Source organism: Eleutherodactylus coqui, chromosome 2 (genome assembly GCF_035609145.1).
Source record: "Eleutherodactylus coqui strain aEleCoq1 chromosome 2, aEleCoq1.hap1, whole genome shotgun sequence".
NCBI classification, from domain to species: domain Eukaryota; kingdom Metazoa; phylum Chordata; class Amphibia; order Anura; family Eleutherodactylidae; genus Eleutherodactylus; species Eleutherodactylus coqui.
In genome coordinates this window covers 178,800,957-179,089,314 of record NC_089838.1, presented here as the reverse complement: position 1 = coordinate 179,089,314, position 288,358 = coordinate 178,800,957, and the positions used below count along the sequence as shown (strand labels likewise).

The window sequence follows — 288,358 nt, the reverse complement described above, 5'->3', positions numbered from 1 at the left end:
AACCCCCTACTCAGTGCAGGGGGTTGGACCAGATTCTGAACATACAATTGCATTCACGTATTGTTTAGAAATTTCTTTTCAACATTCTTGCAAATGTACTGCACTTGTAGGTTGCTTTTCTTTCACCCTTTTGTTCAGCACATCCTAAGCAAGCTCAATAGGATTTAAGTCTAGAGACTGTGCAGGTGAAGCAAGCAGGACCGAGTACAGACCAACAATAAGGGGGAAGAGCAGTTGGTAATGAGATGGTAGTAAACAGAGGCTCTGCTGCTCCACTAAATGTGGAAAGTTGTAATCTGGTGTATGCCACATGCAGTGGTAAATTTGGCAGTTCTTGTCGCCTGCTGCTCGCAGAGTTGGGTAGGGGAAGATGGTAGTTTGTTGTGACGCCAGCTTGTGTATAGGTAGGGACCCAGTCCGAGCACAATAATGAGTAAAAAAAGAGGAGAACTAAACAAAAATGGGGGAAGCACCTCTGTCCTACCTGGGATCTTTAGTGTGGTACCTCAGTGCAGATGTAAATGTAGTTGATGGTGGGAAGGTACTCCAGGAGTCAGTTGTGACAGTAAACCAAAAAAATGTTATACCTAAGGAGCAGATGAAGAGTTAGATTGATTTGGAGCATACAATTCACATTAATTGACTGCTAGTAGAAACAGTTACAGTTGCAGGCATTGATTACTTCGGCATTTTCTCAGGGGCTTGATACAGGGAAGTACATTTTTCCTCTGTGCTTTTCCTTCCAGATTTGCTCCCTGGCTATGCCCATGTGTGGCGGACTTAGTTTTCCTTTCTTGTACAGTTGTATGACTGACTTAGATCTCCTTTAGCTTTCCTCTTCCCTCTCTTTCCTCTTCTGTCTTTACTAATATTTCTTGTTCTTTAGTACTCACACTTTTGTTGTTCTCCTTCCCAATGCACTGGTTTTCTCCTTGTTCCTCCCAGCCTCTCTCAAGCTGAGGCTTAGCTTTCTACTTGGAAGACTGACTAACTCCACCCACTCTCTCCTTTTGTACTGTTACACTAATCCAGACTATCAAGGGTGTCTTATTGTCTTTTTATGTAGATTTGATATAACCTGGAATTATGTTTTGGATCATTGTCTTGCTGTAATCCTTTTACCTACTCAACAGCGTATAGAAACTCTGTGTGATGTACCAAAGATGTCAAATTTTGATTCAGCAGTCCAGAGGACTACCTTCATCTCCTCACTAGTCCACTGGAGGTGCTGCTTGAATAAAACTCTGTTACATCAAAATTATGTAACCATTTGCCTTTGTTCTCTGCTTTAACTAAACACTTTGCACCCAGCTCTGTTGTCTATGTTACAATAAACTTGCTATTGAAGAATGTGTAAGAAGATGTGTTCCCAGGACTGTGATTTCCAACATGCTCACCTCTTTATAATGTGGTGGGGCCCAAAAAAGGCATCACTTGGCGTCATCCTTCATCTGTGACATAGCTAGGGCCAGATTAACGGTCTCTAGAATATGGAGGACTTAATTTATCAGGGCCGTTCACCAAGTGAAAAAGGTTTATAATGAGCAAGTGACCTATTTTTGTCTAGTTTGCAAATTTAAATGTAATTAAATATCTTGGTACAACCCCTTCAACGTTACAATGTCCAATCATTATCATTGCAGTGTACATTAACCCTTTCCAATCCAATTTGGTGGGAAATCACATTGTCGATTCCTTGGAATTACTCAACAGCTCCTGCCACACAGTTAAAATAGATAAGATCACAACGTATCCTCCTGACTATATATTTAGGTGAATACATAATATAATGGCAGTGTTTTCCCTGCAGCAGAGAGAGTACAGGTTCTAGCTGCATATACAGTAAATCCGTGAGTAGCATTTTCAACTTAAGTCGATGTGTCAGGGAAATGGCGGTCCCTCAAATGAAGTTGCATTCCCTCCCCCTCCCCTCTCCACAGTGCACAGTGCCGGATGAACGCTGCTGTGTCTGCCTGCCTCCTGAAACAGTACAGCAGTTAAATCTCCAAAGTGCCGGCTGAACATTGCTGTGTCTGCCTGCCTCCTGACACAGTACAGAAGCTGAATCCCCAAAGTGCCGGCTGAACGCTGCCTGCCTCCTGAATCCCCACTGTATTGCAAAATGTAAGTACTGTACAGATGAGTACAGTACAGTAAAGAAATGTTTGTAAATAAATACTGCAGTCCTATGTCAAAGCACAGATAACACAGTGATAATCTTTTTATTATAAAAGTAAAAAACATTACAGGGCGTAATAACAAAAATAGCAAAATAACAGAAAAATTTGCCAAATACAATCACGAGAAGCATATATACACACACATTTACAAAACAGAAATATTTGCAAAAATAACAGAAATTAACAGAAATATTTGCAAGAAATAATAGCCAAACATTCATATTTACAAAATTTTACAAAAAACTGTACAGGAGTGAAAATTTACCGGTCTGGCCGCATCCCCAATCTCACACGTCCCATTTACACTACAAAATTGACATAAGAAAACATATCACAACAAAAACTAGACAACCTATTCCATAATCCCGTGGTGCTGCATATTCCAACCTACTAAACAGAGAAAAAAAAACACACATTAGTAAAAGAAGAATATATATAAATGTTTTTTGGGTTTTTTTTTTTTTTTTAATTTTTCTTAATTTTTTATTTATTTTTTTATTTTTTTATTTTTTTTTAATCTTTTTTTTTATTTAGTTATTTATTATTATTATTTATTCCCCCCCTCCCCTCTAAACTACACACACATTACCCTCTACCCATCCCCTGGTCCGCTGCCAATACCTGCCAATCATGCTTATGAACATATACACATTATATATATATATACACACACACACACATATACATACACACATATATATACATACATACATACATACATACATACATACATACACACCTATATATATACACACACATTTTTTTTTTTTTTGTAAATACACAGAACGTAATACTAACCCCCCACAAAAACTCATAATACCACCCATAAAGATACCACCCACGAAAACACATAATACCACCCATGAAACATGAAACCACCCACGAAAAAACAAACAAACAAACATAATACCACCCACAAACCCATATAATGCATAATAATCCACAGCCTAAATATACAGAAAAATATATAAATAATAGAGATGAGCGAACGTGTCCGTTACGGACACATCCGCACCCGGACACCGGCTTTAGCGAACACTGCAGTGTTCGCGCGTAAGTGTCCGGGTGCCGCCGGGGGGCGGGGAGATGCGCGGCGGCGCGGGCGGCAGCAGCGGGGAACAGGGGGGAGCCCTCTCTCTCTCCCTCTCCCCCCCACTCCCCGCCGCACCCCCCCGCGCTGCCACGGCGGCCCCCGAACTTTTTCGCCCGAACACCGAGGTGTTCGCAAAGTTCGGTGTTCGGGCGAAAAAGGGGCGGGGCCGAACGTGTTCGCTCATCTCTAATAAATAACAAAAATATAACCATTACCCCCAGCCCTGGTTCGGTTCCCGTAAGCCTTTTATTCAACTTTTAACTTAAAACAAAACAAAAAGCTAGGGTGAAAGAATCCAGCCCCCCACCGGGAAACAGTTCTCCAGGCTAGGGAACCCCAAAGCAAAAACCCTTCCAAAGGAAGGCTGCTCGAGGCCTACCCAACCTTTCAAACTCCAGAGAACGCACCTTCACCAGGTCACCGAGAATATAATTCTACTTACCTCGTCCTCGAGGAGGATTTTATGCTGCGTCGATACTACACACCGTGCGCTCCATGTGTGATACCTAACCACTAGACTTACTAAAAATAAAGTGCAGCGGTCCCTGCCACCCAGATCTCTGAATGCTCCATAACACCACTCAGCGTAGGTAAGGTCAGCCAGCTGAGGCCAACCGATGGAAGCCCCTACCCTCTTGTATACCTCTATATTGAAGGGACAATGAAGCAGGAAGTGGTCCATGCTCTCCAGAGTGTTGCCACATGCCTCCCGGGGACAACCTCTGTCCTCGGTGTTCTTGTGCTTCAAGTTGTCCCCCACATATAGCTTACCATGGAAGCAGCGCCAGGTCAAGTCCCAATACTTTGAGGGGATTCTTACCGAATTTAAAAGAGACAAACCCACCCTCAAATCCCCACCTGGGCAGTCTCTCTGAGGGCCAATGGATTCTGAAAGTGGGTTGCCAAGACCCTCTGGTCCAGCACACGCCTGGCCAGCGTCCTGACTTCCCCCACGGTCAGCCCCCATTGGCGTAAAACCTTCAGAACCGGTGCAACGTAAGCCGGAAGATGTCCGTGCGGTGTACGAAAGTCCTTCACACGCCCTCCTGTCTCCCACTCCTGGAAGAACGGCCGAAACCATCCCTTACAGGAGGATACCCACGGAGGAGCCCTCTCTTTCCAGAGGTTTGCGATATTAGCTTTCAAAAATGTATTCACGAGGAATACCACTGGGTTGACCATACCCAACCCGCCTAGTCTCCTCGTACGGTAAGTAACCTCCCTCTTGACTGGGTTCAGCCTATTCCCCCATAACAGCTGGAAGAACAGGCTGTAGAACCGTGACCAAAGAGGTTCTGGCAAAATGCAAACACTTCCCAGGTACATTAACAAAGGGAGCAGGTAAGTCTTGATCAAGCAAACCCTTTCTCTCAGGGTCAAAGACCACCCTTTCCATTGATCCACCTTTTGAGCGGCATTCCTCAATCTGCCTTCCCAGTTTTTCTCGGGATAATTCCCTTGGTCGAAATCGATGCCTAAAATTTTAGCTGAATCTTGGGGTTCTGGGAGAGCGTCCGGAAGATCAAAAGCAGGATCTCCCCCTCCCAGCCAGAGACTCTCACACTTTTCCCGATTGATCTTTGACCCGGAGACCTCCGAGTAGCGGACAACTTCCGACATCACCCACGCCGCCTCCTCCTGAGAGGAGACAAAGATAGTAACGTCATCAGCGTACGCCACTGTCCTCAAGGCCAGGTCCGGGACCCCCGGGTCCATCCTCACCCCCGCCAACGGTCCCCCATCTATCCTTCTGAGGAAGGGATCGACAGCGAACGCGTAAAGCAAGGGGCTCAGAGGGCATCCCTGACGAACTCCAGACCCGACTACAAAAGGACGGCCAACCCAACCGTTCACGAGCGGGAAACTCTCAGCCCCTGAATACAATGTTTTTAACCATTTTACGAACCCCACCGGCAGACCGTATCTCAAAAGGACAGACCAAAGGTACTCGTGGTTTACTCGATCAAAAGCTTTAGCCTGATCCAGGGAAAGTAAAAACCCCTTCCAGAGACCCGCCCTGCCCCGTTCCACAGCCTCCCGGACACTCAGCACGGCGCTAAACGTGCTTCGACCGGGAACAGAGCAGTGCTGAGCCCCAGAAAGGAGCTGGGGTGCAAATTTCACCAACCTACTGAACAGCACTTTTGCCAGAATCTTTCTGTCCGTATTGAGGAGCGCTATGGGACGCCAATTCTCAATACGGAGCGGATCTTTACCCTTTGACAGAATAATTAGGGCCGACTTCCTCATTGACTCTGGCAGAACGCCCAAGGATAGACATTCATTAAAAACCTCGGTCAAGAGGGGAACTAAAATTTCCTTAAAGGATTTATAAAACTCAGATGTTAAGCCGTCTGGGCCTGGCGACTTTTTGGACCGGAGCCCATCAATCGCCAGTCCGACTTCATCTTCCGTAATTGCTTCTGTCAAAACGCCAAGAGAGGGGTCTACTCCTGGTTCGGGAACGGTTTCTGCCAGGAAAGTCGAGATTCCGTGCCGATTAAGTTCTTTCCCGCCCAAGAGATGTGAGTAGAAGGATCTGACGACCTCCAGGATCCCTGATCTGGACCTTTTCAGGGAGCCTGTACTGTCTAGCAGACCCGTAACCAATTTACAACTCACTGACATCTTACAGTTCTTGTAGGGGTCAGGCGAGCGGTACTTCCCAAAGTCCCTCTCAAGAACCAAAGATGCGTGCCTATCATACTGACATCTCTTGAGCAAGGATTTCACTCTGGAGATCTCCTCGCGGCTACCTCTAGTCGAGACCAAATGCTCGAGTTTCCTCCTCAGGCTCTGATACATACGCTTTCTGTTCAGGCTTCTGAGGTTGGAGATCTGTCGGAAGAACCTTCTTACCCGATGTTTGAACATCTCCCACCACTCTGACTTACTGCTGCATAGGCCCAGTAGTGGTTCCTGGCTCTGAAGAAAATCATCAAAGGACCGTCTTATTTCCGCTTCTTCCAGGAGTGACGAATTCAACTTCCATAAACCTTTGCCCATCCGAGGGGTCTCTGTGACATTCAGAGAAAAAAGAATCATACAGTGGTCGGAGAACTCCACCTCCACCACCGATAACGGTGAGGAGACGGCTTCCTCCTTTAAATAAAACCTATCTATCCTAGACCTGCAATAACTACCTCTAAACCAAGTGAATCCCGTGCGCCCTGGGGTGTGCCGAACGTGGACATCCACAAGGCGTGCCTCACTAACTACTCTATTTAACACGACGCTATCATAGCCTAGCTGGTTATTGGAACCTCCTCTATCACAGAGCCTCGTGACATTATTAAAGTCTCCTCCAAAGACCACTTGCCGGCTTGTAAAAAGGAAAGGCTTAATTCTCATAAAGAGGTCTTTGCGCCCCTCCTTTGACTGGGGTCCATAGATGTTAATAAGACGCAACTCTTGACCTCCCATGAGAATATCCAAGATCAGGCACCTCCCCATTTCCAGCTCGATAACCCGTCTGCATTCTACCTGTGCGGTCTTAAAAAGGACCGCCACCCCGCTATACGGCTCGGCCGCAAGAGACCAATAGGAGGCTCCGCACCTCCACTTACGCTTGGCTTTGTTCATGATCGACAAATCTGTCAGCCTGGTCTCTTGCAAAAATAAAATGTCAGCTTCAACTCGGCTGAGAAAATCAAAGGCCGCAAACCTAGCCGCATCTGACTTAATGCTGGCAACATTAATGGATGCCAGCGTCAACAGGGTGAGTGCCGCCATCATTGGTGATCGAGCTGGATGGCTTTCCTCTTACTCTCCCCCTCCTCCCTGTCGGAAGAAGAGGTCTCTCCTTTATTTCTTTTTAATGAAATTGAAACATCCATATCACCACACTCATCCTTACCTTCACCTTCCGGCTTCAGGGTGGCCCCCTTCCCGGAAGAAACCGGGTCCCCCACAGAAAGAGACCCAGCGTCCCCCGGGGTTCCTTCCTCAATCATCTCCGCCACCACCTCCGGTACCTCACCCCCAGCCTCTCCCCCTGGCGGGGAAGAGGAGGTGTTATTGAGAGCTTGGTACCGGTTAGAGAGGTCGACCGTAAGGGAACTGATGGGGCCTTCCTTTGGTATCTGCACCAGAGTGAGTGGGACCGAGTCATCCCACTCTAGAGAGGAAGAACCCCTATTTTTCATTCTTGTTCTTCCCTTACCCTTTTTTTTCTGCTTTTGCCATTTCTCGCTTTCCTCGTCCGCACTTTCTTCACGGGAGGATCCGGCAGAACTGACAGCCACCTCCTCTCTCTCCATCCTTCTGGTTTCCTCATCCACATCGCTATCCCTTGGGGCCTCAGCAGCTCGACTCCCCTCCTGCCCTGGCTGGCCAGGCAACCCGCGAGACCCCGTAGCTCTTCCTCCTCCCTGCCACCACCAGCTTCGCCCCCGGAGCTGACTGGGCTCGGCCGATGTTGGCAAAGGATAAGGGACAACGACTGAATGGGTGCCCTAAAGCACCACACAGGTTACACCGAATGCTGCCACAGGAGGAGGATGGGTGGTCTCTGCCCCCACACAGCACACACACCAGCACCTTACACTGTGCGCTGAAATGTGTGGGGTCCCCGCACCTGTGGCAGACCTTCGGCTGCCCCTGGTAGAAAACCAGAATCCTGTCCCTTCCCAGGAACGCAGAAGAAGGGATGTGGGTAACGGAATTACCTGCACGTTTCAACTTTACCATGAAAGTCCAGGCCCCTGACCAGATACCGTGCGCATCCCTGTTTTTCTGGGGAGGATGGAGAATCTCCCCATACCTGCCCATCCAGGTCATGATGTCAACATAAGAGAGAGACTCGTTACTAGTCAGAACGGTCACTCTCTTAGTGTCATTCTGGCGGGTAATTGCTTGAACTGCAAAATCCCGCCACTCGGGCTCCGTTTGAGCCAGCTCGTATTTTGACCAGAAGAGCTCGAGCCCCTCTGGTCTCACGAAGCTAACATCAAACAGGGAGGTCCCAAAGGGGTGGATCAGGGCAAAGATGTCACTCACCCTGAATTCCATCCCGAGGAGAAGCTCCACCACCCTAGCACGGTTAGGGCAGGCTTCACTGCCTCCCCATCGGAGACGAACCACATTCCTTCTGGACCCCCCCTGCCCGGCTGTAGGAAGCGACCATGCCTCTTCTCCCTGCCTTTGCTCTCGGAAGGCCCCTGTGCCAAACCTATCTATCCAAAAGGATAGGTCGCGCTTTTCACCCTCTATAGTGACCGACCTCTCTCCCCTCTTTAAGGCGGATAGGAATAGCTCGTGTGACCTGGGGTCCCTGAAGCCGGGAGGTGAAGGTCCCCCACTTACCCCGGCGGCAACACTAGCGTAGCTTCTAGGAGCAGTCACCGCCGGGGCGGCAGCTGGACCAGGGCCCCCACTCCTCCCCAAACCACCAGACACTCCACCCTCACTTGTGACTTTTGTAAATTTACCTGTACCTCCCTCCGATACTCCTCCACCAGCAGACACCCCAACATTTAATCTTGTATTATTTAGATTCCCCACACCCCTGGACTCTCCCTCACGCACACCTCTCACCATGATTTTGCTCCCTTCATCCCTTTCACACACCTCCATGCCTTCCATACTCTCACGCTCATCATTCTCCCTATTCTTTGCGACCAGACCGGTAATGGCTTCTCTCTTGGCCGGAGGAGTAAGGGGCACCTGGCGGCTCGGAGGTTTCCCAGCCGCTCCCCCCTTGCCTGCAGGGGAGCAACCCAGGGTGGGTTTCTTAAATATAGTCCCCTCCGAGCCTCCAGACCCACCCCCCTTAGCACTGGGGGGAAAGGGACTTCCAGCCACGCATTCACGACCTTTGGCTCCGCCTCCGGCCATCATATTTCGTGTAACCCCGGCAAAGGAATTCCGGCGTTTTGGGTCTCCACTTTTTTTAGGGTCCACCGCAGGGCCCTTATTGGGGCCACCCGACGCCGGATGGCCCCCCAAACTCCCAGGATGTTTGGGATCACCCGACGCCGGGCAATCCCCTTTATCCAGGCCCACCGCAGGGCCTTTCTGGGGGCCAGCCGACGCCAGATGACCCCCCATCTTTTCCTCCACCTTCCCTGAACTCTTGAGATCACCCAGCGCCGGGAGACCCCCCTTACTTAGGCCCGCCACAGGGCCTTTCTGGTGGCCACCCAACGCCGGGCAACCCCCTTTATCCAGGCCCACTGCAGGGCCCTTCGGGGGGCCAGCCGACGCCAGATGAATCCCCACCAGTTCCTCCACCTTTCCTGAACTCTTGGGATCACCCGATGCCGGGAGACCCCCCTTACTTAGGCCCATCGCAGGGCCTTTCTGGGGGCCACCTGATGCCGGTGCACCCCCCACCTCCGCAACCTTTTTTGTCATTGTACCTGGATCATCCGACGCCGGATGACCCCCCACCTTCGCAGCCTTTTTTGACATTTTACCTGGATCATCCGACGCCAGATGACCCCCACTCTTAGGAATCTCACTGTCAGACACCAGCTTCTGCCCGTCACCCCTCCTTTTATTACGAACCGGGGGGGTGTTTGGATCAGGATGCCTAGTACTCTCCCCCTTCCTTTGCACTGAACCCACATTAGCAGAGTCCAGGCTGGGTCGGACCCGGGGGCTACCCATGCAGCTACCCCCCTCCCCTGGTTCAGAGGCTTGCCCAGGGAGGCTGACGTACCTGTACTCCACCTGGGTGATCTTTTTGCCACTTTTTTTTTTCTTTTTAGCCTGGGGGTCTCGCTCAGGAAGGTCATTGCCAAAATAGAGACCCTCCAGGCCTCCAGGGGATTCCAGGTGACTTATGTACGCCATTAGTTGCCCCCCCCCCCCCCCGGGCCGCTGTCCTCGCCCTCTTCCCCAGAGGAGTCTGAGCTTGAAATAATAGTAGCTTGCCCAGCTGGAAGGTCACTGCACAGGGACTGCTGACTATCCGCCGTCTGCAGTTCTCCAGCAGGGGCCTGCTCCATCTTGGACACTAGGCCCTTCATATCCTCACAGACCCCAGCCAGAGCCAGCTGAGACCCTTCAAACCGGTCACCATTCACCAACTTCTCTGCGAAAGAACCTGCACCCCTTAAGATGTCCGCCCTCCTCTCAACCAGGGTGAGGATCTCGCTTTTCAATTCCTGGACGGCCTGGTTGTATTGGGCCCTCCTTGACCCACCTGAATTGTTGGCCAGGGACCTGGCTGCCTTTAACTCCTCCTGAAGCCTTCTGATGGTGCCACCGGCCTCACGGTACTCCTGGGTCCTTGAAGCGAGCCTGGCAGCAAAGACGGTTACATCCTCCCTAGGCCGCAGTGTCCCCCAGTGCTCGATGGTAGGACTGGGGTTTCCCCCAGGAGTACCTGGCCTGGCTCCAGGAGGGCCTTTGCTGGAAGTCCCAGCAGCCGAGGTCCCGGAGGGCCGCCGTCCCTCACCCTGGCTAGCCCGACGGCCACCTCGGGTGGTCTCCAGGAGGGGTGCAGGAGACACATCGCTGCGTCTCCTGCTGGATCTCCTCAGCCCCTCCTGGGTAGCCGGTTGTGAAGCATCCCCATCCTCCGCCGGCTGGCTCCGGAGAGTGGGGGTAGTGGTCCTCCCTCTAGCCATAGCCCAGGACCTCACTCCCTCCTGGGTAGGAGAGAGCAAAAGTCCCAGGCCCTGGAGGAGAAAGAGAGAGAGACCTGGAGCTGCAAGCACCTGCTCACTAGTGAACCACACCCTGCAACTGGAAGTGTGTCCCTGCAGTCCTATGTCAAACCACAGATAACACAGTGATACGTAATGCTATAATGATGTCCCTGCAGTCCTATGTCAAACCACAGATAACACAGCGATACGTACTGCTATAATGATGTCCCTGCAATGTTAATCTATTCTTTACAGTTGTGTTTTATATTCATTCAGTATTGTTATTGTTTTTAGTATAAAAGACCAGAGTTATTCTCTATTAAATGGGGTTTGGTGTGTTTTTTGGAACGTCTAGAACCAATGAATTGGATTTACATTAATTCCTATGGAAATAATGTCCTCAACTAACATTAATTTCTACTAAAGTCCATTGCTTCCAGACGGATTAATGACGTTAGTCATTAACCCTTTCCAATCCAATTTGTATCCTGGTTTTCCTAGGGGGCTTACTCTTTTTCTGCTGTTATACAATGGCGCTATATGCTGGCTAAAGCCAGTACTGCATGAGGTGACACGTTGGATAAGCTCCGACAGCAGAGAGGCTAGAAATATACAGTAAGAGAACCCCGACGGATGTCTTCCAACATCGGAGCTGTACAGCCTTAAATCATAATGTCTTCAGAGGTCAGACAGTGGATTGGAAAGGGTTAATGCTGTACTGATATATCATGGAATTGATAAAAAGAATAGTGAAAATGAAAGCAAAAATCTCAGAATCAAGATTGTGCCTGATAAGCATCATACAGGATGCTGCACTGCATTGAAGTTACTGCAATATACATAGCAGATGTCAAGAGTTGGACAGGAAATCAGTTGAGGGGTGCAGTAATGGAAAAATGTGTTTTCACCAAAGTATACCTTTAAATTAAATTTAAGTATGTTCTTCCATATTTAATTTACAAGTAACCTTGGCCAAATCTTTCAGGTAAAGTGGCATTTGTCTAACATAATTTTGTTTTTAAAAAAACTATATATGCTCCCTAATTTACAATTAAGGATTTAATTTCAGAAAAAAAATCTGTCTAGAGGGCAGGCTTACTAAATGTTTATGTATCTTTGGTAGATAATAAATAAGTGGAATCCTAGGGTGTTTGTCATACAAAAAAAGTATCCTCTTTTTGTAGTTAAAATACCAGATGTCTTTTCTTTGTCTAATAGCATTTTCAACAATGCTTGATATTAGTAGCATTTGACTTCAATCTCATATAGCTGTCAGTATCTGTCAGGACAGTGTCCGGGATATGGGGGTCCCTGAGATATCCCGCAACCCCTGTCCCTGCCTACTTGCCCCCCTGGGCTAACCCCCAGGGCGACAACTGGGCGACGGTCCCTACCCTCACTAGGGAAGCGGGACACGGGAGACAAACAGACACTGAGACAAGCAACGGTAGGATGGTCAGACAATCCGGGTAGGCAACAAGAGGGTACGCAGTACGGAGGGGTCAGGCAAAAACGTAGTCAAGTCCAAAAGCAGGTGTCAGAAAAGCCGAGGTCACAAGAGCAGTCAGGATAAACGCGGGTGCAGCTGGAGAACCAAACTAACACTGGCGAGGCCTGAGAGGAAAACACACCTATTTAAATGCTGTCAGCGCTCCCGCCCCAGAAGCTGATTGGGGCGGGGAGCCTGACAGCAGCAGGGCTAATCAGGGCGGTGCTGGGGACACGCCCCCAGTCTAGCTGCACAGACAGTTACTAGGGAAGCCAGCCTGGTAGTCAGGACACTAGAAGCACCAGCTGCCTCCCTAGCAACCCGGCGGCGACCAGTCTTACAGCGGCCCGGGGAGATCACAAGAACCGGGGTACCTCTGCGCCGCGCTCCTGTACCCCGGGTGGCCGGACCGGTGGTGCGGGCACGGCGGCCCCGAGAGTTGCCGGTTCTGACAGTACCCCCCCTTCTACGGGGGTACACCGGACCCCCATGGCCAGGTGCGGGCTTAAGCGGGAAAGCCCTGTGGAATGCCTGGACTAGGCGTGGCGCATGAACGTCCCTGGCAGGGACCCACGTCCTATCCTCAGGGCCAAATCCTCTCCAGTGGACCAGGTACTGCAGCCCACCTCTAACCCGTCGGGCATCCACAAGCCTTTCTACTTCATACTCCAGTTCCCCCTGTACCAGAGAGGGAGGAGGCGGGTTCTGGGTGGGGAGAACTGGAGTCACATACTTCTTAAGCAAGTTCTTGTGAAAAACCTTGTGGACCTTCCAGGGGTCAGGAAGTGCCAACTTATATGACACCGGGTTGATAACCTGAGAAACCGTAAATGGGCCAATGAACCGAGGAGCAAGTTTCAGGGAGGGAACCTTAAGTCTCAGATTCTTAGATGATAATAAAACCTGCTCCCCGACCACAAAAGGTGCAGAGATAGTACGTCTTTTATTTGCGTATTTACGCAGTTTCTCTTGGGAACCCTGAAGGTTCTTACGAACCTGGGCCCAAACTGTGCACAGTTCTTCGGCGGATATGTTGGCGGCCGGATTGTTCGAGACCAAAGGAGTAGAAAGCGAGAACCGGGGATGGAACCCATAGTTACAAAAAAAAGGTGACAGTTGGGTCGACGAGTTACCATGGTTGTTAATAGCAAATTCGGCGAGAGGTAAGTAGTTGGCCCACTGATGCTGGTTATCAGAGACAAACAGTCGCAGATACTGGATAAGTTCTTGGTTCATCCGTTCCGTTTGTCCGTTACTCTCGGGATGGAAAGCGGAGGAAAAGGACAAATTAACGTTTAGATTTTTACAGAAGGCTCGCCAGAAGCGAGCGACGAACTGAACCCCTCTATCAGACACAATATCCTCGGGGATGCCATGTAACCGAACAATCTCCTTGATGAACATCTCAGACAAAAGTTTGGCGTTAGGCAACTTGCCAAGTGGAACAAAATGAGACATTTTGGAGAAACGGTCAACTATTACCCAAATGACCGTATTCCCCAGCGAGGATGGCAGATCAGTAATAAAATCCATGGACAAATGGGACCATGGCCTGGACGGAATGGGCAAGGGCAGAAAAGGCCCCTCAGGACGTCTCCTGAGGTTCTTCCCCCTTGCGCAAACCGGGCACGCGGACACAAATACCCGTACATCCTTGGCCATGTGCGGCCACCAATAGAGTCTGGCCGCTAACTCCAGAGTACCCCTGATACCGGGGTGTCCAGCTAGGACTGAAGCATGTGTCTCCTCTAACACTTTCAATCTCAGTGACAACGGGACAAATAATTTGCCTTCCGGAAGGGCTTCAGGAGCAGATTGTTGAGCGGCGTGAATGAGAGGTGAAAGGTCGGAGGAGACAGCAGCGAGGACCACCCCGGGGGAGAGAATGCTCTCAGGCTCCGGCTCGGAAGGTTCCGGAGAACCAAAACTCCTAGACAGGGCATCAGCCTTGACATTCTTAGAACCGGGTCTATAGGTAACAACAAAATTGAACCGAGAGAAAAACAAGGCCCAGCGGGCTTGCCGAGCATTTAACCTCTTAGCGGAATCTAGATAAGTGAGGTTTTTATGGTCAGTGAGTACCGTAATCTGGTGATGGGCTCCTTCCAAAAAATGCCTCCACTCTTCGAAAGCCCACTTAATCGCCAGCAATTCCCGGTTGCCTATATCATAGTTCCGTTCGGTGGACGAAAACTTCCTAGAAAAATAGGCACACGGTCTAAGGTTGGTGAGAGTGGAGGGACCTTGGGACAGTACCGCTCCCACACCAAACTCAGAGGCATCTACCTCCACCACAAAAGGACTGGACAGATCCGGTTGTACTAGGACAGGTGCAGACGAGAACGCCGCCTTTAGGGTATTGAAGGCCCTCAGAGCCTCAGAAGACCAGGTCCTCACATCTGCCCCCTTTCTGGTGAGGTCCGTTAGAGGTTTAGCCACCACGGAGAAGTCTTTAATGAATTTGCGATAGTAGTTGGCGAAGCCGAGGAAGCGTTGAAGGGCTTTCAACGACCCTGGCTGAGCCCACTCCGTGATGGCCTTCACCTTTTCAGGATCCATCTGGAAGTCGCATGGCGTGATGATATACCCCAAAAATGATATCTTTTGTACCCCGAAAACACATTTCTCGAGTTTAGCAAACAGCTTGTTATGTCTGAGTCGAGCTAGCACAGTCTGAACGTGAGTATGGTGACTCGGCAAGTCGGAGGAAAAAATCAAAATGTCGTCTAGATATACAACCACGAACACCCCCATGATATCCTGAAACACTGAGTTCATGTACCCCTGAAAAATGGCGGGGGCGTTACACAATCCAAAAGGCATAACTAGGTATTCAAAATGCCCGAGGGGCGTATTGAAGGCGGTTTTCCACTCATCCCCCTCCCGAATGCGGATGAGGTTGTATGCTCCCCTGAGATCAAGTTTAGAAAACCATCGGGCACCAGCGACCTGGTTGAGGAGGTCAGGAATGAGTGGAAGAGCATACTGGTTTCGGACTGTGATTTTATTTAGCTCTCTATAGTCAATACAGGGCCGGAGACCCCCATCCTTCTTCTCAACGAAGAAAAACCCGGCACCCACCGGGGATTCTGAGGGCCGGATGTGCCCCTTGGCCAGGCTGTCCTGGATGTAGTCCCTCATGGATTCTCTCTCTGGAACCGTAACGTTATAAATGCGGCCCTTAGGAAGTTTGGCCCCAGGAATCAAGTCTATTCTACAGTCCCATTCCCTATGAGGGGGCAGAGCTTCAGATAATTGTTTGGAGAACACGTCAGAAAACTCGGAGAGGTATTCTGGTAGGGGGCTCCCCTCGCAGGTGGAGATTCCCACCTTCACCGCACAAAGGTGGTTGGCACAGCGGGGACCCCACTTTACCAGTTCCAACGTGTCCCAATTTACTACCGGGTTGTGCTCCCGGAGCCAGGGGAGGCCTAGGACGACGTCCACAGACAAATCTCTCATCACTAGAAAGGTGCAGGTTTCCACGTGTAAGGCTCCTATAGTAAACCTTACTTCAGGGGTTACCAGATTAACCACCCCTGCTTGCAAAGGAGTGGAGTCCACTCCTGAAACCAGAATCGGAGTTTCTAAACGTAACAAAACCCCGGACAGTTGAGCAACGAAATTAAAGTTAACGAAATTAGCCGCAGCCCCCGAATCAACAAAGGCTTGCCCAGTACGGTGGAAAGCATGAAATTCTAGGGTGCAAGGCACTAACATTTTGGACAACACAGGGAGTACCTTGGCTCCTAGACAGTCCCCCCGATAACTGCCTAGGAGCGGGAGTTCTTCCTGCCGTGGCTTCTTAGCGCAGGTAGCAATGCGGTGACCCGGCTCCCCACAGTAGAAGCAGAGGTTCTTCTTCAGGCGGTGTTCCCGTCGTTGCTCGGGGTTCACGGCTCCCAGCTCCATGGCCTCGGTGGTGGGAGGGTAAACGGTCGGGTCAGTCGAAGAAGTAGACGTGGGGAGTGGGGTGGTCCGAGCGGCGTGTCTGGCCCTCAAACGTCGGTCGGCTCGAATAGCCAGCGACATGGCTTGCTCCAGGGTTTTAGGCTCTGGGTGGGCCACAAGTAGGTCCTTGAGACCCTCAGACAGACCGGTCAAAAATAAGTCTTTTAGGGCGGCATCGTTCCACCGGGATTCCGTACAATGTTGACGGAATTGGGAACAGTAGTCCTCCGCCATCTTACAACCCTGGCGCAGGGCCAGAAGTTTGGAGACTGCGTAGCCCGCCCGGTCGGGTTCGTCATAAATTTGACCCAGGGCGAAAAAAAAGGCGTCAAGGGATAGTCGGGCTGGAGAGCCAGCTGGTAGCGAGAAAGCCCAATTCTGGGGCTCTCCCCTCAGGCGGGTAATTACGATTCCCACTTTCTGGTATTCAGTACCAGAGGAGTGGGGGCGGAGATCAAAGTAGAGCTTGCAGCTCTCTCTAAATGCAAAAAACTGATCTCTCTCTCCGGAGAAGCAATCCGGAAGCGTGGCTCGAGGTTCTGACATCGTTCCTGGAGCGGACGAGGGCTGCATGGGACCTGCAGCTGCCACTTGTTCCCGTGGCTGCAAGCGGGCTGTTAGGTCCTGGGCAAGGGTCGTAAGGACCTGGACCTGGTTCGCTAAAGCCGCCACGGCCTCCATCGAGGGGCTCAAAGTTGCCGGGCGGATGCAAGGGTCTGACCTTAGTTCGGCCAGTGTTACTGTCAGGACAGTGTCCGGGATATGGGGGTCCCTGAGATATCCCGCAACCCCTGTCCCTGCCTACTTGCCCCCCTGGGCTAACCCCCAGGGCGACAACTGGGCGACGGTCCCTACCCTCACTAGGGAAGCGGGACACGGGAGACAAACAGACACTGAGACAAGCAACGGTAGGATGGTCAGACAATCCGGGTAGGCAACAAGAGGGTACGCAGTACGGAGGGGTCAGGCAAAAACGTAGTCAAGTCCAAAAGCAGGTGTCAGAAAAGCCGAGGTCACAAGAGCAGTCAGGATAAACGCGGGTGCAGCTGGAGAACCAAACTAACACTGGCGAGGCCTGAGAGGAAAACACACCTATTTAAATGCTGTCAGCGCTCCCGCCCCAGAAGCTGATTGGGGCGGGGAGCCTGACAGCAGCAGGGCTAATCAGGGCGGTGCTGGGGACACGCCCCCAGTCTAGCTGCACAGACAGTTACTAGGGAAGCCAGCCTGGTAGTCAGGACACTAGAAGCACCAGCTGCCTCCCTAGCAACCCGGCGGCGACCAGTCTTACAGCGGCCCGGGGAGATCACAAGAACCGGGGTACCTCTGCGCCGCGCTCCTGTACCCCGGGTGGCCGGACCGGTGGTGCGGGCACGGCGGCCCCGAGAGTTGCCGGTTCTGACAGTATCTATTACAGAGACATACTTTTCTCTCTTCAGTATGACTACTCCCCCTCCCCTTTATCTGTGGGCTTTACTACTACCCCAGCATTTAACTCCAATTCCCTTAGGGCCTTATTCTCTCTTTTTTTTTTTTAGCTAAATTGAAACGTGTAAGCGGTTTTACTTTAATCTTCTTGATGTCTTTCAACACAAGGTTTCTAAAAACTGATGGAAGCCAATTTGTCTGGAGGATTGAAACTTAAAGGATTTTTAAAATGTGTATGAATCAAACTACTTCCTGCAATATCCCTATTTGCCTCCTGTTTTCTTTTCAGATAAAAAAAATGTCTTTTGATATTCAAGTCCCGCATCAACTTATATACATCAATAAAGGTCACAAATGTATCAATGTGTGAGTCTGCTGTGGATTTTAAACCCCTCTATATATTAAAGGTTCCTAATTTTCTTTTGAAAGAATTATATCCACTATTTTAAAAATAAATTGTTTTTCAAAATATGTTTATTAGAGATGAGCGAACGTACTCGTCCGAGCTTGATACTCGTTCGAGTATTAGCGTGTTCGAGATGCTCGTTAATCGTGACGAGTACCACGCGATGTTCGAGTCACTTTCATCTCTGAGACGTTAGCGCGCTTTTCTGGCCAATAGAAAGACAGGGAAGGCATTACAACTTCCCCCTGCGACGTTCAAGCCCTATACCACCCCCCTGCAGTGAGTGGCTGGCGAGATCAGGTGTCACCCGAGTATAAAAATCGGCCCCTCCCGCGGCTCGCCACAGATGCATTCTGACATAGTTCAGGGAAAGTGCTGCTGGTGCCGGAGCTGCTATAGGGAGAGCGTTAGGAGTTATTTTAGGCTTCAAGAACCCCAACGGTCCTTCTTAGGGCTACATCTAACCGTGTGCAGTAGTGTGGAGGCTGCTTTTTGCAGTGTTGCACATTTTTTTTTTTGTATATCGGCCGTGCAGAGCATTGCGCCCTGCAGTAATACTCCAGGGACAGAATTGTGGAGGCAGGGACAGAAGACATATATTATTGATTGAATATACGCAGTGGGCCTATTCTAAAAAATATTGGGCAAAAAATCTATTTGGCCTGCCTGTCACTGTGCTCAGTGTTCTTGGTCTGTGTGTGCTGGGTGTAGTAGTTCTACAAATAAATGCGCAGCCAGCTAAGTGTTACAGCAGGTTTGCGCCAAATTATTTCCTGGCTCTGAAATCACCGCTCTGTTGCAGTTAATAACAGTGCAACACTCTGCAGTTCTGTGACACACTCCAGGGACAGAAGACATATATTATTGATTGAATTTTTGTATATCGGCCGTGCAGAGCATTGCGTCCTGCAGTAATTTTACATTGTCCAGGGCCAGTAGTGGTGAGGCAGGGACAGAAGACATATTTAGTGTATATAGGCAGTGGGCCTTTCCAAAAACATTTGGGAAAAAAAATCTATTTGGGCTGCCTGCGACCGTCCTCAGTGTACAGGGTCTCTGCTGGGGGTAGTTGTCCTAATTCATACGCAGCCAGCTAAGTGTTACAGCAGGCTTGCGCAAAATTCTTTCCTGGCTCTGCTGTGCGTTCCATAAGCGAAGTCAGCCTCCAACCACAGGCCAATAAGAGGCACATTTAATTACAGCGTTCTGTTTCTGCACTACTGGTAATACAGCATGCTGAGGGGTAGGGGTAGGCCTAGAGGACGTGGACGCGGGCAAGGACGCGGAGGCCCAAGTCAGGGTGTGGGCACAGGCCGAGCCAGTGCGGTGGCCACAGGTAGAGGCAGGGCCAGACCGAATAATCCACCAACTGTTTCCCAAAGTGCCCCCTCGCGCCATGCCACCCTGCAGAGGCCAAGGTGCTCTAAGGTGTGGCAGTTTTTCACAGAGACGCTTGACGACCGATGAACAGTGGTGTGCAACCTTTGTCATGCCAAGATGAGCTGGGGAGCCATCACCACCAGCATGCGCAGGCATATGATGGCCAAGCACCCCACAAGGTGGGACGAAGGCCGTTCACCGCCTCCGGTTTGCACCACTGCCTCTCCCCCTGTGCCCCAACCTGCCACTGAGATCCAACCCCCCTCTGAGGACACAGGCACGAGTGCCTACCGGCCTGCACCCACACCCTCACCTCCGCTATCCTCGGTCCCATCCAGCAATGTCAATCAGCGCAGCGTCCAGACGTCGCTAGCGCAACTGTTTGAGCGCAAGCGCAAGTACGCCGCCACGCACCCGCATGCTCAAGCGTTAAACGTGCACATAGCCAAATTGATCAGCCTGGAGATGCTGCCGTATAGGCTTGTGGAAACGGAGGCTTTCAAAAGCATGATGGCGGCGGCCCCGCGCTACTGGGTTCCCAGTCGCCGCTACTTTTCCCGATGTGCTGTCCCAGCCCTGCACGACCACATCTCCCGCAACATTGTACGCGCCCTCACCAACGTGGTTACTGCCAAGGTCCACTTAACAACGGACACGTGGACAAGCACAGGCGGGCAGGGCCCCTATATCTCCCTGACGGCACATTGGGTGAATTTAGTGGAGGCTGGGACCGAGTCAGAGCCTGGGACTGCTCACGTCCTACCCACCCCCCGAATTGCGGGCCCCAGCTTGGTGCTGGTATCTGCGGCGGTGTATGCTTTCTCCACTAAACCACCCTCCTCCTACTCCTACTCCTACTCCAACGCAACCTCTGTCTCGCAATCAAGATGTGTCAGCAGCAGCACGTCACCAGCAGTCGGTGTCGCGCGGCGTGGCAGCACAGCGGTGGGCAAGTGTCAGCAGGCCGTGCTGAAACTACTCAGCTTAGGAGAGAAGAGGCACACGGCCCACGAACTGCTGCAGGGTCTGACAGAGCAGACCGACCGCTGGCTTGCGCCGCTGAGCCTCCAACCGGGCATGGTCGTGTGTGACAACAGCCTTAACCCGGTGGCGGCTCTGCAGCTCGGCAGCCTCACGCACGTGCCATGCCTGGCCCATGTCTTTAATTTGGTGGTTCAGCGCTTTCTGAAAAGCTACCCATACTTGTCATACCTGCTCGGAAAGGTGCACCGGGTCAGCGCACATTTCCGCAAGTCCAAGATGGACGCTGCCACCCTGGGGACCCTGCAACATCGGTTTAATCTGCCAGTGCACTGACTGCTGTGCTACGTGCCCACACGGTGGAACTCTACGCTCCACATGTTGGCCAGACTCTATGAGCAGCGTAGAGCTATAGTAGAATACCAACTCCAACATGGGCGGCGTCAGCCTCCTCAGTTCTTTACAGAAGAGTGGGCCTGGTTGGCAGCCATCTGCCAGGTCCTTGGAAACTTTGAGGAGTCTACCCAGATGGTGAGTGGGGATGCTGCAATCATTAGCGTCACCATTCCTCTGCTATGCCTCTTGACAAGTTCCCTGCAAAGCATAAAGGCAGATGCTTTGCGCTTGGAAACGGAGGCGGGGGAAGACAGTATGTCGCTGGATAGTCAGAGCACCCTCATGTCTATATCTCTTGAGGAGGAGGAGGAGGAGGAGCATGAAGAGGAGGGGGGAGAGACAACTTGGCCCACTGCTGAGGGTACCCATGCTGCTTGCCTGTCATCCTTTCAGCATGTATGGCCGGAGGAGGAGGAGGAGGAGGATCCTGAAAGTGATCTTCCTAGTGAGGACAGCCATGTGTTGCGTACAGGTACCCTGGCACACATGGCTGACTTCATGTTAGGATGCCTTTCTCGAGACCCTCGCGTTACACACATTCTGGCCACTACGGATTACTGGGTGTACACACTGCTCAACCCACGGTATAAGGAGAACCTTTTCACTCTCATACCCGAAGAGGAAAGGGGTTCGAGAGTGATGCTATACCACAGGACCCTGGTGAACAAACTGATGGTAACATTCCCATCTGACAGCGCTAGTGGCAGAAGGTGCTGTTCCGAGGGCCAGGTAGCAGGGGAGGCGCAGAGATCAGGCAGCATGTACAGCGCAGGAAGGGGAACATTCTCCAAGGCCTTTGCCAGCTTTATGGCTCCCCAGCAAGACTGTGTCACCGCTCCCCAGTCAAGGCTGAGTTGGCGGGAGCACTGTAAAAGGATGGTGAGGGAGTACGTAGCCGATCGCATGACCGTCCTCGGTGATGCCTCTGCCCCCTACAACTACTGGGTGTCGAAGCTGGACACGTGGCCTGAACTTGCGCTGTATGCCCTGGAGGTGCTTGCTTGTCCTGCGGCTAGCGTCTTGTCAGAGAGGGTGTTTAGTGCGGCTGGGGGAATCATCACGGATAAGCGTACCCGCCTGTCAACCGACAGTGCCGACAGGCTTACTCTCATCAAGATGAACAAAGCCTGGATTTCCCCAGACTTCTCTGCTCCACCAGCAGACAGCAGCGATACCTAAGCAATACGTAGGCTGCACCCGCGGATGGAAGCATTGTTCTCTATCACCATCAAAAACGGGGACCTTTTTGCTTCATCAATCTGTGTATTCTCTTCATCCTCCTGCTCCTCCTCCTGAAACCTCACGTAATCACGCCGAACGGGCAATTGTTTTTAGGCCCACAAGGCTCAGTCATATAATTTTTGTAAACATTTTTTATACGTTTCAAACCTCATTAAAGCGTTGAAACTTTCACCTGAACCAATTTTTATTTTAACTGGGCTGCCTCCAGGCCTAGTTACCAATTAAGCCACATTAACCAAAGCGATTAATGGGTTTCACCTGCCCTCTTGGTTGGATATGGGCAATTTTTCTGAGGTACATTAGTACTGTTGGTACACCAATTTTTTGGGGCCCTCGCCTACAGTGTAATCCAATTGATTTTTTGCCCACCTGCATTAAAGCTGACGTTACATCAGCTGTGCTGGGCACTGCAATGGGATATATTTATTTACCGCCGGTGGGTTCCAGGGAGCCACTCATGCTGTGGGTCCACAGGGAGTTGTAACTGCATGTGTCTACTTCTAAAGAACCCCAGTCTGACTGGGGCATGCAGTGTGGGCCGAAGCCCACCTGCATTTAACATGACATTACCTCAGCTGTGATGGGCAATGCAATGGGATATATTTATGTACCGCCAGTGGCTTCCTGGCACCCACCCATGCTGTGGGTCCACAGGGAGTTGTAACTGCATGTGTCCACTTCTAAAGAACCCCAGTCTGACTGGGGCATGCAGTGTGGGCCGAAGCCCACCTGCATTTAATCGGACGTTACCTCAGCTGTGATGGGCACTGCAATGGGATACATTTATGTACAGCCGGCGGGTTCCAGGGAGCCACCCATGCTGTGGGTGCACACGGAATTCCCATTGCGGAGTTGTACCTGCCTGTGACTATTTATAAAATACCGCGGTCTGACTGAGGCATGCAGGCACCTTGACAGAATGAATAGTGTATGGCACATAGGTTCCCCATTGCTATGCCCACGTGTGCAGCTCCTGATGGCGGTGGCACAGGATCATATTTCTCATTGCTTCTGTACAGCATTGTGGGCTATCGCCCCGCCCCTTTTAAAGAGGGTCGCTGCCTCGCCGCTGCCTCTGCAGTGTGTGCCTGTGGTTCCTCCTCATGGCAGATGCACTTATAAATAGACATGAGGGTGGTGTGGCATGAGTGCAGCTGAAGGCTGCGCAGGGACACTTTGGTGTGCCCTGTGGACACTGGGTCGTGCGCGGGGGGGGGGGGGGGGTTGGGCAGCATGTAACCCAGGAGAAGTGGCAGCGGAGTGTCATGCAGGCAGTGATTGTGCTTTGTTGGATGTAGTGTGGTGCTTAGCTAAGGTATGCATTGCTAATGAGGGCTTTTCAGAAGTAAAAGTTGTTGGGAGGGGGGCAGGCCACTCTTGCCACTATTGTGGCTTAATAGTGGGACCTGGGAACTTGAGATGCAGCCCAACATGTAGCCCCTCGCCTGCCCTATCCGTTGCTGTGTCGTTCCCATCACTTTCTTGAATTGCCCAGATTTTCACAAATGAAAACCTTAGCGAGCATCAGCGATATACAAAAATGCTCGGGTCGCCCATTGACTTCAATGGGGTTCGTTACTCGAAACGAACCCTCGAGCATCGCGATAATTTCGTCCCGAGTACCGAGCATCCGAGCATTTTGGTGCTCGCTCATCTCTAATGTTTATGCATTATAAATAAGTACATGTATATGTGCTGTTGAGTATGTATATGTTTATTGTTGTATCTTGTGGGAGTGACTGCGAATTGGTGGCTGTTTCACCTTCGTAATCCACACTATTTAAACTGGGATTGTATTTACTGTTGTGAGCTTGACAAAGGCCCAATTGGGGGCTGAAATGTTGTCTGTATTTCTTGGTGTTATGGGAGAATAAAGGATATCTCAAATTTTCTACACCTATTGATGCTGCCACATTTCTTTACTGATATAAGCATTGTGGATGAGCTTCGGATTAAAGTGACTGCTGCATCTTTCAAGGTCCTACTATGGCTGTGGCTTGCTTTATGTGCTGCTAGTAATATCTTTGTTTACAAGCATCAAGGATGCTGTCATGTTGTGCTCCTGGGGCCTGTAGTTCAATGGGTTTCCATGAGCACACGGTTGCAGTTTTGGTTGATTTGGCTGGCTGATGGTGTGACGTTCTCCAGCCAGCCAATCACCATTAGTCTTGTGCACATAAATACCAGCCTCTTATACTAGAGGATGCTGGTCATTTTGCCATTTATCTATTTCCCTCTTAGAACTCTGGTATTTAGAGTTATGCATTATCTGTTTCAGTGTAAGTTGCATTTATGAGGTTTTGGGTGGGATTCTCTTGTGTCATGTGTGAGTGTTAAGGCAGCAGAAATGCAGTCCTAAGATCCTACTCATGACCTGAAGGTTGCGAGTTCAATCGTCGCATTGCTCAGGTAGCCAGCTCAAGGTTGACTTAGCCTTCTGAGGTCGGAACTATAGTTTTGTTTAGTTTCCAAATGATTTATCTTTTTTTTAATAGCAATAAGGACTAATTCACATCAGCATTGAAGGTTCCATTCAGAACCTCTGTCACTGATTTCCACAAAACACTGGATGAAAAAGTGCAGCATGCTATGCTATTCTGTCCTGTGAAATCCCAGATAGCCTGACAGAACCTGAAGGGATCCTATTGTCAACAGGGTCTGTTTGGTGTCATTTGGTTCCACCATGAGACAGATCTGTTTGGCCAGGGGTTGCATTTTCCTGCTCCCCAAATGGAAAACCCTACAGTAGCACTGGTATGAACTACCCTAACAGTTACATATAAGGACTAGTTGGCAAAAAAAGGTGTGGGAATCCAGACACATGGATAAATTTTTTCCTTTGCTTTATTTCACATGATGTGAAATAAAGCAAAGGAAAAATTTTATCCATGTGTCTGGATTCCAACACCTTTTTTTGCCAATGAACAAGCCATAGGACCGGATGGCTCAACAGATCTGAGGTTGTTTTTCCTTTGGACAGACAAACTACAAGCACCGCAAAGCTCTGCTATAGGTGAGATAAAAAATCTTTTTTCCCTTTTGCATAAGGACTAGTTGCTCTCACACCTACTCCCTGTTTTCATGTCTGGTTCCATCTTTTGTTAGGTCCTTAACATAAGCTTCTATTTCCTCATGAAGATCATCATTGTGTTAGGTAATACAAGAAGCACACAGCCACTTAAAAATGTTGCAAAGTTGTCATAGTTATATGTGTTGTTACAAGTGCAGCCAGCCATAGAGCAGAAAGTTTCCTAATAAGGTTGGCTTATTATAAGGGTGTGTTTGTTTTTCTTTACTACCATTGTACTTGAAATGACTGAATGCACTTCAATGCCACGCACTTTTTTTATGACAGAATTCTGTGCTAATCAATAGTTTATTCCCAGAATTGTAGCTACTGAGGTGCCCAGTGCTTTATATTACAGGGAACTTGGCTATACTTCAGCTTATTCGACATAAAGGACTTTAAATGTGTCATTGTACCCAAACCTTAATTACATAGTAATTGTAGTACAAGTGAATACATTCACATGTATTTATATTTGTCTTTCCGGAATGTTTTGCTAATAACTGCTTGAAATGCAATTCATGTGCATAAGTGCGTTACATGGTGTAAAGATGTGGATGTGTATTGAGGATATATTTATTTCTAAACATTTACACATACGCACAATATCTATTGTCCTAATTTCAATAAGCTACGAGTCGTATAGTTGGAAAGATGAAAAAGGGACATAGTTTATAGGAATCTAATGAGGTACATGGAAGGGCATTAATTTACATATTCATTAAAGCTTTTATCCATAATGGCTCTTTCCCAGGAGAGCAAGTGTTTTTATGTGCGCCTGCCGGCACCGTAAAACCGCGTGGATGGGTGCACAAATCAAACGTTTGTGTGCCCGTTCAGATGGCATGGGCCCAGTGCATATATGCCAAGGCCACAATGCCATTGCCTCCCCTTCCCTCCTTCTCGCCGGCTCACCTCCTCTCTCCTTCCCTCTGGCTGTCTGCAATGGGAGTGGGCGAGATGGAGGGGAGCTAAGCACCTGCCCCCTGCCCGCTCCTTGTTTGCACCCAGCAATGGTAGGGGGAGGTGTGGGGCGGAGATTAGCTCCACCCCTGTCCCATTGCAAACATCTGGAGGGAAGGAGAGAAGGGGAAGGGCATGACTGCTAAACTCTCTCCCACCTCCCTTCTCCGGCCGCTATCATTAGCTCCCATAGGAGCCTATACAGCGGCTGACATATTCAGGGCACAAAGATAGTTCCAGGACGATCTTTGCCACCCAGGGTAAAAGCGCCCAGTGCTATTTTTGCCAGGAGCTTTTACGTCACTGGGATACGCCTGTGTTATCAGATGCATTGGAATCCAATGCATCAGATCGGAGCGTATACCAGCCAGCCATGAAAATGGCTGCCAATATACGCTCGTGTGAATAAGTCCTAAGATTGGCCATTGGTATCAGATCAACAAGAAACTGACTCTTGGCAGCCCAACTAATCAGGTATTTGAAGGGACAATGCTACTTCTGTAATCACTAGAGATTTTTTAATGTTTAAATCAGGTTGCAGACTGCTCCACACTCAATACACCATACTTTTCATAGTGCTTGTTCTAAGGGACCACTTATATCAAACGATTTATCGTTTTAGAGAGCCTACGATGTCAGAGTTCGCTTGTTTGCTCTCAGGCACCCTGTTTATACAGGCAGATACATTGTTAGCTCGTTCAAAGAAGAAATTTTTCAGTCGTTACTGCCTGCATAAGTGAATGAGAACAATTGAACGATTGGTATTTAAACTGAACGATTAGTGAAGGGGCCAACAATGATTTTTATGCCTGCGTAAAGTGAACGATGAACAAATGCGAACAATTTATTGTTTATCATTCAATCTTTGACTGCATTTAAACTGAACGTTATCGTTCGTTTTGTTGGAGATACAACAGCTTCAGCTTGTCATGTATATTACTTGTCATGTATATTGCTGGAAGGACTGCAGTTTACTAACAGGACAGTAGATGGCGCTGTCACTAATGCTTATGTATAGTCCCTCTGGTAATGAATTGCTTCTTGCTGTACTGCTGTATACTCTCTGGCTTCCCCCTTCCTTCTTCCTGCCTGTGTACAGTCCACCATGTTGTTTTATCTCTCTGTGAATCCACTCATGTGGTTCCCGTAAAGACAAGTTATTCCTCCAAAATGTCTGCCTGAAGTGACTCCACCGCATCCAGCACTCAAACTCTGCAACACGTTTTGCTCCTTTTAACAATTTTTGAATCATTCCGTGTAAATGGGCCTTAAGTATTGCACGTCTGTTCCAGTCACTTGAAATGAACGAATCTGCAAAAAAATCACAAATACAATTTCTGCGTTTATTCACACAAGCACATATACAGCGCCAATATACATGACCATCTGAGGCATTGGTTTCCAATGCATTAATTCGCACGGGTGAATATACGGCACATAAAACATCACACCTTCTTACATTGGAGCTCTTTTTTTTTGTTGTGTAATCTGTCCCAGTTAACTCCTCCTATTTGAGGGCTTTAGCTTACAAAAATGCTTTCATGCAACCACCTTTTGTACCAACTGACTTTATGGTTTCTGATGAGTTGTAGGTCCAACTGAAATGCATCGAACGTCTGGATATCTCCTCATTTGACTCCATCTGGAGCTTTCGATCATGCTGTGAACTCTTCTGAGTTGAAAACAAGTAATAGTCAGAACAAGTCATGATTCCAGGACATTCTTAATATCTGGCACCTGAACCTTTAGTAGACATCTAGGTCTAACCAGCTAAGGAACCGATCCCACTGAAAAATCACATTGATATGGGGATGGTTGATGGGACAACAAATATCTTACCAGAGGGTCTCTTCTGTTTCCCCTAGATCTTAAGAGTCACAACTCAGGATATTCCTACACCTCTGGGATATCTACGTATATTACATACCACCTTGACTCAGGGTTAGGCATCTTGTCTGTGTTGTTTGTCTTGTTAGTCTGTAGCCCTTAGTTTTTTAGAAACATAAATAAACGTTAAGTTTTAGGGTACTCTTCTGTGATTAGGCTTCTTGAAAATAAGACCTCCCCTGAAAATAAGCCCCAGTATGATTTTCTTGATTTTTGATATATAAGACCCTGTGTTAAATCCAGGGGATCAGGGTAAATGTTCTGGTCTCCTGCATTGTAATCTTATCTCTTCCTCCCCTTTGTACTTTCCAGAGTGGTGTGGTTTTTTGTGGCCGCTCCAGAGGAAAATGAGGCCCTCAATTTAAAGAGGTGCCTTAAAAATAGATGTTCTGAGCAAACCACAAGCTCCCCCATTTTAGAAGTATGTCTGCGACTGTGTTTAAGATCAGGTAGGCAGTGGGCTCCTTGGGAAGGGCAAGGTAGACTCTGTGTGTTTGACAATTATGTCGTTTGTGTTTTGCTTTTGTCTCTCCAACCACCCAACGCAGATACAGGGTGGACCAGGGTCGAAACAGACAGGACCCTGAGAGGGAACACAGTTCTCCGCTGCCATAGTGTAGTCAGGACCCCGATGGTAGGCATTTAAAAAACAGATATCATGCTGTGGCTGAACCAGCTGTTGCTTTACCCACCTTAGGTAAAATGAAAAAACTGATTTAGTACCGTGTTAGCCAGTAGAGCAATGTTTGATTGTTCCCAGTGGGAGAAATCAAGTAATCTTCTAGATATGATACCTTTTAATGGCTAACAAAAATACATTATGCTATAGCAAGCTTTCGGGAATATCTCGCCCCCTTCGTCAGGCTAATATCAGTAGCACATGGCAGGTAAGAAAGGTACCCGATGTGCCTTATTGACTGTAATGGGATCCATTTGACTAATGGCATGCCATCCTGCATCTTCCCAGCTGAAGTTGTACAGCATGCTGCACTATTTTTTTCTGAGATGTTTACAAGTGTGAACAAAGCCTTAGTTAGCTTGTTTAGCAAAAAAAAAAAAAAAAGAAGAAAATCAAGATTAAAGATGAGATGTTATTTTTAAGGCCATATTGATGTAGCCGGGACAGGTCCAGAAATAGTAAAGTGTTATAAAATTGTGAAGTACTGGCATGTCCTTGTCATATTGCAAGACCGCTTTATTTTCAAATGCCCTGCTTCACACACTTCAGGTGTAAATTCTACGAGTCAACATGGGTTCGGCATGATGTCACATCATTCCAAGATTCCAAGAGTAGGGTGAAGAGATATGTGGCAGATGGGTAGCCGTCTTAGTTTCACTGACCCCTAAGCAGTTCTATGCTCTAGAAAACAATTTCAAGAATGGAGGAAGCAACTTCTGCAGTAATCTTGTTTCTGTATTGTTCAGCCTATGGACTACATTCCCATCAGTGCAGCTTGTGCCGCCATTTATGTGACCACATAAGTGAATTGAAATACTTTTTTTTTTTTAAACTCGTTTTATTGAGCAATATATATTTTGTACATTGCATGAATAAACAACTTTTTAAACAGTGTGCATTACATACACTAACAAATAATTAAACTTTGCATACATCAGAAAGCTCTTTGGTATCAGTGTTCGGTACTCAAGTACGTTACATTTTCTCTATATTTACCCAGTATATCTTAATTAGAGATGAGCGAGCATACTCGTCCGAGCTTGATGCTCGTTCGAGTATTAGGGTGCTCGAGATGCTCGTTACTCGAGACGAGCACCACGCGGTACTCGTCTCGCTTAAACGAGCACTGACCATTGAATTCAATGGAGCCGGCAATACAGCCGGCTCTATTGAAAGCAATGGGCTGCCGGCGTACGCGGGATGAATTGTCGGGAAGGGCTTAAATATATAAGCCCTTCCCTACAATTCATCCAGAAATGTGTAAAAATAAAAAATATATATATACTCACCTGGTCCCGGCAGAACGATGTTAGCCCATTGAATTCAATGGAGCCGGCAATACAGCCGACTCCATTGAAAGCAATGGGCTGCCGGCGATCGCGGGATGAATTGTCGGGAAGGGGTTAAATATATAAGCCCTTCCCTGCAATTCAACCAGAAATGTGTAAAAATAAAAAATATATATATACTTACCTGGTCCCGGCAGACGGAGTTCAGCGCGGCAGGCTGCAGTTCTCCTGAACTGCTCTAAACAGCTGTGAGTAGTATTCAGCAGCCGGGGATTTAAAATGAATTCATGAATGGGTGTGAGTGAGGGATGCCTCTGATTGGTCAGGCTGTGACCAATCAGAGGCATCTCATTCAGCAGGCGGGGATTTTAAATCCCCGGCTGCTGAATACTACTCACAGCTGTTCAGAGCAGTTCAGGAGAACTGAAAATCGCCATATTAGATGATTGAAGTTTGCGTTTGTTGCGCGGCATCGGTGGCACTGACTGGTCACTGATCTGTTCATTTTATGGAGTCTAGTTGGTGTTAGATAACATTGATGCAGGATATATAACTGGGTTAGTTTGTTGTTCGCGGCTGGTGAGACCCCAGTGTACGTGGCCATTGCGATCTCCCAGTCCTCGTTAGTCAGTGTTGGGATAAGTTCCCTCCATTTCTCCAGTACCACCATTTGTGTATTGGGGATCTTAGAGTATAGCAAATGGGTATATAGCTTTGAGATTAGGCCCCTAGGGCCCTGTGTGCGCAGTATACCTATTAATGGGTATGTGGAGAAGGGTCTTCTGGGTTCTGGGAATTGCGCTGTCAATGCGTGTCTGAGTTGTAGATATCTAAGAAATCCTGTTCTAGGTACCTGGTATATTTGCTGCAATTGCTCAAAGGAGACTAGTGTCCCATCAATGTATAGGTGTTCCAGTGTGGTAATTCCCAGATTTAACCAAAATTGTCTGTCTGGTAGGTTCAATAAATGCGGCAGCGCTCTGTTATTCCATAAGGGGGTTTCCAGGGGGGTGTCTTCTTGCCCCGTCAGTTTCCTACATGCCCTCCAGACACTTATTGCGAGCCTGTGAATGGGCAGCATTGGTTTCGTCAACAGTCCTGGTTTTTCCAGGATGATCCAGAGGGATGCCTCCGAAAGGAAGTACATCAGGTGGTGCTCGGAGTTCGGGAGAGAGGCACCCGACAGCCAATAGCGTATATATCTGACTTGCCCTGCCAGGTAATATATTTTGAAGTCCGGCAGCACCATCCCCGCCAGTTCTTTAGGTTTTTGTAGGGTTTCCATACGGAGTTTGGCGCTAGCCTTCCCCCAAACAAACGATGTTATTAATGAGTTAGTTGTTTTAAAGAATTTTTGTGTTATAGTTATTTCTGCATGTTCTAACCGGTATAGATATTTGGGGAGAATTATCATTTTAATAAGATTTATTCTTCCTGCTACAGATAGTGGCAGGGGGCTCCAGGCTTTCAGTTTTAATTGCAGGGTTGTTATTAGGGGTGCAATGTTTAGATCAAAGCTTTGAGTGTGGTCTCTAGTAATGTAGACCCCCAAGTATTTAAATTGAGGGACAATTTGCAGGTTGTGGTATACCTCCCCCATCCTCCACTCCTCCTCTCTCAGCGGCATAAGGGTAGACTTCTGCCAGTTGATACGTAGGCCTGAGAAATTCCCAAATTCGTCTATCTGGGAGATGGCCAAGGGCAGGGTGCTTTGGGGTTCCGACATGTAGAGTATTATGTCATCCGCATACAATCCTATCTTGTCTTCTCTGGGTCCAATCTGGATCCCCCTATATAGTGTGTGTTGTCGAATTTTTAGTGCTAGGGGTTCTATGGCAATCGCGAATAGAAGGGGGGAAAGTGGGCAGCCCTGTCGGGTCCCCCTGTGGAGTGGGAGGGAGGTGGAGATCAGGCCATTTGCCACTACTCTCGCCGTCGGTGCACTATATAAGATAGAGACCCACCTGATGAACGGCTCCCCGAACCCAAATTTTCCCAGAACCTCCATCAAATATGGCCACTCCACTGAGTCAAATGCCTTGGCAGCATCCAATGAGGCCAGGGCCCAGCTTTCTCTCCATCTCCGTCCCACCTGCGTAATTACCTGTGTCCTTCTAATGTTGTCTGATGTGGACATTCCCGGAATAAATCCGGATTGGTCCGGGTGTATGATATCCTTAATTGCTTGGTTCAGCCTGGAAGCCAGTACCTTGGTAAGGATTTTATAGTCTGTATTTAAGAGGGAGATAGGTCTATACGACCCACACTCCTCTGGGTTCTTTTCAGGCTTTAGTATAAGGACTATATTGGCCTCTAACATCGACTCTGGAAGGTGTCCTTTCTCAAATATATCCTCATATAGTGAGAGTAGTTGTGGTGTTATTCCCTCTCTGTACTGAAGATAAACTTCTACTGGTATACCGTCTGTACCCGGGGTCTTATTTTTTGCCATGCTCTCCATTGCCTCCTTTATTTCTTCTATTGTGATAGGGCCATCTAATAGGGATCTATGTGTTTGTTGTATTACTGGAAATGTTATGTTGGTTAGGTAATTCTCTAGCTCTGCTGGGGTGTAGTTAATCTGGGACTGGTATAGGTCGTGGTAGAATTGTTGAAATCTTTCTAGTATATCTTGGGGGTCTGTGAGTATTGTGCCCTCGGTTGATTTGATCCTTAATATAGCCGGGGAAGTAGTCTCTTGTCGGGCCATATATGCTAGCAATTTACTGGACTGATTACCTAGCTCAAAAAAGGACTGGCGGGTGAAGAATAGTCTCCTCTGAGCCTTTTCTTTCAAATGCATCAGATACTCTCTACCTACCTGTAGCCATTTATCTCTTTTAGCGTTTGAGGGATGGGCTATAAATTCTTTTTCTAGTTGTTGGCATTGTTGCGCTAACTGTTCCTCCTCTTTAGCTGCGGTTTTTTTAATGAAGGAGATTGAGGATTTGAAGCATCCTCTAAGGTATGGCTTAAAGGCTTCCCACACCAGCATCCTATCCTGGCCTGCCTCATGTGCCTCGTAGTATATTTGAATTTGGTCTACTATTCGGTCATTTGGGCCAAGCAGCAAAAGCCAGAACGGGTGTATTCGTTGCTTCCTAATTACAGGGGGGCCTGGGTTTTTAAGAACCATGCAGATCGGTGAGTGGTCTGAAACCCCTCTTGGCAGAAATTCTATGGACTCTATTTTTGCAAATAATAAGGGGGATCCAAATATATAGTCTATTCGGCTCAATGCATGATTATGGGCTGCATGGCAAGAAAACTCCTGCTGGTGGGGGTGAAATGTTCGCCATAGATCCAGCCATCCCGCCACCGAGATCATAGAGGCCAGGCGGGTCGGGCCTCCGTCTCCCGCCCCCCGAGCACCCCCTCCAAATCTGTCCAGGTGTGGGTCCATGACCATATTCATGTCTCCCATACAGATAGTCGTTGCATCTGGTGTAAATGAGGCAAATTGTATGCCTTCTGCCAGAAGGGCTGTTGACGTTGTTGGTGGATTATAGTAACATAGGAGTACATATGATTCATTGTTTATTTTGGCTCTTACGAAAATGTATCTACCCTCTGGGTCTCTTTTCAATTGTTCTACCTCCCGTTTGAGGGACCTCTCTATCAATAGAGACACCCCCCTGGAGTATGATGTGTGGTGTGAGTGTGCTGACCACTGAACCCATGGCTTTAACAGGCATTTAGAGGTTTCGGGCGTGAGGTGGGTCTCCTGTAGGCACAACACATGTGGTCGCCAGGAGCGTATTAAGGAGTTTATTATGACTCGCTTCCTGGGAGATCCCATGCCTCTGACGTTCCAGGACACAAAAGTTATCTCAGCCATTGGCAAAGATGGTTTAATTGGGTCCGGATGAAATTGTTTATGTCATTCTGTGCGCTAGGAGACCCCCCCCCACGCCCCACTACATCTCCATTACCTGCTATGCAATCGCACTTCAGTACATTTATAGAAAAAACATTAAACATCTGATGCTTTAGAAACATTATGGTAGCGTACTACCAACTTATAACTCTTACAACAACTTGTAACTGAACAGGTTTTGAATACTGATTATAACCTCGTTGTTTTAGTATTCGTGGCTAATTTTAACTCGGGGTAACCAACTTAGCATAGCTTCATCATCGCTATACTTGTGGTTTTGTTTGATTATTGGCACAGTGGTGTGAACCGACCATGTCATATTGTATTTTAGTTAGGTGGACTCCCTTTCGGGGAAGCGGAAGGGAACAAGAAAATTTGGGGGGGGGGGGGGGTAGGGAGTAAGGGGGGGTGGGAAAGGGGAGAGGGGGGGGAGAGGTGAACACGGGGCGGTTATTGCCAGGGGTAGCCTGGAGGGGGGTGTTTCCCCCCCAGGCTAGCGGCCTGCAGCACAATTAGGCGGCCTTGATGGGCCCTTTATATTTGGTATGAAAGTCCCATCACCTAAAGGAGGACAAAAAAATGGTTAGGTTTTGGTATACGTTACAGTCTTTCTGGTCGTCGTCTGGTGGTTAGCCATTCTTCTGCTTCGGATGGTGAAGTGAAGAAACGGGTGCGGTCTCCGTCAATCACTCGTAGTCGTGCTGGGTACACCATGGAGTACAGGAGCTGCAGATCTCTAAGTTGCCTTTTAATGCTGAAGAATGAGGCTCTTTGCTTCTGGAGGTCTGCCGAGAAGTCCGGAAAGATGGACACTGTGGCGTTATCGTGGCGTAGGGGTCCTCCTTTTCTGGCAGCTTGCAGAATGATATCTCTGTCACGGGAGTTGAGTAACTTTGCTAGTAGAGGTCTGGGTGGGGCACCGGGTATGGGTGGCTTCATTGGCACTCGGTGAGCCCGTTCGATGACAAAGACCTGCGATAGTTCTGCATTGGGAAGAAGTTCGCGGAGCCACTTCTCTAAGAATTCTTCCGGTCTCTGTCCCTCGGTTCGTTCTGGTAGGCCGACTATGCGCAAATTGTTGCGTCGTGAACGATTTTCGAGGTCGTCCGCTTTTTGTCTTCAGTAGTCGGCTTTCTGCGTAAGGTCTCTTATTGCGGCTGACATTGGGGAGACGGTGTCATCTAGCGTAGAGATTCTATCTTCCGTAGTTGTGACTCTTTCTCTCAGATTTTGAAGGTCTTGTCTAAGAAGGCTTACATCCATTTTTACTTCATCAATTTTACTGGTAAGAGTAGTCGTGGATGTCTGGATTGCTGTCAGTAGCTGTTCGGATAGCTGTTGTAGGGTTTGAACTGTCCCTTCTGTTAGGTTTGGATTAGTGTTCTTTGTCAGAGGGGGTGAGCCCCCAGGGGCCGGCGGCGTGGGATCGGAGCTTATATCCCTGCGATTTTCGCTTCTGACAAATGCCTTTAATTTATCTGCTGCAGCGTTCTGCCTGGTAGGCCCCATGCTGTTCTGTCAGAGGTATTTAGCGGCATATTCGGTTGCTTGCCTGTGTTTTATAGTGCTGGGTTCACCAGTATACTCGGTGCAGGGCTTATGTACGTGGTGTTTGCCCTAGTCTCTGTTATCAGCAGTGGTGGTTTTCTGCAGGCCTTACGCTCTTTTTCCCCCTTTGTTTGGGGGGTGTTCTGGGGCTGTTTCTTTGGCCTTTTCTCTAGGTATTGTGGGGGAGGGGGGTCCCACTCTCTAGCTTCTTGTTTATATAGGGTACAGTAGCTGCTGCTCCTTTTCTCCCCTTTCCCCCCAGTGCACTTAACTGATTACTGCTGCTAGCGCTGCTTTTCTCCTCCAGGTAGGGGATCTCTGTGCGGCCTCTTCTCTTGGCCTCTCACCGCTAGGTCCGCCGGCTCAGTCCACTAGATGGTGGTTGTGTCAGCCGCGGCGGTGCGGGTCTACCGCTTATATTGCTGTGGCTGCCGGTGCCTTGGCTGTTTCGCCGGTGTCCGATCCCCTCTTTGTGTTAATAGAGGCGCGCCGGGCCCGAGTTATTATCGGCTGGCTGGGTCTGCCCCGCAAGATGGCGGCGGCAGCTGCGGCACCGCGTGCCCGTCCTCCAGGCTCTTCCTGTCGGGGGGTGCTTTATAAATGCCTCGGTGCTACGCGGCGCCGCTGGTCGTCCTGGCTTCCCGCCTCTCTCTGTGCGGCCTCTTTATGCGGGCTTTTGCTGCTAGGCCCGTCTGCCCCGTCCTCAGGATGGCGGCTGTGTCAGTCGCGGTGCTGCAAGTCTGTCGCCGGCGTCGCTATGGCTGCCGGCGCCACAGACACCCCACCCAGCGCCCGATCCTCCTCCTCTCTATGTCGGTAAGGGGGGCGACAGGCTCGGACAGTCGCTCGCCGGTCGGGAGTCTTCTCCACAAAATGGCGGCCGCGGCCTCCCGTGCTCACCTTCAGAGCTTTCTTGCTGCGGCACCGGGCAGGTGTTACAGCGCTTCGCAGCCCCACCGGTGGTCCAGGCTTCCCGCTCCTCGCCCTCCGCTGTGTGCAGCGCTGGATCAAGAGCCCGCCAGTCGGCTGATGTCTCGAGCTCTGTAATGGCGGCGCTCCCAGCTTCACAGGTCTTTTCTTTAGCTCTGTTTTTGCTGCATTTTGTCTGTCAGGGGTAATTGTCTTGAGGTCCAGTCTCTTCCCCCTCTCCTCCGGTGGTGTTGTGTCAGGGTTGGGAGTCCTCAGGATCAATCCAGGATTACCGGTTGGTCGGTTAGAGCAGGAGCCCTTCTTACATGCGGCCGGTTGGGTCGGCTGCTTGGCCACGCCCCCCGAATTGAAATACTTTAAGATCTCTTAAAAAGACCCTATAGGCCTGGAAAAATGAAAAGGACCACACAAGCTTCTCTGACTGGCTGATACATATTGTGCATTAGTATGCATTAGAGATGAGCGAGCACCAAAATGCTCCTGTGCTCGTTACTCGGGACGAAATTATCGCGATGCTCGAGGGTTTGTTTCGAGTAACGAACCCCATTGAAGTCAATGGGCGACTCGAGCATTTTTGTATATCGCCGATGCTCGCTAAGGTTTCCATTTGTGAAAATCGGGGCAATTCAAGAAAGTGATGGGAACGACACAGAAACGGATAGGGCAGGCGAGGGGCTACATGTTGGGCTGCATCTCAAGTTCCCAGGTCCCACTATTAAGCCACAATAGCGGCAAGAGTGCCCCCCCCCAACAACTTTTACTTCTGAAAAGCCCTCATTAGCAATGCATACCTTAGCTAAGCACCACACTACCTCCAACAAAGCACAATCACTGCCTGCATGACACTCCGCTGCCACTTCTCCTGGGTTACATGCTGCCCACCCCCCGCACGACGCAGTGTCCACAGCGCACACCAAAGTGTCGCTGCGCAGCGTTCAGCTGCACTCATGCCACACTACCCTCATGTCTATTTATAAGTGCGTCTGCCAGAGGAACCGCAGGCACACACTGCAGAGGGTTGGCACGGCTAGGCAGCGACCCTCTTTAAAAGGGGCGGGGCGATAGCCCACAATGCTGTACAGAAGCAATGAGAAATCCAATCCTGTGCCACCTCCATCTGGAGCTGCACACGTGGGCATAGCAATGGGGAACCTATGTGCCACACACTATTCATTCTGTCAAGGTGTCTGCATGCCCCAGTCAGACCGCGGTTTTTTATAAATAGTCACAGGCAGGTACAACTCCGCAATGGGAATTCCGTGTGCGCCCACAGCATGGGTGGCTCCCTGGAACCCACCGGCTGTACATTAATGTATCCCATTGCAGTGCCCATCACAGCTGAGTAAACGTCCGATTAAATGCAGGTGGGCTTCGGCCCACACTGCATGCCCCAGTCAGACTGGGGTTCTTTAGAAGTGGACACATGTAGTTACAACTCCGTGTGGACCGACTGCATGGGTGGGTGCCAGGAAGCCACCGGCGGTACATAAATATATCCCATTGCATTGCCCATCACAGCTGAGGTAATGTCATGTTTAATGCAAGTGGGCTTCGGCCCACACTGCATGCCCCAGTCAGACTGGGGTTCTTTAGAAGTGGACACATGCAGTTACAACTCCGTGTGGACCCACAGCATGGGTGGGTGCCAGGAAGTCACCGGCGGTACATAAATATATCCCATTGCATTGCCCATCACAGCTGAGGTAATGTCATGGTTAATGCAAGTGGGCTTCGGCCCACACTGCATGCCCCAGTCAGACTTGGGCTCTTTAGAAGTGGACACATGCAGTTACAACTCCGTGTGGACCCACGGCATGGGTGGCTCCCTGGAACCCACCGGCGGTACATAAATATATCCCATTGCAGTGCCCAACACAGCTGATGTAACGTCAGCTGTAATGCAGGTGGGCAAAAAATGAATTGGATTACACTGTAGGCGAGGGCCCCAAAAAATTGGTGTACCAACAGTACTAATGTACCTCAGAAAAATTGCCCATGCCCAACCAAGAGGGCAGGTGAAACCCATTAATCGCTTTGGTTAATATGGCTTAATTTGTAACTAGGCCTGGAGGCAGCCCAGTTAAAATAAAAATTGGTTCAGGTGCAAGTTTCAACGCTTTAATGAGCATTGAAACGTATAAAAATTGTTTAGAAAAATTATATGACTGAGCCTTGTGGGCCTAAGAAAAATTGCCCGTTCGGCGTGATTATGTGAGGTTTCAGGAGGAGGAGCAGGAGGAGGAATATTATACACAGATTGATGAAGCAAAAATGTCCCCGTTTTTGATGGTGATAGAGAACGATGCTTCCATCCGCGGGTGCAGCCTACGTATTGCTTAGGTATCGCTGCTGTCCGCTGGTGAAGAAGAGAAGTCTGGGAAAATCCAGGCTTTGTTCATCTTGATGAGTGTAAGCCTGTCGGCACTGTCGGTTGACAGGCGGGTACGCTTATCCGTGATGATTCCCCCAGCCGCACTAAACACCCTCTCTGACAAGACGCTAGCCGCAGGACAAGCAAGCACCTCCAGGGCATACAGCGCGAGTTCAGGCCACGTGTCCAGCTTCGACACCCAGTAGTTGTAGGGGGCAGAGGCGTCACCGAGGACGGTCGTGCGATCGGCTACGTACTCCCTCACTATCCTTTTACAGTGCTCCCGCCAACTCAGCCTTGACTGGGGAGCGGTGACAGTCTTGCTGGGGAGCCATAAACCTGGCAAAGGCCTTGGAGAATGTTCCCCTGCCTGCGCTGTACATGCTGCCTGATCTCTGCGCCTCCCCTGCTACCTGGCCCTCGGAACTGCGCCTTCTGCCACTAGCGCTGTCGGATGGGAAGTTTACCATCAGTTTGTCCACCAACGCCCTGTGGTATAGCATCATTCTCGAACCCCTTTCCTCTTCGGGAATGAGAGTGGAAAGGTTCTCCTTATACCGTGGGTCGAGCAGTGTGTACACCCAGTAATCCATAGTGGCCAGAATGCGTGTAACGCGAGGGTCACGAGAAAGGCATCCTAACATGAAGCAAGCCATGTGTGCCAGGGTACCTGTACGCAACACATGGCTGTCCTCACTAGGAAGATCACTTTCAGGATCCTCCTCCTCCTCCTCCTCCTCCTCCTCAGGCCATACACGCTGAAAGGATGACAGGAAAGCAGCATGTGTACCCTCAGCAGTGGGCCAAGCTGTCTCTTCCTCATGCTCCTCCCCCTCCTCCTCCTCAACGCGCTGAGATATAGACATGAGGGTGCTCTGACTATCCAGCGACATACTGTCTTCCCACGCCTCCGTTTCCGAGTGCAAAGCGTCTGCCTTTATGCTTTGCAGGGAACTTCTCAAGAGGCATAGCAGAGGAATGGTGACGGTAATGATTGCAGCTTCCCCACTCACCATCTGGGTAGACTCCACAAAGTTTCCAAGGACCTGGCAGATGTCTGCCAACCAGGCCCACTCTTCTGTAAAGAATTGAGGAGGCTGACTCCCACTACGCCGCCCATGTTGGAGTTGGTATTCCACTATAGCTCTACGCTGCTCATAGAGCCTGGCCAACATGTGGAGCGTAGAGTTCCACCGTGTGGGCACGTCGCACAGCAGTCGGTGCACTGGCAGATTAAACCGATGTTGCAGGGTGCGCAGGGTGGCAGCGTCCGTCTTGGAGTTGCGGAAATGTGCGCTGACCCGGCGCACCTTTCCGAGCAGGTATGACAAGTGTGGGTAGCTTTTCAGAAAGCGCTGAACCACCAAATTAAAGACATGGGCCAGGCATGACACGTGCGTGAGGCTGCCGAGCTGCAGAGCCGCCACCAGGTTACGGCCGTTGTCACACATGACCATGCACGGTTGGAGGCTCAGCGGCGCAAGCCAGCGGTCGGTCTGCTCTGTCAGACCCTGCAGCAGTTCGTGGGCCGTCTGCCTCTTCTCTCCTAAGCTGAGTAGTTTCAGCACGGCCTGCTGACGCTTGCCCACCGCTGTGCTGCCACGCCGCGCGACACCGACTGCTGGCGACGTGCTGCTGCTGACACACCTTGATTGCGAGACAGAGGTTGCGTTGGAGGAGGAGGAGGGTGGTTTAGTGGAGGAAGCATACACCGCCGCAGATACCAGCACCGAGCTGGGGCCCGCAATTCTGGGGGTGGGTAGGACGTGAGCGGTCCCAGGCTCTGACTCGGTCCCAGCCTCCCCTAAATTCACCCAATGTGCCGTCAGGGAGATATAGTGGCCCTGCTCGCCTGTGCTTGTCCACGTGTCCGTTGTTAAGTGGACCTTGGCAGTAACCGCGTTGGTGAGGGCGCGTACAATGTTGCGGGAGACGTGGTCGTGCAGGGCTGGGACGGCACATCGGGAAAAGTAGTGGCAACTGGGAACCGAGTAGCGCGGGGCCGCCGCCGCCATCATGCTTTTAAAAGCCTCCGTTTCCACAAGCCTATACGGCAGCATCTCCAGGCTGATCAATTTGGCAATGTGCACGTTTAACGCTTGAGCGTGCGGGTGCGTGGCGGCGTACTTGCGCTTGCGCTCAAACAATGGCGCTAGCAACGTCTGGACGCTGCGCTGAGAGACATTGCTGGATGGGGCCGAGGACAGCGGAGGTGAGGGTGTGGGTGCAGGCCAGGAGACGGTAGTGCCTGTGTCCTCAGAGGGGGGTTGGATCTCAGTGGAAGGTTGGGGCACAGGGGGAGAGGCAGTGGTGCAAACCGGAGGCGGTGAACGGCCTTCGTCCCACCTTGTGGGGTGCTTGGCCATCATATGCCTGCGCATGCTGGTAGTGGTGGCTCCCCAGCTGATCTTGGCGCGACAAAGGTTGCACACCACTGTTTGTCGGTCGTCAGGCGTCTCTGTGAAAAACTGCCACACCGTAGAGCACCTTGACCTCTGCAGGGTGGCATGGCGCGAGGGGGCGCTTTGGGAAACAGTTGGTGGATTATTCGGTCTGGCCCTGCCTCTACCCCTGGCCACCGCACTGGCTCGGCCTGTGCCCACACCCTGACTTGGGCCTCCGCGTCCTCGCCCACGTCCTCTAGGCCTACCCCTCAGCATGGTGTATTAGCAGTAGTGCAGAAACAGAACGCTGTAATTAAATGTGCCGCTTTTTGGCCTGTGGTTGGAGGCTGACTTCGCTTACGGAACGCACAGCAGAGCCAGGAAATAATTTTGCGCAAGCCTGCTGTAACACTTAGCTGGCTGCGTATGAATTAGGAGGACAACTACACCCAGCACAGACCCAGTACACTGAGGACAGTCACAGGCAGCCCAAATAGATTTTTTTTTCCCAAATGTTTTTCGAAAGGCCCACTGCCTATATTCAATAAATATGTCTTCTGTCCCTGCCTCACCACTACTGGCCCTGGAGTATGTAAAATAACTGCAGACTGTTGCACTGTGGACAGGAATACAGCGGTGATGTAACAGCCAACACAGAGCCAGGAAATAATTTTGCGCAAGCCTGCTGTAACACTTAGCTGGCTGCGTATGAATTAGGAGGACAACTACACCCAGCACAGACCCAGTACACTGAGGACAGTCACAGGCAGCCCAAATAGATTTTTTTTCCCAAATGTTTTTGGAAAGGCCCACTGCCTATATTCAATAAATATGTCTTCTGTCCCTGCCTCACCACTACTGGCCCTGGAGTATGTAAAATAACTGCAGACTGTTGCACTGTGGACTGGAATACAGCAGTGATGTAACAGCCAACACAGAGCCAGGAAATAATTTTGCGCAAGCCTGCTGTAACACTTAGCTGGCTGCGTATGAATTAGGAGGACAACTACACCCAGCACAGACACAGTACACTGAGGACAGTCACAGGCAGCCAAAATAGATTTTTTTTCCCAAATGTTTTTGGAAAGGCCCACTGCCTGTATTTAATAAATATGTCTTCTGTCCCTGCCTCACCACCACTACTGGCCCTGGACTATGTATAATTACTGCAGGGCGCAATGCTCTGCACGGCCGATATACAAAAAAAAAAAAAGTGCAACACTGCAAAAAGCAGCCTCCACACTACTGCACACGGTTAGATGTGGCCCTAAGAAGGACCGTTGGGGTTCTTGAAGCCTAAAATACTCCTAACACTCTCCCTATAGCAGCTCCGGCACCAACAGCACTTTCCCTCCTCTACGTCAGAATAAATCTGTGGCGAGCCGCGGGAGGGGCCAATTTTTATACTCGGGTGACACCTGATCTCGCCAACCACTCACTGCAGGGGGGTGGTATAGGGCTTGAACGTCGCAGGGGGAAGTTGTAATGCCTTCCCTGTCTTTCTATTGGCCAGAAAAGCGCGCTAACGTCTCAGAGATGAAAGTGAAAGTAACTCGAACATCGCGTGGTACTCGTCACGAGTAACGAGCATCTCGAACACGCTAATACTCGAACGAGTATCAAGCTCAGACAAGTACGTTCGCTCATCTCTAGTATGCATCCTTAGTATAAGACACTAGTGCTTTGATTAACCAGTGCTGCCCACATAACCAATGCTGGTCAGTCAGATCAGCATGTAGTGACTTAGACTACTGATGGATACTAATGCTCAGTGTGTATCAAGTAGTCAGAAAAGTGGTTTGGTCATCTTTGTTTCTCCGTTTCTGGAGGGTCACTTTAAGTGCTTAAACTGGAGTCTCTGCACTTGAACACCCTGATAAATATTTGAAAATACTTCCTGTTCCTGAATTGGGTCAGTGAAGGAGCGTTCGCACAGTGTTATTGTATACGCTGTGTGATACACTCTGGACAGTGTTCTGCAATGCACATTATCACTTGATGGTGCAGGGCAGGAATGCTTTTTGGGGCAAAGAAATGGCGCCTAGGCATTTGGTGTTGTGGGTTAGCATGGAGCATCATCTTGTGGACAGCATCTGTGTTCGCTAGCCCGAAAGGCAGCATTTCCATTGCAAGCAGCTGTGCAATGCTTGTGTTCAGGCTCTGAGCTCCTTGGTGGTTGGGGTGGTATTTTTTTACATTCCCATAGGTAGGGGATGGAGGTCTTGCAGAAATATTTACTGGGGAAGTTTCTACATGGCAAGTAGAACCAACTGTGTCAAGAGTTACGTTGTAGACACAGGTACAAATAGATTGGGTTGAGTAAATGAGAAGTCAAACATTGACCAGTCATACTCAACACGCTCAGTGGTATCATACCAAGCAATGACTTTACATCCTGCAATATTACTCATGATCATCATTTCATTGTAAACGAATGCAAATGCCAATAATCTCTTTCAGCACTCATAATCCATTAGGCATCATAGTAACCGAGCTTTGGATATTATGAAATGCCAATCGGTAACCTCAAAAATGTATGAGTTGTCTTAGAATATTTCCAAACATCACCAAATAATCCCAGTGAACACACTGATGTACAAATCTTTGTCAGCTGTGTTGACTACTTCATTAGACGCAAAATGTTTACCTATTAATCCATTACACTTTATATGGATCAATTGTAAAGTGAGAAGGTGACTGTCAAAAACAAATAGTGATCCTGGATATGCTTGACTGCTTTCATTCTGTGTATTCTCACACACTATCTGTAATATTTCATCAGCTTGATCATTTAAGAGTACATAGTTACACAGTTAGTAGGCTGAAAAAAGAAGTAAGTTCATCAAATTCAACCTTTTAGTGCTGTTTTACATAGAAGAATTTTTAAGAACAGCAATTTTTCATGCAGTTTTTTGAGCCAAAGCCAAGAGTGGGTCCAGCAGGAAGGAGTAATACAAGGGTATGTACACACAGTGGAGTTCACAGTGGAAAGATTTCACGTGAAATACGCCTCTATTATCAGTGTTAAAATCTGTGTCTTTTTGACCCAGATTTTCACACAGATCTGCATGCGGAATTTGCCCCGTCAATAGGAAAAATCCACATGTGAAATTTTAAAGTGGAAACAACACAGAAACTAAAAAAAAGTGATAGTGTAAGGCCGGCTGCACACGGCCGTGATGGGCTCCACCGCGAAATTCCGCGTCGGAGCCCGTCACGGCGCCCCAGAGGAGACCCCATACTTACCTGCGGATCCAGCGTCCTCGCCCCCGCATGACGCTTCCCCGCCCACCTCCGCCGCGTCACGTGACACGCCCACCGCGTCACATGATGCGGCCGGCCGCATCACATGACATGCCGTGTCATATGATGCGCCGGCGGTGGGTGGGGAAGCGTTTTCACGCTATCTTCCGCTGTGCTATAGTGGAAGATAGCGTGAACAGACAGCTTTCATAGACTGCAATGGAAGCCGTCCGCGCGTACACCCGCGGCAAATAGAGCATGCCGCGGGTGAGGACGGGTGAATTCACGGTGCAGAATTCCGCGGTGGAATTCCGCACCGTGAGCACTGAGCTATTAGGTTCAATAGAACCTAATAGCTGCGGGCAACGCAGCGGATTTCCACCGCGAATTACACGGCGGAAATCCGTTCGTGGGAAGGAGGCCTTATTTCTTGATACAGAAACACATGAAGCAAGATTTTCCATGTCAAAATTCCATATGCAGATTTTGCCCATTGACAGGCCAAATTAGAGGTGGAATTCATGTTGAATTTTTCCATGTTGAACTGTGTCATGTGAACATATCGTTACTACTGTCTTTATATCTCCCTTTCCTCCTGAATCTACTTCTGGCTCAAAAATTGCTGCTGTTTGTGCCAAAACAAGAAGTGGATTCAAAATATAGAGGAAACATAGACAAAAGACTTGGAGTTATTCTTCCTGCTGGATCCATTTCTGACGTTAACTCAGAAAATTGCATCAAAAGCTTGAGTATGAAACTATTCCTAAAGGCATGTTCACATGTGGAGGATTTCATGTAGAAATGTCATCCAAATGGGTTTTGTAAAAATGTGTAAAAGGGGTGACCTGCGAGTAATGTATACTTGCCCCCTTACAAAACTGCACTCTTATGTTCTGCACTGTAGAGTACTATCAAATATGTTAACATGGTGTTGTGGTGATCTTCATACACTATTGCATTGTTTGCAAGTAGCAAGATGATTTTGGAAACGGATTCTGACTTAGCAGTTTAGGGTGGGGTCAGATGAGCATAGGCGCAACTGCGCTCAACGGCACAGAGCATAGTTGCACCTGAATGAGGGGAATTTCTTCCCTTTCACCAGCTTTTCAATCTCTGTGCCAGAGCATTGGAATTTGAAAATAACTGCCGGAAGATTGGTGCTGCCCGATCTTTCCCACACGTAATGGGAAAGATAGGAATCCTGTTTTTATTTTCAAATTCACACGCACTAGCGCAGAGTTTTAATATTCTGGGGAAAAAAATGGTTCATGCGCTAATACTCTCCGTAGCGGCGAGTGTATTAGCACATGCACCCATGTTTTTCTGCCCTAAGCCTGCATTTCTATGTTCATAATACGGATGTGTGTCCCGGTCTGACTGCAGGGCTTTACTGACCAGAACTGTCAACAGCCGAGGGCCTAAACAGACAAATATGTTTGCGCATAAAATGTGACAAAGCGAAACCAGTGATTTCAATGAATTCGTACTCATGAGCATGTTTCACACACACAAATCCTGCGTGTGAGAAAAGAAGTCTATGGCAGGTTCAAAAAATCATGGAGAAAGGTGCGCCACCCCTTGTTAATGCGCAAATATGCTCTGTTGCGGCAAGCGTATTTGTGCATACATTCGTCTGTGGAAGCCCTATCATGTTGATTTGTTTGGGTCAGTAAACCCCACAGCTAGGCCAGGACATATATCCTTAGTGTGGACATATGGACGTGACCCTTATACTTTTGTGTGAATATCTTTAGTGCGGACATAAGAAAGTGACCCTAAGGGCTTCTTGACACTGGCATATGCGCAAATATGATCACTGCTATGGAGGGTATTTGCACATGAATCACTGAAAGTTTTTTGTTTTTTACATTTCGAACTCCACACTATTGTGCGTGAAAGAAAGCAGAAAGATAGGCTCTGCTCTATCTTTCCCCACACATATAAAAACTACACTCGAAAAAGACAGTGCAAAGCTTATCTTTTCTCGTGAGCAGTAATATTGTGCGAGAATCACACTAGTGACAAAGAAACCAATGGTTTAGTCACGTTTTGTGGCCATGATTTTCATGCCTGCAAACTATCTAAAATCATGGTCGTATATTTAAGCTCTTATACACTTGTGTGAAACTGTCCAGACAGAAAAATGGAAGGGATAAGCTGTCAAAATCCTCATTAATTCGATAACATAATGGGCATGAGGAGGATTTAAGAATTCACAACATGCTCTGAATTCCACAGGTTCTTTCTACTGCGTGTGGATGGGGGTTTTGAAAGCCCATCCACGTGTAATGTACCATACAGTCAATTGTACTAGCTGTCTGTTAACAACTAAAGCAATTGTTATAACCTCTCATTGAATATACATTATAGCAGCAAGTTTAACCCTTTGCAATCGGATTTTGGATTCAAGGTTTTCTAGGGGGCTTTCTCTTTCAGCCATTATACAATGGCACCATCTGCTGGCTAGAGCCAGTACTGCGGTATGGGACATGCTGAGGAGGCCTCCGACAACAGAGCAGCCAGTAATATACAGTAAGCATACCCTGCCGGATGTTTTCCGACATCAGAGCTGTACAGCCTTCAATCAGAATGTCTTTAGACGTCGGACAGTGGATTGGAAAAGGTTAATCCAACTTTTAGTTTTATGTGACTTTACAGTTAAAGTTTATTTCATTCTTAACATGAAGAGAACACCGCACCTAGAGAAACATAGCAACGTCAAGAGTAAACAAGAATGAGCCAAGTGCACACATTTTCTTATTGGGCTCTATTAATAATCATGTACATAGCACACTTATATGTTTACTTTAGATCAGTGTAAAAAGAGCAGCAGCGTGTTACACAAAGAGTGAGGAAGAAGCAAGGATGCTCATCCAGACATTCGGCTTTAGATGCAGCACATATGCCATTTCTTGCCTACTTAAAATGATGGTGTCAATAAAAATTCCTACAGCTATTTTCATATTTGCAGGTAAGTCCATACCTATCAAAGTCTTTTAACTCCTTTGTGGCTGGCCAATTTTGCGCCATAATGACCAGGCTTTTTTTTAATTTTCAATCATTGCATTCCAAGAAACATAACATTTTTATTTTTTCACCGATATACCCATATGATTGTTTGTTTTTTTATGGGACAAGTTGCATTTTTGTTTGTTTGTTTGTTTCAATGATATTTATTAAAGTTTTTCAATTTCAAAACAATGCAACCAGTTAAGCATTAACTTTCATAAACAGAGACTATAAAATCATAGCGCTTATATGTATAAAATGAAAAGCGAATACAAAAAAAGCATGGAAACAGAAAAATAGGTACCAAGTAAAAGGAAAATAATTCAGACAATGATCCAAGTCTCTATCATCTAGCCATGGTGGTTTGTGGGCGTTTCATGAGCTTTCGGATTTATGATTATCCTGGTGTAGAATAGATGCTAGATGACCAGGTTCCCCATCCATGATAGAATTTAGAAAGCATAAAGGTATTGCCCACGAGCATTTTTTTTATAAACAGAAGTTTGTTTTACCAAGACTATTCTTTCTCCTAAATTGGGGACATCTACACTCTTTCAGTGTCTCAATATAACCAAATTGGATAAACCTAACATTTTACATCCCAAAATTCGAGATTTCAATAGAACTGCGTGTGAGCCAATGTTCAAGAGTGCCAAGGATGGGGTTTCTGAACCACACATCCCACCAAAGAAGATGGCATCTGGAACATGGAGCCCCAATATTGCTAAAGTAAACAGCAACTTAACAAGTAATATATTGCCCGTGCAGTTGGGGTACAGATGAGCCACACGGACTGGTGAATAATACCAATGTAATGTTATTTTCAATGTTGCCTTGTGTGTCAGATAAAAGTCTTGTTTCTAACCTTTATCACTGACTAACTCCCTCTCCCATCCCATTATTGGATATATTTTTTGTAAGGTTGCACAGTTATACAGTAAGGTGTATATATGGGTTTTTAACCATTTGGTGTCTCTGGAAAAATTTTGAATGTTATCATTTTACCTTGAAGCAGTAAAAGTTTATGAGCATTTAAGAAATGATGGATTTGTAAATATTTACAGTAGCCTACTGAAATCAGGTGATTTTGGGGTACTACTATAGTTGTTCAAAAGGTCTGAGGGAGTCACCCTACAATAATTGTGCCAAAGTTGGGAGATGTTTATATGCCATTGCAGTTAAAGGTTAATCCTGTCTTCCAAAGATTTGATTACAAAGCTGGTGTTGTTGGTAGCCAAGAGACATACTGGAAATCCCCACTTGTATGGAATTTTGTTTATCCTCAGTGTCGTAGTAATGGGGGGTAATTGTCGTGTTTGTGCAAGGGTAGACGCAGAAAGATCTGTATACAAAGATAAGGACTGATAGGATGCAGGTATTGGGTTTATTTTCCTCACAGCTTCCAGCAATTTCTCTTTTATATGAAATAAATGGACCTGGACCAGAACATCTCTTGGTATATGTGTAGTGGCCCAGCACATCATCCTGGCCCCCTCCATAAATGTCATACATGTTTGTCATGATATTTTCAGTGTGTGTGTTGCACAGCTGCGGCGCTTGAGAGGTTAACTTTAATAAAATCCAAGTCTGCATATAAATGTATCAAGTTTGTCATGTCATGTGGTATGAGAGAGGGTATAAATAGGAGTGATTAAGAGTGGGAAAAGGGGTTAGAGTTCCATCTTCTGGAGTAGCAGGTCTTCCATCTTGACTGCTACCTAACACAGAGCCACATGAAAGCACCTTCAGCTTTCTTGTGGTGAAGATGGAAGAGGAGGAAAGATTTCCTGTGATGTCTAGATTCTGGATGTGAGTAGAGTGAGTCCCCAATAGTGAGAGAGCAATTGTAAGTAATTCTTCAGACAAGGCCAGTGCGGAGGTACTACCTCTCTGTCTGATTTTCCTACATGGCCGTCCAGAGCCAGTACAACCTTAATTGTCACACCCACACATCTCAAAGTCTTGGTGGAGGTACTGCAAGATAAATAATTTTTATTATGTTTGAAAGTCATTTGTCTGCACTGTGAAGTCTTAAAGTGAACTGCCTTGTGTACTCTGTTCAAGTTTTCAAGTAACAGTTTACGCTGGGCCCTAACCATTCCTAGGGGCCCTTGGTACTCAAAGACTGCCTCTGTCTGTATTTATTCTCCGCCAACGGTCATTCTGGTGTGTAGGAGTGGTGGCATCACTCGTGATAACGACAATCCCCATTATCCTGTGTCATTGGCATTCCCTATCATAGGGGTGTCTATAGTAGCCTGCAGTAATACTCTGGCCTTGACTGTGTGTATCCCTCTGGGAAAGGAGTTTGGTGGGTGCTGCCATGACAAGCCATCACTTTACCCTCCCAGCTCTCCACTTATGTCAGGTGTGTCCCTTTGGGACGCTGCATATGGTCCGCCCTGTGTTTGGGGAGAGGAAGTTTATGTGCTCTATCAATTCTAAAGTCCTGCAGTGAATACTTTGGCAGCAGTGTTTTCATAGCACTTGGTAGATATGACATTGATTCAGAGGCAGACACACTTCCTGGAATCCCTCAAACTTTTATGTTACGGCATGACCTGTCTTTTAGGTCCGATTCTATGGTGTGATGCGCATCAATGAGGGAATAGTGTGGCTCTGCAAACTGCCATTGTGTTTAGTGTAGTGGTGTAATAGCAGAGTTAGGGTGCCTACCCACTAGCAATATTTTTTCCAGCAATGTGAGATCGAGTGCTTCACAGCTCAGAGAAAACGCTGTGATATCGCTGCAATATTGCTCATTATTTTCAATGAGGCCGGCAGCAGCAGCGCCAGCCCCATTGAAAACATAGGGAGTACATCGCAGACTTCTGCCACAGCTGACACAGCTGTGGCAGAAGTCCGTGATGCTATCCCATTGCTTTCAATGGGGGCCGGCACTGCTCTGGCCCCATTGAAAGCAATGGATTGCAGGCAACCCCCACAGCGATAATTTTCGGGGACAGGCTTGAAATATAAGCCCTTCCCTGAAAATCAGCCATAGCTGTAAAAAAAAAAAATATATATATACTCCCGTACCCCTCTCCAGCCCCGGCAGTCTTCTTCTGTGTTCTGGAGGCCAGAGATTGAAAAATTCCCGCCCCCAGAAAGCGCTGCTCTCATCAACTGAGTGCTCAGCCAATCACAGGCAGTGCTCAGCCCTTCATTGATGAATGGCTGAGGCCTGCCTGTGATTGACTGAGTGCTATGACCAATCACAGGCAGCACTCAGCTGTCATTCAATAGCTGAGCACTGCCTGTGATTGACTGAGCACTCAGCCAATGAGACCAGCGCTTTCTGGGGCAGTGATTTTTCAATCCCCGGCCTCCAGGACACAGATGGTTCTTCTACGTGACTATAATTTTCTTTTTTTAACGTTTTTTTTTACAGATAGGGCTGATTTTCAGGGAACGGCTTATATTTCAAGCCCTTACCTGAAAATCATCGCTGCAGGGGTTGCCTGCAATCCTCTGCTTTCAATGGGGCCACCACAGTGCCGGCCCCATTGAAAGCAAAAGGATAGCATCACGGATGTCTGCCACAGCTATGACAGCTGTGGCAGAGGATTTCTTTATCCCCATGGTCCATGCGGGGATGAAGGAATCCTCTACCATAGCTGTGGCAGAAGTCCGCAATGTACTCCCTATGTTTTCAATGGGCCCGACTCTGCTGCCACCAGCCCCATTGAAAACACTGAGCGATATCGCAGATTTTTTTCTCTGCACTGCAAGTCTTATGAAAAAAAATCGCAAATGAGTATGAAACCATTGAAAATCATTGGTTTCATAATCATCGCTCTCACATTGCAAGAAAAAATATCGCTAGTGGGTAGGCACCCTTAATGAGTTGGTTTAGCTGAACAAAGTTAGATTGCAAAGATAGTTACAAAGCTTGCAGCATGGATTTCATGGCAGTATCTATAACAGAAGCATCAGATAAAGGCATTGGTAAGGCCCCCTGCTCACGGGCGGAAATTCCATGGCAGGATTTCCCACAGAATTTCTGCTCGTGCCCGCTGCCATAGGATTGCATGCATGCACCCAATCCTATGCACACAGTCGCGATTTGTCCGTGCGAAAACACACGCAGAAAACAAATCTCTGCATGTTCTATTTCTGTGCCGGTCTCGCAGAGGCCGGCACAGAAATATTAGTAGAGACCCGCTGGCTCTGCTCTGCGCATGCACTGGCTGGGCAGCAGTCGGCACATCACAGAGAAGAGGAGACGCCGGGAGCGGGTTAGCCGCAGGTCTCTGCAGGGGCACGGGTCCGCATCCCACTGCAAGAATTCTCACAGCGGGATCCGACCTGGCCGTCTTCAGGCAGCCTAAAGGTAAAGTATTAGTAGGTGATTACTCACCTTGGTACTGGGTTGTCCCTCTGGAGAATCTATTCTCTGTCTTTGTTTTGCTGGTCTAGCAGAGAGAGAACAAGCAGCAGCTGCCATTTGGTCATTCAGATTATAATGATAATTACATTGCTGTTGTGAAGATTCTCGCCTCATTTTCACAGGACTGCTCTCTGAACTGCATGTTGCGGGAGCGATCAGAACAGCGTGACCTGCTTGAAAAGTCTTGCTATTGTTGATCTGCTAGTGTTCTTTGTAGCATTACTTGGGGTGACTGACTGTCATATGCAATGGTTCCTCAGATCATCACACCAGCAGTTGGGGCAATGTGTTGCTCCATAGCAAAGGTAGACAATAGTGGAAGAGCAAAAATTACCAGCACTGCGGTGTATGATGAAAATGGGGAAGAGGGGAAAAGTACAAATCGCAGGGGTGCCTAGTTCTTGGGCCGCAATCACGTGACCTGAGGATACGTCACCACGGACGGCCCTCTAAACACCTCTGAGGAGTGCAACGTTGCGTTCCATAAGCCGTGATCACATGATCAGGCCGGACTAACGCCGCCACTCAGTATGGAACAGGTAATTAAGATGCTTAAGATCTGTGTATATAGGACTAATTGTTTGCATATTTTTATGCTTGAGAAAGGCTTTTGTAAGAAGCCGAAATGCATTGCAGTATTGGACCAATAAATTGTTTCTTCAACCTGTTGGACCTTCTATTTTGCCATGTCTGCGATACTACATGCAGTCTGCGATTAGGGGTGCCGAGGACTAGGCACCCCTGTGAAGTAAGTTTGATTTGTACTTTTTCCCTCTTCCCCATTTTAATCATACACCGGAGCGCTGGTAATTTTTGCTCTTCCACTATTGTCCATCTACATTTTCGGGTGTGTCTGCATGTCTGGAATCATACCATGACACGACACTCTCCGGAAGGGATGTTTCAACCAACGGGTGTATTGCCTAGTATTACCCTTGGATATCAGTACTAAAAGCCTTCCTGGATTTTGACGTACCGGTACCCCCAGAGGGGCTATCTGGTGACATCGGGTGAGTTCTATTCCCTTAAATTTTCAAAATTCAATTCTATCCACCTTTCAAAGTGCTAACTATTGATTATTGTCCACAGCAAAGGTGGGATTGAAGGACTTACCACAATGACTCCATACTCAAACATGACAGTCATCAGCTCCCAAACAGTACCTAGATGCGTTGCTTAAGATTATACGGTTTCAATCCATAGCAGTCCAAGTTCCTGTTCACAACCCCCATTGAAAACAAAGATGATGATATTTGCTTGTTAATGGCAGGACATGTAATGGGCTCTGTAATACCAAATTTCCTTCTGCTAAGCAGCTGGAAATGGTTTAGGCAGAGACAGGGGCCTGTAATGGAAGTGCCACCTTTGTCTGGATGGTGGACAATAAAACTGTTGGATCTGCTTGTTGGCAGATCACGTGATCCTTTTGTACTGATGGTCTATTTCAGACATCCGGTGCTTGTTCTTCATGTATACACTACTCTCTGCACCTCCTAACAGCTTGATCAGAATGGCCTAGATGGAGGTAAATTTCTCAGATTCCAATGAAGCTCCACCTCTTAAAGCCTGTTATCTGGGCAAATGTCTCGGAGTGTGTCTAGGAGTCAATGACCACTCAACAAGAGGTATACTACACACAGGTAGCCGATGAGTGCCTTTTTATAGGGGAACAGTGGAAACACTTTTTTGGCCTTTGGTTGCATGACTCAGTATCTAACCATACCAGAACCTTAATAATTTACATACTGTATCTGCCTGAGACATAACTGCATGCTGAGTTTACAGCATTCCTATCTGAGTGCATTTTTTGTCAATCAGTGTAAATACTGATGTCTATTGGGGAAAATGCTATAGTGATCAATGTTTATTATACAAATACTAGGGTCTTTTAGGAGACATTTGATGACGACTGATGGTTCTTAGAAGTAACAACAACTGATGGATATTGCATCACTGATACTCATTATGTCTAACTGAGCAGTTTTTGTGGTGTAAAATCTATCATGGCCCATGCGGATATGTTAGGAATGGTTCCAGTCACAGTGGCCATTAAAGGTTTGCCTAAGTGGTCATGGTGTTGTGTAGATTTTGTGTGTGTGTGATGGACAAATGGTAGGGCACATCAGGGTGCCTGAAAATTGTATAAAATGCAGGGTGCCACACAAGTTACAGTTGTGTTTTGGCCAAGTGAGCAGCAAATATGGGCTGTTGATGCAAGTGTTGTGTGTGGTCTGAGTCGGAGAGAAGCCCTGGATGCCTGTCATGTAAGAGAGATTGAAAACATCTCCTGGGACCTCCTGATTGGAGCTGAGAGTGCCCAGTCAGTGTGGACTGTTGTAGCTGTTGGAGCTCTTATTGGCACTTGCTGTATTTTTTATTTCTTTGCATCAAGAGAGTGGGAGTCCACTATTAAGAGACTGTGAGTGCATATCATTGAAAATTGTGGATGGCATCCATTAAACTGGTGAGAAAATGTCTATGGAGCTACGCCAATAATGCTGAGTATACAAAGAGACTGAGAATAACTAAGAAAACTGAGAATTTTTAAAGTGACTGAGATTTCATTTTGAAGGGCAGACATGCCGAAACAGTGGTGCCAAGTAGTGAGTCAGTATTTCCAAGAATTAATGCTGTGTTTGCAAATTTCCAAAACTGTGTGCCAAATTAAAGTAAATGCACCACTGATTCAAGTGATAAGTAAAGCTTGATATTGTTTACCACATGTGCTTCATTTCTTTATTCACGTGAACTGGGTAGAAACACTCACAATCCCGAGAAAAAACACAGACAATAAAAATAGATAAAATACAGGCTATATACATAAAAAGGAGAAAGAATGGTCAGTCAGTGGAAACACAGGTGCATCAGATAGCAAGCATGAGCAGGAGAGAAAGATCATGAGAGATTCCGCATATGGCAGATGGAAAAGTAGTCTAGGCATTAGTAAAGATAGAGCAAAGTTTAACTTATTTGTGATATCTTGTCGCAACAACCTATGTTAATACAACAAAAGCCATTAAAAGCTATTGAAAATGCAAATAAAACTTAAAGGGGTTGTCCCGCGCCGAAACGGGTTTTTTTTTTTTTTTAACCCCCCCCCGTTCGGCGCGAGACAACCCCGATGCAGGGGTTAAAAAAACAACCCGCACAGCGCTTACCTGAATCCCGGCGGTCCGGCGTCTTCATACTTACCTGCTGAAGATGGCCGCCGGGATCCTCTGTCTCCGTGGACCGCAGGGCTTCTGTGCGGTCCATTGCCGATTCCAGCCTCCTGATTGGCTGGAATCGGCACGTGACGGGGCGGAGCTACACGGAGCCGGCATTCTACACGAGCGGCCCCATAGAAGACTGCAGAAGACCCGGACTGCGCAAGCGCGGCTAATTTGGCCATCGGAGGGCGAAAATTAGTCGGCTCCATGGGAACGAGGACGCCAGCAACGGAGCAGGTAAGTATAAAACTTTTTATAACTTCTGTATGGCTCATAATTAATGCACAATGTACATTACAAAGTGCATTATTATGGCCATACAGAAGTGTATAGACCCACTTGCTGCCGCGGGACAACCCCTTTAACACAAAATTTTTACATTAACTCAATACATTAAGTATTGGGTTAAACTTTGCTACATCTGTATGGTGTGAAACTTGCAAACATCAGAAAGCACATACAGAATAGGATGAATTGGGCTAAGCAGCAGCACATGTCAAAAAGACTTGGGTGTACTAATAGATCATAGACTGAACATGTGTCAACAGTGTGATGCAGCAGTCAAAAAGGCAAATACAATTCTGGAATGTATTAAGAGAAGCATAGAGTCTAGATCATGTAACGTAATTACCCCCCTCTACTCTTCCTTAGTCAGACCTCATCTGGAATACTGTGTCCAGTTTTGGGCACCCCGATTTAAAAAAGACATAGACAAACTGGAGAAAGTTCAGAGAAGATAGTGAGCGGTCTGCAAATCATGTCCTATGAGGAATAGTTAAAAGATCTGGGAATGTTTAGCTTGCAAAAAGAAGGCTGAGAGGAGACTTAATAGCTGTCTACAAATATCTGAAGGGCTGTAAGAGTGTAGAGGGATCAGCCCTATTCTCATTTGCACAAGGTAAGACTAGAAGCAATGGGATGAAACTGAAAGGGAGGAGACACAGATTAGATATTAGAAAAAACTTTCTGATAGTGAGGGTGATCAATGAGTGGAACAGGCTACCATGGGAGGTGGCGAGTTTTCCTTCAATGGAAGTCTTCAAACAAAGGGTGGACAAATATCTGAATCCTGCACTGAGCAGGGGGTTGGACCCGATGACCCTGAAGGTCCCTTCCAACTCTACCATTCTATGATTCTATGAAAGCTGGAAGTGGCGTCTCATAAAGTTGTATTGCCATCTTTAGGAACATAATATGGCAGATAAGAGTAATCATGCTGGGTATAGTGTTATTAGAGTAAAGAAGCTGATGCCAAATACAGGTTGGTATAAGTGTCATTGTGTATAGGGGTTGAATCCTAGGCTACATTCACACAGGCAAGTGCGATATTGGGCTGAAAAACTCGGTCGATAAAGCACTTGCCAACAGTTGACTTTTTACAGAGATGCAAAGTGTTTTTCATTAAAAATTACATTGTATCTATGAAATTACGATTCTCACATGTGTTTTTGTTTGTGCCTGATAGATTCCCAAGTGTTGCCCATTGACTTCAGTGGGAAACATTGCATTGCAATTGTGTGCATATTGCATGGCATGCGAGTGCCATGTGAAGTCTTTGAAGATCCCATTGAAAATAATGAGTGAGGAGTTCCGGGGGAATACCCCAAAAATAAAACAAAAGAATATATTTCATTTTCGTTCAAGTTTTGTGTGCATCCCACAAAACTAGCGCACGAATATTGCTTGTGTGAATAGTCCCTTAGGCCACTCTCACACATGCACTTGTAAAAAGGCAGCGTTTTTTGTAATGCTGCATTTACTGCGTTTTCAGCTGCGTTGATATGCACTTTTGACAGCGTTTTGAACTGCGTTTTCAGCACAGTTAGGACACTCACACATACTGTACATCTTTTTCAGCATGTGTTATAAACGCAGCGCTAAACCCTGTCAAACGCTACCATTGATTTCAATGGCACTTCTCAGACATGAGCTAAAATGCAGCGTTTTTTAACGCTGCATTTTTCAAGCACTTTCTATTCTATTTTCAGGCATTTCAGCATTTTAAAACGCAATGTGTCGCCCATTGAGATGAATGGGGAGCTTTTTTGGCACTACTGAAAACGTGGTAGGATGTGGTGACAGCGTTTTTGACCGCGCTTTCACACACAAGATGGCCAACAGACGTTCCACAGCACAGATACACTGGCGCATGTTCATGTCCCTATACGTCAGTCCGGGGGGAGAAAAACTTCCAGCAGCTTGTCGAAACTGGACATTGACATATGGCTGAAGGCTAAAAACTTCTCCGAGTGCTGATGCAAATCACAGTAAAGACTTGCAAATTGGCCTTTACGCCTGGCTATGACACCAGAGGATGAACCCAGAACCTCTTCTTCTTCCTTCTGGGCTCTTCTTCCGGCATTGCCGGCCAGCGGCCCAAGAGGTCCTCTCAAGACCACAGCTAGCACTCAACTAAGTTCACTTACATGGCGCCTGTGCGCTTATCTGATAAAGTGGGACAGAAGGAGTGGCCTGGGCAGGAAGAGCACTACTACCAGTACCCTGAGTTTGCTGCATGTTTCCAACTTGAGTGACTGCCATCTTGTGCATCATTTTATATTGTGCAGCTGTCCAGTATGTACTGCCACTGAGATACTGTAACTATATGCTTACTGAAATGATGGCAACCACTAAGCTCGCTGGCTTTCTGAAGTAAATTTCAAGTATTACATTGGAATAATCTGTCTCCCATGTTTTCTTCTGCTCCATCCCAAAATAACTTGTGCCCTGTTCACCATCTAGATCCCAGCAGGCATTCCAGCCCACTCTTTCAGGGTCATGCAATTTTTAAAAAAATTCTATATTTTTTTAATCTTCTCTTGACCTTTTTTATCTTGTTCAGAATAGGGAAATGACTGACCATTCATGACAAACAGCTTCTATGCCAAACAATGTCTCCGTTTCATTAATTCTTTTGTGATATGATGGACAGTAAGCAGAGACATGGCCTAAAAGAGAGAGCATCTGGGCCCTAATGCAATAGTCTTCACACATTGTGCCTTTTTTGTTTATAATTCTGGTATCTTTTTAGGTATCAGGAGTATTTGGGTCCCCACGGACCCCAGGGCCTCACTGCACCCCATGAGACCTTCAGGGTTCTTTCATACAGGCTGGAATTAACCCACATGACGCATTGTAAGCTATAGTAAATTACTCACCAAAATTCACAGCATACCTGCAGATTTGGGTGTAAAATTGAAAATAGCTTAAAACTTGCCTACAATTCCGCATCAAAATTCAGACTTTGATGTGATATTCCACAGCTGCACATTTGGGTGCATCCTACGGGCTACTTTAGCCTAAGGAAGCCAACAGGACCATCAGCTGTAAGACCAAGGCTGAACTTTCAGTCCAACTTTCTAGAATTCACTGAAAATATTTTGTGCATTGTATACATATATCACATTCTATTATCTGTTTATCCCATGTGTTTTTGCACATATAAATAGGTTATAGTGACATTTAATGTTTTTTGATTTGCAGGGATATCTCAAGTAATTGCATTGACCTTTGATAAACCATCTCCAGTTCGATTAAGAGAAGGTAGAACAGAAAATCAAGAAATTGCAAGAGCTTCATCACCTGGAAAAACATTCCGCATAACCAACAATGTACCATTTAGAATTGACGCAAGTGAGAATATATTTCTTTTTGACATATAGACTAATTGCTGTTTGCATTAAAATAGTATACTGATTAGTCTTGGGCAGTGAGAAATGTACTATTATAGAAAACACATTGTCTACTGTTACACAGGTTGTTAAATATATAACATGGCAGGCATTAGTATAGTTCATGTTAAAATGTATAAATTAGCTACATGCTAAGTGATTGTATTTTTCATGCAGATGTGGGGCCTGTTCATTCAAAAATGCCTTGCATCACTGCTAGGAAATTGCGCACGTCAGAGAATCGCAAGTGTTTCCCATTGAAACATTCCCATTGTGCACTCACCTGCACATCACACGGCATGCGAGTGCCATGTCATGTCTTTAAAGATCCTATTGGATACAATCGATGAGGCGTTCCAGCATCATTGGAGTTCATATATTCGGGTTCAGATACGCACGTATATAATTCATATATGCGCGCATGTTTGTGCGTCTCACAATGCGAAAAACTCACACAAAATTCTCCTTTGTGTGTGTGTGTAACACAATGGAGAGGGGTTTTTCAGACAGCCACATTTGCAGACGCAGTATGCGAAGGATAGAGAATTCTCATTACCTATTTTTTTGAATACATTTCATATGCACAAAAAAAATTGAACCTAATCTATCCTTCTGTATAATTGCGCAGCAAAGGTCCCATATAAGTCTATGGGAGGTGCACAAATGTGCAAATGTGCACTACTCTGCACAATTCAGTGAAAAAGAGAGCACATCTGGACCTCAGGCTGCATAGCCCTTTAAATCAGGGTGGGGGAAGGGGGTGTCGTGTGCACATATGAACATGCCCTACGTGCGCAAAAATGTACAGTACAATGCACAGATGCATGGGCAAGACAACCACGTTCACTGCGCACATACATTATGCTGAAGCGAATGCATCTGCACCTATGCTTGTCTGAAGAAGCCCTAGATGCATATTTTGGAAATATTCTGTTAATCTGAAAGCACCCTTAGGCTACCTACACATGGGTGAGTGCGATATTGGGTCGAGAAACTCAGCTCGATATCACACTCACCAGCGTGTATTTTTAAAAACACCTCCCATCACTGTGAAGTAGAAACCGTTCGGCGTGGCTTCCAGCCGTGTTAGACGATCGCCGAGTGTTTCCTATTGTTTTTGATGGAAAACTTCGCATCGCACTCGCTTGCACATCACATGCCGTGCAATGTATTTTCCTTTCCCATTGAAAACAATGGGCGATGTGTTCTGAGGAACACAAAATGATAGATCATTCCAAAGCATGGGGTTCATATTTGCACAAGACACACAAATCTCACGCAAGTTTCTCAGCCACGTGAAACTGGTCTTAGGGACCTTTTACACACGTGGAATATTCCCCATTGCACACTAAACAAGTTGCAGTAAATTCAGCATCTTAGGCCTCTTTCACACGGGCTACAAAATCATTATAACAAAACGCATGTATGTGAAGCCCAAGGGTTCCAATGAGTTCCTTCAGGGTACAAAACTTAGTGATGATTTTGTAGCGAGATTTTGTAGCCCGTATAAAAAAAAGCCTAAATCCGCAGAGCTTTATGTGGATTTGATGCAGGAAGAAAATGGCTTACATCAGCCTGCCATTCTGCATCTACATGCACAGTTAGCCCTACAGATTTTGGTGTGGAATTCTGCAGTGGCAAATTCTGTAGCATCCCGTCGGAATTATTCCGCCATGTGAAAGATCGGCTACACACTTTTCCCATGGAATGCAATATTCCACAACAGTGCCCAAGAAAAGTAGTGTTCATGCCCGAGAAAGGAGCTGGTGAAAACGAAGCCACTGAAATCCTATTGAAATCAGTGGTCTTGTTATATCCTGTTATGCAGCCATGATTATCACAGCCACATAAAAGGACAAATCCACGTTTGTCTGAAACTGTCCTTACTCGCATGTATTCAGGCGGAATTTGGCTTGGCATGTTCTGTCTTTAGGGGCGTCTTGTGTGAAATGTTCCTTCCGGGTTCATATGCTTTCAGATAATAATGAGCAAGAAAGAAACATTTCTTTGCTCTTATCTGTGCCTTTTGAATCTCACTTGGTAATTAATTCACTTGGTGAATTACACATATTTACAAATTAGCCAGTTGTGCTTTTCTTTCCAATCCAATTGTTCTTCTGGCCACACCTATGGAAAGTCAGTATTCTGTGTTTCCATACTGTCTTGGCTAGTACGTGCTGAGTTAGAGCTGTTTTTTGTCCCAGTGAGGGCTGTAAGAGTAATGTCTTCATTGTCCATTAGTGGTGTACTTGAAGTTTCTGTCTTTCATCTAATGTTGAATCAACAAATATCTCACTTTGACCTTATTCACACGACTGTATGTGTTCATACGATCGCCCGTATGCGTTGTAAAATCGCATGGATGAAGAATAGCCATGATCAAGTCCTAAACTTAATTAGCACATTCTCAGCCATTCACACGGGCAGCTGCAGTGTATCGGCAAAAAAATACGTTGCAGCGTGAAAATCCATCACTCAGTAGAAATCCTCGGAATTACTACTAATGCTTAAAGAGAGTCATCTGTCTTCTTTTTCCAGTGTTAGACGCAGGTAAACTCCCTCTCCTCCCTTTTTTTCAGCTTCTATGGGAGCTTCCTGCATATCTTGGCAAAAGATAGGGTAAGACCTATCTTTCAACGCAGCATATAAAATCAGCAACTGATGTGCAGTTTTTCCCAGTGCGATTGTTTCACACACCCAAAAATTGTTCATCTGAATGAATACATTGGAATCCAATCCTTCAGATAGCTGCGATTTATGTCCGGATTTTTGACACTGCTAAATGGCTGTGTGTATACAGCCGTGTGAATAAGGCTTTAGGCTAACTTCACACTGGCGAGCGAATCACGGCCCCATATCGCGCTCTGCACAATGTGAATTCCCTGCGGATGCAAGGCATTTTCATGCCAAAATAGCCTTGCATCACTTCAGGGAAGAAGTTGTCAGCCACAGTGAAGGATCGTGGAGTTTCTCCCATCATTTGCAATGTTCTCGCATCATGTGCACCTAGCACGTAGCGCAATGCTGCTGTCGGCCCCATTGAAAACAATGGGGGCTGCAATGCGAGAGCAGACAGGAAGATAAAACATGCCGTGATTTGTTTCCTGCATAGCATCACATTGCGGTGTCATGCAGAAAAACATCGCTCATGAGCATGACCCCATTTAAAAGAATGGGGTTCATATTTGTGCGAGGTTTGTTTATCTCACAACACACAAATTGTGTGCGATTTTCTCGCCCGTGTGAAGCACAGTCACTGTGATGTTCAGTGCTGTCAACATTTACTCCAACTTCTGATGTATTTGTACATTTAATTACTAGAGATGAGCGAGCACCAAAATGCTCGGGTGCTCGTTACTCGAGTCGAACTTTCAGTGATGCTCGAGAGTTCGTTTCGAGTAACGAACCCCATTGAAGTCAATGGGTGACCCGAGCATTTTTGTATATCGCCGATGCTCGCTAAGGTTTTCATTTGTGAAAATCTGCAAAACACAAGAAAGTGATGGAAACGACACAGAAACGAATAGGGCAGGCGAGGAGCTACATTTTGGGCTGCATCTCAAGTTCCCAGGTCCCACTATTAAGCCACAATAGCGGCAAGAGTGAGACCCCCCCACACACACTGTCAGCGTAAAGATCGTTCTCCTCTGCCACAGCTGTTACAGCTGTGGCAGAGAAGAACGATGTTAGCCCATTGAATTCAATGGAGCCGGCAATACAGCCGGCTCTATTGAAAGCAATGGGCTGCCGGCGTACGCGGGATGAATTGTCGGGAAGGGCTTAAATATATAAGCCCTTCCCTACAATTCATCCAGAAATGTGTAAAAATAAAAAATATATATATACTTACCTGGTCCCGGCAGAACGATGTTAGCCCATTGAATTCAATGGAGCCGGCAATACAGCCGACTCCATTGAAAGCAATGGGCTGCCGGCGATCGCGGGATGAATTGTCGGGAAGGGGTTAAATATATACGCCCTTCCCTGCAATTCATCCAGAAATGAGCCAATCAGAGGCAGCCCTCACTCACCCATTCATGAATTCATGAATGGGTGTGAGTGAGGGATGCCTCTAATTGGTCAGGCTGTGACCAATCAGAGGCATCTTATTCAGCAGGCGGGGATTTTAAATCCCCGGCTGCTGAATACTACTCACAGCTGTTCAGAGCAGTTCAGGAGAACTGCAGCCTGCCGCGCTGAACTCCATCTGCCGGGACCAGGTAAGTATATATATATTTTTTATTTTTACACATTTCTGGATGAATTGCAGGGAAGGGCTTATATATTTAAGTCCTTCCCGACAATTCATCCCGCGATCGCCGGCAGCCCATTGCTTTCAATGGAGTCGGCTGTATTGCCGGCTCCATTGAATTCAATGGTCAGTGCTCGTTTAATCGAGACGAGTACCGCGTGGTGCTCGTCTCGAGTAACGAGCATCTCGAGCACCCTAATACTCGAACGAGCATCAAGCTCGGACGAGTATGCTCGCTCATCTCTATTAATTACCCTTTGAAGATAGTATGCTAATTTTTTCTGACCAGAATGCCTATTTATTATGAATTCGGTTATTGAATATGAAACTGAGTTGTGGATTCCAAGTAACTGGCTGTAATTATAAACCGAAAACAAGACTGATAAGTTAAGCTAAAGCTGCATGGTGACTTTGGCCAAGACACAGGGCACAGGTGGGATAAAAGGTCGCAATGTAGACCTGCAATCTCACAATCCAAAATAATTCTATGCGATTGAGTTGCGACTCACGGGATGACGCAACCGCAGGTGTCAAAACATTAAACCTTGCTACATTTTTGGAAATCTGCAGGTTGCAGTCATGGCAGCTTGTTAGATGACCTTGTTCCCGACATACAGGCTAGTGCCCCTAAGTGGCAAAGTACATTTCTAATAATCCATGGTTACATGATTGCACCTCATTGCAACTGGAGTTTCAGCAACAGTCTATTGAATTATGAAATTAAATAAAATTGATTAACAAGTGTTGGCCGCTGGCACAATGAGACGCTGAGGAAGCAATATGGTTGTGTAGAACATATCAAACTACTGTAGTCTTGATTACAATAAATAAACCACGTTGGTTTGACATGGGATTTGTGGTCACATGACCACTGAGGTGTCACATCAACTTCTAGCTGATGTAACACTTGGATTGTTTTTTGCTACAATTTTACTGGGATTTTGGATAAAACAATAATTAAATTATACCATAAAAAGTATAGCGATAAGCAAACTTTTCAAAAGTTTGGTTTGGCCAGTTTGTCAAATTTCAGTAAAAAGTTCAGTTCGCTTTGAAATACAGTAGCTTGAACCAAACTCAAACGTCATCGGTACCCTTAAATCTGTTGCATAACACTGTCTAAAAGCCCTGTATAAGACTCTCGGGTCACCTAGGAATGTATCCAAGTGTTTTTGAGTTGTTTTAAAGGCAAAGTTAATGTCAAAGTTACGACAACATGAATGACTATGGGTAAACAGATGGTACCCAGTAGGAACTAAAAGTTTGTTTAAAAACACAAGGCACTAAAAAAAATTTAGGGTATTTAAAAGTTTAAAAAAAGGTCCAAAAACTAAATTTTTGTTGGCAGAAGCTTGCCATTATTTGTACTTATTTGCAGTTACAAAAGAAGCAATGGATTTTTCCAAACAGTCCAAAAATGATCCCATTTTAGGGAGTAGCAACAGGATTACTGTTTTGAAAAGTGAAGATTTTTTTTTCTTCAAATTAAAAGCTAAAAACATTATCCCTTTTTTTGGATCATCTGGTTGATTTGTTCCATGGTTATGTAGGCCTGATGTCAGAGCTTGCTAGCTGTGTTGGATCAGGACAATGGTGACATCACAGCTCAGTTTCATTTTGTCGATGGACATTAATATGAGTACTTCACTGCTGGTGTGTGGATGGATTGGTTGGCTAACAGGCAGCCAATTAGTGCTTTTCTGTAGAAATTTACTCCAACTCCTCCTCACTATTGACACAGGATATACTTCTTGTTGGAAGATATTTTTGGTCAAGTCAGTGGCTCCAGTCCTGTCCCACAGTTCAGATAAATCTGCTCGGCATTTATGTTATATGGAGTGCTGTTATATCTACCTTCTGACTAATTCCTATCAGTTGCATAGGAATTGCATCTGATTTATTGCTTGCTTGTGTAATATACATTCTGTATGTTTTATTACCACCTTTTGTAGTAATCTATGGAGAAAAATCCCAAGAGGCACCAGAGGTATCCAAAATAAAATGCAATCTTTAGTTATCCCATACTTTAAAAATACAAAGCAAATGCACGTTTCAGCCACACAGGCCTTTGTCAAGCACGGATAAGATAAATACCAGATTAGCAAACACATGAATATAATGATTTTTTATTCTAGGGGCCGACCTGGTCTTCCACAGCTTGTCCGTCATGCTCTTAGCTTTCTATGAGTAATAACACATCAAAAGAACAAGTTAAAACACATTAAAACTATTATGGGTGTTTACATCACTGATTAGGGTCACCTCTCCCTCCCTCTGATGGCATTGCTCTTAATCAGATTGCATATCGCTCTTAGAACACTATGGGCATGCATTTGCTATGCTTGTATATACCTTATGTCTGCTTGACAGATGGCCTGTGTGGTTGAAACGTGCGATATTTAGCATTTTTAAAGGATGATGTAAATAAAGACTGCATCTTATTTTGGACAGATCTCGGGCCTTGGAATGTTCTCCATATATGACTTTAGATGTTACAATTTCCCCTGTGTATGATCATTTGTACATATTGCATTTGGGACTTCAGAATTAAAAAAAGACAGGAAAAAAGCACTGTTTGTTAAAAATATATTTCTTTACAATATTTAAATCATATTCTAAATCCATAAATGTGATTTAGCCAAATGTATCTTTTCATATTTCTATTTCTTTATCTTTCCCTTTTTTTTAGATACAGGAATCATTACAGCTACAAAAAATTTTGATTTTGAGGATGGCACACCTAACAGATATGTCATCACAGTCGAAGCCTCAAATTTACTTCCACTTAGAGAGACCGGTGACCTTACGGTCATTATCGAAAATGTTAATGAACCCCCAAAATGCGATTCTGATTTCAAGTCAAAAAGTGGTCAGTGTTTTATGCATTTCTATCTCTAGATAGACTACTTGTAAGCATAAATGCTAGATCCCTCCCTGTAAATTCTAAGAAGTTACCGAAGAGGTCAATGACTACAAGATATAAAGGCGGCAGTGCTTTTATACAGAATGTGAAGGTGACTTCAAACATTCTTAACCCTTTCCAATCCACTGTTTAATGTCTTCCTACATTCTGATTGAAGCTTGTACAGCTCCAGTGTCAGAAGACGTCCAAGGGGATATTCTTACCGTCTATTGCCAGCCACAGTCTCTGGCACACACACTGGATTTAGCCAGCAGATGGCACCATTGTATAACAGCAAAAAGAGCCTTTTAGGAAACCTCAAATCCAAAATTGAATTGGAAAGGGTTAATTAATTATAGCAGGTACAAGGAGAAGTCAAGCATAAACTAAAGAGTATGTATGATATTTTTTTCTCCTCAAAGCGAAGTGCACATTACAGTACCAAGTACATGGCATATAAAGACATTGTAAATGTGTCCCAGAAAAATCTTGCATAAATCAGCTGTGATATTCTCAAACAAAGAGTTTGACTTTGTTTCACCGTATGAGGAAAACAGGGTTTGCTTTGCTGTAAATTTGTTGTACATTTTTATCAAAAAATTTAATTATTGAAATTCATACGTTTAAAACTTTTTATTTATTTTCTAGCAAATGCAACGATCAATGAGAATTTCCCAATGTATACCTTTATTTATCAAGTGCCAGCAGTTGATGAGGATGGTGATAGGCTGACGGTAAGATGAACATTGACATATTATATCAATACAATTTTTTAGGATGCAGATACGTTCTTTTTGATGTCATAAGTTAGTGGGGTCTGATAGTAATTATAGATGAGCGAGTATACTCGCTAAAGGCAATTGCTCGAGCGAGCATTGCCTTTAGCGAGTATCTCCCCTGCTCGAGACTGCAGGTTCGAGTGCCGTTACGGGGGAGCGGTGAGTAGCGGCTGTCAGCAGGAGGGAGCGGGGGGGAGAGAGGGAGAGAGAGATCTCCCCTCCGTTCCGCCCCGCTCTCCCCCGCAGCTCCCTGCCCGCCCCAGCACCCGAACCTGCAGTCTCGAGCGGGTGAGATACTCGCTAAAGGCAATGCTCGCTTGAGCAATTGCCTTTAGCGAGTACACTCGCTCATCTATAATAGTAATCATTTGGTTCCACCATATGCTATAGCAAAGACACAATACATTTTTAGAAATTGAATTGGAAAAATGAAAGCCACACCTAGATTGATTGCTGGATGGAACGAGAACATTTCTGCTGGAAGACATTTTGAGAAAGAAGCCTGAAAGAAGAACGGTCCCATGTTGGTTATATTTTTGGGACTGTGTCTTCCATATTAATTATTATATCCCCTTAACTTAGTACAATTTCTTATACATCTTTGACTCACATTGAGTGTACTTCGGCGGTACACTGTACATGGGAAAGATATCCCGATGTATACCTCTGTCAAAAGGCTCACAGATATGCCATTGTATGGGCATAGAGTGGCATATATCACCCATAATGTCCTACAGTAAAGAATTATATTACATAGGATACTATTTTATGATAGCCCTGTGTATAATAAAGTACAATCTGATACATTTTCCTGTACAGTAGAAAAAATGTATGCCAACACATACCACCACAACAAAGGCCAAAAAACTTGTCATGATTAATTAGAAAAGAGTTTCAACCCCATCTTGCTATAGCCTTTTTTGTTTATTTGTTTTCATTTTTTTATCTGCACTTTCAAAAATGTGTAACTTTTTTATTTGTCCAGTGATATAGCTACACAAAGACCTGTATTTTGCAGGATGAGTTTCATTTTTCAATGGTACCATTAACCGTAGCATATCATGTATTGCAAAACCTATAAGAATTTCTAAGCGGTACAAAATGGATAAGAAATGTATTGTGCCACAAATTTGTGGGGGTTTGTTTCTATGGTGCAGTACTAATAACTAGAGATGAGCGAGCACCAAAATGCTCGGGTGCTCGTTACTCGGGACGAAATTTTCATGATGCTCGAGGGTTCGTTTCGAATAACGAACCCCATTGAAGTCAATGGGCGACCCGAGCATTTTTGTATATCGCCGATGCTCGCTAAGGTTTCCATTTGTGAAAATCTGGGCAATTCAAGAAAGTGATGGGAACGACACAGCAACGGATAGGGCAGGCGAGGAGCTACATGTTGGGCTGCATCTCAAGTTCACAGGTCCCACTATTAAGCCACAATAGCAGCAAGAGTGGCCCCCCCCCTCCCAACAATTTTTACTTCTGAAAAGCCCTCATTAGCAATGCATACCTTAGCTAAGCACCACACTACCTCCAACAAAGCACAATCACTGCCTGCATGACACTCCGCTGCCACTTCTCCTGGGTTACATGCTGCCCAACCCCCCCCCCCCCCGCGCATGACCCAGTGTCCACAGCGCACACCAAAGTGTCCCTGCGCAGCCTTCAGCTGCCCTCATGCCACACCACCCTCATGTCTATTTATAAGTGCATCTGCCATGAGGAGGAACCGCAGGCACACACTGCAGAGGGTTGGCACGGCTAGGCAGCGACCCTCTTTAAAAGGGGCGGGGCGATAGCCCACAATGCTGTACAGAAGCAATGAGAAATATAATACTGTGCCACCGCCATCAGAAGCTGCACACGTGGGCATAGCAATGGGGAACCTATGTGCCACACACTATTCATTCTGACAAGGTGTCTGCATGCCCCAGTCAGACCGCGTTTTTTTATAAATAGTCACAAGCAGGTACAACTCCGCAATGGGAATTCCGTGTGCACCCACAGCATGGGTGGCTCCCTGGAACCCACCGGCAGTACATAAATGTATCCCATTGCAGTGCCCTGGACAGCAGAGATAACGTCAGATTAAATGCAGGTGGGCTTCGGCCCACACTGCATGGCCCAACCTGACCGGGCTTTTTAATTCATAGACTCAGGCAGGTACAACTCCCTATTGTGAAGTCCCTGTGGACCGACTGCATGGGTGGGTACCAGGAAGCCACCGGCGGTACATAAATATATCCCATTGCATTGCCCATCACAGCTGAGGTAATGTCATGTTTAATGCAGGTGGGCTTCGGCCCACACTGCATGCCCCAGTCAGACTGGGGTTCTTTAGAAGTGGACACATGCAGTTACAACTCCGTGTGGACCGACAGCATGGGTGGCTCCCTGGAACCCACCGGCAGTACATAAATGTATCCCATTGCAGTGCCCTGGACAGCAGAGCTAACGTCAGATTAAATGCAGGTGGGCTTCGGCCCACACTGCATGCCCCAGTCAGACTGGGGCTCTTTAGAAGTAGACACAGGCAGGTACAACTCCCTATTGTGAAGTCCGTGTGGACCGAAAGCATGGGAGGGTCGCAGAAAGCCACCGGCGGTACATAAATATATCCCATTGCATTGCCCATCACAGCTGAGGTGATGTCATGTTTAATGCAGGTGGGCTTCGGCCCACACTGCATGCCCCAGTCAGACTGGGGTTCTTTAGAAGTGGACACATGCAGTTACAACTCCGTGTGGACCGACAGCATGGGTGGGTGCCAGGAAGCCACCGGCGGTACATAAATATATCCCATTGCAGTGCCCAGCACAGCTGATGTAACGTCAGCTTTAATGCAGGTGGGCAAAAAATTAATTGGATTACACTGTAGGCGAGGGCCCCAAAAAATTGGTGTACCAACAGTACTAATGTGCGTCAGAAAAATTGCCCATGCCCAACAAAGAGGGCAGGTGAAACCCATTAATCGCTTTGGTTAATGTGGCTTAATTTGTAACTAGGCCTTGAGGCAGCCCAGTTAAAATAAAAATTGGTTCAGGTGCAAGTTTCAACGCTTTAATGAGCATTGAAATGAATAAAAATTGTTTACAAAAATTATATGACTGAGCTTTGTGGGCCTAAGAAAAATTGCCCGTTCGGCGTGATTACGTCAGGTTTCAGGAGGAGGAGCAGGAGGAGGAGGATGAATGTGCTGTACATGCTGCCTGATCTCCGCGCCTGCCCTGCTACCTGGCCCTCGGAACTGCACCTTCTGCCACTAGCGCTGTCGGATGGGAATTTTACCATCAGCTTGTCCGCCAGGGTCCTGTGGTATAGCATCACTCTCGAACCCCTTTCCTCTTCGGGTATGAGAGTGGAAAGGTTCTCCTTATACCGTGGGTCGAGCAGTGTGTACACCCAGTAATCCGTAGTGGCCAGGATGCGTGTAACGCGAGGGTCACGAGAAAGGCATCCTAACATGAAGTCAGCCATGTGTGCCAGGGTACCTGTACGCAACACATGGCTGTCCTCACTAGGAAGATCACTTTCAGGATCCTCCTCCTCCTCCTCCTCCTCCTCCGGCCATACATGCTGAAAGGATGACAGGCAAGCAGCATGGGTACCCTCAGCAGTGGGCCAAGCTGTCTCTTCCCCCTCATCCTCCTCATGCTCCTCCTCCTCCTCCTCAACGCGCTGTCTCTTCCCCCTCCTCCTCATCCTCCTCCCCCTCCTCCTCCTCCTCCTCAATGCACTGAGATATAGATAGGAGGGTGCTCTGACTATCCAGCGACATACTGTCTTCCCCCGCCTCCGTAACCAAGCGCAAAGCGTCTGCCTTTATGCTTTGCAGGGAACTTCTCAAGAGGCATAGCAGAGGAATGGTGACGCTAATGATTGCAGCATCGCCGCTCACCATCTGGGTAGACTCCTCAAAGTTTCCAAGGACCTGGCAGATGTCTGCCAACCAGGAGTTGGTATTCAACTATAGCTCTACGCTGCTCATAGAGCCTGGCCAACATGTGGAGCGTAGAGTTCCACCGTGTGGGCACATCGCACAGCAGTCGGTGCACTGGCAGATTAAACCGATGTTGCAGGGTGCGCAGGGTGGCAGCGTCCGTGTGGGACTTGCGGAAATGTGCGCAGAGCCGGTCTGACAAGCGTGGGTAGCTTTTCAGAAAGCGCTGAACCACCAAACTAAAGATGTGGGCCAGGTATGGCACGTGCGTGAGGCTGCCGAGCTGCAGAGCCGCCACCAGGTTACGGCCGTTGTCACACACGACCATGCCCGGTTGGAGGCTCAGCGGCGCAAGCCAGCGGTCGGTCTGCTCTGTCAGACCCTGCAGCAGTTCGTGGGCCATGTGCCTCTTCGCTCCTAAGCTGAGTAGTTTCAGCACGGCCTGCTGTCGCTTGCCCACCGCTGTGCTGCCGTGCCGCGCGATACCGACTGCCGGCGACGTGCTGCTGCTGACACATCTTGATTGCGAGACAGAGGTTGCATAGGAGGAGGAGGAGGAGGAGGGTGGTTTAGTGGAGGAAGCATACACCGCCGCAGATACCACCACCGAGCTGGGACCCGCAATTCTGGGGGTGGGTAGGACGTGAGCGGTCCCAGGCTCTGACTCTGTCCCAGCCTCCACTAAATTCACCCAATGTGCCGTCAGGGAGATATAGTGGCCCTGCCCGCCTGTGATTGTCCACGTGTCCGTTGTTAAGTGGACCTTGGCAGTAATTGCGTTGGTGAGGGAGCGTACAATGTTGCGGGAGACGTGGTCGTGCAGGGCTGGGACGGCACATCGGGAAAAGTAGTGGCGACTGGGAACTGAGTAACGTGGGGCCACCGCCGCCATCATACCTTTGAAAGCCTCCGTTTCCACAACCCTATACGGCAGCATCTCCAGGCTGATAAATTTGGCTATGTGCACGTTTAACGCTTGAGCGTGCGGGTGCGTGGCAGCGTACTTGCGCTTGCGCTCCAACACTTGCGCTAGCGACGGCTGGACGGTGCGCTGAGAGACATTGGTGGATGGGGCCGAGGACAGCGGAGGTGAGGGTGTGGGTGCAGGCCAGGAGATGGTAGTTCCTGTGTCCTGAGAGGGGGGTTGGATCTCAGTGGCAGGTTGGGGCACAGGGGGAGAGGCAGCGGTGCAAACCGGAGGCGGTGAACGGCCTTCGTCCCACCTTGTGTGGTGCTTGGCCATCATATGTCTGCGCATGCTGGTGGTGGTGAGGCTGGTGGTGGTGGCTCCCCGGCTGATCTTGGCGCGACAAAGGTTGCACACCACTGTTCCTCGGTCATCTGCACTCTCAGTGAAAAACTGCCAGACCTTTGAGCACCTCAGCCTCTGCAGGGTGGCATGGCGCGAGGGGGCGCTTTGGGAAACAGTTGGTAGGATTATTCGGTCTGGCCCTGCCTCTACCCCTGGCCACCGCACTGCCTCTTCCAACCTGCCCTGCTGCTGCATTTGCCTCCCCCTCTGAAGACCTGTCCTCAGTAGGCGTAGCAAACCAGGTGGGGTCAGTCACCTCATCGTCCTGCTGCTCTTCCTCCGAATCCTCTGTGCGCTCCTCCCTCGGACTTACTCCAATTACTACTACCTGAGTGATAGACAACTGTGTCTCATCGTCATCGTCCTCCTCACCCACTGAAAGCTCTTGAGACAGTTGCCGGAAGTACCCAGCCTCATCCCCCGGACCTCGGGAACTTTCCAAACGTTGGGCATCGGTCACGACAAACTCCTCGGGTGGGAGAGGAACCATTGCTGGCCATTCTGGGCAGGGGCCCGGGAACAGTTCCTGGGAGTCTGTCTGCTCCTCAGAATGTGTCATTGTAATGGAGTGAGGAGGCTGGGAGGAAGGAGGAGCAGCAGCCAGAGTATTCAGAGTTGCAGCAGTGGACGGTGCAGAATTCTGGGTGGTCGATAGATTGCTGGATGCACTTTCTGCCATGCATGACAGGACCTGCTCACACTGCTCATTTTCTAATAAAGGTCTACCGCGTGGACCCATTAATTTTGAGATGAATGTGGGGACGCCAGAAACGTGCCTCTCTCCTAATCCCGCAGCAGTCGGCTGCAATACACCTGGATCAGGAGCTTGGCCTGTGCCCACACCCTGACTTGGGCCTCCGCGTCCTCGCCCGCGTCCATGTCCTCTAGGCCTACCCCTACCCCTCAGCATGCTGTATTACCAGTAGTGCAGAAACAGAACGCTGTAATTAAATGTGCCGCTTATTGGCCTGTGGTTGGAGGCTGACTTCCCTTACGGAACGCACAGCAGAGCCAGGAAACAATTTTGGGCACGCCTGTAGTGAGACGTAGGTGCGTATGACTGAGCTAGTGGAATTCACAGCGCAGAAGCAGTCAAGTGGCCAAAGGCCAGTAGTAGGCCTTAAGTATTTTGCTTCTATTTTTTTAAAATGCTGAGCTGATATAGCAGACAGATACTGTAGGCAGCGTATAATATTATGTATACTGTTTCCCTCTGGCGGGATGACGGCGGTGATATAACAGAGATAGCAGACCCAGGAAACAATTTTGCGCAAGCCTGCTGTAACGCTTAGCTGCGTATTAATTAGGACTACTACCCCCAGCAGACAGATACTGTAGGCAGCGTATAATATTATGTATACTGTTTCCCTCTGGTGGGATGACGGTGGTGATGTAACAGAGACAGCAGACCCAGGAAACAATTTTGCGCAAGCCTGCTGTAACGCTTAGCTGCGTATTAATTAGGACTACTACCCCCAGCAGACAGATACTGTAGGCAGCGTATAATATTATGTATACTGTTTCCCTCTGGCGGGATGATGGCGGTGATGTAACAGAGACAGCAGACCCAGGAAACAATTTTGCGCAAGCCTGCTGAAACGCTTAGCTGCGTATTAATTAGGACTACTACCCCCAGCAGACAGATACTGTAGGCAGCGTATAATATTATGTATACTGTTTCCCTCTGGCGGGATGACGGCGGTGATGTAACAGAGACAGCAGACCCAGGAAACAATTTTGCACAAGCCTGCTGTAACGCTTAGCTGCGTATTAATTAGGACTACTACCCCCAGCAGACAGATACTGTAGGCAGAATATAATATTATGTATACTGTTTCCCTCTGGCGGGATGACAGCGGTGATGTAACAGAGACAGCAGACCCAGGAAACAATTTTGCGCAAGCCTGCTATAACACTTAGTTGTGTATTAATTAGGGGCTACTACCCCCAGCAGACAGATACTGTAGGCAGCGTATAATATTATGTATACTGTTTCCCTCTGGCGGGATGACGGCGGTGATGTAACAGAGACAGCAGACCCAGGAAACAATTTTGCGCAAGCCTGCTGAAACGCTTAGCTGCGTATTAATTAGGACTACTACCCCCAGCAGACAGATACTGTAGGCAGCGTATAATATTATGTATACTGTTTCCCTCTGGCGGGATGACGGCGGTGATGTAACAGAGACAGCAGACCCAGGAAACAATTTTGCGCAAGCCTGCTTTAACGCTTAGCTGCGTATTAATTAGGACTACTACCCCCAGCAGACAGATACTGTAGGCAGCGTATAATATTATGTATACTGTTTCCCTCTGGCGGGATGACGGTGGTGATGTAACAGAGACAGCAGACCCAGGAAACAATTTTGCACAAGCCTGCTGTAACGCTTAGCTGCATATTAATTAGGACTACTACCCCCAGCAGACAGATACTGTATGCAGCGTATAATATTATGTATACTGTTTCCCTCTGGCGGGATGACGGCGGTGATGTAACAGAGACAGCAGACCCAGGAAATAATTTTGCGCAAGCCTGCTGAAACGCTTAGCTGCATATTAATTCGGACTACTACCCCCAGCAGACAGATACTGTAGGCAGCGTATAATATTATGTATACTGTTTCCCTCTGGCGGGATGACGGTGGTGATGTAACAGAGACAGCAGACCCAGGAAACAATTTTGCGCAAGCCTGCTGAAACGCTTAGCTGCGTATTAATTAGGACTACTACCCCCAGCAGACAGATACTGTAGGCAGCGTATAATATTATGTATACTGTTTCCCTCTGGCGGGATGACGGCGGTGATGTAACAGAGACAGCAGACCCAGGAAACAATTTTGCGCAAGCCTGCTGTAACGCTTAGCTGCGTATTAATTAGGACTACTACCCCCAGCAGACACGCAGTAAACTGAAGACGGTCACAGGCAGCCCAATAATAGTATTTTTCCCCAATTTTTTTGAAAAAGCCCACTGCCTATATAGCCTGGATATCTCTTTCCCTGCCTCACCAGTACTGGCCCTATACTCTGTACAATGACTGTAGACTGAGGACGCAATGCTCTGCACGCCCGATATACAAAAAAAAAAAATTGTGCAACACTAAAAGCAGCCTCAACAGTACTGCACACGGTCAGATGTGGCCCTAAGAATGACCGTTGGGGTTCTTGAAGCCTAAAATCAATCCTAACGCTCTCCCTATAGCAGCTCCGGCATCAGCAGCACTTTCCCTGATCTCTGTCAGAATGCATCTGTGGCGAGCCTCGGGAGGGGCCGATTTATATACTCGGGTGACACCTGATCTCGCCAGCCACTCACTGCAGGGGGGTGGTATAGGGCTTGAGCGTCGCAGGGGGAAGTTGTAATGCCTTCCCTGTCTTTCTATTGGCCAGAAAAGCGCGCTAACGTCTCAGAGATGAAAGTGAAAGTAACTCGAACATCGCGAGCTCTAGTAACGAGCATCTCGAACACGCTAATACTCGAACGAGTATCAAGCTCGGACGAGTATGTTCGCTCATCTCTAGTCAGCACTGAAAGGCTGGGGTCACATGGGACTGAAAACCAGCAGAAATCTCGCGGAATGACCGCACGGAAATACTGCAATTTTTCCGTTGGAGAAATGCATCTTCAAAACCTGTTGCCTTTCACTGTGGATTTTGGAGCGGCTTCACCGTCTGCATTCCATTGTTGCCATCTCTCCCCATAAAGATGAGAGGCCACCGCGGAAACGGGGAAAAAATTGACATGCTGCGTCTTTGAATTCCGCTTGGCATGTCAATTTCAATGGATCGGCTGCAGCGTGTGGACTAGATCTTTGCAAATCTCGTCCACTTTGCTGGCTAATCCCAGGATAAAAAGCTGCGGGCGGAATTTCCATGCAGAAAGTTTGCACGGAAATTCTGCTGCAATTACACACCGTGTGACCCAGCCTAAACAGTCCATTGTGGTATTCTTAAAGTGACACAATTAAGAAGTTTTTTTTCTTACTATCAGTCAAATCTTCTCTGTATTCTTAATTGCAGTATACAATGCAATCCCAAAAATCAGGACCAACTCAAAATGGATTCTTTTTTGATGTAGATAGAGCAATTGGATTTCTGTTCCGAAATGAATCAAAGGCTCTGGATTACGATGCAGGATATGAGGTGAAATTTATTTATTAACAATACTTCATTTTCAGATATGTATCAAGTTTGTGACTGAACTAACAAACACTATAAAATGAAAAATATAGGGTCATTAACTTGAAGCACAAACTTACTTCAGCTAATAATTTATGTAGAACTGAACTTATGTTCACGAGTAGAGATGAGCGAACCTACTCGGCCACGCCCCTCAATCGAGCGCCGTGATTTTCGAGTACTTCCGTACTCGGGCGAAAAGATTCGGGGGGCGCCGTGGGTGAGTGGGGGGTTGCAGCGGAGAGTGGGGGGGGAGAGGGAGAGAGGGCTCCCCCCTGTTCCCCGCTGCTACCCCCCGCTCCACCACGCCTCCCCCGCCCCCCGGCGCCCCCTGAATCTTTTCACCCAAGTACGGAAGTAAATCGCGGTACTCGATCGAGTAGTTACTCGAAACGAGTAGGTTCGCTCATCTCTATTCACGAGTCTAAAGTTCATTGATGAATCATATCCTGTTTTTCTGAAAATGGGTATATTGTTCATTGGAGGAAGTATTATGAAAACTGTCCTTTTTGCTTATAGCAATCAATCAGAGGTTAGCTTTCATTTTACAAGGTTTCCTAAATGAAAGCTGAGCTCTGATTGGTTGCAATGGGCAACAAGGGCAGCCTTGCTATTAGACAGTTTTGATAAATGAGGGTTAGTGTAATTTCTGATGTTTTCTCACGGAGTATTCTATGGAAGAGTATGTCTTGTTGGTATGACCCTACTGGGAGACTGGTTTGTATGTGGAATGTCAGCAACAAAATTTGAGTTCACACTACACAACATGACAACAATTTGGCAACTAGCCAACGAGCTGGAAGTGACAGGAACTTTGTTGGATGCACATAAGGGAGAGTGGTCAAGAATGTCAGTAGTCAAAGCCCAAGATGTGAGGGTACATTTAAATCCATTCCCAGCAAAAGTATCTTTGTGGTTTACCAGAAGAAACTTGTAAGTCCTTAGCAATATGTAAGAGAACCACTAAGCAAGAGAACTTGACACCCATCATGTTACAGTTGTTCAGCAGCCTCATATGGTGAAGCATGTGCAGAACGAAGAGTGGTTCCAGAAAAATTTAAGCTAACATCAGGAACTGTTGGACATCACGTTGTTCACAGATGAAGTGTAGCATCATCTGTGTGGCTGAGTGAATAGCCAAAACATGTGGATTTGGGCCACAACTAACCTACAAAGTCCCAAAAAGTCAATGTGTGCTGCGCATTGTTCTAATGCTGCATCATTGCCTTTATCTTTTTCAATGACACCATCAATACCAAACACTACAAGATGATATTCACAGAATTTGTGAACCAATAGAAAGATGAGGAAATGCAGAGCATGCCCCAGCAATAAGATGGGGCATATTGTCATATGTCCAGCAGAGCATGGTGGAAATTTGTTCGTTCTTTGGGGACAAGATCATCTCAAAAAGTTTATGGCAACTGAGCTTACCATACCTTACACTGTCAAGCTTTTTTTCTGTGGGACCACTTAAAGAGTAAAGTGTTTGCAAATAATTCTCACACCATTGCCGCATTAAAGAATAACATTAGACGTGAAATTACCGCAATCAATGTGGACATGTTGCAGCACACTGTCAACAGCATGTAGCGCTGAATTCAGAAGTACTTGGAGGTTAGTAATGACCCTGAGTTCACCAAGAACCAAGGTAGGTTTCATTATTCTTGTGAGACATCATTGTCCCAAACACAAATATTGAGAAGGGATTGGGTTACGTTTCAAGTGAAACACGCTGCAGAATATAACCATTAAAGGTTTTTTTCTGGGAGAATACTATTGATGACCTATCCTCAGGACAGATCATCAATAGTCGATTGGCTGGGGTCCATCATTTGAGTGGAAGCAGTGGAAGTCTCTGCTCAGACCTTTGTGAAGTGGTTAGCGCTTGTAACTGTAGGCACGGCTCACAGGCAAGCCTATAGCTGTATGGCTTATGGATTATAAGGAGAAGATTAGTGAGTTCTGGAGTATCCCTAAACCATCAGGATCAACAGACATTCAGTCTGGGACTACCCTTGTGCCCTACTGCTGCATTGTAAGCTGTATACTTGCTTGACAAAGACCATGTGATGTGCTTGACAAAGACCGTGTTTACGGTTGAAACGTTGCTGTGCTGTGGAGCCTATGCTCAGAATAAATGACTTGATTTGATGATCTTTGTGTGAGTATGGATTGAGCCTAGTACCTCAGCTGCTGCTCTTCAATCTTGATACATGGGCGGCCATTGTAAGCACTTGTCTCCTAACTGCAATACTGAAGACTTGATACTGGGACTTTGCTCAGTTACTCATGTAAGTGGAGGGTTGCTAAAAAATGACAACCTTGACTGAGAACTTGACTACTCAATGGTGTAACTGGATAACACGGGAATTCAATTTTTGCCTCGCATGTGTGTGGGACTGTTTGTTCATGCTCAAGTGCCTCAGGTTCTTCGGCTGATTATTGTTTTTTTCTAAGAGAAAAAGATTATTTCAAATTTAATAAACTGCCCTTGTGATCAAGGATGAGGGGAACACTTACGCATGTTGTATTACACATTTGCAACATCTAAGAGAAGACACCGAAGCTATTTACCATTTTTGTTGAAATGAAACCTTTAACAGCATCGTGGCTGGCCCATTTGCTGTGTCTCACCACAAGCTCTTTGAGACCTGAAACCAGAGCCAATCCCTTGACAGGAGAGAGGTTCACTGGGCAAACCACCAGCAGCCCAGAGTTTGTCCAGTAAAGAGGTGAACCCCCACCCTGAACCAACTGTAGGCCCCTGACACTACCCAGACACTCTTCTTTTCAAGATATCTAGGGGTAGGATACATGTCTTTGCAGAAATAGGTAATAATGATTGTTTTTATGTAGAGTATATATAGAAATCAAGGGACAGTAAGTTTAACTTTTGAAAGACATTGGGGATTAGTCTAGAGTTTCTGATCTTCCTGACTCTACCAAAGCCTCTAACTTTTATCAGCACGCAAAAAATTGAAGATATACTATTTTCTTGAATATCATTACTGCTTCATTATACGTTATTTGTACAGCACATAGTTTTATATGTTCATATTGGTGCATTTTAGTATCACAAGTACATGATGGGGTACATTTTACACAAAGTCAAATGACCAGACAAAACATTTATGTATTACATTTTTTTCTGACAGTGGGACTTCATTTGTAAATTGTTATAAATTATTATCAGTAAATCTGTAAATGAATTGCATTATGACTGTTTCTTGTATTTGATAGTATGTAATCCTCTTTCTTCATATTATTATTGTATAATTATTATTCTGACAATTATCCTTTTTTTCATAAGGAGTTCAGGCTCTTACTTACAGCAACGGATCCGGGTGGCCTGTCTTGCGGAGGAGGACTTGTTATCTATATTAATGACTTAAATGATGAGGCTCCAGTTTTTGTGTAAGTTTATTTATGTTTGATTCAGGAGAGGGAATCAGGCAGAGAAGTTACAGTCAACTATTATGTGTCATTCATAGCGCTAAGAAAAAGTTTGGTACCGTGTTAGCCAGTAGAGTAAAATGTGACTGTTCTCAGTAAGAGAAACAAAGTCATCTTGTAGATATGTTAGGCATTAAAATGTATCATATCTACAAGATGACTTAGTTTCTCTTACTGGAAACAGTCACGTTCATAGTACTGGTCTCCGCATATGAGGAAAAAGGGGCTTGTGGGCCCCCTCAACCTCAAAGGCATGGAAGTAACTGCCACTTCTACACCCTTATAGCTATTGCCTTGGATTGGGGTGCTTCACAATTAAAAGGGCTTTCTCACTATTTTTCTATTGATGATCTATCCTTGGCACAGATTATCAAAAGATAATAGTTGGGGGTCTGCCATTCAGGATCCCCACCAAACAGATGATTTCTAGTGCTTCTCTCACTATGGACAGCGCAGGAAGCAGAAAGTGCTGACCATAGCACAGCTGATGGTGTTAATATTGCATTGATATCAATGGGAGCTGTTTCTGCAATACATATCTGGTCAGCGCTTTCTGCTTTTTGCTCTGTCTGTAATGACAGTGGCACCAACAATTCGGTGTTTGGCAGGGATTCTAGATGGCGGAACCCCAATGATCATCTATTGATGACCTGTCCTGAGGATTGGACTCAACAGGTCATCCCAGCAATGATTATTCCGTCATATTTACACAGTAATGAGTATTCTACAGCAAGCCTAAGATCACTCCAGCCCACCCCCCTCCTGCCCATTAGAAAACAGACTGTCCATAGTTTGGAGTAATGACTTGGTATTTCACTGTCCTCTTGTATGTCTGTTTTACTGATATAGCAGCTCCACACTGCCTGACTATAGATAGCAGTGTTTGGCTTATTGTAATATATAGGTATTGTATATTGGAGACTGAGATCTGTATAAATAGCTGTTCATTAAAACAGTAACATAGAAAGAATGCTGGTAGAAACTACTTTCGGAGTTACTATGCATACAAACACTATTTTCTGAATATTGCCAATTGAAGACACGTGGAATATACTATATGATCAGAGAGATGTCATATTTTACTCACTTTGTAAACAAACTGTAGTTGTTGTTTTCTTGAGATGGAAAAACATATTCTTAATTCAATACAACCAACAGATAGCACTAATATCAATGATCCTGTTACTGGATTGTTCTGTTTCCTGTACAGTAAAATTGAAAATGACACGATTTATGTACCTGAAAATACCCTCATTGGATCCATTTTAGAAGTTTTTGAAGCAACAGATAGAGATGCCAGAAGCTCAATCACATATGGATTTCCAGGGTCAACAAACTTGTTTGATATAAACCCAGGTATTGGCACATTTTTATTAAAAATGTCTAAATTGTATTGTGTCATTAAGAAATGTACTTTGAAATGAAAGCATAGAACAAGCAAACCGGTTAAGACGAATAGCAATAATGGATTAACTTTGTTTAACCAAATACAATCTAGATTTTTGACTCTTTAAAGTAACCACCCCGAGCCGATATAACAGCTTTACCCAGTCAATGAGTTCTTTCTACTCTAGCATTCAGATATTGCTCAAAAATTTCTTTCCAACTTTGTTTCAGAAGTTCCTACAAATGTGCTGCACTTGTAGGTTGCTTTGTTTTGACCTTGCTGTCCAGGTCATCCCAAACAAACTCAATGGGGTTTAAGTCTGAAGGATGTGTAGGCTATTCCATTCTTTGAAGCTTACTGGCTTCTTCTTGTCTTCCTAGGTAGTTCTGACATAACTTAGAAGTATGTTTTAGATAATTGTCTTGACCAAACTAGCAATACCCCTGACCAACCAGGGTATTGCATGGCATATTAAAATGCTGTGGTAGACCTTTTTGTCCAGTGTACCAGTTACACTGTGCAAGTTGCCAAATTCAGCAAAAGAGACCCCCACCATCAGGCTTCCTCCTCCATGCTTGATAGTTGTCATACACTCAGGAACCATCCTTTCACCTATTCAACACTATTAAAAAACTCTGCCTGATGTACCAAAGATGTAAAATTTTGATTCCATCAGTCCATTTCTTCCACTTTTTAATAAACCCACTGTAGGTGCTGTTTGGCCCAGGAAAGTCTGTTTTTAATTTTGCAATCCTAGCAGTGGCTTTCTTACTGATACTCTACCTGCCAAGCCAGCAGATAGACGTCTGCTCTTCACACTTGGAATGGAAATGTGTTTATTCCTTGCTGCATTAAGCTATGCTTAAAGATTTTGTAATGTGAGACGTTGATCATACAAACTGTTGACTCTCAAAAACTTGTCATCTGATTTTGGAGTGGCCATTATAATAACAATATGCTTTATCCTGAAGAGCAAAACTTTCCAAATCCTGCCCTAGAGGATGTTATAATACAGTTTGTTCTAACACTAGTTATATAGAATCAGAGGGTTTGAAAGTAATCTTCAAACTTTAACCAGATCCATAAATAGATGCAAACAAAAGAGAACCCACACTATTGGGGCTGCTCAATAACTGGAATCTCACAATGCTAAAAATGATGTACAATTTCCTTCTAGGAACTTTGTATAAGAGTTTCCTATATACCTCTATGAGGCCATCTTCAGCTGCCAGGAGAAGCCAAAAAGCAGTGAAGAAAGTCAAGGGGAATTAGTGCTCGGGTGAATGCTGCACCCCCCTCATTTTAGTGACCAGAGAGGGTCACAGCAGCGTCGTGTGGCATCAAGTGATCAAAACTTTTGACATGTCTCTATGATATGTCAAAAGTTAGTTGAAAATGCAGCTACTCTTTAAACTCATCAGTACAAATAGCTCTGCTTCTAAAACGAAACCTACAGTGTATCTTAACACAAGTAAAGTATAAGTGGAAATTTCTATATAACTCCTTTCAAGTATTCATACCATATATGAAGATTGCAATGCTAACCATCCAAAGATAATTGACTGCAATATGCATTCTTATTACAGTTACTGGTGCATTATCTTTGCGGCATCCACTGGATTATGACAACCCTGATAACCACAAAGCATATTTCTTAGGCATTACTGCTACTGATGGTGTTCATAGCACTTCATATCCTATCCATATTATTATAGAAAATGTGGATGAGCCACCAGAATGTGACCCTGCCTTTTCTACTGGGACAGGTAAGAACTTTGTCATTTCTTGGTCAATGATAAACTGAAAGAGAATCTGAGAACTCCTCCCATCTGAATAACCTTTTAATTTGCAGATCCGTGAATAGTAAGGTGATTGCAGAGGTTTCCGGCTGATAAAAATCCCCACAATTAGTTGTTATCCTAGAGGAAGCCACTAACACCTGAACATATCACTTGCAGGGTTGTACTACACAGCAACATTTCAAATTTGCATGGACTCCTCAGTCCAGTACTTTGCAATGGCGCTCACTTCTGGCTAATCAAGAGATCTCTCTAATAAAGGTTATGAACAGGGATTATCCAGATGGGACAGCCTCTTTAAAAGTATTTCCACACGTGGCAGATCAGCTGCAGATTTTCTGCAGTTGGAAAAAATCCACAGCAAATGCACATTAAAATCTGAACCATTTCGTGAGATTTTAGTGTGATAAAAGGAGTGAAATCTAATGCAGACCTGCAGATTTTACTGTGGATTTGCCGCAGCTTTGTTTCAGTTGAGGAAAGTCTGCAACAAATTTACCAGATAGAACATACCCCGTCTACTATCTACGATTAATAAGCTATTGTTTGTGCTGGACAAACTTGTATTTCTATATTCTAACTAATGGTGTATGCATAAATGTACATGTAAAACCATCTATGTCCATATTGTACTCTGTAACTGAATATTTTTTTGTATTCCAGGCATCACCTTAACAGTTCCTGAAACATTCCCTATATTGACAAAACTTTATACTATTCTTGCTAAGGATCCAGATGAAGGAGATGATGTGACAGTATGTTTTTGATTTTTCTGCCTTGTTTTAAATACAGTACCTTGTTAAAGGGAAAATGTAAATAAAAAATATTTCTTGTTGCAATGTGTATGACTAATTTACAGTAATATGGTATGTAAGGCCAAAAATAGACATATGTCCATTCAATTTAGCCTATTATCCTACAATGTTGATCCAGAAGAAGGCAAAAATCCCTATGGGGGCTCAGTCACACAGGCGCCGATCCGCTTGTGTTTCAGGACGGGAAAACGGCCGCACTGCAGGTGTGGACGAATCTCTGCACCGGCCGGAAAAGAAGAACATATGGCTGGCAATGGAGCTGGTCATGCAGAGATTCGTCAGCATGCGGTGCTGCCGTTTTCCCATCCTGAAACACGGGCGGATCGGCGCCCATGTGACTGAGCCCTCAGGTAGAAGCCAAATTCCTTCTCAACTCCAAATCTGTCAGTCAGAATAAATCTCTGGATTAGTTAATTTCCTGTTGATGCTATAGCACCAGTATCTTCCACAGTGCAGTAGAGATGATGGTTTTGTACTCACAACTGCCCTAATGGAATCCTATGAACATAAAAACTCATATAGATGTTAACTTACTTAAAGCTGGGACCCACGTGCTACAAGACAAAAATAAGTATCAGCATTAAGCTAACATGCTGCCCAATTAAAAAAAATTAATAATAATATTCCTAATTCATAATATCTTAGAAGTACTGTTAACTAAGCAGCGGCCCAAACATGTGCAGCTTGGATCTTAACAATGGGGGGGGGGGGGGGGGGGCGACAAAGATTCTGCGTAGTTTTAGCATTTTTATCCATATTAACCTCTACAAACTGCATGTGTTTTGGACCTTAAAGAGGTTGTCTGGGCTTTAACTGATGCCCTGTCCTCTGGATAGGTCATCAATAGGGGATGAACAGGGTTCACCACTCAGGCCTTACATCCATCAGCTGATCATCCAAAGAGTACAATAAATACTGCTGGTAGTATGTCTGAAACGTACCTCATGTTTTACATGCCCACATAAATGTCAGCTCATGTAAAATATCAAATATGCCTTGACGTCTTCAGTCATAGTGAGCAATTAATTTTTAAAAATGTTTTGATAATCAGATGATATTTTGGCTTAAAATATATAGAACCAAATTTCTGTCTCGTTTTAATTGCCTCTTTATATTTTATTTAGTTTGAAATCACTAGTCAGTCTTCTCCTCGCTCTGAAGTCTTCTTTGCATTGGATTCTGATACTGGCATTATTTCTACAACTGATAAGCGTTTGGACTATGAATCAGACCCAAAGGTATGGTACAGTGCTTCAATGTAAAAAAAACATTTGCGCAGAAAGAAGACGGCCGTACTTCAAGACGGATGTCTCTCTGCAGCGCCGGTAGAAAGAATATGTGACCGGCTTCATTGCCGATCATGTGTTCTTTCTTCAGCGCTGCGGGGAGTCGTCCGTCTTGAAGTGCGTCCGTCTTCTTCCTGCAGTAAGGGCTCAGTCACACGCGCGCATCGGCGCCCGTGTGACAAAGCCCTCAAGAAGGTGTGATTATCTTGATTAGAGAAGAAAATACACATTTTCATTGCTAGTTCATAGCTGATTTGCCGTATTGAGTACAGGAATAAGTAGCCAAACTGCTTACCCCTAACGCCTTCACCACCTTCTTGGTAATGACGTTCGCATTTTCAACTGAAAGCATCATCTATAGTAAAACTAAATGTTATTTCTTTTTTAGAACTGGCAGATGAGGGTTTAACATTTTTGCCGCTAATGGTAAACTGTCACCTTGTTATTCATCAAAGATGGTTACAAAATGACTGTGGATCGTTAGTTTCTGAGAAAAGTAACAATAACCAACATGATTTGCTAATACCTGGCATGTGTAACTCTACGTATGTTGCTGACTAAAGTTTAGCGGAAATCTATTACCTACTTTTGGCCCTATAAACTAAGCTTATAAGCTGAATGTAGGTGACTTACTAAGTCTGGAGATGTAAGTGTTATACATACTTTACCCATCGTTCCCACAGGGCAAGTGCTGGAAGGTGTGCAGCCAAGTAGTCCCCCTGTTCTAATTTTATCATGGGCGGACTACTTGGCAGTATCGCCCAATGCATTGAGCGGCGGCCAGCACTCACACTGGAGGAACGACAGGGGAGGTAAGTATAAGACCTACATCCCCTATAAACTCAGTGGGTCACTTACTTTCATCCCATAAGCTTATCACATAAGGCTAAAATTCTCTTTTAGTCTCTTTAAAATGATGGGCGAAGACACAGTTGAATGCCAACCAGGTGATTGCAAGCTTTACAGTAGAGGTTTTTGGGGTATAGGGTTGCTGTACCATTTGCTCTCCTGGCTACCCCTGTCAAGGTTACTGCTGTTTTAAACATACTGAAACATAACTAGAGGTTCCTTTTAAGTTTTAGCAGAAAATCCTCTTAAGGACCCACGGGGGGTAGCGCTGCTACCCCCCGCTCCACCACGCCACGCCACGCCCCCCGGCGACCCCCGAATCTTTTCACCCGAGTAGTGAAGTACTTTCGGCCTTACCGAATACGTTCGCTCATCTCTATTAGCCATGTTTTACCGGTTAGCCTTACATTATTAGTTGTAAATGCTTCCATGTAACACGTGTAACATGGAAGCATTTACTGTTTATAATGTAAGGCTAACAGGTTAAACATTGCTAACCGTAAGCATTGACGGCGGGCAACAATCAATAGACACTGTGCTGCTAGGACCTTTGACAAGTCACCCAATGGGGAGCTAGGGGTGTGAGAGGAGAGTTTCTCCTGTTAAACCCCCTAGCTTCCTGGTGGTGTCAAGATACACTAATACCGCCCTCAATTAAGGTCATAGATTAAGGTTTAGTAGCCTTGATGCCTTGCAGTGTGAATACACACCCCACATACAGCTGTTTTGTCAGGAATAGGGGGTTAATTCCCACAGTCAGATAACCAAAATGGTCGCCAACAGCAAAATTGGACCTATAGTAAAACAGCTACATAGGACTGTCAGCTCACACATAAGGGCTTATTGACAGGAGCGTATATCGGCCCATGTACGCTACCATCTGATGCATTGGAAATCCAATGCATCAGATCACACAGGCGTATTCCCGCGGCATAAAAGTGCCTGGCCAGCCAACAAAGCGCCTGGCGCTTTTACACCGGGCAGGAAACATAGTGGAACTATCTTTCCTGACGGGAAAAAAAGCCACTGCCATTGAATCCTATGGGAGCCAATGACAGCTGCTGGAGAGGGGAGGTGGGAGGGAGTTTAGCAGCATGACTCTCCACCCCTTGCCGACTGTTTGTAAAGGAAGGGGGGGACTAAGCTCCACCCCGCCCCTTCCATTGCTGGAGGTGACAAGGGGCGGAGAGGGGGCGGGAGCTTAGCACACTAGCTTCCTCCCCTTGCAGAGAGCCAGCAAGGGGGAGGGAAGGGGGAGAACAGCTTTGCACAGCTAAACTCTCTCCCCCTGTCCGACGGCATTACGCCAGCCCCATGCTGTTTGAATGGGCACACAATCCGGTTCACATGCTTTTATGGAGCCGTCGGACACACGTAAAAACACCAATGGCCGTATGAGAGAGCCCTAAGGCTAACTGCCTTTCGCCATACCATCCTAGTGACGGACTGACAGTATATTAGCGAGGTGCTGAACCTATCTAATCACAGAGGTCACAGCTTCAAAATGAAAGAAAAAGAGCTACAGCAGAGGTAGACGGTTGGCTGCTGGCTGCATATGAACTATACTATGCATACATTTACATCTGAAATGTTTATTACTAGAGATGAGCGAGCATACTAGTCCGAGCTTGATACTCGTTCGAGTATTAGGGTGTTCGAGATGCTCGTTACTCGAGACGAGTACCACGCGATGTTCGAGTCACTTTCATTTTCTTCCCTGAGAAATTTGCACGCTTTTCTGGCCAATAGAAAGACAGGGAAGGCATTACAACTTCCCCCTGCGACGTTCAAGCCTTATACCACCCCCCTGCAGTGAGTGGCTGGCGAGATTAGGTGTCACCCGAGTATTAAAATCTGCCCGCCCGCGGCTCACCACAGATGCATTCTGACATAGTTCAGGGAAAGTGCTGTTGATGCCGGAGCTGCTATAGGGAGAGCGTTAGGAGTGATTTTAGGCTTCAAGAACCCCAACGGTTCTTCTTAGGCCATAGAAATCGCAGATCGCACCTATGTGCGATCTGCGATTCCTGTTCTCTTCTCTATATGCGCTCAATGGGCCGGCGGCAGCAGCGCCGACCCCATTGAGAACATATAGAAGACAAATCATTCTTCTCTGCCACAGCTGTAACAGCTGTGGCAGAGAAGAACGATGTTTGCCCATTGAATTCAATGGAGCCGGCAATACAACAGGTTCCACTGAAAGCAATGGGCTGCCGGCGATCGCGGGATGAATTGTCGGGAAGTGCTTAAATATATAAGCCCTTCCCTGAAATTCATCCAGAAATGTGTTACAATAAAAATACATACCGTATATACCGGCGTATAAGGCGATGGGGCGTATTCAAGCCCTGCGTCCAGAAAGCAATGCTCTGCCGGGGACCAGGAGGGAGCGACATCCTGCAGCAGCGCCGCAGAATGCCGGGGGAAGTGAGTAATGATTTTTATTCTTTGCTCCGCTGTATTCCCGGCGTATAAGGTGACAGTTGGGGGGTCGTCTTATACGCCCCGTCGCCTTATACGCCAGTATATACGGTATATATTTTTATTGTAACACATTTCTGGATGAATTGCAGGGAAGGGCTTATATATTTAAGCCCTTCCCGACCATTCATCCTGAGCACGCCGGCAGCCCATTGCTTTCAGTGGAACCTGCTGTATTGCCGGCTCCATTGAATTCAATGGGCTAACACCGTTCTTCTCTGCACAGCTGTTACAGCTATGGCAGAGGAGAACGATCTTTATGCTGACAGTGCGGGGGGGGGGGGGGGGCCCACTCTTGCCGCTATTGTGGCTTAATAGTGGGACCTGGGAACTTGAGATGCAGCCCAACATGTAGCCCCCCGCCTGCCCTATCTGTTGCTGTGTCGTTCCCATCACTTTCTTGAATTGCCCCGATTTTCACAAATGAAAACCTTAGCGAGCATCGGCGATATACAAAAATGCTCGGGTCGCCCATTGACTTCAATGGGGTTCGTTACTCGAAACGAACCCTCGAGCATCGCGAAAATTTCGTCCCGAGTAACGAGCACCCGAGCATTTTGGTGCTCGCTCATCTCTATTTATTACATCTGTTATTCTTCCATCTATCTGAACTGAAAAAGGACTTTGCATTTTATTAATCATAATATTTTGCCATTTACAGAAATTTGTGATCTCCATCATAGTGAAAAATGTAAAGCCAGATCCAATGTTTTGCAAAGGTTTAATCACAATCAGTCTCCAAAATGAAAATGATGAAGATCCTGTTTATCAGTAAGTACAATAGTTCCTGTAACATTAAAAACAAAAAGTAATATAATCATATGAACACATTACGCATTACCTTGACTCATGCATGCAGGTTTAAATACCTAAGTGGTCATAGTCAATGCGGATATGTAGCTATATAATGCGAACACAATTTGCATACTAGCGCATTTTTGACCTTGTACTCTGTTAATCCAAGCCCTATTAGAGACATATGAGGACAAGTACATAGACATTTTTCACTTGGCTTGTAAGAAATGGCTTATGGCATGTCCTATTCCTCTTCAAGAAATAAGACCTGTCAATGCATGTCAATGTGCTGCGTCTGCGTAAATCACACAGCACACATACTTGTGTCCATGTAATGACCAATGCGAGTTGTGCCCAAGCCTCTTAGGTACAACTCGCACACTTGTACAGTATGCAGTTGGCCTTATTCGGAACATGCATGTAGCAGATATTTAAAAGGAGACGGAATTAAAGCATCAACTGTATTTGTAAGTGTCCTAAGACTTGTTATTGTGTCCACATGTTATTAAACAGGCTAAACTCTTTAATCTTCACTAAAGACTGGGATTAGGACACAGCTTGCTTTGACCTCTAAGTGCCAAGTGTTCATTTATCCTATTAGAAGGAGTTGAGCTTTTCTTGTAGAGTAAATATAGCATTACTGAGGAAGGCCAGGTCCCATTGCAGCCTTGCTGAAAGTGCAACAGAATTCCCTCTTGGACTAGATCCAAGTCCATTATACAACATGGTTAATTTCTCTCTTATTCGTGGTTCGACTTTTTGCTACCATGTTGTCATGGTGGGGGCAATCTGTAACTCATACTGTGACTCCATTGAGTTTAATGGAAATGCAAGGTTGCAGTGCTACACAATTAAGCCGCTATGTAGCCCTAGCCCAGTGATGGGCAACCTTTTGAGCTAGGTGTGTCAAAATTCGCCAAAGAAAACAAGCATAACTCGGGTGGTGTGTCACTTCAAGAAAAAATCCATGAATTCGCGATATTTATAGTTTAAATAACAAATATATACTTGTAATGTATAACTGTATTTAATAAACCCAAAACACCCATAGCACAGCCCCTCGCCTCTCCCAGCCTCCCCCTCACTTATCTCAGTAATGACGAGCCCCCAGCGGCGACAGCGCCCCCCCAACTGTGGCCCCCAGCAGAGACAGCGCACCCCACTGCGGCCCTCAGCAGCGACAGGGCACCGCACAGTGGCCCCCAGCAGCGACAGCGCACCGCACAGCGGCCCCCAGCAGCGACAGCGCACCGCACAGCGGCCCCCAGCAGCGACAGCGCACCGCACAGCGATCCCCAGCAGCGACAGCGCACCGCACAGTGGCCCCCAGCAGCGACAGCGCACCGCACAGCGGCCCCCAGCAGCGACAGCGCCACCCACAGCGGCCCCCCAACAGCGACAGTGCCACCCACAGTGGCCCCCCAACAGCAACAGTGCCACTCACAGCGGCCCCCAGCATTACCTGCCCCCCACACAGCGGCCGCCCAGCACTGACTTTCCCCCACACAGCGGCCCCCCAGCGCTGACTTTCCCCCACACAGTGCCCCCCCCCCGAGACCCATGTACTTATCTTGTGGAAGCTCCGCTCCTCCTGTTCCCGGCCTCCTCCAGTGGCGATGGTCTCCGGCGCACACTGTGACATCAGTGTGTTGCAGGATGCCTCTTCCCCCGGACGCTCCCGCGGAACCAACAGGTAAGAGACGTCGGGGGACGGGGGGGAGGAGGATCCTGGCTCCACACTGACATCACAGTGTGCGCCGGGATCAGCGCTGGTTAATGAATACCAGCAGGGTAGTCACGGCCCCTGCCGGTATTCATTAACTGGGTGAGCGGCTGCGTGTCAGCGACTATGGCTACGCGTGTCAGTGCTGACACGCGTGTCATAGGTTCGCCATCACGGCCCTAGCCTAATACTTCTCTTTTGTATCCACTCTTCTGTTTGGCTCAAAAATTCAATCAAAAACTGTCACAAAAAATTGAAGGTGTGATTCGAGAATAAATCAGTTTCTATGCAAAAAAATCATACTACTAAAAATGCAAATGTGAATATTGCCTAGCAGACTTATACATCATGAGTACTTACTATTCATTAAGGCCCTTCTCACGCTAGTGTTTTGCCTCTGTCGAGCCTTTTAGTGTCGCTGTTCTGTTTGTGGAGCAGATAAACAGAACAATTGAAACATTTCAGCTTTTCCCCATTGATTTAAGGTCAAATTATATGCAAGTGCGATGCATTTTTGCAGGAAAATTGTATTGTGGTAAATACGATTTTTCACGTGTGTGAAAATTGTTTGTTGCTTCAATAGGAAAAAATTTAAAATTGCATCGCACTCACAAAAAACTTACATGTATATGCGAGTTTCATGCGAGTGTGATTTTTATCTTGCACACAGCAAATAATGTGAAAGCTTTCAGCAACCTTGCAGCATCACTGCAAGAGAAAAAATGCCATGTAGGCTAAATGTACAAAGGCGGAAATTCCGCGGCGGGATTTCAGGCAGTATTTCTGTCCGTGCACACTGCCATAGGATTGCATTAGGTAATGCAATCCTATGCAGACAGCCGCAGTTTGACCGCGTGAAATTCGCACGGTCGGTAAGCAAATCCCGGCATGTCCTATTTCTGTGCAAGTCGAAATTTCACGGCTGACGCCCCGGCTCTGCACTACGAATGTGCGGCTGTGCGCCAGCCAGCACATCACAGTGCAGAGAGAGAAGAGGCCGGACTGGTGAGTATAAGGTGAATGTCGCAACCCGCTGAGAAAATTCTCGCAGTGGGATCCAACTCGGCCGTCTGCATGAGGCCTAAATGAGCCCATTGGACCTAATGTGTTATTACATCACACAAGTTCCATGCGTTGCGCAAACAGACAGAATTCGTGCAATTTTATAGTTCATGTAAATAAGCCGTCAGTGGGTTTTCAAAAAAGCTGAATGCTATCTGTTCTGTTTTGCATTAGTTATATTTACTGGAACAAATAGCGCAGCAGACAATATTATTTTTTGCAGTAAAAAAAAGAAACAAAGCAAAATGGAACTGAAGCAAACTGATGAATCTTTGAAAACCCATTGAAATCAATGGGGAAAAAAATCTGAAACATAGTTTCTTAGCTTTTCTGCTCTGAAGAGGGAACAGAGAAGCAGAAAGGCTTAGATGTGGCTCGTGTGAAAGGGGCCCTAAGGTAAGCTTGATCTAGATAGTTTAATGCAATATAATATCATGGCTTTATAAATAAAAGAAAAAAGGATTTTTTTCTTTATTATTATAGGAATTTACCAAATAAACCTATTGAAATCCCTGAAAATCTTCCTCCTGGAACAGTTGTCCTTAGACTCCAGGCAACTGACCGAGACATTGGAGACAGTGTACACTATGAATTTTTTACAACTTACCCGGGGTTATTCATAGATGAGGGTAAGTTAAATAATAAATGGTATACCTTTTTTTTTATTGAATCTCTTTATTGATATTTCAATTTATATGTTTGCATAATGACATTTTAATTACAAAGTTTTTGCCAATACAAATTTTTCAAATATTAAACATAACAAATATGTTTGCTTGCAATATTATACTTATAAACTTATTCCACTCCCTTAGTATGTCATAGTAAAAAAAACATGCAATTATGGGTGAATGCAGACGGCCGGGTTGGATCCCACTGTGAGAGTTCTCCTAGCGGGATGTGACCTGTGCCCCTGCAGTGACCCGCGGCTCACCTCCTCCAGTGTCTTCTCTTTGCTCTGCAATGTGACGGATGGTGCACAGCCACACATGCGCAGAGCAGAGACGGCGAGTTAGCGGTGACGTTTCCGTACTGCCCTCTGCGAGGCTCACACAGAAATAGGACATGTTTACCACGCCAGTTTTTACATGGTCAAATCACGGCTGTCTGCATAGCATTGCATAAACCAATTGAATCCTATAGCAGCGTGCACAGGCGGAAATTCTATGGGAAATCTCGCCGTGGAATTTCTAACCCCGTGTACATTCACGCTAACTCTTGGAATCTAGTGTTCAAGTAATCCGAACAGACTTTATGAACATCAATTTATTAATTCCTCTGTGGATGACACAACTCTGCTTGCAGAAACAGAAGCAGGTCTGAAGCAGCTGATATGGAAGATTAAAACTGAAAGTGAAAAAGGCTAAAATTAAAACTGCACAAAATAGATAAATTCAAATGAAAATCAACAATGAGGTCATAGAATGCGTGCGAGACTTCATCTTCCTTGGCTCAAAAATTGACCAGGCTGGAGAATCTATGCCAGAGATAAAACGTAGGATAGCATTGGGGCGAAATGCAATGCTAAACATGGACAAAATCTGGAAAAGTAGGGATATCGGTATAGCGACTAAATGCAGGATAGTGCAAACCACCGTTTTCCCCCATAGCCATGTATGGATGTGGAAGCTGGACTGTGAAAAAAGCTGATAGGAGGAGGATTGATGTGTTTGAGCTGCGGTGCTGGCGAAATGTGCTGCGTATGCCCTGGATGGCAAGAGTAATGAACAGAAAAGTTCTGAATCATATAAGACCTGATATATCAGTGGAGGGCGAGATGACTGGACTCAGACTCACGTATTTTGGCCATGCAATGCGTGCAGAGTCGCTAAAAAGAATCTATAATGCTTCGACAGATCAATGGCAAACGAAGACCCGGCCGCCAAATGACACGATGGCCAATACTGTTAGAGCTGATACTGGCATTGATATCACACAACTGAAAAAAGCAGTGCAAAACCGAACAACATGGAGGGAGATGGCCTTTAGGATTGCCGAGGGTCGTGAACGACTAAATGACTAACAACAACACTAGGAAGTATACAGTTTGTGAGAAAAGATATTAAAAAAACAATGGGGGGTCGTTAGGAGAATACCACTTTCTCTTACCGTATATACCGGCGTATAAGACGACTTTTGAACCCCGAAAAATCTGCTCTGCAGTCGGGGGTCGTCTTATGCGCCGGTAATACAAAAAAAAAAAAGTGTAAAAAAAAAAAATTTTATTACTCACCTCCCACGGCGTCCTGTCGCGCTCCGGCAGGATGTCGCTCGCTCCGGCAGGCTGTCGCTCGCTCCTCGTCCCCGCCGCAGCATAGCTTTCTGAATGCGGGGCTTGAAATCCCCGCTTCCAGAAAGCTAATACACACGCCGGCAGCCATGACAGCATTGAATGGCTGTGATTGGCTAAAGCACACGTGGCTTCAGCCAATCACACTATTCAATGACATCATTGAATGGCTGTGATTGGCTGAAGGCGCACGTGTTAGCAATCACACCCATTCAATGATGTCATTGAATAGTGTGATTGGCTGAAGCCACGTGTGCTTTAGCCAATCACAGCCATTCAATGATGTCATGTCTGCCGGCGTGTGTATTAGCTTTCTGGAAGCGGGGATTTCAAGCCCCGCATTCAGAAAGCTATGCTGCGGCGGGGACGAGGAGCGAGCGACAGCCTGCCGGAGCGAGCGACATCCTGCCGGAGCGCGACAGGACGCCGGGGGAGGTGAGTAATAAAATTTTTTTTTTTTTCACCACTGAATACCGGCGTATAAGGTGACAGTTGGGGGGTCGTCTTATACGCCCCGTCGCCTTATACGCCGGTATATACGGTATATTACTATCTACTCAATTAACACTATAAATGAGCAACTTTTTCTGTTGATAACATTGGGGTGCAGCCCAGTGCACACAACACCTTTTTGCAACTCTTGAATCATGCTTCTTTATAAGTTTTCTATGTCAATGTTTTTATTAACATTTTTCAAAGCAACTCATATAATAGACAAAATTATAGAAGATCATCGAGTCAAACTTTTATATGATCAAGTCCAATCCAACTTAGATAAACAAACATTAGACAAATGACAAGACAACAGAGGGAAGAAAAACACAATACATTACAGGCCATTCAGTAAAAACATACGTACTTTGCTACCAGTGGAATTACATGCAGCATCTGCATGGATCTGGTGTTCGGCAGCTTTAAAACTATTTTTTTGTTACAAAGTTCACCTTTTGGGATAAATAGTGCAATATTTTAAAAGTTAAGATTTATATGACCGCAACTATACCAATTATATATTTTTTATTGCTTAAATCATTAAAAACGAAAAACGGGGGGTTTTGAATTTTTATATTTTTAGTTGTTTAAATATTATTGCAAATTTTATTAACCCATTAAGGACCAAGCACAGTTAATTTACGGCGCTTTAAACCCAGCTGATAGTAAAAATCAGGCGGAGGTTTAAAGCCCCTGCTTCTGGAATCAATCAGAAGCATGTCGGGTTGTCAGCTGTTAGTCACAGCTGATAACCCAGAGGAGAAGGCAGGAGAGGGTTTTAACCCTTTCTGCCTTCTCCTTTCCTGAGTACACAGCGCTCAACAAGCGCTATGTACTAAAAGGTAGTATAACTTTCACTACACGAACCGGCAGTCATGTGACTGCCGGGATTCTCTGCTACAGCAAAGCTGCAGGGTCATAGCAGACCCTGATCAGCTCTGCCGGTGACTATTGTAACTACAGGGGATGCTTTCCCCTGTAACTGGGGCTTCTATGGATGCTCCCAGCTACAGTGGGAAAGTGTCAAATTAAAGAAAAACAAAAACCATGTGAATGTCCCTCAGAGGTCTTATATGATGTCATTGGGGGACATAGATAGTAAAAAAAATAATTACACACATAAGTAAAACAAAATTACAGAATAAAATAAAAATATATACATACAAAAGAAAATAACCAACGCCAACCAAAACCGTCGCTGTATGCACCCTGTAATCCAAAACCATACATATTATATATCAAAACATCTGAAACAAAATGAGGAACCCATTCCTTTACGTTATTTTAGCGTAAATATACTAATTAAAATAAAAACCTAAATGTTAAAAAAAAATCTTTTTTTTTAGCATTTTACCTCCAATAAAACTAAAAAACGGAAAAAAATGTCAGTGAAAAAAATATTTAAAAATAGTCCCATATGTTACAGAAAAAGAAAAAGCAGCAAAAATAATTTTGTTAGCTGAAGGAAAAAATAGGTCAGTTAAACCCCCACATGGGTAAAATCCCTAAAAAGTGTCTGGTCCTTAAGGTACAAAACAGCCTGGTCCTTAAGGGGTTAAACCTTTTTTACATTGTTATTTAGTCCCACTAAGAGACTTTAACTTATGATTACAAGTCCTTGTTGTTCGCCCTGCTCAGAAGCCCTTCTATGCAATGAAAAAGCAGAGAGCAATGGTAGCTGGTAGCCAGGCTGGGAGCTATTGTGCATTCGCTCCAAAGATCCCAGTTATCCAGCAGATCGTTGCACACAGAGTTAGAAGTATGCAAGCGCCGGCCATCTCCTATCCATAGAAGAGGTGAACGGTCACTCTTGCAGCAAGCAATAAACAATAGCAAGGAAGACTACAGTTTTTCAAGAAAACAGGACATTTTTGAAATTGAAATGTGATTGGTGATTGCCTTAGTCTCGTATTTGCGGCACGTTGGAATGGGGTTCGCAATATGGAAAATACCCCTTAACATGTGAGTCTAGAGATGACAGATGGCCAACAGATGCAATCCATCGGCAGCATCTATCACAATCATACAGTGAAAGTATTAAATGTATACATTTTCAAACATGGGAGCCTATGGTGATATGTTGACTTAAAGGGAACCTGACATCAGGTTTTTCCTGTGCAATCTAAACTATGCATGTTAATAGTGAAGAGAATAGGAGAATGACATATCACTATATACTGTTAAACGTGCCTCAATACCTTTTACAGTCCTCTTTATAAGTTTTTCTGTGCTATATTTAAATTAGGTGAAAAGAGTCAGATATTTTCACACAGACGTGTCAGACTCGCCCCCTGGTTTTCATTGCTAGACATATTAATGTTCTATCCTCTGATGAAATCCTGTGCAGGTGCTGTGTCAAAGAATGCCCGTGGTTGCGTACTAACATCCACCTTTACTTCCGCACGCTGCATGTGCTGAATGCGAATGGGCTTTCTTGGCCATTACTCATCTGACATCAGACGCTGTCCAGTCGCTTAACCCCTTGAGTGGCACGCCCGGAAAAGTTCAGTGAGGAGCTCCACTGCTCATAGCAACATAGCCCGGAAGATTTCCGTGCTATGTATCACTATGGGAGCTGCAGAGCACAATGCCACAAGCTGTGGCAGTGTGCTCTGCCTGCACAGACCCACAGAGAACAAAGCAAGGTCTTTGAAAAACCAGCAGAAGATATTGCCGATATGCCGGCAAACTCCTGCACTGGTTTGTTTACAGGTTGCCATAGAGACCATCGGCTTGTCAGAAGCAAGCCGATGGTCTCTGTGGCAGGGAGAGCTGGTTGTTTGCTGTCAGAGGACAGCTAGGTACTAGCTCTTACAGTAGAGATCAGAGAAAACCTCCGATTTCTGCTGTGTTAACCCTTTACATGCTGCAGTCTATGTGACTGCAGCATGTAAAGGGCTGTCACTGCAGCATGTAAAGGGCTGTCACCATCGGACCCCTGGAATGTGATCAGGGGTCCTGATGGGTCCCTGTGGAAGTCCCCTAAAGGGACAAAAAAAAAAAAAAATTTAAAAAAAATTAAAAAAAAAAAAAGTAAAAAAATTATTAAAAAAATAAAAAAAACACTTGTCTCCCTTTACTTTGTAAATAATCAAAAATACAATCACACATGTGGTATCCATGTGCGTCGTAATGACCCAGAGAAGGAAGTTAATACATTATTTAACCCCTTAATGACATGGCCTCTTTTTTTCTTTTTTCCCCATTTCTTTTTTTCCTCCCCCCTGTTTAAAAAATCACAACTTGTCCCGCAAAAAACAAGCCCTCATATGGCCATGTCAATGGAAAAATGAAAAAGTTATGGCTCTTGAGACGCAACTGCAAAACTAGTTGAAATTCAATGATTAGACCATTTTAAAAAACCTGCCCTGGTGGGCACGACAGGGTGGTAGGAAACCTGCCACTCAAGGGCTTAAGTGAGTGTGCATTTAGTTCAGTGGCTGGACAGCATCTGATGTCAGGTGACCCGCACAAGCACGGGCATTCTTTGACACAGCGCCTGCGCAAGATTTCATCAGAGGGTAGAAAATTAATATGCCTGTCCATCACAACTGGGTGGTGATCCTGGCGCAGCTGTGCAAAGATAATCTGATTCTTTTTGCCTAATTTTAATTCCGCACAGGAAAACCTCAAGGGAGGACTGTAAAGGTACCGGGCAGTATAACTGTATGTATCAATATGGCAATCTCATTATCAATACTACATGCATAACTTAGATTGCATTTGGAAAACCTGATGATGGGTTGCCTTTAGTGGCTAAGTCAAGTGAGGATTAATCTGTATGTAGAATTTTTTTTATTAAAATCAATGTCTGTAATATTTAGTAAGAATGAAAAAGGAGAATATATCATTGTATATCACTATATATAGGTACAGTATATGTCCCCAGATCAATTATAGTTACTGTATATTTTGGGAAAAGGTATGTTGATAGAAGATTATGAGTTAGTTAGCCCTCTTAGCACTATTTCAGAATGAATTGCTGCACTGATATTCCATTGTCTGAAGGATGAGTTCATTTAGAAAATGTGTTTTTCAAATCCCTACATGGCAGATACTGGAGAGATAAAGATAGCCTATTTGTTGGACTATGAAGACCCGAATATGGTTCATGAACAGCGACTAATTGTCCATGCGTTTGATAATGACAGAGCTCATATAACAGCAGCGGAAATAACAGTGAGACTAATTGATGTTAATGATAACTATCCGCAATGTGAAGACTACCCTAATCTGTGAGTACAGGATTTAATTTCATGATAAACCTTGTAGAGTTTCTCCAATGTAAATCGGTTTACGGGTACGGACACCTGAGGCGGGTCCGCTGAGGATTTCCATGCAGAATTTCCATGTGAAATATCCACAGCATTTACGGTAGCAGCAGGGTGGATGAGATTTGATTAGAGATGAGCGAACGTGTTCTTCCGAGCTTGATATTCGTGCGAATATTAGGGTGTTCGGGATGTTCGTTATTCGTAACGAACACCATGCGGTGTTCGGGTTACTTTCACTTCCTTCCCTGAGACGTTAGCGCGCTTTTCTGGCCAATTGAAAGACAGGGAAGGCATTACAACTTCCCCCTGTGACGTTCAAGCCCTATACCACCCCCCTGCTGTGAGTGGCTGGGGTGATCAGGTGTCCGCCGAATATAAAAGTCGGCCCCTCCCGCGGCTCGCCTCAGATGCCGTGTGAGTTAGATGAGGGACAGTGCTGTTTGTACCGGAGCTGCTGTAGGGAAAGAATTGGTAGTTAGTGTAGGCTTCAAGACCCCCAAAGGTCCTTATTAGGGCCACTGATAGCTGTGTGTTGGCTGCTGTTAGCAGTGGCAATTATTTTTTTTCTCAAAATCGCCTCTGCAGAGCGTTGCACCCGGCATTAGGGACAGAAGTGCTGCATAGGCAGGGAGAGTGTTAGGAGTGAGTGTAGCCTTCAAGAACCTCAACGGTCCTTTCTAGGGCCATATTTATCCGTGTGCAGTACTGTCCAGGCTGCTGTTAGCTGTGCTGCATTTTTTCTTCTTCTCAAAATCGCCTCTGCAGAGCATTGCACCCTCCATTGATACTGCAGGGAAAGAATTGTGTAGGCAGGGCCACAACACAGTTATTATTCATTGAATATACGCAGTGCTGCCTTTTGGTGCAAAAAAACGGAAAATAATTGTATTTGTCCTGCCTCTGTCCGTCCTAAGGGCGGTGGACACGTGTCGGCTGCATGTGCAACGTTTAAAAATCAGACGCACCCAGCTACGTTTTACTCCTGGCTTTGCCATTTGCTTTCCTTAATTGGGAAAAAAAATACCTGCTCTGCCAGAGTTAATAACTCTGCTACCCTCACGTTCTGTGCCACATTAGCAGGGCCACAGCACAGTTATTAAACTTCTCATGTTCATTGAATATACGCAGTGCTGCCTTTTGGTGGAAAAAAACTGAAAATAATTCTATTTGTCCTGCCTCTGTCCGTCCTAAGGGCGGTGGACACGTGTCGGCTGCGTGTACAACGTTTAAAAATCAGACGCACCCAGCTACGTTTTACTCCTGGCTTCGCCATTTGCTTTCCTTAATTGGGAAAAAAAATACCTGCTCTGCCAGAGTTAATAACTCTGCTACCCTCACGTTCTGTGCCACATTAGCAGGGCCACAGCACAGTTATTAAACTTCTCATGTTCATTGAATATACGCAGTGCTGCCTTTTGGTGGAAAAAAACTGAAAAAAAATCTATTTGTCCTGCCTCTGTCCGTCCTAAGGGCGGTGGACACGTGTCGGCTGCATGTGCAACGTTTAAAAATCAGACGCACCAAGCTACGTTTTACTCCTGGCTTCGCCATTTGCTTTCCTTAATTGGGAAAAAAAATACCTGCTCTGCCAGAGTTAATAACTCTGCTACCCTCACGTTCTGTGCCACATTAGCAGGGCCACAGCACAGTTATTAAACTTCTCATGTTCATTGAATATACGCAGTGCTGCCTTTTGGTGCAAAAAAACGGAAAATAATTGTATTTGTCCTGCCTCTGTCCGTCCTAAGGGCGGTGGACACGTGTCGGCTGCATGTGCAACGTTTAAAAATCAGACGCACCCAGCTACGTTTTACTCCTGGCTTTGCCATTTGCTTTCCTTAATTGGGAAAAAAAATACCTGCTCTGCCAGAGTTAATAACTCTGCTACCCTCACGTTCTGTGCCACATTAGCAGGGCCACAGCACAGTTATTAAACTTCTCATGTTCATTGAATATACGCAGTGCTGCCTTTTGGTGGAAAAAAACTGAAAATAATTCTATTTGTCCTGCCTCTGTCCGTCCTAAGGGCGCTGGACACGTGTCGGCTGCGTGTACAACGTTTAAAAATCAGACGCACCCAGCTACGTTTTACTCCTGGCTTCGCCATTTGCTTTCCTTAATTGGGAAAAAAAATACCTGCTCTGCCAGAGTTAATAACTCTGCTACCCTCACGTTCTGTGCCACATTAGCAGGGCCACAGCACAGTTATTAAACTTCTCATGTTCATTGAATATACGCAGTGCTGCCTTTTGGTGGAAAAAAACTGAAAAAAAATCTATTTGTCCTGCCTCTGTCCGTCCTAAGGGCGGTGGACACGTGTCGGCTGCATGTGCAACGTTTAAAAATCAGACGCACCAAGCTACGTTTTACTCCTGGCTTCGCCATTTGCTTTCCTTAATTAGGAAAAAAAATACCTGCTCTGCCAGAGTTAATAACTCTGCTACCCTCACGTTCTGTGCCACATTAGCAGGGCCACAGCACAGTTATTAAACTTCTCATGTTCATTGAATATACGCAGTGCTGCCTTTTGGTGGAAAAAAACTGAAAATAATTCTATTTGTCCTGCCTCTGTCCGTCCTAAGGGCGGTGGACACGTGTCGGCTGCATGTGCAACGTTTAAAAATCAGACGCACCCAGCTACGTTTTACTCCTGGCTTCGCCATTTGCTTTCCTTAATTGGGAAAAAAAATACCTGCTCTGCCAGAGTTAATAACTCTGCTACCCTCACGTTCTGTGCCACATTAGCAGGGCCACAGCACAGTTATTAAACTTCTCATGTTCATTGAATATACGCAGTGCTGCCTTTTGGTGGAAAAAAACTGAAAATAATTCTATTTGTCCTGCCTCTGTCCGTCCTAAGGGCGGTGGACACGTGTCGGCTGCGTGTGCAACGTTTAAAAATCAGACGCACCCAGCTACGTTTTACTCCTGGCTTCGCCATTTGCTTTCCTTAATTGGGAAAAAAAATACCTGCTCTGCCAGAGTTAATAACTCTGCTACCCTCACGTTCTGTGCCACATTAGCAGGGCCACAGCACAGTTATTAAACTTCTCATGTTCATTGAATATACGCAGTGCTGCCTTTTGGTGGAAAAAAACTGAAAATAATTGTATTTGTCCTGCCTCTGTCCGTCCTAAGGGCGGTGGACACGTGTCGGCTGCATGTGCAACGTTTAAAAATCAGACGCACCCAGCTACGTTTTACTCCTGGCTTCGCCATTTGCTTTCCTTAATTGGGAAAAAAAATACCTGCTCTGCCAGAGTTAATAACTCTGCTACCCTCACGTTCTGTGCCACATTAGCAGGGCCACAGCACAGTTATTAAACTTCTCATGTTCATTGAATATACGCAGTGCTGCCTTTTGGTGGAAAAAAACTGAAAAAAAAACTATTTGTCCTGCCTCTGTCCGTCCTAAGGGCGGTGGACACGTGTCGGCTGCATGTGCAACGTTTAAAAATCAGACGCACCCAGCTACGTTTTACTCCTGGCTTCGCCATTTGCTTTCCTTAATTGGGAAAAAAAATACCTGCTCTGCCAGAGTTAATAACTCTGCTACCCTCACGTTCTGTGCCACATTAGCAGGGCCACAGCACAGTTATTAAACTTCTCATGTTCATTGAATATACGCAGTGCTGCCTTTTGGTGGAAAAAAACTGAAAATAATTCTATTTGTCCTGCCTCTGTCCGTCCTAAGGGCGGTGGACACGTGTCGGCTGCATGTGCAACGTTTAAAAATCAGACGCACCCAGCTACGTTTTACTCCTGGCTTCGCCATTTGCTTTCCTTAATAGGGAAAAAAAATACCTGCTCTGCCAGAGTTAATAACTCTGCTACCCTCACGTTCTGTGCCACATTAGCAGGGCCACAGCACAGTTATTAAACTTCTCATGTTCATTGAATATACGCAGTGCTGCCTTTTGGTGGAAAAAAACTGAAAATAATTCTATTTGTCCTGCCTCTGTCCGTCCTAAGGGCGGTGGACACGTGTCGGCTGCGTGTGCAACGTTTAAAAATCAGACGCACCCAGCTACGTTTTACTCCTGGCTTCGCCATTTGCTTTCCTTCATTGGGAAAAAAAATACCTGCTCTGCCAGAGTTAATAACTCTGCTACCCTCACGTTCTGTGCCACATTAGCAGGGCCACAGCACAGTTATTAAACTTCTCATGTTCATTGAATATACGCAGTGCTGCCTTTTGGTGGAAAAAAACTGAAAATAATTCTATTTGTCCTGCCTCTGTCCGTCCTAAGGGCGGTGGACACGTGTCGGCTGCATGTGCAACGTTTAAAAATCAGACGCACCCAGCTACGTTTTACTCCTGGCTTCGCCATTTGCTTTCCTTAATTGGGAAAAAAAATACCTGCTCTGCCAGAGTTAATAACTCTGCTACCCTCACGTTCTGTGCCACATTAGCAGGGCCACAGCACAGTTATTAAACTTCTCATGTTCATTGAATATACGCAGTGCTGCCTTTTGGTGGAAAAAACTGAAAATAATTGTATTTGTCCTGCCTCTGTCCGTCCTAAGGGCGGTGGACACGTGTCGGCTGCATGTGCAACGTTTAAAAATCAGACGCACCCAGCTACGTTTTACTCCTGGCTTCGCCATTTGCTTTCCTTAATTGGGAAAAAAAATACCTGCTCTGCCAGAGTTAATAACTCTGCTACCCTCACGTTCTGTGCCACATTAGCAGGGCCACAGCACAGTTATTAAACTTCTCATGTTCATTGAATATACGCAGTGCTGCCTTTTGGTGGAAAAAAACTGAAAATAATTCTATTTGTCCTGCCTCTGTCCGTCCTAAGGGCGGTGGACACGTGTCGGCTGCGTGTGCAACGTTTAAAAATCAGACGCACCCAGCTACGTTTTACTCCTGGCTTCGCCATTTGCTTTCCTTAATTGGGAAAAAAAATACCTGCTCTGCCAGAGTTAATAACTCTGCTACCCTCACGTTCTGTGCCACATTAGCAGGGCCACAGCACAGTTATTAAACTTCTCATGTTCATTGAATATACGCAGTGCTGCCTTTTGGTGGAAAAAAACTGAAAAAAAAACTATTTGTCCTGCCTCTGTCCGTCCTAAGGGCGGTGGACACGTGTCGGCTGCATGTGCAACGTTTAAAAATCAGACGCACCCAGCTACGTTTTACTCCTGGCTTCGCCATTTGCTTTCCTTAATTGGGAAAAAAAATACCTGCTCTGCCAGAGTTAATAACTCTGCTACCCTCACGTTCTGTGCCACATTAGCAGGGCCACAGCACAGTTATTAAACTTCTCATGTTCATTGAATATACGCAGTGCTGCCTTTTGGTGGAAAAAAACTGAAAATAATTCTATTTGTCCTGCCTCTGTCCGTCCTAAGGGCGGTGGACACGTGTCGGCTGCATCTGCAACGTTTAAAAATCAGACGCACCCAGCTACGTTTTACTCCTGGCTTCGCCATTTGCTTTCCTTAATTGGGAAAAAAAATACCTGCTCTGCCAGAGTTAATAACTCTGCTACCCTCACGTTCTGTGCCACATTAGCAGGGCCACAGCACAGTTATTAAACTTCTCATGTTCATTGAATATACGCAGTGCTGCCTTTTGGTGGAAAAAAACTGAAAATAATTCAATTTGTCCTGCCTCTGTCCGTCCTAAGGGCGGTGGACACGTGTCGGCTGCGTGTGCAACGTTTAAAAATCAGACGCACCCAGCTACGTTTTACTCCTGGCTTCGCCATTTGCTTTCCTTAATTGGGAAAAAAAATACCTGCTCTGCCAGAGTTAATAACTCTGTACCCTCACGTTCTGTGCCACATTAGCAGGGCCACAGCACAGTTATTAAACTTCTCATGTTCATTGAATATACGCAGTGCTGCCTTTTGGTGGAAAAAAACTGAAAATAATTCTATTTGTCCTGCCTCTGTCCGTCCTAAGGGCGGTGGACACGTGTCGGCTGCGTGTGCAACGTTTAAAAATCAGACGCACCCAGCTACGTTTTACTCCTGGCTTCGCCATTTGCTTTCCTTAATTGGGAAAAAAAATACCTGCTCTGCCAGAGTTAATAACTCTGTACCCTCACGTTCTGTGCCACATTAGCAGGGCCACAGCACAGTTATTAAACTTCTCATGTTCATTGAATATACGCAGTGCTGCCTTTTGGTGGAAAAAAACTGAAAATAATTCTATTTGTCCTGCCTCTGTCCGTCCTAAGGGCGGTGGACACGTGTCGGCTGCGTGTGCAACGTTTAAAAATCAGACGCACCCAGCTACGTTTTACTCCTGGCTTCGCCTTAATTGGGAAAAAAAAATACCTGCTCTGCCAGAGTTAATAACTCTGCTACCCTCACGTTCTGTGACACATTAGCAGGGACACAGCACAGTTATTAAACTTAGATTATTCATTCACTAGAGGCAGTGGGGCCTTTCGTTTTCAAAAAACGGAAAAAATTATATTTGGCTGCAGTCTTGCGCCAATTTATTTCCTGCCTGTGAAATCAAATCACTGGTAATACAGCATGCTGAGGGGTAGGGGTAGGCCTAGAGGACGTGGACGCGGCCGAGGACGCGGAGGGCCAAGTCAGGGTGTGGGCACAGGCCGAGCTCCTGATCCAGGTGTGTCGCAGCCGACTGCTGCGCGATTAGGAGAGAGGCACGTTTCTGGCGTCCCCACATTCATCGCCCAATTAATGGGTCCACGCGGGAGACGGTTATTAGAAAATGAGCAGTGTGAGCAGGTCCTGTCCTGGATGGCAGAAAGTGCTTCGAGCAACCTATCGTCAACACGCAGTTCTGCGCCGTCCACTGCTGCAAATCCGAATCCTCTGTCTGCTGCTCCTCCTTCCTCCCAGCCTCCTCACTCCACTACAATGACACCTGCTCAGGAGCGGGAACACTCCCAGGAACTGTTCTCGGGCCCCTGCTTAGATTGGGCAGCAGCGGTTCCTCTCCCACCAGAGGAGTTTATCGTCACTGATGCCCAACCATTCGAAAGTTCCCGGGGTCCGAGGGAAGAGGCTGGGGACTTCCGCCAACTGTCTCAACAACTTTCTGTGGGTGAGGAGGACGATGACGATCAGACACAGTTGTCTTGCAGTGAGGTAGTAGTAAGGGCAGTAAGTCCGAGGGAGCAGCGCACAGAGGATTCGGAGGAAGAGCAGCAGGACGATGAGGTGACTGACCCCACCTGGTGTGCAACGCTTACTCAGGAGGACAGGTCTTCAGAGGGGGAGTCAAGGGCATCAGCAGGGCAGGTTGCAAGAGGCAGTGCGGTGGCCAGGGGTAGAGGCAGGGCCAGACCGAATAATCCACCAACTGTTTCCCAAAGCGCCCCCTCGCGCCATGCCACCCTGCAGAGGCCGAGGTGCTCTAAGGTCTGGCAGTTTTTCACAGAGATGCCTGACGACCGACGAACAGTGGTGTGCAACCTTTGTCGCGCAAAGCTCAGCCGGGGAGCCAACACCAACAGCCTCACCACCACCACCATGCGCAGACATATGATGGCCAAGCACCCCACAAGGTGGGACGAAGGCCGTTCAGCGCCTCCGGTTTGCACCCCTGCCTCTCCCCCTGTGCCCCAGCCTGCCACTGAGATGCAACCCCCCTCTCAGGACACAGGCACTACCGCCTCATGGCCTGCACCCACACCCTCATCTCCGCTGTCCTCAGCCCCATCCAGCAGTGTAGTTCAGCGCACCGTCCAGCCGTCGCTTGCGCAACTGTTGGAGCGCAAGCGCAAGTACGCCGCCACGCACCCGCACGCTCAAACGTTAACCGTCCGCATAGCAAAATTCATCAGCCTTGAGATGCTGCCGTATAGGGTTGTGGAAACGGAGTCCTTCAAAAGTATCATGGAGGCGGCGGCCCCGCGCTACTCAGTTCCCAGTCGCCACTACTTTTCCCGATGTGCCGTCCCAGCCCTGCACGACCACGTCTCCCGCAACATTGTACGCGCCCTCACCAACGCGGTTACTGCCACGGTCCACTTAACAACGGACACGTGGACAAGCACAGGCGGGCAGGGCCACTACATCTCCCTGACGGCACATTGGGTGAATTTAGTGGAGGCTGGGACAGAGTCAGAGCCTGGGACCGCTCACGTCCTACCCACCCCCAGAATTGCGGGCCCCAGCACGGTGGTGGTATCTGCGGAGGTGTATGCTTCCTCCACTAAAGCACCCTCCTCCTCCTCCTCCTCCTCCTCTGTCTCGCAATCAAGATGTGTTAGCAGCAGCATGTCGCCAGCAGTCGGTGTCGCGCGGTGTGGCAGCACAGCGGTGGGCAAGCGTCAGCAGGCCATGCTGAAACTACTCAGCTTAGGCGATAAGAGGCACACGGCCCACGAACTGCTGCAGGGTCTGACACAGCAGACCGACCGCTGGCTTGCGCCGCTGAGCCTCCAACCAGGCATGGTCGTGTGTGACAACGGCCGTAACCTGGTGGCGGCTCTGCAGCTCGGCAGCCTCACGCACGTGCCATGCCTGGCCCACGTCTTTAATTTGGTGGTTCAGCGCTTTCTGAAAAGCTACCCACGCTTGTCAGACCTGCTCGTAAAGGCGCGCCGGCTCTGCGCACATTTCCGCAAGTCCCACACGGACGCTGCCACCCTGCGCACCCTGCAACATCACTTTAAGCTGCCAGTGCACCGACTGCTGTGCGACGTGCCCACACGGTGGAACTCTACGCTCCACATGTTGGCCAGGCTCTATGAACAACGTAGAGCTATAGTCGAATACCAACTCCAACATGGGCGGCGCAGTGGGAGTCAGCCTCCTCAATTCCTTTCAGAAGAGTGGGCCTGGTTGGCAGACATCTGCCATGTCCTTGGTAATTTTGAGGAGTCTACCCAGGTGGTGAGCGGCGATGCTACAATCATTAGCGTCACCATTCCTCTGCTATGCATCTTGAGAAATTCCCTGCAAACCATAAAGGCAGCTGCTTTGCGCTCGGAAACGGGGGCGGGGGAAGACAGTATGCCGCTGGATAGTCAGGGCACCCTCCTGTCTATTTCTCAGCGCGTACAGGAGGAGGAGGAGGAGGAGCATGAGGAGGATGAGGAGGAGGGGGAAGAGACAGCTTGGCCCGCTGCTGACGGTACACCGGCTGATTGCCTGTCATCCTTTCAGCGTGTATGGCCTGAGGAGGAGGAGGAGGAGGAGGATCCTGAAAGTGATCTTCCTAGTGAAGACAGCCATGTGTTGCGTACTGGTACCCTGGCACACATGGCTGACTTTATGTTAGGATGCCTTTCTCGTGACCCTCGCGTTGCACACATCCTGGCCACAACGGATTACTGGGTGTACACACTGCTCGACCCACGCTATAAGGAGAACCTGCCCACTCTCATTCCCGAAGAGGAAAGGGGTTCGAGAGTGTTGCTATACCACAGGACCCTTGCGGACAAGCTGATGGTAAAATTCCCAGCCGACAGCGCTAATGGCAGAAGGCGCAGTACCGAGGGCAAGGTAGCAGGGGAGGTGCGGAGATCGAGCAGCATGTACATCCCAGGCAGTGCAACAGTCTTTAAGGGCCTGGCCAGCTTTATGGCTCCCCACCAAGACTGTGTCACCGCTCCCCAGTCAAGGCTGAGTCGGCGGGAGCACTGTAAAAGGATGGTGAGGGAGTACGTAGCCGATCGCACGACCATCCTCGGTGACGCCTCTGCCCCCTACAACTACTGGGTGTCGAAGCTGGACACGTGGCCTGAACTAGCGCTGTATGCCCTGGAGGTGCTTGCTTGTCCTGCGGCTAGCGTCTTGTCAGAGAGGGTGTTTAGTGCGGCTGGGGGAATCATCACAGAAAAGCGTAGCCGCTTGTCAACCGACAGTGCCGACAGGCTAACACTCATCAAGATGAACAAAGGCTGGATTTCCCCAGACTTCTGTTCTCCACCAGCGGACAGCAGCGATACGTAAGCAAAACGTAGGCTGCACCCGCGGATGGAAGCTACGTTCTCTCTCACCATCCAAAACGGGGACATTTCTGCTTCATCAATCTGTGTCTAATATTCCTCCTCCTCCTCCTGCTCCTCCTCCTGAAACCTCACGTAATCACGCTGAACGGGCAATTTTTCTTAGGGCCACAAGGCTCACTCAAATAATTTTTCTGAACAATTTTTATAAGTTTCAATGCGCTTAAAAGCGTTGGAACTTTAACTTGAACCAATTTTTCGTTACACTGGGCTGCCTCCAGGCCTAGTTACCACTTAAGCCACATTAACCAAAGCGATTAATGGGTCTCACCTGCCCTCTTGGCTGGCCATGGCCAATTTTTGGGATGTACATTAGTACTGTTGATACAGCAATTTTTGTGGGCCCTCGCCTACAGTGTAATCAAATTAATTTTTAGCCCACCTGCATTCCAGCTGACGTTACCTCAGCTGTGTTGGGCAATGCAATGGGATATTTCTATGTACCGCCGGTGGCTTCCTGGCACCCACCCAGGCAGTGGGTCCACAGGGAGTTTAACCTACATGTGTCCACTTCTAAAGAACCCCAGTCTGACTGGGGCATGCAGTGTGGGCCGAAGCCCACCTGTATTACGCACGACATTACTACCTCAGCTGTGTTGGGCAATGCAATGGGATATTTTTGTGTACCGCCGGTGGGTTCCAGGGAGCCACCCATGCTGTAGGTGCACAGGGAGTGTAACCTACATGTGTCCACTTGTAAAAAACCCCAGTCTGACTGGGGCATGCAGTGTGGGCCGAAGCCCACCTGTATTACGCACGACATTACTACGTCAGCTGTGTTGGGCAATGCAATGGGATATTTCTATGTACCGCCGGTGGCTTCCTGGCACCCACCCAGGCAGTGGGTCCACAGGGAGTTTAACCTACATGTGTCCACTTCTAAAGAACCCCAGTCTGACTGGGGCATGCAGTGTGGGCCGAAGCCCACCTGTATTACGCACGACATTACTACCTCAGCTGTGTTGGGCAATGCAATGGGATATTTTTGTGTACCGCCGGTGGGTTCCAGGGAGCCACCCATGCTGTAGGTGCACACGGAGTGTAACCTACATGTGTCCACTTGTAAAGAACCCCAGTCTGACTGGGGCATGCAGTGTGGGCCGAAGCCCACCTGCATTACGCACGACATTACTACCTCAGCTGTGTTGGGCAATGCAATGGGATATTTTTGTGTACCGCCGGTGGGTTCCAGGGAGCCACCCATGCTGTCGGTCGACAGGGACTTCACAATAGGGAGTTGTACCTGCCTGTGTCTATGAATTAAAAAGCCCGGTCTAACTGGGGCATGCAGACACCTTGACAGAATGAATAGTGTGTGGCACATAGGTTCCCCATTGCTATGCCCACGTGTGCAGCTCCTGATGGCGGTGGCACAGGATTCTATTTCTCATTGCTTCTGTACAGCATTGTGGGCTATCGCCCCGCCCCTTTTAAAGAGGGTCGCTGCCTAGCCGTGCCAACCCTGTGCAGTGTGTGCCTGCGGTCCCTCGTCATGGCAGACGCACTTCTAAATAGACATGAGGGTGGTGTGGCATGAGGGCAGCTGAAGGCTGCGCAGGGACACTTTGGTGTGCGCTGTGGGGGGGAGGGGGGGCGGTTGGGCAGCATGTAACCCAGTAGAAGTGGCAGTGGAGTGTCATGCAGGCGGTGATTGTGCTTTGTTGGAGGTAGTGTGGTGCTTAGCAAAGGTATGCCATGCTAATGATGGCTTTTCAGAAGTAAAAGTTGTTGGGAGGGGGGGGGGGCCCCACTCTTGCCGGTATTGTGGCTTAATAGTGGGACCTGTGAACTTGAGATGCAGCCCAACATGTAGCCCCTCGCCTGCCCTATCCGTTGCTGTGTCGTTCCCATCACTTTCTTGAATTGCCCAGATTTTCACACATGAAAACCTTAGCGAGCATCGGCGAAATACAAAAATGTTCTGGTCGCCCATTGACTTCAATGGGGTTCGTTATTCGAAACGAACCCTCGAACATCGCGGGAAGTTCGTTTCGAATAACGAACACCCGAACATTTTGGTGTTCGCTCATCTCTAGATTTGATCAAATGTCACCCACAAGCTGCGGAAGAATTCTGGTTTTGGCTTACAAGTGGGATTCGCGGTCCAATATTGCCTTCGTCCGTGTGAAATTAGCCTTATGCTGAGAATTTTCATTTGGGATTTCACTCTTTACAATTCAGAGGTTGAAATCAGCGGGAAATCCATAGCATTTCTGCAACCAACAAAGCACTATTTGGTACAGTTTTAACACTGTGGATTTTCAGTAGTATCCACAGTGGAATCATCTTGACTGTACTCAAACTTTAAACTCTACCTCAAAGCCAAAACACTATGGAGATGTTGAGAATCCTAAGGTAATAGCATGAGTATTCACGAGCGCGGTAGTGGGCCAAGTTTAACAACCCAACATTACGCTCGTTCATGTGTAGGTAGCCTTAGGGCTAGATCTGTTGGCTGCCCCTGGAGTTCCTGGTTATCACAGTTTAATCCCAGTAAATTGGATATGGTCTTATGTGCGGGAAACCCCAGACTGCTGTCCCAGATATAGTCTCTGTTAAGAGGTATCTGATGCAACTTTGTCTGGTTTATTGCAATGTGGTACTGGAGGGTGCAGAAAGAGACATAGTTGAACTGATAGAATCAGTGCTGTGCCGTTGCATTGTTTTTCTCAGCCTGATTGACTTTAACCCAAGCATTTCTGTGTCTAGTGCTTTACAACTATTTAACCTATGCCTGATACTTACGTGGAAATTGGAAGCAGGGTCACACAAGACACATAGCCTGTAGATAGGTGATAAATGATTTTGGTGGGATAACCCCTATAATGTGAAAAAAAACATAAAAGACAGAGATAAAACAGTACAAGCAAGCAAATGCATTATTGGGTGACAAACGAGTACAGATGCAGAAAGCACTATGTCTCCAAAGCTTACAATTTTTGTGAGAAAATAAAGAGAGGGTAGAAACGGCTTTTGTAGTTGTGTAGTGGAGACAGGGTTACTCTTATGGTTAATTATAATACAATTCAGTAGTCGGAATGTATTACCCAGATCATCCCTATACACTCATCTGTATTCTATTGATGTTTAAGAAGCACTGTTCAAGTAACTATTGTCTTTGTAGCCAAGATAAAATTCAATAGATTTAAATATATAATTCAGCTGACTACGAAAAGTACAACTGGCTTAAGGCCCATTTACATGGGACAATTTGTCAGACAAACTAGGCGCGACACTTGTCCCCGTGTGTATTCCCTTCCATCCTGCTACAGAGGAGCGAGTATCACTGTCTCGCTCAAAGAGTGGCTAGCAGGAGGGGGCCGGGGCGGCTGGAGGAGATTTCTCTCCTCGCTCTTACCTGCCCCTCTCCATTCACTTAACACAGTGGCCATTCAGTAATGAAGCCTGCTGCTTTATGGAGCTTAAAATCATGATCAATAATCGTTTAGTGTAAACAGCAGCCGTTCAGTACTAAATGGCTGCTGTTTACTGTGAATGTAGAGGGGCAGGGGAGCACGAGGACAGAAATCTCCTCCAGCCATCCCGGCCCCCTGCTGGCCACTCTGTAAGGGAGCCAGCGATACTTGCTCCTGTGCAGCAGCACAGAAGCGAGTACACACAGGGATGAGTGTCGGGTATCGTTTGCCCGAAATTCGTCTCGTGTGAATTGGCCTTTACAAAACTAAACTTTTTTTCTTTCGCTAGACTTTTTAACGGTGATTCTAGTAGTATTTCACCTGAATTCAAATATGTTGTTAGAATTTTTCCATCAGCCAGGGTTCTTTTGTGCCACACATTTCAAGTTTTATAAAATTAGTACTTACCATATTTTCCAGCGTATAAGACGACCTTTTAACCCAGGAGAATCTTCTCAAAGTCGGGGGTCATCTTATATGCCGGGTATAAGCTGTTGAAAAAAAAAATCAATACTCGCCTCCCGGGGCGCTGCTGCAGGCTGTCGTTCCCTCCTCCTCGCCGACGGAGCTGGTGATGCGTTAGCCAATCACAGCCATTCAATGATGTCATTGAATGGCTGTGTTTGGCTAATGCAGCGCCGGCTTTTATTGGCTGACGCCGCGCTGAGTTAGCTAATCAGAGCATTAGCTTTCCGGAGGTGGGGCATTCAAGCCTCACATCCAGAAAGCAATGCTCTGTCGGCGAGGAGGAGGGTGCGACAGCCTGCAGCAGCACCGCGGGAGGTGAGTATTGATTTTTTTTCCTACACCGTATTCCCGGTGTATAAGTCGACAGTTGGGGGGTCGTCTTATACGCCAAGTCGTCTTATACGCCGGAAAATACGGTATGTGAGTCAACATTATGTGAAATAAAGTTTACCTAGAAAGTTTTTGATGATGATTGATGGGAATATTTTGCTTCAGGGATGTCTCTCTTCATAGTCCAGCAATAGTCAGCCAGCATACTGGGACTCCACTTGCCTCGGTACTGCTGTTCCATTGTAGGTGACGAAATCACGCTCGTAACTGACAGCCCCAAGATGTTCTGGGAAAAAGTCCAGCTGGGAGTCCAAGAAGTGAAGTTTTAAGGACATATTGCATTCCATAGCTTGGTATGATTTCACAAGATCACTCACTAGATCCCAATAGTTTTCCGATTTCCAAGGAAAGAAGAGACATGTTTGAATGACGACCAGGCTGCTTTTTGCAATGAATTTAACAGTGCCTGAAATTTTTCATCATTCCTTACTGATCTTATTTGTGATCCTATAAAAATTCCTTCTTTCAGTTTTGCATCACTAACTTTGGGAAATTTAGATTTCAAATGCATAAATGCTGCAGAATTTCTATCAATTGCTTTTACAAATTGTTTAACCAGTCCCAGTTTTATATGCAGTGGAGGCAAATGAACTTTTTCAGGATTCACATAAGACACATTTTTTTGTCCAGGATTCATGTTTTAGGCCATAGTTTTCGGATATAGAGAGACAAAAAGAGAAGTTTGGTTCGGTGTTAGCCAGTAGAGCAAAATGTGATTGTTCCCAACAAGAGAAACCATGTAATCTTGTAGATATGATACCTTTAAATAGCTAACAAAAATACATGATGTTATAGTGAACTTTCCAACCTACTCAGGTTTCTTCCTCAGGCATAATATAGTAGATACGAAGAGGCATGATTTTTTCTAACAACAGTTTAATATTTTCGTACGTCTCTTTCATATCAACAACATGCGCTATAGGTATTGATGGGAATTGGTTACCATTTACCATTGGTTACCATTTGTTACCATGGTGACAAAAGAAATGTCACAAAAAAACCTGAATGATGGAAAAATTCTAACAACATATTTGAATTCAGGAGATGAAATACTACTAGAATCACCATTATATACTCAAAAGTCTAAAAATTATGTTGACCAGTGCAGTTGATATGCAATGTTAAACCAGTATGTTGTGTTAAATTCCTTAGTTTATCAAGTCATGTCATAATGTAACTGGGTCATGTTAAACTGATGGGTAAGAAATCTTTTTTTTGTCATGGGGTCAGTACTCAGCAATAGACAATGAAACGAAAGGCTGTCATTTACACTTGTAAGTAATAGTATTAGTAAAGGCCCAGTTAGACACAATTATCACTCAAAATTTACTCTAAAGCTGTCTTTTGAGCGATAATCGATGCAGCTAAACGGTAAGCAATTTTACACTGTTCGTTCATCGCTCATTTCTAGCCAGCTAGAAATGAGTGATGAGCCTAATCAGCGCCACACACTGATATCTCAGCAGGTGGTGCTGATGGCATTCTTTGAGCTGGTATTCCGCTGGCAGGTTTTCAGCGGGACACCAGCTGAAAGCGCCAAGAACAATGCAGCTGTTTGCATATAACAAACAGCTGCATTGTTCTCCGAGCTATCACAGTGGTATCCTGCTCCGCCTGCATAACTCTTAGTAGCTAATTAGCTACTTAGTGTTATGCAAAGATGATCACTTAAAACTGCCACTCAAACTGTCGTTTGAGCGATTTTTGAGGAATCATCGCTCCGTGTAAATGGGCCTTTAGTATTATAAACTTGATTATGTTATTGCTTTCTATTAGGATTCAAGTTGCTGAAACGACTGCAATCAACACTTCTTTGCTGCAAATCAAGTGTGTGGATAAAGACTTAGAAGAACCGAATAATGTTCTGAATTATAAGCTGAATCCTCTTGATGCGTTTTCAGCAAATAAATTCACTCTCACAGGCAATACAATTATTGTGAGTTGAATATGGTATATGTGATGATATGCAACATGTCTAATACACATATTATTCTCAAATGTGACATACTAATTATTGCAGCTGACAACGTGCTAGACTCAGGTGACTAGATTAACGCCCACTTCACAGGAGCATATGCGTATTTGCGTGTGCCTGAGCCCTTTGTATATGTGTTGAATGAAGAAGGGTTTTTTGTGGGGGCATCTGCATATCTTACTGTACTTTTTCCTTCCGCAAGGCACTTTCATTTGCACAGCAAACCAAGAGGCACCGATTGAAATGGCTAATTAATGAGTCTAAGGATTTCCAGATGTGTTCTTTTTCCTGCGCAATCATGCAGTGTTTCACGCATCTCCAAGTGTATTGCATGCGGATTTGCGCATCTCCATTGACTTCTATGGGGACTTTTGGTGCATAAAAATGCTGGAAAATAGAGCATGCTGATTTTTATTTTTGCACGACTGAAATTCGTAGAAAAATACACGTATGTGAATAAACCCACTGAACTCAATGTGGTCTATTCTCTGTGTATTCTGTGCGCAAATCTGCACACAAATATGCCAGTGAGAAGGGGACCTTAAGCATCAGGGGTGGAGGAGGATGCAGAGGTAGTAGTTTCACCCATATCCTCATGTTTGAGGGACCCCACAAGCTCTTCTGCTGCTTAATATACTACTAGTTTTAAAAACAGCACATTATGTGCAATGGGGAGGTGGGGGGGCATTGAAGCTCGGGAGCTTAAAGTTACACCTTTAATTAGAATAAATTAATTTGCTGTTGTAGATTCATCGTCATGTTACAAGTATTGTAATCGAGTAAAAAGACTCTTTGCGTGAGATGAATTTGGCAGGTACAGTTTTGGTGAAGACTTGGTTTTTCTTTTTAACCCACAACTAGAAAAGAATAAAGAAAATATAAGTAAATTGTTTTTATTTATAGTTCTTTCTTTAAGGCCGGTTTCACATGAGTATGTTGTTGCAGTTATGCATCTGTAAAAGCCCATTTAGACACAATGATTATCGCTCAAAATTCGTTCAAAAGCCACTCTTTGAGCGATAATCGCTATGTCTAAACGTGCAGCCATTATGCACTTTTCGTGCACTATTTGTTCATCGCTAACTTTTAGCAAGCTAAAAGTCAGCGATGACTCTTATCAGAGCCGAATGCTGAGTTCTCAGCAGGATACCGCTGATACTATTCATTTAGCTGGTATCCCGCCCGCCCGGAGCTCTCAGAGGGATACCGCTGACAGCTCCTAGAACAAAGCAGCTGTTAGCGCTCCTGCTGCTCTCAGAGCTATCAGCTCAGCGGGATACCAGGTGACAGCTTTGAGAACAAAGCAGCAGTATGCAGATGACAGCGTTCCCACTGTGTTCTGCATACAGTGGCTGCCTTTATTTACATGCTGATAAACTCTTAAGTAGCTAATTAGCTACTTAAGAGCTTATGTAAAGTGATCGCTCAAAACTGTCACTCAAACTGCCGCTTGAATGAATTTTGAGCGATCATCTTTCCGTGTAAATGGGCCCTAATACAGATGAGTATCCTGCCCTGACCGCAGGTCTACTCACCCAAACTCAAATCATCCTAAATCCCTATGATGTTCTGATTTTGGGTGAGTAGACCCAGAGTCAGTGGGGATACTCATCTGTATTACAGACATATAAATGTGGCCGTAATATGGTCATGACAAACCAGCCTAAGGCTTTTTTCCCACGAGCGTATATCAGCCGGCTGTTTTCATGGACATCTTATTTACGCTGTGATCTGATGCATTGGAGTCCAATGCATCAGATCACATGGCCAATATAGCACCGGGCGTTTTTACGTCGGGCCCAAAAGATAGTCCTGGAACTATTTTTTGGGCTGCAATATGTCGGCCGCTGCATGGGCTCCTACAGAAGCCCATGGCAGCGGCCGAAGGTGGGAGGGAGTTTAGCAGCGTGGCTGCTAAACTCCCTCCCTCTGCTCCCCTCCCCCCATGCAGGCTCACCTGTCATCTCCTCCCCGCTGGCTCTCTGCAATGGGAGGGATGGGGTGGAGCTAAGTGTCAGCCAATCCCGCCTCCTCCCTTTGCTGGCTATGGACAAGAGGCGGGACATGGGCGGAGCTAAGCACTTGCCCTCTCCCCGCCCCTTATCCATAGTCATTAATGGGAGGAGGCGGGGTGGAACGACGCTTAGCTCTGCCCACTCCCATTGCAAAGAAGAGGAGAGGACAGGTGAGCCTGCGATGGGGAGGGATGGTAGTCTCGACGTATATGCGCCGGGACCCTTGGCGTCTGATCGGGTGCACAAACGCTTGATTTGTGCGCCTGTTCACCGGTTTTAGCTCTCCCAACATAGCGTATACTGGCCCTGAAAACAGCGGCTGATGTACGCTCGTGGGAAAGAAGCCTCAGGTTGGATTCACATGGTGTTTTGCATTGTTTTTTGTGGCGCTTTCATTGCCATTTTTCATTGTTCTTATTTAGATCAAATATACTGCTGCCAGATGTTATAGTACTGTAACCCTTTCCAATCCAATTTTGGATTCAGGGTTTCCTAAAAGGCTTTCTCTTTTTGCTGTTATACAGTGGTGTCATCTGCTGGCTAAAGCCAGTATGTATGCGCCAGAGAGGCTCTGACAGCGTAATGGCTGGCAATAGATGGTAAGAACACCCTGTCGGACGTCTTCTGACATTGGAGCTGTACAAGCTTCAATTAGAATGTAGGAAGACATCAGACAGTGGATTGGAAAGGGTTAACGTCTATAGTAAAATATTAAAAAGTTACTAAGCATTTTGTAGATCGGTGTCATTTTTTTCAATGCACAACATACTATAGGTATGAAGTTTTTCCCATCGAACTTGAAATTCATACTTCAAAGGGTAATATCTTCATCAAAAGTCCTTCATAGGTAACAGATTGGTATGTGGTATATTGGTTATTAATCAGAGTACCATAGAATACTACTTACCACTCCTAGCAGTCCATATTCAGCTTCTCCTTCTGAATCCAGACTGTTTCTTGCTCTGCTTCGGGGTCCTCCTCCAAGACACTATACAGATATGATGCCCTGTGGGGTTCAAACATCCTCACAGCTTGAAGGCTGTAGCAGAGACACAAAAGATTGTGCACTCAGGATTTTCTGACTATGGACTAGTAGGAGTGATCAATGGTACTCTGATTAATGACTGATATATAACATTTTTTTACATACAAATGACGTTTGAAGAAAGATACAGAATACCCTTTCAAACTATAAGTAATATTGATCATTGAATGTGGGAAATAGTTAAAGGGGTTTACCGGGGAAATACTTTTGATGACCTATACTCAGGATAGAACTCCAATAATTGATCGGCTGGGGTCCATCACTTGGGACCATGACAGATCAGCTGAGTGGGCGCATACAGTTAATGCCGCAAATACACAGAGGTTGGAGCAGAAGCAGAGGAAGTCTCCACGCCGACCTCTGTGTTGTGGCCAGTGCTTGTAACTGCAGGTAGGGCTCTCATTGAAGTCAATGCAAAACTTGAATACTGTCACCAAGAAATCACTTATAAAAAAAACTATTAAAAAATTATTGAAATTGATAGCGTGCTTTACAAGCTTTAAAAATACCTAAAAAATTGTGTGTATAAAGATGTCCTTAAATTATTTCTGCTTTGGGCCAAGCTCACAATTGCTTTTTGTTTTTAAGGGAGGGGTTTGCATTCTTTACACTGTGTTTAAATATGTGTGTACATATGTCAGTAAATGGGAGATGCAAAAATGCCTCTGTTATGCCACCCATTGGAAGGTACCATGTCTTTAAGCCAATGACCAACCTATTAACAGGCCTTGCAACATGACTAAAGATGTTAGCCAAACCAGAGTCTTCTTGGCCTGCTAAAAGGTCAGTTATTGACTTATACAGTAACTACAGAACCATAGATGATGCTACAGATTCATTTATCAATTTCCCATTTGTAGACCTTATTTCCCAAGGGGCACTGTATGGCTTATAGGTCTCTCTATGCAAGGTGGTGGTCTCCACAATGAGAAATAGTACACCTCCAAACTCATATGTTAATGAACATACTTTATACAATATTTTCTTAGCGTTTGTGTGACACGGATTACTAATGATAAAACAAGAAGGTATGGGTAAAATTTTCTAGGGAATTTTGCTAGATGTGCTTCTATGGAAAACCATGATTGTGGTACTACATTTTTTAAAAAGCTGTTCTATATAGATACTTCTTAACAGAACCTTTGGAAAACTGACATGCTTTTTTTGCCACATTTTTTGTTAATTTTATTTTCACCTTGGTCTTCGATACGCCTCTGTGGTAATGTATATTTGCTGGTCTAGGAGGATAACATGATGGCATGTATACCTTTAACAACATCCAAGTGCAGCACTAAGTGTAGTCCCCACAACAAAGAAGTCAGATAGCCTTGATCTAAAAGTTTTACACTGATTGATCACTGCATTAGGACCAGCTGGAGTGTGATATTTTGTGATTAGTACCACATGATGGGCGCATCACAACTGTATCTGCTCTTAGATGATGTGCTGACATCTCCTCAGCACAGCAGAAGGCAACATTTGGCAGTCATGGGTAAACGTGGCGACTTGAGTGACTTTGACCGAGGGCAGATTGTTGGTGCCTGGAGGTGCACCAGTATTTATGAAATAGTCACACTTGTAAAATAGTGCAGGGAAGTTAGGCAAATTTCCACAATGGCCATGCAGTGTACTTTGTATCGACTGGACTTCAATAGCGAAAGCCTGACAAGGGTGCCTCTGAAGACCCCACACCATCACCAACAACACCTCACATCAAACCAGGAAAGACATCAGTGGACCTTGGACACATAGCAGAAGGTCATCTGGAGTGATGAGATTCATGTCCTGCTGAACCATATGGATTGGCAGATCTGCATTTTGCATAAAAACAGCACAGAGGCGTATCCCATTGGTGTACTATCGTTTTTTTCACGCGATTGTCAATGGGACTTTCTAATGTTAAAAACACATCGGAAGTTGGTGCTTTGCAATCTTTGTGCGATGCGTTGTTAACACTAGAAAGTCCCATTGACAATCGCGTGAAAAAAAAGCGCAAGAAAAACGCAAGTGTGCAGGAGCCCTAATGCAGTGATCAGTGTATATTGCCATTGTTTAAAAACATTTTCTTGATGTAGTAAATCGTATTGTCATTTACTATCAAAATGTGTTTATTCAGGATTTTGAACATACAAGTTAGGAAGTGGTTGACATGCATAAGAGACATTAACTATTCCGAAGTCTGGCTGGCAGTACAGTAGAGGGGTACAATTGTCCGTTGCGGTGGAGATGTCTACCGCCGCAGCAGGGTAATGTAGAGTAGCTTCAGACTTCAGGGATTAACTTCAACAGTTAAATATTATCAGAAACAATCTCTTGCAGTCTATCAAACCGTGCTTATTACTTATGCGAAGTTTAACCTTAAAAGGTATATGGGAGTCGGGTCATCTAAGGGTGATCCTCGACTCAACGTGGATATGATGTGTTGTGAAGTAGAAAGGTGGTGTGTGTGAAGGTGTAACGTGGAAGGTGGTGTCGGAGAAAGTGGTTGAGTGGAACTGTGAGTAAGTTGGGGAAGAGGGAGGTGGTTGTGTAGTAGGGGAGAAGGGAGGTGGGTGAGGAAAAAGGGGGTAAGGAGGGGGGGGGAAGTAGCGTCCCGGGTAGGGCCCTTAGTGAATTCCCTGTCTATCAGGTGGGTACAACCCCGTGTTCAAGCCATTGCTTGAACTTGTCAGAATTTCGAAACGTCATCCATACCTCCCACACATCGTAGTATTTCAGCCATTTGTCGTCATCTTTGGCTCGCAGCTCTTCCATATATCGGATGTCGTCTAGGGCAGCTGTCCAGCTCAGGCGTGTCGGCATCGTCTGAGACTTCCAGAGTCGGGGGATCACTGTTCTCATAGCCAGAAGGAAGAATCTCAGGATATCCCTCTTAATGGCAGCGATGGAGCCTGGCAGGATTGAGAGGAGCGCAATCTCCGGGGAGAGAACCAGAGAGGTTCTTTTCAATACATTGTACAGAGCTTGTATCTCTGACCACAGACCTCTAATCCCAGGGCAGGACCACCAAATATGCGTGAGCGTTCCTGTTTCTTTCATGCATCTCCAGCAGGTGGCTGAAGTGCCGGGGTATATTTTGGCTAGTAATGACGGTGTGCGATACCATCTCGTGATAAGCTTATAGTTTAGCTCGTGGTGTCTGCCCGAGACTGACATTCTGTGAGTCAGATTGACGCCCTTAGCCCATTCCTCGTCGGGTAAGGGTCGTCCTAGTTCTCTCTCCCAGGCTCCCCGGCACCCTCTTTCCGAGTCCTGGGGTCCCCGGGCCACCAGCATGTTATAGACCACGGAGATCAAACCCCTCGACTCACGAGAGTCCGCACATAGCTTCTCAAAAGGAGTGGGTGGGGCAGATAGATCCGAGATCCTGCCCTGTGTTCTAATAAAGTGGCTTAGCTGCATGTATTGAAACCACGCACCCGTTACGGCCTCCTTTCCTCCACCAGCGAGCTCAGTGGCCTAATTCCTTCTTCTCCTAGTATGTCGTGCATTCTTGGCAGGTGAACTCCTAGGTTGCTCAGGAGTGCCAGGCCCCCTACCCCCAGAGGGAAGTCCGGGTTTCCCACCAGAGGGGTCCAGGGACCCGGTGTGGATATGAGCCCGTTGTTGCTCGCGAAATTGTCCCATGTTCGTAGGAGTGAGTTCAGAAATGGCGACACTCTGATCCCCCTTCTACCCAGTCCACCCTTGAGCCAAAAGAGGCCCTGAGCTCGGAATGGGGCAGAGCTCTGCTCCATTTCGACCCATAATTTAGTTTGCCTCCTGTGCATGAGGTCCAGGACGGTCTTACCTATTACTGCCCTATGGTATAGCAACATGTCAGGCAGGCCCAGCCCACCATTTTCTTTTTTCTGAGTGAGGAGTTTGTAACTCAGCCGGGCTCTGGTCCCTCCCCATACGAAATATGCCACCATCTTTCGTATCTTGATAAAGAAGCTCCTTGGAAGTTGTATTGGTAGGGTCTGAAAAAGGTACAGGAGTTTCGGGAGGAAGTTCATCTTGACCGCATTAATTCTGCCGGTCCAGGAGAGTGTAAGTGGGCGCCATTTTTCTGTGTCTTTCGTCAAGGAGCGGTATATGGGCTCAAAGTTTAAGTCGTATATCTGGTCTGGGTCTGAAGGCAGTTTTGTGCCTAGGTATTTAATGTGGTCTTCCCGCCACGACAGTGAGAATAGGGGTCTCAGTTGAGCTATATCAGTGGGCGGCAGTGTTATATTTAAGATTTCAGATTTTTGTAGGTTGATTTTGAAATTACTGACTTTACTGTATTTATCGAATTCTTGTAGGAGAGCGGGTAAGGCTCTGTTGGGGTTCGTTATATAGACCAAAAGGTCGTCCGCGAATGCAGCCACTTTATGCTCAGTTTGACCTATTTTGTAACCTTGGATTTCCGGGTTCGATCTAATTGCGTTAGCAAGGGACTCCATCACTATTACATACAGGGTTGGGGAGAGTGGACACCCCTGACGCGTGCCGTTTCTGATGTTGATCGGGTGGGAGAGTTTCCCGTTTACTCCATTATCCAGTTTCTCAATCTCGCTCCCAGACCTATCTTCTGTAGGGTGGACTCAAGAAACTTCCAATTGACCCGGTCGAACGCCTTTTCGGCGTCCACCGATAGGAGGCATAACGGGCTTTTCGCATCCCGTGCCCTGCTTATCAGGGATAGAGTTCTGATGGTATTATCTCTTGCCTCTCGGCCAAGGACAAAACCAGTCTGATCTCTTTGTACTAGCGTGGGGATAAGTGGTCCAAGGCGGGTGGCTAATGTTCTTGCGAAGACTTTAGTGTCCACATTTAATAGGGAAATGGGTCTATAGTTCCCGCAAGATAAGGGGTCTCTTCCTTGTTTTGGTATGACTGTAATGATGGCCTGTAGGGCCTGTTGCGGGAAGGGGCAGTTGTCAGAGATGGCGTTAAAGGTCTTACAGAGTATTGGTGTCAGTAGGTTCCCAAACGTCCTATAAAATCGGGGCGTAAAGCCATCTGGGCCGGGGCTCTTTCCTATTTTTAAATTCCGGATTTCCTCTGACACCTCTTGCTCTGTAAAGTCGTGATCTAAGGCCTCTGATTTTGTCTCGGGAACCGGTTTGGGGGCATGTTCGCGGAGGTAGGATTCTACGCGATCTAGGGGGTTGCCCTGGGCGGCCTCCGCAGGTTCTGTGATGTTGTAGAGTTCTGTGTAGTATTGCCCAAAGCAATCTAATAGGTCTTCCGTTGCGTGGACCCTCCCCTTTTGTGGAGAATCGAGAGCGAATATGTAGGATTGTTGTTCACGTGGGTTTAGGGCCCTTGCTAGCCACCTGCTGCACCTGTTGCCATACTCATATAGCCCGCCTCTTAGTCTGTCCCTCATGCACAGGTGGGCCTGGTCTAATATGGCCAAAATCTGCTGACGAATGGAGGCGATCTCTGCGCTGAGGGAGGGGGAGGCTTTAGCTTTGTTCGCCCTTTCTGCATTATCCAGTTTTGTGAAGAGACCTTTCAGTTTGCCTGATCTGTCTCTTTTAAGTCTCGCCCCGTGGGATATAAAGATTCCCCGAAGTACGCATTTAAGCGCTTCCCATTGTATGGGAGGGGAAGTGGTGTCGTCTCGGTGGGTCTCAACAAATGTTTCGATGGTTCTATTTATATCATCTCGACAACAGGCATCGCTTAGGAGGTTGTCATTCAGGCGCCAGGAGTTGTAACCCCTTCTGTGGGCCTGCCCCAGTAGGGCTCCGTAAACGGGTGCGTGGTCGGACCATAGTATGTCTCCTATAGAGCTTCTGGGGGACAGGTCCAAAAAGGCATGAGAAATGAATAAGTAGTCTAGTCGCCCATAGCTATTGTGTGCGGTGGAGTGGTGACTAAAGTCCTTGGCCCTTGGGTGAAGAGTCCTCCAAAGGTCAACGAGTCTGAGGTCTAACAGGCGTCTCCGTAGTCTACGTAAGGCTACCAGAAGAACCCCGGACTTACCTGATGACACATCCAGGCCAGGCTCCATCGCCATGTTGAAGTCTCCTCCAAGAACGATGCCGGACCCCTCTGCGAACCGTTCCAGCTTCCCCAGAGTGCTGAGCCCAAAAGTGGTTTGTCCTGTGTTGGGAAAGTAAATGTTAGCCATTGTTACCACATGGAGTCCCAAATCTATTTTAAGGAATAGGAATCTGCCCTCGGGGTCAGTTTCTGATGCCAATACTTTGTGGGGAAGGTTTTTGTGGATCGCTATCGAGACACCGCCTTTCTTTTTTTCGGGGTGGGGGCTATGGTGCCATGTAGGGTAGAATTTATTGGTGCATTTAGGTACATGGCCATTCTTAAAGTGTGTTTCCTGGAGAAATGCGATTAGGATATGTTTTTTGTGGAGGTGTGCCAGGATCTGGCCTCTTTTAGAGGGGTTGTTTAAGCCTCTGGCGTTATAGGTACAGAACGAGAGACCCGTCATGGTGGTTGCTTGGTGCTGGGTGGAGGGGTTCCCATGGCACCCGAGACGCTACTAGGAGGTTTTGGAAAGAAAATAGGGGGAAAAGGGGGAGGGGCAAGGGGGTGGGGGGGCGAAGGGAGACAGAAAAGAGTTTCCGTCGATTGGGACATGGTGTCCCAATCTTGTAAGGTGGGTTTCGGACCTATGGTCAGAATCGGACGGCACCATAGTGGCGTCCACCCGTTGGGGGATGTGACTTGAGGATGCCGGAGCTGCTCCCGGCGTCCCCTTCTGTGCTCGTGTGCTTGCTGGGGCTGTCTGTTTTTGTGTGACCTGTGATAAGGTGCTATATGCGTGGCGACTTAGCTGTCTGAGAGAGTGTTGTATGGAATGGGGGATGGGAGACAGGCTAGTGGGGTGCTAGTAAGCTCGGTGTGTTAAGTAGTGTAAATAGTGTAGTGGCTCAGGTGGGTAAATATGAAACATATGGAACAGGAAGATTGAACTGGCATATGTCAACGATGACATTTCTTCGTGGGGTTAGTCGGCGCGGTGCGTTGTTTGCGCTGGGAGATGTTCCCCTATAATTGTTCATGGTGGTGTACGCGCGGAGCGGTTCCTGTTCCTCTGGTGCTTTGGCCTGGCTTCCTGCCAGGGTGTTCTGGGTGCTGTGATGGGGAGCGCGGGCGTATGGGGCCAGTCCATGATCGTGACCATTGGTAGCTCCAGAATGCCGAGAAATTTTGGAAGATCTGCGGGGGATCTGAAGACCGCTGATTTCCCATTCCTTGAGGCGGAGAGTTGAAAGGGGTATCCCCATCTGTAAAGGACCTTGTTGGCTCGGAGAAGGTCTAGAAGTGGCTTGACTGCTCTGCGGAGTTGGAGGGTGCGTCTGGCCAGGTCTGGGAAAATCGCTATTGGGGCGCCATTATGAGTGAGGGGGTCTTTCCTGTCACGTGCATTTTTTAGGACGGCTTCTTTGTCTTTAAAAAAGTGTATGTGGCACACGATGTCCCGCGGTCTTTCTGGGTCGTCCGGCTTGGGGCCCAGGATTCTGTGAATGCGGTCAATTTCAATTGGTCGATCTGGTGGGCGCTGTAGTAGTGAGCTAAAGAAGTTTCGGGCCCAGTCCTCGAGCTGAGAGGGGGCGATTTCCTCTGAGAGTCCCCGTAAGCGAAGGTTGTTACGTCGATGACGGTTCTCAAGGTCATCCAGATGAGACATCATATCCGTCATTTGCTGTGCTTGTGCATTTATGATTTGGCTGTGGGCCTCAAGTGTTGTAAATATCTCCTCTTGTGTCTCCTCCACGGCGCCAATGCGGTTCCCCATATGCTTGAGTTCTTGCTGTATTAGGGACATCGCTTCTTTTTGTGAGCTTTCCAAGCGTTGGAAGTCTCTTTTTGTCGGAAGGGCTCTTAGGTGTGCCTTCCAGTCCCACTCTTCGTCTGACGAGGAGTCGCTGTAGAATTGCGGACTGGCTGGGCGTGCTGCTGGGGCATTTGTATGGCCTCTTTGATTCCCCTGGAGCCCTGGACTACTACTCCCCTCAGGCTGCTGGAACTTGCTGCTTGGTGCTTTAGGACGTGTGGCGGGGGCGTCTCTCTCTGGGGCTCTGCCAGGGTCTTTCTGAGGTGGCTGTGGGGATGCATGCTGTCTCCTGCTGCTTACAGGGTTCTCATGTCCCTCAGCCTGTTTATCCCTCTTGTGGGAAGCTTGTGGACTGGGAGAGCTGTGAGGGCTGGGGGGAGGGTCTGGGCTGTCTGCTCTTAGTGAGTGTGCATGTCGGCACTTATCTGTCTCCTCTGCCTCCTCGTGTCCTCCTGGTCCTTCCGCGCCGGGAGACGTCCGCTCTCGGGGCTCCGCGCTGCCGCGGGGAGTGGAGAGCGAGCGCGCTCTGCTCAGCGCCATCTTGCCAGTGGGGGAGGGGGCCGCCCAACCGCGCGCCCCGAAGAATCTCTGAATTGTCGGCGGCTCGTCCTCTCCCGCCGCCTTGTGCTTGCTGGAGGGTCTCCTCTTCCCCATCTCCTGCTTAGGGATCGCTTTTCCGCCGGTGAAACTGAAGTTTGAGCAGGTCAGTGCTGCTGGGGAGCCGGGAGCTTAGCAAAAGCGTGCCTAACTCCTGCATGGGTAAGTCACGCCCCCTCGTATTGTCATTTATATATCATTATTATATTCTGCATCCCACATCACCTTTAATCAAAATTTAACTATTGTTTCTACAGAACCACTAGTATTACTTTTGATCATAATCCTTATGAGTCATTGACTAAACAATAAATTATAAAGACCACTGAGCAAAGGCCATGTTTGATCACACATTGCTTTAAGATTTTTCCTAATTTGTTTTTTAAACAGTCTGGACCAAAAGCTTTAGATTATGATGACATGGAATTTGCTGGTATGCAGTTCAGGCACATATTACTCATTGATGTTTCAGACTCTGGAACACCTTCTTTAACAAGTAAGCACTATTGTTATCTATTTTATCAATGTATTTTGCATTAAAGTAAATATTAAGAAATGTAAAGGCCCATTTAAACAGGACAAAGGTTGGGCAAATGATGCCCGAGACTCGTCCCCGCACACACTCGCTCTCATGCTGCTGCACGGGAACGAGTATCGCTGGCTCACAGCGGGGAGGCTGGAGGAGATTTTACTCTTCGCTCTACCCCGCTCCTTTCTATTGACTTAACGCGGCAAACGTTCAATACTGAACGGCTATTATTTACACGAATGGATGAGCGTTTAGCTCATCGTCCATCGTTTATGCCACTTAAATGATGGACGATGAGCTGAACGATGATCATTCAGTGTAAATAACAGCTGTTCAGTATTGAACGGTCGCTATGTTAAATGAATGGAGAGGGGTGGGAGAGAGCAAGGGGAGAAATCTCCTGCAGCTGCCTCACCCCCCTGCTGGCCGCTCTGTGAGCCAGCCAGCGATACTAGCTCCCATGCAACAGCACAGAAGCAAGGACACACAGGGATGAGTGTCGCGCATCGTTTGCCCGACATTCGTCTCATCTAACTATGGCTTTATAGAACATACATACAGCTAATAATTTTTGGGAAAAAATGTTAATCTGTTTCAGATGTAGATTCAGATATTATTGCAATGTACGCATAACACTGTCTCAATTTTCGTAGGTACGGTCACTGTGATTGTTAGAGTAACACGTGTGAATGAATTTGATCCAAACCCATCAGAAAATGTGTTTGAAGTATTTGAAAACAGTCCAGTGGACTCAATAGTTGGAACAACCAAATTTACCGACATTGATTGGCCATTTGATAACATCAAGTTTACTTTTGCTGGTGGTGATTATGGCAATCCACCAAAGTTCTACATAGAGCCAGACACAGGTGATATATTTTATTCTAACCAATATTCCCTGATTTTACTACATGCAACCTATGGCTGAATCTCACTAACGTCATGTTTTGATCCGATGATGTGTTAAACCAAAACCCTGCCCACTAACCGCTGATTTTGTTAATAGTACTGCCTCCTTAAACACAAATCTTCTGTTCATTGGCCATCACAGGTGGGTGGGGTTTTGGCCACATGCAGTTACCGTTTTGTGGGAACCCAACCTCAAGCGATCAGATTTTAATAATACATTTTGCATAGGGTTAACGCTTAACTTCTAAGTGATCCTCAATAATGTTATCTGGGACTGCAAAATTGATGGCCCATCCTAAGGATAGTTTTGGTAGAAACGATTATAGTCCCAAAAATCATTCAAACAAGCTAAATTGAAGATATTCGTTCAGTCTAAATGAGAGTCAATGATTGAATGATGAAGAGAATCGTTCGCTTCTCACTTGTTGGTCATTTTATGCAGGCATAAAAATCACTGTTGGGTCGTTCACCTTTCGCGCCATTTAAACAGCGCTCATTCAGTCCTCATTCACTAATTTTAAAGACTGAATAATAGTGAATGAATCTCAGTGAATGAGTCAACAATGAATCTGTCTGTCTAAACAGGCTGCATAAAGGAGAACGAGCTCACTTATGCAAATGAGAATCGGCTCAGCTAAAAGGAACTTTAGAATATACTATCAATATTAGATTGATGGGGGTATGACTTTTGGCACCCCTGATGATCAAAGAAGTGTGGTACTCATCCACTTCATTGTTTATCAGTCACAGTTCCATACAAGTTTGTAGAATAAAGGCTGTTTCAGACAACAATTATCGCTCAAAAAATCTTTTGAGCGATAATCTTTCTGCTCTTTGTACAGCACAAGTTGATCGCTCAAACGTTGAGCGATCACCTTGTGCTCGGAGAGGAGGATGCAGAAGACAAGCTGGGTGTCCCTGCTTGTCTTCTTCATTCAGCTGTTTTCTGCATGGTGCGCCTGGCTGCTATACAGCCGAGCGCTCCGAGCGGGTTATAGGAAACACAGTTGGACCGCTCTGTTCTTCATACTCCGTCTGTCTTCAGGGAGCGGGATACAGCTGAAACAATAGTATCAGCTGTATCCCGCTGTGAATTCCTGATAACAGATCGTTAATATTTCAGCATGCTGAATGATCAGCAACGGCTTAACGAAAACTGCATGATGTCAGTGTAGCTAGGCACAACGATTATCGCTCAAAAGATGGCTTTGAGCGATTTTTGAGTGAAAATCCTTGTGTCTAAATCAGCCTTTACAAGAGGTTTTTCAGCAGTAAAACTAGTTAAGGGTCTTCTTACAGAAAGCAAGAATGAGCAAATAATGACAGAGTAGTTTGCTTTAAAATGCAGTCAGTTTACACATGCAGCTAATTATTTATATTTTTTTGCCATTCACTTGTTCCCTTGACCATTGGTTTTTCAGAGGACTGTGACTGAATTATCAATTTTTACATGTAACAACTTGCGAATTACTGAGCAATGATATTTATGTCTGCATAAAAAGAACCACTATGTCCTACCAAAATGCACCGAGTGATATACTGAACAGACGCTTTGTTACAGACACCTATCTAGCAGGTCATTTGGCCTACTTTGGACTTTAGAACGGCAGAATTTCCTTGAGTCACAGATTCCACTAGATGTTGAAATTTTTCTACAGGAATATTGTACCCTGAGTGTGCCAAGAAAAGTTACCAAACCATTGTTCCTTTCCACCAGCCTGGAAAATACACTATTTTTGTGCACACTTGCGCAAATGCATGCTCAATGCATGTGGAAATGTGCAATGAGCTTTGAAATTCCATGAAAATTGGGGCGTGGTAGTGTCCTGTGTGCAAAAATTACATATGCTCATGTGAAGGAGCCCTAACTATTTGAGACTTTTGATGAGTTCTGCAGCAGGGAAGTTTGAATTCCACTCTGTACAGTAGAGAAACCTGGCCACCAGTACAGAATCATAGAATCGTAGAATGGTAGACTTGGAAGGGACCTCCAGGGTCATCTGGTCCGACCCCCTGCTCAGTGCAGGATTTACTAAATCATCCCAGACAGATATTTGTCCAGCCTTTGTTTGAACGCTTCCATTGAAGGAGAACTCACCACCTTCCGTGGTAACCTGTTCCACTCATTGATCACCCTCACTGTCAGAAAGTTTTTTCCAATATCTAATCTGTGTCTCCTCCCTTTCTGTTTCATTCCATTGCTTCTAGTCTTTCCTTGTGCAAATGAAAATAGGTCTGATCCCTCTGCAGTGTGACAGCCCTTCAGATATTTGTAGACAGCTATTAAGTCTCCTCTCAGCATTCTTTTTTGAAAGCTAAACATTTCAAGATCCTTGAACCTTTCCTCATAGGACATGAATTGCAGACCGCTCACCATCTTGGTAACTCTTCTCTGAACTTGCACCAAGACTGTCTCACACGGGGGAACGCAGCCACTATGCAGTGGCACAGAAGTAACCATAGAGTAGTGATACCAGAGAAAGGCTAGCCTTGTATAGAAGGATCATGTGCAGATGGGAGTCAGTACAGATTCAGTAAACCAAGGACATCTGGTGTAGGAAACAATTAACAAAAAAAGCACAGAGACTGATACTAAAAGTGCTGTTGAGCTGACAAGCTATATATTTGTAGAGACTGAAAATATAAACTATGTTCACATCTATATACGTAGTCTGCATTGTGGTGCAAGTTGAGCATGTTGGCAAATAATTTTTGGGAAAAAGATAATTCATCACAACTTTGTCTAGAGGATATTGTCTGTTTTGTCACCTTCTGTACCCTGTCACATATCAATTCATGCTGTTTGCACCAAATTCTGACCCTCACATCAACAGGGTGCAGCAGAAATCTGTATTCCTCTGATGAGGTGATGTTTTTCTGCTGCCCAGTGGTCCATTTTATTTTTACTGTTTGGGCCACTAGAGTCATACCATTACTATTCCTCTTAACCCCTTAACGACCAGCCCATAGTGTTTTTACGTCCTCCCGAAGTGGGCTCTATTCTCTGAGGACGTAAAAACATGCTTCCTGCAGAGAATAGTGCCCCTCGGGCTGTGGACGTGACAGCTCCATGCTGTCGGTGTCCGCAGGTAGCTGACAGCATGGAGCTGTCATCCCGGGCTGTTCGGAGCCCCCCCCGGCATTGCGATCGGCGCTATGCAATGGATAGCGCCGATCGCAAAAAAAGTAAATAAATGTACATAAAAGTTAAAGATTCAGCTGCTCCGATGGATCGGATCCATCGGAGCAGCTGAAATTACTCACCGAGGTCTGGCACGCTGCTCCCCGCTCTCCTGCCGCTCCGGGGCCCGAAGCCGGTCTTCTGCGCATGCGCGCCAGGCGGCATTACGTCAGCCGCATGCGCAGAAGGCTCGGCGGCGCGGGAGATTTAAAATCTCCTGGCTCCCGGCTCCTGTAGGTAGCCGGGAGGCAGGAGATGTCAGCGGGGACTGCGGTGAGCGGTCCCCGGTACCGCGATCGCCGTTATCCAATGGTTAGCGGCGATCGCGAAAAAGTTAAAAAAAAGTTTTAAAAAAGTCAGTTTCACCTCCCCTCATGGATCGGATCCATGAGGGGAGGTGAAAATACTCACCCCCAGTCCTCAGCGGTGTCCCGATGTCCCGGGACCCGAATCCCCGTCTGCGCATGCGCGCCCGATGATTGACATCGGGCGCGTGCACAGACGGGCTCGAGCCCCGGGGAATTTAAAATCCCTCTGCTTCTGGCTGCCATGTGTAGCTAGGAGCAGAGAGATTATACCGGGGACATGATCACTGTCATCCAATGGATGACAGTGATCATGTAAAGTGAAAATAAAGTGTAAAAAAGTAAAAAAAAAAAAAAGTTAAAAAAAGTTAAAAAAAGTTTAAAAAGCGTACGTTTCATCTCCCCTCATGGATCATATCCGTGAGGGAGGATGAAAGTACGTACCTAAGGCCCCCAGATTTATCCGCGGACCTTACCACAGCTTCTGCACACGCGCCCGTCGCCAAAATGGCGGGCGCATGCGCAAAAGCTGTGGATTGCCAGGATAATTTAAATTCTCCCTGCTCCTGGCTACAAAACGTAGCCAAGAGCATGGAGATTTAATGGGGGTCCGCGGTGAGCGGTTCCTGGTCACGTGTTCGCCATTATCCAATAATGGCGATCACGTAAAAGTAAAAAAAAAAATTTGAAGTTTCATCTCCCCTCACTGATGCGATCGGTGAGAGGAGATGAATCTTTTTACCGGAGGCCTCCGTATTTGAATCCCGACGCAATCTTCCTCCGTGGACCTTCCAGGATTCTGCACATGCGATTGCCGGCAAAAAGCCGGACACATGCGCAGGAGTCAGGGAGCCCAGGAAACTTAAAATCTCCTTGCTCCCAGCGACCAACGGTCACAGAGAGCCTGGAGCAGTGACGGGTGGCCTCGTTGAGCGGTCCCCAGTCACATGATAAAAAGGTAGCGATCTACCTTAGGCCGGTCTCACATGACCGGATAGGAATGACGGATTCCGCATGCGTCTGATCCGTGGTAATACGCAGATCAATCACATTGGATTACACAATTCCGCTCACATTAGCGGGTCAGAATTGCGTTATCCACTCGCAGAAAAGAGAACGCAGCAGGTTCTATTTTACTGCGGATATCGGCAACATAGAGCCCATTGTGCTCCATGGTCGCGGATATACCCGCTGCCCATACGCAACTACATTGTATACGGGCTGCGGGTACCCGTGTCATCGCTAAGCGATGGTGCGGGAAATACAAACAAAGGTGTACTATGCATGACCGCCTGTGTGAGTAGGCAGTTATGCGCAGTACATTACGCAGCCGTACGCAGGGTCACAGCCGGGCTCACAGATGGGATCCACTGCGGGCCTCCGCAAGCGGATTCCGCCTGCACCCGCGTGAGCCCGGCGTTATTCAGACCGCTACCTGTGATACGTATTTTACAAGAAGCCCCGGGAACGTTCACCTTCCTGCAGTTCCAGGAGCACCTTGTTGAGCGCCTTCTGTGTGAGACCGCCGCACCTCATCAAGCTTACGGAGACTCACGGAACGCCACTTTTTACACCCCATCCCCGCCGCTGAGGTCATGAAATACCCCCAAAAAGCATGAGAGGAGGGGGGGGGGGATACCCGGTTTTATTGCCCCATGGGCCCATTCCAACCAGCCTCCGTAATTACCCCTGTCTTCGGAAATACTACACAGTTCACATTTTTACTTTTATCTAAGATTTGCGAACGCCAAAAAGGGCGTGGAGGGGGAGGGGGGGAATTTTTAGGGAGTCAATCTTTATTCTGTACAAATAAGCAATGGGGCCTGGAATTTATTCAGTTGTGCCCTAAAATCCAACAGGTGTTCCGTCCTTTATAGGCCTTGCCATGCGTCCTGTAAGTAGATTAGGGCCACAATGGGTATGTTTCTGAACTCGGGACAAACGGGGGTATCCATTTTGGGGTGAACGTCTTCATTCCTATGTACACTGTACAAAAAAACTGTTTTTAAATTGAAAAAATTGTCAAAAAAATTGAAAATCGTAACTTTTTCCTTCTGCTTTGCTTAGATTCATTCAAATACTGTGGGGTCAAAATACGCAGTACACCCCTAGATGAATTCGTTAAGGGGTCTAGTTTTCAAAATGGGGTCATTTGAGGGGGTTCTTTATAGTTTTGGCCGCTCAATGGCTCTATAAGTGGGCAATGGGGCCTGAAATTTATTCAGTGGTACCCTGAAATCCAACGGGTATTCCTTTCATTGTAGGCCTAGCCATGGGTCCTGTAAGTCTATTAGGGCCACAATGGGTATGTTTCTGAACACGGGACAAACAGGGGTATCCATTTTGGGGTGAAAGCCTTCATTTATATGTGTGCTGTACAAAAAAAACTGTTTTTAAATTGACACAATAGCCCAAAAAATGAAAATCCTATTTTTTTCCTTTTGCTTTGCTTGAATTTATTCAAAAACTGTGGGGTCAAAATATGCAGTACATCCCTAGATAAATTCGTTAAGGGGTCTAGTTTTCAAAATGGGGTCATTTGTGGGGGTTCTATATGGTTTTGGGCGCTCAAGAACTCTACAAGTGGGCAATGGGGCCTAAAAGGACTTCAAGCAAAATCTATGTTCTGAAAGCCACCGATTACTCCTTTTATTTTGGGCCCCGTTGTGCATGCGGACATAAGATTAGGGCCACAATGGGTATATTTCTGAAAACAGCACAAACAGGGGTATCCATTTTGGGGTGTAAGTCTTCCTTCATATGTGTGCTGTACAAAAAAAGCTGTTTTTAAAATGACAGAATTGCCAAAAAAACAAAAATCCAAATTTTTTCCTTTTGCTTTGCTTGAATTTATTCAAAAACTGTGGGGTCAAAATGCGCAGTACACCGCTAGATAAATTCGTTAAGGAGTCTAGTTTTCAAAATGGGGTCATTTGTGGGGGTTCTCTATGGTTTTGGGCGCTCAAGAACTCTACAAGTGGGCAATGGGGCCTAAAAGGACTTCAAGCAAAATTTGTGTTCCGAAAGCCACCGGTCGCTCCTTTCATTTTGGGCTCCGTTGTGTATCCAGACATAAGATTAGGGCCACAATGGGTATGTCTCTGAACACGGGACAAACAGGGGTATCCATTTTTGGGTGCAAGTCTTCCTTCATATGTGTGCTGTACAAAAAAAGCTGTTTTTAAAATGACAGAATTGCCGAAAAAACGAAAATCACAATTTTTTCCTTTTGCTTGGTTTGAATTCATTCAAAAACTGTGGGGTCAAAATATGCAGTACACCCCTAGATAAATTCCTTAAGGGATCTAGTTTTCAAAATGGGGTCATTTGTGGGGGGTTTCTATGGTTTTGGTCGCTCAAGAACTCTACATGTGTGCTATGGGGCCTAAAAGGACTTCAAGCAAAATTTCTGTTTTGAAAGACACTGACTACTCCTTTCATTTTGGGCCCCGTTGTGGACTCAGATATAACAATAGGGCCACAATGGGTATATTTCTGAACACGGGAGAAATAGGGGTATCCATTTTGGGGTGTAAATCCTGATTTTCATGTAAACTATAGGAAAAAAATATGTCTTTAAAATGACAGATTTGCAAAAATATGAAATTTTACTTTTTCTCCTCTAAATTGAATTAATTCCTGAAAAAAAACTGTGGGGTCAAAATACTCATGACACCCCTCAGTGAATACATTAAGGGGTGTAGTTTTTAAAATGAGGTCATTTGGGGGGGTATCTATTATTCTGACACTCATGAGCCTTTCCAATCTCGGCTTGGTATAGGAAAACAAAGTGTTCCTCAAAATGCTAAAAAGTAATGTTAAATTTGTACGTCTCCTAAATAGTTAAAAAAAAACGAAAGTTTTTCCAATGTGCGCCCAAAATAAAGTAAACGGGTGGAAATATAAATCTTAGCAAAAATTTCTATATTATGTTTGCACATATTTAAGATATTGCAGTTGGAAATGTGAAAAAATGACGATTTTTTCAAAATTTTCCCAATTTTGGCGCTTTTAATAAATAAACACAATTTCTATCGGTCTATTTTTTTCGCCTAAATGAAGCACAACATGTGGCGAAAAAACAATGTCAGAATCGCTTGGATATGCAAAACCTTTCTGGTGTTTTTCCATGTTAAAGTGACACATGTCAGATTTGCAAAATTTGGCCTGGTCATTAAGGCGCAAACAGGCTTGGTCACTAAGGGGTTAAACAGCAGTAATAATGGAACTAGCTGCATGCTTCTATAGCCCATTGATGCTAAGGAACAGGCATGTAATTTGGAGCACCAACATTGTTTTTACTGCAGTTTGCTTGACTGTGCACTGCCTGTTCGTCAGATTGATTCTTGATATCATCTTTTCACCCCTTTCATTGACATCTTGGCATTCACAGGATCCACTTTCCCTGGGTGTTTTTTGTATTGATTACACCATTCTCTTAACACTGTGGCACAGGAAAAGCCGATTGGCAGTTTCTTGAGATATTGGCACTGGCAAGTCTAGCTCGATGATCATGCCTAGTTCAAAGCTGCTTAGATTGCTTGATTTTTTTCAATCTAATATAAATTCACACTGAAACTAATCCACAGAAAACATGTTCACTTAATTTTATCCTATACCCACACGTATAATTTCCATGCAGGGAAGCTCTGATTAGGAAATGGCAAGTGTCTTAAATAAAGTGACTAATTAGTGTAGGACTTCTGCCCCCCCCCCCCCCAACTCCCACTGCAGAGTCTCTGTGCTTTCTTATGTGATGCAGATTCCAATTGCTTTCCTGACCCTACTTGTGATTGATAGATTTCTCCCTGTCCGCTCTTACAGGCAGGAGAAGGGGAAAGCGGTGTGGGGCTCAAGCTTCATCTCATAGAAATACACTGGAGATTCTGCATATAGCAATCACATGTAGTGTAGACATTTAATGTGATTCGGGGGAGCTTTATAACTACACAGCTAATCATTGTAGTGACTCACCTACTATTTCACTACACTTCTGCTCCCTTAGGTAGTACATGAATGCCTTCAACAACAACACTATACATGGGGGAACATACAAAGGAAGAAGGAGAATGGAGCTTAGTGAGGTGGGAATGTGTCTGAGAGCTGCCAGGAGGAATTTGATAGATGCTGATGTAATCCTGCACATAATTAAAAGGAAGTGCTCCACGCAGGGGAGACTGACTACCAGTCCACAGCTTGCTCTCTTGTGTAGACTGGATGTCAGAGTGCGATCACATGACACAGATGCTCAAAATGTATGGATGCAACCAAGCTGAGATGAAACGAATTACACTGCTAGAATATTGCTGCTGAGCTAGCGTAATATGTCCAAAAAAAATTTCCAGAGTGCTACTTTGAGGGGGGCCTTCACACTTGCGATCGCGATATCGCTGCATTTTTTTCATGCGAATGTCAATAAGACTTTCTAATGTTAAAAACGCATCGCACAAAAATCGCAAGTTTTTGTTGCATTTTTAACATTAAAAAGTGCAATTGACATTTGCGTTAAAAACGCAGTGACATCGCAATTGCAAGTGTGAAGGCACCCTAAATGCATTTCATTACACATACAAGGGATATGAAATGTATAAAACATTATGGGTAATGGCTGTTATCACTGTTATGTAAAACTAAAATAATAGATTAAATATAATATGTACTAGGTATTATAAAAGTCCGAGATACACTGGATTTTGAGAAGAAAAATGAATATTCAATAACTGTACAGGCAATTGACCTCGACAATGATGCTGAAGCGGATCCCCTAAAACAGAGAAAGAATTTGACACTTGTCACCATTTACATCATTGTAAGTATATACAACTGAAACAAAAAGTAAATATGCATTTTTTTTAGCTTTGCAATTTTTTCTTATTTTAGTTGTGGAGAATGTGAATAATACATCCACTAGAATGCATCCCTTCCGTAATTCTATACCTGTTTAGAAGATTACTGGCTCACATACAGCTTACCATTGGTGATCTACGACCCCCCCCCCCACCACCACCACCACCTTTTCCCGCTGACAACCCCCCTCTGTTCCTGCAATCAACTTGTGGGCAGCTCCATGTGGGCACTCATTTATCCTATACTTGCCATGGCATAAAAAGTATAGAATTACATTTCAGACATTCACTTAAATAGGTGGTGATTAGAGATGAGCGAGCACCCAAATGCTCGGGTCCGCTTTATTCGAGTTGAGCTTTTCATAAAATTCGAGAACTCCACTCGAGTAATGAACCCCATTGACTTCAATGGGAGACTTGAGCATTTTTGTATGTGGGACGCCTCTCTCTTCCTCTCCCCCTCTCCATCTCCCTCCCTCCCTGCCAGACAAAAAATTTGCCAATGCTGCGTCGCAGGGAGGGGCCAAAACAGGCACGTCACAGTGGGGAGGAGCCAAAAGCTGGGGCTGGGTCAAACACAATTTGATGCTCGTTCGAGCAATGAGCAGCATCGAGTATGCTAATACTCGAACGAGCATCAAGCTCGGCAGAGTATGTTCGCTTAACTCTAGTGGTGATGTATGATATAGTGGTGCAAAGTCAACTAGAACAGGAACCACCTTCTAGCAGCTTTGCACTCTGCTAATATAAGGAGGTACTGCAAAAGGACTCCTTTCAATTACATTTACCATAAGGTATATGGAGTTCATTTGTCCAGAAGGGACAATCTCTATCATTGCAGTTGAGTTAAACTTTAGGGGTCACTTTTAGTGATACCATTTTCTATTATGTTTTTAGTTATAATCAGCAATAATAGAGACACAATAACATTAATATATTGTGTATGCAACACATTAATGCCTGGTGCTGAACAAATCAAAACAGTTGAATCCTGTTTCAGGTTGAACTGTGTTAAAAGCTTGGTTCAACGTGAATCTTGGGTGGTTGTCTCAGCCGAACCCAGAAAAAATATAACTTTTTCTTCAGGGCTTAGTCACACTGGCCCATCGGCGCCCGTGTTACTGCACAAGAAGACGGACGCACTTCAGGACGGACGTCTCTCTGCAGCGCCGAAAGAAAGAAAACATGACCGCCAATGGAGCCGGTCACATGTTCTTTCTTTCGGCGCTGAGGAGATTCGTCTGCATCTGCAGTGCGGCCGTCTTTTAGTGCAGGAACATGGGGACCGTTGCGCCCGTGTGACTAAGCCCTCAGCGTTATTCACCAGTTTTAGGAGTATTGGTGAAGTTTGAGTTTGGTTCAAACTATTTTGATCCAAACCAAACTTTTTGGTCAAATTCTGTGAACCGACGAAACCAAACTTTTCAAAAGTTTGTCCATCACTATTAACGTCTATACAGATATATTTTATATAGCATCATAAAAAGCTATAGTTTAACAACACATAAGTGCCTGCAGCACTACAGCAAACCCTTATCCAAGGGAAGGCTCTCCCGGCACAGCCGTTAACCAGGAAACGGATCCAAGTTTTCCAAAATCACAAAACTTTATCCAAAAATGGCAGCAGGAACGTTCAGGTGCAGTAAAACAGGTATCAAAATCTTTATTCCATCTTCAGTAATCATGCAACGTTTCGGCCGTTACAAACAGCCTTTGTCTAGCATGTTACATGTTACATTTTATGTAACATGCTTGACAAAGGCTGTTTGTAACGGCCGAAACGTTGCATGATTACTGAAGATGGAATAAAGATTTTGATACCTGTTTTACTGCACCTGAACGTTCCTGCTGCCATTTTTGGATAAAGTTTTTTGGATAAAGTTTTGAAAAAAGCTATAGTTTGACAAGCTCTTATTGATCTTTTGTAATACTTGATATTTCAACACACTGAAATGTTGGGTCAAGTAATTATAAATCACATTAGGAATCATTCTGTTCAAGAAAATCCATACATATTGACTTAACTTGATATGAGTGGTTGCATTTACTGCCAATATTTATTATGGTTATGTTCAGCTAGCAAACAGCTCTATTTCTCATCTAATTGTAGATTCTACAATGCTTGATCCTCACAATGGAATGTTTCCCAGCAATGGTCTAATTATCATCTAACAAAACTAAGTAGTGAACATTGCCACCGTACACATGTAATTATGACAAGGGACTAATTGGCCACTTACTGTACATGAGTGCTTTCTTTTACATTGAAGTCTGGCTGGGAGCAATATGTTTGGTAGCTCTAGTAACCAAAACTTTTAGAGCTTTCATTTGTCTGTGCTTTAAAACTGCACTATATAGCTTTTCATTCATTACTAACCTTTCATGCCCCGCTCTGTAGAGGTATTTTCATAACCTATAATCCTTGTTGTAGTTAGAAGGACAACACTTCTCCAGTAAGAAATACAATTATACTTCGATCACTATCATAATTGTGCTACAATTCCCAGCATAATTTCTATACCGTGACAAGTGTAATATATGAGATAGATAGATAGCAAGCAATATTCTTGTAGTATAATAAGCCCTTAACACAAAACAATGTACATGTACTGTACATCATCTCCATGTTGGAGTTCCCACAGAATCACCCATTACATGTCGTGATCAACATTGATTGTGGCATGTAACAGGTTAAGGCCGCCTGCAGACAAGCGGGTCGGATCCGGCGGCGAGGATTCTCACCGCGGGACCCGACCCGAGCGCCTGCAGAGACGAGTGAGTACTCACCCGCGCCCGGCGGCCCCGGCTCTTTCATGTGCCGGCTGCCGGCAAGCCACGCACAGAAATAGGGCATGCAGCGGTTTGTTTGCCACGCGAGATTTCGCACGGCCAAACCGCGTCCGTCTGCATAGGATTGCGTTTAATGCAATCCTATGCAGGCTTTGAGCGGTGGAAATCCCGTTGCGGGATTTCCGCCCATGTGCAGGCGGCCTAACAGCAGGGATTAGTGTTTTCAACGATCCCCGCTGGTGCAGCAGGAGGCCGGCTGTCAGTCACAGCCCACTCCCACTGCAGATGATATGGGCTCAGCTTCTGAGTAGAGATGAGCGAGCACCAAAATGCTCGGGTGCTCGTTACTCGGGACGAAATTTTCGCGATGCTCGAGGGTTCGTTTCGAATAACGAACCCCATTGAAGTCAATGGGCGACCCGAGCATTTTTGTACATCGCCGATGCGCGCTAAGGTTTTCGTTTGTGAAAATCTGGGCAATTCAAGAAAGCGATGGGAACGACACAGCAACAGATAGGGCAGGCGAGGGGCTTCATGTTGGGCTGCATCTCAAGTTCACAGGTCCCACTATTAAGCCACAATAGCGGCAAGAGTGGGCCCCCCCCCTGCCAACAACTTTTACTTCTGAAAAGCCCTCATTAGCAAAGCATACCTTAGCTAAGCACCACACTACCTCCAACAAAGCACAATCACTGCCTGCATGACACTCCGCTGCCACTTCTCCTGGGTTACATGCTGCCCAACCCACGTGCCTTCAGCCAATCACAGCCATTCAATGACATCATTGTCATTGGCTGTGATTGGCTGAAGGCACGTGTGTTTTCTGGAGGCGGGGATTTAAAGCCCTGCGTCCAGAAAGCAATGCTCTGCCGGGGACCAGGAGGGAGCGACAGCCTGCAGCAGCACTGCAGACCGCCGGGGGAAGTGAGTAATGATTTTTATTCTTTGCTCCGCTGTATTCCCGGCGTATAAAGTGACAGTTGGGGGTCGTCTTATACGCCCCGTCGCCTTATACGCCGGTATATACGGTATATATTTTTATTTTTACACATTTCTGGATGAATTGCAGGGAAGGGCTTATATATTTAAGCCCTTCCCGACAATTCATCCCGCGCACGCCGGCAGCCCATTGCTTTCAGTGGAACCTGCTGTATTGCCGGCTCCATTGAATTCAATGGGCAAACATCGTTCTTCTCTGCCACAGCTGTTACAGCTGTGGCAGAGAAGAATGATTTGTCTTCTATATGTTCTCAATGGGGTCGGCGCTGCTGCCGCCGGCCCCATTGAGCGCATATAGAGAAGAGAACCTGCGATTTCTATGGCCTAAGAAGGACCGTTGGGGTTCTTGAAGCCTAAAATCACTCCTAACGCTCTCCCTATAGCAGCTCTGGCACCAACAGCACTTTCCCTGAACTATGTCAGAATGCATCTGTGGCGAGCCGCGGGCGGGCAGATTTTAATACTCGGGTGACACCTAATCTCGCCAGCCACTCACTGCAGGGGGGTAGTATAGGGCTTGAACGTCGCAGGGGGGAGTTGTAATGCCTTCCCTGTCTTTCTATTGGCCAGAAAAGCGTGCAAATTTCTCAGGGAAGAAAGTGAAAGTAACTCGAACATCACGTGGTACTCGTTACGAGTAACGAGCATCTCGAACAGCCTAATACTCGAACGAGTATCAAGCTCGGACGAGTATGCTCGCTCATCTCTACTTCTGAGCTCCATGCCATGTGCAGGATGCAAGTTTACATCTTGTTGCCTTAAGTAGCAGGCTGTCAGAACACAAATTTACATCCTGTGTCATTAAAAGGGTTAAACTACACCAATTCAAATAAAGAGGGTGGGCCATTGTAAAGTAGCCCTGACATCACACTCTAATGAAAGCTGTTTATAAGAAAATCTGTCTTTGTTGCCCATAGCAACCAATCACAATACAGTTTTTTTCATTTCTTATACTCCTGAGGTAAAGTGAAAGCTGTGCTGTGATTGGTTGCTATGGGCAACAAAGACAGATTTTCTGTTAGACCACATTCGTAAGAGTGTGGTGCTGGACTACATTTGCGTGTCCCACCTTGTACACAATAGAAAAATAGGAAAAAAACATGAAGTGGAGCAACAATGGTGTGAAAAAGTCTGAAGTGAGGAACCTAAACCCTGGTAGCAGGGATAAGATGGAAAAGATTTTTTTATTTTTTTTTACGAAGGTCCAGCCCCCCTAAGAAACATTTTACCCATATGGTAAACCTATTCTTTCAGTGTTGAAAGAACTGTTTCTAAGATACACCATCAGGGACGTGTATCCCCAGCAAGTACTGAGGAAGAGGTTCGTATACCTCAAAACGCGTTTACAAGCTGGTTCTTATCAATAAACTAAAATTTTGTTTGGCAAAAACATTTGACTTTCACCTTTGTCTGAAGGTTGCGCCATATTCACCCCTCCAAAAAAGTTTTTTTCTTCTTTGTCTACCCCTTGTACACAAGTACTGTAATGGTGTATTATCAATTATCAGCTTTCCTGTGCTGAGTGCTGAATATTCCTTTCTCAATGCATTTATTTTACCTGTATCTTTATGAGCAGGGAATATTTATTATGGGAAAGTACAGCTCCATTTTCATAGGTTGTTAAAAGTAAATCATTTGTATAAATGTTTTAGACCCAAATGTTCTTATGTTCTACTGAATGTGCAGAATGTACTTCACCTACACGGTTTTACTACATAAATTGTACCTTGAATGACAATGCGGAATCGGTACAAATCAAGATATGAAAAGTAATACCAGGAATACCTAAAATTAATGAAAATGGCATGTATTAGTTGTCTAAATCTGGCTAGTGTTGATGTTTTGTCATCTGTTAAAAGAGGCAGTTTGAGGCTGGCAATCACATGGCAATATCAAATAATCATTAATCTGTGATACAATGTAAGTGCTCCTATCCTCAGCTGAGCCTACAGTGTTCTATTTAAATAACAGCATTGAAAATAACATATGATACATTATTCATCTTGTATCACTTAACAATGTAAACACAAGTAAAGTGGTTTGTGTTTACTTGAGGATTTCCACAAACAGTGCCAGTCAAAATAATATGGTTTTTATGAACTGTTTACTCTGAAAAATGATCTTGGTAATTGTTTTGCAGAATGTGAATGACGAGGCTCCTGTTTGCAGTCCTGCCTATTACGAGAAAATTATTTACTCTACGCTGAAGACACCTGTACTACAGCTCCAATGTTCAGATAAGGACTCACCGGATAATCAACTTAGCTATGCTATTGTATCAGGTATGATAAAGTTGTTATATTCGTAATAGGTTTTAGTAATGGAACTATTGGTTGCATATAAAATTATACATAAAGCAGTCATTGCAAACAATATATAAGGGCTCATTAGGGTTATTACTTTTTCACTTTTTTCAAAATATAAATTTTTCTGATGTTGCTTTTTATGAATTCTTGCGTATATGTTAGTTTTCTGGTGTTATTTTCTTTTGGTGATGTAAAAACTTCCCATACCCAATATAATTTCATTTTTGCATATACGGCAAATAACAAATAGGAGTTTATAAGTTGTAAAACATAATAAAGAAAGGAAATCATTTTTGAGAGTTATATACTGAAAGTTATTGTTTGCCACCACAGGCTTTCAAATTTCAAAACATTTTTAAAAAGTCATAACCCTAGGGCTCATATAAATGTCTATATTCAATAATGTAGCCACAATGGAGCTACCATAAGGCATCAACTATACATGGCTCTAACTTCATGTGGAGGCATACATAGATTCTCTTATAGGATTTCTTCTAGAGGAGAATAATTTTATATATACATGGTATAATGTATCTATTAGGTCTATGTCAGGAAAAATACCTGTCTAGCAAACAAGCACCTACTATCAGACGTGGCGCAACACCTAGGGATCACAGGTTTTAAACTCTTAACCCTCCAAGCGGGATGTGGTCTTTAGCTGCTACAAATTCCCAGGGTGCATTTTTATAGTTATTCATGGAGCGAACAGGCCACAAAGTCAAAACAAGCCAAGGTCGATACCAATAAGATAGAGTATGTCAAAGCCAAAAGTGAATCACAAAAAGAGTCAAGGACAGAGCAGAATCAGATACCAGGAGGATTACCTGAACCTAGATGGCAGGCAAATAGGTGGTCAGGCAAGCAGAGGTCAAAACCAAGAATCAGCAAAAGGGGGAAATACAGGAGAGTAGTCAAAAAAGCCGGGTCAGAAATACAGAAGAAAACTTCACAAAGATTGCACACCAGGTAGAGAGATTCAATGACTGGCACAGATGATCTACAGAAATAAGTTTAAATAGAGTGCTGAGCATACTCATGGGCTGTTGGAGAGCAACACAGATTGTTCTGCAGACCTGTCAATTGAGGCCAGCTAGCAGACTCAGGAAACCACTACATTCAGTTTAAGGCAGGGGTTTTAAACTCATTTTCACCAAGGGCTACATCAGCCTTATGGCTGCCTTCAAAGGACCGATTGTAATTTTAAGACTATATAGTAATAGTGACCCCCATAGAGGCCAAGGTAGTAGTAGTAGGGTCCCCCATAGTGGTCCCAGTAATAATAGTACAGCCATAGTAGTCCCAGTATTAATAGTGTCCACCATAGTAGCCCCAGTAGTAATAGGGACCCCCATTGTTATCCCAGTACTAATAGTGTCTGGAGCGTGGACAGGTTAGTGCTTTACAGTCTAATGCTGTATTTGAAGGTGTGTTGCTCTGTACTAAGGGGTTGTACAGGCTCTATGCACTGCTGTATTGGCTCTGTGCACAGGGTTCTGCTGTGTACATGAGGCCTTAATTTTTACCAACCCCTGATTAAATGCATCTGTAATTTTAATTATAGTGATGATGTTGATTTATCCGTTCAGTCGTTGCCGACTTTTGGTCACTTTGTGGATCAGCATACGCCATGCTTCCCTGTCTTTGGCAGCTTCCTTCAAATTTTCAACAGCCATGTTTGTGTCAAACTGATTATGAAAAGTCAGTACGTTGATGTAATTCTGGTTACAATTCCAATGCAGGTACATTCCTATTCTTAGTAAACCTTATATACTAGGACAATGAGCAGTCAATGAACGTGAACATTGATATTAGCTAATTAAGCTGTGTTCACCTCTCTACATGTTGTTTGAACTGCTGTATCAGATTGAAAAACCAATAATCTACAGTATGAGAGATAACATTTCATGATATTGTTCTCACTTCGTTTACTTATACTTATTAGCAGTTTGAAGGGAAAATTCAAAGGAAACTTACATTTCCCATTGTAGTTATTCATTAGGGAGTTCTCTTCAGATAATAGCTACAGTATTTGGTTCTGCTGTTTGAGAAGCAGCCTGAATATGTTTAGGGCATTGAATAACAAGGACAACTCTGGCCTATGGCCTCTTTCACACTGTTTTTTTAAGCATTTCAAAATGCATGTAAAAAGAACAGCAAACTGGGAGTGTTATTTTGTGCATGGTTTTTCTGGCTTATCAACCCTTTAGTGATGAAGCCTGTTTGCGCCTTAATGACAACTAATTTTTCCTTTTTTTTTCATCATCGCATTCCAGGAGCCATAACATTTTAATTTTTCCATCAACATAGCCATATGAGGGCTTGTTTTCTGTTGGACAAGTTGTATTTTTTAATGGCTTCATTTTTAGGTACATATAATGTACTGCATAACTTTTAAAAGACCACTTTAAATCTCTACGTCATAGAAGAATTTGGGAGTACAAGTTTATAACCATCTTTGACACTTTCAACACAGGCCTAAATATTTCAAGAGGGTTCATCCGTGGCTATAGATGATGAGAAATCTATAGCACAGATATCACACAGGCCTGGTGACCCCTTAACACCAATTCACTGACCAGAAAACTTTCACATCCCTTATCAGTGGACTAATTAAGTATTTACTCCTCTACTCATCCTGTTCTGGTATTGTCTTAAAGGGGTTGTCTCGTGAAATCAAGTGGGGTTTAGCACTTCTGTATGGCCATATTAATGCACTTTGTAATATACATCGTGCATTAAATATGAGCCATACAGAAGTTATTCACTTACCTGCTCCATTGCTAGCGTCCCCGTCGCCATGGATCCGTCTAATTTCGCTGTCTTCTGGCGTTTTTAGACGCGCTTGCGCTGTGCGGTCTTCTCCGTGGTGAATGGGGCCACTCGTGCCGGAGAGCTGGTCCCGCGTCATCATCGTAGCTCCGCCCCGTCACATGTGCCGATTCCAGCCAATCAGGAGGCTGGAATCGGCAATGGACCGCACAGAGCCCACGGTGCACCATGGGAGAAGACCCACGGTGCATCGTGGGTGAAGATCCCAGCGGCCATCTTGGTAAGGTAAGAAAGAAGTCGCCGCAAAGCGGGGATTCGGGTAAGTAATATATATATATTTTTTTTTAACCCATCCCTTGGGTTTGTCTCGCGCCGAACGGGGGGCCCATTGAAAAAAAAAAAAAAAAACGTTTCGGCGTTAGACAACCCCTTTAAGTTCAAATAAATACACCATGTCTGTCTTTTTATATGTATGTTTGTGTATATATGTATGCCTCTTTGGATCTATTCCATTGAAGCCTGAAGAAGAACACTGAGTAGGTTTATAAGTTTGCTTTAACATCATTTATTTTAATCATTAAAATGTATCATATCTACAAGATTACTTGGTTTCTCTTACTGAGAACAATCATATATAACGTGACCTACCATCAAGGCCACTGGTGCTACACTGCATATCTTTTACTTTTTTTTTCTTCTGATCTAATCACTGAATCTGGCTGCAGATGTACTGAATTAGAGCACCTCTACCCTTTTTATCTTAAAGAGGTGGAATGCACTGACACTCTGCTACCTTTGGGGAGCAGTCAGTCTGCCCTAGGGCAGCAATAAAAAGGTTAATACTGGAGTCAGAGAGATAGCGTTTGGGTCTCACATAAAGTACTTGGTAGACTCTTAAGATAGCAAGATAGAGGAGTTTTGTCTTTAAATGCCATTACTATATGTTAGCAATGAACACAGTAACATAGTTGAAACAATCAGCAACTGGGTAACTCCTCCAGTGTATTCCACTGTGTTCACTGACCTTAAAGGGGTTGTCTCGAGGAAGCAGTGAATTTTATTTTTTGCCCAGTCCCCCTAATTAAGCATACATTACTAATCACCCATATAAATGACTTTTCTAGCTGGTTTGTACTTACAGTTCCAGCGTTTCAGCAACTTATAAAAAATTTTCCAAGATGGCCGCTGGCTCTTTTCCCATCGCTTGCTGTAGCCCGACGTGCGCACTCCCGAGACGCTACCAGCTGTGTCTCCCTGACAACCAGACGCCCCGCAGCCGCCGACCGGACCCCTGGATTGAACGCGGCCGACCACGGCACACAGTCACCCACCGCCAGGCAGCAGGTAACCGGCGCTAGACCCCTGACAACAGACGAAGGCCCCCCCGGCCCAGCGGCAGCCCCCCCCCCCGGCACAGCGGCAGCCCCCCCCCCCGGCCCATCACTTACCTGGGCGGCAGGGCGGCAGGACGGCAGGACAGCTGGGCGGCTTCTCGGGACAGCTGGGCGGCTCTGCAGCTTCCTCTAACAGAGGATGGTACAGAATGGCCGCTCCAGCGCGCTCCCGAGCAGTGACAGCTCGTCTGCGCATGCGCAGAAGAGCTGTTGCGGCGAGCACACTGAAGCGGCTCGTGCAGAGAGGAGAAGACCGGACTGCGCAAGCGCGTCTAAAAAAGCAAGCTGCCAGCGAATTTAGACGGAACCATGGAGACGAGGACGCTAGCAACGGAGCAGGTAAGTGAATAACTTCTCTTTGGCTCATATTTAACGCACGATGTATATTACAAAGTGCATTAATATGGCCATACAGAAGTGTATAAACCCACTTGATTTCGCGAGACAACCCCTTTAAGGCCTTAGTCAGACGGGCGTTTTTAGCCGCGATTTGTGCATGCGTCCGGCGATTTTATAAAACCATTGCTTTGCAATGGTATCGGTCACATGAGTTCTCTTCTCTATATGCGCTCAATGGGGCCGGCGGCAGCAGCGCCGACCCCATCGAGAACATATAGAAGACAAATCCTTCTTCTCTGCCACAGCTGTAACAGCTGTGGAAGAGAAGAACGATGTTTGCCCATTGAATTCAATGGAGCCGGCAATACAACCGTCTCCATTGAAAGCAATGGGCTGCCGGCGAGCGCTGGATGAATTGTCGGGAAGGGCTTAAATATATAAGCCCTTCCCTGCAATTCACACCCACTGCAGGCCGGCCGCGCTGAACTCCGTCTGCCGGGACAAGGTGAGTATATATATATTTTTTATTTTTACACATTTCTGGATGAATTGCAGGGAAGGGCTTATATATTCATCCTAAAATGTGTTAAAATAAAAAAAAAAATGTATACTCACCTTTCCGCTGCAGCCGGAGTTCTGCCGCAGCCGCTGTCAGTTCTCCTGAACTGCTTCTCGGCACTATTCAGCCGGCGGGGCTTTAAAATCCCCGCCTGCTGAATGATCTGCCTCTGATTGGTCACAGTCTGACCAATCAGAGGCAGGTTTGACTCACACACCCATTCATGAATTCATGAATGGGTGAGTGACTGCTGCCTCTCATTGGCTCAGCGGGAGCTGCCCCTGATTGGTCCCGCTGAGCCAATGAGAGGCAGCAGTCACTCACCCATTCATGAATTCATGAATGGGTGTGTGAGTCAAACCTGCCTCTGATTGGTCAGGCTGTGACCAATCAGAGGCAACTCATTCAGCAGGCGGGGATTTTAAAGCCCCGCCAGCTGAATAGTGCCGAGAAGCAGTTCAGGGGAACTGACAGCGGCCGCGGCAGAACTCCGGCTGCAGCGGAAAGGTGAGTATACAATTTTTTTTAATTTTAACACATTTTAGGATGAATTGCAGAGAAGGGCTTATATATTTAAGCCCTTCCCGACAATTCATCCCGGGCTCGCCCGCAGCGCATTGCTTTCAATGGAGCCGGCTCTATTGCCGGCTCCATTGAATGCAATGCGCTGGACAGCTCCGGCCCGTTTCTAATGGAACGCGGCTAGGAGCAGATTTTCGGGCGTTTTTTCGGCCGATTTTTCGGCGCCGGTCACGCGATTTGCGCATGCGCATCCATCATGTGATGCGCAAATTGCGCGAAAAAACGCCCGTGTGACTAAGGCCTAAGACAGATTCAGACCGGGATTTATGTGAAGAGTGCTAAAAAGTACACACTCCTACAAAAATATTGTCACTTCTGGCCTGAATTCCCATTAACAAGCACTCTATCGTCAATACACGCCAGTTATCCCAGTGGCTAATGGGTATCGTTTCATTATTGTTTCTCTGATGCATTGTAGCCAGACAAAGCGCGATAATAACATTGTGCGAATTGCGCAAACTCAAATCATGCTCAAAGGTGCGCTATCAGGCCTTAGTCAGACGGGTGTTTTTTCGCGCGATTTGCGCATGCGCATGCGTCCTGCGATTTTTTAAAAAACCATTGCTTTGCAATGGTATCGGACACATGAGCGCTTTTTATGCGCTCGTCCGACAAATTATAGAACAGAAATCGCAGATCGCACCTATCTGCGATCTGCGATTCCTGTTCTCTTCTCTATATGCGCTCAATGGGGCCGGCGGCAGCAGCGCTGACCCCATTGAGAACATATAGAAGACAAATCATTCTTCTTTGCCACAGCTGTAACAGCTGTGGCAGAGAAGAACGATGTTTGCCCATTGAATTCAATGGAGCCGGCAATACAGCCGACTCCATTGAAAGCAATGGGCTGCCGGCGAGCACGGGATGAATTGTCGGGAAGGGCTTAAATATATAAGCCCTTCCCTGCAATTCACACCCACTGCAGGCCGGCCGCGCTGAACTCCGTCTGCCGGGACAAGGTGAGTATATATATATTTTTTATTTTTACACATTTCTGGATGAATTGCAGGGAAGGGCTTATATATTAAAGCCCTTCCCGACAATTCATCCCGCGATCGCCCGCAGCACATTGCTTTCAATGGAGCCGGCTGTATTGCCGGCTCTATTTTATTCAATGCGCTGGACAGCTCCGGCCCGTTTCTAATGAAACGCGGCTAGGAGCAGATTTTTCGGGCGATTTTTTTATTTTTTTTTGGCCCCGGTCACGCGATTTGCGGATGCGCATCCGTCATGCGATCCGCAAATCGCGCGAAAAAACGCCCGTGTTACTTAGGCCTCAAACTGTGCGAATAACACAACAATAATCTGTGAGGAATATGCAATAATTAACTGCACAACAACCTAGCATGATCTATAGGAGACCTTTGATATGAACCCTAGAGCTTTAATTTAATCTGTGGCACCTAACCCGGGACCTACACATTATAAGCCACAGAATTTTATCTTGATCTGTTGGGCATTTACTTTTCAATTGTCTCTGGACTCTTGATGCATACTAGTCAATTCAGGAAAACTTTAATAATCCTGGACTGCGAAGTGAGCCCACTCATCTTAGAAAGGATCTATTACTGGAGATTATCGCTGTACCTTTCTGAGGGCTCTCCACTGGCGTCATTCATATTTCATTGTCAGTGACTAAGTCCCAAAGATGTAAACTTGATGTGAGAACTGATCAGTTTAGTACTGTCGCCTCATCCTTTCCGAACAGGAATCGGTTCTCCATCTTGGTTTGATTGGTGTTTTATGTGAGTTTGTTTGTATTAGCCCTGGTATTTTATTAATAATTCTAAAAACATTTTGGCTATTTTAACTATCGTCTATTCTGTGATAGGGCTATATACTGTATCACAATTATCGTACTAACTCACAGCATAAGGGCTCCTTCACACAAGCATATGCATTTTTGCGTTCGCTCGGATGTGCAGTAAATTTGCCTGAATGGCTGATTTTCCGCGAACAAGTCCTGAGCTTAATTAACGTTTTCTTGTCCATTCCGACAGCTGGGTGTGATCTTTTTAGCAAAAAAAAATATGTCGCAGCCGGAAAATCCCTCACTCTGCATAAATCCTTGGAAGGAATTCAAATGCCTATGTAGAGGTACCTGTAAGCTTTTTACAGCATTGGATGCTGCTGAACTGCCTCCCCCTCTCTTTTTTTCAGCTCCCATTGAAGTCTAAGGGAGCCGCCAGCATATCGGTCGAAAGATAGGGGGTATACTAATAGATCATAGACTGAACATGAGTCAACAATGTGATGCAGCAGCCAAAAAGGCAAACACAATTCTGGGATGTATTAAGAGAAGCATAGAGTCTAGATCACGTGAGGTCATTATTCCCCTCTACTCTTCCTTAGTCAGACCTCATCTGTAAATTCCGTGTCCAGTTCTGGGTACCCCACTTTAAAAAATACATAGACAAACTGGAGCAAGTTCAGAGAAGAGTTACCAAGATGGTGCACGGTCTGCAAATCATGTCCTCTGAGGAACGGTTAAAGGATCTGGGAATGTTTAACTTGCAAAAAAGAAGGCTGAGAGGAGACTTAATTGCAGTCTGCAATTATCTGAAGGGCTGTCACAGTGCAGAGGGATCAGCCCTATTTGCATTTCCACAAGGAAAGACCATAACCAATGGGATGAAACTGAAAGGGAGGAGAGACAAATTAGATATTAGAAAAAACTTTCTGACAGTGAGGGTGATCAATGAGTGGAACAGGTTACCACGGGAGGTGGTGAGTTCTCCTTCAATCGAAATGTTCAAACAAAGGCTGGACAAATATCTGTCTGGGATGATTTAGTAAATCCTGCACTGAGCAGGGGGTTGGACCCGATGACCCTGGAGGTCCCTTCCAACTCTACCAATCTATGATTTTATGATAGAACCAGAACTATCTTTTTAACCAGTGTATAATAGCAGGCGCGGATTTCTGTTGCATAAGTTCTATTTTTTCCAGTGTGACGTTTTTACGCACTGCATATTCTCCTATGTGAACGAATGCATTGGAAATCAATGCCTCAGATGGACGTGTATATCGGCCGGCCGTGAAAACGTGCCCACATAGTTGCATATATACACTTGTCTGAATAAAGCATAAAGTTGACATGCCATTTATACCAGATGCTGAATACTGTATGAAAAAAAGGAAAAAAAATGGAGCTGCATTTTTTTGAAATACCCTTCCTCTAAAAATATACAATTTATATGTACCTCAAAATGCTGTCGCAAAAAATACAATTTCCCTCAAAAATAAGCACTCAAACAAAATTAAAAAGCTCTTGGAACGCAGTGATGCTAAAATGCAGAAAAATCTGTGTCCTCAGTTCCGAAGAAAGCTGCATGCATCCTTAATGGACTAAAATAGATAGATAAGTATACTAGCAGTTGATATAGAGTTGCACACAGTTGGCATCCTTTTGACTGATCCTCTTTCTTTCTTTAAAGGGGAAGTGTAATAAACTCACATATTCAGACTGAACTGGCTTGCCTTCTTCCCCCTGACTGACGCTGCACTGAATTTCATTTACATATATCAATGCAGAGACTGTATCTCTGATAAAGGTCTGTCCCAATACCATTGACAATTTTTCTTCTCTTTTTTCTGTTTAATTCTCCAGAGAATAAGGCTAACCGTTTTACTCTACAGAGGGATGCCGATGGTCCCCCTTTTATAATATCAACTCAGAACTTCCAATATAATGTTTTTGAGGGCATTCAGGATCCAACAGTTTTCCAACTGCTGATTGAAGTTACTGATCAACGCGGAAGAAACAAAGCTCTCCAGCTGTCTACAACCGCTACTGTAATAATACATGTGGTCCCCTGGACTACAACCATTCCAGCGGCAGCTCGAAAAGCCACAACAATGCAAGTAAGACTATTTTTTATTATTATTCTGATTCTTTAATATTTCTTTACTCAGGGAATAATAGGTACAGTATATCACGAGAGATTAAAATATGGCTAAAAGATTATATAAACTAACAATGAAAAGTCATATTTGCTATTAAAAAGCCATTAGCAGGTGCTAATGTAATGTCCCAGAGTGGGAGGTTGGGATCATGGTGGCTGTTCATTTACAAATCCCACCCGAGTACACAACAGTGAAAGGGTTTTGGGGACTAATGATAGTTGCTGTTCCCTGATATGATGTCATGGTGCGGTGTGGTGGTCCTCTTGAGGAAGAGAGTCCAAGGAATCGGGTGCTTTAACTTAAAACATATGTTTATTCAACTTTCAAAAGATGTAAAGGGTCAGCGTCCTGTTACATTCCAGTCAACAATGCCCATTCTGAAGTAACCAATGGTACATCCTCTAAGTTAGCTGTCTGTTACTGGTCACTACACCAGCTGCCTCTCTTCTCAACTTTTGTGGACCATAACAACCATTTATATAACTTTAGCTTCTCCCATCAGCTTAATGACACCTGCATGCGGAATCCCGCAGTGGAACCCGGTCCTGGCAGTAGCGGCATACGCGTGTACCTGCTTTTTTTAATCTTCATCTGTACTGTGGATGTTCCACACAACTGACATAGGCAGTACAGACCTTTTTTTTAATTAAGTATTTAATCAAGCAAAAAAAATGGTACCCTTCACCCTTAAAAGGGAACCTGTCAAATATGCTAAACTGCCCAGACTGCAGGGTATGGTGACACACACTCTGATTTCAGCAGTCTGCCACTTATAGTGATTGGTTTAATAGTTTTGAAAATCTTACTCCACACTCCACTTGCTCTTCCCTTTCCTCCAGATGCCCCTCCCGCTCCCATGATGAGTACATGAGGTGCTGTACAGGTGTAATGGTGGCCGGGGGCCTTCTCAATGCCCCCAGGGTTGCCATGAATTTCTGCTCATTAAGATGTGCCAGCAGCAAGTCTTAATATAGTTCTGGCAGAAATATCATAAACTGAAGTATTGCAGTATATGGTATAAATGATTAAAAGACTGCCAGTTTAAGGCCCCTTAGGGGGCTATAAGAAAAAAGTATAGTAACAGTTTAAACCAACCCCCTTTTCCCATATTTAGACTTATGGTGCAGTCAGATGAGCAATTTTTTTTTAGCACATGTATAGGCAAGATTTCAAATTAGCTCTAATAGAACCAATGCTTTACAATGAAAGCAGTCACATGTCTGATTTTTACATTCGCTTAAAAAAAAATCGCACTTGCAAAAGATAGGACATATGAGTACAAATACACCCAGTCACGCAATTTTTTTCTACACCCGATGAGCAATTTTTTTTCCCCACGCCAATATATGCAAGAAAATAATCACTCGTCTGACTGCACCTTTAGACATATTTGGTGTTTCCACATCAAGTCTATCAAAGTGATGCATTGAACGTTGTTGTAAAGTGGAATCTCAATTTTTCCCTATGGGGTAAAAAGTTGCCAGAGATTTATCACTAAATCCTCAACAAATTCTCCCTACATTGAATGTCTGTTCACCATCTAGCACAAGCTTTAGAAAGATGGTAGAATAATTTTTCCAGTATTAAAATTCACAGCGAATTAAGACAATTTACATTTTAAAGAATGAACAGAAAAGAGGATACTAAAAAAATGTGCTCAACTCTAATCACTTATAGAACAGAGTAGCTACAAATTGGAACTTTAAATGCAGTGTTTTTTTAGATGATTAAAGGAACAGAAGGCTATATAATTGCTTACTGTAAAATATTCTGGATAGAGTTCGTATAAATCATCATTTTTTTATATAGAACACATTTTTTTAATTTTCCTTGCAGAATAGCCTTTGTTACATATATATTCAGACTAACTATGAAATGATGTGAAGATTATAAAAAGAAAGCAGGACTCGTTTGAATCAGTGCTTTAGCCCCACCTGGTGTTCATAGTACAAATGCTTTAATCAACTTTAAATCTTTGGCAGTACAAAGGGTTTACTCAACGATGGTAAATAAAAAGTAGTAATAATGTAATTATTATCCTTTTTTAAAAATCTGACTAAGACTACATTCACACAATTGCAATTCTTATGTGTTACGACTTACGAGACGTAAAGAGCCTTTGTGAATATAAACCCCATTCTTTTGAATGCAGTAATACACATGAGCGATGTTCTCCCTCACACCGATGCTTCGAGGTAAAAAGATAGCTACATGTCCTTTTTTTTTTTGCGTCACTCGGAACATATTACCTATTGTTTTCAATGGGATTGTCAAACAAATTGCATTCCATACAATGTGATATGTCCCATTGAAATCAATGTGAAACAGTTGCCGATCCTTCAATGTATGTGAAACAAGCGCTGGAGGATCGAGAAGCAGTGCGGGGCATTTTTGCATGAAAGATGCCTCGCATCTGTAGGTAAAACGCGCATTGACAAGCGGGTTTTCTCGGCCCGAAATCACAGGTAACCTAAATATAAGAATATCCCCAAATTGTATCAACTAATAGTTGTGCTGTCTTTATATTATGGGGGAACATTGCTAAAGATTCTCTAGGTATTAAAAAGAACATTATCTCCTTATATGACTCGGCATGTTACCAGAACATTCCCCAACTTCTTTCCATAATGCTAGTGTGCACAGAGCCTAAGAAAAAATAAATTGCGACAGAAATTATGAAGCCTGATGCAAACGAACAAACTTCGTTTCCCTTAGAGATTAATAGGATCCGCCATGATCAGTTTCTTTAAAGGCCATTATTGCAGATGTAAGAGAACCGTCGTTTAGTATATCCTAACAGAGAAACATCTTTCATCTTAACATACATTTTCTATATACTGTATAATTATTCTGCTCTATGCACTACCACATGTCAAACAGTCAAGAAACACTAATACTAAATGCAAACATGAATTATATTCGCAGAGGTAGAATTGGACCTAATGCACAGTAGTTTTAGCATGGTAAATATGTATTTCCACAAGCCAGTAGCCAATTAAAATCTGCCTTATTTACTTCTAGGTGACAACAGCTGTACTTGTCCGAACTTCATATTTTTGGCATCCTGATAATTGGTATCCAGCTGTTATTACAATTACTGCCGCTCTTTTTCTCCTGTGCTTGTATGCACTGGCGTGGGGTATCCTGAAAGAGTAAGAACTAACTTATTATGTGTTTTCACAATTGTGTCCTTATCGACCTAATGTATTAAATTCATAACCTATATAACTCAGAAATACAAGTCTAAATTACCTTCATCATAGCATAAGAAGCCACTGAAAAAAATCAAGACTGAACAATTCCTAAACTTTTAATGTAATAATATTTGCTTGTGTTGTCAAAACATACAGCGATCTATTAGATTCGGTCTAATTATATATATATATATATATATATATATATATATATATATATATATACACACACACACATATACGTGTCAAAGCAACTGCTTTATATAGACTGTTTTATTATATATATATATATCAGTCTATATAAAGCAGTTGCTTTGACAACCAGAATTGAGCATAATATGCTGGGAAATAATGAGAGAGAGAAAAGGGGGAGTTACACAAGTTAGAAGGACTTAAAGGGTTTTATTGTTAAGCATTTACTTTCTGGGCATATGCATACTAAGCAACATGAACAAACATTTGTAATAACAGCTGATTATAGCTCTGCGTAAATGACCTTTACCATAAGAGAATATATTATATTCCGTAATATATATATAGAGTACTGCAATCCAGCAAAACCTCTTCACTGGGAGAACAATATTGTCTCCTACATTAGTATTGTCATTATTCTATAAGAACTGAGCATGATCAAATTAAAAATGTAACTTCATGGGAAACTGTATGGAAAATATACGTCATTGTGATGTATATAGTAGGTTTTTTCTTTTATAATCAATTACTTATGTGTGAGCGCTAGAGATGAGCGAACGTGTTCGGCTCCGCCCCTTTTCGCCCGGACACCGAACTTCGCGAGGAATTCCGTGTTCGGGCGAAAAAAGTTCGGGGGTCGCCGTGGCAGCGCGGGGGGTTGCGGCGGGGAGTGGGGGGGAGAGGGAGAGAGAGAGGGCTCCCCCCTGTTCCCCGCTGCTGCCGCCCGCGCCGCCGCGCCTCTCCCCGCCCCCCGGCGCCCCCCGAATACTTACGCGCGAACACGGAAGTCCTCGGAAAAGCCGGTGTTCGGGTGCGTAAGTGTTCGTTAAGAACACGTTCGCTCATCTCTAGTGAGCGCACATTGCCAATAGCATCCCCATGCAATATATATCACAGAATAAACTTAAGGCCTTGTTCACATGGCAAAATGTGTGTGGAGATTCTGACATGGATTCCGCGATTTACACATCACATTGACTTTTCAGGCATTTATGACCCACCAAACAAAGTGGGCAGGGTCACACAAGCCCATCATATTTGTTATTTTTTTCTGCAGGGGTCTATGGGACTTGTAATGTTAAAATCGCGATCGTGCAAAATCGCGATTTTGTGGTAAATTGCGATTTTGCACAAAAACAAAACTGTAGTGGGTAGTCACTCTAAGTACATAGACTCCAAGATGCCTTTTATCCAAAATTTCTCAGAGAAAAACTTGCCTTGTTGTCTGTGGTAACCAATCATAATATCTATTTGAGTTTCTTCTGTGAGAATATGTATTGACAGCAAGAAGGTCTGTTTTTCTCAGACACTTTCATATATTATGTTAGAAAAAGTACTGTATACACATTAAAAATCATTGGAAAATCCCAAATGATTTTTTTCTATACAATTTTTTTTGCAGTGTTCCAAAATACTCAAAATTCTTCCCCACATGTCAAAAGCATCAACAACCCAAACCTCCCAACCATCCGAACAAGAATCCAAAGAACAAAAGGTAAGTACATGTCTATACATGTGCCTATGTAGCAGGCGGGCTGGATTCACACATGCGGTTCCTCATACCAGCTGTTTATCCAACCAAAGAGAGGATGCTGAAAGTAGAAACGTATAAAGGAAAGGCCAATACTTCTCTCTTTTTTGCATCCACTCCTATGTTCGCCCTTTAAAACTGCATTGAAAGCTGACAAACAGCTGTTTAGAATTCCGGTGTTATCCCTGTTATCTATTACATTAGGGCCTTACACCTAGTACCATTTCAAAGGGCCCAACATACTGAATCAGGCTAAAATAGAGGGCTCTAATGTTTTAGCACAGCCCCCATCTGAGTATTGATGTAGATACTCGTGCAGGAGAGGGCGGAGCAAAGTGAGAAGGCGGAGCACATCAACCCTGGTCTCATAAATCCTGCCTTTTCTCCACTTCATGTGGCAGCTAATGGTATCAGACAAGATAATGAGGCCGGTTATATAACCACAAACTTAGACCTCATTAACACAGGATATAGACATTAGGTGACTAGCGGGGTTGTTGATCTCAAATATTGATCCAGAGATTACTCTGTCTGCCATTCATAGAATTATAGAATAGTAGAGTTGAAAGGGACCTCCAGGGTAATCTTGTCCAACCCCCTGCTCAGTGCAGGATTCACTAAATGATCCCATATAGATATTTGTCTAGCCTTTGTTCGAAGGAGAACTCGCCACCTCCTGTGGTAACCTATTCCACTCATTGATCACCCTCACTGTCAGAAAGTTTTTTTCTAATATCTAATTTGTGTCTCCTCTCAGCCTTCTTTTTTGCAAGCTAAACCTTCCCAGATCCTTTAACAGTTCCTCAGAGGACATGATTTGCAGACCGTGCACCATCTTGGTATCTCTTCTCTGAACTTGCTCCAGTTTGTCTATGTCTTTTTTTAACCCCTTAAGGACCAGGTTGTTTTGTACCTTAAGCACCAGACACTTTTTAGGGATTTTACCCATGTGGCGGTTTTACTGCTCCATTTTTTTCCTTTAGCTACCAAAATTATTTTTGCTGCATTTTTTTTTCCGTGACATATAGGACTATTTTTTTAATATCTTTTTCACTGACTTTTTTTTTCCGTTTTTTAGTTTTATTGGGGGTAAAATGCTAAAAAAATGATTTTTTTTAACATTTTATAGTTGTTTTTTTAAAATTATTTTTATATTTACACTAAAATAAAGTATGGGAATGGGTTCCTCTATTTGTTTCGGACGTTTTGCTATATAGTATGTATGGTTTTGGTTTACAGGACGCATACGGCAACGGTTTTTGTTGGCGGCTACTTTGTGCTATTCTCTTTCTTTTGTATGTATTGTTGTTTTATTCTGTTATTTTGTCTTAATTATGTAAGTAATTGTGTTTTTTACTATATATGTCCCCCATGACATCATGTAAGACCTCTGGGGGACATTCACTTTTTTTTTTTTTTTTAACTTTATTTGACACTTTCCCACTATAGTTGGGGCGTCCATAGGAGCCCTAATTATAGGGGAAAGCAACCCCTCTAGTGACTTTAGTCACATGCAGAGCTGCCAGGGTCTAAGTCTGACCCTCCAGCTCTGCATAGCAGGGAATCCCAGGAGGTCACATGACCCCCCGAGGCTCCCGTACTGAAAGTAAATGTTACTTTCAGTTTCCCCATACAGTGCTCATTGAGCACTGGATATCGGGGAAGCAGAAGGCAGAAAAGGTTAAAAACCCCTCCTGCCTTCTGCTCCAGGTTATCAGCTGTCACTAACAGCTGATAACCGGTTCCTGCCTCTGACTGATTGCAGAGGCAGGAGGCTTAGAGCACCGCCGTATTTTTACTATCGGTGGTCCTCTAAGCCCAGGACCAGCCGCCGTATATATACAGTGGCTGGTCCTAAATGGGTTAAAGTGGGGTGCACAGAACTGGACACAATATTCCAGATGAGGTCTGACTAAAGAAGAGTAGAGGGGAATAATTACCTCATGTGATCTAGACTCTATGCTAATCTTAATACATCCTAGAATTGTGTTTGCCTTTTTGGTTGCTGCATCACATTGTTGACTCATGTTCAGTCTTTGATCTATTATCTTTTTTCATTTTTCTTGCCCAGATGTAGGACTTTGCATTTCTCCTTGTTAAATACCATTTTGTTAGTCACCGCCCACTGTGCAAGCTTTTCTAGATCTCTTTGAATCCTCTCTCTCTCTCTCTTTCCTAGTGTTAGCTATCTCTCCCAGCTTTGTGTCGGCTGCAAATTTGATCAGTTTCCTATCAATTCCCTCCTTCAGATCATTTATAAAAATATTGAACACTGGGCCTAGGACAGAGCCTTGTGGTACCCCACTTGATACATTCTTCCATTTGGATGTGCAGCCATTTATGACCGCTCATTGATCATTGAATCAACCAGCTGTGAATCCACCTAACAGTTGCCTTGTCAATCCCATATTTGGTCATTTTTTTCAATAGGTATGGTATAAGATACTTTGTCAAATGCTTTACTAAAGTCACGATATACTATATCCACCGCATTTCCCTGATCAACCCAGTTGGTGATTCTGTCATAGAAGGAAATTAGATTTGTCTGGCATGACTTGTTTTTACAAACCCGTGATGGCTCTGGTTAATTACTCCATTTTTATCCAAGTACTTGAATACACGTTGTTTAATAAATTGTTCAAAGATCTTTCCCGGTAAAGTCAGACTCACAGGCCTGTAGTTTCTTGAATCCACCTTCTTCCCTATTTGGAAAATATTTGCCTCTTCTGGGACATCTCCTGTTCCAAATTTTCAAAGATTATGGCAAGTGGTTTTCTGACACTTGCTCTACAGATTCTGCAGACCACATTATATTCTTCTTTAGATATCCCCCCTCTTTCCATTTGGACTCCATTATGTAATGAGGAAGAAATGTATTTCCTCCAAATGAGCTAAATTGGCTCGATTTTTTTTGCCTTTCTCTGGACCAACAAGGAAGGGAGGGTTGAAACAGGCTGAACTAGATGGACATTGTCTTCATTCAGCCTAACATACTATGTTACTATCTTACTGTGTTATGTGCTTTATGATGCCGCCGGCATTGTTATCAATGGGACCACGATGTGAGATTATGCAGCCAGATAGAACATGCTGTGATTTGTGTATGACCCTATTCAAAAAATAGGGTTCATATTTGTGTGTCTCAAAATGCAAAAATCTCACACGATTTTATGGCCCATGTGGAGCCAGCCTTAAAGGGGTTGTCCCGCGAAAGCAAGTGGGGGTATACACTTCTGTATGGCCATATTAATGCACTTTGTAATGTACATTGTGCATTAATTATGAGCCATACAGAAGTTATTCACTTACCTGTTCCGTTGCTGGCGTCCTCGTCTCCATGGTACCGTCTAATCTTCAGCGTCTAATCGCCCGATTAGACGCGCTTGCGCAGTCCGGTCTTCTCTCTTCTGAATGGGGCCGCTCGTGCCAGAGAGCGGCTCCTCGTAGCTCCGCCCCGTCACGTGTGCCGATTCCAGCCAATCAGGAGGCTGGAATCGGCAATGGACTGCACAGAAGACCTGCGGTCCAACGAGGGTGAAGATCCCGGCGGCCATCTTCACAAGGTAAGTAAGAAGTCACCGGAGCGTGGGGATTCGGGTAAGTACTACCCAGTTTGTTTTTTTTAATCCCTGCATCGGGTTTGTCTCGCGCGAACGGGGGGGGGGGGGGGGGGGGCTATTGAAATAAAAAAAAAAAAACGTTTCGGCGCGGGACAACCCCTTTAAATTACCACTTTCATTTATGAACATGTTGAGTTTATAAACAGAAAATGTTCTGAGAAATTTAGGTATAGGGGAGTAGGTGTGACAGCATTTACACTATGAGACTTAAATGCACTATTGAATGTTTAATTAGAGCAGATTCCAGAGATGTTGATATAAGTCTTTATACCGGTCTTATCCTCTGTTTACGGTAATGCTTGAGAATTCATATGTACGACTGTATAAAAGCTTTTCTATATTCTGTCATTCATTTAATTCTGCACTTGTCTTTGTAAATCTGTTTTGACATTTGTTTCAATAAACCGACTTTCAAAAAAAAAGAACTTTAGCTGGTGTATAGCTATTAAGAAAGATTATGTGTCCGCAGTAAAATATAGTACCGAATGATGATGATGCGAGTTATCATTACATTTTCCACGTAGTATTTGTCTTAAACATTAGTCTGCTCCTTATTTTACATGATACATTGATAAAAAGGGCAAAAAATACAAAAAAGTTAAATAAACGAATGTCAAATATAAAAGCTGGGCCACTGAAAAGTAGCCCTGCACCACATTCTTATGGAAGCTGTCAAAAACAAATCTGCCTTTGTTGCCTATTGCAACCAATCACAGCGCAGCTTTCTTTTCACCCCAGAAATATAAGAAATGAAAGCTGTGCTGTGATTCGTTGCTATTGGCATATAGAACTGTCCTTGAGGGCATATTATATGCACCTTTAAGGGAGTCAGTCTGCTGAGGGTTCACTGGGAATAGCTTCCTCTGGTGAAGTGGGCACAGTGGCTATGACCATGTCTTTCAGATAAGCTGAGATTACCACTTCAGCCATTAGAAACCTTCTGTACCCTGGCGGAGAGCAGACATCAGTCTGGACTGTAACCACCCAGGTACACATCTAAGGCCGGCTTCACACGAGCGTGACGGGCTCCGCCGCGGAATATTCCGCAGTGAAGCCCGTCACGGCGCCCCCCAGAGACCCCATACTTACCAGCGGAAGATAGCGTGAAGACGCTTCCCCGCCCACCGCCGTCGCGTCATGTGACACGCCCACCGCGTCACATGACGCGGCAGGCTGTGTCACGTGACGCGCCGGCCACGTCATATGACGCGGCGGCGGTAGGCGGAAAGCGTTTTCACGCTATCTTCCGCTGTGTTACAGCGGGAGATAGCGTGAACGGACGGCTTCCATTGACTGCAATGGAAGCCGTCAGCGCATACACCCGCGGCAAATAGAGCATGCTGCAGGTGAGGACGGGAGATTTCACGGTGCGAAATTCCGCGGTGGAATTCCGCATCGTGAGCATTGAGCTATTAGCTTCAATAGAACCTAATAGCAGGGGGCAACGCAGCGGATTTTTGCCGCAAATTTACGCGGCGTAAATCCGTTTGTGGGAAGGAGGCCTTAGTCTTAGCTGCCATAGCTCTCAGGATAAATCAGAAGACCAGATGTCGGATGCTCAGTAAATTTAATGCAGAAACTGGTATAGCGGGAGTAGCTCGGACGAGTGTGTGCTGCAGGCTAATAACTATTTGGCTGTAGTGTCCATGCTTCATTCTCCCTCAATGGCAGTTTTGTGCAAGAATTCTTTGGACTTGGTTTGCAGCAAGACGATCCTTGCCCCATGCAGGCTGTTTTGTAATAAACAACTTATCAGTAAATCTGTTCAGCCATAGGTATACTTTCTTCCTTCTGTCTCTGTCTATGGCTGCTCTACTCTGCCCCAGGCTGTCAGCCCTATCTCTAACTAACCACCTGACCAGAGCCAAATGTGTGAAGCTATCTGCATCCACCCCTTAATTAAAGATATACGCAACTAAATTGGACAGAACGAAACAATAGTGTCATACAGGTTAGATATGGTGATTCATATGCAAGAAGATGTTTCATAGTAACATAGTATGTTAGGCTGAAAGAAGACAATGTCCATTTAGTTCAGCCTGTTTCCACCCCTGTTGTTGATCCAGAGGAAGGCAAAAAAAAACATTGAGGCAGAAGCCAATTTTGCCCATTTGGGGAAAAAATTCCTTCCCAACTTCATAATGGCAGTTAAAATAATCCCTGGATCAGTGTTACCCCACTCCCTTATAGACAACAAAGACAAAATTTTCTTTGACAGATTTCATGGTGTCAGGTTATATTTCCATGGCCCACCTTGTACTTGCCAATCAGCAAAACAATTTTTTTTCAAAGCTACGATTTTATGGTAATGAGTTTCCCAGTAATACAATTAAAATAAATAAAATATTTTGATAATGCGCTATGACTAGCTAGTCTGCAAAAAATGGAATCAGCTGATTTATTTATTTATTGTCAGAAGGATACATGTGAATGATGTGACTAAGTTTTTATCTTGCACAGAGTATCGCAGGGGTTGGGTACCTGCCATGTAGCATGCGTCATTCCAACTGACCAAAATGGCAATCACTGGTGCTTATATCTGGGCCTAGATGATGCACAAGCCACATAACTAGAGATGAGTGAGTATGCTCTTCCGAGCTCGCTACTCGTTCTAGTATTAGGGTACTCAAAATGCTTGTTACTCGAGACGAACACCACGCGGTACTCGAGTCAATTGCATTTCCCTTCCCTGCATGTTTAGCGCCATTTTCTAGCCAATAAACATGCGGGGAAGGCATTACCACTTCCTGCTGTGACGTGCCAGCCCTCTGCCCGCCAATAGCAGTGAGTGGCTGGACCAATCAGGTGACCGCTGAGTATTTAAACTGGTCCCACCCGCGGCTCGCCTCAGACGCATGCTGGCAGTGGCTAGGGAAAGTGCTAATGCTTATACAGAGAAAGTGTTAGCGTAGGATCCTCTCGTCAAGAACCCCAATGGTCCTTCTTAGGGCTACTTCTCATCATGTGCATTACAGTTGTGGCTGGCTGAGAGCAGTAGTCCACCCTTTTTTTTTTTTTTTTAAAGCATCTATCCCTCTGCAGAGCCTTTCAGTTATACCATTCTCAGTCTGCAGTGCATGAGACCGAGCTCTCACTGTGAAACAGTACTCTAATATTTCCTAGGCTACTGCAAACAATTTCAGTTATACCGTTCTCAGTCTGCAGTGCATTAGACAGAGGTCTCACCGCGAAACAGTAGTCTAATATTTCCTAGGCCACTGCAAAGTATTTCAGCTCTGCCACTTTGCAGAACGTCTCACAATACCCTTTCCTTGGTGGGGTTGAGATAGCCACAGTTACCAGCACTATCCACTGGCTTTAGAATCTTCTCCCACTCCATACAGTCTCTCTTATCTACGAGTCTCTAAGAGCGGTAAATTACCCCTAAGTATCAACGCAAGACAGCGGTTTAATTTTTTCCAGTCACAACATAGAGCCTCCGCTATCTACAAGTCTCTATGTGCAATGAATTAGCCACAGTTGTCAGTGCTGTACAGTGGGGTCATTTATTTGGGCCCTTCTCTATCCTTAATCCGCCATGATGAGGAGTAGGGGTAAGGGTCGAGGACGTGGACGCGGGCGTACAAGTGAGGGTGTGGGCACAGGCCGAGTTCCTGGGCGGGGTGAATCACAGCCGGCTGCTGAGGGATTAGGAGAGAGCCATGTTTCTGGGCTCCCCAGATTCATATCACAATTTGCGGGTCCCCGTGGTAGACCTTTATTACAAATAGAGCAGTGCGAGCAGGTCCTGTCGTGGATGGCAGAAAATGCGTCCAGCAATGTATCAACCATCCTGTCTTCTACGCAGTCCACTACTCCGGCCTAGGGACTGCAACTCTGAATCCTCTGGCTACTCCTCCTTCCTCCCAGCCTCCTCACTCCATAAAAATGACATATTCTGAGCAGGCAGACTCCCAGGAATTGTTCTCAGGTCCCTGCCCTGAGTGGGAAAAAATGGTTCCTCTCTCACCTGAGGAGTTTGTAGTGACCGATGCCCAACCTTTGGAAAGTTCCCGGAGTCCAGGTGATGAGGCTGGGGACTTCCGGCAACTGTCTCAAGAGCTTTTTGTGGATGAGGATGATGAGACACAGTTGTCTGTCAGTGAGGTAGTAGTAAGGGCAGTAAGTCTGAGGGAGGAGCGCACGGAGGATTCGGAGGAAGAGGTGCTGGACAATGAGGTGACTGACCCACCTGGTTTGCTAAGCCTACTGAGGACAGGGCTTCAGAGGGGGAGGCAAGTGCAGCAGGACAGGTTGGAAAAGGCAGTGGAGTGGCCAGGGTTTCCCAAGGCACCCCCTCGCGGCAAGCCTCCGTGCAGAGGGCTGGGTGTTCAAAGGCGTGGATGTTTTTTAGTCAGAGCGTGGACGACCGGCGAACAGTGGTGTGCAACCTGTGTCGCACCAAGATCAGCCCTGAGCCACCACTACCAGCCTCGCCACCACCAGCATGTGCAGGCATATGATGGCGAAGCACCCCACAAGGTGGGACGAAGGCCATTCACCGCCTCCGGGTCACACCACTGCCTCTTCCCCTTTGCCACAACCTGCCACACAGATCCAACACCCCTCCCAGGATGCAGGCACGTGCTTCTGGCCTGCACCCACACCCTCACCTCCACTCCATCCAGCAATGTCTCTCAGCGCAGCATTCAGCTGTCGTAACACAAGCGTTGGAGCGAAAGCACAAATACGCCACCACCCACCCGCATGCACTAGCTTTAAAAGTGCACATTGCCAAATTAATCGGCCTGGAGATGCTGCCGTACAGGCTTATGGAAACAGAGGCTTTCAAAAACATGTTGGCGGCGGTCCCACGCTACTTGGTCCCCAGTCGCTACTATTTTTCCCGGTGTGCCGTCCCTGCCCTACAACAGCACGTCTCCCGCAACATTAACTGTGCCCTCACCAACACGGTTACTGGGAAGGTCCACTTAACGATGGATAGGTGGACAAGTACTGGCGGGCAGGGCCACTATAGCTCCCTGACTGCACATTGGGTGAACTTCGTGGAGGCTGGGACCTAGTCAGAGCCTGGGACCGCTCACGTCCTACCCACACCCAGAATAGCGGGTCCTACCTCTGTACTGGTATCTGCAGTGTTTTATGCCACCCCTTCCGAAGCCCCCCCCCCCCTCCTCGTCTGCCACCTCCACGTCTCAATTAAGAGGTGTGAGCAAGTCGCCAGCAGTCAGTAGCACGTGGTGCGGCAGCACGGCAGTGGGCAAGCATCAGAAAGCCGTGCTGAAACTAATCAGCTTAGGTGACAAGAGGCACATGGCTCCCGAGCTGTTGTAGGGTCTGACAGAGCTGACCGACCTCTGGCTTTCACCGCTGAGCCTCCAACTGGGCATGGTCGTGTGTGATAATGGCCATAACCTGGTGGCGGCTCTGCAGCTCGGCAGCCTCACGCACGTGTCATGCCTGGCCCACGTCTTTAATTTGGTGGTTCAGCGCTTTCTGAAAAGCTACCCACGCTTGTCAGATCTGCTCGGAAAGGTGCGCCGGCTCTGCACACATTTCCGCAAGTCCCACACGGACGCTGCCACCCTGCGCACCCTGCAACATCGGTTTCATCTGCCAGTGCACCGACTGCTGTGCGACGTGCCCACACGGTGGAACTCTACGCTCCACATGTTGGCCAGGCTCTATGAGCAGCGTAGAGCTATAGTGGAATACCAACTCCAACATGGGCGGCGCAGTGGGAGTCAGCCTCCTCAATTCTTTACAGAAGAGTGGGCCTGGTTGGCAGACATCTGCCAGGTCCTTGGAAACTTTGAGCAGTCTACCCAGATGGTGAGCAGCGATGCTGCAATCATTAGCGTCACCATTCCTCTGCTATGCCTCTTGAGAAGTTCCCTGCAAAGCATAAAGGCAGACGCTTTGCGCTCGAAAACAGAGGCGGGGGAAGACAGTATGTCGCTGGATAGTCAGAGCACCCTCCTGTCTATATCTCAGCGCGTTGAGGAGGAGGAGCATGAGGAGGATGAGGAGGAGGGGGAAGAGACAGCTTGGCCCACTGCTGAGAGTTCCCATGCTGCTTGCCTGTCATCCTTTCAGCGTGTATGGCCAGAGGAGGAGGAGGAGGAGGAGGAGGAGGATCCTGAAAGTGATCTTCCTAGTGAGGACAGCCATGTGTTGCGTACAGGTACCCTGGCACACATGGCTGACTTCATGTTAGGATGCCTTTCTCGTGACCCTCGCGTTACACGCATTCTGGCCACTACGGATTACTGGGTGTACACACTGCTCGACCCACGGTATAAGGAGAACCTTTCCACTCTCATACCAGAAGAGGAAAGGGGTTCGAGAGTGATGCTATACCACAGGACCCTGGCGGACAAACTGATGGTAAAATTCCCATCCGACAGCGCTAGTGGCAGAAGGCGCAGTTCAGAGGGCCAGGTAGCAGGGGAGGTGCAGAGATCATGCAGCATGTACAGCACAGGCAGGGGAACACTCTCTAAGGCCTTTGACAGCTTTCTGGCTCCCCAGCAAGACTGTGTAACCGCTCCCCAGTCAAGGCTGAGTCTGCGTGAGCACTGTAAAAGGATGGTGAGGGAGTATGTAGCCGATCGCACGACCGTTCTCCGTGACGCCTCTGCCCCCTACAACTAGTGGGTGTCGAAGCTGGACACGTGGCCTGAACTCGCGCTGTATGCCCTGGAGGTGATTGCTTGTCCTGCGGCTAGCGTCTTGTCAGAGAGGGTGTTTAGTGCGGCTGGGGGAATCATCACAGATAAGCGTACCCGCCTGTCAACCGACAGTGCCGACAGCCTTACACTCATCAAGATGAACAAAGCCTGGATTTCCCCAGACTTCTCTTCTCCACCAGCAGACAGCAGCGATACCTAAACAATACGTAGGCTGCACCCGCGGATGGAAGCATTGTTCTCTATCACCATCAAAAACGGGGACCTTTTAGCTTCATCAATCTGTGTATAATATTCATCCTCCTCCTCCTGCTCCTCCTCCTGAAACCTGACGTAATCACGCTGAACGGGCAATTTTTCTTAGGCCCACAAGGCTCAGTCATATAATTTTTGTAAACAATTTTTATACGTTTCAATGCTCATTAAAGCGTTGAAACTTTCACCTGAACCAATTTTTATTTTAACTGGGCTGCCTCCAGGCCTAGTTACAAATTAAGCCACATTAACCAAAGCGATTAATGGGTTTCACCTGCCCTCTTGGTTGGGCATGGGCAATTTTTCTGACGTACATTAGTACTGTTGGTACACCAATTTTTTGGGGCCCTCGCCTACAGTGTAATCCAATTAATTTTTTGCCCACCTGCATTAAAGCTGACGTTACATCAGCTGTGTTGGGCACTGCAGTGGGATATATTTATGTACCGCCGGTGAGTTCCAGGGAGCCACCCATGCTGTGGGTCCACAGGGAGTTGTAACTGCATGTGTCTACTTCTAGAGAACCCCAGTCTGACTGGGGCATGCAGTGTGGGCCGAAGCCCACCTGCATTTAATCGGACGTTACCTCAGCTGTGATGGGCACTGCAATGGGATACATTTATGTACAGCCGGTGGGTTCCAGGGAGCCACCCATGCTGTGGGTGCACACGGAATTCCCATTGCGGAGTTGTACCTGCCTGTGACTATTTATAAAAAAAACGCGGTCTGACTGGGGCATGCAGACACCTTGACAGAATGAATAGTGTGTGGCACATAGGTTCCCCATTGCTATGCCCACGTGTGCAGCTCCTGATGGCGGTGGCACAGGATTATATTTCTCATTGCTTCTGTACAGCATTGTGGGCTATCGTCCTGCCCCTTTTAAAGAGGGTCGCTGCCTAGCCGTGCCAACCCTCTGCAGTGTGTGCCTGCGGTTCCTCCTCATGGCAGACGCACTTATAAATAGACATGAGGGTGGTGTGGCATGAGTGCAGCTGAAGGCTGCGCAGGGACACTTTGGTGTGCGCTGTGGACACTGCGTTGTGCGGGGGGGGGGGGGGGGTTGGGCAGCATGTAACCCAGGAGAAGTGGCAGCGGAGTATCATGCAGGCAGTGATTGTGCTTTATTGGAGGTAGTGTGGTGCTTAGCTAAGGTATGCATTGCTAATGAGGGCTTTTCAGAAGTAAAAGTTGTGGGGAGGGGGGGGGGCACTCTTGCCGCTATTGTGGCTTAATAGTGGGACCTGGGAACTTGAGATGCAGCCCAACATGTAGCCCCTCGCCTGCCCTATCCGTTGCTGTGTCGTTCCCATCACTTTCTTGAATTGCCCAGATTTTCACAAATGAAAACCTTAGCAAGCATCGGCGATATACAAAAATGCTCTGGTCGCCCATTGACTTCAATGGGGTTCGTTACTCGAAACGAACCCTCGAGCATCGCAATAATTTCGCCCCGAGTAACGAGCACTCGAGCATTTTGGTGCTCGCTCATCTCTATACACACATGTGACTAGACTCATAGATTGGTATTAGCTCCATATTGCAGACAGAAAAATACAATGGAAAAGTGTCGAAAAAAACGCATAAAGCCCGATTTTTGTATTTAAATATATGCATTTTTTTACAAACGTTTTTTGAATGGTGTTCTTATTCACGCATTTTTGACATTAGTTTTTCTACTGGCATTTTTCATGTCCTATGAATAATCAAAGGCAAAATTGCTAGAACAAATACCAAGCCTACAGCCTGCTGTCTTTACAAAAATGTTATGTACAAGTCTATCTGTGAATAATCATTTACCATAAATGAACTCCAAAGTTTAATTTAAAATTAACATGACTGCTTTTATCTTTCGCTAGCATAAGCAATCAAGATTCAACTAACAACAATTCACAGTCAAATGAAAATCGAAGCTTTCTGCCACAATACCCCAATGTAAGTATTTTAATGCACAGCAAATAATTTAGCAAAATGAGATCAAGGCCAATTTCAGATAGCCGTAACATAAACGCATGTTAGAATTTGTATATATTTGAAACTAATGTTGCTTGTCTTGATCGGCCGGGTGAAAAATATCCAATTCAGTTCTGCTAAAATTGGAGCGATAAGTCCAAACCAATTTTTGGTGAAAATTAAATGTCCCATTACGCCTGCTGCAAAGGTAAGCATACAGCCAATCAGCACCCAGGGCACATTGATGATGTCACCAAATGTGTTGCCTGTATCACAAGACCTAGCCATTTATAACATAGGCACAGTGTAACCAGCAGACACTTTACAGTTGAGCACAGGACAGAGAAGCTGCATCATGTTTATATGCCTATATAACAAGTGGTCTGTTGTTAGGGCCAGATATACTACAGATCATATATTTCGGCTGATGTGATAACTTGTATACTGGGGTTATTTTGGAGGACCAGAGAAAGAAGCTGCATCACGTTTATATGCCTATATAAAACATGGTCTTTTGTTAGGGACAGATGTTCTACAGAAGATATATTGCTGCTGGTGTCAAAGCTTATATATCAGCAGAAAACGTAAAAAGGGTTCTGTTGGAGGGAACTGAGAAAGAAACTGCATCACATTTATATGCCTATATAAAATGTGGTCTGTACATTGGAAAAGGGTATATTCCTCCTGCTATCATCGTATATAGCAGCAAAACAGATAGATAAACTATGTTTCAGCATGAGGAATATTGCAGTTCTTTGTTTGTGGTCTCAGACATCGTTCAAAGTCGCCACTGATATATGTATACATAGTTATTAAGCCGCCCCCCCGCCAGCTATCTTTTTTCTAAATTTATGACATTGCTTTTAAAACAAGACATGATGTCTTCCTTGGCACAATTTATTATCTTGGAGACCCTACGTGAGCCTTCTTTGATTTTTAGTGAAACTCGTGTGCTATGATTTACCCCTACATCACTGTACACTATTTTCACCAACTTTTGGGAGGAGCACAATGGTCCCATGCAATGTATGGGGCTTTGGATGCATTGGGGATCTTCTGAGGGGCAAATTAGTGAACCTGATTTTTACTCACATTGACTGTAATTGGAGTCAGAATCAGCAGTCCTGATTCATGATGATTTTCGTGAAATCGGCTCGATACTAACATAAACTGAACCAATTATTGCACTAATTGCTCGTCACTATTTGCAACATCCAAACTGTATACAGTTCTACTGAACTGAATTTAAAAGAAATGTTTTGTGATGATTCAGCAGAACTGCATAGGTCTTGTGATTATGTGAAAAACTTCATAGATTAACTTTGGTTTAACAAAGGAAAACATATCTACAAACATGACAGCAAAAAAATTCTAGAATAGAATAGTGGTCAGCAGCAAAAAACAATGAAGAAACTACACACCTCAGTAGTTCAATGAGAATAACTGATGCGCGCCAAAGAGAGGGTTTCAACCACAACTCACAAGTAAACTAAGTAGCAAAGCTATGGCAGCAATGGAAGTCTTTTTCAAGCTTATTAGTGACTAAACACATGCACATATATATATACAAATACAATCAATGACAAATCAGTTTCACATGTACACATGAGCAAGGCTCACATTAACCCCATTGGTACCTCTTCATTATATAGCGGGGCTCAAGACAATATCTGTAGGGCAATTCCCAATCCTCCATGAGTTAAGTGTGGGCAGCGTTATACTCATCATACTGCGCACGACCGGAAGTCAGAAGACGTCATCAATGTCACATGATAATAGTCACATGATCGCACTGTAGTCCGACCGCGTCATCAAAAAGTAAGCGGTCGTGTGACAATAGAGGACATGTGAGAGCAAACCATCATATGCATGCCGGGAGCCTAGCAACTAGGCAAATTCGTAGCGGCATCAGGCCATTTACCAGTTTATAGATTTCTTATTGCGGTATGATCATGTTTTTATACTTGGTGCCAGGCTTTCAATCTATATTGCTGAATTGATTATTTTTGTCTAACATCTTCTTAATATAGTTTGGCATGCATGCGTTATGGCCTGATGTCGCTATGAATTGGCCTAGTTGCTAGGCTCCCGGCGTGTATATGATGGTTTGCGGCCACATGACCTCTATTGTCACATGACCACTTACTTTTTGATGACTCGGTCGGGCTACAGTGCGATCATGTGACTATTATCATATTATTAGTGAAACTGATTTGTCATTGATTGTATTTGTATATATATGTGCATGTGTTTAGTCACTAATAAGCTTGAAAAAGACTTGAATATATAGGTCGAAACGACACTACTGTTTGTGACTTTTTATGGAGGAATAAAGTCTTTTTGTATTTTTTACTCTTTTTCATCTTCCATTGCTGTCATAACTTTGCTACTTAGCAAAAAAATTCTAGTGATAAACTCGTCTTAGGGCGATATGTCTCTTATTTCCTTTGACTTGTTGAAAATACTGTAATTTAAGTCCATTGTAACTTGGGAAGTTACTGTATAGTGGTATGTTTTTCTATCAACCTATAAACCCTGCTTAAAAAACAAAAACTAAAAAGTTGAAAAAATGTACACAATTTTCTGCCATTGTATGACATGTAATATATGTAATAATAATTTAAAGTGACGCTCCTGTCCTGGGGACAAAATTTGTTTTGAGACCAGAGGGTGGAGTAAAATTAACTTCTGCTCTCCCTTTATGGCCTCCTGTTTCAAAATTCACTGACTATCAAGCTAATTTTTGGTCTTCCAAGATAGCGGCTTCTCTCACTACCCGATGTACACTGCACCAGTAGTCTGTGGTACTTCACACTGTATTTAAATTGGCCGGCAATGCTTACATAAACAGGGCTGGTCAATCAGAGAGGAAGTGTAGTGCATTGGTTCATACTAGGAATGCCATACTATTAGCAGCAGATGTACTGAGTGCTGTAGCATGTCCTATTGAAGTGAAAGGGACAATGCTGCAGTACTCAGATGCACCTCTATGAATAGTACAGTATTCTGAGTATGAAGAAGATTATACTCACATGTACACTTTAAAGAAGCTGCCGTGTTTGCACAAGCGCAGTGGTCCATTCAGTCTGCCAAACGTGGGGTCCTGAGCAGTGGATCAGATATCGGTGGTCTATCTGAGGATAAGCCATTCATTTTTAAAAGCTGGATAACCCCATTAATTTTTGTGAACCATATAAAGAGTAATCTAATTTACCTTCTTAATTTCTGTAGGCACCAGATTTTTTTGATGGCCGTGCTGTTGACCCAGGTAAATAATCAATTGATAATCATGCATTCCATTAAACAAATTATGTAATTTGAGTCACTATATAAATTAATTACAAATTCCTTCTGAGCACTGATTTGATCCTGATTTGAAGTAGCTCTTTAACAGAATGAAAATAATTAGAGATGAGCGAACGTACTCGTTTAGGAAGATTTCGCAATCGAGCATCGCTTTTTTCGAATAACTGACTACTCGAGCGAAAAGATTCGGGGGGCGTGGGGTGGCGTGGTGGAGCAGGGGGGTAGCAGTGGGGAGCTCTCTCTCACCCCCCCCCCCCCACTCCCCTCTGCAACCCCCCACTCACCCCCGGCGGCCCCTGAATCTTTTCGCTAAATGAGTACGTTCGCTCATCTCTAAAAATAATACCTTTAAATACTTTGAGCAGTAATTGGTAAGCAGACAAATACAGCAATAATATAAGAAGCTGTTCTGATTCGCACCATAATTCATGTGTTTGGTCTTATATACACCACCGAGAGCATTTCAGCCTGTTATATGGAGTCTAGTACAGAATTGTACTGCATGTTGTTTTGCAGATATATTATTCTGTGTGAGGCTCTGTATCACAGACTAAGTTTCACCTAAAAGTATTGATAACAGAATGTCTAGATACCAGACCCGATATGGACTCTGCATACAAAATAAATTCTATCCAATATTTACTTTACATTTGGAAAATAGATTTAAGTATAAATCGTGGTTGTATCTGCTATCTGAGATCTATTCCTAAAAAAAAAGTGAAAACCTGACAAATCAGAATCATGTGTAAAGCAGGATGTTTGAACCAGACCTAAACTATACTAATGGACATTAATGTAAAATAATATTTTTAACATTATTTACTTTTTTTATGCAGTTTCCGGGAACCATTTCCTCTTCAATAGTTACACAGGAGATAGCCAATGGGTTAAGTAACAACCTGAGAGGACGGCTACACAGAGTTACCTGCATAATGTCAGCTCTAGCTCTGTCTGAACATACTTTGGTGTAACTTCTATTCATCTTGATGATGTATGATGCTTATGTGTAGAACTTTCTTTGTGCAAACAGCTGTTTGTTTGTACAGGAAGTTTTTATATTTCAGGAGTCATAACTTCGCATTGTGTAAACAATATTTACCTTGTATATACTATTGTAGTAAATATAACAAGTAAGGTTATGCACGGTATTATTCTAGTGCTAAATTTGTATGTTTCTATAAATAAAATGTAATTCTTACAGCATTTTACAAGCATTCCAAAGTCTGTTGATTACTGTATGATTGAACACAGAATGCAGTACATACAAACCTTCACTGCCAATTCATTTTGAAATTACAAAAGGAATGTAAATAATTCTCACTTATATTCATTTTGTTGCTACAACTAAAATGCTGAAAGTTAGATCTCATGCAAATAATTAATTTATAGACTGGAGGTGTAAGGATTAGAGATGAGCGAGCATACTCGCTAAGGACAATTACTCGATCGAGCATTGTCCTTAGCGAGTATCTCCCCGCTCGGAAGAAAAGGTTCGGCTGCTGGCGCGGGTGACAGGTGAGTTGCGGCCATGAGCAGGGGGGAGCGGGGGTGGGGGGGGGAGAGGGAGAGAGAGATCTCCCCTTCGTTCCTCCCCGCTATCCCCCATCGCTCCCCGCCCGCCGCCGGCAGCCGAATCTTTGCTCCCGAGCGGGCAGGTACTCGCTAAGGGCAATGCTCGATCGAGCAATTGCCTTTAGTGAGTATGCTCGCTCATCTCTAGTAAGGATCTATATTATGATATTTGGAGAAGTACATATGAGCCTATACTATATCTCCACGTGCCTATGATTATATGTGAGCCACACATTATTTTTTTCCTGACAGATTCATATGAAATCTTTAATAGAAAAATGTAGCATGTTTGATCACATGTCCTATTATAGGAGTATTCTTCCTTAAAAGAATGTGTATCCAACCTGAAGCAACCTATTCCAGTACATAATAGTGTCATAGTATGTGTTATGCGTGTTGTGGATCCACTGTGTCTCCCTGCCCAAATGAACCACCCACCAGGAGAGACAGCTGACACCAAGGTGAAGGCAGAACAAATGCGATAACTCGGCGTAAGAACGGGAATGGGTCTTACCCTGAACTCAGATGGATGAGGTGTCCTTGTCCTGGAGGTACTCCTGATGGTAGAGAGGTTCAGGCCGCCTTTCCTGACCCTGGCTTCTAGATGTCCCTACCTACCTGGTGACGATGGAAATTCCAGGGTCAAATGCACTGAGCCACACGGATATGCAGGAGTAAACGTAAAATGGGAACCAGAGACAGTCCAGGGCAGAGAACACAGATACAGAGAATGGACAGACAAAACAAGACCCAGCAGCAGACACACAGGAAGCTGGGAACACACTAATACAAAGAATAAACTGGTTTGCGATACACAACGGACTGAATACAGACAGGAAGACTGCGCCAGTGAGCCATCAGCTTGCATGTAGTCATGCAGAAAAAGACATCAACAGCAGGCATTGTGGATGCAGTCTGGAGAGTTTAAATAGGAAGCTGATTACATATTCTCACAAGCTGGGTGGAGGAGCTAGACACAGTAGCCCTGTGACTGCTGGAAGAAACAGAATCAGGAGACCAGACAATGCCTTGGTCTCCTGGACCTAACAGTATGTAAGGCTGAAAAAAAGACATATGTCCATCCAGTTCAGCCTATTAACCCCCAATGTTGATCCAGAGGAAGGCAAAAAAAAACCTAATGAGGTAGCTGCCAATTTGCTTCATTTAAGGGGGAAAAATTCTTCCTGAATCTTATCTAGCAATGGAGTGCCTTTCAGTCTACTTTCATACAGTTTTTGTGGAAGGTTTTTTTCTAGCTTGTAAAAAAAGTATATAGATATCTTCAGTATATTCCAATAGAATGAAAGCATTATATCAATTATTTGATTATCAGGCTGAACATGCAGTATAATAAATAATCATACGTGCCAAGGTTATTCTCCCAGAGACCAATTGCACTAATGTCTCAGTTGTAAAAAGGAAACTCCAGACTTCAGATTGCAAGCTGGTTCTTGTCTTGCAGACGTCTCTCTTGATAGCCAACAAAGAATCACCAATTTTCTATCTTGGAATAGTTAGCATTTATAACATCTGAACTGCAAACAACTTGGAGATTACAAGGGGACACCCAAAAGAAACAGGAATCATCTTCTGGTGGGCAGGTGCATTGTTTTGATGGAGGAAGCTGTCACCTATTTTCCCACACAGCGCTGAGTGCTAAGCAATTTTTGATGAAAAACAGCATTACATCCTTGACTTACCCTCAGTATTCACCCAATCTCACTACATGCAACTTTTGTTTTAACTAGCTCTTTGAGCAGTGGAAAAGAAAACAAAATGTCACTGCTGCATGATGATCATCTGAATCAGCTATAACAAAGTAGGCAAAAAATTGAACGCGTTGAATAAAAATTACTAGCGCCAAAAGCAACTTTCCTCAATAATGTTAGCTGGCATACCACCTCAGAAGGGTTCTGCAGACATTTACCTTGCAACAGAAGCCTTTACTAGTAATGCCGCACCTACAAGGAGAATACTCCTTGTTTCTTTTGGGTTTCTCTTCATATTCCATTTATTCCAAAATTTACTTATTTATTAAAGCTGGAGACTTATTTTTAGCCTCTGCTGAGGCCACCATAGAGAATTGGTTTGATACCCAGAACACCCACTCTCAATGACCAACAAGACTTTGGGAGACTCGACGACAAAGAACACACCCTTCCACAACCAGTACCAGAGGTACCATTTAAGGTGAGATGGGATTGTTCTACTTTGAATGGGACTGAGTTTCTCTGTTATAGTTGAGCGTTTTGGCACCCTCATATGCTGAAATAATCTTCTATTACATCAAAATTTATGATTTCAGATCACGATCACCAACATGGATACCATGTTGTTCTCCTTCTAACTGCAACTTAAAATGACCCAATATATGGGTCAACTTCACACCCTACATACCTATTGGGTTTATGTTCCTACAACAGTTTTTTACCCACTACCCTTAGTTAGATACAATTACACAAAATGTCAGTGTTGGACTCACTCAGATAAGAACATAATCTTGTCACCTGTCCCCACAGCACAGATCAGTGACTCTACCCCATTTGGTCTAGAATATAGATTGGCTCACATACATACTTCCAATGTGTACAATCATAAGTCACAATGTAAGGGGATTTAACTCCCCCGATCAAGCATAGGAAGGCCTTCCTTGACTATGAGAAACACAGATCTAACATCATATGCATACAGGAGTCACACTTCACGCAAGAGTCCCACCCAAAATATTTTAATTCCTGGTACCAATCCCACTATCATATCTATGTTTGTCACAAAGAAAGGGGGAGTGTCGATATTCATTCATAATTCCCTACCATACAACGTAACAAAGACCATAACAGGCGAACAAGGATGCTACTTAATACTATTAGGAGACCCATATAGCAGAAAACCTTGCATAGTCAACACATACACCCCTAACATATCATCTCTTGAATTCTTTCTGCCTATGTGTGATAACTGCAAAGAAGTAATTAATATGGGACACTTTAATTATCCAGATATAATATGGGAAGACAAAACTTTTGCGAATCTCACAACGGTGAGAAGTTTTTGAAAACAATTAAAGATAACTACTTTACCCAACTTGTAAGGGAGCCAACTAGAGGGAGGGCTATCCTGGAATTACTATTAACTAACAAACCAGACAGAACCATGGGGGTGCAGGTTGCAGGACACTTGGGAAATAGTAATCACAATATAACTAATTTCCAGCTATCATGCAATAGAAAGCCTTATCAGGGAGCAACAAAAAAACTAAACTTTAGTAAAGCAAAATTACTATTGGCAATGTTAATTGGGACATTGTCCTTATGCTTCTATTGTTATTTGCCTTATGCTGAAGGCTATGATGGTATAATCTACCTATGTTTTTACTTGAAAATCTTTCAATAAAAACATAATTTGTAAAAAAAAAAATAGTACTGGTGACAAATGGGAGAAGTGTAAAAACATTCTAATTACCTCATGTGAGCAGTTCATACCCTTTAAAAATAAGAGAACTACAAGTAGAAGAAAACTAATGTGGCTCGACAAAACTGTAAGGGGGGCTCCAAGTGAAAAAAGAAAGCGTTTCAATTATTAAAACAAGAAGGCAGTGAAGAAGTACTAAAAACATACAGCTAAAAAACAAATTATTTAAGAAAAAAATAAAAACTGCCAAGGAGGAGGCAGAGAGACCAATTTTCAAAGAAAGTAAAAATAACCCATAACTATTTCACAATTATATAAACGGTAAAAAGATTTGCACTGAGAGCACTGGCCCTTTAACAAATAATGCAGGATAAATCATAGAAGACGATGGGGGGGGAAGGTGAATATATTAAATTGTTTTTTCTCGAGTGTATTCACAAAGGAAAAGGAAATGTCACATGAGATGCAGGGGGATAAATCAAACCCACCACAAAATATCATCTGCCTAACTCAGGAGGGAGTGCAGAGCCGGTTACAGAAGATTAAAATCTACAAAGCGCCAGGCCCAGATGGAATACACCCAAGGGTTCTAAGGGAACTAAGTGACATGATAGACAGACCGCTATTTTTTATATTTAGGGACACTATCGAGACCGGGGTTGTACCACTGGATTGGCGTTTTGCCAATGTAGTTCCAATATAGAAAAAGGGGTCAAGAAAAGAGCCTGGTAACTACAGGCTGGTAAGTCTGACTTCATTTATTGGAAAAATATTCAAGGGATTCTTAGAGATGCTATCTTGGAATACCTCAAGGAAAACAATGGTGTACCACCTCAACAGCATGTGTTCATGAGAGGTCTATCATGTCATACCAGTTTGATCAGCTTTTACAATGAAGTAAGTTCTAGACTAGATCTGGGAGAGTCTATTGATCTGATATATCTGGATTTTTCTAAAGCATTTGACGCCTTGCTGCTGAATCCACTGCAGGCACTGTGCAAATACTGCCAAATTTACCCAGGCACATTGTTGTATCTCTACAAAAAACTAAATAAAGTGCAACAAGATAAAATTATCCTATATGACCCAATGGGAATCAGACTTAAATGCTTCCTTAACTATAGCATGAGGGCGCCACTGCACTGAGAGCCTGAGCAAAAATAGTTGGCAAGTTAGTCTTATGAAGACATCCTTAAACGTTCTAAATAGAGCATATTTAGTGCCATCCCGCACCTTCAATACCACCTCCAATGCTAACTCCTTCAAAATACAATTAGTGATGTAGAGCCCGAAGATATTAGAGGCCACCCCCTCTGCATGAAAAAAATCCCTGGCCAATTGAACCTAAAGCGTGACATCAGAGAGAAAAATAAATAAATAAAAAACAAAAATCCCATTACCCAATATTCTCTAAAATGCCAGCAAAGTGCCTATATTGCATTGTACTGATTCCCCCTGTCAACCCCCCATCCTCTCCTACTGTACTATTTTGGTTTTGATTTGCATATGTTTATAATTGTTCTTTAGAGTTAATCGATGCTAAGTATTCATGCCTTATACTCAATATTTCTCCCCCTGTGTGGAGTCTATGCGGCAGGAATTTTGCCAAACTTTAAAATTACTTTCAATAAATACTTTTGAAATATAAATGGTTTGATAATGTAGTGATCACATTAACAATTAATATTTCTATTCATTCTTTGGAATACTGATAAGGCTTATCTAAGAGGGATGTTAATAAAACTATAACACATAGACAAAAGAAGAAAGGTACAAACAGATAACTTCTCTAATTTAAAAAACTAAGAAGTTAGAAGTTTCTAACAAAGCCTTTTAGGGTCCATTTACATGGGCCGAATATCAGGCAAACGATGCCTGACACTTATCCCCGCGTGTCCTCACTCCTATGCTGTTGCAGGGGAACTAGTATCTCTGGCTTGCTCACAGAGCGGCCAGCAGGGGGGCAGGGCGGCTGCAGGAGATTTCTCTCCTCTCGCTTTCCCGCCCCTCTCCATTGACCTAACATAGCGGCCATTCAATACTGATCGGCTGCTATTTACACTGAACAATGAGCGATCAGCTCATCGTCCATTGTTTATGCAGCATAAATGATGGACGATGAGTTGAACAATGATTGTTCAGTGTAAATATGTTAAGTCAATGGAGAGGGACGGTGGAACGAGAGGAGAGAAATCTCCTCCAGCCTCCCCACTGACAGCTAACAATACTAGCTCCTGTGCAGCAGCACGGGAGCTAGTATGTGCGGGGACGAGTGTCAGGCATCGTTTGCCTGACATTCATACCATCTAAAAGGGCCTTTACTCTCACCACCACATGGATTAGCTACTTAAATTAAAGGGGTTGTCCCGCGAAACAAAGTGGGGGTATACACTTCTGTATGGCCATATTAATGCACTTTGTAATGTACATTGTGCATTAATTATGAGCCATACAGAAGTTATTCACTTACCTGTTCCGTTGCTGGCGTCCTCGTCTCCATGGTGCCGTCTAATTTTCAGCGTCTAATCGCCCGGTCTTCTTCTTTTCTGAATGGGGCCGCTCGTGCCGGCGAGCGGCTCCTCATAGCTCCGCCCTGTCACGTGCCGATTCCAGCCAATCAGGAGGCTGGAATCGGCAATGGACCGCACAGAAGACCTGCGGTCCACCAAGGGTGACGATCCCGGCGGCCATCTTCTCAAGGTAAGTAAGAAGTCACCGGAGCGCGGGGATTCAGGTAAGCACTATCCGGTTTTTTTTTTTTAACCCCTGCATCAGGTTTGTCTCGCGCCGAACGGGGGGGCTATTGAAAAAAAAAAAAAAACGTTTCGGCGCGGGACAACCCCTTTAAGACAAAAATTACAGGCTTACCTTCTACATACTTATGAGAAAACACTGTTAAAAGTTAAAACCCTTCTTAATACTCAAAACAACATAGTAGAGAAATAATTAACATCTCAACTTAAGACCCCCTGCAGCACCATCAATTGGATGGAGCATTCCTTCAAATCAATGTCAGACCCTTTAAACAAGTTTTTAAAACAATGATTGGGATTTGGAAATCAAGCCAGGAATCCATACACAGACAGCTGTTTTGAGGTTTTTGCCTCTCATCAGTGTGCAGTTGGTTTCTGGCTTGGCTAGTGAGAGGCCTGTGACGTGAGTCAGAAGGGGTATTGTCTCTCCTTAAGGAGAGCACCTAGAAGGTGTGTGGAGACACATAGGAGATGAGTGAGGAGACTTATAGGGCCATGCATGCTCCTCTGTGTAACATATGCAAATAAGGAAGATGGAACAATACCCCTGCAACACCAGCTATTGGATTTGGGATTTGAAAACCAAGCCTGAAATCTATAAACAGACAGCTGTTTCAAGGCTTTTGCCCTTTATGAGTGTGCAGTAGGTTTCTGGCTTGGCTCGTGAGAGGCCTATGACATGGGTCAGAAGGGGTATCGTCTCTCCTTAGCCAAGCCAGAAACCTACTGCACACTGATAAAGGGCAAAACCCCCCAAATGGTCTGACTAACGAGTACTATAAATTGTTTCAACATATTCTCCCTTATCACATGTTCCATAATGTGATATCCATAGGCTCTTTCCTTGAAGAAATTCAGTCAGTTCTAATTGTCACCCTTGCCAAACCGAGTAGATCCCTGATGCTCCTGAAAACTTTAGACATATCTCAATGCTTAATGCAGATCTAGATTTCTACTCGATTTTTACATTTACAGACTATGTATAATTAGTAGGTGTTGGGCGCATATTTACACGCACCAATTATCGGTAAAGCGATCACTGACTAGCGATTTTTTAGCGATCATCAGCTGGTGTAAATGGGCCGTTATATTCAGCTCCCACATCTAGAGTGTTTACTAACTGTGCCCTTTCTGATAAGTTTTCTATCACCAATTGTACGGGTGTTCATTATCAGAAACCTTTGGCACAAGCATTGCAAGATAATTGTAAAGTGAAAGGTGCTACAATTGGAAACTGCACTCATACTATATCTCAATGTCGATGAAGTCACGCTCTCAATATCAGACCTTTAAAATCCTTTAGACAATGCTCTAAACCTGATAAATCAGTTTGGCACAATTTCCTATCGTGAACTTAGTACTCATAAATCTCAAATACTTCCTCTAAATTTAATACAAACCTAAATATAATCTGTAAGAAAAATACCCCTTTGAATGAAAAGAGGAAGAAATTTAATATACAGGGCTTACCCAAGCATCTCCTTACAAATCCTTCTTCAAATTTAATTATGAACTTCTTCTAAACTATATTCGTTCAGAAGCACAAAGACTGGCCAATTGTGAAATATAGTGGATATTCAGAATTGCTTCTTTTAAAATGTATAAGATTTTTAGCGACAGTAACAGTGTCTTTGGGTGCCTGTCTACGGGTTTGATTTTACTGGCGGTAAACCGCCGGCGAATCACGTTGGCCGAAGCTTTCCATAGCATTGCTATGGAAAGCACCGGCCCCGTGTCAACGAGCAGAGAATCATTGCACATGGTGCGAATTGCCCCGATTCTTCGCAATCAGCCTATCAGATTAGGCTGACCAGTGGAGATTTATGTGCGGCTCCTGCTCCCGGGCAGTGGTTCCCGCAGTGAAGATCTGCCGTGGGACTTTGCAACGCCCGTGGACAGAGGGCCTTAATCTTGCTGGAAACCCAAAAATTGGTCTATAATGTTTTAATTTATGCAAGGTTCCCTATGAAAATTGACATGGACGAAAATTATGGAGCAGACTTTTGAAAAGTGTATAAAAAAAATGATTTTTGTTGCCCTTACCAATCAATCACAGAGCAGCTTTCATTTTTTAAGAGCACTATGAGGAATGAAAGTTGAGCTGTGATTAGTTGCTGTAGACAACAAGGACAGTTTCATAAATCTCTAACAAAGTCTCACACCTTTCAACAAAGTGGACTGTACCTATGACTGCCAAATAGGCATTTGACTCCGTGTGCCGCAAACATGTACTCAGTTGAACAGTGTGTTTATTCTTCTTGAATACTGTTAAATGGGTTCATTTAAACAATTTTTAAAAAAAAGTTATTTTCATGACCAATTAATTAAAAAACATAGTGCTCAAATTTTGAGATCTGCAATATGTTATAAACAGGCGACTTGGCAAATATTTGGAAAGGGTTTAATCCATAAGAAGAGCATTCCAATGTTTCTCCAATGCAACCTTCATCTGTTTCCACCTATAGTTATATTGCAATATGAATCATATTTTGTCAGATGTATTAGCTACACGTCTACTAGATATTAACAAGTCCTCATGTTTAGTTTCTTTAGCCCTGGTAGAACCATGATATATCGAATTGTTATTATAGCCACATTCCCTAAATCTTCTACCTAAATCCCTAGCCTGTTCTTCAAACAACACATCACTTGAACATATTTGACAAATGTACAAAAACCGTCCAACGGGAATATTATCAACCAAATGCTAGGGTGCAATGATCTAGCATGCAATAATGAGCTGACTGAGATGCCCTTCCTGCGCACATCTGAATGAACTAGCCCTCAAAATCCACATGAAACTTAATATCAAGAAAATCATTCTCTGTACGTCCATATTTGTATGACAGTCTAATAGACAAAAACTCAGAGTTGGACCAAAACAAGGAAAAATACTTTTTTCCCTAAGGCCTCGGTCAGACGACCGTTTTTTGCCGCGATTTGCGGATCGCATGTCGGATGCGCATCCGCAAATCGCGTGACCGGGACCGAAAAATCGCCCAAAAAAATCTGCTGCTAGCAGCGTTTTTGGGGAAAAGGCCCCGATCAAAGGAGCGCTGTCCAACCCATTGCAATTCAATGGAGCTGGCAATGCAGCCGGCTCCATTGAAAGCAATGGGCTGGCAGTGAGCGCGGGATGAATTTTCGGGAAGGGCTTAAAAATATAAGCCCTTCCCTGAAAAGCATCCAAAAATGTGTAAAAATTAAAAAAAAATATAAACTCACCTTGTCCGTGCAGCCGGAGTTCAGCCGCGGCCGGCAGGCAGTTCTCCTGAACTGCCCAGGGTAGTATTTCGCAGCCGGGGATTTAAAATCCCTGCCTGCTGAATGGGCTGCCTCTGATTGGTCACAGCCCTCACCAATCAGAGGCAGCTCTCACTCACCCATTCATGAATTCATGAATGGGTGAGTGAGTGCTGCCTCTGATTGGCTCAGCGCAAGGACAAATCAGGGGCAGCTCTCAGCTATTGAATGACAGCTGAGACCTGCCCCTGATTGGTCCCTGTGCTGAGCCAATCAGAGGCAGTACTTACTCACCCATTCATGAATGGGTGAGTGAGAGCTGCCTCTGATTGGTGAGGGCTGTGATCAATCAGAGGCAGCCCATTCAGCAGGCGGGGATTTTAAATTCCCAGCTGCTGAATACTACCCAGAGCAGTTCAGGAGAACTGCCGATCGGCCGCGGCTGAACTTCGGCTGCACGGACAAGGTGAGTATTTTTTTTTTTTTACACATTTCTGGATGCTTTTCAGGGAAGGGCTTATATTTTTAAGCCCTTCTCGAAAATTCATCCCGCCCTTGCCCACAGCCCATTGCTTTCAATGGAGCGGGCTTTATTGCCGGCTCCATTGAATTCAATGGGCGAACATCGTTCTTCTCTGCCACAGCTGTTACAGCTGTGGCAGAGGAGAATGATTTCTGTAGTATATGTTCTCAATGGAGTCGGCGCTGCTGCCGCCGGCCCCAATGAGCGCATATAACAGAACACAAGGAATCGCAGATCGGCGCGATCTGCGATTACTTGTGTCCTATAATTTATCGGACAATCTGACTGAGGCCTAAAACATAACTTTTATTAATATATTATTTAAATCAGTGTTTTGATTTTAATAATAATATTAATAAAAGTAATATTTTAGGAAAAACTAATTTTTCCTTTTTTTAGTTTTTGTCTAATAATCATTATTGGACCTTCGGGCCATCTGTCATAGACAGTCTAATATTAATAACCTTTTAATTGAGGTAAGCCATAAATTCCTTCAACTCATCCACTGACCCTTTGTAAAATAAAGATGACATCATGGATAAATCTACACCAATGAGGGGGATTACTTAAATATTATTATGTAAATAAAGATGATTATTTTGTAATGATATTCTGTAGGTTGTTTTTAATTGGTGGTTATAATATGATAAGACACTTTGCTATGCAAGATACTTATAATGGCCAAGATAGTCTTGACTCCTTATGAAAGAGTTTTTCGATTCCTAATTTAGAAGAGGTTATTTTAACCATCAATGACATATTTGTATATGGAGGAATTATAACATTTGGAAATTTCACTGCTCAGATCTTTTAATGGAACGTGAGAAGTTTGGACACAGTGAAAAATGCATGGTATTATAATACTCTAATATTAGAACTAAAGGGCTTCTTGACGTTTGTTTGCTTATTATTAATTACTCAGTTCATACTACACTGTTGTGGTTGTTTATTTTTTCTATTTTTCTATTTTTCTTCTTCGTTTTAAGGTATAATACAGCTAATAGGGACCTGAGAATTTCCATTATTTATACATAGTATGCTATCATCTGTATGAAGGGAATACAGATTCCCCTTTTATGTACTGCATCTATATTCTGTTTTACATTTAAAAAAACAAAAACTTTTAAATGAAAAATCTGAATTTCTGCTTAAACAGATCAGCAAGGCTTGAAGAATTTTCTTGTTTGACATTACTTAGTTGTAAAGAAAAATATAGAAGCCCTTTTTATAATTAGAGATACGGTATTCATATTTGCAGATGTACATAGATTAGCATTTCAGGCTTTAAATTCTTTGCAATATAACATTTTACCAGCAGGTGGCAATGAAGCCTTAAATATGCACAATGCATTCTCTCAAAATGATTTCAATATATGTTCCTACTTGTTTCCCTGGGGTTGTGTAGAAGTGAGGTTCTCACTCTCCATTCAGCTCCCTATTACCAGTGTGTAAAAGAGAGTATGCTATCTATTACTTTTTAATATATGTTCATGGATTTAACCTTACAAATGCAATTTAAGCCTTCTAAATGTGTACAGGACAAAATAACCCCAACAAAATAGTCTGTTGTTTATCTTACATCCTGAATTCAAAATACTTATTTATTATATCGAGTATAGGGATATAGGAGAGAATGCTAACAGAATAGACTCTCTGTACCATAAGAGTGTCATGGCTCCTCTCCATTTACCCATTCAATGCCCAAACACAGTACATAAAGCTATAATTTGTCCCATACTTTTGCCTCTTTTATTGAGAAGATAAGCTAAACATCTATAGTGGAGGGAGAAAAGTAAGTAAATTCTCTAATTTAATAACCTGTATATCCCCCTTAAACAGCACCCCCCCATCACCACCTCTAAATGTTTCCTGTAGCTTCAAATAAGACTTGACCAACATTGAGAATTTCTCTGCAAATGTGTTCAGTTGATCAACCTTTGTTGGATGCCTTGTGTGCATATCGCTCTACATGTCATGCCACAGCATCCCAATAGGGTTGAAGGTCAGGATTCTGACTTAGCCATTCCAAAACACAAATCATCTTCTTTTCAAATCATTCTATAGTTGATTTCATTGTGTGTTTTGGGTCATTGTCTTTTTGCATCACCCAATATCTCTTCAGCTAGAGGTCATAGACTGCTTCACTTACATTCTCTTGTCAAAGGTTTATTATACACCTTAGAAATCACTGTTTCCTCAAGAGTCGCAAGGTGTCCAAGTGCTGAGGTTGTGGTTTGCAGTGTTCTTTTTCCTCCAAACACGATGTTGTGTATTTGTGCTAAATGAATTCCACTTTTGTCTCATCTGCGCATGGCGTACCATCAGAGAAGCATAGTGGAACACCTAGGTAGTCTCTGACGTACTTGAGACAAGCTGGAATGTTGTTCTGTTTTATGGCAGCAATTCCTTCCTGGTGTTCTTCCAATGAACATTATACTTGTTCACTGTTTTTCTAATCGTGAACATATAAACAAAGATGTTTGCAGTTTTGAGAGTCTTCTTTTGCTGCTACTCTTTTTTTTCTGACCTCTTTCAGATTGGTCATTGTGGTTTTGGAGTGATCTTAACCCTTTCCAATCCACTGTCTGACGTCTTCCAAAATTCTGATTGAAGCCTGTACAGCTGCGATGTCAGAAGACGTCCGGCAGAGTATTCTTACTGTGTATTACTGGCTGCTCTGTTGTTGGGGGCCTCTGTGTCATGTCACATACTGCAGTACTGGCTCTAGCCAGCTGATGGCACCATTTTAAAATGGCAGAAAGAGGAAGCCCCCTAGGAAACTTTGAATCTAAAATTGGATTGCAAATGGTTAACAGGATGTCCTATCCTAGTAGCAACAATCTTAAAGGGACATTGTCAACACCGAACAGCTCCATGATCTAAATCAGGGGTCCCCAACCTTTTTGGCACCAGGGACCGGCTTCAAGCAAGACCATTTTTACAAGGCCCGGCAGGGTTGGGCGGGACATGGGCGGGGCTTTGATTATATGGGGCGGGGTTATGAAGGGGGTTGGAGTTTAGTGCATTCTTATTTAATTATGGCATTTAGAATGTCCTGGCAGTACACACATAGGGCAGTATAATATATCCCCCCCCCCCCCCCGCCTGGCAGCACACACATAGGGCAGTATATAATTATATAATCTATCCCCCCCTCCCCAGCACAAACATAGGGCAGCATATAATTTATCTCCCCCCCAGTAATAGAGAGCCCCCACCCCTCAGTAATAGACAGCCCCCACCTCTCAGTAATTAGCAGCCCCTCCCCCTGTAATAAGTAGCCCCCACCCCCAGTAATAAGCAGGTCCCCCACGTAATAAGGAGATCCCCCCCAGTAATAGGCAGAGCCACCCCCAGTAATAGACAGCGCCCCACCCCCAGTAATAGGCAGCCCCCCTCAGTAATAGGCACCCCCTTCCCCTGTAATAAGTAGCCCCCCCCCAGTAATAAGCAGCCCCCAGTAAGCAATCCCCCCAGTAATAAGCAGGTCCCCTCCAGTAATAAGCAGCCTCCCCCCAGTAATAGCCCCACCCCCCAGTAATAAGCAGCCCCCCCCCCAGTAATAGGCAGCCCCTTCCCCTGTAATAAGTAGCCCCCATCCCCCCAGTAATAAGCACCCCCCAGTAAGCATCCCCCCCAGTAATAAGCAGGTCCTCCCCCCAGTAATAGGCACCTCTCCAGTAATAGGCAGCCCCTCCCCCAGTAATAGGCAGCCCCCCCGCCCCCAGTAATAGGCAGCCCCTTCCCCTGTAACACGTAGCCCCCCCCCAGTAATAACCAGCTCTCCCAGCAATAAGCAGCCCCTTCCCCTGTAATAAGTAGCCCCCACCACCCACCCCCAGTAATAACCAGCCCCCCCAGTAATAGGCAGCCCCCCCAGTAATAGGCACCCCCCCAGTAACAGTCAGCCCCGCGTAATAGGCAGCCCCCCCCCCAGTAATAGGCAGCCCCTTCCCCTGTAATAAGTAGCCCCCACCCCCAGTAATAACCAGCCCCCCCCCCCAGTAATAGGCACCCCCTTCCCCTGTAATAAGTAGCCCCCCCCCAGTAATAAGCAGCCCCCCCAGTAAGCAATCCCCCCAGTAATAAGCAGCCTCCCTCCAGTAATAGGCACCCCCCCCCCCCCAGTAATAAGCAGCGCCCCCCAGTAATAAGCAGCCCCTTCCCCTGTAATAAGTAGCCCCCATCCCCCCAGTAATAAGCAGCCCCCCCCCCAGTAAGCATCCCCCCAGTAATAGACAGGTCCCCCCCTCCCCAGTAATAGGCAGCCCCTTCCCCTGTAATAAGTAGGTCCGCCCCAGTAATAAGCAGCCCCTTCCCCTGTAATAAGTAGCCCCCACCCCCACCCCCAGTAATAACCAGCCCCCCCCCCCAGTAATAGACAGGTCCCCCCAGTAATAGGCAGCCCCCCCAGTAATAGGCACCCCCCCAGTAACAGTCAGCCCCGCGTAATAGGCAGCCCCCCCAGTAATAGGCAGCCCCTTCCCCTGTAATAAGTAGCCCCCACCCCCAGTAATAACCAGCCCCCACCCCAGTAATAGGCACCCCCTTCCCCTGTAATAAGTAGCCCCCCCCAGTAATAAGCAGCTCCCCCCCAGTAATAAGCAGCCCCTTCCCCTGTAATAAGTAGCCCCCATCCCCCCAGTAATAAGCAGCCCCCCCCCCCCCCAGTAAGCATCCCCCCCAGTGATAGACAGGTCCCCCCAGTAATAGGCAGCCCCCCCAGTAATAGGCACCCCCCCCCAGTAACAGTCAGCCCCGCGTAATAGGCAGCCCCCCCAGTAATAGGCAGCCCCTTCCCCTGTAATAAGTAGCCCCTACCCCCAGTAATAACCAGCCCCCACCCCAGTAATAGGCACCCCCTTCCCCTGTAATAAGTAGCCCCCCCAGTAATAAGCAGCTCCCCCCCAGTAATAAGCAGCCCCTTCCCCTGTAATAAGTAGCCCCCATTCCCCCAGTAATAAGCAGCCCCCCCCAGTAAGCATCCCCCCCAGTAATAGACAGGTCCCCCCCACTCCCCCAGTAATAGGCAGCCCCTTCCCCTGTAATAAGTAGCCCCCCCAGTAATAAGCAGCCCCTTACCTTGTAATAAGTAGCCCCCACCTCCCTCAGTAAGCAACCCTCCAAGTAATAAGCAGGCCCCCCCTGTAATAACCAGCCCCGTGTAATATGCATCCCCTTCCCCTGTAATAAGTAGCCCCCCATAATAGGCAGCCCCCCCCAGTAGTAAGCAGCCCCCCAACCCATATACTTACCTCCTCCCTGCTGTCAGCGTCGCTCTCTGCCCTGACGTCAGTGTGCAGCCCGGAACGCTTCCTCCCTGAGTCCTCTCCTGCGAAACTAATGAGCAGGGGACTCGGGGAGGAAGGCGTTCCGGGCTGCACACGTTAGTGTGTGCGCCGGGATCAGCGCGATTACCAGTGGGGAGCTGCGGCGCCCCCGCTGGTAATCGCTTCAGTGGTGAGCGGCGTCTGCACGCCGCGAGCCACATAACACAAGGCAGCAGGCCGTATTCGGCCCGCGGGCCTTGTGTTTAGAGCAAAGGTTCCCGGCGGTGCCGTGGACCGGCGCTAAACACCCAACGACCCGGCCCTGGTCCGCGGCCCGGTGGTTGGGGACCCCTGATCTAAATTATCGTGCTGTTCAAGGAGGTGACGGGGAGTCGGGGAATGTATTTTTCTACTCACCCATTCCCTAGTCCTTGCGTTGTCACTAGGTGAAGTCCACGCGCGGTCAGAAAATGTGACTCTTTTCTGACCACCATGCTTCCACTCCCCAATAAACTTTAATAGATGAGCACGTGAAAAGCCATCTGAAAAAAGTCAGATTTTCAGACCATATGCAATCTTCACTGGGTAACAGCAGAGGAGCGGGTGAGTATAAAAAATCCATCTAGTTATGGGGCTGTTCAGTGGTGACACTGTCCCTTTAAAAGTTCTACATCTGTAGATAATGTGGTGCAGACTTTGACTCTGCACGTTGTCTAAAACTGTGTTTTTTTGTGATCCCCTATGTCCCTTTTTAACTTATTTATTTTGTTAAATTAGTTGTGGTGTTTCAAATTATCAGTGTAAAATCAAAACACATTCAATATCAGCCTTAGGCCTCAGACGGGCGTTTTTTTTGCGCGATTTGCGCATGCGCATGTGACCTGCACATAAATAGAACCATTGCTTTGCAATGGGATCTGTCACATATACGCTTTTTATGCGGATATGCAATAAATTATAGGACACAACGATTCGCAGAATACGCCTATCCGCATTCTACGATTCCTTGTGTTCTATATATGCGCTCAATGGGGCCTGCGGCAGCAGCGCCGACCCCATTGAGAACATATACTATAAAGATCATTCTCCTCTGCCACAGCTGTAACAGCTGTGGCAGAGAAGAACGATGTCCGCCCATTAAATTCAATGGAGCCGGCAATACAGCCGGCTCCATTGAAAGCAATGGGCTGCCGGTGAGCGTGGGATGAATTTTCGGGAAGGGCTTAAAAATATAAGCCCTTCCCTGAAAAGCATCCTGAAATGTGTAAAAATGAAAAAAAAAATTATACTCACCTTTTCCCTGCAGTCGGAGTTCAGCCGCGGCCGGCCGGCAGTTCTCCTGAACTGCTCTGGGTAGTATTCAGCAGGCGAAGATTTAAAATCCCTGCCTGCTGAATGGGCTGCCTCTGATTGGTCACAGCCCTCACCAATCAGAGGCAGCTCTCACTCACCCATTCATGAATTCATGAATGGGTGAGTGAGTGCTGCCTCTGATTGGCTGAGTGCAGTGACCAATCAGGGGCAGGTCTCAGCTATTGAATGACAGGGAAAAGGTGAGTATAATTTTTTTTTACACATTTCAGGATGCTTTTCAGGGAAGGGCTTATATTTTTAAGCCCTTCCCGAAAATTCATCCAGCGCTCGCCGGCAGCCCATTGCTTTCAATGGAGCCGGCTGCATTGCCGGCTCCATTGAATTCAATGGGCGAACAGCGGACAGCGCTCCTTTGATCGGGCCCATTTCGCTGAAAACGCTGCTAGGTGCAGATTTTTCAGCGAATCGTCGGCCCGGTCACGGGATTTGCAGATGCGCATCCGTTATGCGATCCGCAAATCGCGCGAAAAAACGCCCTACTGACCGAGGCCTTATTATGTACTTTCAACAATTGCCCAAGTTTCTTCAAAAGCTCTCTCCAAAACTATTATGTCTTTTCAGTTATTTTTACTAGTATAAGATTAGAAAATCTATCCAACAATAAGTCCCATTCTTCTGTGAATCGAGTATCTATTACAAAAGCTGATTTAAAAGGCATTGTTTGATCTCTTGGTGCCATCTTACCTCTATATACCTGCAAAAACATCCACTCTAGACAGTGTTTCCAGAGATTCTGGATATGGTCTTTCAGGAGGTGTTTTAATTGTTTCTTCCCTTCTAGGACTTCCATAGTCTCTATAGCTGTATCATGGGGGATTGGCTCAAACAATGAAGGTAAACAGAGAATAACATCACCAAAACCTGGATCATTTCTACATAGTGATTACCACTCCTTATCCAATTGTTCCATCTAGATGTGTGCTTCAGTGACCCGGAACATGAACAATCGCTCTGTGTAAAATCACATGAACAACAGTCATTCATACAAGCAATTCACTGTAGAAACAAGGGTATTTCCTGCGATTCTTTGAAAGATAGTTGCAACATGTGAACCCACATTTACAGATCAAGAAAACAAGTGAAAGAAGATAAGCTGACCAGGATGTACAAGGAAAGCCTGTGCACAGAAAAGTCCCAGAGCATGGTTGGACTTGAGCGGATAACAGAAAAAAGTGGAACTCCAGTATTAGGAACCTTATGGATTAACCCTTTCCAATCCAATTTGTATCCTGGTTTTCCTAGGGGGCTTTTTCTGCCGTTATACAATGGCGCTATATACTGGCTAAAGCCAGTACTGCATGAGGTGACACGTTGGATAGGCTCCGACAGCAGAGGGGCTGGCAATATATTAAAAGAACCCTGATGGGCGTCTTCCAACATCAGAGCTGTACAGCCTTAAATCCTAATGTCTTCAGAGGTCAGACAGTGGATTGGAAAGGGTTAAAAGCACTCTTTTATTGAAAAAATGAATTAAAATATGAATACACTGCCATCATTACTAGGCTTTCATACGTGTTTCAGAAATTTGTATCCTTACTCAGTCCATTACTAATTTGCTCTCCTACACATTTCAGACTTTGCTTCGAGAATAAGGGGGAAAAATATGAAATGTGTAGGCGAGCAAAGTATTGATGGACTGTTCTGTGTATGCATATATTAATTCATATTTTAACCTTTTCCTATCCAATAAAATTTCCAGAACTGCTAATTCAAATCCTAATATTTTTATAATAATATTGATTATAAATTATTATCATTATTATTATCCTAATAAGAGTGTGTGTGTGATCGTTATTAAAGTGTCCCATGTCATAGGATTTAAATTCAATTTTTAAATTGGCAAGTACCAGGGGAAATAGAATAGTTAGAGGTTAAAACTAGATTCACACATATCATTTTGCTGAGTTTTCGTAGTGTTTTTCTTAGTCCCTCACTGGTTTTTAACAGCTTATTTGGGGGGTCTAATAAGGCTCTGGTCAGATGTTAAATTTAAAGTGTATACCATTAAAAAAAAAACCCTACATACACAGCGTTTTTGTTTGTGGCATTTCTCAGGTTTGTGACATTTTTTTTGTTTTCAACATACAATATGCTCTTGGAATTGCATTTTTTAAATAGACTTTTATATAGGACTTCAAAAACATTGAAACAAAATGCATATTATTAATTCCACCAAAAATGCTGGTAAAAATATTGATGGTCATTTTTGCAAGCATTTAAAAACACTTTTTACAAGCATTAAAAAAAAAAAAGATTGCAAGTGAAGGAGACCCTAAAGGTTTTTACCATCACGGAATATGCCAGCACTTTCTGTTTTTGGGGGTCTAACTGGCAGATTGAATGGGCCACATTGCTGCTTCCCATTCACAGTTTTTCTCTGCACCATGTTGCTCTGGGGCCACATGCTGTAACGGGAACCGCAAGATAGCTTGATTCAAGCCCCATGGAGTAGTTGACAGTCAGACCTTCAATGATCAATAAGTGATGGCCTATTCTAGCAGTATTCTATCACGTCTGATAAAAATACACCTTTAGGCCTTATTCACACAACCGTATGTGTTTATACATTCGTCCATAGGCACCATATAATCGCATGAATAAAGAATTGCTTTGATCGAGTCTAGATCTTAATTAGCATATTTTATTCCATTCACACGGGCGGCTGCTGTGTAATGGCAAAAAAAAAATACGCTGATAGGAGGAAAAAACATCGATTGGCAGAAACACTCGGAATGACAAGTAATACTTAAATAGACCCAGCTGTCCTCTTTTTCCAGTGTTGTACACAGAGTAACTCCCTCCCCCTCCCTTTTTTCTGCTTCCATATAAGTCTATGCAAGCTTCTTGCATATTTCGGCAAAAGATACGGCAATCTAGGTCTATCTTTTGACGTTGCATATAAAATCGGCAACCGGAAATGGTCGTCAAAGTGCTATTTTTCTTGGCGCAAATTTTTTACATGCCCAAAAATCGCTAATCTGATTGAATACATTGGAAACAAATGGTTTGGATGGTCACGATTTTTTGGTGATTTTTTTACTCAGCTAAATACGTGCATAAATAAGGTTGTGTGAATAAGACCTTAAGGTAACAAAAATTATACACTCAAGTTACCAATCCCCCATAGCTCTTGCACTAACGGTGCCCTAGCCTCCACTGACTGTTTTCTGTACCTCTCCATTTGTGTGTTGTTCTGAAATGCGACTGCGGCAGTCAATATCCTAGCCCCATGCTAGTCTTTGCAGTAACATAGTATGTAAGGCCGAAAAAAGACATATGTCTATCCAGTTCATGTTGATTCAGATGAAGAAAAAAAAAACAAAGAGGTAGAAGCCAATTTTCCCCATTTAAGGGAAAAAAATTCCCTAAAAGATTCCCTTCCTGACTCCAATCTGGATCAGAATCATCCCTGGATCAACAACTCTTCCAAAGTTAGTAGTGATTATAATATGTAACATGTCACACTCAAGAAAGATGTCCAGACCACTCTTGAATTCTTTTATTGAATTTGCCATCACTGCATCCTCAGGCAGGGAGTTCCATAGTCTCACTGCTCTTACAGTAAAGAACCCTCTTCTATGTCGGTGTAGAAACCTTCTTTACTCTAGACCTAGAGGATGTCCCCTTGTTTCTGTCACAGTCCTTGGTATAAACAGATCATAAGAGAGATTTCTGTATTGACCGCTGATGTATTTATACATAGTTATCAGGCTGCCCCTCACCTGTCTTTTCTCTAAACTAAAAAACCCCAATTTTGTCAACATTGCTGCAACAGTGTGTTGTCCTGACATGCGTTTTCTATTCCCCCGCTGTTCTTTGTCTACACCACTTTAGTTGTGTGCTGTCCTAATACATGACTTTGGCAATTAATCATTTGCCTGGAAAACCCCTATAAACCCCTTGTGCAGTTGCGCTGCTGTTTGTTGTACACAAATTAGCCTTCAGAATCCATTAGTGAATATCTGTAACATTTAATTCCAAGTCCAGATGCAGAGACTATTCTTACATCTGTTCCAGGAAACTTTGCATTATTTATTCAGTGTCTAATGATTTACATAACCTGCATGCTTTTTTGCAATACTTCTTGTCCACTTATAAAACAAGTCATAAAGTTTTGTTAAATACAGGCTGTATTTCCAAAAAGTTTTGTGTTTACAAAGTAACAATATCAGACCAGTTGGATCAGTTCTGCTTCTGTGTGTTTTATCTCGTTTTAATCATCTGTCTTACAGATCTGGGCACCATTGCTATTCGTCTTCTGTCTGTATAACAAGGCTGACTCAAGAGTTGGCCGTGTGAAAAGGAGTATTTCACTTGAAAGAGCTGTATATTCCGTGGGAAGCATTCCTCGGAGTTTTTAAGCAGCTTTATTCCTTTTGTTGCTCCGCCAACTGATGTGACTGGTGCTCTGGCAGGTTGCATGGTAGTCCACATGTTTTGCTTGACTACAAGATAGAAGGAGGTTTTACACAGTAGTAGAGGCGCAGCAAGGTCTTTTATGCATTACTATACTGTATGTCTTTGGTCCCAAGTGATTCATTTAGGGTACAGTGTAAGTTCCTGAAGTTGAATTACTTGGGTGACATGACAGGAAGGTACAGGTGCGTTTCATGCTCTGTTACTCTCATGTTTGGCCTTACAGGTGGCCATATATGCTTGAAAATATCCAGATTTATACCATTCCAGTGGGGAAGGGAAACTTATTCTGCCACACAAGCTACTTTTTATCAAGTCAGAGTAAAATGATCTACTGATCACTGACTGTGTCCTACCTCCTCTGGGAGCAAAAAGGGTACAAGCAATGCAACTAATTGCTAGACAGAGTATTATTCAGTGTGCAGAACATGATGCAAAGGTTGTCTGCATTATTGGCCCCAATATTCCTGAGAACATATCATTGAGGATCTCAGTGTCCTAGTTCATCCCCCCAGCCAGAGTCAGACACAGATGCTAGCCAAAGATACCTTCCATGTGGTAATTGGTGCCACAGTTTCCTCGTTTAACCCCTTTAGTGGCATGCCCAGAAAATCTCCGGGGCTTGCTAGAACAACGTGTTCAACAATAGATCCTCCTACAGGCCCATCACACTCCTAGCTGTATTTTGCAGAAATATTAAATGACATTTACAGATGCTTATATAGCACCAAAGTACATGGACTATGTAGCCATGTGATTATGTCACTATTTTATTTAGATACAGCTGTGGGTTTTGAACAGTGAACAACATACTGGCCTACATTTACTAAGCGCTTTACACCAGTTTTTGGCTTAAAGAGACCTCAGCTAGTCAGCTGTTCACTAGGCTAGCCGTCATTGTGTATGGAGTAGGAAGTACATAGCTCCATACATTGTACAGTGGCCCATTGTGGTATTGCAGGTACAGCTCCCATTGAAGGGAATAACAGCTTTGCCTGCAATACACCAGACAACTGTACAATGTACGGAGGTATCTGCTTCCTGCTATGTACAGCATAATAGTTGGCCTCGCAAACAGCTGATTGGCAGGGATCCTGGAGACAGATTTCCAGAAGATTGATGACCTATCCTGTGGACAAGTCAGCAATTTTTTAAAAGCTGAAAAATCCATTTATAGAATACTTAATAATTGGCACTGATATTAATTGTGGCAAACACTATGCCAATGTTTTTAACCCTGCATTAGATTATTGCCCTCAAATGGACACTAGCTTTTTATGGAACTTGTGCTCATCTAAGAGCCTATGTGGGTATCCTCAATATTGCAATATATTTGCATTAAAAATTGTTTTGTGTTACCACTGAAAATTAAGTTTGAAGTACCTGCAACTAGGATTCTTCCTCGCAGCATCTTTACAATCCATTGCCTGTTGTTAAAGGGGTTGTCCCGCGAAACAAAGTTGGGGTATACACTTCTGTATGGCCATATTAATGCACTTTGTAATGTACATTGTGCATTAATTATGAGCCATACAGAAGTTATTCACTTACCTGCTCCGTTGCTAGCGTCCTCGTCTCCATGGTGCCGTCTAATTTTCAGCGTCTAATTGCCCGATTAGACGCGCTTGCGCAGTCCGGTCTTCTCCGTGTTGAATGGGGCTGCTCGTGCTGGAGAGCTGCTCCTCGTAGCTCCGCCCCATCACGTGTGCCGATTCCAGCCAATCAGGAGGCTGGAATCGGCAATGGACCGCACAGAAGACCTGCAGTCCACCGAGGGTGAAGATCCCGGCGGCCATCTTCGCAAGGTAGGTAAGAAGTCACCGGAGCGTGGGGATTCGGGTAAGTACTATCCGTTTTTTTTTTCAACACATGCATCGGGTTTGTCTCGCGCCAAACGGGGGGGCTATTGAAAAAAAAAAACCCCCGTTTCAGCGCGGGACAACCCCTTTAAGCATTGATATAGTAATTTGGGAGCGCACATAAAAGGTGCTCTAGTATTTTGTTTTCTCTGAGCTCCACATTATGGTAGTGGACTTACCCCTTAGATAAAGAACCATAACACAGGGTTAATGTCTTATACTGCGATGTACAGTATACTTTTCTTTGTTCATAGTTCATGGCCTTCTGGAAAAGCAAAGGCTTAATTGTATCATGACATAGTATTGCCAATCATCATATAATAAAGTGTTAGCACTAGAGATGAGCGAACGCACTCGTCCGAGCTTGATACTCGTTCGAGTATTAGCGTGTTCGGGATGCTCGTTACTCGCAACGAGTACCACGCGATGTTCGGGTTACTTTCACTTTCATCTCTGAGACGTTAGCGCGCTTTTCTGGCCAATTGAAAGACAGGGAAGGCATTACAACTTCCCCCTGCGACGTTCAAGCCCTATACCACCCCCCTGCAGTGAGTGGCTGGGGAGATCAGGTGTCACCCGAGTATAAAAATCGGGCCCTCCCGCGGCTCGCTACACATGCCTTGTGACTTAGCTGAGGGAAAGTACTATCGTGCTGGAGCTGCTGTAGGGAGAGCGTTAGTAGTTAGTGTAGGCTTCAAGAACCCCAACAGTCCTTCTTAGGGCCACATCTACTAGTGTGCAGTACTGTGTTAGCACAGTATTTTTTATTTTTTTTTCCCAAAATTGGATCTGCAGAGCATTGCGCCCTGCAATAGGGACAGAAGTTGGGGTTAGGCAGGGAGAGTGTTAGGAGTTAGCGTAGGCTTCAAGAACCCCAACGGTCCTTTCTAGGGCCACATCTATCCGTGTGCAGTACTGTCCAAGCTGCTGTTAGCAGTGTTGCATTTTTATTTTTTTTCTCAAAACCGGCTGTGCAGAGCATTGCACCCGGCATTAATACTACAGGGATAGAATTGTGTAGGCAGGGCCAGAAGACATACATTATTCATTGAATACACGCAGTGTGGGTGTTCCTTGTAAAAAGCAGGGAAAAAATTCTATTTGGCCTGCCTCTGACAGTACTCAGGGCTCTGTGTACGTGTGTGCTGTGCGCTGAACATTCAGAAAAAATCAGACGCAGTCAGCTACGTTTTACCGCAGGCGTGCGGCAATTTTTTTCCTGCATGGGAAATCCCTGATCTGCTGTAGGTAGCGCATTACTTTGCATCACTGCAGTTCTGGGACAAATTGGCAGGGCCACAACACAGTTATTAAACTTAGTATTCATTGAATACACGCAGTGTGGGTGTTCCTTGTAAAAAGCAGGGAAAAAATTCTATTTGGCCTGCCTCTGACAGTACTCAGGGCTCTGTGTACGTGTGTGCTGTGCGCTGAACATTCAGAAAAAATCAGACGCAGTCAGCTACGTTTTACCGCAGGCGTGCGGCAATTTTTTTCCTGCATGGGAAATCCCTGATCTGCTGTAGGTAGCGAATTACTTTGCATCACTGCAGTTCTGGGACAAATTGGCAGGGCCACAACACAGTTATTAAACTTAGTATTCATTGAATACACGCAGTGTGGATGTTCCTTGTAAAAAGCAGGGGAAAAATTATATTTGGCCTGCCTCTGACAGTACTCAGGGCTCTGTGTACGTGTGTGCTGTGCGCTGAACGTTCAGAAAAAATCAGACGCAGTCAGCTACGTTTTACCGCAGGCGTGCGGCAATTTTTTTCCTGCATGGGAAATCCCTGATCTGCTGTAGGTAGCGCATTACTTTGCATCACTGCAGTTCTGGGACAAATTGGCAGGGCCACAACACAGTTATTAAACTTAGTATTCATTGAATACACGCAGTGTAGGTGTTCCTTGTAAAAAGCAGGGAAAAAATTCTATTTGGCCTGCCTCTGACAGTACTCAGGGCTCTGTGTACGTGTGTGCTGTGCGCTGAACGTTCAGAAAAAATCAGACGCAGTCAGCTACGTTTTACCGCAGGCGTGCGGCAATTTTTTTCCTGCATGGGAAATCCCTGATCTGCTGTAGGTAGCGAATTACTTTGCATCACTGCAGTTCTGGGACAAATTGGCAGGGCCACAACACAGTTATTAAACTTAGTATTCATTGAATACACGCAGTGTGGGTGTTCCTTGTAAAAAGCAGGGAAAAAATTCTATTTGGCCTGCAGGCTTGCGCCAATTTATTTCCTGGCTGTGAAAACACTGGTAATACAGCATGCTGAGGGGTAGGGGTAGGGGTAGGGCTAGAGGACGTGGACGCGGCCGAGGACGCGTAGGCCCAAGTGAGGGTGTTGGCACAGGCCGAGCTCCTGATCCAGGTGTGTCGCAGCCGACTGCTGCGCGATTAGGAGAGAGGCACGTTTCTGGCGTCCCCACATTCATCGCACAATTAATGGGTCCACGCGGGAGACCTTTATTAGAAAATGAGCAGTGTGAGCAGGTCCTGTCCTGGATGGCAGAAAGTGCTTCCAGCAAGCTATCATCCACCCAGAGTTCTGCGCCGTCCAGTGCTGCAAATCCGAATCCTCTGTCTGCTGCTCCTCCTTCCTCCCAGCCTCCTCACTCCAGTACAATGACACATGCTCAGGAGCGGGAAGACTCTCAGGAACTGTTCTCGGGCCCCTGCTCAGATTGGGCAGCAGTGGTTCCTCTCCCACCAGAGGAGTTTATCGTCACTGATGCCCAACCATTGGAAAGTTCCCGGGGTCCGGGGGATGAGGCTGGGGACTTCTGCCAACTGTCTCAAGACCTTTCAGTGGGTGAGGAGGACGATGACGATGAGACACAGTTGTCTTGCAGTGAGGTAGTAGTAAGGGCAGTAAGTGCGAGGGAGGAGCGCACAGAGGATTCTGAGGAAGAGCAGCTGGACGGTGAGGTGACTGACCCCACCTGGTGTGCAACGCCTACTCAGGACAGGTCTTCAGAGGGGGAGGCAGCAGCAGGGCAGGTTGCAAGAGGCAGTGCGGTGTCCAGGGGTAGAGGCAGGGCCAGACTGAATAATCCACCAACTGTTTCCCAAAGCGCCCCCTCGCGCCATGCCACCCTGCAGAGGCCGAGGTGCTCAAAGGTCTGGCAGTTTTTCACAGAGACGCCTGAGGACCGACGAACAGTGGTGTGCAACCTTTGTCGCGCCAAGATCAGCCGGGGAGCCACCACCAACAGCCTCACCACAACCAGCATGCGCAGACATATGATGGCCAAGCACCCCACAAGGTGGGACGAAGGCCGTTCACCGCCTCCGGTTTGCACCGCTGCCTCTCCCCCTGTGCCCCAACCTGCCACTGAGATCCAACCCCCCTCTCAGGACACAGGCACTACCATCTCCTGGCCTGCACCCACACCCTCACCTCCGCTGTCCTCGGCCCCATCCACCAATGTCTCGCACCGCACAGTCCAGCCGTCGCTAGCGCAACTGTTGGAGCGCAAGCGCAAGTACGCCGCCACGCACCCGCACGCTCAATCGTTAAACATCCACATCGCCAAATTTATCAGCCATGAGATGCTGCCGTATAGGGTTGTGGAAACGGAGGCTTTCAAAGCTATGATGGCGGCGGCGGCCCCGCGCTACTCAGTTCCCAGTCGCCACTACTTTTCCCGATGTGCCGTCCCAGCCCTGCACGACCACGTCTCCCGCAACATTGTACGCGCCCTCACCAATGCGGTTAGTGGCAAGGTCCACTTAACAACGGACACGTGGACAAGCACAGGCGGGCAGGGCCACTACATCTCCCTGACGGCACATTGGGTGAATTTAGTGGAGGCTGGGACAGAGTCAGAGCCTGGGACCGCTCACGTCCTACCCACCCCCAGAATTGCGGGCCCCAGCTCGGTGGTGGTATGTTCGGCGGTGTATGCTTCGTCCACTAAAGCACCCTCCTCCTCCTCCTCCTCCTCCTCCTCCTCCTCAACCTCTGTCTCGCAATCTAGATGTGTCAGCAGCAGCAGGACGTCACCAGCAGTCGGTGTCGCGCGGCGTGGCAGCACAGCGGTGGGCAAGCGTCAGCAGGCCGTGCTGAAACTACTCAGCTTAGGAGATAGGAGGCACACGGCCCACGAACTGCTGCAGGGTCTGACAGAGCAGACCGACCGTTGGCTTGCGCCGCTGAGCCTCCAACCGGGCATGGTCGTGTGTGACAACGGCCGTAACCTGGTGGCGGCTCTGCAGCTCGGCAGCCTCACGCACGTGCCATGCCTGGCCCACGTCATTAATTTGGTGGTTCAGCGCTGTCTGAAAAGCTACCCACGCTTGTCAGACCTGCTCGTAAAGGTGCGCCGGCTCTGCGCACATTTCCGCAAGTCCCCCACGGACGCTGCCACCCTGCGCACCCTGCAACATCGCTTTAATCTGCCAGTGCACCGACTGCTGTGCGACGTGCCCACACGGTGGAACTCTACGCTCCACATGTTGGCTAGGCTCTATGAGCAGCATAGAGCTATAGTGGAATACCAACTCCAACATGGGCGGCGCAGTGGGAGTCAGCCTCCTCAATTCTTTTCAGAAGAGTGGGCCTGGTTGGCAGACATCTGCCAGGTCCTTGGAAACTTTGAGCAGTCTACCCAGGTGGTGAGCGGCGATGCTGCAATCATTAGCGTCACCATTCCTCTGCTATGCATCTTGAGAAGTTCCCTGCCAACCATAAAGGCAGCCGCTTTGCGCTCGGAAACAGAGCCGGGGGAAGACAGTATGTCGCTGGATAGTCAGAGCACCCTCCTGTCTATATCTCAGCGCGTTCAGGAGGAGGAGGAGCATGAGGAGGATGAGGAGGAGGGGGAAGAGACAGCTTGGGCCACTGCTGACGGTACCCATGCTGCTTGCCTGTCATCATTTCAGCGTGTATGGCCTGAGGAGGAGGAGGAGGAGGAGGAGGAGGAGGAGGAGGATCCTGAAAGTAATCTTCCTAGTGCGGACAGCCATGTGTTGCGTACAGGTACCCTGGCACACATGGCTGACTTCATGTTAGGATGCCTTTCTCGTGACCCTCGCGTTACACGCATTCTGGCCACTACGGATTACTGGGTGTACACACTGCTCGACCCACGCTATAAGGAGAACCTTCCCATCTCATTCCCGAAGAGGAAAGGGGTTCGAGAGTGTTGCTATACCACAGGACCCTGGCGGACAAGCTGATGGTAAAATTCCCATCCGACAGTGGTAGTGGCAGAAGGCGCAGTTCCGAGGGCCAGGTAGCAGGGGAGGTGCGGAGATCGAGCAGCATGTACAGCCCAGACAGTGCAATAGTCTTTAAGGGCCTGGACAGCTTTATGGCTCCCCACCAAGACTGTGTCACCGCTCCCCAGTCAAGGCTGAGTCGGCGGGAGCACTGTAAAAGGATGGTGAGGGAGTACGTAGCCGATCGCACGACCGTCCTCCGTGATGCCTCTGCCACCTACAACTACTGGGTGTCGAAGCTGGACACGTGGCCTGAACTCGCGCTGTATGCCCTGGAGGTGCTTGCTTGTCCTGCGGCTAGCGTCTTGTCGGCTGGGGGAATCATCACAGATAAGCGTACCCGCCTGTCAACCGACAGTGCCGACAGGCTAACACTCATCAAGATGAACAAAGCCTGGATTTCCCCAGACTTCTCTTCTCCACCAGCGGACAGCAGCGATACGTAAGCAATACGTAGGCTGCACCCGCGGATGGAAGCATCGTTCTCTCTCACCATCCAAAACGGGGACATTTCTGCTTCATCAATCTGTGTCTAATATTCCTCCTCCTCCTCCTGCTCCTCCTCCTGAAACCTCACGTAATCACGCTGAACGGGCAATTTTTCTTAGGGCCACAAGGCTCACTCATCTAATTTTTCTAAACAATTTTTATATGTTTCAATGCTATTAAAAGCGTTGAAACTTTAACTTGAACCAATTTTTCGTTAAACTGGGCTGCCTCCAGGCCTAGTTACCACTTAAGCCACATTAACCAAAGCGATTAATGGGTTTCACCTGCCCTCTTGGTTGGCCATGGCCAATTTTTCTGATGTACATTAGTACAGTTGATACAGCAATTTTTGTGGGCCCTTGCCTACAGTGTAATCAAATGAATTTTTAGCCCACCTGCATTACAGCTGACGTTACATCCGCTGTGTTGGGCAATGCAATGGGATATATTTAAGTACCGCCGGTGGCTTCCTGGCACCCACCCATGCTGTGGGTCCACAGAGAATTATAAATGCATCTGTTTCCACATCTAAAGAACCCCAGTCAGACTGGGGCATGCAGTGTGGGCCGAAGCCCACCTGCATTAAGCACGACATTACTACCTCAGCTGTGTTGGGCACTGCAATGGGATATTTCTATGTACCGCCGGTGGCTTCCTGGCACCCACCCATGCTGTGGGTCCACAGGGAATTATAAATGCATCTGTTTCCACTTGTAAAGAACCCCAGTCTGACTGGGGCATGCAGTGTGGGCCAAAGCCCACCTGCATTAAGCACGACATTACTACCTCAGCTGTGTTGGGCAATGCAATGGGATATTTCTATGTACCGCCGGTGGCTTCCTGGCACCCACCCATGCTGTGGGTCCACAGGGAATTATAAATTAAATGCATCTGTTTCCACTTGTAAAGAACCCCAGTCAGACTGGGGCATGCAGTGTGGGCCGAAGCCCACCTGCATTAAGCACGACATTACTACCTCAGCTGTGTTGGGCACTGCAATGGGATATTTCTATGTACCGCCGGTGGCTTCCTGGCACCCACCCATGCTGTGGGTCCACAGGGAATTATAAATGCATCTGTTTCCACTTGTAAAGAACCCCAGTCTGACTGGGGCATGCAGTGTGGGCCAAAGCCCACCTGCATTAAGCACGACATTACTACCTCAGCTGTGTTGGGCAATGCAATGGGATATTTCTATGTACCGCCGGTGGCTTCCTGGCACCCACCCATGCTGTGGGTCCACAGGGAATTATAAATTAAATGCATCTGTTTCCACTTGTAAAGAACCCCAGTCAGACTGGGGCATGCAGTGTGGGCCGAAGCCCACCTGCATTAAGCACGACATTACTACCTCAGCTGTGTTGGGCAATGCAATGGGATATTTTTGTGTATCGCCGGTGGGTTCCAGGGAGCCACCCATGCTGTCGGTCGACAGGGACTTCACAATAGGGAGTTGTACCTGCCTGTGTCTATGAATTAAAAAGCCCGGTCTGACTGGGGCATGCAGAGACACCTTGACAGAATGAATAGTGTGTGGCACATAGGTTCCCCATTGCTATGCCCACGTGTGCAGCTCCTGATGGCGGTGGCACAGGATTCTATTTCTCATTGCTTCTGTACAGCATTGTGGGCTATCGCCCCGCCCCTTTTAAAGAGGGTCGCTGCCTAGCCGTGCCAACCCTCTGCAGTGTGTGCCTGCGGTTCCTCCTCATGGCAGACGCACTTCTAAAGAGACATGAGGGTGGTGTGGCATGAGGGCAGCTGAAGGCTGCGCAGGGACACTTTGGTGTGCGCTGTGGGGGGGCGGTTGGGCAGCATGTAACCCAGGAGAAGTGGCAGTGGAGTGTCATGCAGGCAGTGATTGTGCTTTGTTGTAGGTAGTGTCGTGCTTAGCTAAGGTATGCCATGCTAATGAGGGCTTTTCAGAAGTAAAAGTTTTTGGGAGGGGGGGGCTCCGCTCTTGCCGCTATTGTGGCTTAATAGTGGGACCTGTGAACTTGAGATGCAGCCCAACATGTAGCCCCTCGCCTGCCCTATCCGTTGCTGTGTCGTTCCCATCACTTTCTTGAATTGCCCAGATTTTCACACAAGGAAACCTTAGCGAGCATCGGCGAAATACAAAAATGCTCGGGTCGCCCATTGACTTCAATGGGGTTCGTTACTCGAAACGAACCCTCGAGCATCGCGAAAAGTTCGTCCCGAGTAACGAGCACCCGAGCATTTTGGTGCTCGCTCATCTCTAATTGTCACTAATAGAGATGAGCGAGCACCAAAATGCTCGGGTGCTCGTTACTCGGGACGAAATTTTCGCGATGCTCGAGGGTTCGTTTCGAGTATCGAACCCCATTGAAGTCAATGGGCGACCCGAGCATTTTTGTATATCGCCGATGCTCGCTAAGGTTTTCATTTGTGAAAATCTGGGCAATTCAAGAAAGTGATGGGAACGACACAGCAACGGATAGGGCAGGTGAGGGGCCACATGTTGGACTGCATCTCAAGTTCCCAGGTCCCATTATTAAGCCACAATAGTGGCAAGAGTGCCCCCCCCCCTCTCCCAACAACTTTTACTTCTGAAAAGCCCTCATTAGCAATGCATACCTTAGCTAAGCACCACACTACCTCCAACAAAGCACAATCACTGCCTGCATAACACTCCGCTGCCACTTCTCCTGGGTTACATGCTGCCCAACCCCCCCCCCCCCCCTGCACGACCCAGTGTCCACAGCGCACACCAAATTGTCCCTGCGCAGCCTTCAGCTGCACTCATGCCACACCACCCTCATGTCTATTTATAAGTGCGTCTGCCATGAGGAGGAACCGCAGGCACACACTGCAGAGGGTTGGCACGGCTAGGCAGCGACCCTCTTTAAAAGGGGCAGGACGATAGCCCACAATGCTGTACAGAAGCAGTGAGAAATATAATCCTGTGCCACCGCCATCAGGAGCTGCACACGTGGGCATAGCAATGAGGAACCTATGTGCCACACACTATTCATTCTGTCAAGGTGTCTGCATGCCCCAGTCAGACCGCGGTTTTTTATAAATAGTCACAGGCAGGTACAACTCCGCAATGGGAATTCCGTGTGCACCCACAGCATGGGAGGCTCCCTGGAACCCACCGGCTGTACATAAATATATCCCATTGCATTGCCCATCACAGCTGAGGTAATGTCATGTTTAATGCAGGTGGGCTTCGGCCCACACTGCATGCCCCAGTCAGACTGGGGTTCTTTAGAAGTGGACACATGCAATTACAGCTCCGTGTGGACCGACAGCATGGGTGGGTGCTAGAAAGCCACCGGTGGTACATAAATATATCCCATTGCAGTGCCCAGCACAGCTGAGGTAATGTCATGTTTAATGCAGGTGGGCTTCGGCCCACACTGCATGCCCCAGTCAGACTGGGGTTCTTTAGAAGTACACACATGCAGTTACAACTCCGTGTGGACCGACAGCATGGGTGGGTGCCAGGAAGCCACCGGCGGTACATAAATATATCCCATTGCAGTGCCCAGCACAGCTGATGTAACGTCAGCTTTAATGCAGGTGGGCAAAAAATTAATTGGATTACACTGTAGGCGAGGGCCCAAAAAAATTGGTGTACCAACAGTACTAATGTACCTCAGAAAAATTGCCCAAGCCCAACCAAGAGGGCAGGTGAAACCCATTAATCGCTTTGGTTAATGTGGCTTAATTTGTAACTAGGCCTGGAGGCAGCCCAGTTAAAATAAAAATTTGTTCAGGTGCAAGTTTCAATGCTTTAATGAGCATTGAAACGTATAAAAATTGTTTACAAAAATTATATGACTGAGCCTTGTGGGCCTAAGAAAAATTGCCCGTTCGGCGTGATTACGTCTGGTTTCAGGAGGAGGAGCAGGAGGAGGAGGATGAATAGAATACACAGATTGATGAAGCTAAAAGGTCCCCGTTTTTGATGGTGATAGAGAACGATGCTTCCATCCGCTGGTGCAGCCTACGTATTGCTTACGTATCGCTGCTGTCCGCTGGTGGAGAAGAGAAGTCTGGGGAAATCCAGGCTTTGTTCATCTTGATGAGTGTTAGCCTGTCGGCACTGTCGGTACTGTCGGTTGTCAGGCGGGTACGCTTATCTGTGATGATTCCCCCAGCCGCACTAAACACCCTCTCTGACAAGACGCTAGCCGCAGGACAAGCAAGCACCTCCAGGGCATACAGTGCGAGTTCAGGCCACGTGTCCAGCTTCAACACCATGTACTTGTAGGGGGCAGAGGCGTCACCGAGGACGGTCGTGCGATCGGCTATGTACTACCTCACCATCCTTTTACAGTGCTCCCGCCGACTCAGCCTTGACTGGGGAGCGGTGACACAGTCTTGCTGGGGAGCCATAAAGCTGGCAAAGGCCTTGGAGAGTGTTCCCCTGCCTGCACTGTACATGCTGCCTGATCTCCGCACCTCCCCTGCTACCTGGCCCTCGGAACTGCGCCTTCTGCCACTAGCGCTTTCGGATGGGAATGTTACCATCAGTTTTTCCGCGAGGGTCCTGTGGTATAGCATCACTCTCGAACCCGTTTCCTCTTCGGGTATGAGAGTGGAAAGGTTCTCCTTATACTGTGGGTCGAGCAGTGTGTACACCCAGTAATCCGTAGTGGCCAGAATGCGTGTAACGCGAGGGTCACGAGAAAGGCATCCTAACATGAAGTCAGCCATGTGTGCCAGGGTACCTGTACGCAACACATGGCTGTCCTCACTAGGAAGATCACTTTCAGGATCCTCCTCCTCCTTCTCAGGCCATACACGCTGAAAGGATGACAGGCAAGCAGCATGGGTACCCTCAGCAGTGGGCCAAGCTGTCTCTTCCCCCTCCTCCTCATGCTCTTTCTCCTCCTCCTCAACGCGCTGAGATATAGACATGAGGGTGCTCTGACTATCCAGCGACATACTGTCTTCCCCCGCCTCCGTTTCCGAGCGCAAAGCGTCTGCCTTTATGCTTTGCAGGGAACTTCTCAAGAGGCATAGCAGAGGAATGGTGACACTAATGATTGCAGCATCCCCGCTCACCATCTGGGTAGACTCCTCAAAGTTTCCAAGGACCTGGCAGATGGCTGCTAACCAGGCCCACTCTTCTGTAAAGAATTGAGGAGTCTGACTCCCACTACGCCACCCATGTTGGAGTTGGTATTCCACTATAGCTCTACGCTGCTCATAGAGTCTGGCCAACATGTGGAGCGTAGAATTCCACCGTGTGGGCACGTCGCACAGCAGTCGGTGCACTGGCAGATTAAACCGATGTTGCAGGGTCCGCAGGGTGGCAGCGTCCGTGTGGGACTTGCGGAAATGTGCGCAGAGCCGGCGCACCTTTCCGAGCAGGTCTGACAAGTGTGGGTAGCTTTTCAGAAAGCGCTGAACCACCAAATTAAAGACATGGGCCAGGCATGGCACGTGCGTGAGGCTGCCGAGCTGCAGAGCCGCCACCAGGTTGCAGCCGTTGTCACACACGACCATGCCCGGTTGGAGGCTCAGCGGCGAAATCCAGCGGTCGGTCTGCTCTGTCAGACCCTGCAGCAGTTCGTGGGCCGTGTGCCTCTTCTCTCCTAAGCTGAGTAGTTTCAGCACGGCCTGCTGACGCTTGCCCACCGCTGTGCTGCCAAGCCGCGCGACACCGACTGCTGGCGACGTGCTGCTGCTGACTCATCTTGATTGCGAGACAGAGGTTGCGTAGGAGGAGGAGGAGGAGGGTGGTTTAGTGGAGGAAGCATACACTGCCGCAGATACCACCACCGAGCTGGGGCCCGCAATTCTGGGGGTGGGTAGGACGTGAGCGGTCCCAGGCTCTGACTCTGTCCCAGCCTCCACTAAATTCACCCAATGTGCCGTCAGGGAGATATAGTGGCCCTGCCCGCCTGTGCTTGTCCACGTGTCCGTTGTTAAGTGGACCTTGGCAGTAACCGCGTTGGTGAGGGCGCGTACAATGTTGCGGGAGACATGGTCGTGCAGGGCTGGGACGGCACATCGGAAAAAGTAGTGGCGACTGGGAACTGAGTAGCGCGGGGCCGATACCGCCATTATACCTTTGAAAGCCTCCGTTTCCACAACCCTATACGGCAGCATCTCCAGGCTGATAAATTTGGCTATGTGCACGTTTAACGCTTGAGCGTGCGGGTGCGTGGCGGCGTACTTGTGCTTGCGCTCCAACACTTGCGCTAGCGACGGCTGGACGGTGCGCTGAGAGACATTGGTGGAAGGGGCCGAGGACAGCGGAGGTGAGAGTGTGGGTGCAGGCCAGGAGACGGTAGTGCCTGTGTCCTGAGAGGGGGGTTGGATCTCAGTGGCAGGTTGGGGCACAGGGGGAGAGGCAGCGGTGCAAACCGGAGGCGGCGAACGGCCTTCGTCCCACCTTGTGGGGTGCTTGGCCATCATATGTCTGAACATGCTGGTGGTGGTGAGGCTGGTGGTGGTGGCTCCCCGGCTGATCTTGGCGCGACAAAGGTTGCACACCACTGTTCGTCGGTCGTCTGCACTCTCAGTGAAAAACTGCCAGACCTTTGAGCACCTCGGCCTCTGCAGGGTGGCATGGCGCGAGGGGGGCGCTTTGGGAAACAGTTGGTAGGATTATTCGGTCTGGCCCTGCCTCTACCCCTGGCCACCGCACTGCCTCTTTCAACCTGCCCTGCTGCTGCACTTGCCTCCCCCTCTGAAGACCTGTCCTCAGTAGGCGTAGCAAACCAGGTGGGGTCAGTCACCTCATCGTCCTGTTGCTCTTCCTCCGAATCCTCTGTGCGCTCCTCCCTCAGACCTACTCCAATTACTACTACCTGAGTGATAGACAACTGTGTCTCATCGTCATCGTCCTCCCCACCCACTGAAAGTTCTTGAGACAGTTGCCGGAAGTCCCCAGCCTCATCCCTCGGACGCCGGGAACTTTCCAAAGGTTGGGCATCGGTCACGACAAACTCCTCCGGTGGGAGAGGAACCATTGCTGGCCATTCTGGGCAGGGACCCGAGAACAGTTCCTGGGAGTCTGCCTGCTCCTCAGAATGTGTCATTGTAATGGAGTGAGGAGGCTGGGAGGAAGGAGGAGCAGCAGCCAGAGGATTCAGAGTTGCAGCAGTGGACGGCGCAGAACTCTGGGTGGTCGATAGATTGCTCGAAGCACTTTCTGCCATCCACGACAGGACCTGCTCACACTGCTCATTTTCTAATAAAGGTCTACCGTGTGGACCCATTAATTGTGAGATGAATGTGGGGACGCCAGAAACGTGCCTCTCTCCTAATCCCGCAACAGTCGGCTGCGATACACCTGGATCAGGAGCTCGGCCTGTGCCCACACCCTGACTTGGGCCTCCGCGTCCTCGCCCGCGTCCACATCCTCTAGGCCTACCCCTACCCCTCAGCATGCTGTATTACCAGTAGTGCAGAAACAGAACGCTGTAATTAAGTGTGCCGCTTATTGGCCTGTGGTTGGAGGCTGACTTCCCTTACAGAACGCACAGCAGAGCCAGGAAACAATTTTGCGCACGCCTGTAGTGAGACGTAGGTGCGTATGACTGAGCTAGTGGAATTCACAGCGCAGAAGCAGTCAAGTGGCCAAAGGCCAGTAGTAGGCCTTAAGTATTTTGCTTCTATTTTTTTTAAATGCTGAGCTGATGCAGCAGACAGATACTGTAGGCAGCGTATAATATTATGTATATTGTTTCCCTCCGGCGGGATGACGGCGATCATGTAACAGAGACAGCAGATCCAGGAAACAATTTTGCGCAAGCCTGCTGTAACGCTTAGCTGCGTATTAATTAGGACTGCAACCCCCAGCAGATAGATACTGTAGGCAGCGTATAATATTATGTATACTGTTTCCCTCTGGCGGGATGACAGCGATCATGTAACAGAGACAGCAGATCCAGGAAACAATTTTGCGCAAGCCTGCTGTAACGCTTAGCTGCGTATTAATTAGGACTACAACCCCCAGCAGACAGATACTGTGGGCAGCGTATAATATTATGTATACTGTTTCCCTCTGGCGGGATGACAGCACTGATGTAACAGAGACAGCAGATCCAGAAAAACAATTTTGCGCAAGCCTGCTGTAACGCTTAGCTGCGTATTAATTAGGACTACAACCCCCAGCAGATAGATACTGTAGGCAGCGTATAATATTATGTATACTGTTTCCCTCTGGCGGGATGACAGCGCTGATGTAACAGAGACAGCAGATCCAGAAAAACAATTTTGCGCAAGCCTGCTGTAACGCTTAGCTGCGTATTAATTAGGACTACAACCCCCAGCAGATAGATACTGTAGGCAGCGTATAATATTATGTATACTGTTTTCCTCTGGCGGGATGACGGCGATCAATTTTTTGGAAAAAGCCCACTGCGTATATAGCCTGAATATCTCTTTCCCTGCCTCACCAGTACTGCCCCTATACTCTGTACAATGACTGCAGACTGCGGACGCAATGCTCTGCACGGCCGATATACAAAAAAAAAAAATTGTGCAACACTGCTAACAGCAGCCTCAACAGTACTGCACATGGTCAGATGTGGCCCTAAGAAGGACCGTTGGGGTTCTTGAAGCCTAAAATAACTCCTAACGCTCTCCCTATAGCAGCAGCACCAGCAGCAGCACTTTCCCTGAGCTATGTCAGAATGCATCTGTGGCGAGCAGCGGGAGGGGCCGATTTATATACTCGGGTGACACCTGATCTCGCCAGCCACTCACTGCAGGGGGGTGGTATAGGGCTTGAACGTCGCAGGGGGAAGTTGTAATGCCTTCCCTGTCTTTCTATTGGCCAGAAAAGCGCGCTAACGTCTCAGAGATGAAAGTGAAAGTAACTCGAACATCGCGTGGTGCTCGCCTCTAGTAACGAGCATCTCGAACACGCTAATACTCGAACGAGTATCAAGCTCGGACGAGTACGTTCGCTCATCTCTAGTCACTAACATTTATCTGCTATAGCTACCCCACAGCTCATTCATTTATATGCACCGTCAAAATCATCGATTTTTCAGAAAAGAAGCTAATTTGCGATGAATTTGAATAATTTAGATGAATAAATGAATGCTGTCATCTAACATCTATTTGACCTATAGTATCGCTTATCTGTTGTACTAATAGCTACTGCAGTCCACTGCGTTTAATACAGAAAATCAAATTTGTTGCTGACTGGTGCAAATGTACATCTTGTTTTTAAGCATTAGATTATCTAGTTTATGATTCCATTTTCTATGGTAAGTTAAAAATGATGCAAAAGTGATAACATGTGCAAACTATCAAAACTGCCTTTAGTGCGTCTGTCACATTCAGCACATCTGGTTTAAAACTCCGAGATAAATATCTCCAGTTTTCCAGATTGTTAACATTTGCTAGTTGATTTTTTCATGATGAATAACACCTTATAATAGTTATATATTACAGCATGACTACGGCTAAAAGACTTACTATGATTTCTAGATACAAATCGCAGTCTTTTCAATGATTGGCGGTTTCCTATAAAGCTATGTGTAGTCTCCCAAAGGTTTAGATAGTGTACTGGCTCCAATAACTACAATCTTGGTTTTGTCAACCTTCTTGGTTATTTGCAGAATTTACTAAAAGACATCAGTACTAAGTGAACCATATGCTAATGAGAAATTTAAGAAATCCAGCCCAGCTGTATGGTGGACTTGAGTCCTGTCAACTGGCAACCCATAGTTTTTTTCAATAAATAAGAGACTTTTGTGAAGCATATTTGTATAGATGGTCAATTTAGTGGCGTGTCTATCCCACCATGTACTGCCATGAACAATGGAACTATATGTGCCCGCACAATCACACTAACAATGGTTTGTTCACATAGAGTAGAGCTGGATGTTGATTGGTACTCGTTCCTGGCAGAAAATCTGTCTGTATGACAGGTCCTTTATAAATGTCTTTTGGGACATTAATGCTTTTCTTGTCTATGTAGGTTATGTTTATCTACTGTACACCTATCAAGAGGACAATTCCAATCTTCAACCTACTACAAGGGTGGGCCATGGGAAAGTAACCCACCTCTGATTTCTGGCACCACACTCTTTGTAGGAGGTCGTAGCTATTTTATTTTATTTCAACAGTACAAGAAATGAAAGCTGCACTGTGATTGGCTGCTTTGAAAATTTGTTTTTGGTATGCCATGCCCAGGAATGCGAATACTGGGCCCAATTTTCTTTGAATCAACTGTGAATACCGCGATTTATCTGGACATTTTTGAACAGTTTTATGACCAACTAACACCAAAAGAAAGAATGTACTGCTATTTCCAACAGAATGAGGCATCATGCTATATCTCTCATAACTCACTGGCACAGGTTCATGAACTCTTTACAGAAGAGGAAACTATGAGCAAGTGGTTATGGCCACTTTGTTCCCGGCACTTGTCCACATGCGATTTCTATCTGTGGGGAAATTTAGAGTAGAAAGTGTATGCCAATAATCAACATATCCTAGATGAACTCTAGGAAAATATTATGAACACTATCAGCAACATCCTCGTTGAAGAGCTGCAGGGAATATCAGCCAACATGTTGCAGCATGCCCACAGGTGCAAAGTAGTGAACAGGGAACACTTCCAGCATCTGTTGTAACATGTGGGTCAATCAAGAAAGCTTTGGAAAAAAACAATCCGCTTGCTTGTTCTTTCTGTCGCAGTGTTCTCATATGTATTATATATAATCTTGCAGCAGGTTGTAAACTGCCAATAGTTTGCCATACTCTTCAGGAGTTATAAGCTTTTGTACAGACTGCTAGAGAAGAACAATGGGGGAAATTTTAATAAATTTATTTGTACCATATTACTGGCATAAAAAAGTCACGTTTTGGCATATGCCATATTTGTGTCTAACCTTTTCACGACACTTCCATCAGATTTAGTATAATTTATGCCAGAAACTGGTGTAAATTACAGCTGAACTCCACACCAGTCTGTATGACTGTATTATTTAGAGGTATACTATTATACATAGATTAGTATTTACAACAGACAAAATTATCTGGGTTACAAGACTTCCATGGATTCAAGTTCCAAGTAATCATAGACAGGATATATATATTTGTTGGCGCAGAAACACTTAGCATAACGGTTAATTAAAATGTCAGGATCAGCAGACGTAGATCCACTGTAGAAAAAAAAGGAGTAAAAACCCAGCTCACCAGCCACATCCAAAAAAGGATAGAGTATGGGCCATGGGCTACATTTAACCAAACATAGCATATGCAAGAAAAAGATCCAGCTCATTCAGTAGCTCATGAATAATTAAAAACTTTATTAGATATGAGTAAAATTCCATCAAGGCAGCAAGCAACAACACAGACGCTCTACTGACACATTTCTGACACAACCCATTGTCATTAGCTGTAGAAATGACTTGTGGCCCCCAAGAGGGATCTAATTATATTTGCAGGGCCACAAAGTGAACTGTTTTATTGAATTTTTTTTTTTTTAATTCGTTTTATTTATTAGTAATATACAGCTTGCGAAATACACAGTAAGATAAACTTTGCATTGCACAAGGTGATATAAACAGAGATAGTTACATACATTGGATTAACCTCGACTTGGTTGCTGTGTATCTCAATCTATCTATTCGTATATTGTAACATTGAACTTTTAAATTTGTAAAAGAAGAAAAAAAAAGGGAACAGAAAAATAACATCCGGCTCTGCTCTTCCTTTTTTCTTTTTAGAGTTAGGGGATTCAGGGTTGTGGATCTTCCAGGCGCTTGTCCATGGGAGGGAGGGGGGTATTAAGGAGTGGAAAAAAGAGGGGGGGGGGATTAGCGCGGGATAGGTTTAAGTTTTAGTCTGTGGTCAAAGTGGAGTGAGATTCTAGCCAGGCTCCCCATACTTTTTGGAATTTGGTCGGGCATCCTCTTTTTTGGTAAATAATTTTTTCATATGAGGTTACTGTATTTACGGACTGGACCCATTGTGGGACCGAGGGGGGCTCTGTTGCCATCCATTTCAAGGCTATTTCTTTACGAGCTAAGAATAGTGTCTTTTCTAGAAAAACGCGGGTATGATGTGGCCATACTTCCTCTTCCAGCAAGCTGAACAGAGCCACCTTGGGGTCTAGTTCTATGGATAGTGGGGGTCGTAGAAGTGAGTTCACAAGGTTTATCACCTTTGACCAAAACTCCCTAACGAAGTGACATTCCCATATCAGATGCCAAAAGTCCGCTCTTGGTTGGCGGCATCTCTGGCATGAGTCTGAGGTGGTGCTACGCATTTTGTGTAATCGGTTGGGAGTAAGGTAGGCTTGGTGAATGATGTACAGTTGAATTAGCTTATTATTTACAGCTGGTGACACTGATAGGTGAGATTCAGAGATATCCTGCCACTCCTCAGGTGTGAGGGAGGTGATGGCGATTTTCCATCTATCATATGCTGGGGGAGGATTGGGATTTATCTTAGCTGAAAGGAGATGTGTATATAGGGCTGAAATTAGGCCTTTGGGTCCTTGGGATCTGAGGATGCCTATTGTGGGGAACTTGGATATCTGGGCCAAGGGGGGATGGAATTGGGAGTTTAGTGCATGTCTTAGTTGAAAAAACCTGAATAGCTGGAGGTGTGGGGCCTGCAGCTTATCGCGCAGTTGTGTGAATGTGGGGAGTGTTCCATCTATGTATATATCATTTAGTGTGTGTGCCCCTTGGGCGATCCAATATTGTGGGTCTGGAACTGACTGTAATGCAGTGAGGCCCGGGTTGTTCCAGAGGGGAAGTTCTGGTAACACCCCTTGGTAGTTCTGCAGTGCCTTTACTTCTTTCCATACGTTGAGAGCCAGTTTGTGAAGTGGGGTTAGTTCAGTGGTTTTGGTGCGTTCCGGGAATTCTAAGAAGTTCAGGAGATTGTGTCCAGTTACTTGTTTCGCCAGTTGTCTGTCTGCTATAGGCAGTTCTTTTCCCAAAACCCAGGGTCTGATGTTTCGTAGTTGTCCTGCTAGGTAATAAAGCCGGAGGTCCAGAAGGGCCATTCCGGCTTGGTCTTTGGGTCTTTGTAGGATCGATAGGCTCAGCTTGGAGCGCGAGGAATTCCAAATAAATGTTGTAATTAGGGAGTTTAAAGTATTGAAAAGGCGTTTGGGGACACTTACTGGCATGTGTTGCAATACATATAGGGATTTGGGCTGGATGACCATTTTAATAAGATTTATACGCCCGGCTACGGATAGTGGCAGTTTAGCCCATCGTTTCAGTTTGAGTTTTGTGTTTTCTAAAAGTGGATTTATATTGTCTGTAATTGCATTGTTGTGGTCACGCGACATGATCATTCCCAGGTATTTGAATTTAGAGACTGGTTTTAGTCCATATTTCTCGACGTGGGGGGTCATTTTTTGGGTTAGCCTCTGTATAAAGGATTGTTGATTTGGTCCAGTTGACATGTAGTCCGGAGAAATGAGAGAATCTGTCTATGTGTGTCATGGCTTGGGCGAAGGAGTTTGATGGGTTTGATAAGAATAGGATTGTGTCGTCTGCATATAGTCTTAGTTTGCTTTCATGGTCTGCCCATTTAATACCTGTCACACTGGGGGAGTTTCTTAATCGAATTGCCAGTGCCTCGATGGCTATGGCGAACAAGGCCGGGGATAGAGGACATCCTTGTCGGGTGCCTCTTGTCAGTTGGAATTCTGCCGATGGGATACCGTTGACTATGACGTTTGCGCTTGGGGATTTATATATAGTTTTGACCCATTGTCGGAAATTAGGTCCGAATCCAAAGCGGATCAAGCAAGCTTCCAGAAAAGCCCATTCCACCGAGTCAAAAGCTTTTGCCATGTCAAGTGATACTAGGGCCCAGGGCATGTTGTGTTGTGTACCTAGTTGAATGGCTGTCTGGACTCTGCGGATATTTATAGTTGTGGATTTTCCTGGCATAAAGCCCGTCTGGTCGGGGTGTATGATGGAGAGGATCACCTGATTCAGTCTGGTGGCCAGAATTTTGGTTAGGATCTTGTAGTCTGCATTCACCAAAGATATCGGTCGATAGGAGCCGCAGTCTGCACGGTCATGTTGCGCATCGTCTATGCATCAAGGGATGTTGAGAGTCCAGATCACGACAAAGCTTAGAGTCTTTCCAGCGAGTGTGGGGGAGGGGGTTGGTCATCCCTTAGAAGTTTCGGCATGCATCTCCAGCCACTCCATGGCTTCCGTGGGGGATTGGAGGAAGACCACCTTTCCCTGGGCCATTATTCGTAGGCGTGCAGGGTATGCCATTGAGTAGGGGATCTGTCTTTCTTTAAGTTTCTTTTTCGCCTCTGTGAAGGTGGCTCTTTGTTTTTGTAACTCGGCCGAAAAATCAGGAAATATGGAGACCGTTGTGTTATTATACTTTAACGGGCCTTTTAGTCTGGCCTGACGTAGTGCTGCATCCCGATCCCTGCAATTTAGAATCCTTACTAGGAAGGGGCGTGGGGGGGCTCCCGGCTGTGGTGGTTTTGCGGGGACTCGGTGGGCTCTTTCTACTGTGAAGTGGGTAGAAAAGGTGTCTTCTCCCAGTAGCGTTTTGAGCCAGGTTTTTGCAAATGTTTCTAGGTGGGAGCCTTCTGATTTTTCGGGCAGGCCTATTATGCGCAGGTTGTTACGGCGCGAGCGATTTTCCAAATCGTCTGTTTTTGATTGACAGAATTCTATTGCTCTTGTTGCTTTTTTGACCGCTGTGGTTAACGGGCGCAGTGAGTCTTCTGCGTTAGAGACGCGGTCCTCCATTTCCCGCATTCTGTCACGCATGTTGTGTAGGTCTTGTCTTAAGAGGGAGACGTCGGATTTAATTTCCTCTATTTTGTTGGTGAGAGAGGATTTACAGATGTTAATCGCGTCTAGGAGCTGACGCATAGTGAGTTCTGGGTTTTGCCCCGTTTCGCTTTCGAACTCTTTCGCTTGTGTGGGTCGTGTTGCACGCGGGGTATGATCAGGGGTTTCAGAGCGAGAAAAATCTTTTAATCTTTCGGCGGCGGAGCCGCCTTTCGCCCGTGTGCTCATGTTAGAAGTCGTTGAGTTGGTATGGCGGGTTATTGTTGTAGTATAGACGGTGTCAATGCTTGCTTGTAGAAGTCAGAAGTTTATATCTTGTATTATTGTGGGCTGTAGCGGTGTGCGGGTTGCGCGGGGAATAACAGTCCGCTTCCGTCACTGCGGTTCAGAGACGGGGGGTAGGACGTTGTTTGCTACGGGGACTTTTATTTGTGGTCCCGATGCAGTAAAGTCCGTTCACAGGAGAGCAGTAGGGTGGTCGGTCCCTTGGTTGCCCCCTGGGGGGGGGGCAGGGTGGTCTTGTTGTGTCGTGTGCCCCCTATTCAGGGTCTGTGACTGTGAGGGGTTTGTACAGTCCTGCGTGTTGTCCCCTGGCCCCCCGCAGAAAACTTACGGTTTCAACGTCGCCGGCTCCGCAGGGCCAGTTTCGAGGGATGGTCTTTTCCAAGATAGTGCCTTGTGTAGTGTGGTCCGGCAGCGGCAAGGCGGTCCGGAGCTGGAGCGGGTCGCCACGAGAGCCTCGTCAGGGGTAGCCGGGTCCGCCACAGGCGGCGGTGGATGCTGGCAGAATGGCTTTGTCGCCCGCTAAAACAGGAGCGGGTCAGCACGCAGGTCCGCGCACGGTGCGCCCCGGGGTGCAAGGTGTTCCGCTATATAGCGGTAGTAAAGTTCTCGTGCGGTGGGTCTTGCGGAGTGTAGTCCCCGGCGGGTCCTGCGGCAATCACGCCGGTCCGGAGGTGCTCTGCGCCGCCCCCTCAGGAGCCAGGAACCCGGCGGTAGCGCTCCGGAGCAGAGCGGGAGGAGCGCGCGGCCCCGTCTCAGGCGCGGCCGGGAGCGGGCACCTGCCGACAAGGAGTGGGCGGTGAGCCTCGGACCCCCGAGCTGGGTGCCGGTGAGTAACGCCGGAGGGAACGGAGTCGGCAGCCGGTCCGCGGCTCCCAAGGGAGCGGCTCCGGCTCGGGTGTGCAGGGAGCGAGCTGCCCCCACCTCACGTGCAGGCAGTTTCGGCAGGGGGGGTCGCCCCTACCTGGCTCGTAGTCGGCGTCGGCTCCCGCGGCACGGAGACAGCGCAGCGGGACCTCGGTGTGGGTGAGGTGGCGGAGCCGGTCCCGATCATCAGGGGGGTCCTCCGCTAGGTGGTGGGTGGGAGGATGTGGGTCACCAGGACTTCACCGCAGCCGGGCGACAGGTCAGGATGGAAAGGTAGTCCGTGTGCAAGGCGCGGGAAAATGGCGGGCGTTGGCGCCCTTTCTCTCCCATGGCTCCGTTAGCGGGATCAGAGGTCCGCACCCATCTTCAGTCGCGGTCCAAACCGTCTCTGGGGGTTTAGGAGCCCGTTGGTCTTGGTTGAGTTGTTCTGGTGTCGGTTAGGCCAGGATTTTAAAGGATTTTATTGTTCCCCCTGGGGAGCACCTCTTATGTGCGACTGCTCATGCTGGTCGCAGGCCACGCCCCCTCTGTTTTATTGAATTTGTCATCACCACGTCCTCAGACAGAGAGTCTCCAGGTACAAACATAACCATCATCAGTGCCCAAACTAAACCTATATTTCTCACTGAAGACAATCCATTTCCACTCCACAGCAGTCCAGTTTCGTTGTGCACAACACTACTGCACACGAAGGCAATAGTGGGTGGGTGTGAAAGACAGTACACATAATGGGTGCAGTGAGACCAAATGTTCTTCACCAAGCACCTGGAAATAGTTCCAACAAACACAGGGGCCTGTAAACATGGTGCCATTTATTTCTGGATAGTGGATAATGAAATAGTTGGAGCTGTTCATGCTTGTCGGATGATCCGACGATACTCTCTACTGGTGGTCTGCCGAGGGTTCCTTGAGCTAGCTAGCCTTGTGCACATGCCCTCATGTTCTTGTCCCAACACTACCTAACAGTCTGGTCAGAATGGCTCAAGTGGCGGGCAATTTGTCTAAAAGACTAACCAGCTTCTCACATTCCAATAATGTGCCCCCTCTCAAACCCTGCTATCTGGGCGAAATCTCTTCAATTGCACTGTAGAAGCAAGTTTAATAGTCAACAAGCTCTACACAAGCGGAAAAAGAGGTTGATTACACAGCAGAAGCCTCTGAAAGCCTTTTTATAGGCCAAGTGTGGAACCACTTTTAGGTTCTCAGGCGGCAAGACTGTTCATCGAATCACACCACAACCCTAATTATTTGTATATTTGCCTGAGATGTATCTGCATGCTGAGTTTTGCAGCAAAATGATAACTCCTTTTAGGGTCTTGATTTTTTTTCTTTACAAAGAGTGTATATCATGACAGACTGTGTGCAGAAGTTGTGGATGTGTTGTATATTTTTCCTCAAGGTCTACTGCTTCTACTACATAGGGTGTAAATTGAGCAGAAAAAGAGCTCTTTCTTCACATTTCGGTTTTGTTTAAAACCTAGTATTAAGGCCTGGTTTCTCTGGTTGGGAGAGAAGGGCGAGTTTCCACTCCATCCATACAGCCCTGATCTTGGACTAATTTAATTAATCAGTGATGTGCCTTTAAAAATCCTGCAGTTCAGTCAGACTGGTCTCTCTCTCTCTCTCTCTCAGCTTTCGGAAAGAAGCAAGTGTGATGAGTCTATGAGAGCATTGTCTTATATCTGGTTGTATGCACTGCATTACTTGTGTTTTTATTTGGTGCCACAATGTAGGCCCCTACTATGTCATTTATAAACCATTTCATGTACAGTTAGAGCCAGATAGGAATCAATTTTTCGTTTACTTATTTTTTCCATTCCTGTTATGACAACCTGTAAATGAAATTGGCTGAGGGAAGTACTACAATCTTGTTGTGTGGATTGTAACTTTCCTATGTGCCTGCCATAGAGTCACATTAGCCCAAAAAGCAAACTTTCTGCTAGATAATCGCTTATTGTTGGTGGATGATATGCACACAAAAATCAGGCACAAGAAAATAAACTTTGTAAAATTTAAATTGCCAAAGTGCCTTTTGACTGCATCCTTTCAAAACACCAACTCTGCAGCTTTAAGACAGAAGGTGTGATTAAAGTTGTGTTGCAGACTGTTGCATAGCATGTCACAGAATGACTGCCCACCTTGAGGCTATAGAAGAGGAACAAAGTAAAGAATGTGATACTTTTTAAAAAGTTGTGCCACAACTAACCAGTGTTGCTGAAGAGTCACAAGTGTAGCAAACACTAGTCCTACCACCATAAGGACTAGCCACCATATGGACTAGCCATTTGACCAAGATGAAAATGAAAGATAGCACAACAATGACAAGGCTGCAGACCAGAACCAGGCAAATGACCTGATGAGATATGTGTGAGAGGAGAGAGGGTTTCGCATCCTGCTATACTGCTTGTAGAGATAATTCTAGGGTCCAAGAGAAGAACACTAATAGGGTTAGTGCCACAGGGTCAACAGAAGTACTAACACACAATTGTATGAGGGAGAATGACCTGGATGAGTAAGAAGAGACTCTGAGCCAAGCCAGTCAGCCAGCCATGGTATCATCCTTGTAGTCTTTAAGGCTCCTCTTGGAAATGGTGGTAGCAGAATCTTACCACATAAGTTATTCAAGTGGTCACAAGGCCTGTGACTTATCACCTGTGAATTATTAGCCAGATATTGCCACAGATGCACAACTGTTACAACTACTGGGCTGTGCCTATGCAAAAACAAAACAAAAGTCTTCACATCCAACAAAAAATATTAAGTATGAAGGTGCATATCTTAAGTATGAAGGTGCACCTCTCTTTAAGTTAATTATTTGTCATAATTAATAGTTCTCAGACAAGTCTTTTAGAGTACAAATATATCTATAGGCCTCACTTCCTTATCTCATATTATGAGGCTTCATCTTCTACCCACTGACCCCAGTTTCATTCAGATTTACTCTGCAGGATGACTCCTCTCTCCACATGCTGAGACTCACAAAACAGGTAGCTACACTCATAACCACTAATCTGCAGCTCCCAAGACAGTCCACTCTCCTTCTCTGTTGTATCCCAGCACTTTGCCAGACCAGTGATACATTGTAAGCTATACTCACTACAAGGGCTCTCTTCATCACATGCTGCTCAACAGCTACAATTAGCATGCCAAATACCATGTTTCCCCCCAAAATAAGATCCTGTCCTATATTAATTTTTGCCCAAAAGAGGCACAGGGTCTTATTTTCAGGGGGTGTGGGGGGTCTTATACTCACCTAGCAGGCGCCATCCTGGTCCCTCTTGCTGGCCCCCGACACTGCGGCAGGCTTCTATGTGGGCCTCAATCCCAATGGAGCATCTCTTGTTGGTAACACTGCTTAAATACCCCACTTCCAGCAAGTGATTGCTCTGATTGGTTTACGAGTGCCGCCTTAGCCAGTCAAAGCCGGTGCTCAATGAACCAATCACAGCCATTCAATGATGTCATTCAATGAAAGGCTGTGATTGGTTCATCGAGCGCCAGCTCTGATTGGTTTACGAGTGCCGCCTCAGCCAATCAGACCAATCGCTTACTGGAGCCAGGGTAGTCAAGCCCCATCACCAACAATAGATGCTCCGTCCACATTGAGGACTGTACGGAAGCCTGCCGGAAATACGGAGAGCAGCGGGAGAGACCTGGACAGCGCCTACTAGGTGAGTATTGCTTTTTTTTTGTATGTAGTATAGCTAGGGCTTATTTTTGGGGTATGGTTTATATTTCAAGTATCTCTTGAAAATCAGGGTAGGGCTTATTATCGGGATAGATGTTATTTTCATGTGCAAATTATATGCCCTTTTTATAAACTGCATATTACTATGCCAAACATCATGGCACAATACTATGCAGCTTGTATACATTACGGACTCCACTATAGCAGAGGGCCATTTAGGTTACACTCAACAATATGGCATTAGAGACAGTTATACCATGTCATCGAATTAGAGAGGAAACCACCAGTAACAATATACCATATTACACAATGAAATAAACTGTATAAAATAAATGAACAATTCAGCCAACAGTATTGCATATACAGCGGTCTAGGTGAGTGGGCCAGCCAGCCTTACAAGTGCTCCAGTTTTCATTCAACACTGCTCTTGCTTACTACAGTATGTTTAAGGAGGTACAAATTTTTGTGTTCACTTGAACCTACAGTCCCTTTTATAGGAACCCAAAATATCTGCACATGAATGGTTGCACGTGCTTGGAAGTTTTCCAACTGCTAGTAATAAATGAATTTGGCCCTAGCACCTGCACACTGCCTAAAAATGTTATCATACTTTTTATACTATAGCCATGTATATATGAGCACAAGTGCCTAGAAACTTCCAAATAAAGTAAAAATATGAAAGCATATGACCCACATTTGAGTGTCTGTTTATTTCACTCGCATAAGGTCAATCACTTACTAACACTTCATCACAAGTAGTCAAGTTGATCTTAAGACAAACTTTCTTTTCAACGCAAATAACATTACAGACATGAAACATATAAATACTGGTTTCCATAGAAATATTTTTGTATAAATCATTTTTCCCTAACTTTAACAAGCTGAAATAATTCCAAAGTCACAATTGCATTTTATAGGAATTCACGTTTTGCTGTTGTTAGGCAGCTGTAGATATATATTAAAGTGTAACTAAGCTTTTAGAAAGTGTCTGATATGTCACAGTGACATGTGATCAGTCTTGATGGATGGGGGTCCAGGTGCTGAGACTGCCTATACCCATCACTAAAACGAAGGCAGAGATGTTCGCCTGTCAATGTAGCCATTTGAGAGCATGGAAAAAAAGACTGCTATTTGGCCATTATTAATTTTGGGCCACTCACCATGTAGCATAAATAACATTTAACCTTTATTCTACAGGTCAGTACAAGTTCGGCAATACCAGATATGTACAGGTCACCTGAAAGTCACTGGACTTAACTATACTATAATCCCTTATACAGTCTGCAAAGTGTTTGTGTAGAACTTGTATCTACCACTGTATTAACACAGTGTTAACGTATCAAGCAATACTACACTGCAGTAGTTATTTACATAACCACACCCTTTTTTCATGATCATTCATGATCACACCCACAAATACAATGTTAACTGGATAGATGAACCAACATTATCTTTATAAGGTTAGTAGGTAGTATTTACCCCAGTTTAGCTTGAAGGATTTCAAGTGCTCAGGCTGACCGTAAATCAAATGGCTTAAATAGCAACAACAAAAGAGAAGAACCGGCTTCCTAAAAAACAATTCTTTTATTCTCCACAGCTGTAATCAAGAAAGAAGTGTCTTTCAAAACGCATCTGAGCGTAAGCGTGGTGTTACACGGTACCTACCATTTGTAAATTTATGATTTTTTTTAAATAAAAGAAGTGTTTTTAAGGAGTTGGCTTTTCCCCTTTCTTGTTAATTGGATAGCGCTGACTCTTTTGTTAGGAGTGGCTGCCTAAACGTGTTGCGCACTCTATTTTCCTATCTATCCCAGGTGGTTCAGTGATGGTATATAGTCAGGCATCCATCTTTCCCAGTCATGTGGACGCTTTTAAACAGAAACCGAGGTGTCTATAGAGCTAGGAACCCATACATTGTTTGCCTGGATGTGGCGGTTGGGCCCACATACTGTAGTTTGATCAAAAAATGTGCTAAGAACCTTGCATTTTTTTATGCGGTTTGCATAAGCATTTCTACATTTTTATGCAGATATTAAAGGGGTTGTCCCGAGAAAGCAAGTGGGGGTAAGCACTTCTGCATGGCCATATTAATGCACTTTGTAATATACATCGTGCATTAAATATGAGCCATACAGAAGTTATTCACTTACCTGCTCCGTTGCTGGCGTCCCCATCTCCATGGTGCCGTCTAATTTCAGCGTCTAATCTCCCGATTAGACGCGCTTGCGCAGAAGGGTCTTCTCTCTTTTCTTGGGTCTCGGCACGAGCGGCGTTCTGGCTCCGCCCCTTCTACGCGTCATCGCGTAGCTCCGCCCCGTCACGTGTGCCGATTCCAGCCAATCAGGAGGCTGGAATTGGCAATGGACCGCACAGAGCCCACGGTGCACCATGGGAGAAGCCCCGCGGTGCATCGTGGGTGAAGATCCCGGCGGCCATCTTGGTAAGGTAAGTAAGAAGTCGCCGCAGAGCGGGGATTCGGGTAAGTACTAAACTTTTTTTTTTTTAACCCATCCCTTGTGTTTGTCTCGCGCCGAACGGGGGGCCTATTGAAAAAAAAAAGCCGTTTCAGCGCGGGACAACCCCTTTAAGTGTGTATGAGTGCTGAAGCATGTGTTTGTAACTGAGCTGTACCCAAGTAATATGGTTCCCACGTAGATGCATAACTTAAATAGGGTTTTGACACTGTGGTAATCTTTTTGTCCAATAACAATTAATAGTCTTTGGGATACTAATATATCTATGGGCATCATTTCCTTATGTCTTGTGATAAGGCTTCGTCTTCTACCCACTGACTCCAGTTTCAATTAGATTCACTCTGAAGGAAGGTTTATTTCTCCACATGCTGAGACTAACAAAACAGGGAGCTACGCTCATAACCACTAATCTCCAGCTTGCAAGATAGTCCACTCATTCTCTGCTGTGTCCAAGTATTTTGCAGGCCAGTGGTACAATCTCAGCTATCATAAGTACCCTCGGTCTCTCTATTTCAAGCACTACAATTACGATCAACATGCCAATTACTGCACTTTCTATAAGTTACATATCACAATGCTGAACCTCATGGCATCATATTATGCACTTTGCATACATTATGGACTCCACTATAGCATGATCAAGTTTTGCTATCCCCAGGCACCTGTAGAAATACACTACCGTTCAAAAGTTTGGGGTCACCCAAACAATTTTGTGTTTTCCATGAAAAGTCACACTTATTCACCACCATGCGTTGTGAAATGAATAGAAAATAGAGTCAAGACATTGACAAGGTTAGAAATAATGATTTGTATTTGAAATAACATTGTTTTTACATCAAACTTTGCTTTCGTCAAAGAATCCTCCTTTTGCAGCAATTACAGCATTGCACACCTTTGACATTCTAGCTGTTAATTTGTTGAGGTAAGCTTGTGAAATTGCACCCCACGCTTCTAGAAGCATCTCCCACAAGTTGGATTGGTTGGATGGGCACTTCTGGCGTACCATACGGTCAAGCTGCTCCCACAACAGCTCAGTGGGGTTCAGATCTGGTGACTGCGCTGGCCACTCCATTACCGATAGAATACCAGCTGCCTGCTTCTGCTGTAAATAGTTCTTGCACAATTTGGAGGTGTGTTTAGGGTCATTGTCCTGTTGTAGGATGAAATTGGTTCCAATCAAGCGCTGTCCACTGGGTATGGCATGGCATTGCAAAATGGTGTGATAGCCTTCCTTATTCAGAATCCCTTTTACCCTGTACAAATCTCCCACCTTACCAGCACCAAAGCAACCCCAGACCATCACATTACCTCCACCATGCTTAACAGATGGCGTCAGGCATTCTTCCAGCATCTTTTCATTTGTTCTGCGTCTCACAAACGTTCTTCTTTGTGATCCAAACACCTCAAACTTGGATTCATCCGTCCACAACACTTTTTTCCAGTCTTCCTCTGTCCAATGTCTGTGTTCTTTTGCCCATCTTAATCTTTTTCTTTTATTGGCCAGTCTCAGATATGGCTTTTTCTTTGCCACTCTGCCCTGAAGCCCAAAATCCCGCAGCCGCCTCTTCACTGTAGATGTTGACACTGGTGTTTTGCGGGTACTATTCAATGAAGATGCCAGTTGGGTACCTGTGAGGCGTCTGTTTCTCAAACTAGAGACTCTAATGTGCTTATCTTCTTGCTTAGTTGTGCAACGCGGCCTCCCACTTCTTTTTCTACTCTGGTTAGAGCCTGTTTGTGCTGTCCTCTGAAGGGAGTAGTACACACCATTGTAGGAAATCTTCAATTTCTTAGCAATTTCTCGCATGGAATAGCCTTCATTTCTAAGAACAAGAATAGACTGTCGAGTTTCAGATGAAAGTTCTCTTTTTCTGGCCATTTTGAGCGTTTAATTGACCCCACAAATGTGATGCTCCAGAAACTCAATCTGCTCACAGGAAGGTCAGTTTTGTAGCTTCTGTAACGAGCTAGACTGTTTTCAGATATGTGAACATGATTGCACAAGGGTTTTCTAATCATTAAAGGGGTTGTCCCGCGGCAGCAAGTGGGTCTATACACTTCTGTATGGCCATAATAATGCACTTTGTAATATACATTGTGCATTAATTATGAGCCATACAGAAGTTATAAAAAGTTTTATACTTACCTGCTCCGTTGCTGGCGTCCTCGTCTCCATGGTGCCGACTAATTTTCGCCCTCCGATGGCCAAATTAGCCGCGCTTGCGCAGTCCGGGTCTTCTCCTGTTCTCTATGGGGCTCCGTGTAGCTCCGTGTAGCTCCACCCCGTCACGTGCCGATTCCAGCCAATCAGGAGGCTGGAATCGGCAATGGACCGCACAGAAGAGCTGCGGTCCACGGAGGAAGAGGATGCCGGCGGCCATCTTCACCGGTAAGTATAGAAGTCACCGGAGCGCGGGGATTAAGGTAAGCACTCCGGTAAGCTTTCTTTAGGTCCCTGCATCGGGGTTGTCTCGCGCCGAACGGGGGGGGGGGGGGGGGGGTTGAAAAAAAAAAACCCCGTTTCGGCGCGGGACCACCCCTTTAATTAGCCTTCTGAGCCAATGAGCAAACACATTGTACCATTAGAACACTGGAGTGATAGTTGCTGGAAATGGGCCTCTATACACCTTTGTAGATATTGCACAAAAAACCAGACATTTGCAGCTAGAATAGTCGTTTACCACATTAGCAATGTATAGAGTGCATTTGTTTAAAGTTAGGACTAGTTTAAAGTTATCTTCATTGAAAAGTACAGTGCTTTTCCTTCAAAAATAAGGACATTTCAATGTGACCCCAAACTTTTGAACGGTAGTGTATATTAAAGTGTAACTAAAGTTTTAGAAAACATCTGACATTTTTACAGTCCCTTAAGGGACTGTAAAAATAAGTGAAATGCATATTTATTTATTATTTCAAAAAATCTTAAATATTAAACTTTAACTCCCTTCCCCTTTTCCCATATTTAGAATAAAAAAATAAAAAGTAAAAACATATTTGGTATTGCCGGCTACATAAAGTTCAATTTAAAAAACACATTGTTTATCACGCAGAATCTTTTTGCCCGATTAGGCAGTTACTCGAAAAACGCGAGGCTCGATCGAGTAATTGCTCTAAACGAGCACGATCACTCATCTCTAGTCCCCAGGTAGGCAAGTTGACAGAAAAATAAAAATGTTACGATTTTTTGATTTTTAGCGAGGAGAAAACAAAAATGTAAAAAAAAAATGGTTGTGCCCTTAATGGGTTAAATATATATTTCTTTATTTTCTATTTTTGAGTATTTTATCTACAGCATGTAATGTGTTTGATGCACGAATAATCTCAGCCAGTGAGCAGCTGTGCCATATAATCATTACAGAATGGAATGTGGCTATAACAGGGATGACAATGGAATAAATAAGAATACTTGTTTATGACAAACAGGCCAAATTCTCTGAAAGTGTTTATTTGAAATATTGCTGCAAATGAAATTCGTATTGTCTGATTTTTATGGTTAAAAGACGTTTACTGCTATTAGTATCAGATGCTTTTGTAAAATATTGGACGCTTTGTGCATAGCATTCCTCCACATAGCACAGGTGGGTGTGGTTCTGTTTGACTGCCTTGCAGATTCACTGTTGCCAGTTATTACTAAGAAGTCCCCAGTGCCATTGCTACAAAAGGTTATTTTATGATATAAACATTTTATTATAGCACATTAAATATGCTTTACTATCTCACAATCATGAGGGGCTATTATCCTATGGACTAAATAACAATGTCCTTGATTATGTTCCCAAATATAGAATATAAATCTATTTGGTAAAGGATGCATCTGCATAGTGCAAGGTGAATATCTTCCTCTATTTAACTTGACAGCTCAATAGATTTATCTCTGGTTTGTCTATAGATTTGCACAGGCAGCAATATCGGGTGTCACTAGCAAGTTAAATTATTGCATTTTGGGACAAATATACTATGAATAAAGTTCGGTGTGCAGTGTTTCTGGAGGATATCTTATCACTTAATGTTACGTGCAGTACCAGGTATCACCACTAATGGCAGAAAATCCCTTTAGCAGTTACTGTACTAATGTAATTCAATTAAAATAGATGCCATCTAGTACATGAATGCGCTATCCAGAAGTGAGTAAAGATAGCAGTGACATGGGGAGCAAAAGAGGTGAGTATATTGTCATTTTTTATTTTACAGCATAAAAGGGGCATTACATTCGGACATTATTATTGATGAGGGAATAAAAGGGGCCATTTAACTGAATGGAAGCATAAGGGAACATTAGTACCGTGGTATAAAAGGGAGCACTTCTACTACTGTGAAGAGCACTAAAACACCACTTACTGCATAGGACCCAATTACTATTTAGGCCAGTATGAATGAGAAGCTTGTGTAGAGGCAGGGAAAAAATAGGGAGGTTGCTGAAAAAGCAAGGAGCCAAAGATGTATGTATATCAAATTCTGCATAGACAAGTTGTGGTCGGGAGAAGTCGTAATGATGGTCTGGGCTGGGTGGAGAAGAAAAGGGACAGTGAATGACTATAGTCAGAGAGGACATCACCTGTGATCACAGGTTACAACTGTACTATAATGCAGAGCTCCTGTGTAGAGCTGGTATCTACTACTATATGTTCACTGTATGGGCGTAATATTTTTTTTTTGCATAGTGTTTTTTTCAGTAACAGTATGGTAGTATCATTCCATCACTAGGTAGGGGCACCTTCATTATATGATCATGGTTGAACAGTATTATTTGGCCCTTGTATAGGAAATGTTGGTCTTGCTATAGTGGGTTTTATTAAGGGGCAGTATGGAGGTAATATGAATAGCGATAATATTTGCACCTTGTATACACCATATGCAATATTATTTTGGGGTCTTGGGAAAAATTTCAGTGCTTAGCAGCCTGCAAGGGTAAGGGTACAGTTACCTTTTTTGTAAGCGCAAGCCCGCTAGGTTTAAAAAAAAAAAAGAAGTGTCCTAATATGGGACTGGTAAATGTTCATGCTTGAGGAGGCGCCCATTCAAAATTGTGCTGTGGGGCTCAGCGTTTTCTATTTATGCCCCTGCTAGACAATGCGATAACATAAAAAAAAGGCTTTTAAATAGAATTATTAGGCAGTCTGATAATATCTGAATACACATTTTTCTCACTGCAGTGAAATATGGATTTTAATAGATGGATGACAGTTCATTTAGCATGCAGCAATACCCGCCCTCCCACTACTGGCAAGTTAAGCTCATAATTTTTTATCCAATTACCTCAAGATCAATTAGTGCAAAATGAGAAACCCTTTTATATCAATTCATCAAGCTCAGGCTAACAGAGTCATAAAACCATTGGTAAGCTCAGACGTAGACAGTCATCTGCCCAAATAATCCATAAGAATGATGTCTAAGCGAGTTTGTACATCATTCTAGATATAAGTGCTTACAGCTCAGGAAAAATTACACAATGTATTTATTTGAATTGCCGCTAGTAATGCTACATTTTTTTCAGAAGATGCTACAAGAAAAATATGTTAGGCTTAGGACACATGCAGCCAATCAACACCCACCTGCATGGCCAATGGCTGCATGATATAACGGCAAAATCGTGTGATCATTGGTTGCTGTAAGTGGGTGAGGATTGGCTATCTCAGATGCCAGATATATAGAAATCTGCTTCTCAGCATCCCATCTTCAGTTGAAAGGGGATTGAAAACTCAATAGAAACACTGAAGAGAAAACCCTACCATCTTTGATTCCTCCCAATGATGGTTGATCCAAGCCAAAAGCTATCCCAGTTTAAAAGTATTACACACATTATTGTCATTATTTCACACAGAATGTTCAGGTGGCACCATTGTTACAGGCCACTGTGTCTTTCAGAACCATTTCCAGGCACTTGGCTGAAGGACATTTGGTCTCTTAGAATCCATTACCTGGATAGCCTTTGACACCCACCCAATGTTGGCTCTGTTTGCAGTGGTGTCGTGAATAATGAAATTGGATGGCTACCGAGTGGAATCAAGTTGTCTTCAGTGAAGAATCCAGGTCTAGTTTGAGCACTGATGACGACTGTGTTCATGTTTGGAAATCTACACTGCCCCCGCTGCTGGTGTGATGGTTTGGGGGTCATAGCATATGACAGTTGGTCACCCTTAGTAGTGTTACTAGTGACATTAACAGCTCAGCGATATGTTCAGGACATCCTGCAGCCATATGTGTTCCTCTCATGGTGGGGCTTCCAAGAGGCATTTTCGAGCAGGCTAATGTTCGGCCACTCACAACAAGGGTGTCACAGGAATGCTTCCACAACATTGCCACACTTCTGTGACTGCCTGGTCACCAGATATATTGCCAATAGAACATGTATAGGACCATCTGGAATACCATCTTCGACAGCCTATGAGTTTACACAATCTAGAGGCTTAGTTACAGCAAATGTGGAGTGATATGCCGCAGGATACCATACGGAACCTGTATACCTCCATGCCCGACCGTATCACATCTTGAACCCAAGCTAAAGGTGGTACAACAGGGTACTAGAGCCTCTATGCCCACCCGTATCACATCTTGAACCCTAGCTAGAGGTGGCCCAACAGAGTACTGGAACCTCCCTTCATATGCTGTTTTCTGCAATAATCACTTATATTAATGTTATATATATATATATATATATATATATATATATATATATATATATATGTGTGTGTGTATGTGTATAAGATCTACAATCAGCATGTGATCTCCATGGGTGTTTACTTGAGACAAACAAGTTGTTTTCAGGCTATTTTATTGATAACAGTCCTGCTTCAAAACCACATGCACAAAAAAGAAGGAATGCTGGAACAGTTCAGTTCCTAAGAAACTTTCTCACTGTGGTTTTCATTTCCATGAATCAATTAATCTTTTTTAGTGTCATGCAGATAATTGTTCCTTCTTGTCATTCCTACTGTGTATTCTCTTCCTAATTTATACCATTTGAAAGTAAGCCCACCATTGCGTCTGGTATACTGTAAGCATATCCATGCAGAGATGATTGAGCTAATACAGATTTAGCATGCTTGGAATACTTCTTTCAACACTTGGGGATTATGTCACCTTGTGTCAATTATATACCATGAATAAACTTTATGAACCCATAATATGTCACGCTTAAACTGTGGATCAGTTTTAGACATAATACCATGAATAATCACATGGTTGAAGGAAAATGTATACATGTACATTAGGTAGCATAAACACATAAAGGGATATGAAGTTCAATATTCTAAAACCTAGGTTCTTGACCCACAGTGTAATCCTGGGTGTATGCTCCTTTTCTCTGTGTTATTGCCAACTGGATGACCTTCACAGTCAGTAAAAATTATAAGAAGAACATCATTGATATGAAATTGTGAATTCACTGTATTTTATCAGCAGTCATTCAACCATTGTGTTGTGGAGTACTTTGACATGTTCTAACTTACTAAACAGATTAAAACATGTTACAAAATGCTACAATGATGTCATAGAATGGTCCAGAAAATAAAGCAATCTATACTGTGGTGTTAGAAGCCACGCATTAGAAGTTTGTTAAAGTATATCATTTTCTTGTATATGATACAAAATCAAAATCAAAGCAAAGTTATGAAAATGTCCCATTTTTATTGCTCTCTTTTTGGAGATGGCCAATAGAATTACAGAGCCTTATAATATGAAATGTATCAGAAGTAATATCTGGAAATACAAAACCATCGTGATCATGCAGTTCATCATAGTCATCTGGTGTGTTTAAAGGCTATGCATACCTTTGGGGTGTTTTTTTTTTTTTTATAAATTCATGTATTTTTGACTAAAAAGCATTTTTTCACAATGGTTTCCTTAAAAAATTTGCACAGTTCGACTTGTTCAACTTCTATCTATAATAGTATATAGCAAGCTGCAGGATCCTATCCACTGGCAAATTCCTGAAAACGAGAATCAGGATGGAGCCATAGGCTGTCACTGTTCAAATGGAGACCAATAAGTTTTTGGTTTGAACATGTTTCTAGTCCTCTCAGGCATATGTGGTGGACAGAATTAATTGCACTGTTGACTATGCTATTTTGTCTTGCACACATGCCAGAGAGGAGCAGAAACCTGCTCAAACAGGGAACTTATTGGTCTTCATATGAACATGAGCAGCCTATGGTCCCAGTCCAGGGGTCCATCTGAATCCATTTTCTGGGATCCAGACGAAACCACAAGGTGTACCCCGGGGACAGAAAGGTTATTGCTGTATGAACACAACCCTACATACTAAATTGTTCCTGATATCAGTCCAGTGTATGGTTTTGGTTTCTTGTTTTTCATGTATCCCTGGTTTTTCATTCTAGTTGAATTTTTAGAAAGAATACATTTCTATAAAATGCCAGTGCCTAAATTAGATCACGATAGATCTAAACTGTAAACCATTGTGTAAATCATAACCAAAAACCAGCTCCTTTGCAGACGCTCCTACGCAAGGACTGGCTGGAAACCACAACTGATGCACAGGATAATGGCAAAAGTCCAGTGTTAGGTTGAAAACTTTCCGTCTTTATCAAACGATCCAGGTAGACATAAAGGAACAAAGGACACGTGTCATCATACATGTTTCAGGCAAGCATGTTGCCCTTAATCATAAACATTAAGGGCTCAGTCAGACGAGTGGTTATTTAAACGTATGTTAGGTACGTTTGCGATTCGCATCTATTAGAACCAATGCTTTTCAATGAACACGATCACATGTGTGTTTTTTACATGCAAATAAAATTTGCACCTGTAAAAAATTGGGCATCGATACGCAAACGCACCTAAAATTCTCACATTAATGCGGCCGTATTGAAAGCAATGAGAGTAGTTCGCTATCCCCTGCTGCGGTTATGGCATCTGCAGAAGGGGATTCTTTGGATGTGAAACCCCTGGATGCTGAAGGATATTTGGTCTCTTGGCGTCCATCACATGTACTGCCTTTAACACCCACCCAGTGTCAGCTCTGTTTGCAGTGGTGTCGTGAATGACAAAACTGAGTTGCCATGGAGTGGAACCGGGTTGTCTACAGCGAAGAATCCGGATCTAGTTTGGGCACTAAGGATGGCTGTGTTCATGTGTGGAAATCTAGGAGTAGGCGCCTCAATCCTGCCTTTGCCATTGTGCTGCACACTGCCACCACTAGTGGACAATGTGATATGTACAGGACATCCTGCAGCCACATGTGTGCCTGTCATGGTGGGACTTCCAAGAGGCATTTTCCAGCAGGATAATACTTAATTACACACACAAGGTTTTCACAAGGATGTCTCCTGAGCATTGCTACACTTCTGTAACTTGCCCAGTCACCAGATTTATCACCAAAAGAAATGTATGAGACAATCAGGGATGCGAACTACAACGGCCTGTGAGTTTGCGCGATCTAGAGGCTCAGTTGCAGAAAATGTGGAATAATATGCTGCAGAATGCCAGAATGCCAACCCGTATGCCTCCATGCCCACCTGTATCACATATTCTATTTAAGCTCCGCCGAATTTCTGTGTGCACTTTTTGCATGGAAATTCTGGCTGCAAACTTGAGCCTGAGACTAAGCAGCAAAGTGGCTGAAATTTGCAAAAATCCCATCCAACGCTGCGGCCAGACCGCTCTGAAACTGGCATGCTGCGCGAAATTCAAAGCCGCAGCATGTCAATTGTATGTGGGCTCTCTTCTCTCTATGGGATGAGAGAGCTGCAGCAGAATAAGTTGCTTTAAAAACCTGGCCAAATGTCTCGGGACTTCAGCTGCGGAAAGCTCGCTGAATTTCCATGCGGTCCCACTGCAGACATTCCACAAGATTTCTAGTCCGTGTGAACCCAGCCTAATAGAGCCTCCCTTCAAGTGTTTGGTTTTCCGCAATAAATGACCCTTTTGCTCTAATAATGTAATCTCCTATTTATATCAACGTAACAATCACACAGAGAAAGCTTCATTCAATTCTTACAACTCCTTCTAGGTGCCTGATTTTTTTTGACAATGAGTGTATTTCAAGCTCAAGTATATGGAATCTTTTTCATACCTACATATTATTGTGGTTTTCTTTTTTTAGCCACAATTGGTATTTGTCCCATGGCATTGTTTCCTTTATTAATTAACTCCTTAACGACGGCCCCATCGGGAAACTACGTTCTCAGAAAGTGGGCCTTAATCCTAGAGGACGTAGTTTTATGCATCCTCTTTGGATTGATGCCCACTGGCCTGAGGAAGTGACAGCGCCATGCTGTCGGTGCACGCAGGTAGCCGACAGCATGGAGCTGTCATCCCAGGATGCGGGCAGTCCCCCCCGGTATTGCGATCGGCGCTATAAAATGAATAGCGCCGATCGCAAAAAAGTAAATAAAACAGTGTAAAAAAGTAGTAATTCAGCTGCTATGATGGATCGGATCCATCACGGCAGCTGAAAATACTCACACGGCTTGTCGGCGGTGTTCCCCGGAGATCTGGTCCTCCTGGACCCGCCGGCGGCCTTCTGCGCATGCGCGCCAGACGATGACGTCACGCGCACGCGCAGAAGCCCGGGTGTCCCCGGCAAATTTAAAATCTCCTGGCTCCTGAAGGTAGCCGGGAACCAGGAGGTGTTACCGGGGACCACTGTGAGCGGTCCCCGGGCCCGCGATCGCCGCTATCCATTGCGATAGCGGTGATCGCGAAAAAGTTGAAAAAGTAAAACAAAAGTAAAGTTTCACCTCCCCTCATGGATCGGATCCTCACCCCCGGTCCTCTGCGATGTCCCGATGTCCCAGGACCCGAAATCCCCGTCTGCGCATGCGCGCCCGATGATTGACATCGGGCGCGTGCACAGAGGGGCTCGAGCCCCGGGAAATTCAAAATTGCTCTGCTCCTGGCTGCCATGTGTAGCCAAGAGCAGAGAGATGTCACCAGGGACATGATCACTGTCATCCAATGGATGGCAGTGATCATGTAAAGTAAAAAAAAGTGCAAAAAGTTAAAAAAAAAAAAAAAAAAAAGGGGTAAAAGGTAAAAAAAAAAAAGTGCAAAAAGTTAAAAAAAGTTTTAAAAAGTTAAAAAAAACCTTGCGTTTCATCTCCCCCCACGGATCATATCCGTGAGGGACGATGAAATGACATACCTAAGGCCTGCGGATTTATCCGCGGACCTCACCCCAGCTTCTGCGCACGTGCCCTTCGCCAATGTGGCAGGTGCATGCGCAAAAGCCGTGGTTTTTTAAAATCTCCCTGCTCCTGGCTACAAAACTTAGCCGAGAGCCTGGAGATTTCACGGAGAGCCGTGGTGTGCAGTTCCTGATCACGTGTTCACCGTTATCCAAAGAATAATGGCGATCACGTAAAAGTTAAAAAAAGGGGAAGGTTCATCTCCCCTCACCGATGCGATTGGTGAGAGGAGATAAAACTTTTTACCGGAGGCCTCCATATTTGCACCCCGACGCAATCTTCTTCCGTGAACTTTCCCGTATTCTGCGCATGCGACCGCCGGCAAAACACCGCACACATGCGCAGGAGTCGGGGAGCCCAGGAAACTTAATATCTCCGTTGGTCGCCGAGAGCCTGGAGCAGTGACGGGTGGCCTCGTTGAGCGGTCCCCGGTCACGTAATAAAAAGGTAGCGATCTACCGAAGGCCGGTCTCACATGACCGGATAGGAATTACGGATTACGCATGCGTTTGATTAGCGGTAATACGCAGATCAATCACATTGGATTACACAATTCCGCTCACATTAGTGGGTTGGAATTACATAATCCACTCACAGAAAAGAGAACGCAGCAGGTTCTATTTTACCGCGGATATCGGCAACATAGAACCCATTGTGCTCCATGGTCGCGGATATACCCGCAGCCCATACGCAACTACGTTGTATACGGGCTGCGGGTACCCGCGTCATTGCTAAGCGACGGTGCGGGAAATACAAACAACAACAAAAAAAAAATGTACTGCGCATGACCGCCCGTGTAAGTACGCAGTTATGCGCAGTACATTACGCGGCCGTACGCAGGGTCACAGTTGGGCTCACAGCCGGGATCCACCTACGGCTGCGTAAGTCCGGCGTTATTCAGACCGCTACCTGTAATACGCAATTTACAAGAAGCCCCGGGAACACTCGCCTTCCTGCAGTTCCAGGAGCAGCTTGTTGAGCGCCTTCTGTGTGAGACCGCCGCACCTCGTCAAGCTTACGGAGACTCACGGAACGCCACTTTTTACACCCCATCCCCGCCACTGAGGTCAAAAAATGACCACCAAAAAGCATGAGAGGAGGGGGGATACCCGATTTTATTGCCCTATGTGCCCATCCCAACCAGCCTCCGTAATTACCCGTCTTTGGAAATACCACACAGTTCACATTATTACTTTTATCTCAGATTTGGGGAACGCCGAAAAGGGCGTGGAGGGGGGGGGATTTTTAGGGAGTCAATTTTTATTCCGTACAAATGAGCAATGGGGCCTGGAATGTATTCAGTTGTGCCCTGCAATCCAACGGGTGTTCCCTCCATTACAGGCCTTGCCATGTTTCCTGTAACTAGATTAGGGCCACAATGGGTATGTTTTTGAACACGGGACAAACGGGGGTATCCATTTTGGGGTGAAGGTCTTCATTCCTATGTACACTGTACAAAAAAAACCTGTTTTTAAATTGACAAAATTGCCAAAAAAATGAAAATCGTAATTTTTTCCTTCTGCTTTGCTGAAATTTATTCAAATACTGTGGGGTCAAAATACGCAGTACACTCCTAGATGAATTCGTTAAGGGGTCTAGTTTTTAAAATGTGGTTATTTGTGGGGGTTCCTTATCGTTTTGGACGCTCAATGGCTCTATAAGTGGGCAATGGGGCCTGGAATTTATTCCGTTGTACCCTAAAATCCAACGGGTGCTCCTTCCATTATAGGCATAGCCATGCGTCCTTTAAGTAGATTAGGGCCACAAGGGGTATGGTTCTGAACACGGGACAAACAGGGGTATCAATTTTGGGGTGAAAGTCTTCATTCCTATGTGTGCTGTACAAAAAAAACAGTTTTTAAATTGATACAACTGCCAAAAAAATGAAAATTGTAATTTTTTTCCTACTGCTTTACTTAGATTTATTCAAAAATTGTAGGGTAAAAATACACAGTACACCCCTAGATAAATTCGTTAGGGGGTCTAGTTTTCAAAATGGGATCATTTGTGGGGGTTCTCTGTCGTTTTGGCCGCTCAAGGGCTCTACAAGTGGGCAATGGGGCCTAAATCACCTTCATGCTAAATTTCTGTTCTGAAAGCCACCGACTACTCCTTTCATTTTGGGCCCCGTTGTGCATCCAGACAAAAGATTAGGGCCACAATGGGTATGTCTCTGAACATGGGAGAAACAGGGGTATCCACTTTGGGGTGCAAGTCTTCATTCATGTGTGTGCTGTACCAAAAAAGCAGTTTTTAAAACGACAGAATTGCCAAAAAAACGAAAATCACAATTTTTTCCTTTTGCTTTGCTTCAATTCATTCAAAAACTGTGGGAACAAAATGGTCAGTACACCCCTAGATAAATTCGTTAAGGGGTCTAGTTTTCAAAATGGGCTCACTTGTGGGGGTTCTCTTTGATTTTGGCCACTCTAGAGCTCTACAAATGTGCTATGGGGCCTAAAACGCCTTCAAGGAAAATCTATGTTCTGAAAGCCACCGACTACTCCTTTCGTTTTGGGCCCCATTGTGCATCCAGACATGAGATTAGGGCCACAATGGGTATGTCTCTGAATACGGGAGAAACAGGGGTATCCATTTTGGGGTGAAAGGCTTCATTCATGCGTGTGCTGTACAAAAAAAGCTGTTTTTAAAATGACAGAATTGACAAAAAAACGAAAATCACACTTTTTTCCTTTTGCTTGGCTTGAATTCATTCACAAACTGTGGGGTCAAAATGGTCAGTACACCCCTAGATAAATTCGTTAAGGGGTCTTGTTTTCAAAATGGGGTCACTTGTGGGGGTTCTCTTTGGTTTTGGCCACTCAAGAGCTCTACAAAAGTGCTATGGGGCCTAAAACGCCTTCAAGCAAATTTTATGTTCTGAAAGACACCGACTACTCCTTTCATTTTGGCTCCCGTTATGCATCCAGACATGAGATTAGGGCCACAATGGGTATGTCTCTGAACACGGGAGAAATGGGGGTATCCATTTTGGTGTGTAAATCCTCATTTTCATGGACTCTATAGGAAAAAGATATGTCTTTAAAATGACATATTTGCAAAAATATGAAATTTTATTTTTTCTCCCCTAAATTGAACTAATTTTTTAAAAAAAACTGGTGGGGTCAAAATACTCATGACCCCCCTCAGTGAATACACTAAGGAGTGTAGTTTTTAAAATGGGGTCATTTGTAGGTGTATCTATTATTCTGACACTTATGAGCCTTTGCAAACTTGCCTTGGTGCAGGAAAACAAAGTGCTCCTCAAAATGCTGAAAAGTAATGTTAAATTTGTACGTCCTCTAAATGGTTAAAAAAAACACAAAAGTTTTTCAAGTGTGCATTCAGAATAAAGTAAACAGATGGAAATACATATCTTATCAATAATTTGTACAGTATGTTTGGACATATTTGAGATATTACAGTTGAAAATGTGAAAAAATGACAATTTTTTCAAAATTTTTCCAATATTGGTACTTTTAATAAATATACACAAATTATATCGGTCTATTTTTACAATCTAAATGAAGTACAACATGTGGCGAAAAAACAATGTCAGAATCACTGGGATATGTAAAGCCTTTACGGAGTTATGCCACGTTGAACGACGCATGTCAGATTTCCAAAATTTGGCTCCGTCACTAAGGCGCAAACAGGCTTCGTCACTAAGGGGTTAAGAAAAACTGTAGGCAGACTGGTGGCTCAGAGAGTAACAACGCTCTTGTAGTTATTAATAGATTGTATATAGCTTTGTGCTATATAAATAATTTGGATTATTAATAAAACGAACATTAAGTTCATTATCCTTATTATGCAAATTAAGCATTTGTCATATTTCTTGAGGATTTTGGAAACCTTATAAATAATTCCCTATACCGTATTTCCACGAAAATAAGACCAACTTCGATAATAAGCCCTACCCTGATTTTCAGGGTTGGGTGCACTTTAAATATAAGCCCTAGCTACACTGCTTGACAAAAAAGCAATGCTCACCTAGCAGGTGCCATCTGGGTCCCTCCTGATGGTCTCCGGCGCTCTGGCAAGCTTCCGTGCAGTCCTCAATGTCAACAGAGTATCTCTTGCTGGTGACGAGGCTTGAATATCCCGCCTCCAGCAAGCAATTGCTCTGTTTGGTTCATGAGCGCTGCCTTAGCAAATCAGAGCTGGCGCTCTATGAACCAATCACAGCCATTCATTGAATGACATCATTAAATGGTTGTGATTGGTTCATTGAGCGCCAGTTCTAATTGGCTGAAGTGGCGCTGCTAAACCAATCAGAGAAATCACTTGCTAGAGGCCGGGTATTCAAGCCTTGTCACCAGCAAGAGATGCTCTGTCGGGAATTGAGGACTACATGGAAGACTGCCGGAGTGCCGCAGCCCAGCGGGAGGGACCCAGATGGCGCCTGCTAGATGAGTATAAGAAACCTCTCGAAAATAAGACACTGTGCCTCTTTTGAGGCAAAAGTTAATTTAAGTCAGGGGAACACAGTATTAGTAGTAATAAAACCCCATATTTCTGTTATTAAGGTCTTACTCACACAAATGTTTTTACATGGGTATTGAGCCGCGTAAATACATTGGCCAAAAAACGTGACCATGTAAAGCATTGGATTTCAATGCATTCATTCATATGAGCGATTTTTGGTCACGTAAAAAAATTGGTCGCGGATATTTCTTGCTGTGTGAAAAGATAAGTCTTTCCCTAGGTTTGCCGAAAAACATTAGAAGCTCCCATAGACTCCTATGGGAGCTGAAAAAAGGGAAGGGAGGGAGTTTACCTATATCCAACACTCGGAAAAGAAGGCAGCTGCCACTATTTAAGCTATTAGAAGTACCATTATGTTGTACCATTAGGAAGAATTATAGAAAGAAGGAAAATACTACTGAAAGAAAAGCACTACCTTAAGAAAGAACTATAGTGTGGATTGTAGTGATAGATTATGAATTAACTGACTGTACCATTTTACTGAATTCAACTCAGCAAACACTAATTACACACCGAGAAAGCAGAATTTCAACTAAAATGTAACCAGATACGATACAAGGGTATGAATCGCCTGTTAGTGCTTGCTCACTACCAGAGGTCAATAAGAGACACTGAGAAATGAGGGGATGAACATCTGACCCCACAGATACATTCTACTTGCTGTTATGTTAATGGTTTTGGGAGAGCAATTGGAGCTCACAAGTAAAGTTTTCAAGAACAAGCAATTTCAGAGCTGTATGTGTGTTACATGGTTATCTAGTTTAAAGATGTATGCACACCCATCAAGTTTACCTTCAACGGAGACCTGACATGTTTGTTTTAATATATGTTTATAGTCGGCATAAAATAATAATTCTGAAGCATTTTTTTTTAGGACTTTGTGTCATACTATTCCTCTTTTATTCATCCTAGAAAATTATAAATAAATTGACAACTTGGTGTTACCAGTTGGGGATGTTCCTACACACTGACATCATCCAATCAGTGCTAACAGTCACAGATTGTGTAGGGACACACCCCTTAATTTATTTATAAACATTTAGGAGAAATAACAGAGGAAAGTCACAAGGCAGAACTATGAGAAAATATCCTCCTGCATTGATGTAACTGTTACCATGGGGCGGTTGCTGGTGCTCCCGGGGCGGTGGTGTGCGGAGTTCCATGGTTGGGGCGTGTCCCCCCGGCTTGCTGTCCAGCTGCTGGGGGCGTGGTGCTGGTGCCGCGCGCGCACCTGTGAGTGCAGCTGCCGTGCACGAGCTCCCTTTTATTATGTCCTGTTGGGAGTTGGCTATCTCCCTCTCTCCGCCCCTAGGCGGAGGCTTTTGTTTAAAGGTCAGGCAGAGACTTGCAATCACTGCCAGTTATTGGTTTCCCTCAGTGTGCGAGCTAGTCTGCCTCTGTTGGTCTCCTGGCTCTGTCATCTTGTCTGCTATACTTTGTTATTGTCCACCAGGTTTTTCCATCCGCCTCAGTTCTGCTTAGTATTGTTTGTGTCGGTTATTTACATCTGCCTTTTCTGTCGGTATTCTACCCTTTCCATCCAGGTACGCCAGTGTCCCTTTTCGGCCCTAGTGAGAGTAGGGAAGGCCGCCCAGTTGCCCGCCTGGGGTTAGTCAGGAGTGGAGGCAAGCAGGTAGGGACAGGGGTTGTGGGTGAGATCTAGGGCACCCAGGCTGGCGTATCAAGGGTAGTATACCGTAACATAATAACTGGCCCTTAAAATTGCTCTCCAATGGAGGCCATTAGTACCCTCGCAAGTCAGTTGCAGGATTTAGTGGTCGTGATCCAAGACCTGTCCGGTCGTATGGTGCCCCAGGAGCAGCGGGAGTAAGTGCATGTTTCTACCACCCCTTCTATTCCCGAGCCCAAGTGTCCTCTTCCTGAGGTATTTTCAGGGGAGAGGAGCAAGTTTTTGCTTTTCAGCAAGCATGTAGATTGTATTTTCAGATGCGGCCCTGCTCCTCCAGCTCAGAATCCCAGAAAGTGGAATTGATTATGTCCTTACTTCGGTGTTCCCCCAGACATGGGCCTACTCCTTGCCTGAGAGTTCGGCTTGCCTGCAGTCAGTTGATTCATTTTTTCAGGAACTTGGAGGTATTTTTGATTAGCCGGACCATATGGGGTTAGCAGTATCTCATCTCATGTCTCTACGTCAGGGGCAGCAGTGGGTAGAGGACTATTGCTCTAAATTTAGACTGTATGCAGGTGAAACCTTTTGGAACGATAGCGCCCTTAAATATGTGTTCTTGTTAGGTCTTTCTGATGCTGTCAAGGATCCACTCATTTCTCACCCCTCTCCTGTGACACTCAATGGTGCGATGGAATTGGCGGTCAAAGCTGACAGGAGGCTGAGATCTAGAAAAGAGGAACATCAGGCCCGTAAGCCTAGGGAATCCGGCAGACCCACTCCCTCTTCTCCCATGCTTCTGGTGCCGAGCCTATGGAAGTGGATCAGCTAAGTCCCAAGGAACGGCGACGGTTCCGGATGACTAATCGCCTCTGCCTCTATTGTGGGAAAGCCGGACATCGTGTAGTGACCTGTCCTCAGAAGCATCTACAACATCAGTCTGAACCGGCGGAAAACTTCAGATCCTAGGCGATCTTTGGGAGGATCGCCTAGGATGACAGGTACTCCCTAAGTTGTTGGTGCCTTGTCAGATTGGCTTCCAGCCAAGGTTTTATTGATTCGGGTGCTGCCGCCAATTTGATTAGTTTAAGTTTTGTCAGACCTCTGATGACTGAATTCTCGGCATTAAAAATTCCCATACCCTTCACTAGTATTGATTCTACCCCTCTGTCTGCAGGGGTTGTACAATGGAGGACTCCCATATTACAGTTCACTGTGGGTGTTCTCCATTCTGAGAAACTGTCGTTCTTGGTAATGGAAAGGATGTATGTTGATGTATGCCCTGGTTGGCACTGCACAATCCCTGATTTGATTGGTCCACTCGGGAATTGACACATTGGGGGTCCTCCTGTCATAGTCACTTAGCTGCTATATCCATGTGTTCAGCAGATACCATAACTATTCCTGAGTATTTGTCTGATTTTCATGACGTATTTTCCAAGAAACTGTCTGAAACTCTGCCTCCCCATAGGGAGTGGGACTGTTGTATTGATTTGATCCCCGACAGTCCCATCCCTAAGGGAGCCATTTTCAATTTGTCTGGGCGTGAGCATGAAGCCCTTAAGTCCTATATCTCAGAGTCTCTGGCCAAATGACATATCAGACCGTCCAGTTCCCCTGCCGGGGCAGGTCTCTTATTTGTACAAAAGAAGGATGGGACATTGAGGCCTTGTGTGGATTATCGGGCTTTGAATAAAATTACAGTGAAGAACCAGTGCTCCTTGCCCCAGATTCCTGATTTATTGAATCAGGTGGTAGGGGCCCACTGGTTTCCCAAATTGGACTTGAGAGGGGCTTACAATTTAATTCGCATCTTAAAGGGAGATGAGCAGAAGACCGCGTTCAACACCTCGTTCAGACATTTTGAATGTCTAGTCATGCCCTTTGTAATGCCCCCACTGTGTTCCAGGGGTTTATGAACGTGGTCTCCCATGACTTCCTGGGGGTATTTTTGGTCATATATCTCGATGACATTCTGGTGTACTCCCCAGACTGGGACTCACATGTGTGGCACCTGAGGCTGGTTCTGACCCATTTGTGTGAGTACCAACTTTTTGTCAAGTTGGAGAAATGCATTTTTGGTAAACAAGTGTCTTTCCTTGGTTATGTGATTTCACCCACGGAGATTCAAATGGAGTCTGATAAAGTGGCAGCAATCTCCCAATGGGTCAGACCAGATAACCTGAAAGCTCTCCAGCGGTTTTTAGGTTTCGCAAATTTCTACCATAGATTCATTAAGAATTATCCTGTTGTTGCTCAACCCCTGACCAATCTCACCAAGAAGGGTGCCGACTTGGTAAGATGGTTGCCTGAGGCCCTAGAGGCTCTTAGTCATCTCAAAAGGGAGTTTACTGCTGCCCCGCTGCTAGTACAGCCTGACGCGCGGCGACCGCTCTTCATTGAGGTCAATGCGTCTGAGGTGGGGGCGTGGGCTATATTGTCTCAGTAAGTCAGCGGGAGACCTGGGTATAGTCCATGTGTATTCTTCTCGCGGAAGTTCAGTTCAGCAGAACGTAACTACGACATGGGTAATCGTGAGTTATTGGAGATTAAGTGGTCTCTAGAAGAGTGGCGTCACCATCTTGAGGTGGTAAGGCATCCCATTACCGTGTATACTGATCATAAACTCTTAGTATATCTCGCCAATGCTAAGAGACTCACGGCTCGTCAGGCCAGGTGGGCGTTGTTTTTTGCCAAGTTTAATCTCATCGTTACCTAGATTCCGGGGAGAAGAACGTGAAAGCAGATGCCCTCTCACGAAGTTTTGGTTCAACGGAAAGTGAGACAGTGGCTCCTGAGAATATCTTGGCACCTGGGGTGGTGGTGGCAGCTGTAGAATCTGATCTCGTTTCTCATCTACAAAATTGTCAGCAGGACGCTCCCTCAGGGGTGCCAGAGGGCAGATGGTTTGTGCCAGAGAGCTTGCGTCTCAGAGTCATTGAAGAGTCTCACTTATCTGTTCTCGCAGGCCGTCCGGGGGCTCAGGGGACTCTGGATTTTTGTATTAGACACTACTGGTGGCCAGGCATGTCTCGGGAGATCCGCGATTTTGTTAAGGGATGCTCTGTCTGTGCACGCGGTAAAAGTTGTCGGCGGCATCCGGAGGGGCCTCTGAGACCGTTACCGGTGTCTTTTCGTCTGTGGTCGCATTTATTGGTAGATTTTTATCACCGATCTACCTGAGTCTCAGAAATTCACCCCTATCCTAGTTGTTGTAGACCATTTCTCAAAGATGGCACATTTCGTGGCATTAAAGAAGCTACCTTCTGTGATAGAATTTTCCAAGATTTTTGTAAAAGAAATCATTCGTCTACATGGGGTTCCCGAGAACATCATATCTGATCGCGATGTTCAGTTTGTTGAGCAATTTTGGCGACCTTTCTGTAGAAACCTTGAAACATCGCTTTCCTTCTCGTCAGCATTCCACCCGCAAACTAATGGTCAGACTGAGCAGAAGAACCAGGATTTAGTGCAATATTTACGGTTGTTTGCTAGCGAAAAGGCTCATCAGTGGGCAGAATTCCTGCCATTGGCAGAGTTTGCACTAAACAACCATACTTGTTCTTCCACTGGGGTATCTCCATTCCTTTGCGTATATGGTCAGCATCTTTGCTTCCTTACAGCTATTTCTACTTCGTCGGCCTGTCAGAAGTTATATTTGTCTTCTAGAAATCTCAAATTGAAGGTTCCGTATTTGAAACTGGCGCCGCGTTACGTGGGTCCCTTTGTCATCACACGGGTAGTAAACCCGCTTGCTTATGAACTTGATTTGCCAGCTGCATGAAGGGTTCATAGGGTTTTTCATAAGTCATTATTGAAACCTTTTATCCCTTAGTTTTTGCACTTCCCAGCAGCCATTTTAAATAACAATGTGGAAATCTGAGTCTGGCTGGCTGAAAAGCATCTGTGGCACAGGTCTGCAAAAATGGTACTGAAGTTCTGTTTGACAATTTAGATGGAAATTTGGAATAATGCGAGTAAGTAGAAACATTAGAGAAATTTTTTTAATTTTGATAAGTCTCCAGAATACCCCTTTAAAGGGCCACACCAGCAAAGACATTTTTCCATCCTTGCCTTTTTCACCTGATTGTTTGTCACACTCTGATGATCTCCTCTATGAATTGCAACCACTTTCATGCAATTCAGCCCCATGTCTGATGCTTATCATGCACCATATTTTTGGGGTTTGATTTTCACATCAATTCCATGATGCATCAGCACAGCATTAGCTAGAGGCTATATCATTTCTGCCTGTTGTGGAGACCGTTTAATTATCATCACCTTCTACATTCTCGTAAACAAGCAACAGACCAAAACTTTACAGTCAGGAGGATGAGCCGTGATCTCCTCTATTATGACTAATTGAAAGGAGCCTCTAATCATCATCAGTAACTGATAAGACACATCATAAAACTGTCCTGAGCTCAATGGACTAATTTACATCTCAGCTTTGTTAATCTGTTGTTCTAAGTTTTAAATGCAAAACTGTTTCAAATTGCTGTGTGTAAATATTTATTTAAATCAAGCTTAATGTGTTCCCCTCCCCTCTGCATCTGTATGTTATAATTATGTGCCATCCAAACTAGTTTCATTCATTAGCCTGACGAAAGCTTGCTTTAACATCATGCATTTTAGTTAGCCATTAAAAGGTATCATATCTACAAGATTACTTGGGTTCTCTCACAGAACAATCACACATTGCTCTACCGGCTAACATGGTACCAAACCCTTATTTTCATTTCATCAGTAACTGTGATAGGAGTGTCTGTGTCCCCTATAGGAAGTTTCTGTGGTAGGGTCCATGTAATAGTATCACACAGACTAAGAAATTGACTAGTTTCACCCAGTTTCTGACACCATATCCTCAAGTAAATCTGAGCTAGTCAGAATTGAGATTACATGACCATCAGAGGAGAAAGTGGGCATGAGTTGCATATAGAAAGGAATATCTAAGCAAAGTAACACTAATTTATGTATATATACTGGAGATATAGCTAAACAATGAATAGAAAAAAAAAACACAGAAGGGGCCCTTTAAAGGCCTATAAAAATATTTTTCAGTGTTTAGTGTAGCCTACATAGTGTCCTGAACTCACCCTATTAATAATGTTTGGCATAAATTGGAACTTTGACAGCAAGAAAGATTGTATTACTCAAAAATATATGCCTTACCTCATGAATAGTTTTATGGCTGAGTAGATGACCATCCTTGCAGGCTTGTTTCATCTAATGAAAAGTCGTTCCAAAAAATTGAGTTCAACAAGCCAACATGAATGGAATGTTTTGTGTCCACATGACTGTAATGTATTGATGTACTATGCATTCAATGAAATTAGCTTTTTTAAGCTGTGTTCTGCACTCACCCAAAACATCCCACATTCCTCATGCCCTGTAATCCTTAACGTTGGTCTTTTTGACCACAGTGTTTAGCAAAGCAACCGTCTATTTTTCTCATTTATCAAGCTAGAAAAATATATATTCTGCTGTTCAATTTTAACATCAACTGGCCCAGACCACACAGCCTTCATATATCAGAATTAATATTTAGGTCACCCGCAGTATTAACCAACATCATTGTTGGAAACTGTAATATACTTGTCCTAAAACCAAAGGATGAGGAAAAGTGAACACAGCATTACCACTTGTAATATGCAAATCAACTTTTTAAATACACTAAAGATACTTATTAAGACTGAAGGAGATATGCTCAAGCTTTATAATTGTCAATAAAAGAAAAATCAACACTTCAAAGCTATACTGACTTTATAGTGTCAAAGTTGTATAATAGTATGTAAGGCTGAAAAAAAACATTATCCATCAAGTTCAGCCTATTAACCCCCAATGTTGTTCCAGAGGAAGGCAAAAAAACAAACAAACCGAATGAGGTATAAGCCAATTTTCCCCATTTAAGTGAAAAAAATTCATTCCTGACTCCAATCTGTCATTCGGAATAATCCCTGGATCACAGACCCTTCTGAAGTTATTAATGATTTTAACATATAATATTGTATCGCTCAAGAAAGATGTCTAGACCCCTCTTGAACTCTTTTATCGTATTTGTCATTGCCACGTCCTCAGGCAGAGAGTTCCATAGTCTCACTGCTCTTAGAATAAAGAACCCTCTTCTATGTTAGTGCAGAAACCTTCTTTCTTCTAGATGTACAGGATGCCGCCTTGTTACAGTCACAGTCTTTGGTATAAACAGATCATGGGAGAGATCTCTGTATTGTCCCCATATATATTTATACATAGTTATTAGGTCGCCCCTCCGCCTTCTTATTTTTCTAAACTAAATAATCCCAATTTTGATAACATCTCTGGGTATTGTAGTCTGCCCATTCCATTTATTACTATAGTTGCCTGCCTTTGTACCCGCTCAAGCTCTGACATGTCTTTATTGAGTACCGGTGCCCAAATCTGTACCCAATATTCCATGTGTGGTCTGACCAGTGACTGGTGAAGAGGAAGAACAATGTTCTCATCCTGTGCTCCTAGACCTCTTTTGATGTGTTCCATAATCCCATTTGTCTTGGCAGCTGCTGCCTGATACTGGTTGCTTCAATTGAGCTTACAGTTAAAGGGGTTGTCCCGCGGCAGCAAGTGGGTCTATACACTTCTGTATGGCCATATTAATGCACTTTGTAATGTACATTGTGCATTAATTATGAGCCATACAGAAGTTATAAGAAGTTTTTCACTTACCTGCTCCGTTGCTAGCGTCCTCGTTTCCATGGAGCCCGTCTAATTTTCTGCGTCTAATGGCCAAATTAGACGCGCTTGCGCAGTCCGGGTCTTCTTCTTTTCTCAATGGGGCCGCTCGTGCAGGATGCCGGCTCCGTGTAGCTCCGCCCCGTCACGTGCCGATTCCAGCCAATCAGGAGGCTGGAATCGGCAATGGACCGCACAGAAGCCCTGCGGTCCACCGAGGGAGAAGATCCCGGGGGCCATCTTCAGCAGGTAAGTAAGAAGTCACCGGAGCGCGGGGATTCAGGTAAGCGCTGTGCGGTGTTCTTTTTTAACCCCTGCATCGGGGTTGTCTCGCGCCGAACGGGGGGGGGGGGGGGGTTGAAAAAAAAAAAAAACAGTTTCGGCGCGGGACAACCCCTTTAACTAAAATCCCCAAGTCCTTTCCCATGTGAGTGTTTCTCAGTGGTTTCCTATTTAGTGTGTAATGGTGACATGTATTTCCTCATTCCTATATGTTAAACTGCCCATTTGCATAACTTTACATTTATCAGGGTTAAATCTCATTTGCCACTTTTCTGCCTAAGCCCCCAATTTATCCACATAGTCTTGCAACTGCCTTGCATCCTCTCTTGTGTTAATTTCTTTACATAGTTTTGTGTCATTTGCAAATATTGATATTTTACTGCACAATCCTTCTACCAGGTCAGTAATAAATATATTAAAAGAAGAGGGGCCAAAACCAATCCCTGTGGTACCCCAGTAGTAACGGTGACCCAATCACAGTATGCACCATTTATAACCACCTACCCAATCTTTCTACTGTTATTGCACTGAACTTGCTGAAGTCCATGTAAAAAAAGAAGAGGCAACAAAAAAATCAAACACAAAAGTTACTTTGTCTTCATCAGAATTGGAAGGATCAGAATTTACTGCAGACATATCAAGTATTGAGCATTCTAGCTCAGAGGAGAATATTAATTATTAAAGCAGACATAAGAAGAGATCTCCAAAAACCGTCTTGATGAGTTAATAAAGAAAAGAAGATATTCCAATTGAATGACACAACAATATCAGACAACATAGTATATCTTGACTAAGGATTAATTCAACGTTCTGGATAAGGGCCTCAATTTTGTACCTGTCACCAGGTTCAATCTCTTTCAAACACTGACTGATCTAAATAAATTCATTAGATCTCTTACTGTAAAAAAAACTTTTTTCAAACAAAAGAAGAAACTGAAAGTGCATCAGAAGATTCTATGTCATACAATGCGCAACAGCTGCAAAATATATATAAAAGCTTGGACTTTAGGGATACAACTTGAAAAAGAAAATGAAGCTCAAGATGCACCAATAATCAATCATTTACCAAATACTGTACCTAATCCAGCATTCTATCCAGTTGTATCACGTGTCAAAGTATTGGATGAGTTTCAACATATTATGGAATATGAATTAAAAATTCTATTGAAAAAAGCGCATAAAAAAACATGGTAATTTAACCAAGAAAGGAAAATATGGAATTGAATTTGCTAATAAAAAATAAAAAGGTCGTAAAAAAAAAATTAGATAAAGGGGGAAAAATTGCAGTTTCAAACTTTGCCTTATACGTTAAACTGATCCAGGATATGTTGAATGACGTCCATACTTACAAAGTACTCAAAAATAACCCGACAGAACTATTTCATGAAAAATTAAGATTATTATTGAGGGAGGGTCAGAATTTGGGAGTTATTACAGAAAAAGATGTAAAATACCTGTCTCCGGAACATATTATAACTGCCGCTATATATGGCTTAACAAAGTTACAAAAAAAATCTATCCACCTCCAATGTGCTCCATAATAGCGGGCAGAGGGTTGTTAAATGAAAGGCTGAGTGAATGGGTGGACAAAGCTCTTCAACATTTAGATCTCAGAACACCTGGTCATTTGAAAGACAGTAAAGATGTTGTCATGCAGTTGAGCGGATTGGTATGGGATAAAAATTATAAATTGTAGACGTGTGACATCGTAAGTTTGCATATCACACCACATAGCAATACAAGCAGTCTCACATAACTTGCATAGTTATAGTAACTTTAACCCCTTAGTGACAGCCCCATTGCCTTTTTACCTCCTAGCTAAGTGGGCTTTAATCCTAGAGGACGTAAAAACATACATCCTCTTTGGATTAAAGCCCTCTTAGCTGAGGACGTGACAGCTCCATGCTGAAATTACTTACCCGCCTACTCCAAAGTGTCCTGCGGTGAAGGGGTCCTCCGGGACCCATCGCCGCTTTTCTGCGCATGCGCAGCAGACAAATGACGTCACGCGCATGCGTAGAAGGCCGGGAGCCCTGGTAAGTTTAAAATCTGCTGGCTCGCAGCTCCTGAAGGTAGCCGGGAGTCAATAGATGTCCCCGGGCCTGCGATCACCGCTATCCATTGGATAGCGGCGATCACAAAAAAGTTTTTAAAAAGTTTAAATAAAGTTAACTTCCCCTCCCCTCATGGATCGGATCCATGAGGGGAGGTGAAAATACTCACCCCCGGGTCCGCCGCAATGTCCCGGAGCCAGGAGCAGAGGGATGTCACTGGGGACGTGATCACTGTTATCCAATGGATAACAGTGATCATTTAAAGTAAAAAAAGGTGTAAAAAGTAAAAAAAAAACCTTGAAAAAGTAAAAAAAAAAGTTTAAAAAGCTTACGTTTCGTCTCCCCTCACGGATCATATCCGTGAGGGAGGATGAATTTACGTGCCGAAGGCCCCCGGATTTATCTGCGGACCTTACCCCAACTTTTGCACACGCGCCCATCGCCAAAATGGCAGATGCATGCGCAAAAGCCGTGGATTGCCAGGGTAATTTAAAATCTTCCTGCTCTTGGCTACAAAACTTAGCCGAGAGCCTGGAGATTTCACGGGGGGCCGCAGTGATCACGTTTTCACCGTTATCCAATGGATAATGGCGATCACGCAAAAGTTAAAAAACGTTGCTTTCATCTCCCCTCACCGATGCGATCGGTGAGTGGAGATGAAACTTTTTACTGGAGGCCTCCGTGGACCTTCCCGACATTCTGCGCATGCGACCACTGGCAAAATGCTGGACACATGTGCAGGAGGAGGGGAGCCCAGGAAACCTAAAGTCTCCTTGCTCACGGCGACCAACGGTGCGGGCCTCCGCAAGCAGATTCCCCTTACGGCCGTGTGAACCCGGCGTTATTTAGATCGCTACTTGTAGTCTGTAATTTACAAGAAGCCCTGGGAACGCTTGCCTTCTTGCAGTTCCGGGAGCAGCTTGTTGATCGCCTTCTCTGTGAGACCGCCGCACTTCCGCAAACTTACGGAGACTCAGTGCCACTTATTTTGGCTGGGTTCACACTGAGCAGATTTTGGGCGGAAATCTCGCGGTTTGGCCACATCAAAGAACCGCAAGAGTTCTGCCGGGAATCCACTGCTTCAAAACTCGCTGCACTTAGCCATGGGTTTTAAAGCAGCCTAGCCGCTCGCTTCTCCGCTGCGGCCGGCACTTCCATAGACAAGAGTGCGGCCGCAGCGGAAGAAAAAAAAATAAACATGCTGCGGCCGGCGAATACGCAGCGCCGGCTTATGCCAGCTTTGCTGCGGCGGGTTTGCCATCCCGTGTGGATGAGATTTCTGAGAAATCTTGCCACATGGCTGGCTAAGCCCAGGATTAGCGGCCGTAGGTGGATTTGCCACAGCGAAATTCCGGACGGAATTTCCGCGGCAAATGCGCCCAGTGTAAACGTAGCCTTACACCCCATCCTTGCCACTGAGGTCAAGAAATACTCCACAAAAAGCATGAAAGGAGCGGGGATACCCGGTTCTATTGCCCGACCCATCCCAACCAGGCCCCCGTAATTTCCCGTGTCCACACATTTCACATTATTACTTTTATCTAAGATTTGGGGAAGGTCAAAAAAGGGCGCGGAGTGTGTGGGGGAGGGATTATTTTTAGGGAGTTGATTTTTTTTTCTGCACAAGTGAGCAATGGGGCCTGGAATTTATTCAGTTGTGCCCTGCAATCCAACGGGTGTTCCCTGCATTATAGGCCTGGCCCTAAGCAGATTAGGGCCACAATGGGTATGTTTCTGAACACGGGACAAACGGGGGTATCCATTTTGGGGTGAATGTCTTCATTCCTATGTACACTGTACAAAAAAGACTTTTTAAATTGACACAATTGCCAAAAAATGAAAATCGTAATTTTTTCCTTCTGCTTTGCTTAGATTCATTCAAATACTGTGGGGTCAAAATATGCAGTACACCCCTAGATGAACTCGTTAAGTGGTCTACTTTTCAAAGTGGGGTCATTTATGGGCGTTCTTTATCGTTTTGGCCGCTCAATGGCTCTACAAATGGGCAATGGGGCCTGGAATTAATTCAGTTGTACCCTGAAATCCAATGGGTGTTCCTTCCATTATGGGCCTAGCCATGTGTCCTGTAATCAGATTAGGTCCACTATGGGTATGTTTCTGAATCCGGCACAAACAGGCGTATCCATTTTGGAGTGAAAGTCTTCATTCATATGTGTGTTGTACAAACAAACTGTTTTTAAATTGACACAATTGCCAAAAAATGAAAATCGTAATTGTTTCCTACTGCTTTGCTTAGATTTATTCAAAAATTTTGGGTGAAAATTCTCAGTAGACCCCTAGATGAATTCATTAAGGGGTCTAGTTTTTAAAATGGGATTATTTGTGGGGGTTCTCTACAGTTTTGGCTGCTCAAGGGCTCTACAAGTGGGCAATGGGGCCTAAATCACCTTCTTGCAAAATGTCTGTTCTGAAAGCCACCGATTACTCCTTTTATTTTGGGCCCCATTGTGCATCCAGACATAAGATTAGGGACACAATGGGTATGCCTCTGCACACAGGAGAAACAGGGGTATCCATTTTGGGGTGCAAGTGTTCATTCATGCGTGTGCTGTACAAAAAAAGCTGTTTTTAAAATGACAGAATTGCCAGAAAAACGAAACTCATAATTTTTTTCCTTCTGCTTTGCTTGAATTCATTCAAAAACTGTGGGGTCAAAATGGGCAGTACACACCTAGATAAATTCATTAAGGGGTCTAGTTTTCAAAATGGGGTCATTTGTGGGCGTTTTCTATGGTTTTGGTTGCTCAACAGCTCTACAAGTGTGCAATGGGGCATAAAAGGCCTTCAAGCTAAATTTCTGTTTGGAAAGCCACGACTACTCCTTTCATTTTGGGCCCCTTCGTGCATCCAAACATACGACTAGGGCCACAATGGATATGTCTCTGAACACGGGAGAAACAAGGGTATCCATTTTGGGGTGCAAGTCTGCATTCATATGTGTGCTGTACAAAAAAAAGCTCATTTTAAAATGACAGAATTGCCAAAAAACGAAAGTCATAATTTTTTCCTTCTGCTTTGCTTAAATTCATTCAAAAACTGTGCCGTCAAAATGGGCAGTACACTAGAGATGAGCGAGCACCAAAATGCTCGGGTGCTCGTTACTCGGGACGAAATTATCGCGATGCTCGAGGGTTCGTTTCGAGTAACGAACCTCATTGAAGTCAATGGGCGACCCGAGCATTTTTGTATTTCGCCGATGCTCGCTAAGGTTTTCATGTGTGAAAATCTGGGCAATTCAAGAAAGTGATGGGAACGACACAGCAACGGATAGGGCAGGCGAGGGGCTACATGTTGGGCTGCATCTCAAGTTCACAGGTCCCACTATTAAGCCACAATACCGGCAAGAGTGCCCCCCCCCCCTCCCAACAACTTTTACTTCTGAAAAGCCCTCATTAGCAATGCATACCTTAGCTAAGCACCACACTACCTCCAACAAAGCACAATCACTGCCTGCATGACACTCCGCTGCCACTTCTCCTGGGTTACATGCTGCCCAACCCCCCCGCACGACCCAGTGTCCACAGCGCACACCAAGTTGTCCCTGCGCAGCCTTCAGCTGCCCTCATGCCACGCCACACTCATGTCTATTTATAAGTGCGTCTGCCATGAGGAGGAACCGCAGGCACACACTGCAGAGGGTTGGCACGGCTAGGCAGCGACCCTCTTTAAAAGGGGCGGGGCGATAGCCCACAATGCTGTACAGAAGCAATGAGAAATATAATCCTGTGCCACCGCCATCAGGAGCTGCACACGTGGGCATAGCAATGGGGAACCTATGTGCCACACACTATTCATTCTGTCAAGGTGTCTGCATGCCCCAGTCAGACCGGGCTTTTTAATTCATAGACACAGGCAGGTACAACTCCCTATTGTGAAGTCCCTGTGGACCGACAGCATGGGTGGCTCCCTGGAACCCACCGGCGGTACATAAAAATATCCCATTGCAGTGCCCATCACAGCTGAGGTAGTAATGTCATGTTTAATGCAGGTGGGCTTCGGCCCACACTGCATGCCCCAGTCAGACTGGGGTTCTTTAGAAGTGGAAACAGATGCATTTATAATTCCCTGTGGACCCACAGCATGGGTGGGTGCCAGGAAGCCACCAGCGGTACATAAAAATATCCTATTGCATTGCCCAACACAGCTGAGGTAGTAATGTTGTGCTTAATACAGGTGGGCTTTGGCCCACACTGCATGCCCCAGTCAGACTGGGGTTCTTTACAAGTGGACACATGTAGGTTAAACTCCGTGTGCACCTACAGCATGGGTGGCTCCCTGGAACCCACCGGCGATACACAAAAATATCCCATTGCATTGCCCAACACAGCGGATGTAACGTCAGCTGTAATGCAGGTGGGCTAAAAATTCATTTGATTACACTGTAGACGAGGGCCCACAAAAATTGCTGTATCAACAGTACTAATGTACATCCAAAAAATTGGCCATGGCCAACCAAGAGGGCAGGTGAAACCCATTAATCGCTTTGGTTAATGTGGCTTAAGTGGTAACTAGGCCTGGAGGCAGCCCAGTTTAACAAAAAATTGGTTCAAGTTAAAGTTTCAACGCTTTTAAGAGCATTGAAACATATAAAAATTGTTTAGAAAAATTATATGAGTGAGCCTTGTGGCCCTAAGAAAAATTGCCCGTTCAGCGTGATTACGTGAGGTTTCAGGAGGAGGAGCAGGAGGAGGAGGATGAATATTAGACACAGATTGATGAAGCAGAAATGTCCCCGTTTTGGATGGTGAGAGAGAACGTAGCTTCCATCCGCGGGTGCAGCCTACGTATTGCTTACGTATCGCTGCTGTCCGCTGGTGGAGAAGAGAAGTCTGGGGAAATCCAGGCTTTGTTCATCTTGATGAGTGTAAGCCTGTCGGCACTGTCGGTTGACAGGTGGGTACGCTTATCCGTGATGATTCCCCCAGCCACACTAAACACACTCTCTGACAAGACGCTAGCCGCAGGACAAGCAAGCACCTCCAGGGCATACAGCACGAGTTCAGGCCACGTGTCCAGCTTCGACACCCAGTAGTTGTAGGGGGCAGAGGCGTCACGGAGGACGGTCGTGCGATCGGCTACGTACTCCCTCACCATCCTTTTACAGTGCTCCCGCCGACTCAGCCGTGACTGGGGAGCGGTGACACAGTCTTGCTGGGGAGCCATAAAGCTGGCAAAGGCCTTGGAGAATGTTCCCCTGCCTGCGCTGTACATGCTGCCTGATCTCTGCGCCTCCCCTGCTACCTGGCCCTCGGAACTGCGCCTTCTGCCACTAGCGCTGTCGGATGGGAAGTTTACCATCAGTTTGTCCACCAGCGCCCTGTGGTATAGCATCATTCTTGAACCCCTTTCCTCTTCGGGAATGAGAGTGCAAAGGCTCTCCTTATACCGTGGATCGAGCAGTGTGTACACCCAGTAATCCGTAGTGGCCAGAATGCGTGTAACGCGAGGGTCACGAGAAAGGCATCCTAACATGAAGTCAGCCATGTGTGCCAGGGTACCTGTACGCAACACATGGCTGTCTTCACTAGGAAGATCACTTTCAGGATCTTCCTCCTCCTCCTCTTCCTCCTCCTCAGGCCATACACGCTGAAAGGATGACAGGCAAGCAGCATGGGTACCGTCAGCAGTGGGCCAAGCTGTCTCTTCCCCCTCCTCCTCATCCTCCTCATGCTCCTCCTCCTCCTCCTCAACGCGCTGAGATATAGACAGGAGGGTGCTCTGACTATCCAGCGACATACTGTCTTCCCCCGGCTCTGTTTCCGAGCGCAAAGCGTCTGCCTTTATGCTTTGCAGGGAACTTCTCAAGATGCATAGCAGAGGAATGGTGACGCTAATGATTGCAGCATCGCCGCTCACCACCTGGGTAGACTCCTCAAATTTTGCAAGGACCTGGCAGATGGCTGCCAACCAGGGCCACTCTTCTGTAAATAATTGAGGAGGCTGACTCCCACTGCGCCGCGCAAGTTGGAGTTGGTATTCCACTATAGCTCTACGCTGCTCATAGAGTCTGGCCAACATGTGGAGCGTAGAGTTCCACTGTGTGGGCACGTCGCACAGCAGTCGGTGCACTGGCAGATTAAACCTATGTTGCAGTGTCCGCAGGGTGGCAGCGTGCGTGTGGGATTTGCGGAAATGTGCGCAGAGCTGGCGCACCTTTCCGAGCAGGTATGACAAGTGGGGGTAGCTTTTCAGAAAGCGCTGAACCACCAAATTAAAGACATGGGCCAGGCATGGCACGTGCGTGAGGCTGCCGAGCTGCAGAGCCGCCACCAGCTTACGGCCGTTGTCACACGCGACCATGCCCGGTTGGAGGCTCAGCGGCGCAAGCCAGTGGTCGGTCTGCTCTGTCAGACCCTGCAGCAGTTCGTGGGCCGTGTGCCTCTTCTCTCCTAAGCTGAGTAGTTTCAGCACGGCCTGCTGACGCTTGCCCACCGCTGTGCTGCCACGCCGCGTGACACCGACTGCTGGCGACGTGCTGCTGACACATCTTGATTGCGAGACAGAGGTTGCGTTGGAGGAGGAGGAAGGTGCTTTAGTGGAGGAAGCATACACCGCCGCAGATACCACCACCGAGCTGTGGCCCGCAATTCTGGGGGTGGGTAGGACGTGAGCAGTCCCAGGCTCTGACTCTGTCCCAGCCTCCACTAAATTCACCCAATGTGCCGTCAGGGAGATATAGTGGCCCTGCCCGCCTGTGCTTGTCCACGTGTCCGTTGTTAAGTGGACCTTGGCAGTAACCGCGTTGGTGAGGGCGCGTACAATGTTGCGGGAGACGTGGTCGTGCAGGGCTGGGACGGCACATCGGGAAAAGTAGTGGCGACTGGGAACCGAGTAGCGCGGGGAAGCCGCCGCCATCATGCTTTTGAAAGCCTCCGTTTCCACAAGCCTATACGGCAGCATCTCTAGGCTGATCAATTTTGCAATGTGCACGTTTAACGCTTGAGCGTGCGGGTGCGTGGCGTCGTACTTGCGCTTGCGCTCAAACTGTGGCACTAGCGACGTCTGGACGCTGCGCTGAGAGACATTGCTGGATGGGGCCGAGGACAGCGGAGGTGAGGGTGTGGGTGCAGGCCAGGAGACGGTAGTGCCTGTGTCCTCAGAGGGGGGTTGGATCTCAGTGGCAGGTTGGGGCACAGGGGGAGAGGCAGTGGTGCAAACCGGAGGCGGTGAACGGGCATCGTCCCACCTTGTGGGGTGCTTGGCCATCATATGCCTGCGCATGCTGTTGGTGGTGCCTCCCCAGCTGATCTTGGCGCGACAAAGGTTGCACACCACTGTTCGTCGGTCGTCAGGCGTCTCTGTGAAAAACTGCCACACTGTAGAGCACCTTGACCTGTGCAGGGTGGCATGGCGCGAGGGGGCGCTTTGGGAAACAGTTGGTGGATTATTCGGTCTGGCCCTGCCTCTACCCCTGGCCACCGCACTGGCTCGGCCTGTGCCCACACCCTCACTTGGCCCTCCGCGTCCTCGGCCGCGTCCACATCCTCTAGGCCTACCCCTACCCCTCAGCATGCTGTATTACCAGTGATTTGATTTCCCAGGCAGGAAAGAAATTGGCGCAAGGCTGCACTCAACCGTAGCTGGTTGCGTCTGATTTTTTTACGTTCTCCACGCAGCACACACGTACCCAGAGCCCTTAGGACTGACAGAGGCAGGGCAAATATACTTTTTTCCCTTTTGTTAAAAAAGAAAAGGCCCACTGCGTCTATTCAATGACTAATATAACTGTGTTGCGGCCCTGCAAAAGTGTCACAGAACTTTACTGTTGCAGAGTTATTAACTGTGGCAGAGCAGGTATTTCCCAGGCAGGAAAGAAATTGGCGCAAGGCTGCACTCAACCGTAGCTGGTTGCGTCTGATTTTTTTAGGTTCTCCACGCAGCACACACGTACCCACAGCCCTTAGGACTGACAGAGGCAGGGCAAATATACTTTTTTCCCTTTTGTTTAAAAGGATAGGCCCACTGCGTCTATTCACTGAATAATAAGTTTAATAACTGACACTGTGTTGCGGCCCTGCAAAAGTGTCACAGAACTTTACTGTTGCAGAGTTATTAACTGTGGCAGAGCAGGTATTTCCCAGGCAGGAAAGAAATTGGCGCAAGGCTGCACTCAACCGTAGCTGGTTGCGTCTGATTTTTTTAGGTTCTCCACGCAGCACACACGTACCCAGAGCCCTTAGGACTGACAGAGGCAGGGCAAATATACTTTTTTCTCTTTTGTTTAAAAGGATAGGCCCACTGCGTCTATTCACTGAATAATAAGTTTAATAACTGACACTGTGTTGCGGCCCTGCAAAAGTGTCACAGAACTTTACTGTTGCAGAGTTATTAACTGTGGCAGAGCAGGTATTTCCCAGGCAGGAAAGAAATTGGCGCAAGGCTGCACTCAACCGTAGCTGGTTGCGTCTGATTTTTTTAGGTTCTCCACGCAGCACACACGTACCCAGAGCCCTTAGGACTGACAGAGGCAGGGCAAATATACTTTTTTCCCTTTTGTTTAAAAGGATAGGCCCACTGCGTCTATTCACTGAATAATAAGTTTAATAACTGACACTGTGTTGCGGCCCTGCAAAAGTGTCACAGAACTTTACTGTTGCAGAGTTATTAACTGTGGCAGAGCAGGTATTTCCCAGTCAGGAAAGAAATTGGCGCAAGGCTGCACTCAACCGTAGCTGGTTGCGTCTGATTTTTTTTACGTTCTCCACGCAGCACACACGTACCCAGAGCCCTTAGGACTGACAGAGGCAGGGCAAATATACTTTTTTCCCTTTTGTTAAAAAAGAAAAGGCCCACTGCGTCTATTCAATGACTAATATAACTGTGTTGCGGCCCTGCAAAAGTGTCACAGAACTTTACTGTTGCAGAGTTATTAACTGTGGCAGAGCAGGTATTTCCCAGGCAGGAAAGAAATTGGCGCAAGGCTGCACTCAACCGTAGCTGGTTGCGTCTGATTTTTTTACGTTCTCCACGCAGCACACACGTACCCAGAGCCCTTAGGACTGACAGAGGCAGGGCAAATAAACTTTTTTCCCTTTTGTTAAAAAAGAAAAGGCCCACTGCGTCTATTCAATGACTAATAACTGTGTTGTGGCCCTGCCTACACAATTCTGTGCCTGTAGTATCAATGCAGGGTGCAATGCTCTGCACCGCCGATTTTGAGAAAAAAAAAAAGCAACACAGCTAACAGCAGCCTGCACAGTACTCCACACAGTTAAATGTGGCCCTAGAAAGGACCGTTGAGGTTCTTGAAGGCTACACTCACTCCTAACACTCTCCCTGCCTAAGCACCACTTCTGTCCCTAATACCGGGTGCAATGCTCTGCACTGCCGATTTTGAGAAAAAAAAAAAATTTCTCCACTGCTAACAGCAGCCTGCACACACGTAGATGTGGCCCTAAGAAGGACCGTTGGGGTTCTTGAAGCCTACACTCACTACAAATACTCTCCCTACAGCAACTCCAATAGAACTGGACTTTCCCTCAGCTAACTCACAAGGCATGTGTGGCGAGCCGCGGGAGGGGCCGACTTTTATACTCGGGTGACATCTGATCGCCCCAGCCACTTACAGCAGGGGGGTGGTATAGGGCTTGAACGTCACAGGGGGAAGTTGTAATGCCTTCCCTGTCTTTCAATTGGCCAGAAAAGCGCGCTAACGTCTCAGAGAGGAAACTGAAAGTAACCGGAACACCGCGTGATACTCGTTACGAGTAACGAGCATCCCGAACACCCTAATATTCGCACGAATATCAAGCTCGGACGAGTACGTTCGCTCATCTCTACAGTACACCCCTAGATAAATTCATTACGGGGTCTAGTTTTCAAAATGGGGTCACTTGTCATGGTTCTCTATGGTTTTGGCCGCTCAAAGGCTCTACAAGTGTGCTATGGGGCATAAAAGGCCTTCTAGCAAAATTTCTGTTCTGAAAGCCACCACCTATTCCTTTAATTTTGGGCCCCGTTGTGAATCCAGACATAAGATTAGGGCCATAATGGGTATATTTCTGAAAACAGGACAAACAGGGGTATCCATTTTGGGGTGCAAGTCTTCATTCACAAGTGTGCTGTTAAAAAAAACACCTGATTTTAAATTGTCAGAATTGCCAAAAAAAACGAAAATCACAATTTTTTACTTCTGCTTTGGTTGAATTCATTCAAAAACTGTGGGGTCAAAATACGCAGTACACCCCTAGATAAATTCATTAAGGGGTCTAGTTTTCAAAATGGGGTCATTTGTGTTGTTTTTTTTAATGGTTTTGGCCACTCAAGAGCTCTACAAGTGTGCTATGGGGCCTAAAAAGCCTTCAAGCAAAATTTCTGTTCTGAAAGACACATGACTACTCCTTTTCATTTTGGGCCCCGTTATGCATGCGGACATAATATTATGGCCACAATGGGTATATTTCTGAACGCAGGACAAACAGGGGTATCAATTTTAGGGTGTCAATCCTCATTTTCATGTGCACTATAGAAAAAAAATATGCCTTTAAAATGACATATTTGTAAAAATGAAATTTTATTTTTTCTCCTTTAAATTGCATTAATTCCTGAAAAAAACTATGGCGTCAAAATACTCATGACACCCCTCAGTGAATATATTAAGTAGTGTAGTTTTTAAAATAGGGTCATTTGTAGGGGTGTCTATCATTCTGACACCTATGAGTCTTTGCAATCTTGGCTTGGTGTAGGAAAACAAAGTGTTTCTCAAAATGCTGAAAAGTAATGTTAAATTTGTACGTCTCCTAAATGGTTAAAAAAAATGAAAGTTTTTCAAACATGCATTTAGCATAAAGTGAACAGATGGAAATATATATCTTAGCAAAAATTTGCACAGTATGTTTGCACATATTTAAGATATTACAGTTGAAAATGTGAAAAAATGTCAATTTTTTCAAAAGTTTCCCAATATTGGCACTTTTAATAAATATATACAGGTTCTATTGGTCTATTTTTACCACCTAAAGGAAGTACAATATGTGGTGAAAAAACAATGTCATAATCACTTGGATATGCAAAACCTTTGTGGAATATGATATGCCAAGTGACACATGTCAGATTTTCAAAATTTGGCTCCGCCACTAAGGCGCAAACAGGCTTTGTCACTAAGGGGTTAATTTTGAAAAAAAGGATTTTATTATTATGTCCATAGAGTTTTTATTGGAACATAATTATTTTTTAATTAATGGAGATTATTATTTGCAGACTATAGGAGCGCCCATGGGCTCCAAATTCTCTCCCACCCTAGCCAATCTTGTTATGGCATGGTGGAAAGAGAATTTTTTTCTTCTGTAAACTATCCACTTGTGAATAATGTGATGTGGTATGCACGGTACATAGATGACATTATTATGGTATGGAACGCAGTCAGGAGATGAGAAAGGCTTTGTGGAGTACATCAATGATAACCAATGTAGTCTGCATTTCTTAAGTAATCTAAATGACATGGAAATCCACTTTTTGGCTTTGAACTTGGTAGGTGACTGTGTAACCAAAAATGTAACCATTTCCACATAGAAAAACTAATGCTGGAAATACCATTTTGCGGGCCAATAGTTGTCATCCTACACAGATGATTAAAGTGATACCACTGGGTGAACTAATAAGAGGGAAGCGCAGTTGTCCACTCAGGATGATTACCTTTAATGTGAAAGTGAGATCTGTGGAAGATTAAAAGCTAGAAGGCACAGTAAAAAAGTATTGGAAAGAGCTAAAAATAAAGTCCATAAAATCAATAGAGCAGATCTACTAACAAATAGACATAAAAACAACAAAGAGTTCAAAAAGGTGTTTTTTTTTCAAAGGCATTCAATTGTGATTTCTACAATATTAAAAAAAATCTTTTTTTCTTATCTTCCTATGTTAAAACAGGATGAAATATTAAGATCAATTTTGTCTAGTGGTACATTATATGTACTGAGAAAAAAAATTGAACTTTGTCAGATAGATTATCATCAAGTCATTTTGAAGGGGCCACGAAAGGATGGTGTTGGTTTTCACGGGAGGGTTTTTCTGTCGTAGAAGCGCAAGATGCAATGTATGCAAATTTGTCATTAACCCATTAAAGACTAAGCACTGTAAATTTACGAGACTTGGTCCTGGGCTTTAAACCCAGCCAATAGTAAAAAAAATACAGCGGGGGTTTGAAGCATCTGCTTCTTCAATCAATCAGATGCATGTCGGGTTGTTAACTGCTAGTCAAAGCTGATAACCTGGAGAAGGCAGGAGGGGTTTTAACCCTTTCTGCCTTCTCCTTCCCCAAGTACATAGCCTCAATGAGCGCTATGTACTAAAAAGTGAAAATGGAAGTATAACTTCCACGACACGAGCTGGCAATCACGTGATTGCCGGGATCCCCTGCTATAGCAGAGCTGCAGGGTCGTAGCAGACCCTGATCAGCTCTACCAGTGACTATTATCACTACAGGGGATGTTTTTCCCTGTAACTGGGGCTCCTATGGATGCCCCAGCTACAGTGGGAAAGTGTCAAATTAAAGAAAAATTAAAAACATATGAATGTCCCCCAGAGGTCATGATTTCAAATATATACATAAAAAGAAAATAACCCAAAGCCGACACCAACCAAAACTGTTGGCATATACGCCCTGTAATCTAAAACCATACATATTATATATCAAAATGCCTAAAACAACATGAGGAGCCCATTTCCATACTTTACTTTAGCGTAAATATGCTAATTAAAAAAAATGTTTTTTAAAAAATCATTATTTTTTTTTAGCTTTTTACCCCAATTAAACTAATTAAGTACAGGGAAAAAAGTCAGTGAAAAAGAACTTTAAAGAGCTGGCTTGTTGGCTTTTGCTGGGTATCCTGGGCAGCTTCTGGATTTTGTCCTTCAGTTGATATGAAAGCAAGGACAGCTTGGGTATCTTCAACAAACCCCACAAATTGATCACCAAATTCACATATTTTGTCACTCCAGGGTCGGCATATCTTCAGATTGCTTCTGGCGCAATAAGTTCTCATGAAAGTGATTGTAGGAATTTCTTCCTTTTTATTTAGAAATTCATGTCCCCTTGCTCATTGTTCAACAGATAAACCAAATAAGTGTCGACCAATAATCTGTTGAGAAAGCAAAAGAATAGTGAAAGATTCCATCTTCATGTTCGTCTTGTGACATTGTATCTGGAACACAATTGATCTTAGGTGTCTACTTCATCTTTGCAGGTGTTATGGTATTGAACAATATTGGATTTCTTAGATGACTCATTTTATTTAATAGACATGATAGAGTGAACTAAGCAAGACCATGGCCTGGCGGTGTTTTGGCACATATGAATCCAAAGTTGGAATTATCAACAGGTTTTGATCTTTTAGCTTTGCACTGTGAAGAAAATTCTAGTTCAGGATTCTACTGGACAGCAATATTGCATCATGCGCAAACTTAGATGGGGTACTATTTGGCCCAACAAAGTTTCTACTATGAGAACTTCACTGTGGTGTCAGCAGTGATCACTGAAGAAGTATTACCTTTTTCTTTAAAAACAAAGTAAACTAGAAATGGAGGAATTATAATATCTTACAAGACTTTAGGTACCCGGTAAAGTCAAGAGTGGATGCTGTGCTAGCCTTATGTCATTTCTGGTATGACAGTCTTACGAACCAATTGACTACTTTTGGGTATGAAAATGGAGCGCCGCAAGGAATGGGAAATGCCAGTCTTTATGGACAAACTAATAATAGTAATACCAAATCTAACTAGGTACAGAGTACTGTCAAGAAAAGAATGCCAGAATCACCCGAACCAGACTAATTCCTCAAGGGAAGCACCTGTCCTGAAAAGGATAAGCCCACTATGGGAGAGGGACCAGAACCAATCTGAGCCTATCTAGTGACTGTTATATTAACATTTAATTCCTAAAGCTAATAAACCTAAAATACAAAAGGACACACAACTCCTAATACTCATACACATGATTCGCTGACACAGCGTATGTCCAGTAGACAATTAGTATAACCAGCAACTTGAGGTCAAAAAAGCTGGAATAAATAGTGCTAGAAAAGATCTGATTGACTTGCTAAGCTAACAATAATCCCAGCCAGCCCAATAGCAAAAACCAAACTAATAAAGTTACTGACTTGCTGGCTGAGCTACCAATCATCTCATCCAACCCAGCAGCTAAACAGCAATGAGGGAATGATTACCCCTACAAGGCTGAGTGAAACATGCATGTACATTGCAGACCCGGAAGTCATAGTGCAATTAAAGCTGTGACACCCAACATGTTTAAATAATTTTATTTACTTTTCAGACCCCAGTGAATACTGGAGGTTAAGCTTTACAGAGATTATTAAATGGCTATAGGTGTACATCTGTAATCTAGCATACAATTATTTAATAAATAAACCATATATTGAAGAGCTCAGTGACTTTATATTTTTTATGATTATGTTGTGTACAACTAAGAAATTGTTATATTTTTCACTAAAATTAAGTTTTTGAAATTGTCTCATTATGTATTTACATTCAAGTTGAATCTGCATATCCATGTTGGGAGGTTTTTCTGGATTATGTCTTTTAATTTTTACATCATAAATAATACTGTATCAACACGTCTAACATGAAGCATCTATTAGACTTGACACATCTTCCGATTTAGAAAGGAAATCCATGTTTATTGTTAGCTACAAATAATAAACTTGTGTAACCATAAAAGAAATGTTTAGCTGCCCACAACTGATAAAGTGTATCTGCCTTAACTTAACTCCTTTCTAATGTTAGACATATGTTTATACAAAAGCAAATTAACTTATACTATACCTTTCATCATCTCCAATGCAAATATACACACATTGAACAACTGTTGTAGCTTCATATCCTACCAACCAAAGAGCACTAACTTGTAGTAGCCTGCACATTTTTAGCTATTTCACTTATTCTGTTGTTAGTTACTAACCTGTGTTGTTTATGTAACATTTAAACTTCATCTTTGAAGAGTACCTGAATGTTTTTTAAATGCACAGAATAGGCGATTCTAAGCAGTTTTGCTATTCTGTACATTTTTCTTACAAAACCCCTCTACTGCGATGCAGGTAGCTGCAGCTGGGGCTGAGAAATCCATTGCCACCTCGCTACATGACAGGAATAATTCTAGAGGGCGCTGTAGAACAGCTGCTCAGCGGGACCAATCAGGGGCAGCTCCCGCTGAGCCAATGAGAGGCAGCAGTCACTCACCCATTCATGAATTCATGAATGGGTGTGTGAGTGAAACCTGCCTCTGATTGGTCAGGCTGTGACCAATCAGAGGCAGATCATTCAGCAGGCAGGGATTTTAAAGCCCCACCGGCTGAATAGTGCCGAGAAGCAGTTCAGGAGAACTGACAGCGGCCGCGGCAGAACTCCGGCTGCAGCGGAAAGGTGAGTATACAATTTTTTTTTTATTTTAACACATTTTAGGATGAATTGCAGGGAAGGGCTTATATATTTAAGCCCTTCCCGACAATTCATCCAGCGCTCGCCGGCAGCCCATTGCTTTCAATGGAGACGGTTGTATTGCCGGCTCCATTGAATTCAATGGGCAAACATCGTTCTTCTCTGCCACAGCTGTTACAGCTGTGGCAGAGAAGAATGATTTGTATTCTATATGTTCTCAATGGGGTCGGCGCTGCTGCCGCCGGCCCCATTGAGCGCATATAGAGAAGAGAACAGGAATCGCAGATCGCACATAGGTGCGATCTGCAATTTCTGTTCTATAATTTATCGGACGAGCGCATAAATAGCGCTCATGTGTCCGATACCATTGCAAAGCAATGGTTTTATAAAATCACCGGACGCATGCGCATGCGCAAATCGCGGCTAAAAACGCCTGTCTGACTAAGGCCTCAGACTGCGTTGTATACATAGCTTTTTCCATCAGCATTATACATATTCCCTCTTCTCCATCTAGGGACAGATTAGGCCTTATAGGTTCCCAATGTGGGATTGTGCTTGTTGGAACGAACACCCTGCTGCTAGGCATTCCTGTTCCCGTATTTCTGTTGCCATTACTTGACCTATTCTGTATTCCCTGTGTTTGGGTCTTATAATACTTTCTATATTTGTCTATTTTGTACATTGGTTACATCTAGATGTGATGTGTTGGTGACATCTGTGGGGGGCACCATACTTGTGGCCTGCAAAAATGTAACAAAGTTTTTTCGTTTTCAACAGGGGTCAGAAATGACTCTACAATGAATATTACCTTATAATATTCCATAGTAAATACTGAGGATTATTATGCATTTTCAAAACTCAAATACAGATCTCATTTGGGAGATCAGGTGTGTGACCTTCAATGATACTATTTTTATATTGCAGTTATTTTGTGTATAACCATGTCTTGGGCCTTTAGTGGCCAAAATTATACTGTATGACTTCTCTTGGTTGGTTCAAGTCCCATATAACCCATTAAATAAAAACATTACCACTGATATCAACACTCAGATTGCTACTATGTGGAGAAGATATGGTTGTAGACAACAGGACTGCACCATATAATATGGTGAATCAAGACTTACCCTTTTATTCAACCCAGTATACCTATAAAAGAATCGCCTTTGCCTTGTGTTTGTTGTTTTTGTAACTGAAAGGCATTTTTTTCTCTTAAAATGGATGTAAAAAGTTTCAGGTTTGTTTATAGTATGCTAAAATCATTAACTGCTGGTCCACATGAACTTATATCAGGTACCTGAATTCTACATAAATAAATCCTTGCAGTGAAGTTAATCAGAAGCAATTAAGTTACTAATTAGTTTATATTATGCACTTTAAACCAGCTAGTGCACATATGGTAATATGTGTAAAATAAATATAAAGTAACTGAGCATTAAATAGAGCCTTGTTCCTGAGAAATTCTCTGCCTTCTATTTAAAACAAACAATAGTTATTTTCATCTTCCAAATAAAGAACAATTACAAACAAAATAAATGAGGTAGGCAAAAGATTTAAGATGTGGAGAAAAGTGCGCGACCTCATAACTCACCTACATACACGTAATAGTAGAAATCCAGACTTAAAAATGTATGTGAAGCCTAACTCACAAATAAAAATGTATGTGACTGCATTTAACCCCAATATTATGTTTTCCCCTTGTCAAACACATAGAGGTCTTGGAAGCTGAGATAAGAGATGAACTGCAGAATCACTAGAGATTTTCTTTCCATGGCAACTTTTTAGGATTTCACCCTCCAGAGCAAAAACTTGGTTGGTCAGGGGAGGGTTGGTGAAGTGAAAACGTGCCTTTTTGTTAACAATAGAGATGAGCGAACACGTTCGGCCCCGCCGCTTTTTCGCCCGAACACCGAACTTTGCGAACACTTCAGTGTTCGGGCGAAAAAGTTCGGGGGCCGCCGTGGCAGCGCGGGGGGGTGCGGCGGGGAGTGGGGGGGAGAGGGAGAGAGAGAGGGCTCCCCCCTGTTCCCCGCTACTGCCGCCCGCGCCGCCGCGCATCTCCCCGCCCCCCCGGCGGCACCCGGACCTTTACGCGCGAACACTGCAGTGTTCGGCAAAGCCGGTGTCCGGGTGCGGATGTGTCCGTAACGGACATGTTCGCTCATCTCTAGTTAACAAGCAAATATAATGAAGGGAAAGCATAGATAATAATTAGGTCTAATTTACTTTGGTTATTGCTGTACTGTGATCTTAAAATTTTAACAAATTATGATCTTGTAAATGCAAATGAGTCGCTGCAATTTTTACCTTTTTACATCTCAGCTATTCTGAAAATCTAAAAAAATATGTCCATGACAGCACAGGGAAAATAATGTAAAAGACTTTTATGTATTGACTTTTGTAACATTCTAGTCTTTCATTTTTTATTATTTGATCCAGATATCCAGATGAATACAATCAGTGATACAAAATAAGGCCTCGGTAACACGGGCATTTTTTCCCGCGATTTGCGGATCGCATGACGGATGCGCATCCGCAAATCGCGTGACGGGGCCGAAAAATCGCCCGAAAAATCTGCTCCTAGCCGCGTTTCATTAGATACGGGCCAGAGCAGTGCAGCGCTGTCCAGTGCATTGAATTCAATGGAGCCAGCAATACAGGGGACTCCATTGAAAGCAATGGGCTGCAGGCGATCTCACAATGAATTTTCGGGAAGGGCTTAAAAATATAAGCCCTTCCCTGAAAATCCTCCAAAACTGTGTAAAAAGTAAAAAAAAATATATACTCACCTTGTCCCCGCAGCCGGAGTTCAGCCGCGGCCGAGTAGTATTCAGCAGTGGCAGAGGAGAATGATTTGTCTAGTATATGCTCTCAATGGGGTCTGCGCTGCTGCCGCCGGCCCCATTGAGCGCATATAGAGAAGAGAACAGGAATCGCAGATAGGTGCGATCTGCGATTTCTGTTCTATAATTTATCGGACGAGCGCATTTGCAATGGTTTTATGAAATCGCACATCGCATGCGCAGATCGCACGGAAAATCGCCCGTGTGACCGAGGCCTAAATGAGTATGCAAATTTATTAAAAGTTTTTCACTGTTGCCATAGGTGCTAATCACAGTCTCTCTGTACATTACCCTCTCCACTGTTGTGTGGACAGATCCGTAAACAATATTCGCAGGGTATAAATAGTGTGATGTACGTGTGTTTTATCTATCCCGCCACAGCTAACAAGGATGTCTGTACTCTCAGATGTGTCTGGAAACAGATAACTGTGAGTAATGTCTGTCTACAAGCCATTTAATACATTTTACAAGTTAGGTGTTGGAGCAGAAACACATCCTATAATCCCTTTCTTCTGTTGTAAAAATGCTAAATGAACCCTTGAGAGTAAAGGAAATACAAACAGGTGTGTATTTATAGTATGTAATATTGAGTTTGATGAAAGGAGTTTTCCATTCATCCTGCTGCTTGTTGGCATGATGCCTTCAGGATGTAAGTTCTATATAGTCATTCAATAAAGTAACACTATCATGTTACCTATGATTAATAACATTTCAACTCACAAAACCATACAATGGGCAAACAGTGAAATATTAGTTTGCCATATTACAGTTCAGTGATGTCATATAATAAATGCGTAATCTCTCCGCTCCCTTAGAGCTAGCTTTTTTGAATATAACCACTCTATTTAGGACATCAGCACAATGGAGCAATAATGAGAGAAAAACTACCTGGGGCAGGAGAAAGCAAGTTCTTCTAGAACAACCTGTTGAAGCAAATGAACAAGAGAATTGATTTAGACACTTTGTTATTACTCTTATTTTTATTTTCGGTGTGTATTGCCACTGTTTAATTAACCCCTTAAAGTCCAAGCAGAGTAAATTTACAGATTTAATCCTGGCCCAATGGTAAATATATGGCGCAGGATTGATGATTCTGCAATGTACAAAGATCAGGTCAGGTCCTTGGCGGTTAGTGACAGCCAAGGACCTGAAAGAGAAGGCAGCAGTGATTTATAACCGCTACTGTCTTCTCTCTTGCAGGCTACATAGCGCTTAATGAGCACTATGTAATGAGGAGAGCAAGTGATCACGTGACCGCCAGGTGCCGTCTGCCAAGGCAGAGCTGTAGGGTCCTAGCAGAGCCAGATCAGATCTGTTAGTGACTACTATCCACTACAGAAGAATGCCCCAGCTACAGTTGAAAACTGTGTAATTAAAATGACAAAAGGCAATGTGAATGTCCCCAAAAGGTCTTATATGACGTCATGGGAACATAGATATTAAAAGAAATAATTACAAAAAAAATAGGCGAATAATATGTATATAAATAAAAGAAAACAACGCACTGCCGACGCCAACCAAAACCGTCGCCATATGTGCCCTGTAATCCGAGACTATACATTAATATATTAAAACATCTGAAACAAAACAAGGAACCCATTCATATACTTTATCATTAAAATTAGTATATTTATGCTAAAATAAACAACTATAAATTGTTTAAGTTTTTTTTTTAGCTTTTTACCCTGAATAAAACGGAGAGAAAAGTCAATGAAAAAAGATATTAAAAAATAGCCCTAAAAGTCACGGGAAAAAAATCACAGCAAAAATAATTTTGGTAGATGAAGAAAAACAGTAAAATCCCTAAAAAGTGTCTGGTCCATTAGGATTAGAGATGAGCGAACACGTTCGGCTCCGCCCCTTTTTCGCCCGAACACCGAACTTTGCGAACACTTCAGTGTTCGGGCGAAAAAGTTCGGGGGCCGTCGTGGCAGCGCGGGGGGGTGCGGCGGGGAGTGGGGGGGAGAGGGAGAGAGAGAGGGCTCCCCCCTGTTCCCCGCTACTGCCGCCCGCGCCGCCGCGCATCTCCCCGCCCCCCGGCGGCACCCGGACACTTACGCGCGAACACTGCAGTGTTCGGCAAAGCCGGTGTCCGGGTGCGGATGTGTCCGTAACGGACACGTTCGCTCATCCCTAATTAGGATCAAAACAGCCTGGTCCTTAAGAGGTTAAACACATTTTACGTCTGCAAAATGCACTAGAATTGATCTTTATCTCTTCTTGTAGGCAATGCTGGTTTCTGTAACTGGAGATAGTGCTCACCCACTACCTTAATAAATACTTAAAAAACTGCGACAGAACCAATACGATGGGATTCCCAACTTTCTGACCTTGTTTGACCTTTTAACCTATATAATAAATGTAAATGATGTGATAAAATCTCAAAAAGCTGCATATGTGTGATTTTACATGCATAAAGCTACATGCAGCATAATTAAGTTGGATTCATAAATAATTTCTCTTTATGCAAAACTTGCATCAAACTCCTGAGCTTTGTGCATTACAGCTTTATATTATGCAAGGCTATCACACTTGCTATCAGTAGTAGACTTTAGCTGATTCTTCCTAATAAAAGTAGTATTAGATCACTGTTTACAGGAATGCTTTGTCAAGCCCATTACTCACTGGACCTTTTATGGATATGCTTTTATCAAAGTGAATCAAACTTGGCAGCCAACTAAAACTGCAAACACAAGACAATTGTTAGAGCTCTGGCAGAAGGCTTACTATGCAGAATGCAGGATTTAACAAGTTTTATAAACCGTCTTTGTCTCATATAAAGGCTCATTTCAATATGCTTATTAACTTCCCAATCAATGCTGCCTAAAGCCATGTTCAGACACGCCAGAATTGCTGCAAATTTGATTAGCTGATTCTGCACCCTAAATTCAGGCAATCAACAATACAATACATGTTTTCAAACCCTCATCCGGACTAGAAGAAATATCCTTGCAGAAATCATCCAAACAACCAAACAAAAATTAAAAAAAATAAATAAATAAAAATGCCATGAATAAACATCCCAAATACATGAGGTTTTCCACAAAATGCACTCAGCCTAAAAATGTCATATGTTTCCCATCAGGTCACTTTCAGGGGAACGTACTTTAACTCGATACTTGGTCCATATTTCGCAGACCGTAAACCGGAGCTAATGTAAATCTATCTATTCACATGGCCATATTTTTTTACTGCTGTGTTTCAAAAATGCAGCATGACTTATTTTTGTCCGTTTTTTCTCTCTATTTGAATTTATTGCCATTATTTTCTATTGTGTGAACATGAAACAATATTTGCCTCAGAGAATAAAACCAAGAAATGCAAATACAGATCAAAAAGTGATAAAAATACAGATGACATACAGTGCAGCGTCATCTGTAACATGTCCATATTAAAGGGGTTGTCCCGCGCCGAAACGTTTTTTTTTTTTTTCAATAGGCCCCCCATTCGGGGCGAGACAAACCCAATGCAGGGGTAAAAAAAAAAAAACGGATAGTACTTACCCGAATCCCCGCGCTGCGGCGACTTCTTACTTACCTTGCTAAGATGGCCGCCGGGATCTTCACCCACGGTGGACCGCAGGTCTTCTCCCATGGTGCACCGTGGGCTCTGTGCGTTCCATTGCCGATTCCAGCCTCCTGATTGGCTGGAATCGGCACACGTGACGGGGCGGAGCTACGAGGACCAGCTCTCCGGCACGAGCGGCCCCATTCAGAAGGGAGAAGACCGGACTGCGCAAGCGCGTCTAATCGGGAGATTAGACGCTGAAATTAGACGGCACCATGGAGACGAGGACGCTAGCAACGGAACAGGTAAGTGAATAACTTCTGTATGGCTCATAATTAATGCACGATGTATATTACAAAGCGCATTAATATGGCCATACAGAAGTGTATACCCCCACTTGCTTTCGCGGGACAACCCCTTTAATGATATGTATTACAGATGTGTTAAAAAATACGCTTGTCCGATTATGGCTTAAGGGCTTCTTCAGACGACCGTATGGGCAAAAACGCTCGCCTCAGCGCAATGTATTTGCACAGTGAACGAGGTTGATTTGTGCACATATTGGCGTATAGTACTGTACTTTTTGCGCACACACGGCCTGTTCATATACGCACACAAAACACCCTGATCCTGATTTTAAAGGCTACTTAGCCTAATGAGGTCCAGATGTGTTCTGTTTTAACTGAATTGCGCTTTTAGGGCTTATTCCTACGAGCGTATATTGGCCGGCGTTTTCACGGCCGGCTGATATATGCTTCCCTCACACTCACCGACTCTCTGCTTCTCTCCTCCCCCCAAGTGGTTTGCAATGAGAGTGAGCGGGATGGGGGCGGAGCTAAGCTTCAGCCCCCTCCTGCCCCTTGTCCCTAGCCAGCAATGGGAGTGGGTGGGACAGAGCTGAGCTTAGCTCTGCCCCCGTCCCACCCCCTCCATTGCAAACGCAGGAGTGGAGGAGTGAGGCAGATGGACGGTGAGGGGGAGGGAAGGGGGGACTGCTCAGATGGAAGCATATATCGGCCGGCTGTGAAAATTCCTCGTGGGAATAAGCCCTCACGTGCACATTTGCACACCTCCCATACAACTCCATGGGGGCCTTTTCTGCGCAATATATAGAAAGCTATAGCAGGTCCTATTTTCTGCATGCACATGAATTGCGCACAAAATATGATAATGAGAACAAACCCATTTACATCAGTGGGTTCTATGTTCTGTTCCTTGCACGCATATACTTTCCGGGCGCGAAAAGAGTGGTTTAAAGAAGCCCTAACAAAAGTCTGCTTTAATACGGCCAATTAAAATGTTTCATGTGTGTATATACTTATGTGTATATATACATTTATTAACTACAGCTATGAAAGCTGCCTCCATGTGTGTGAGATATCCCTCTTTATAAGAGAACAGGTGCCAGAACATGCATTTTTGCCCCTGAATCTTTGAACAGTAAGAAATGAAAGATTCGTTGGCATGATCACATGGAGATAGACAACACAGTGTGTTTTCATTTAGATAAATCTTTTCCCACACAACATCACAAAGCTACCATCATGTTTAAGGAATGTTCACATACTCAATTACACAACAGATCTTATTGTACTCTAACTGTATAAAAGTTAGTAAAGGGCAATATTTGTGTCAAATTTGCCCTAAAAAAGCTGTAAAGATGATCAGAATGTGTGCAAGTCTATACACTATGTTGACAAACGTATTGGGACAACCACCAATCCTGTGCTGTCAGATGAAGGGGATATACAAATCGGATGTGTGAGCATTTTATATAAATCAGAGTATCACACAGGCATATCCCAGTGTGTAAACCAAGAAAACAACGAGGTGTAGAGTTGACCGATTTCCAACAGGATATGGTGGTGGGATGTCACCTGAGCAATCAATCAGTATGGGATATTACAGCACTTCTGGACCTTGTAGGATCCATGGTTAGCAATTCTGTTTGGCAAAGGAAAACATCTGGTATGTTTGCAGTACAGCCACATTTGGGGAGACATTGTAAACGGACACAGCATGGACAACAAAGCCTTGTACAAACTGTGAAAGCATCACACATATCGTCTGCCGAAACACTCGCTCAGAGGTTCTCAATGCCATTGGAATATCCATTAGCACCAGAACCATCCGTAGGGAACTGCATGCAAAGGGTTACTATGGATAAGTGGCTGAACACAAGTTCAACGTCACAGCACTGAATGCACAGAGGCTCTTGCGATGGTGCTTGAAGCGTTGTTCTTAGACTATAAATGAGTGGAAGCAAGTGTTGGTTGTAGTAGTTGCCTGGAGAGTGGTTTCTATCATCCCAACAGTGAAGTTTGCAGGAGGTTCGGTTATAGTGTGGAGGTATTTCTGCTGGGAAAACCTAAGGTCATTGGTTATAGTCATTTCCATTCCCAATGCAAGTGGGTACAGGGACCTTCTGGACAATGTCGCATTACCTACCCTGTGGCAATACTTTGGTACAGCTCCATGTCTCTATCAACTTGACCGAACACTTAGGGCTCCTGTCCACGGACAGATTTGCATTGCGGAGTATGGAGTGGAATTCCGCCTCCAGACTCTGCAGCAAATCCAGCCCCATAGTATGCAATGTAAAAACGCGATTTCCTGCCCACGAGTGGAAGTCAATTGCATTTTCCGCCCAAGAGAAGAAAGCGCAGCATGCCTTGATTTTGTGTGGGCTGCGCATTGACGGCTTCCATTGAACACAATGGAAGCTGCCCGTCCACGGCCATTCTGCAATCTGCCATTCTGCAGGAGCCGCGTCAATCGCTATAGTGATGGCATGGCATCCTTTGTACTGTGCATGTGTGCCAGAGTGCAGTCCGACACATCCTCAGCACAGAGAAGAGACACCAGACAGGTAAGCTGTGGTCACCGAACGGGCACCGGGTCACACTCCGCTGCAGGAATCCCGCATGTGGGGTCAGACCAGCCTGTGAGCAGGAGCCCATACAGTACACAATGGTATGGTTTAGTTTGAGGAGCAGAACATTTGTAAAATTCATTGGCTAACCAAAACTCTGGATCAAAATCACATTGAGCATCTTTGGGACGAACTAGAACATCATTATATTCATGCATGCCCAACATGCTCATCATCCCCGCATCACTATCTGAAGCTCTCCTTGAGGAATGGAGACAAATCTCTCCACACATCTATGGGACCTATGTGTTTGTGCAACCTCCTGAATAGCAGATATAACATAGTGAAAAATCAAGTAGAAATCCCTCCTTAGATTTTAGTTTTTATGGTTGCAATCATATTATGAACTTGTGTGACAGCATCAAAGAGAGGAGACACAAGTAGGAACTCATTATACAATGACAGGTGTGTCTGTATATGATGAACTATTGGGTGATGAGATGGGTGATGACATGGTTGTCTTCACTGACATGATTGGTTACAAGGATCATGCAGGATTCTTTATCTTTCAAACTCAGCAAAATTGTAGACACTTGACTACTTTCATGTGTCCATGATAGGGACTTATTGTTGACCTGGGGCATTATAAGCTGACTAGGTAGGGAGTGCTGGCATCCCGCATGGTCCAAAACTGAGCATAGAGCTTTCACCAATGGGCCTGACTAATTATATGCAGCCTTGTACTTTATAAGGAGGGTGGTTTTGGTCCTTATACTTGCCCTTATTGATCTGTGGACACAGGCAGGCAAATGTTTGTCGCACCTCGTCTATGTTGTCAACAGTGATTGATATGGAATTTTTAAATTTATATAGTGTGATCTTTTTAAATTTATAATAATAATTAAAGTTATATTTTAAGGTCACACTTCAGGGTTTATTTCCTCTGGCACATGGTATCATACTTCCATAAAAACAAGACACACCCCACCCCTGTCCCCCTGAAGATGGTGAAATTGCATTTTTTTCCATTTCATTCCCTTTAAATATTTTGAAAAGCTTTCAGTACACTTTATGGTAAATTAAATAGTACCACTGAAAAATACAACTTCTCTTGCAAAGAACAAAGCCCTCAGATAGCCACATTAATGGAAAATGTAAAAATGTATGATTTTTTTTTTGAAAGTGGGGTGGAAAAATTTAAAAATGGATTAAAAAAGAGCAGCATCATTAAAGGGGATGTCCGAGTTGTAAGCCTGGGACAACGCTTTCCTCATGCAGCAAAATAACAAATAGTGATATACTCACCTCTCCCGACTCCCGCTGTTTTCTGCAGCGGTGCTCGGTCCTCTGTTCTGGTCTCTGTTACAACTACAGTGCCACCCAGGGTAAACATCAGAGGGGCTGCAGCCAATAACAGAGCTCAACGATTGAGCACTGAAAAGTCAGATCTACCAATGTATTTCAGCAAGTTTTGTTGGGTAAGCGCATTAAAAATATGGTGTTCAGGATGAATAAAGCAAATGTTCCACTTTTTTCTAAAGCATAATGGATGATTTAAAGGAGTGGTCTCGCGAAACCAAGTGGGGTTATACACTTCCGTATGGCCATATTAATGCACTTTGTAATGTACATCGTGCATTAAATATGAGCCATACAGAAGTTATTCCACTTACCTGCTCCGTTGCTAGCGTCCTCGTCTCCATGGTTCCGTCTAAATTCGCCGGCAGCTTGCTTTTTTAGACGCGCTTGCGCAGTCCGGTCTTCTCCATTCAGCACGAGCCGCTTCAGTGTGCTCCCCGCTACAGCTCTTCTGCGCATGCGCAGACGAGCTGTCACTGCTCGGGAGCGCGCTGGAGCGGCCATTCTGTACCTTCCTCTGTTAGAGGAAGGTGCAGAGCTGCCGAGCTGTCCGGAGAAGCCGCCCAGCTGTCCCGCCGTCCAGCTGTCCTGGTAAGTGATGGGCCGGGGGGGGCTGCCGCTGCACCGGGCTGCCGCTGCGATGGGGGGCTGTCGCTGCGATGGGGGGGGCTGTTGCTGCGCCGGGGGAACTAGCGCTGGGCCGGGGGGGGCTGTCGCTGCGCCGGGGGAACTAGCGCTGGGCCGGGGGGGCTGTCGCTGCACCGGGGGAACTAGCGCTGGGCCGGGGGGGGCTGTCGCTGCGCCGGGGGGGCTGCGCCGGTTACCTGCTACCTGGCGGTGGGTGACTGGTCGGCGGCTGCGGTGGGTCCGGTCGGCGGCTGCGGGGCGTCTGGTTGCCATGGAGACACAGCTGGCAGCGTCTCGGGAGCGCGCACGTCGGGCTGCAGCGAGCGACGGGAAAAGAGCTGGCGGCCATCTTGGGGAAACTTTTATAAGTTGCTGAAACGCTGGAACGGTAAGTACAAACCAGCTAGAAATGTCATTTACAGGGGGGCTTAGTAATGTGTACTTAATGGGGGGGACTGGGCAAAAAAAAAAATTCACTGCTTCCTCGAGACATCTCCTTTAAGATCAACCATTAACAATCAATTTTTAAAAACTGCAACGACTTGTATATCAGTGGGACTTTCAGCTCCCTGGCTTCTATATGGAACTGTACTCTTCTGCAACAACTATTTCAGAAACAATGCGTATACATTTGCATTTAGATGGATAGATAGATAGATCATTTACATATAGAACATTTGCTATAATGGACAACAAAGAGCAGTCTGAAATAAAAGCTTTTAAAAACGATTAGTTCAGTTGACCTCATTAGTCACAGTGAAGTTGAACAAGCGGTCCATTTGGCCCACCTACAAAGATAATGAACATTATTTTTATTTGCAGTGGAAATCTGCAGGGAGGTTCTTTCTTTAATCATTTCTGCTTTGAAACATCAGTTAAAGCATTTTAACGGCTTGAGGAACAGTATAAACATCTCTCTTTACCAGTAGATGTTTACATTACTGAAACTACCCTGCCATGAAGCACTGTGATAGATGTACTGCTCTAGCAGAACATTGGCACAGTGTAATGAAGGCTACAAGATTACTGCCCTTTCATAACGTTAACCTATTTAGTGCTGCTGAAAATAGTATTTCTTGCTGTCATACGGCTTTTAAGCCATATAGTTTGATACATATCACTATATAGAACAAAAAAAAAAAAAGAAAAATGGTATTTTTCCTGTTTTAGTACAGAAAATTTCTTCTTTTTATGACTTAAAGAAACACTTCAGGCAAAAGTGATGCTATGCCTAGTGAGGAGCCTCGGAGGGTTGTACACGACACAGGGATTCTCTTTCTGTGTTCTGTGGCATGGTTAGAAAAGGAAAAGGTTTTCTTAGTAGTCATCTATGTAACTAATAGCCAAAGTTTCATCAAGCCGGAGCACGAGAGGTATGCCTAGTGTCAGTAAAGAACAGCGAGGAGTGTTGATTCAAGGTGCTTACATGTGCTTCCTTTGGAGAACACATTGACCTTGTGTTTCTCAAGAGTTGAACAAATTGTACATACAGCTGCAGACTGTCTTTGCATACAAAGAAGTGTAAGAGGATCAATTCTTATGTGTGGCCCTTGACCCAGTATAAGGCGCATACTAATAGCAAACTTACAAATAAAGTTATGCCACAGAAGGCACATAGGTATATGCTCGATGGTTAGAGTCTATGTAAAGCAGAAAGTTTTGTGGTTACAATAATAGTGCAAGGCTTGGACGTTACAGATATGGTTTATGGTCTGATGATTAGGTTCTTCATTGAGCACACTAAGCATGGCAGATCCAGCTTCATAATAAGAGCCTAGACAATCTTTTATTAGTACACTCTGCTCAACCTGGTGGTTGTCACTAGCTGCCAACAATCTCTTACAGACCTTGCAACTTTGTTGTCAAATAATTTATTATTATTTTTATAAAGGTAGGAAATAATTACCATGCAATGACAGTCAGATAGGTAGATACCATGTGTAGCAATAAACGTGCTGTAGAATGAATTCGGCAATAAACTTGGTAAAAAGTAAGCAAAAGTTAATGCAAAAGAATGCCAGCAGGTTGAAAAATTGAGATGCATAATTAGTCAATATCATTCACTCAGTATTGTAGTTCACATAATCTATCAATAGAGATTAGATGAGATACAGTAACAAAATAGCCAGATCCGATGGGAACATGCTGGGCGTAAATTACTCACGAAGACCACACTAAAGCACTAAGTAGGTGCTGTGCGAAGGAGGGGAGTTAGGATAATGAGAAACTCTAGAAATGCTGTAGGTGATCAATCACCCCATGTATTTATTAATTATTTCCTAGTATTTGACTCCCAACTGAGAAGTGTTTCATAAATGGGCAGTTTCAGTCTCTGTTAAGGCCCATTTACACAGGACAAATGTCGGGCAAACGATGTCTGACACTCGTCCCTGTGTGTCCTCGCTCCTGTGCTGTTGCACTGGAGCTACTAGTAGTGCTGACTCGCTCACAGAGTGGCCAGCAGGGGGCGGAGAGGCTGCAGAAGATTTCTCTCCCTGCTCTCCCCTGCCCCTCTCCATTCACTTAACATAGTGGCCATTCAGTACTAAACAGCTGCTATTTGCACTGAACGATCATCGTTCAGCTCATCGTCCATCGTTTATGCATAATTTCTCTCCTTGCTCTCTCCCACCCCTCTCCATTGACTTGACATAGCAGATGTTCAGTACTGAACGGCTGCTATTTACACTGAACGATCATCATTCAGCTCATCATCCATCATTTATGCAACATAAACAATGGATGATGAGCTAATCTCTCAGTGTAAATAGCAGCTGTTCAGTACTGAACAGCCACTATGTTAAGTCAATGGAGAGGGGCGGAGGAGCGTGAGGAGAGAAATTTCCTCCAGTCTCCCCACTGTGAGCCAGCGATACTAGCTGTCGTGCAGCAGCATGAGAGCGAGTATCTGCAAGGACGAGTGTCGGGCATCATTTGCCCCATTCAAATGGGCCTTTATTGAGGACATTTAGCTTAGTAGTTGTGCTTAGCATAAACATTTTTTTGCAGGGCACACAGCTTAATGGTTTCGGCCTCTCTGCAAGGTGCTTAGCTTATTGTTTACGGTCTCTGTTGATTTCACAGTGCACAAACGTGAACAAACAGGGCACAAAGTTACTCCCAATGACATGGTTCACTTGCAGCAATCCCAGGACTTAACTAACCCACAGTGCAGACCCCCGGGTAGCTGTCTGGAGCCACATCCATATTCAGGAACACTTTTGGAAGGTGACTCTCTCCAGGTCACAGCTCCACACAAAGCCATAGTGCACAGTCCAAGAGGCTAAGGTGGTGGATCACCACTCACAAGATTCCAGGGTCTGCAGCTCAGCTCCCATTTTCACAGAAACATATGTATGTCTGCAACTCCCATACTCCAGTCAAACTAGCACACTGAAGCCATTCTTTGGCACTATGTCTCAATTCCGCATAATACACATCGAGCAACCTCAATTACAGTTTTGGACTCCTCCCTTCATGGAGCCTGTGTGGTACTAGGCACATTGTCTGCACCCATAACCCAGGACCAGTCACACAGATTATAACATTAGAGGTGATTAACTGTTAGGAATCCACTGTACTGGCAACAATAAATGGTGTTTCAAGACATAAAATTCCCAGACATGGCCATTAAGATGTAGTGTGACCTTGACACAACAAATAGTAGCACAATTCAGTTTACAATTTTAAGGTGGTGCAAAACAAGGTGGCATCTACATCAACCTCCTTACAGAGACCCACAGTTTGAAGTACATTATTTATCCTCTTCATTTCACTGTCCATTCTAGAAAAAAAAATAAAACCTAGGTATTCCTTTTACTGCAGTCTCCTTCACATGCATTGAGATGCCATAGTTCAAATAAAACGTTGTGCTAATGACAAATAATACTCCCATACAGTACACAACACTGTCAGGAAAGGAATAACACTGCTATTCAATACCTAAGTAATAACTTGCAATATACAAATAATATATAGTCGAGGTAATACTATCATATGGTGTCAATAATACCACCCTACAATGTCTATATAATAAGCAGAATATTCATATAATACTCCTACCACCACCATGCATTAATAAATACTACGGGGTGGTTAAAGGCTATAGCAGTTAAAGTGGTTGTCCCACAAAAAATACAGTTTTTAGTTAAATGCAGCCCATATTTATAAACATTTTTTGTATATACACCTATTAAAAAAAATGTTTTATGTCCCCAGATATTCCAGGACTATTAGAATAGTGCCACCTGCTATTACTATTAAGCAGCCTTTCTGTGTCTTGTCCTTCTCAGTAAATGTTCCAAGATGGTCACATCTACTCAGTCTTGCTTCTATGCAGTGGAACAGAGAGAAGCAAGACTGTGCAGGTGGAATAATTACTGAGGTAGATAAAATAGAAACATCAGGTGGCGCTATTCTAACATAAGTCATGGAATATTTGAGGATAGAAACATTTTTAATACATGTAAACGCAAAAAAATGTTTATAATTACCTGTCTCCCTGAAAATAAGCCCTATTATGATTTTTCTAATTTTTGAGGATGCAGTATGATTTTTCAGGATTTTTGAGGATGCTTAAACTATAAGCCCTACTCAAAAAAAAGTCCCAGTTACAGGTAATAAAAAAGTCAATTAAAATAGTGTCCAGGCAGCTATATATATATGTTAATTTTCCTGAACGTCCAGAGTAGTGAAAGAGTTAATAGTTTAATCTCTAATAGACAGTAAAAGGATTGATGTTAACATCTCTGGTAGTCTATGGCAGTGAAAGTGTTAAAGGTTAAATTCCTGGTGGGCAATTCTAAAATATCTGGTGGTCCTGGGTGATAAGGTTAATGGTTTAATCTCTAGTGGACTATAAGCTAAGTGCTTGGCGTCCAGTAGGACAGTCACTGCTGGACTCTTGTGGTTCTTGCACAGGCACAGCTCTGTGCCCACACAGTCACCAGGATCTATTATTATATCCTATTGCAGTTAGCAGATGTATGCCCAAATGCAGGGAGGGGTTAATCATATATATTTTAGTTGTGCTGTCATTTTTGCCTTCTAGGTTTCATCAGGCCCCTACTAACTAATGCTAAAATGCTGAGCAAGTGCAATGCACAGCAAGGGAATCTCACTATAATGCACTGTATGTGAAACAGAAGGTCTCGATGTGAACTGATTAGCAGGTGATGCCTTGAAATTTGATATCATTTTAACATTCACATGTTTAGACAATGGCAATTCTCTATAAACTGAGCAGAAGGATATTGATAATCGGAAATTCCTATGAGGTCAGTCCTGCCCTGTCTTTGGAGACCGCCGGCTTATGATTTATTCAGTACAGCTGCGCCGTAACTTTCACTGCACCTCACTTACTGAAATGAAAAGCAGACTGCTGGATGATGCAGTTTATCAAAGATCAATTAATATGTATGAAATCCACTTTCCATTATGCGTCATGTGGAACATACTGATATCATGCTCCCAGTGAGAAGTTATTAGCTCTCATATTATTTGCACATACAGAACTTTGGAGCTTTTTCAAATAATGATTCCATATACCTCATTAGACATGATTGCTACCTACATTATGCTATCAATGGGGAAAAATAATATGTATGACCATAGCTCATCGTTCTTTCTAGTAGATGCAGCTCCTAGAGGTCTAATTTAAAGTGCATTCACACAAGCAAGGAAATTGTGCACATTTTGTGCATTGTGAGACGCACAAAACGCCCATGAAAGTTCAACCCATGATGCAGGTATGCTAGACTCACCCCCCATATTACTACACCCCCCACTTATTTTTAAGTAAAACCACAGAAGCCAAACTCGTTGAAATTTTTTAGCCACAGCAGCCAAATTTATTTAACAAAACAACATTAATTTTATTCTTTGTTAACCTTTACATAAAGGAGAGGAGGCCCTTGGAGACAAAACCAAAACTATAAAGGTCTGGTGTTTTTCCAACTAAAACCGTACCTTGTCTCCAACCATACACCCGGCTCGGAGACACCACTAGCCCCCCCCCCCCCCCCCCCCCACTGGGAGGCTAGAATAACAAAATGATTAAGGCCACCTGGGATCCCTTCCCTGGCCTTCTCCCACACACCAGACGTAACCACTATAACCACCAGGGTGGTCATACAGGTGAGGCCGTCCCCACCAAGACTTACTTCCACTCAATATATCAAATCTGCCTCCAAGGACCCCCCCCCCCCCAAAGGCTGCCACGACATGTCATATACTTATCATTCTTCAACCAAATTTACCATTAAACATCCTAAATAGAGATGAGCGAGCATACTCGTCCGAGCTTGATGCTCGTTCAAGCATTAGGGTGCTCGAGATGCTCGTTACTTGAGACGAGCACCACGCGGTGCTCGTCTCGATTAAACGAGCACTGACCATTGAATTCAATGGAGCCGGCAATACATGTTGCTCCTCGCCTGCCCTATCCATTTCTGTGTTTTTTACATGACTTTGGTGATTTGCTAAGATTTTCACAAATAAAAAAACCTTAGCGGAGCACCAGTCATATACAAAAATGCTCGAGTCGCCCATTGACTTCAATGGGGTTCGTTACTCGAAATGAACTCTCGAGCATCACTGAAAGTTTGACTCGAGTAATGAGCACTCGAGCATTTTGGTGCTCGCTCATCTCTAATCCTAAACCAACAATACTATACGAATTACCCCTTTTTCTCTATAAAGGGAGGGTGGGTGGGACTCAGCTTCCAACTGTTTTAAAGATGGCACTCCCGCCCAAACCCCGCTTTTATAAGTTCCCATAACCCCTCTCCCTACTTAAACCCTGTCCAATCATCTCCTTCCTCCACTATCCTACTATCACTCCCCCCTCTGTACAACTCCCTTTCAAAACGCTGTTAACCCTATCCTGCCTACATGGCTACCTAGTAACCCTGTCATGAAGGGCCTTCTTTAATGGGCCCTTCCAGGACCCCGATACGGCCCCATGCTTTATTTGCAATGGGTGTATTTAAACAGGTGATTTTTATTTTGCAGTGATGCTCTGAGAGAGAGAAATCGCAGCATGTTCTATTTTGTGCGAGTCTTGCACAAGGAGAGAACCTGCACATGTGAGGTGTCCCGCAGCTTACATGTAGAGAATATTGGGCACAACTCTGTCACCCATGTGAATGCACCCTTACAGATAGAGGTCATGTAGGGTTTTTTACCATATGAATGAGTGCCATATGGCGTCAACCAATAAAATATAGCCTTTGCATGGCGTACAAAGAGCACTTTGTGCTGGGTAAATGCAGTGCCACCCATGTATGGGTCCCAGAGATTGTGACTGCCAGGTGCTCTTTGCGTGGCAAAGCTGCTGGGTCTTAGGGGATCAGATCTCCCAGATCAGCTCTGCATGTGATTAATGTCACCCCAGAAGCTGTTTCCCTGTAGCTGTGGTTCCAGTGAATGGCTCAGTTACAGTGAAAATAAATAATTAGAATTCTCCATGTGGCCCTGAGTTATTTCATGTCCTCTTTGAACACATATTATGTAAAAAAAAAAAAATGTGAAAGTCATTTTAGCATAATATTTTAGAAGGAATTTACAAAATTATTTAACCCATTAATGACCAGGGTGTTTTGCTCCTAAGGGACCAGACACTTTTTAGCGATCTTACCCTTGTGGTGGTTTTACTGCCCTATTTTTTTTTCTACAGCTACTAAAATTATTTTTGCTGCATTTTTTTCCCATAAGACCTCAGTCAGAAGGGCATTTTTATGTGCGCATGTTACTTACGTTTGCGATCCGCTTCCATATAGAACCAACGCTTTTCAATGGCAGTGGTCACATGTCCGATTTTTACATGGGCATAAAATTCGCACCTCCAAAAATAGAACAAATGGGTGGCAATTAGAGATGAGCGAGCACCAAAATGCTCGGGTGCTCGTTAGTCGGGACGAAATTTTCGCAATGCTCGAGGGTTCGTTTCGAGTAACGAACCCCATTGAAGTCAATGGGCGACCCGAGCATTTTTGTATATCGCCGATGCTCGCTAAGGTTTTCGTTTGTGAAAATCTGGGCAATTCAACAAAGTGATGGGAACGACACAGCAACTGATAGGGCAGGCGAGGGGCTACATGTTGGGCTGCATCTCAAGTTCCCAGGTCCCACTATTAAGCCACAATAGCGGCAAGAGTGCCCCCCCCCCCTCGCACTGTCAGCGTAAAGATCGTTCTCCTCTGCCATAGCTGTAACAGCTGTGGCAGAGAAGAACGATGTTTGCCCATTGAATTTAATGGAGCCAGCAATACAGCAGGTTCCACTGAAAGCAATGGGCTGCCGGCGATTGCAGGATGAATTGTCGGGAAGGGCTTAAATATATAAGCCCTTCCCTGCAATTCATCCAGAAATGTGTTACAATAAAAATATATACCGGCGTATAAGGCGACGGGGCGTATAAGACGACAGCCCAACTGTCACCTTATACGCCGGCAATACAGTGGAGCAAAGAATAAAAATCATTACTTACTTCTTCTGACGTTCTGCGGCGCTCCTGCAGGCTGTTGCTCCCTCCTGGTCCACGACAGAGTATTGCTTTCTGGACGCAGGGCTTGAAATCCCCGCCTCCAGAAACACAGCCAATCACAGCCATTCAATGACATCATTGTCATTGGCTGTGATTGGCTGAAGGCACGTGTGTTTCTGGAGGCGGGGATTTAAAGCCCTTCGTAGAGAAATCAATGCTCTGCCAGGAACCAGGAGGGAGCAACAGCCTGCAGGAGCGCCGCAGAACGTCAGAAGAAGTGAGTAATGATTTTTATTCTTTGCTCTGCTGTATTCCCGGCGTATAAGGTGACAGTTGGGGGGTCGTCTTATACGCCCCGTCGCCTTATACGCCGGTATATATTTTTATTGTAACACATTTCTGGATGAATTGCAGGGAAGGGCTTATATATTTAAGCCCTTCCCGACAATTCATCCTGCGATCGTCGGCAGCCCATTGCTTTCAGTGGAACCTGCTGTATTGCTGGCTCCATTGAATTCAATGGGCAAACATCGTTCTTCTCTGCCACAGCTGTAACAGCTGTGGCAGAGAAGAAGGATTTGTCTTCTATATGTTCTCAATGGGGTCGGCGCTGCTGCCGCCGGCCCCATTGAGCGCATATAGAGAAGATTTATGGCCTTAAGAAGGACCGTTGGGGTTCTTGAAACCTAAAATACTCCTAACACTCTCCCTATAGCAGCTCCAACATGAGAGCACTTTCCCTGAACTAATGTCAGAATGCATCTGTGGCGAGCCGCGGGAGGGGCAGATTTCAATACTCGGGTGACACCTAATCTCGCCAGCCACTCACTGCAGGGGGGTGGTATAGGGCTTGAACGTTGCAGGGGGAAGTTGTAATGCCTTCCCTGTTTTTCTATTGGCCAGAAAAGCGCGCAAATTTCTCAGGGAAGAAAGTGAAAGTAACTCGAACATCACGTGGTACTCGTTACGAGTAACGAGCATCTCGAACACCCTAATACTCGAACGAGTATCAAGCTCGGACGAGTATGCTCGCTCATCTCTAGTGGCAATGGACATGGTCAGGCGGTTTTTTTACGCGCGCAGTGCGATCTTTTTTACGCACAAATAAAGGCCCATCTAATTGAGCCTAATATATATGGCTTTTTCAAATATATTTTTTTTCACTGACTTTTTTTTCCATTTTTAGTTTTACTGAGGGTAAAAAGCTAAAAAGAATGATTTTTTAAAATTTATAGTTGCTTATTTTTAATATTTAGTATATTTACGCTAAAAGAAAATACAGGAATACCTTT

The 288,358-nt window shown here is 45.2% G+C and overlaps 1 long non-coding RNA gene across 1 annotated transcript; it reads left to right on the top strand.

The window, feature by feature from the left end:
* The first annotated feature begins 157,570 nt into the window (after positions 1-157,570).
* On the top strand, positions 157,571-174,481 carry LOC136610697 (uncharacterized). Its single transcript, XR_010790150.1, has 4 exons — positions 157,571-157,657; positions 170,078-170,153; positions 173,403-173,439; positions 174,314-174,481. It is a non-coding gene; the product is annotated as an uncharacterized lncRNA (long non-coding RNA).
* Positions 174,482-288,358: the final 113,877 nt, after the last annotated feature.